The following is a 215,398-nucleotide window of genomic DNA, read 5'->3' as shown; positions in this document are numbered from 1 at the left end:
ATTCCATTGATCTGTGTGTCTATTTTGATGCCAGTACCATACTGTTTTGATTACTTCAGCTTTGTGATATAACTTGAAATCTGGGATTGTGATACATCCAGTTTTGTTTCTCTTTTTTAAGATTGCTTTGGCTGTTCAAAATCTTTTGTAGTTCCATATAAATTTTAAGATTTTCTGTTCTAGTTCTGTGAAAAATGCTGTTGGTATTTTGATAGGGATTGCATTAAACCTGAAAATTACTTAGGTAGCATAGACATTTTAACAGTATTTGTTCTTCTAACCAACGAGCATGGAATGGCTTTCCATTTCTTTGCATCCTCCTGAATTTCTTTCATTAGTGTTTAATTCTCTGATTAAGTTTATTTCTATTTTATTATTTTTTGGTGCAATTGTAAATGGGATTGTTTCTTCATTTCTCTTTCTGCTGCTTCATTATTAGTGTATTGAAATGCAATGGATTTCTGTATATTGATTTTGTATCCTGTGACCTTACTGAAGTCACCGATCAGTTCTAGTAGTTTTTTTGGTGGAATCTTTAGGGTTTTTTATACACTGGATCATGTCATTTGCAAACAGAATTTTGCTTCTTCCTTACCAATTTGGATGCCTTTTCTTTCTTAATGTTGTCTAATCATTGTGGTTAGGACTTCTAGTACTATGTTGAATAAAAGTGGTGAGAGTGTGTTGTTCCTGACCTTAGGGGGAAAAAGCTCCATTTTTCACCACTGAGTATGTTGTTTGCTGTGGGTTCTTCATATATGGCCTGTGTGTTCCCTCTAGACCTACTTTGCAGAAGGTTTGGATGAACGGATGATGTACACTGTCAAATGCTTTTTCTCCATCAACTGAAATGATCATAGGGTTTTCATCCTTTCTCTTGTTGATATAGCACATTGTTTTGCAAATGTTGAACTGCCCTGGCATCCTGGGAATAAATCCCACTCGATTGTGGTGTACAGTTTTTTAAATGTATTGTTGGGTTTGTTTGCTAATATTTGGTGAGGATTTTTACATCTGTGTTCATGAGATATTGGCCTGTTCTTTTTTTGGGTGGGGTCTTCTGGTGTTGGTATCAGGATGACACTGGCCTCACAGAATGAATTTTCTATTTATTCTCTTTTATTTTTGGAATAGTTTAAGAAGAAATGATATTAACTCTTTAAATGTTTGGTAAACTTCTCCCATGAAACCATCTGGCCCTGGACTTTTGTGTGTTCGGAGTTTTTTTTGATTCAATTTCATTGCTGGTAATGGCTCTGTTCAAATTTTCTGCTTTTCTATTTTTGGTAGGTTACATGTTTCTAGGAATTTATCCGGTTCTTTGAAGTTGTCCAAATTGTTTGTATATAGATTTTAATAATATTCTGTTACAATTGTTTGTATTTCTGTGGTGGTATTTTTCCACTTTCATTAGCGATTTTATTATTTGATGAATCTGGCTAGAGGTTTATCAATTTTGTTCATCTTTTCAGAGAACCTGGTTTCAATAATCTGGTTTCAATAATCTGTTCCATTGTTTTTGTTTTTGTTATTTTTAGTTTCTATATGATTTCTTTCTGCCCTAATCTTTATTTCCTTCCTTCTGTTGGTCTTCAGTTTTCTTTTTCTAGCTCCTTTAGATATAAGGTTAGGTTGTTTGAGATTTTTCTTGCTTCTTGAGGTAGGCCTATATTGCCATCAATTTACCATTTACTCTTAGAACCACTTTTGTAGCAGCAGATTGGCAATCTGAATTAAAAGAGGTAGCCCCAGGCATGGGACCTTATGGGAATGCTCCTCTCCCCAAGGACAGCCATATTTGGCCCTCCCTACTAGAGCTAGTGCTCAGGACCATCAGAATGAAGCAGTAATCAGCCATCCTTTAGCAAATATTACATCAGAAGTGAACAATTTTAATCAGTGTGGGGGGAGTCTCCAAGTTGAATAAAAGGAGGAAAAACAAACACAGATGAGAAAAAGGCCATCTCTATCTTGTCCCTTTCTATGCAGCTCTAAAAGCTCATGGCCTTTGAACATTATGCCGGTGGTGACAAGGACAGGCCCTACTGCTGCTGTTAGTGAGGGCTTCGTTGGTGCATCTACAACCTACAGTGGGAGGGTGGGATTATAGGGTATCTCAGATACCACAATCTGGGCCTGGTTTGAGGTGAGGGGAAAAAAGGACCCACTCTGAATTTGAGTGCAAAAAATAAATATAAAATTTATTAAAACACCCACAATATTTTAAAGATACCAGGAGTAATACAGTTCACAAACCCAGTTGTTTGTGTAAATTATAATAAAATACAAATCAAAAAAGGATACATACTTGCAATTTCTAGGCACCCTAAATTAAATTTACTGAAACACTGGGGGAGAAGGGAAGGTAAGGAGGGGTAGCTCAGGAGGCAAACCAATAAAGTGGGAGGAAAAAATATTAACAGAAAGGTAAAAATTATACAAAATAAAATTATCAGCATAAATTTACTGTACTAAGAATATCTACAGTTTAATAATACACATCCTATTGCCTTGAGACATTGCAAAAATCTACCATTCATCCATCAACCCCAGATAAACTTCATTTCAAGTAGCCACAGTTACAAAGTCAAGACGGAATATTCAAGTATGGTTGTTAAGTTCACCTCCATTGGAAGCCAAGTAACCAAACAGGAATTCAAAGAGAGAAGAAATAAAACACATCAAAAAGCTACAGGGATTCTAGGTTAAGTCTAATGCATTAATATGCCACAATTATGACCTGCCCTTATTTGTTTTTATAATTAGAATATGTGAAAAAGAAATGACACCACTCCTGTTTTTCTCCTCCTTTTTCCCCTCAAAAAAACAAACAAAAAGCACTGGAATCAAGAAAATTTGGATGTTCAAAGGAGCCAAATGGTATTTTTTAAATCCCCATGTGAATAGTGATGAGTTATCCCTGAATGACGACGGGTAGTCAAAATGAGAAAAGAGCGCAAATGATACCACTACAAAAAGCATCCCTGATATCAGAATAGAAGCGAATGAGGAAGTAGGCCAAATCACTCAGATTCTTAGGCAAAAAGCAACTTTAGACCTTGCATTTCTGTGCCGCAGCCTCTGCTCAGGGGAGAAGCCTATTGCTCTGCTCTTGTCTGCAGCTCTGCGGGAGGAAGGGCTAGGAATGCCAGGACAGGGTCTCACATGGAAACACTCTGCGCACGTGTGGGTGTGGGGCCGTATAACCTATGCTGGGATATGCACCTCAAAAACAATTTTGGTCCAGGGTATGTCGAAGTTGGCCATGTACTACAACAGATGCAGCTGGCTAATAAAGTAAGTTTTGAGGAAGTGATTTCAAATGACAACAATGCCTGAAAAAGCTCAATGAGATGGGCATACGAGATTCACATTTTGTTCAAAAGCAAAACTTACAAAGAGAATGAAATAAGTCAACCCCACTCCTTCCTTTAGATATTCTGCCATTTCAACTGCTGAAGAATGAAAAATAAGATGACCCCAGATTCTTCAAGGTCAAGTAAGTCATCAGATGGACAACCTGCAGGTATCAGACCTTCAAGGAATCTACTGAAGTTGTCACAATGTCCTGTTTTTGAGGTATTTAAAAAAATTGTGACAGTGGATGACATAAAAGGGAGCTTCCGGTTTTCAAAACATCAACTTTTGTGGACCCGAGAGGAAATTTAGAGTAGCACCAACTAAAAAGCAGCCTCAGTGGCGTCAAGTGAGCAAAGAAATCTCCTTCCTTTAGTTTGAACGTGAGGGGTTACCAGTGACAGGCAGAAGCAACACTGAAAGGTTACCAGTGACAGGCAGAAGCAATGCTGGGGCAGGGGCCGTGAAGAGCAAAGCAACAAGCCCACTGCCCACCACGGCGGGGCCAGTGCCAGGGGAGGAAGGAGGCCTGCTCGGAACGCCTCGGTGTACGAGTGCCTTGGAGGTCCTCAAAGGTGTCTGCTTGGCACCCTGCAGGTGGAAAACGTGTGTCCTTGGCAATGAGAATGCCTGCCATTTCAGAAGAGGCAGGAGTCCCAGACTCCCCTTCCTCAAAAATGGAAGAAAAAAAAAAAGCCCTTCACCTTTCCTTTCTCATTAGGCCTGAGGGGACAGATGTGTAACCAGAGCACCTGCCAAGCCAGGAAGGCCCACTCCCAGTACAGTTAGGGAGCTGGCTGTCTTCGGAACTTGCCTTTCAGGTTTTGGCCACCAAGGGAAGAGTACTAAAACAAAACAGAAAAACTGCTCAGAGCAGGTTTTAGCACGATAAACAGAGGTCTAAGGAGACAGCACCAAAGGGGGGGGGGAAGCCAAGAGAGACTGGAGCCCACCTTGTTTTTGGTTGGTTGTGGTTTCAGAACCTTGATAGCACCTCAGCAGGACAGGATCAGGGACAGTCACATTAAAACACCATAGCACCATTTTATTTAGACTATGTCAATTCATAAAAATGCTTCCTAGTCCATAAAACACACTTCAGTAACAAAAGGAAAGAGATTGGTTGAGGCACGTCAGGGACATCACTTAAATTTTCCACCAGCATTGCCTTGGTTTGAGATCTGGCGGTGGTTAAACGTTACAAAGTCTGGCTGGATTTCTCTCCATGAAATCAGGTTACCATCCTACTGATCATCAACCATCCTCACGCCTCTACTGCTGTTCGGTGCAGAGCACTTAGGCTCTGCTACTTCTGTCCTTGCTTTAGCACTTTAAAAATCCCTTGCTCTGCAAACTCCTGTTTCCAAAAGAGTCTGGTGGAAGGACCAAGAGGGGGCAGGGTATGATCTCTTTCCATGCATACCACGGTCACCTCGGTGAGAGGGAAAGCCGGACCCACGAAGCCGGCGTGTGGGAAACTCAGGCCCTGCCAAGAAACAAACTACAATGACAGCAAAAACAACAAAACCTCAAAAATCCATGAAACAACTTTAGTCAAGATCTCTGATGGTTAGATAATGGTTTCTTGAGCTAGCACCAGTTATTTTGTGAGAACCTGCCGCAAAGTGATCTTTATTTTAAAAATCTCTTAGCACAGAACTTTGCAAGCACTTCCCTTGCATGCAAAAGGCAGGGGGAAACAAAACGAAAGAGGAACCAAATATTCGCACTGCATGTGGATGGCATCTGTGGACAGGGCACACTGGGGAGATGAGGACTCCATCATTTCTCATTGCTATAATATTAAATCTAAAACTTGGTCATGCTGTTAGGTTCTTTAGTTGCAATGGCTTTATTTTTCTTCTCATGATAAAAACGTCTGTTAATCATCTTTAGGACTTAAAAAATGATAGTGCCAGTAAAAAATAAAAATTTGATTTTTCTCTTTAAGAAACCTTCAGCAGCAAGGAGGGGATAAAGAGCTGTGCATAGTTACTTTTTAAATATACGTCTAAAGCATGCTAATTTTAATGACTGAGATTTGAGGTAGGTTATACATGTAGTGTGTAAAAATCAGCATGGGCTCGAGCATAGCAACAGCACCACCTAATTTCTGAAACACCATTCTGAGGGGAATGGGAACATCCAATGGAGACTGCCTCTTGACTCACCTCTCAGCAGCCTATTTGCTAGTCTAGGAATTTATGAACCAAAGGCTGTTGGGGCTGCGGGGACAGACATCACATGCTTTTAGCTTGTATTGGTTTCTCCTTTCATCTAATGGCTTTGCTATCAAAGGGTGACGAGGGGAAGAGTATATTTAACATACATCAGGAAGATTCACACATGCCAAGGATCAGAATCACCTGGGTTACACTCGGGACCTTCCAAACCAACAGCCAACCTGGGGCTTTCCCGGGTCATACAGACGGTCACATTCTCCAAATGTTTCGTAAAATATTGTATTTCTTGCTTAAGATCATTTAAAATGAAGTTTTCAAGGCACCCCCGCATCTACCTAAGCACGGAGTCAAATGAGACCTGCATAAAAGTACGGATGCGATAAGCAAAATAGCATTTAAAGGACCCAACTTTTCCTCAAAACTAGAAAATTAGCATGCTTATTAAAGACTCTGCTTCCTTTAGCTTGTCACACTGAAGGTCAGAGGTTTTCCTATAAATCTGAGTTCTGAATAATTCTAAATCCTGATAAGCTCTTGGGTATTTATTTCAAAAGCAATAATATTTCATTTTTGTCCTGTAAAATAAATGCAACTTTACAGAATATGGTAAAAGTGAAGGATAGACAAAGCACGTTAAATATTCAGCTACTATTTACAATTTCTCCCACAATTACATGTTAAAACATACTTTTTTTTTTTCAAGTTGCTGTTTAAATCTAGGCAAAAGTGCTTAAAAAAATCTTTCACTATTTACAATTAAAACCAGACCACATAAATGCTCAGGACATCTTACAGCGACTCTCCGCCAGTGCTTCTGAACAGTTACAGCGAACAGCCAGCGGGTCGGTTCTCAGCTCTTACACAAGGCACCTGGAAGCTCAGGGACTTGCCTTTAGCATCGTCATCTGATTGTTAAACTCGTTTTACAAAGACCCACATCTGAAAAAAAAAAAAACTGCTCAATAAATATCTGACATTTATCTCAGGGCTTGGTTGTCATTTCACTGTGTGGCCATGATCCCCTCTGTGTGTCCTGATGAAACCTCCCATTCACCACACACATCCACATGGGTAGCTTCATAGGAACTTTGCTAATACCACAGGAAAAACAAACACTCCAGGAAGTCTGACTTGCTGTCAACAAATGTTGCTTCCACCAGTTAGGCCCAGCCTCTCTCAACGAAGTTGCAAAAATTAAGCACCACATTCTCATTTCAAAGAACTGAACAAATGCACCAGAATTTTAGAACGGGCGAGTTCAAGTGGGTGGAGAGGGAAGGAAGGAAAGGAGAAAATGATCAAATAGAGAAATGGCACCAATTAGGGAGGACAATCATAGCTACCTGCTGAAAACGTTTGACTCCTGCATTTTAAAATTGATAAGTGTAAGCCCACCCCCACCAATGGTAGCATGGCGGGGGCCGGCTTGGGCGTGAGGCCTGCACCATTGTCCAACATGGAAATCCAGGAATAGAGAGAGATGCGTTAACTGCCGTTACACTGGTGTGCTGAGCTCCTGCAGGATGTGACCTGCCCAAGAGTCAAGCAAGTCCCAGCACAATACTACAGCACCAGGCTCTGCACAGCACTGTGCACGGAGGGACGGCACAATGCTGGCTTTTCACAGCTTGGGTTCAACTTCTTGTTTTTAGAGATACAGTAGCCCTTTTTCAGGATCAGCATAGACTCTCGGGCATTTTAGGACAGACTGCCACTAAGACAAATTCCTTCAGCCCAGTATTCATTGGCTTGTCAACCCCGGTGGAAACGGCTCCTAAGAGCCTCTCAACTCCAGCTCCATCAGGAGGTGCTGCCTAGGGAACCATGACATCATGTGACTTGATAAATAACGGACAGAGAGGATTCAGTGTGGAGACTAGCAAGCTTGAAGCTGTCTACTACCAACCTAGTTTCTGGGGAAATCTACACCAGCATCTCAGGTGCCTGGCCTGGGGTGCACCTGCCCCCCGCCCCGTCCCCGATGCCAAGCCGGTGACTGGAAAAGGGACTCCAGCTGTTTTTCTACAGATTCTCCCATCCTACTGGAGAGGACAGAAGCTGTCCTGAGGGATCCCTCCCCTGAAGGGAAGGCGCATCTGTCAGGAGGGATGGACCGGGTGGCTACAAATCTGCACTTGGCTCATGAGGGGCAGATGGCTGAGAGAACCTTGTCAGCTCCCAAGAGGGCCAGGCTCACTGGGCCCAGCAAGACTGGGCAGGAAGGAGCGCTTTTGGCCTTTCCTGCCGATCCTTTACCATTACTATTGTCGCTTTTTAAAAAATCCAATAAATACACATTTTAAATGGAATTTAAAACTACTCCTTTGTGAAAGGACACTATAAACTTTCTTTCCATTATTGTGATATACAAGGATAAAGTTTTAAAAACAAGAGGAAATAAAAGCCACCCCCCCCCCAAACAAGGGGGGGAAAAAAAAACCAACGTGGAGATATAAATATTAAGATCACGAAAAAAATCACCCGACAGCCGTAGTTTCTTCTTCAAAGTGCTGGGGAAGTGGGGGAAAGGGAGGGGCGGGTCAGTTCTGAGGTTTGGACCATAAATACATATATATGCATATCTATATATGTATATATAGATAAAAAGACTTCTGCACCCCCAACCCGCCCCCAGGTGTGAGGGCAAAAGCACCACAGAGGCAGCTCGGGCGGGGCCCGACGCTGAGGTACGCTGGCTCCCTGGCACCCTGGCACCTAGATCCAGCGGCTGTAGGGCCCAGTGACCTTCGTGTAGGCGTAGGAGGACACGGTGACTGCTGAGTCTGTGGGCATGGCCAGTGCCTGCCGGGTGGGGACAGTCCCCTTCTTCTCCTTATGCTGAGGCTCAGCAACCATGGCGCCCCCCCATTTGCGCTTCTTCCCGTAGAGCTTGGCCTCCTGCTGGCCCAGGCCCAGCCGGGCGGCCTCCTCCTGCCGCGCCCGGGCCCTCTCCGCCAGCTGCTTCATCTTGGCCTCCCAGAGGGCCAGCCCATGATTGGGCTGGTTGAGGTTCTTATGCTGGTAGAAGACCAGCGAGATGCGGGTGGGGTGGCAGCGGTTGGGTTTCTTGAGGGGCGTGGTGGCATGCAGCTCCCGCCGGGCACACTCGATGAGGATTGAGCCATGAGCAGGGGCCACGGCCACGCCGCCGATGTTTTCGTCCAGGAAGTTGTGTTCGCTGTCAGACCACAGCTCCTCCTCCTCCTCGGCCCCACCGTTCTTCTCCTCCTTCACCGCCCCCTTGTTAGGGGGTTCCTCAGCAGCGCCCTCCTCCAGGCTGAAGGGATCCCACAGCTTCTCCTCCGACTTCAGAGCCCCAAACAGCTTCTCAGTGGAGCCCAGGGGCAGGCCGAAGGACTGCCAGGCTTTGTCCAGCTGGCTCGCCCCCGGGGTTGGAATCCTTCCCTCCTCTCCCTTCAAGGGGCTCCACAACTTGTCTTGGAAGCCAGGACCACCTTTCAGGGCAGAGCTGAAATCCCCGGCCCCAACCCCCCAAGGCTTCTCAGTCAGGCTGGGCCCGGCCAAGGCCGAGGTGCTGTTCCCAAACTTGCAGGGGCTCCACGGTTTGCCTCGGAGCCGTCCTCCAGGCTGGGGGGCTGGCTGCTGCCCCTCCCCAGGGAACAACCCCCACTGGCCATCTGGGAAGTGGGAAGGGGTCAGGCAGCCAGCCCCAAAAGAGCTGAGCTTGTCGGGGATGATCGCAGGGCTCTCCCCAGGATGGAACACACCCCAGCTGCCACCCACACTGTTAGTCCTCTTAGGGGACATGCTTGGGCCTCCTGAGTACTGTCCCCATAGGTGGTTGGGTCCCCCGTTCTGAGAAGCCTCGGGCAAAGGTGTTTTGTTCATCTTACCAGGGTCTCTGGGTATAGATTCGGCCTGGACCAGTGGGTCTACTGGCTCTTGCTTGATGGATCTGTTGTAGCAGTTGGAACTCTGTGCAAAGGGAGAGGGGTCCCTGGATGCTGGGTGGATCTGGGGAGCCTTGGGAAGCAGATACTCCTGGGGGCCTGGATAAGCAGGCTGCTGGTGGTGAGGAGTGGGGTGGTGGGTGTCCGTGGGAACAGCCTGGCCAGGCAGCTCGGCAAACTCAGCACCACCGTAGGCCGGGCTCAGGCTGCTGTGCAGAGCGTGGAGGTCTGGCTTCTTTTCAAAACTGCTGCTGCCGCCACTGTGTCCCCAGGTGCTAGGACCCAGGAACTGCGAGGGGAAGACGGGGTTGCTGGATGGAAAGCCGTAGTAGCCGAATGACGGAAGAGCATACTTGGAGTGGAAGCCGTTGACAGAGGTCAGGCTGGGCTGTGCATAGTAGGAGTGGTAGGAGTACACGCTGTTCATGCTGTACGGGTCGGAAGGCCGGCAGTTGCCCAGCACCGAGTAGCTCTCCACGACTGCGTTGCTGCTGTACTTGAAGGAGCTGAAGTGGTTCTGCGGCTCCACTTTGAGGGAGGGCTTCAGGCCTTGCTGGGAAAGTCCACCCTTCAGAGCCAGGCCTGGGGAACACAGGAATCAACACGGAGAAGGAGCAGAGGGAACCCCGGCCCGCAAAGGCCCTGGGCGAGGGGGCCAGGGGTGCAACCTCCCTGTTCCCTTAGGGGTTTCCCGGCCCCACTGAAGCACCGGGAAAAGCGGGGGCAGAGCCCACACAGCACTCCTCCTCCTCCCTGGCACACCCCCACAAGTCCTCGCTGAAACCCCACCCCCCTCATGCTGGCCTCTGCAGGACAAGGGTCAGGGGAAATGAGAGCTGCCCCCACTGCAGACCACGTGCCTGAGGCCGTGGGATTCTCTGCAGACGCTCAGGCAGGCTGGAGGAGAAGCCCAGCTCCTCTTCTGCTGGCTCCGCAGGTGTCACCCGCCCCCGCCCCCAGGTACTCAGGCGTCCTGAGGCTGCCGTGGATGCTGCGCCGGCTGAAAGTTAAGGTAACGTGTGGTCCACAGGGCGGAGAGAGGCCCCGGACTTTAGTCTGGAGTGCAATCTTGAAGCAGGAAGAGGGGCAGCGAAGGAGCTGTCCAGGGCCACAACCCTCCCCGCCCCGCCCGTGCCACCTCTGGTGGGCACCCTCTCCCTACACACCTGGGTCAGTGGAGATGCCGGCCAGCTCCAGGGCCTCCTGTTTGATCTTCTCGGGAGTACTCAGCTTCTCTTTCTGAACCTTCTTCTTCTCGGCTGCCGCCTTTCTGGCTTCCAGCTGCCGCTGGCGGCAGGACTTGGCAGGCTCGGGCAGGCGCCGGACCTCACGGGGGAAGGCGGTGAGCACCTGGATGGCCCCGCTGCCCACCTTGGCATTCTGGTTCTCCTCACTGCCAAACTCGTCTGTGTTGGACATCTTGTACAGGGGGAGCACGTGCAGCTGCTCGTCCTCGGGAATCTTGCCCACGCAGCGATTGTCTTCCTTGGTCAGGGTGCAGACCTGCCCCGGGCAGAGAGAGGGAGGGTACATGGGGTTGGGGGGACCCGGCGCTCAGAGAAAGAGGCTGAGCATCTGCATGCATGACCCACCCACCCTTCCCCACACAGTCCCAACACCAGCCATCCACGGTTTCTAGAATGTCTAAAAGCACAGCTGTCCTGGTTCATGCAGTAACAGTATCCCCAGCACTTAGAATCTCCTCTACACCTTCAAAGGACATCCATTCACTTTGCCTCCTGGGACCCTCATGTGGCTGAGGAGAAGAGATGACCGGCCCAAGGTCGCATGGCTGGAAAGGGGCCGGGTTAGGCCTAGTGGCCATGCTCTGCCCGCCAGTGGAATATTATTGTCACTGTGCTTTATCACCTTGCTGAGCCTCAGACCTTCTACCATTACACTCCTTGCCCTGAACACTCAGCCTCCTTTTGCTCTTAAAATACTTTTTATTAAAAACTATTATGTGCTGGTTGTAGAAAATTTAGGCCACCAAAAAGGAAATAATAATTATCTCCATAATCCCACCACCCAGAAATAATCACTATAAACAGTTTGATCATATATGCATATATACACATACACACAGTTTTTGTATAATGTGATCCTATTTCATTACCACAGTTTTATAGTAACTTCATTTAAAAAAAATTTTTTTTTTAACATTTATTTATTTTTGAGACAGAGAGAGACAGAGCATGAATGGGGGGAGGGCCAGAGAGAGAGGGAAACACAGAATCTGAAGCAGGCTCCAGGCTCTGAGCTGTCAGCACAGAGCCTGATGCGGGGCTCGAACTCACGGACCGTGAGATCGTGACCTGAGCGAAGTCGGACGCTCAACCGACTGAGCCACCCAGGCGCCCCAGTATAGTAACTTCATTTTTAAAAGATAGTATATTTTCTTATGCATTAAATATTCTCCTTCAGTATGATTTAAGAACTTGCATAATATTATTCTATTGTATCAATGTATTCATTTAACTAATCCCTCATTACTATTAAAACTTGTTTCTAATTTTTTCCTATCATAAACAGTACTTTTAAGCTAAATCTTCCAAAACACGTAATTCCTTAGAATAAATGCTGTGAAGTAAACAGCCATACGTTGTTGCCCTCCAAACTGCCCTCCAAAATGATTATCACATTTTTCACTCATACTGGCTGAAGCTGAGCTTCCATTTTCCTATACTTTTGCTTATAATTTTGCCACTAACTTCTGAAAAACATTTTGCTCATTATCAAAATGTATCTCGTTGGTCTGCATTTCTCTGATTACTAATAGGGCTTAATCTTTTTTTTTTTTTTTTTCTGTCAAGTTTACTCTTTAACTCTTGGGTTGATTATATTTTATTTTCTGTGTTCTTGATGTTCTGGCAGTTGGGGCCTTGACCCTGGAGGGACGTCCTTCCCCGAAGACTAGCTAATTCCTGGAGATAGCAAATGACCCCCCTTCAGGTGCACTCTGATATACAAACTGACCAATCCAGGGCCCACACCCCTAACTCTCTCTTTTTATCAAACTCTCACACACCAAGCAAATATTCCCCCTGCCCTCCATCACCCAGGACCAGGGAGGACAACTGGGGACCACACCTATGGCCCAGAGCTCACAAACTATTCAAACTCTCCACAGTTCTCAGCTTACTTAACTCTGCCTTGCCCACTCGTTCCCACCAAATCTCCAACAACTGCGCTGGGCCACACTCTCACCACTCACTCCTCTGCCTCCTGACCAATCCTGGTGCTTCCCTGTGTGGCCTGGTGGGCACATGCTTCTTGGGCTCTGTGAGTATAAAGTTCGGCCCTCCTGACAATCCTGTGTCTTCCTCTCTTATCATACTTCATTAAAACAAACCTTGGGTATATTTTAATACAACTCTCTTCTTTTTTTGGTGAGTTTTATGCCTCTTGCCCATTTTTATACTAGACTATTCATTTTTTTTTATCATTTATGTAAAGTAATCTTTGTCTATCAAAGTTATGATTCACTTTGTCACTTGTTACAAATGCTGTTTTCCAGTTTGTACAGGCCTTTCAATTTTGATTACGGTGTTTTATTATTGAACAGAAACTGTACATTTTTATGAAGTCAACCATGTTCATGCTTTCGTCTGCAGTTTCCCCTTTGGTGTGATGCTCTACCAAGTGTGTTTCTTCCCAGCGTACGTATGTCTCTTCAGACTTGACGTGCTCTGAGCGGACCCCACAGGCTTTCTGGGTTTGACTGACCACCGGCCCTGCTTCCCATCATTCCCTAAAACCCAATGTGATAAACAACACAGCAAAAGTAAAAAGCAAAGGATGAGATATGATAGAAACTGCGTTTCTCTCCCTAACATAGATACTTTACCAATGTCGACAGACAGCTATCCTTGTTTAAAAAAAAAAAAAAAAAAAAAAGGACATACGGGTAGTCACAAAGATAAAATTTAAATGGGCAAAAAAAAAGAAAAAGACGTTCACCCTCTCTAGTCATAAAAGAAACACAAATTACAGTGAGCTCGTACATTTGCCACTCAGGTGGGCAAAGACTAAAGAAACTGTGAAAACCCTGTGTTGCCAAGTAAGCCAGAGAAGCAGCACTCTAAACTTATAAATGTCCTTACTCTGGGACGTCAAGGGGATTGTTCCACCACCGCACCAAGATGTGGTAAGGATGGACCCCCACTCTGGTTTACAGAGGGGGAGTCTGGAAACACTCACTGTCCATCCACAGGGGAAGTGGTCAAATAAATGATGGCAGAGCCATACATACTGCCTTACAACACGTTGAAGTGAGTCTACATCCAGTGACACAGAGAGCTGTCCATCATGCATTCTTACAAAAAGCGGGTCATGGAACAGCACATACATATACTGTGATCACATCTGTGTAAAACTGACACAGCTGTGCACACACGCACATGCATATATTCAGGTGCCTGAACGGATGGTCATCACAATGCTAACACTAGTTAGGTCTCTAAGATTTCAGGCAATTTTTACTTTATGCTTTCTTATACTGTTTACTTTTTTAGACAATAAATAGTTTAATTGAAAAAAAAAAAACAACACTGTTCATTTTGGAAGAGGTTTACTTTTTTCCACTCCAAATGCTACAAAGCTCTGGGATCAAAATAACCTCACTGTGCTCCTATCTCCTGATGTCTCCTCCTCCTTCCCTGCCCCTCTTCTAATCCTGGAGGTCCCTCCCTTTCTCTGTGTGTCAGCTCGAAACCCTCACAATACAGTGTGGACAGGGGCCTGCCTCATCTTGCTTCTAGCCTTGCACATAAGGGAAGGAGGACAAGGTAGAGAAATAAAATCTCGTGCTGGGCCATCAATCCCTGTGTTACACCCCAGTTATACCCAGACTCTGGGAGCCCCCTTTCAGGTGAATTGCCATTGCGTCTGCCTCTTCCACAGTTCCCCGGGGAGCCCTGCCTGCCCAGGACCTAGTTAAAAAGCAAAGAAGAGAGCTGGCATCATCCCTTTGAGGGGGTCCCCACTCAAGTCCAAACCTCCCCTCTTCTCCATCTGCACTCACTCCCCTAGTGATGGCATCTAGCCTCGCGCCTGAAACTGTGAACTACATGTCCTCCAGACAGCCCGCTCCCCTGCCTGCTCCACGTGTCCACTTGGACATCTGTCAGGCATCTCAAAACAGAACTCTTCATTTTTGCCATCAAACTGGGCTTCTCCTGTGATTCTACATCTCAGCGTGTCGCACCAACACTTGACCAGGTGCTCAAGCAAAAAGCCTTGGGTGGCTCTCTAGTCCTTCCCTGTCATATCCTACATCTGTCCATCAGCAACCCCCGCTTGGCTGGCTGTATCTTCGAGATCACCCAAAGTCTGTCCAACCACCCCCCTCCCTACCCTCGCTCCTGTCCAAGCCCTGTCACCTCTAGCCTAGACACTGTCCCAGCCTAATTGGCTTTCTCCTTTGATTCTCTCCCACTCACCCCATCTCCACATACTTCTTTTCTATCTGCAGGAGCAAGAGAGCACTTTATCAAGGAGACCCTACCACTCCCAGCTTCCCCTCACACTCGGAGCACAAACCACAGCCCTGCCCACCTTCTGGGCTCACTGTGACCTGGTCCCTGTCTGCCCCTGAATCTCTGTGTATGCTGGTCCTTCTGCCTGGAGCACTCCATCCCCAGACATTCGGGTCCCTTACTCTCTTGCTTCATTCATGTCTCAGCTCAGGTACCCCTCCTCAGAGGGACCTCTCTGCCCATGGCATCCCAAATGGCATCTGCTATCACTCTACCCCTTACCCTATTTCATATCTTCCTCACAGCCTTCAACACTACCAGACATTAACTGTATCACATACTTGGGCAGGGCTTGGTCCATTTTATTCTCCAATATCTACAGCAGCATCTGGGGCACAATAAACATTTGCTCGGTGGATGAATCAAGAGTGGTTTGGATTTAAATCCAGTGTTCAGAGACCTGGAACAGTCTTTAGGTAAGGATTCCAGGTGCCCAACAGACTGTGTTCTACAGCATCCACCTAAGACATGGAGACGAGACCAGCCTTGTCCAAGCATTCCGGTCCATGCATTTCTCAGAGAAGTGGGCAGGGGCAGCCAGTATGGCAGGGCACCTCCCAGAGATCTGAGACTCTTGTCTCCAGGTCCCTCCCTACTCTGAGTCCTCCTGTCTGCTTAAACCAGTCCCCCTCCCAGGACCATCCCGCAGGGGGAGCTGTGACAGGTCCAGAGTTCCTTACCACTGTGCAGCCGTTGTAGAGGTTATGCTGGTCCTTGTGGGCATGGGCACAGAAATCCATGCAGGCTGTGACCCCCGAGAAGGGCCGCCCTTCCTTCAGCCCCAGGCGGCAGTCAATCGCTATTTCCTCATTGGTCACCTGTGTGGACAGCCAAGGAGAACTGCTCGTGTGACCTGAGGTCAGTGGCCTAGATTCTGTGCTGAGGAGGCAAAGCTAGGTCTTGGAGGGAAGGAGGTTAAGGACCATGGAGGCCTTGCAGAGGGGCTGCAGGAGGTAGGCTTTCCAGATGAAGCCTCCGTAGAAATTACTTCCTTCTGAGTTAACTCAAGTCCTCCTCACCTCATCTGGGAGATGCACAGGTGACAGGAGAGAGAAACTTGAGCCTCCCCAGGAGAAGCCAGACCAGGAGAGGTGAAAGATTACTATGGGGGGATGCATGAAAGCAAGGGATAGGGGAAAGATGGTCTGGGACGCAGTTAGCTCGTTGTCAACAAAGGATCTCATCAAAGACCTACATCACTGCTCTATCTCTAGCTGAGCTTTTCCCATAAGGAGCACAAATGAGCCCACTCTCCCATTTCCTGACTTCAGGGAACACGGACAGAGATGCAGATGACACGTGGGCAGAGAAAAGCCCAAGACCCAGTACCTGGTTCTGATAGGCCTGGGGGGCTAGCCTCTTGTACAGGGGAGCAACTTCAGTAGCCAGGTCCTGGAAACTCTTCCGGAGCACTTCTTCCTGTGGAGAGAACAGCAGTCACACGTACCCAAAGCAGCCCCACCTGGCAAACTCTACACACTGGAAATTAACCTCCATTCTAGAACCACTGCTGGGTTGCTGGGAAGGTAGGAAGTGCCATCAGGTGTTTTTACAGGTTCCGTCTGGGAGGCATAGGGTACCATGTCTGTTTTAATGTTGGAGACACAGAAGCTCAGGAAAAGCTGTGGCCTGAAGGTCCAGCCATCCTGACTGCTAAGCTACTAACTCAGTGCCGCTCAGAACACATAAAACAGGTTGTTGGTTTTGAATGCTCAACACCCTAGCTCAGAAGGTCGATGAAGTAGGCAGGTAAAAGGATCAAAAGGTGTGGCTTTTTCTTCTGGTGTTGCAGACAGGCAAATGAAGGCAGAGAGGGGCGGGTCAAAGTCTAGGCCAGGAATTCCACAGCCAGCCAGGCCTGTCATGAGCCAGGGACACTCTATTCTCTAGACCTGCACCATTGCATGTGTTAGTCATGAGCTCTGTGCTGCTTCTGAAATGTATATTAAATTTAATTAAAATTAGATAAAATTGGGGCACAGAGAGTCAGCTCTGAGCCTGCGTGGCTCAGTTGGTTAAGTGTCTGACTCTTCATCTGGTTCAGGTTCTATCTCACCCTTTGTGAGATTGAGCCCCATGTGGGGCTCTGTGCTGACAGCATGGAGCCTGCTTGGGATTCTCTCTCTCTCTCTCTCTCTCTCTCTCTCTGCCCTTCCCCCACTCACTCTCTTTCTCTCTCGTAATAAGTAAACATCTAAAGAAAGTTAAATAAAATTAAAAACCCAGTTCCCGTTTTACGAGCCACATTTCAAGTGCTCAGTGGTTATATGTGGCTCCTGGGCTACATGTTTTTTACAGAGAACGTTTCCATCATCACAGAAGGAGTTCCACTGGATAGTGCTGCCCCAGACAAAGCAGCCACACCCCAGCTACATTTGGCCAAGGGTTTCAGGTATCCACAGCCTCTCCCTGGCCCTCTGAGGGTGGCAGGTAGAGCTGGGGGGCGGGGGCTGTTTCTACAAGGCCTTGAGCACAGACAGGCATGAAGAGTTTGCAGAGAAGAAAGAGGAAGAAGAGAGAAAAAGAACCAAGTTCATAGAAGTAGAGATGGAAGAGCAAGACCAATGGCTCAGCGGTCTGTCCAGTAGGGTGGCCAGAGCTGCCAGCTGCCTGTCTCTGGCTGCAGCCCAGAGGCTGCCACCAACACGGTAAGCCCACGGCCAGCACAGCACAGGGCTGAGGCCCGTGAGCTCTGGGAAGACCCAGACCTGACTTCACCATTACTGCCACACAGCCCTGGGCAAGCCATTTGCCTCATCTGTAAGGTGAGTAGCAACAGGGCCTACATCTGGGGTGTCTTGAGGTTAACGGAGATGCACACCTGTGAGGTGCTGGCCAGAATACTCAGCACTAAGTAAGTGCACAGAAATGGCAGCTGATAGAACAGGGGAAGTACGTGTGAGAAATTAAAGCAATGCCTTTTCACTCCTGGTCATTCCTAGTTCCTGTGGCCCTGGGGCTCCTCTCTTCATTGAAACAACTGCATTGAAACAACTTGCTTCCAGGGGAGGGCGGATGCCACCATAGAGAAAAGTCCAGTGTGTCAAATCAGACTATCAAACTAGCTTGTGCAATAGTCTAAAAGCCAGGCTTTGAGGCAAATAAAGTTCTGCACTTGAAAATGCTTCCTTTTACTTCTGAAAAGCACGACTGGATACCCAGAGCATAGAAGTTTATTACACATAGGGTAGAAAAACGTGTGCCCCAGGGGAGTCCCCACGCCCATGGAAAAGGAGGAAACCCTTCTTGTACAAGGAGCTCGGGGAGATGTGGAAGGTAGAACGGGGGATCAAGATGTTGCCTAGATCCCCACAAAGGGACCCAGTACCCTACCTCACAAGAGCTCAGGTAGTGGGGAGGGGGTAGGGTCGGGGACAGATGGCAGGGAACCCAGACAGACCTGTACCTTCTCTGCATTTGGAACTCTGCGTGGAGACCACCTCCTGGGATGGCCTTCACAAACACAGCAACAGAGGGGAAGGGGCAGGGAGGAAGGCAACCTGACCTGACCGGGAGGCTGCAGACAGGAGGCCATTGTGGACCCTAGTCCGGTGCCTAAGAGACAGGCTAGGCTCCCAGCAAGAAGACAGCAAGAGCCTGGAAATGTGGACAACCGCACAGAGACATGTGCCTGGCTGCCAGGTAGAATGAGGGGCACTTCAGGAAGCCCAGCACTGGCCCCAGAAAGTGGCCGAGGCCTAGAGGCCTCTTCCTGCCATACCTCCCATCCCTACAAACACACCTTAGAAAGAATGAAGAAAAGAAATGACTCTTGAAGAAGATCAAATTCTGGTGAGGAATTTGACCATTTACCTCAAAGAGACTGTTTTAAGCTGGGAGAGTCTGAAACGCCCATAATTGGTTAGGTTTAATTTTTCACTCATCACACCCCTCCACACCACACCCCACATACCTTACTTCCCGGCAAGATAAGGTCAGTTAAAAAAATAAAGCCAGTTGCATTATCTGCACATGTGAGTCAGGGTGTGCTAACCCACCCCCCACCACACTACCAGAGACAGGAGGCAGGGTAGGACGAGCCGGAGGGCCCCACTGCTCCGCGGAACTCTGCTTACCTCCTTGGGGTTGTCCCCCACGAGGCGGAACTTGCGAGGCGTCTTGCTCCGAGCGTATTTGCAGCCGTTGAAGTACATGCTCCAGGAACAACCAAAGGAGAAGGAGGCACCGCAGGTGTTGGGGTCTTTGCCTTGACAAGCGCAGGTCCGGCTGCAATACGCGTCGCACGTTAGGCATACAGACACATTTTTTGTTCGGAAATCGTCCTCCTACATCAGGGGGAGGTCCTGCTGAGGCCTGGCACCCATGGTCTCCCAGTGACTGGGACCACATCCCTCCCGCCTTTAACTCCTTCCCCAAATTTCCTCGCATAGGGAGTCAGCTCTGAGCAGCTCTTTCTGCTCCCACCCCTGAGCCTGAAGGTCTAAGAATCTGTCTTTGGGAGGGGAGCCTGGGTGGCTCAGTCGGGTTAAGCATCAGAATTCGGCTCAGGTCATGATCTCACGGTTCGTGAGGTTGAACCCCATGTCGGACCCTGTGCTGACAGCTCAGAGCCTGAAGCCTGCTTGGGATTCTGTGTCTCCTTCGCTCTGCCCCTCCCCAGCTCGCACTCTGTCTCTCTCAAAAATAAACAAACATTAAAAAGATTTTTTGTGGAATCTGTTGCTGGGAGAAACCCCTGGGTGTTTTGAGGCAAGTGGGAAAAATCTAGTCAAAACCCCAGTAAGGTTTATACTTTGCCTTAACACTAATATCATGACGGGTTCCAACACAGACGACACAATCAGGGAAGTGACATGGGCTACAGAGTTTGAACACACCTGCTTCCTTCAGGCTCAGGTGCTGACAGGCCTTTAAATAAATAAGCACTGACATTATAATCCAACAACTAATCAAACCTGGAAATGCTCCAGATGCCCCTCAACTGGGGAGTGGGTAAATGAACTGCGAGGCGTCCAGCAGTGGCAAACTACTCAGCAATCAGAAAGAATGAGCTACACACCTCCACAGCTGAAGCCCAGAAACGCTATGCTCAGGGGAAAAAGAAGCCAGACTCAGGAGGCTACACCCCGTATGGTTCCGTCTCTACAACATTCTTGCAAAGGCAAACTCACAGGGACGAGAAGCAAGAGTGGTGGTTGCCACGGGCAGAAGGAAACTTGCTTACAAAGCAGGCACAGGGGAACTGGAGGGGATGATGGAATGGTTATACATCTTCGCGGCGGCTACATGACTGTAAACATTTGTCAAAACTCTTCAAACTTGGACACCTGAAACCGATACTATGTTGTATGCTACCTAACTGGAATTTAAATACTTAAAAAGAAACCTCTTCAAACTGTATATCTAAGTAAAAATACCTTAATTTAAGAAGTGGGGGTGGGGGACTCGGGAGCTCAGTCGGTGAAGCGTCCGACTTGGGCTCAGGTCATGATCTTGCAGTCCGTGGTTTTGAGCCTGTGTTGGGCTCTGTGATGACAGCTCAGAGCCTGGAGTCTGCTTCAGTCTGTCTCCCTCTTTCTCTGCCCCTCCCCTGCTCACGCGCACTCTCTCAAAAATTAACATTAAAAATTAAAAAAAAAGAAAAACACCTTAATTTAAAAAGTGGCATTTAATTTAAACACCTTAATTTTAAAAGGCCCTAGAGGGGCAGGTTTTATGAATACCACTGATGCCTTAGATTTGTGGGACACTCATGCACTCATAGCTGTTCCACCATTAGAACCTCAGAGTCCCTCTGAGGTTCACCAGCAGAGCCAAGCCAAGCCAAGGGACCCTTCTCTTGCCGGGACCAGAAGAACCCAGGTCAGGATTGTGGGAGAACTTCTTTCACCACAGTCCCAACTGCAGGACAGACAGGGCCCTGGGAGGGACCTGGACACAGCGCCGCCCTCAGGGGGGCCCAGAATCTCCCCCTGCATCTGCCCCCCAAGGCCCTGCCAATGGACACTTGGCCCAGCCACCCCAACCCTTTCACGTCGAGATCCCACCCACGTACTCATCGTTGAGGCCACATCTCCGGCTGGTGGGGTTCCCGTACTTCCGGAGGGTGTCGGTGAGCTCTTGGTAGAGGGTGTCTCCGAGGCTGCGGGGGATGCCCTCCCAGGCCAGGATGAGGATGACGATCACCGCGTTCTGGCAGTGGTGGCCTGCCCGGTGCCGCACCAGGCACAGTAGCTTCTCCTCCAGCGTGTGCCTGCGGATCACCTGCAGGGGGGTGGGGTGGGGAGGGCACTGCTAACTGTGGGAGCCATGCCCCCACACTCCTCTGCATGGGATGCCATACACCCCCCACCTCTGCTGACCAGACCTGGGGACGCAGGTCTTTAGGGCACTGTCCACAGGATACCACAACCTGGTAATGGCAACCATACAGGCTAAGAGACCATTACAATTAAGGAATAATAAATGCAAAAGTTATTTTTTAAGAGCAAAATAAAAAATATTTACTACAAAATGGAAGTTACTGATGAATCACACAGACTTAGGACTAAAAACACACAGATAAATTGGTAAGCCAAAATATATTCAGAGATTTTTATGTATCTTAAAATATTTACAGAGAAAATGCTGCATATCTGTATGATTTTAATTAAAAAATAAGGGCCTTGGTGCTGTGGAAAACAATTTTGGGTAGTTTCTCCAAAAGCTAAATATGTAATTACCATATGACCGAGCAATGCCATTCCTAGGAATATACCCAAGGTGACCGAGAGCAGGGACTGGGTCAGGTACTGTTCATAACAGCCAAACAGCGGGCACAACACAAGTGTCCACCAGTGGATGCATGGATAAACAAAATGTGGCCCCTCCAAACAACGGAATAGTCCTCAATCTTAAAAAGGAAGAAAAATCTGACTCATGCAACAACATGGATGAACCTGGATAGCATCATGTTAAGCGAAAGAAGCCACACACTAAAGGATCCACACTGTGTGATTCCACTTACAGAGGGTACCTAGAATAGTCAAATTCGTAGAGACAGAAAGTAGAACAGTGGCTGCCAGGGTTGGGGCGGAGAGAGTGGGGAATTATTACTTAACGGGTATAGAGTTTCTGTATGGGATGGTGAAGAAGTTTTGAAAACATAGAGTAGTGATGGTTGCAAAACAATGTGAATGTTGGGGTGCCTGGGTGGCTCAGTCAGTGGAGCGTCTGAATCTTGATTTCAGCTCAGGTCATGAACCCAGGGTTGTGGGATCAAGCCCTGTGTCGGGCTCTGCACGGACAGCGTGGAGCCTGCTTAAGATCCTCTCTCTCCCTCCCTCTGCCCCTCCCTCGCTCTCTCAAAAACAAAACAAGAATGTGAATGTAGTGGATACCACTGAACAGTACACTTAAAAATGGTTAAAATGGCCAATTTTATGTTATGTATACTTTAACACAACTTTAAAAAATTCATAATATACCCCAAACCAGTGAACTATATACTTTGAATGGATACACTGTATGGTGTGTGAATTATATCTCAATAAGGCTCTTAAAGAAAACAAAAAGCAAGGGCCTTGGGCTCTGCACTGCTGCCCAGCCAGGTTCTCACCTAACTCTCACACCCAGAACTCTGTCCAAAAAGATACGGCATGGCAAAGGACCCGGGAGCTGGGGGACGAGGTGGCTGATCTCCCATTAAGAGCCCAAACTAATTCTGTGACCTGATAAGATGAGGGCCTGTGAAGAGGGGAGGGATGAGGGCAGACTGGGAAGGGCTTTCAGGGGAAAAGAACTCAAGGCAGGGGTTCCACAAAGAAGTCTGTACAAGGGGCTTTCATAAGTAGCTTCCTGCTCTAGAAGAGGAGCAGGCAGATGGCAGGGTGGAGGCGGAGAGTGACAGGGAGACCACTAACAAACAAAACACAAACAAAAGTGGATAAAGTGCTGAAGTAGGGCAGCGGGGATGAAACAGGAAAAGGAATGCATTCAGACTCATTGAGGAGAAAGGTGACCTTGGGACCATCTGACTCTAGGGGCTGAGGGATAGGGCAAAGTCTTAAACGGACTTCCACTTTTGTGGCACAGGACAGTGGGTGGGGTGGGGGTTGTTTACTGATGAGTTAACTGGGAACACGCTGGGGCTGAGGTACTTGGGAACGTCTGAGTGGCTATTTCTAGTAAGACCCCAATACACTGGGTCTGGAGGTCAGGAGAGGCCTGGGCTGGAGACGCACTTGGTCATGAGTACAGCAGTGCAGGGAGCTGTCCAAAGAGGAAGCCAGGCAGGCAGTATAAATAAGGAAAGTGGGCCAGATGGACAACTGGGGGTGGTGTGGACCATGGCCAAGTGAAAAAGCACACGCCCCTTCAAAATGGGTAAGCCAGGCCTTCTCTCCATCAACCACTGCCTGATGGGAATCCCAGCCTAGTGCAACTACCTCTTCCAATTTTAACAAGAAGAAAACAGAAACCTAGATTTTTACATGAAATCTCTCCTTTTAAAGATGTGAGCACCTAATTCAATTTTTAAAATCACGGTAAAATACACATGACGTAAAATTTACCACTGCAGCCATTGTTAAGTGTATGGCTCAGTCGCAGAAGTACCTTCACGCTGTTCTGCAGCCATCACCAGACCTCTGCCCACCTCTACAATGTTCTATCTTCCCAAACAGAAAACTCTGTACCCACTTACCACTCACTCTCCCTTCTCTCTGGCCCCTAGTCCATGGTAACAACCATTCTGCTTTCTGACTCTCTGAATAGTTTGACTACTGGCAGTGCTTCATACATGTGGAATCATACAGAATTGGTCCCTGGCATAACAGCCTCAAAGTTCATCCAGGTTGTAGCAGAGGTCAGGATTTCCTTCAAAATTTTTAGGGACACGTTAAACAAAACATATCCCTGGCCCATGAGTTCCTGCTCTGAGCCAACCCACAGAAGCATCGGTTATATCCTTATTTTTAAAACTTTTTGGGATCAGTAACACACGAACATGTCATTAAGTCATGCAGTATTAGAGCTCCCTGTGTGATTGCCTGGCCTCCGCAGACTGAGCCGGGCACATCGTGAACACAGGTTCACGATCACACATCACAGGTACTGATAAGACAGCAGTCCCTGTCACCAGGGTTTCTGAGGCACTACTGTCAATCTCTGCTCAGTGCCCAGGGTAGGGCACTGGCTAATTAATCGCCCTCACGTGCAACATGTGTTCAGAGCACACAGGGAAACACCTGACCTACCAAAGCTGAGGTTGAGGCCACGTCTCTTTGGTTTCCCAAGTGGCAAACACAGAAAAGTGATAAGCACAAGCAGACAGCTCTCTGTGGCCACACCCTCACAGGCCGATGGGTACACTCAAAAAAACTATAAGAAAACAATAAAGTGGAGCTCCCTACCCACACTATGAAGGAAGGAAGCCAGCAGGACTGAATGCCCCAAGCGCAAAAATCAAAAGGCCAAGGGAAGGCAGGAAGACACCAGTACCTGAGTGTGGCCATACGGATAGTTCATATCCCGTCACAGAACACAGACAGCCCCCCCCCCCCTCCCCAAGCTGGGCAGGAATCTCCCGTGCACTGAACAAGAATAGCACAGCACCAAAGGAAGCCCACATCTGTCTTCCTACTCCCGGTACTTAGTTCCAACCCTTGGGGTTCCCCAGGAGGTCTGTTCCAATCCTGCCCTCAAGGGGCCTTCAAATATCTGCTTTCTGACCCCTGTTATCTTTACAGACTGGCCCAAGCAGCATCTCCAAGGTTCTTGTATCCAAAGCGCATTTTTGCTGTCTGTGGTGTTTGCTTCTGGCACGTCTCCATTTATTCTGAGCCTTTGGAATGCTACCTGGTCACTCCCTTACTCCCATGCTTGCCGACTTCCATACTCTGTACAAGCCACCTCAAAACTGAAGATTATCAGTGGGCTCCCTGGGCTATCTCACTGCTTTCTTAGATCCTTCTCTCAACACACATTTGCTGGGTACCCATGATGCGCCTCAGCTTTGTCCCCCAAGAGCCTGGCCAGGCAAGTCTAGAATTTGTCAGACACACTGCTTTTAGATGAACCTACTGGTTGGGGATTCAGGCTGTAGACAAAGACATGAACCTGGTTCAGATGAAAACCCAGGCTCTAGATGGGAGACCAGAACAGGCGGTGGGCAGGAAGAACCACAGGAAGCACCGTCCACCACAGGCAGCTGGATGCTGCCGCTCGCCCGTAGCCACAGACTACTGCCTGGGTTCTTGATGCCACACTGACACTAAGGACAATCTGCCCCTCTTGGCACTTATGGGTCACTTCCCAGTGTGTGTGTGTGGATTGGGGGGGGGGGGAAGCAGGGGAAGGGAACACCTGCCCTTCTCTAACTTCCAAGGAGGTAGAACTCTTTAGATGAGCTCTACCACCAAAATAGATAGGGTATTTGGTGGCTGTGTAGGCAAAAACCAAGAGAAGTCCACTGCACTAAGGGAGATAGCTAGAAAAGAAAAACACAACTCCGCACCACCATTTTCTTACCACTGTGATAGTCTATGACCTACCACCATTTGCCCTTCCTATAAAACACCATTTCTTTCCTCTCTCCTTTTATCTTCCCTCGTCAGATACAAGAATTTCCCCACCTCTGGGAACGTGGTCACTATGCATTCCCTTCTATCTGGGCTTTTCTTTCAAAGCTGGCATCACCCACTGGGGTTTGGTGATACCCATAAGCTGTTTCATCTTTTGGACAAAACATCAGGTGCCAGGTGTGCTCCGCTCTGGGCATCTGCGCACAGACCCTGGAGGACCAACGTGTGAAGACCAAGTTCCTCCCCCTCCATCATTCTGCTTCCCTCTTCCTGCCCCCAGGAACTAAGCTCACTGCTTCACCTGGGCACCTCCTTCCTCAGCCCTAGCAGAGACGCACAGGTGCTGCTCCCCAGAGCTCTGGGGCCAGAAATGCATATTCTCTTCTTCGACACCACCTACATAGCCAGTTGTTTTCTTCCCTTGATCCAACTGTTTCTGAAGATGGAAAAGTCCCCAGGCTCCACCTGTGTGAGGATCTTCAGTTTCCCATCCAGGACTGTGGAATTCTCCAATGACTACACGGATTAGCAGAAATAAGGGCAGATGCCATGTCGCCGATGGGTTCTCTGAGGGATAACACTGCACCCTGATCAGCCACAGACGGATACAGTCCCCCTCCCACTGTAATACCTATCTTTCAGGAGGGTGGGGCCACTATATTTCTTCATACCTGTGAAGGCTCTATGTAGCTCCAGATTCTTTTATTATTATATAATTCTGCAATACTGACCGAAAATTGCTAAAAAAAAAAAGGTATGTGATAGTTCAGGTACAGACACCTTTCATATTCATTAAAAACAAAGGTGCAAAGGTATGGCATATATGAGACAATAACAGCCATGTGCACATGGACACAGGCTGACAAAGGTCTTCTTCCTACCTTCCCTCACTTAGTGACCTGTATATTCACAGAGCCTGTTACCTTTGCTCACATGACTCTCCTTGCCAGAAATGCTTCTACTCTCCCATCAGCCCATTTATTTATTTTTTAAAAGAACTTTTTAATGTTTATTTATTTTCGAGAGGGAAGGGGGGGGCAGAGAGAGAGGAGACACAGAATCCCAAACAGGCTCCAGGCTCTGAGCTGTCAGCACAGAGCCCGACACGGGGCTTGAACCCACAAACCATGAGATCATGACCTGAGCCAAAGTCGGACGCTTAACCGACTGAGCCACCCAGGCGCCCCTCATCAGCCCATTTAATGTGGCCCCGTATTTGTGATCCCAAGCACATCACCCTCCTCTGAGAAACAAAGCCTCACATTCCTCCCACCATTCATATCGCTTGACCCTGAACTCTACCGCACTGAGTTCGCCTCTCATAATTGGACCTTGATCACTCAAGTCTCCGTGATCTTATCTCATGTGTCTCTACACCATAAGCAGCTTGAGCACAGGGACAGACCCTTTCATTTTCAAGGTATATCCCCGTGCTGAGCACCCAGCACAGTGCTGAGCTCACACCTGATGACTTGCTGCTGCTCTTGAGCTTCTGCAGTGATGCTAAATATCTCCTCGAGGACTGGAAGAGCAAGGTCAGAAAACTGTGTGGGGGTGAAACGAGGGTCACAGTCACTGACGCTCCCCTCGCTGGGAAACTCAGGCTGCCTTGTAGGGAACAGTGGCTCAGAAGTAAAGTAGATGCAAGATTGTCCCGACCCTGCCTAGAGGCCTAGCTAGTTCTTCTGGACCAGAGATAGGAACGCCACCGGCATATGGAGGGGCAGAGGGGTCAAATGGTGCACAGTGGGGCCCAGCTTTGAGTAAGATGACATCTTTCAGCCTCCCCTCAACCACATCCCTGATCCACGGGGAGAGTATGAACCAAGCATAATGACTAGAGCTTTTCTGAGGCCAGCCCAGAGTGCCAGGGGCTGGTGTTTAGATAAAACGAGGCTAGCTCAGGCTGGGGGAAAATGACCCTAACCAAGCACAGATGCAAGCTCCCACGTTCCCCTGAACAATAAAGATGTCTGTTTCCACACACACACCTCTGGCCTGGCCTGCGGTGAGGGAAGTGAGGCAGCAGCCCCGGCCACAGGGTTGACACTCACCCACTTTGCAATGGGGCAGCCGCGTGAGCTCTTCCCCTCCTTCCCAGTGTAGATGACCTTCTCGATCCGGATGGCTTTCCCCTTCTCTCCATACCTGGTGAGGGAGACAGAAGCCACCATCAGCACAGTGAAGCCCCAGAAGAGAGCAGTTTATGGTAAGAAGGCAAGCCTCAGTGTGCTTCAGCATGGGTTTAGTTACTGTGGGGTCAACAGAGAAGGAGAAGGATTTAAATGTTTGTTCTGTGCTTAGAGCCTCTGGAGACACAGCAGCCACGTACAGGTCCACAGGGCCTCCGGTCCATCTTGCCCAGCTCTGTCTCAGGGTAGAGGGGGTCATCAAACACAGTGTCCCTGATTATTATTCTGAACCTCCAGGGAAGGTACTCAAACCAAAGGCTAAACATGGGTATTTGCATCCAGCCTTGTTAGTGGAGTCACCCTGTTCTTTATACAGTCAATAAACAGAAGAAAATAAATGGGGGAAAATCTTACTGTTTTCTTTCAACAATCCCCAGCTGACATTTCAACACGATGAGGACAGAGAGCTGAGGCCAGGGGAAGTGACCCTACCAAGCACCATCTGGCTCCGAGACTGCCCTGGCAGTAAACACACACTGCACACACTCGTGCCCTGGCCCACACACACTCGGGGATTCCGAGACCGTCTAATTCAGAAGTGATCAAACTATGGCCCCAGAGCTGAACTGACCTGCCCAAGGCCATACAACTATGGTGCCACAGGCATCGGTGGCTTGAATGCTCTCCCAGCCACTTTCTGGCTGCAGCACTGTAGTCAAATGACTGAAGTTCTCAAGGCCTGAGTTTCCTAATCTAACATGAAGATAGAAAGGGCCCATACTTCCCAGGCTTGGAAGGAGAACAAATTACATAATCCATAGGGATGCACTGTTTTAAGTGTTTTGAAGCTCCTGCGTGAGGGTTAGAGAGCCTGCTAAATATTAATTCTTAACAACGTAAGTAGCCATCTTACTGAACCGTCTTATTTTTAATAGCTTTTTAGCTTCAGGCACAAAATCATATCATTGACAAACAGGGTGATTTGTCACCTCCTCCTGTTCACTCTTCATGCCCTTCTTTCACTCTCTTGCCTCACTGTACCAGCCAAGGCTTCTGAAGTGCTAGTGGGCATCTCTGCTTATTTCCTCACTTGACTGTAAAATGTTGCCAACTATTCATCACTGAGAAGGAAGCTAGCTGAATTTGGGAAAGAGACAGAGACTGACTTAGTTTGAAGGCATCTTCAAGCCTTGATTTTTAATCAAGAATGGGTTCTTTTTATCAAAAGCACTTTTAGCAACAAAGGACACAGATGACTGTTGTTGTTTTTTTGCCTTTGATCAATTAATATGAATGTGCTATTTTAACAGAGTATCTAAATCAAACTATCCTTATATTTCTATAACGAATCCACTCTGGTCATGGCCCTTTTTAATATACTACTTTAATAGAGAGATATCTCATCATACACACTACAGTTAACATAGTCTCTACAAACACACATAGACAATTACACATACAGGTATCCCTCACCTTTCAGAAGCTCATGTTATGCCACTTTGCTTTTACGAAAGACCTACATCAGTACCTGTTTTTTTGGTAACCAAAAGAAATCCAAAGAGAATTTTTGCTTTTACGAAAAAAGGCAGAGTGAAAATAGCGTTCAGCGTTCGTTTGGCAACGAGCCATTACAGAGGCAATGCACATCCCAAGTGGTGCCGCGAGAGTGGCGCCACCAAGCTCCTGGCCCAGGAACTGCACTCAGCATTCCAGCCACCAGACTGCAGAACTGTGTCTGTGAGCATCTGTGCTTTATCTTGATTTATCTTAAGGTATCAGAAAAGCCTAAAAGAGATTATTTTGGGGGGTCCAGGAACACTCAGACGTTTTCCCATATACATTAATGGTAACTGCTTCTTCGCTTCATTGCCATTTTCAGTTTAGGAAAGTTTTCAAAGGGATGCTCTACTTTTGGGTAGCGAGGGAGATCTGTATTCCTTTATCTCATCCACTCCACTTCCAGGAATCTCCACACCTCTGAAATAACTGTACAGATACACCAACACTTAGGCACAAGGTGTTCCTTGTGCCAACAACTGAAAAATTAGGAACTGAAATATCTAGTACAGAATTGGCTAAACTATAATAAATATAATAAACTTCCATATGTTGGAAAACCATGTAGCCATTAAAAGGGATTCGACAGAATTCTATGTACTAACATGGAAGAAATTAAGCTGGGGGCTGGAGGGGTAGCGGCTACAAATAGTGGGTACATTATGACTGATCCCATTTGGTTTAAAATCTCTCTCTATATATGCGCATCTATAAATGCTGACAAAAAACCTAAAGAGTAGACATCAAACTTTTTAAAAAAGGTTTCTTCTGGATAATTGCTGGAAGGCTTTATTCTAAACTTTTTTTAAAAAAGACTTTTATAGACAGGTTTTATTTTGGTAATTGGGAAAGAGAATACATTTTTTTAAAGTATTGATGTACGGTTTCTTTGGTTTCTTGAGTGAAACAGAGCACACTGTCAAGGTGAAAAGTGTTTCTGATAATTAGCACATTAAAATTCTAAGGCTATGTTAGTCCCTTATAGAATGTGTTTGGAGACAGGACTGTGGGGGAGTTTATATAGTGTGGCCTGTCTCAAGAGGAAAAGACCAGATAGTGCTGCTTTTGTTTGGTTCCTGGAAAACTTTCAATTTCACAAACATTTATCAGGAAGTGGCCCCCAAGTGCAAAGCCTGGGTGCTTGGTGTGTCCTGGGGTCCCTGTGGGATGAACAGCCCGAGGCGTCCACGCTGCTCTCACCGAAACAGGATATTGTGTTCCCCTCAGGAGGGTGAGCAGAGGACACTGACGCGAGCTCTCTGACCAGTACCTTCCCCCCATCCCACCCATCAGAGGAACACTTTCTGCACTGAACTTCGTATTCAAGAGCAAATAAAACGGCCAAGCACTCTGATCAGCTAGACCTTTTCTTTTTTTCTTTTTTTTCCTTCAAACGAGAAATTTCTCTGTGCTTAATGACAACCAATCAACTCCGGATTTAGCTCTTTTTTCTTAAATGTCTTACTCTCTGGCCTAGCATTAAAATGATATTCTAGAACATCTGAATAATGTTCATTCCTGCATACAGATGAACTCCTAGACCCTAAGCTAAGTCTGAAAAGAATAGGCTGAAACCTTATCTTGAAAGATAACCTGATCATCTTAGCAAGTGGTTCTCAAAGGATGGTGCTGAGATCAGCATCACTTGGGAATTTGGGAGGAATACAGACTCTCAGGTCTCATCCCAGCCCTGCTGGGTCAGGAATTCTGGGGTAGGGCCAAGGATCTGTGCTTTCACAAGCACTCCAGGAGACCCTGAAGCACGCTCAAGTTTGATAACCACTGATCTAAAGTTGTACTTCTTTGGGGTTACCTTTATCACCCAGTAATGAGACTAGTTCCCTAAACTCAGAGGATCTGCTAGCACAGTGGTGATTCTCTGTTTTTAGAATGAACATTTAATGAGCTCCTAGGCTGCAGAGAATCCCCTTCCCAGATAGACAACATGGGGCTCTGTGCAGCACACCATTCTGAGATACGGGTTTGTACAACTGACCACAAGAATGTACATCAATGGGGACCTGGATTCCCATGTGTGGAACCCATAAATAAATTGGGATAATATTTTAGGATTTGCGTTTGACCACCCCTCCTTTTTCCAAATCTTTACCAGAGAAGCTAAAAGCACCAACGTCTCCTTGATTTCAGCTCGTTTCCCCTTCCTGACTTTGGCCCACTTCTGGCGGTAGAGTGGTCCTGTAGAGAGAGGGTGGGGGAGACAGCCTGGACCATTCACAAACTAGACCCCCAGCCTGGTGATGTTCACTGGTTATTCATTCCTCTCCTTGTCCCACAAGAAAACTTAAAAAAAAAAAAAAAGATGTCTATTAAGATAAAAACAGGTGATGAAATCAGAGTAAAAGGGCGGGGGGAGATGAACGTAACGTTGGTACACAGAATGCAAGCAGTACGGTCTTGTGTGTATTTTTGAGAGATGAGCCTAGAAAATTTCATCATATGAGAAATCAGGAAGCTAATGAAGGTTCCTTAGGATTATGTCAAAAGGACTCAGGAGTGAACCTGAATAGGTTCTCATGGGCCAAAGATGAGAAATTACATTCCTCCCAATAGGGGGTACACAAATCTGGCTCTAAGCTTACCCAGCAGCCAACAAAGATGGAAATACAATCTGTTACATAATTTACAAGGTCCTTAAGATAAAAATAAACCAGCTGCTGAGGAAAAACACAAGTATTCCTGGTCTCGACAGGAATTCCTCCCTTGGATCAGTTTCTGAAGATTCTACAGTTGGCTGTTATTTTTAAAGCAATGGGGGGGGGGGGGGAGGACAAATCTCAACTTTATCACTATCTCTTAATCCTTGTTTCAAAACATACTCTTCCATAACTAAAAGTTATTTAGAGAGCTGTCTAGAAATTTTGTAGAACTGTTTCCAAGAAACAAACACAAAAAACTGTCCCAGGTCAACTTGTACATGTGACTCCCCTGCAGCCCTCAACCTGCAAATAAGAGCGTCGCTATTTCTTACCAAAAAGTCACTGGCCAAAATGCTGCCTGCCCCAACCCTGGCACGGCAATGCACACGCACATTGGCACACACATGCAACACACACCTTGTTTTAAATGTTTCGTTCTCACGGCCTCAGAGGTCCGCTTTCAAGCAGGCTTGAATTTACAGATTGAGTCTTTGAATGCTTTTCTGATGGGCTACTTTGAATACAAATGTTGCCAGATGGTACAGGACAATTAAGAGTCTTTGCGGGAGATCACAGTCCTCTATCCATCTTACCATTTATTGACTCAAGGATGCCAATACAGTTTTTCAGTTCAAATTCACGTTCCCTGCTAGACTGATGACAGGATTCACTTGGCTCCCCTGCTCAGACAAAATATGGTACCCAGATCTGAGGAAACTCTAAACCACTCTGCCTTCCACACATCTGTGTGTATATGATGTATACGTATGAGCAAACATGTTTATGTCTACATAGTCTTTGCCTTTGCTATACTAATGCTTGTTATAAGATCTCAATCAGTAGATGTTGTATGAGACAAGATACCCTATGTGTGGTACTTCCCTATAAGCACTAAGTGCTTTTCAGACATCAATTCAGTTTATCTTCATAATTCTTCTACAATGTGTATGTACTTTTACATTATCTCCATTTTGCAGATAAGAAAACTGAGTCACAGAGCAGTAGAGCAACTTACCCAAGGACTCAGCAGGAAGTGGCAGGGCCAGGATTAGACCTTACGTCTAGTTTCAGCGTTCACATGCTCTCAATCACCAAGCTATTTTACCTTTCTGTACATTGGAACTCATAGCATTTAATATCCACTGTGGACCCACCCATAAAATTTAAAGTCTCTAGCTACACGAGCTGCTTAGAAAAACAAAACTGGGCTGTTATGTAAAAACTGTGTGGTCTTGAGTTTGAATTCTAGTGTCAATGTAAACTCATGATGTATTTAATCACAATCAAGAACAAAAATAAAAAATCTACACATACATCTTAGCTCTTTCTACTGAAATGGCCTAGAAATGATGAGCACACCTCGTACCAGAGTTTGTTTTCTGAAAACTTTTTCCCCCAATAAAAAGGACCAGGACTTCGTGGATAGACACAGAATGTGAGCCCAGATCATACAGTCGTACAAGGAATCGAGAAAGCTATGAGAGACTCCTGGGATGGTATCAGAACGACTCAGGACACACTGAATAGGCGCCTACTGGCCAAAGAGGAGACATTATATTCTTCCTAGTGGAGGTACAAAATAGCACCTATAAAGTAGTTTTGAAAAACAAGAAAGAAAGAAAAAATGATGTGATTTCCATGAAGTCTTTAGCTCTGACTGTGAACTTATAGGCCACAGAGAGGGCAGAAGAACATGACAATAGCACAGAAAAGCCAGCAGCAAAATTCAGACCTCAGGAAACACTATGGGACACAGAGTCATTTAACCAGACCTCATCAGTAAGAAAATATTTCAAGAGAGAGAGAAAAGCCGGGGAGGGGAAGATCTAGAGGGCAGACCAACAGACAGAGAGAGAAATCCAGAAGCACTGTGGGTGAGAATCCCATATTCAACCCTCCACAGTCCGGATATCCTGGCTTCCTTTCTGTGTGTGGTCTGGTCAAGGAAATGAAAACGAGAGGTGCTTCAATTCCATGCTCTACTAACAACTTGCCCAGCTCTCCTTGGACATTTGTGCATCACTCACCGCTCCTCCATGAGTTCCCGGATAGAGGCTACCGTGGGGCCAGATCCCAGGTGAGTATAATATGGACCTTCATCTTTCTCCACTATTTGTTCTGCAGAAACACAGAGTAAACATTATTTGGAGGCGTCAACTCATCAACATTAATTTAGCAAGTCAAACCACCAACAGGAAAACTAACGGGCACGTTACAAAGCAGGAAATTTGAGTGGCTTATAAATATGTGAAAATGTGTTCAACTCCATTAGGAATCATTAATACAAATTAAAATCACAGTGAAACACCATAACACACAGTGCATATTGGCAAAAACTGAAGAATCTGGTAAAATCAAGTGTCGTCAAGATTGTGGTGTAACCACTCTGCAATTCAGTTTACTACTCTGTGTGTTTAGACTGGGGTAGGCAAGCCACTCTACTACAAGGCATATACACAAAAGAATAAAAAATAATGACTCCAACAGATACTTGGATGCCAATTTCACAGCAGCATTATTCACAAGAGCCAAAAGGTGAAAACAACACAAAAGTCCATCGATAGACGGACAAAATTCGGGGTATCTACACAATGGAATATTACCCAACCAGAAAAAGGAATGAAGTTCTGATACATGCCACACCATGGATGAGCCTGGAAAGCATTACGGTGAAATAAGCCAGACACAAAAGGACAACTATTGCATAATTCCATTTAGATTAGATATCCAGAATAGGCAAGTTCATAGAGGTAAAAATTAGAGGTCACCAGGGGCTGGGAGGGGTGGAGAAGGAGGACTTATTGCCTCGTGGGTACCGAGTTTCTGTTTAGGGGGATGAAACAGTATTGGAAATGGGTAGTGGTGACGGTTGTACAATATTGTGAGTGTAGTTAATGCCACTAAACCGTACACTTAAAAACAGTGTACAAAAATGGCAAATTTTGTTACGTACATTTTACCACAATTTAAAAAAAGAAAGGAATGAAGGACTGACACATGCTACAATGTAGATAAACCTCAAAAACATTATGCTCAGTGAAAGAAGCATCACATACTGTATGATCCCATGCCTATGAAACCTCCAGAATGGGTGAAGCCACAGAAACAGAAAGCAGACTGACAGCTGCCGGAGGCTGGGAGGAGGGAAAGAACGTGTGAGTAACCGCTAAGTTGAGTACGGGGTTTGGTTTTGGGGTGACGAACGTGTTTTGGAACTAGACAGAGGTGGTGGCTGTCCACTGTAACTATACTAAATGCCACGCAACTGCTTACTTTAAAATAGTTCATTTTATATGACACTCACTACAATTATTTTTAAAAAGAACAAATTATCGCTGCACACAACATGGATGAATTTTAAATGAATTTTTCTCAGTGAAAGAAACGCGACCCAAATGACTATGTAATAGTAGCTGTGGAAAGCAGTTTTGACGGGCTACTACAAGGCTAAAAACAAAAAGAACTTTCCACAAATACTGTACTATAGTTGGTAAGTTTGTTTTATGTCTAAAGAAAATACAACAACTAAATGCAACGTGGTATCCCACATTGGTCCTCGAATAGGAAAAGGACATCAGTGGAAACACTGACAAAATCCAAAGTCTGCAGTTAATAGTATTGTACCAACAGGAATGTCTTATTTTTAAATGCACCGTGATCATGTAAGACATTAGGGGCAGCTGGATAAAGGGTATACAGGAACTCCCTGTACCAATTCTGCAACTCTTCTATAAATGTAAAATTATCTCAAAATTAAAAGCTTTCAAAAAATAAAAAAACTAGGCAGCGCACCCCACTTTACTGATTCTGTCCTAGAAGAAATCTTAGTTACATGCATCAAAACACAGGTACAAAGATTTTCAGAGCAACACTGTTTGCAATAGTCAAAACTGGAAACCTATAATCCAGCAACAGTGAATAAATACAATGTAGCACAGTCGTGCAATGGGTTCTATCTAGCACTGAGAATCCACAACCTTCCACAACATGGTTGAATACCACAACATCACGGCAAGTGAAAGACACATACCAAAGAACAAAAGCAGTAAGATTACATTTAAATAATATACAAAAACAGCCTCAACTAAACTATACTATTTAAAGGCCCACACAGAGGTGGTAAAATTACCACGTTGAAATATGAGCTTGCAGACATTCAACGGTTTTTTATCTACAAACAATGGTGATTTTATATGGTTGTATAAAGAAACACAAGAAAATCATTGTCACAAGTTGAGAGAGTTGTTGCCTCTGGAGGGTGGAAGAGGAATGTGAACAGGGCCGGTACAGGGATCAAGGTTGTGATTACACCGGTATTCACTTTATACATTTTCATTGAGTTGTATATGAATGTTCTGCATACTTTCCACTATCATTCACGATTTTTTTAACGCAGAAAAAAAAAAAAAACCTGTCACACCTATTTTATGCAGAACATTATGCTCAACTTTATGGGGGATTCAAGACGGGATAATAGGTGATGGCTGCCTTTCAAGAGTTTATGATCTACCTGGATAGATAAGATCCACATAGAAGAAGCTACCTAATGGCATTTCAAATTAATGGGGAAAGATGAATTTTTCAGTGCATGATACTGACAAAAAGTCTGATCCACACTTAATACCTTACCCCAAAATACATTCCAAATAGTTGGAGGATTTTTTTATTTTTTTTTAAAAATATTTATTTACATTTGAGAAAGACAGTGCATGAATGGGGGAGGGGCAGAGAGGTTGGAGACAGAATCTGAAGCAGGCGCCAGGCTCCGAGCTGTCAGCCTAGAGCCTGATGGGGGGCCGAACCCACAAGCAGCGAGATCGTGACCAGAGCTGAAGTCGGATGCTCAACTGACTGAGCCACCCAGGCGCCCCTAGTTGGAGGATTTAAATACAAAAAAAATTTAGACGATGCAAGTTCTGAAAGGAAAACAATGGGAGGTTTTTTGGTTTTTTTTTTGTAAGTTTTTATATGAGAGAGAGAGAGAGAGAGAGAGAGAGAGAGAGAGAGAGAGAGAACAAGCGGGGGAGGGGCAGAGAGAAGGAGAGCCAGAATTCCAAGCAGGCTCTGCGCCATCAGCGAAAAGCCCGACGTGGGGCTCAAACTCACGAACCCGTGAGATCATAACCTGAGCCAAGGTCAAGAGTCGGATGCCCAAGTGACTGTGCCACCCAGGCACCCCAATGGGAGAGTCTTTAAAAATAATCATGGAAATGGGAAGTCTTCTCAAAGTATAACAAGAAATTCTAAAGCTCCCCGCCCAAACCCTGATAAATTTAACTTAAAAAAAAATTATAATAGTAAGTAACAAAAGTCAAGCTGAAAGACAAACAACACACTGAGGAGAAATATCTGGAATTCATACCAGATAAAAGGCTAATTTCCTTAATATATCAAGAGAACCTGTAGCTGAATAAGGTCAGTAATTCAAGAAAAAAATTTAAAAAGGATAAAAAGGGAAATGCAAATGGCTCAAACACATGTAAAGCTACAATAAGATACCCGTTTTACCCTTCCCTTCAGATGAGTTACCATCAGTGTCTTGTGCTGATGAGGGTATAGGAAAACAGGCAGTTATGGAGAGTAATTTAGCAAAATATTAAAATAACAACTGCACATGAATCCATTTGACTCAGCAATTCCAAAGAATTTCAAGTCTTCTAAGAATTTGTTTCTGGAAATGTGGATATGTACACAATTATATGTATATTCGTATATATGAATATATTCATATATATGAACACACATATATGAATACTCACTGCATCTTTTGTAATGACAAAATCTGTGCAATGACAAAATGTTCCTCATGATACATTATGTATTCTAAACATATTATGGCATATCCATATAATGAACTACTGAGCACTATCAAAAGAAACCAGGCAGCTCCAGATTTACCGACAAAAAATGACCTCCAAGATATTTTAGGCGGGAAAAAAGAAAGCAAATTTCAATATTTCATGTATAACATACCATAGTTAGTATATACAGTCACACCTACGTTAGTATATACGCACCACATCCAAGTAAAAACAGTGTTTGGGTTACTACCCACACTGAGTGTAAGAGCAAGTCTGTGAAAATGAGTTCAGGTGTGTTCCTGTCTTTAACAACAAAGGGTGTGGAAGGCTTTCCGGCGATTATGAAGCTGGGGAGATCCTGGCCAAACTGAGGACACATCAGATCTCATTGAACCTTTCCCTGAAGCCCCTCAATAAAACGGTTTGATTCCCTCCCTCCCGCCCCCACCAAAAAGGTTTGCAATGGTGTGTGCAGTCCCTGCGGATGAACTGATGGGACACGCCTACCTCTTGTGGCTGCCACTCGTGGAGTCTCTTCATCCCCTTCATGTCCTGGGTCAGGCTCTTGTCTAAATTATCCTACCCAATCCCACCAGTTAATACACCCAAAACAAAAGTCTGAGCACACCACTTCCCACTGATGACTTGGCGTGAGACAAAAGAAAGAACCCAAATTCCAGAGCAGCATCCACAAGGCCCCTCTGGAGCCGCCCGTGCACAGCGCTACAGCCTGCAGCGTTCCTGGCACACACTGTGCCGCCCCTCCGTGTCTTTAACGTGCTTTCTCACTGACAACGGTGTCTTCCTTTATTTCTCTCTTTGGAAGAACTCTCCTCTTAAGGTCTAAATGCCACCTCTTCTGTGAAACTCCAGTGCACTTCTCAGGTCCGCGTTGCCTCTGGATTCCCAGAACACCTTGCATACAACGGAAATATCCAGGCATGTATCACAGCACATTTTTATCGTTAGCATGGCACAGCAGAACGGACATGGATTTTGCAGACAGGCCTGGGCAAATGTGAGGAGTTACCTTCCCGGCCTCTAATACTCATGCCTTCAACTACACAGAGGGCTCCGTGCAGTATTTGGCGCATAATATGAATTCAACAGGCAGCTGCTGTCCAGGCTCTGCCAAACAAATTGTGCGACCGTGGCCAAATTACACAACCCTTATGAGCCTTAAAAGCAGTTAAAATAATGTTCCTACATTACGGAGTTGTTAAAGATTAGATGAGATGTAGTCACCTAGTACTGTTCTCAACCGATCAATGCTTAAATGTTTCATGAATGAATGAATATTTTCAAGTAAAGGATTAAAAATGACTTGCTCCAAATATACACTATTTTGAACCATAAAACAGAGAGCATTACAGAAGGGAACATATGGAGTGTGGGGGTGGGGGGATACCAGGGGAGGGGAGGGAAAGAAAATGTAAGAATGTGGGTGCTGGAGGTAGTGGTCTGAAAGCTCTTTATAGGCACTAGGAGACTACATGGTATATAAAAAGTAGAACCTAAGAATATGCCAGAACTTCTGGGCCCTATTCCAGTTTCTATTATCTGGAAAAAAGTCAAAGTAATGGACTGACTGCAGGATCTTCCACTGGAACTAGAACATAATGTAGCTTTTAGTGACTACCTTCTGCCCCAAATCAGAAAAGCTCAAAACTTACACAGTTAAAGGCAGAGAAAGATTTTCAAGGAGAAGATGAAAACTAAGTCTTGGCAACTCCACCCTAGCAGCTATGAAAAAAGATAAAGATCCAAAACCGAGCCAACCTAGAAACTGGATGGTCGGTCAGGTTTCTCTGGGAAGGCCCTTAGAACACCAAGGGCAGACATAGCTCCAAGTACTAAACAAAAAGCAAAATTATTCTTTCCCTTTTAGAGGTTCATAAGGCAGCCCAAGGAGCCCTTCGGAAGCATTTTCTTTTAATTATATCCTTTTTCCTGTTTTACATATATAAAAAATACGTAAGATATATGTACAGATAGACTTTAAATTATAGAGACAAACAGATCCCTTTCCTGGATTATACGTCTATATCAGGGAGAAGATATTCTATGGGAAAAAACTAAACTTAAAACTAAGTATGCTTAGCTATAAAACTAGTATACATTTACAAACTTAATTATCCTTACATGTTTATATATCCATAAGGCTATATATCTCATTATATATATTTACATAAATATGAGAAAATACATCTCATTATATACACATATAGATAAATAGATAAATCTTGATATATCTTCTGTGTAGCAATGGGCTTATCCTCAGTTAATGGTGGTGGGCAAGTGACAATACTTTGTCAGGTTGGGGGAATGTTCTGCAGAATGCAGTATATACAGTGAATCAGTGACCAATATGTGCTTCTGTTTTTTCATGGCAAAATAAGATTTATTAACCTTTTGGTTGTGTTTAATGCTATAATCTTAAATTTAATACGTGAGTTTACCCTATTTTAGTTATAACCTATGTATGGTCTTCTGTCATTTTGTTTTCTGTGCTTGTATCCTTGGTTTTTTTCTTTCCTATCTTTTGTTATAGGTTTTGTATTTTCTATTACTCCTCACCCCATACCCCTGGTAATTTGGAAAAATCTACAGTATGTCTTTAGTGATGCTAAATGTACTTTGGCAGAGAAAGAAGTTAGCACGCTTACAATTTTTCCCATCTCCTCCTTCATTTCATCTCCTGCTTTTTATTGGTGTCCTTGTGAACATATTTCTTCCTCTCTATTATAAAAGAGATATTTAATATAAAATAATTTAAAGTATAAGTAAGTATAGCACCTTCGTTTTAGGAAAAAATTATCACACTTCTTTAAATTTAGACGTCACATTTGAATACATTTAGTGTTCACTACCCGCCCCTTCATAACACAGAACTTCCCCAATCTGTTACTCATCAGACTCATCTCTAGAAAATGTGAGTTCTTGCATATTCGGAAATGTTTCAATCAAGTTTTTATGTGTGAATGGCAACTTAACTGGGTATAGAATTCCTGGGTCAAACATTTATCTTAATATTCTGAGAACTGCAACGCGCATATCCAACAAAAAATGATAACCAGCATAAATAAAGAGCTCCCAACAATCAATAAGAAAAAGAGAAACACAACAGAGAAACAGGCAAATGACTTGAACAGGTATGAACAGGTATGAAAAGGTGCTTAAACTCATTAGTCATCAGGGAAACGCACATTAAAGCCACAACGAGATACACCTACCACAGTGACAGGAAGACTTAATACTGTTTGCTGATGAGGATGTGGAGCACCAGCGGTAGGAGTGTACACTGTCACAACCACTTTGGAAAACGAATAGTACCAACTAGAGCCGAACATACACAATTTCAGTGTCATTAGGTATATACCCAACAGAAATATGTAAATGTATACGTGTATGTTCTGAGAGACATACAGAAGAATATCTTATATCGGCATGATTCATAATAACCCCCAAATTGGAAACAATCCAAATGATCAGTGGTCAAATGGATAACTGTAGCCTATTCATAAAACTGGGTAGTACGCAGCAATGAGCATGAACAGATCATAGGTACCTCTACACACACATACATAAACCTCATAAGCACGGCACTGAACAAAAAAGTCATAACATAAAGGAATACATGCACACGTATTTATGGTAGATACCTATGAAATTCAAGAACAGGCAAACTGATCAATGTGATTTTAAAAGTTAGAAAAGGAGTTAACCACCTTAGGACAGGGGTTGGCAAAGTTTTTATGTTAAGGGCCAGATAGCAAACATTTAAGGCTCTGCGGGGCACGTAGTCTCTGTGGTAAGAGCTCATCTTTGCTGATGGAGTGAAAAGGCAGCCGTAGATAATACATAAACAAATGAGCGTGGCTATGTTCCATTAAAGCTTACGGACACTGAAATTCGGGCTTCGTATAATTTGTCAGTCATGAAATATTCTTCTTTTGATATATTTTTTAGGCCATTTAAAAACATAAACATCATTTTTAGCTCACAGAGAAGAGCCAGATATGGTCTGCAGACCTAGTGTGCTTTCGAGAGTCGGGTGCAGGTGCCTGGGTGTGGGGCTGCTGAAGGGCTGGAAAAACTCTGTTTCTTGACCTAGATGTGGTTACACAAGTATGTGCCTTTCATAGCACTGAGTTGTACACTTAAGGTTTATGTACCTTCCTACATGTGTTTCAATCAAAAGAATGTTTTTTAAAAGTATTTCTTTTAAGTTAAAAAAAACTGAACATGTGTGACTAACTTAATTTGTCAGTTAATTTATTGGTAGACTATTCTTCATTCTTGAAATTCAGGAAGTTCCTCAGGATCGTTATTTGTTGATTTTTATTCGTTTTCTTTCATTTCAGAAAAGTTTTCTATTCTTTGACTCTTGCCTTTGTTCAGTTTGTTCTAGGCTCTTCACCAGCGACTGCCAGTATTTCTGACAGAATGAATCTGTGTATAGAATCCCTCCCCCTGCCTCTCTTCCGTACCCCTTATCTCCCCACTCTACGATCATTCCTGTTTTCTTTTCCTGTTTTGGAGTGACCTCCAAGTCCCTCTTCCTCACTGATTTGCCCTTCCTGTAACTCTGATTCCGCTTTTTCCAGCCTCTAGTGCAGCTGTGCGGGCTTTATGCAACAGCACACTTCTGGAATTTAATCCATACCTCTTGTGGCTTCTTTGTAACTCTATTCTAGCACCTCACCTTTCACCTCCTGTTTCAGAGAGAACATCTTTTTCAACTTCCTTGACAGTATATATCAGTTCTTCAAGTTTCTGTTTTTTCTAATGTAAGTTTTCATTCTAAATGTTATAATAATCCCTCCCCTTTCCCCATAGAATCTGAATGGGTTGCGTGTTGGTTGCTTATTAATTCATCTTTCCGTGGAAAAAGTTCATCTCCAGGGTTTCTCCCCTTCGGCACTATAGTTTGGACTAGATAGCCCTGTGTTGTAATGCCCTACATATCACTGTAGAATATTCAGCAGCATCCCTGGCCTCTACCCACTAGATGCCAGTAGCACCACACCGACTGTGACAGCAGAAACTGTCCGTGCATTGCCAAATGTCCCCTGGGGAGAAGAGGGGCAAAACAGCCCCTCGTTGAAAGCCACTGGTCTACTCATTTGCCCCAAAAGAGAATGAGGAGAATCTCCTTATTGGACACTGCTCAAATTCTTCCTTACACTTTAAGCTAGAGAGCTGGATGCTGTAGAGGTTTCAATTATTAGTTCAAAAGTTCAACAGCCTGAAGGGGGATGGGAAGAATTGGGGCTGGCTGTTGACTGTCGCAACTGGGAAATTTCATCTCTAGGCACTCGGTTGTTGGGACCAACGCCTCTAAATATACACCTATTTTGTGTGTTGAGGGCTGGGTCATGCTCTGTCTTGATGCTAGGATTTTGGTTCTTTTCCTCATATGGGAGTAAGCTGGTCACTCTGATAAGACATCAAGTTAAAATAAAGCCCCACAGATTGCAGGATTTTTGTTTGGTGGTTCAGCAAATATTTCTCTGTGCACAATGGCCTTTGTTTGGTGCTGCTGGCCCTCGACTACAAAGCTGGCTCCTAGGATATGGCTTCCAGTCTCTCTGGCCAACTGTCCTCACCCCATACCTCATCCCCATCAGAAGCTGGAATAGGCAGGGAAAAGGGGCTGGTTTGCATCCCCCACTTTCCAGAATGTCTTCTAGATGGATGGTTTCCAGCCCATCTCTCCAAGCTTCAGGGTCCCTCTGAGACTCCTCCAGTGTTTCTCCCAACAGTGGGGGTCGTATACATCATATCATCCTTTATTTTAATTCAACTGATCTTTCTTTCTTTCTTTCTTTCTTTCTTTCTTTCTTTCTTTCTCTCTCTCTCTCTCTCTCTCTTTCTTTCTTTCTAGCATTTATTTATTGTTGAGAGACAGAGAGGGACATTAGCATGAGGGGGGAGGAGCAGAGAGAGAGGGAGACACAGAATCTGATGCAGGCTCCAGGCTCTGAGCTGTCAGCACAGAACCCGATGCGGGGCTTTGAACCCATGAACCACGAGATCATGACCTGAGCTGAAGTCGGATGCTTAACTGACTGAGCCACCCAGGAACCCCCTTAAATTCAACTGATCTTAAGCTAGCAGACAGCCCCTGGAATTCAAGGTTTAAGATTGGGGCTATTTCCAAACTTCAGTTGACGAATTTTCTCTTCTGTTTTTGTCGTTCCTTTCACCAGGTTTCAGGAAAGGGTTATTTTGCTACCTTGCTTTAGGTCATTAATTCTCCTTTTAGTCTCCAACACTGTAGTAGGGTCTTCCTCCTCTACAGAGGTAGAGCAGGGAAACAGCTCAACTCTCCTTAAAGAGAAATCTGTTTTAGGTCTCATTTTGAGCAGTTGGAGCAGAAAGAAGTGAATTTTTTCCCTAAAATACATGGTAGGAGCTCAGGAGAGAAAAATCCAATCTTTGAGAAAATGTTGGTTATGTGGCTCCAGGTGCTTTTCTCTGCCCTATGCACTTAATTTTACGCTCATTAAGATAGAAAAATATGCTCTGTTCCACTTGTGTACTAGGCTAGGGAAAAAATGAAATGTATCCTTTCTGCTATCTGCAAGAGATACTAAACACAAGAAACTACTCATGACTGCCTAACAGAAAGAAGGATCCTTAATTTCTAAATGAACCTCCCATCTTCCTGGGTCAAGGCATTTCTTCTCTTTATGCCATTGATAGAGACGATAACTGGTATAATTAATGCATAGGTGTCAAGATCACACAAAAGGTTTATGTACTGGTATTCTTTTTCCAAACAATCCTATATAAATGCCTCAGTTTCCTGTATCAATTTCAGTGTACTTCAAGCTGACCAGATTAAGCTTATAGAACTAATTAGATTCTATTTCCATAACAGTCAATAACCAACTGCTAGCTCATTGCTTCCTGGCAGCCATAAATCCATACAGTGGGCAGGCAGATGGTTGGACCCTACCCTGGATTAGGTGTGCTAGATGAATTTTTGTTTTGTTTTGTTTTGTTTTGTTTTTAAACTAAAATCACAGGTCAGGCTGCCTGCAGGCAGCATGCCAGGCCTGCTGGTTATAGACACAAATACCTTTATAACATGGATACACTCACTGATGACAAAGATTAAAGGGAAGGAGATCGTGCCTAAACCCATCTGACATCTTTGTAGAGTTTAAATATGGAAGTAGAATAAGGTTGACCAGTTAACCAAAAAATATGAAGAGCACTTACCACAGTGCTCAGCACTAGTCTGAATGTTTTAGAAATACAACATTCAGTCCCTGATCCTAAGGAACCTGGGATTTAACTGATAAGACTAGTGCACATATAATAACACATCATGGGGGTGCCTGGGTAGCTCAGTCAGTTGAGTGTCCAACTTCGGCCTAGATCATGATCCTGCATTTTGTGGGTTTGAGCCCCGTGTCAGGCTCTGTGCTGACAGCCCGGAGCCTGCTTCAGATTCTCTGTCTCCCTCTCTCTCTGCCCCTCCCCTGCTTGCACTCTGTCTCCCAAAAGTAAATAAATATTTAAAAAAAAACACACACATCATGGAAGACAAAGAAGAACTCAGCATTAAATCCTGGGTTCTTAGCCCTCCCAACCTCCCAAACTATATGCTGGTCCTTTAAGCTTCCCTTTCCTCAATTTCCTCCCACCTCTCTTTCACACCTCCTTCACAGTCTCCTATTTGAGACCCTCTAAACGCTAGTATCCTCCCTTCGCACGCCTCTTCTCAATCTATACATTTAACCTGGTGAAATGATCATAATTGAAACTTCAACTGCCATCAGTTTGCTCTAGAACCTCCAACTCACAGACCCACATGGATGCACACCTTCAGACCCCATAGACATCTCAAAGGCTGGATGTCCAAACGTGCTTCCTTCCCAGTATTTTGATTCTTGGTGAATGGCACCACCATCTACTCAGCAACTTCAGGAATCACCTGTGGCTGTTTTTTCTTCCTTACTCTTTTTTTGTTTTGTTTTAAACAGGTACTATTTCTTTTTTTAATGTTTGTTTATTTTGAGAGAGAAGGAGAGCATGAGCAGGGGAGGGGCAGAGAGAGAGGGAGAGACAGAATTCCCAAGCAGGCTCCATGTTATCAACCCACGGCCTGATGCGGGGCTCGTACCCACAAACTGTGTGATTACGACCTGAGCTGAAACCAAGAGTTGGACACTCAACTGACTGAGCAACCCAGGAGCCCCTCTTCTTCCTTACTTACAGCCAACCATTAGTTCTTTTTCCTAATCTTACTTTTATCCACTCACTCCTCTCCTCCCTCCTACTCAATGTCATTCTCTGAGTTCAGGCACTGATTATTTCTTGCCTGAACCACACCTGAGCTTGCAAACTGGTTTCTCTACTTTTGGTATCGTCTCTTCTTCCCCTGAACTCCCCCTCTCTGGCCACTCCCAATCTTTCATCCAATGTACCAACTACTTGTATTTCCCCATGTCTTCTCATCTCTACATCTTCATGTGGTTTTTCATGTATTTTTCATCTCCATAATCTTCATGTCCCTTTGCCTGGAACACTCTACCTTCTTCCTATTAATCCATTAAACTTCCACTTATCCTTTAAAACTCAGATCAAACATCACCTCCTCCAGGAACTTCTTTCTGATACTCACCTACCCAAAGTCATATTCTCCACCTTTATGCTGGGATCCATATATTCCGCTGTCTAAAAAAATACTTAAAACACATACAATTCCTCTTTATCTCCAACTGAGTGGGGGGGAGAGGGAGATACTTTCTCATAAAAACTATAGGAAATAGACTTTCCATTACTGCAAACAGAGGTAAGTCTCTGTGTCCCCCATTCAGAACTATGGTCTGTATTGAAGCACCCAGTGGACACTGCTACCAACCACATTTTCTGGACAACACTCCCCCCGCTCACCCAGACTCTCACCATGCTCTAGGAAAAAGGAGAGGTTTTTTCTTGTATTGGCCTTTGGCTACTCCTTTAGGGCAGGATGATCAACTGGATAAAAATACAGCATTTCTGTGAAGGCGACTCCTACCATCTAACTCCTAATCTGCTTCTCCTACAGTTTGATGTCTCTAGCTGTCTGTAGGATGCTCCTCAGAGAAATCAGGACAAGGTTCAAAAGGGGCGCCTGGGTGGCTCAGTCGGTTAAGCGTCTGACTTCGGCTCAGGTCATGATCTCACGGCTCATGAGTTCGAGCCCCACGTCGGGCTCTGTGCTGACAGCTCTGAGCCTGGAGCCTGTTTCAGATTCTGTGTCTCCCTCTCTCTCTCTGACCCTCCCCCGTTCATCCTCTGTCTCTGTCTCAAAAGTAAATAAACGTTAAAAAAAACTTAAAAAAAAAAAGTTAACACAAACCAGTTTCCTTAACCATGAAATGATGAGCAGGTGATCTCCAGTGATGCATTCCCACTAAAAAGTCACCTGAACTCATTCCTTGTCCTAAACTGGCTCTTGTGAATTTCCCCATTTCTAGGGATAGATAAAATACATAGAGCCTAGTTATTGCAGCTCACTAGCTTGTGACAGTGGTATTACAGGATGGTTAAGGGGATCTCAAATGTGTGTCTCAAGATATTAGAAATGTATCAATACTCTCTTCCTCCAATAATTCAATATAGAACTTCAACTTGTGCTAAGATTCCCCAAACCTTTACATACCACACTACCTTCTGGAGGAAGGCATTTCCTTTCACATATTCTAAATTTATTTCTTTGAAGCTTCAAGGGGTGCCTTTAATTCTAGTGTTTCAAGATTTGGAGAATAAGTCCATACGAAGGCCATCCATACCTTCAGAAACTCATAGTCTGTATACAAGGGAAAAACAGTGCTCTTGGTGTTTGGGTTTTTGGTTATCCAGTAAAGCCTATATTGGCCAAAACTGCCGATTTGGCATACATCACCACATTGAATATTAAGTTTCTTTTGCTATGCTATAAAACCTTTCTATGCTTTTATAAAGTTGTTTGTTATTAGTGCATAATGGCATCTCCAAACTTCACCATCACTTCCATGGAAAATTCTTCCTTATACTGACCTGCTCTGCACCTACCTACCACAGTTGAGGGGATGAGTTTCTGGAATATGAGATGGTTCCCATCTGACATCAATCCCAGAGTGAGCAGCCTTTATTCCTAACCCTTGTCCTGAGCCCGAGTTCACAGAGACAAATTCTGCCATACTGGCTGATGGAAGCAACAGTCCAGAAATGGGGTCTCCAGATACTTCTGGAAAACAGGATGGCTTTCCCTGGCATGAACCCCCAGCACCTAGAAACTGTTTCTAAGTGAATCCCTTCTTCTTTGCCCCTCTTCACACCTAATACCACTATTTTACTTAGGACTCATTTCTCAATTAAACAATTTAAGAGTCCACCTGCCTAGGTTCAAATCTCACTTTTACCATGTGCTAGATGTGGACCTGGGTAAATTGCTGAATCTGAGTTTGTTTCCTTCGTCATTAAGATGGAACTACTGACAGTACCCCCTTCATATAGATACTATTGGGATGAAATGACTAACTGTAAAGTACTTGGCACGGTGCCTGGAATAGAGCAAGTGTTTCATAAATATTATTACTATTACCATTACTACTACTACTATTATTATTATTTTTATTCTCAATAGCTTCCTAACCAGTTTTCTGCCACAGGCTATTACCCTTCACCAATCTATCTTCCAAGCTACTTCCAGGATACGCTGTCAAAACATTTCTTGATTATAAAATGCATATTTTATTATAGAAAGTTCAGAAAACATATAAGGGAAAAGTCAGCCACTGTCTGACCACAGAGACAACCACTAGTGATGTATTTCCTTCCATTCTTTTTCTTTTTCCTTTTTTTTCTTCAAATGTTTTTATTTGAGAGAGAGTACGCATGCGTGTGCGCGTGAACACAGTGAGTAGGGGAGGGGCAGAGAGACTGGGAGACACAGAATCCAAAGCAAGCTCAAGGCTCCGAGCTGTCAGTGCAGAGCCCAACGTGGGGCTCAAACCCATGAACCATGAGATCATGACCTGAGCTGAAGTCGGTCGCTTGACTAAGCCACCCAGGTGCCCCCCACCTTTTTTTTTTTTTTTTTATGTAGGTGAGATCATTTATGTACCGTTTAGGTGTGTACATTGTTTCCAACTAAGCATTACCCCATAATTTAACATTTAACACCACGAGGTAGGTTTGGTTCTAATTCTCTGTTTAGGATGAGATGCAGATAAAACACGAACCAGAACAATAAATGACTGGTGGTAGGACTCTCCACTCCCCTTATCTCTTGCCCACTGCCCCGCCTTCGGGGCTGAGAGGCAACAGCTGCTGGCATTGCTACTGCCTGGTGTCTGTGATGCCGACACTCTCCTCCCTGCTCCTCTGCTCTCCAGCTTCAAGCTGAGACTTGTCCTCTCTGATGGAATGTGGAGCCCTGAGGGTTCGGGTCCACCCCGGTGCTACCGGCCTGCCGGCTTGCCTGCCAGCCTGCTCTGTTGCCCCGAACACGGTGCTCACACACCCCTGGGACTTCAGTGGCCACCGTCTCCCCTCTCCCCATCGGTGTTCACTACATGTTTCAATACCCAGCCTGGAACAAGAGTTTCCAAAAGAAAACATGACCCTCCCTAACAACAACCAAGCCCAGGGTTTCGGAGCGCTCTTGGCTCTTACTGTTTAGCCACATCCATTATGACTGCACAGGCACTGGGCCAACAGCTGTTGAATGGGTGACTGAATATCTTATTGTTTCTGTTGTCTCTTCAAGCAGACCACAGAGTCCTTCAGAGAGGAACCATGTCTCCTAATTTTTATCCTTAACGGTAGTTAGTACAGAACTAGTAATCAACAAATGACTGATGAATAAAGTAATAGCCAATACTTTTCTTCCTTTGTAACACGTATATTTTTACTTCTTTCTCTTGCCTTACTGCACTCAACAGGCTCGGTGACAGCTAACACTCTTATAGTGTTTACAATGTGCCAGACACAATTCTAAGTGCTTTATACATTTCAACTAATTTAAACCTTCCAACAGCCCTAGTGAGGGGATACTATTATCTTTTTATTTTGTGCACAAGGAAGTGATGGAGTTAGAATTCAAATTTCTTTATTTAAAAAAAAATTTTTTTTTAATGTGTATTTATTTTTGAGACAGAGACAGAGCATGAACGGGGGAGGGTCAGAGAGAAAGGGGGACACAGAATCTGAAACAGGCTCCAGGCTCTGAGCTGTCAACACAGAGCCCAATGCGGGGCTCGAACTCACGAGCCGTGAGATCATGACCTGAGCCAAAGTCGGACGCTTAACCGACTGAGCCACCCAGGTGCCCCAGAATTCAAATTTAAAAAACTAGTTTGATCAAGGGCACCTGGGTGGCTCACTCGGTTAAGCATCTGACCAGCTCAGGTAATGATCTCATGGTCAGTGAGTTCGAGTCCCACATCGGGTGAGCTCCAGCCCTGCTTCAGATGAGCCCCACTTCTCTCTCTCTCCCTCTCTGCCCCTCGTAGGATTCTCTCTTTCTCTCTCCCTCTCTCTCTCTGCCCTTTGTTCACTTGCACCCTCTCTCAAAAAAACAAACCAAAAAAAACCCGCCAAAAACTAGTTCGATCAAATATCACATCCATATAATTGAATTCAACAAAATATTTCTTTTTAAAATATTTTTTTAATTTATTTTTGAGAGAGAGAGAGGGAGAGAGCGAGCACCCAAAGAAGCTGGGGAGGGGCAAAGAGAGAGATGGGAAACACAGAATCTGAATCAGGCTCAGAGCCTGACGTGGGGCTTGAACGCACTAACCATGAGATCATGACGTGAGCCAAAGTCAGACACTTAACCAACTGAGCCACCTAGACGCCCCAACAATATACACATATAGATATATTACCAATTAATACATATATATTTTTTTTAATGTTTATTTTTGAGAGAGAGAGAGAGAGAACGCACGAGCAAGCATGAGTGGGGAAGGGGCAGAGAGCGAGGGAGACACAGAATCTGAAGCAGGCTCCAGGCTCTGAGCTGTCAGCACAGAGCCCAACGCGGGGCTCGAACTCGGGAACGGCGAGGTCATGACGTAGGCCGAAGACAGACACTTAACCAACTTAGCCACCCAGGTGCCCCTTAATATGTTTAGTAAGGACCAACTATGGCCTAAGCATTATGTAAGGTTATGTCCTACTCTGCAGAGGAAGAAATACCTAACAATGTACTAAGTATCAGGCAGATGGGACAGATACACACCAAGGCAAAGAAAGAAAAGGGCAAAGGGAAGGGCCCAATTCCTATGATCAGAACAAGCCTCTCCAAAATGTTGAGAAATAAGGAGGCCCCCAAAGGCATCTCATTATTAAGATCCAAGAATGAACAGGATTAGCCGTCGACGGGGCCACAATCCCAAAACATGTCTGTGAGCATTTGGCAGGACCCTCCACTTCTGTGCACTCTCAGACAGAAATATGGGGGCCAACTTGCCCTTGTTCCCCAGGTGATTCCTTATCTGGACTACAGGAGTCTGGGGTAGCTGGAGTGGGCAGGACAGCCCAGCTCCTCCTTCCTGACAAGGACACAGCATCCCAACTAGTCACACAATTGACCTAATATTAATTTATTTTAATACTCAGAGAACACAGACTTTTTGTAAGACTTGTTTTGTGTATCATAAAATCACAAGAATTTCAACATGCTCCTCACCAGCATCCATGTGCTTTTTGAGCAACACCTGAAACACATCTTTTACAGAACGCTTCATAAATAGCAGAGTCACAGCCTAGCATAGACCTGGGGCTTCCTGATAACGTCACTGACCTCCCGACACAGAAGCCCCAGGAGCGGTCCTCGTAGCCTTCGCTGTGTTTTCACTGGAAGGCAAGGCTCAGAAATGGACCAATTCCTCAGTGCTCTTACCCATTAGGCTTCAGCCACCACCTGATGCTAACTATGTCCAAACCCACAGCTCAGAGCTCTAGGCTTTCAGCCTACCCAAACTCATCCCTCCTCCAAATATGTTTTTGGGGACCAGCACGACCAAGGTAGAGACCTGGGCTGTCCTAACCCCATACGTCCTCCTCCTGAGAGGCCCTCCACCCACCCGCTCTCTCAGTCAGGCCATTGTTATTTCTTGTTTGGCTCATGACACCTTTCTTACAGGTTCCCCCACCAGGCAGGCTTTCTTCTTCACCACGAGCTAGAAAAGTCTTTCAGAAGCACAAAGTGACAGATCATTACTTGCTTTAAAACCCTCAGGAGGTCACTATTACCTATAAGATCAAGTCAGACTCCTGACCTCAGCTCATTATGCTGTGCAAGACCTGGCCCCTGGCTGCATCTCAGGCCACCTTTTGTTCCTACCCACATGTACTCCTCTCCTTTGCTCCCCCTAGACCAAGAGCAGTCCAAATAAGCCCCACCCCCTCACAGCCACTAGGCTCAGGCCTCAACACACAAGGACCACCACCTCCTCTACGATGCCGTTGCCTCCACCTGGGCAACAAAGCGCCCATGCCCACCTCCACTGACATGCCGCATCACTGTCTGTTTCTTTCAATGTCTTTTCCATTAGCGTGTGAGCTCTTTTCTGTGTCCCCAGCCCTCAAGAGAATGACTCGCACACAGTAAACGTTTGCCAAACAACAGAATGAGCCCACCAGGCTTCACCTTTCCCTGACACCCAGGTGGACTTACCGACACAATCGCAGGTGGGGAACTCAGCCTGGGCTCTCTTTGCAGGTGTGTCCAGCAGACTCTTGGTGGGTGTGTCCAGATACTTAAGAGGTGACTCCAGGAAGCCACTGAGGGTGGGTGTGAGTGGGTTCTCGGCCTTGGTGGGTGTGGCCTCCTGGCCTCCCTCCTCTGAATGGAAGCAGGTGGTTGAGAGTACAGTCACAGCCCCCGAAGACTCGATCTTGATTTGCTTGGGGGAACGGGTAGAAAAAGGACTCTCGGGGGCTGGGAGACATGTTGGCTGGTTCTCGGGGTCCTGAATGGGCACAGATGGGGGGCCGGGAAGCCCAAAGCTATCCCCGAATTCAGCTTCAAACTGCCGGATGAGCTCTTCCAGCTTGTCATCGGCAGGGGGAAGAGGGCCGGCAGAGCCCGGCTGCAGGGTCACCATGGGGCTAGGGGACCTCATTTCCTGAGTAGGGGGCAGCAGGCTGTCCCCGGAGGGACTAGGTGCAAATAGCGCAAGAGAAGGTTCTGGGGGCAAGGGGACAGCAGAGCCCTGTGAAGCTGGGACAGGGGCAGGTGGATGTGCCTGCGCATCCTCAGAGGCTGGGGACCTCAGCCCTTCCAGGACAATTTGCCGCAGAGGTGGGAAGAGAGGCTGTGCTTCCCGTGGCCTGGACTTCTTGATCTGAATGGGCTTCCGGACACTGGGCTTGATCCCAAGGGCGGCTTTCTCGGTTCCCACGAGACCTCCAGCTGGTGCCAGGGGCTTCTTCTTCTTCTCCTTGGGTGGTCTGTCTGGAGGCCGTGGGGCAGGTGAACTTGGTGGGGCCCACCAGCCCGGAGCAGGAGGCTCCGTGGGAGGGGGGAAGGAGCCATCGTGGGCCTGGTCCAGGAAAAGAGTGCGCTTATGGTGAAGGTGCTGCTGCAGGGCGGTCTGGGCCTTCTGGTGGGTGTCGGGCTCTGTGGGTGCGGCAGGAGCCTCCCTCTGGAGCATGGGGGATGGGGACGGGGCTGGGGAGGAAGAGGGCACCTCCACCTTGACCTTGGGCTTGGTGGGCAGGGCCTCAGGCCGCTTGAATACTGACTGGATGTAATCACTGGCGCTGCCCAACAACTGCTCCAGTTCAGCCATGGGGTCAGGGCTTGGGCGGGGCATGGGCCAAGAGCTCCGTGGAGTTGCTGGTGGGGTATCAGTGCCCCAGGCTTCAGGAAACTCTGTCCTAGGAGTTGCTGGAGGGAAGGCAGGGCTATCAGGAGCAAAGGACGCATGCTCTTCAGCGGGGACCACAGGCCACGAGGGGGCCCGGAGGTAGGACTGGGGAGACCGGAAAGGGGCAGGAGGGGACAAGGCCTCAGGGAGGGGGCAAGAAGCCTGGGAGGAGGAGTGGGAAGGCTGAGGGAGGGCAGAGGAGAGCTGTGTGAGGGCCTCAATGGCGATGGCTGTCTGCAGGCTGATGTTCTTTTCCTTGGCGATGCTCAGGGCACTCTGGGACAGGGGCAGGCCCTCTGGGGGAGGTATCTGGGGAACCTCAGAGCTGAGGAGTGGCCTGGTGCTGGGTGCTGGGAGGCCAGCCTCACCAGAAGGTAGAGTCCCTGGGAGCCTGGGCCGCTCTTCCCCTCCCTCCACGACCACAGACTTGATCTTCCCCTCCAGCCACTCGAGGTAGTCAGGGCATTCTGGGCCATCGCAGTTGCAGTTGGGCGGTTTCATGCCATGCCGAGCGAGGGCCAGGGCCGTCTGCAGTGTATCCAGGTCTTCGCTGCCAGCAGAGCAGCCCTCAGGCCCTGACTGGGGTCCCCTGCTGTTGTTCCCAGCCTCGCGACTCATCTCACGGTTGAAGGTTTCATAAAGCCGGGTGCTAAGGGCCCCATAAGAGGACACAGCTTCGGCCACAGCCGAAAAGGCCACCAGATCGTGGGCATCTTCCAGGCGAGCAGTGTGAGCTGGGCCTGGGGCAGCGTCCCAGTCGGGCTTCTGGTCTACTCGCCAAGGACCCCCAGTCCCCAGCAGACTGGGTCCAGCGGGTTCTCTAGCACCATTGACCGGCACCCCTGAGGCGCTTAGCTGCCGTGAGTCCCCATGGTACACTGGCCCTGAGTCCATCTGACCTGGAACAGGTCCATCAACTGGGCTGAGCTCTGAGCCTGTCTGAAGAAAGAAAGAGAGAGAGAAAAAGAGGAAAAAGATGAGCCATAATATTAGAAATGCACTGTCCTGCTTCACACCATTCAGATGCACACCTAAACCCTGCTTTTCTTGCAAACTCTGTCTCTGATACAGCTTGAACCTGAACTCATCTTCATGTCTCCTTTCCCAGCTAGCTGCACCAACAAAAATGAAAGGTAGGTCTTTAAAAGGTCCTAATCCAGAATTCTGAATTCTGTCGCTCACATCCTTTTAGAGCCTAAGATCAATCACACTGACAAGGCTCCCCAGAAACCAAGCATTTATTAAGGAGTTCCCAAAAAGATCGTTAACTCTCAATAACCAAAGTGACACCAGGACTACACTGTTTTTGGTTTTTGTCAAGAGAAAGCTAACCAAGCACACCAACTAGCAATATGCCATAAGTGTGCAGTGTGTGTGTGTACAGGGAGGGAGCGAGCAGCCTTTATGAACAAATGCAGCCCGGACAAGGGGTCAGCCACAGCTTTTCAGTGGGAAGGAACCCACAGTATTTTTTCTCTGCCTGTTACTGTCCTCACTTAAGCCCTGGCTGAGCTCTGAGAGCTGGCGACAAGATGACATTCCCACTCCCAGTCCCAGCCAGGCCCAAGGGAAACACCGATGATTGGACACTGCGTGCGCTTAGCACCTCTTGCCGAGCCGGTCATGCCAGTAACAAGCAAGTTGCTATTTGGATGAAGATCCAGGCCTCTTCCCAAGCCCAAAACCACCCCTATACACCTGGTACCCAGCAAAGCACACAGAAGGGGGAGGGCATAAAAAGGAAGGAGCCAGGTGGCCCAGCCCAGCAACTTAAAAGCTGATACAAAAATGTGAAATTCAGTTTGCAGAATTCATCCCTCCAGAAAGGAAAGTTCTTCCTTACAACAGAATGCCAACAAAAAAAATGTAGGAGGGATAGATGATGCATTTGGGAAGTCCTCAGTGGATGCTACAATTAGCAGGTGAAAGCTTGATGGGGCACAGGATATATACATGGTCTCAAAGTATTTCGTCAAAAATCACTGAGTTATAATAGTAAAGAGAAATCTGGCAGACATCACCTTAACCGAATGATCAAAGTTATCATCACCAATATTGCAACCAACATCATGAGATTCTTGATATGATACACTGAGAAGGTTATAACATCACTCACACAGAACTCCAGCCAAAATGTACAACCTGAATCTAATTATGAGGAAACATAAAATAAATCCAAATTGGAGGGCATTCGAGATAGCACCTGGATTGTTTTCTTCAAAAATTTCAAAGACAAGAAAGACAAACATCTCTGCAAACATCTTCAGCTTACTGAAGACACAGGATGGTGAAATGCATGCTCATGGGTTAGATCTTGGACTGGGGAAAACAGCTTAAACGTACACCATTGGGACATGTGATGCAATTTGAATATGGATGTGGATAAGATCACACTGTGTCAATCTCGGTCTTCTTGACTTGGGATTATTTTACTGATTATGTAAAAGGATGTCTTTGTCCTTAGGACACGGACAACACACACTGAAGTATTCAGGGTAAAGGAACAGAGTATCTCTAACAATCTCAAGTGGTTCAGAAAAGTATTATATGCATATAAAAAATAGACACATATAAAGAAAATGACAAAGCGAAATGTGAACCATTTTGGTATGTGGGAGTCCCAGGTACTTTTCTTGCAACCTTTCTATAAACACTAAAATAAAGTGTATTAAACAGAGAGTTAAAACGATACTAGTCCCTGGACTGTCAGACATGGCCATCCTGGGCTCCAAAGCAGTGGTGGGAAGGTGGGATTTGGGATCAGCCCTACGGGAGGTGAGCAGAGGCCCAGCCTACGGTTCCCACCCCATCCTCGTCATTGCTCCAACTCTGGTCACTAAGGACTCACATGCTTTTCCAACAGACTTTTCTGAGATTTGCACGTGTAATTCTCATTGCCAGGAATGCCCTGCCCAGCCTCTGTGGGGCCACTGTAGCTTATCCTCAAACACCAGCTCAATGTCACCTCCTCCCCGACCTGGTTGGCAGACATACCTGTGGCTCCTTCCCCCAGCCTCCCATAGCACCTTGTAGATGCCTCTATTAGCACTTTTCACATGCCCCTACTATTATTCAAGCAGCTGCCTCTCCCACCAGATGCTAGCTCCTTCAAGACAAAGTCCGAATCTTAACCACTTCTGCACCTCCTGCCCACAGCTGCTGCAGTAACACCCTCGCAGCCCAGGAAAAGGCTTCCCATCCCCCACTGGCCACAGACTAAGCTGCCTTTCCCTGACTATCTCTCCAAACGTGGAACTAGGAAAGAAACCTTTCCCTTAGGAATGTGGTTGATCACCCAGTAGTCCCTTCCCTCCTTCTCAAAACCTGAACTACCACGACAGCAAAGGCTACAAAGTCTGAAGTGGCCAAATTTTACACGCTTCTGTGTAAAAGACAGAAGGAGCACGCGTAACCCAGAAGAAACATGAGGGAGTAGCATGGATTTACAAAAACAGTGTCAGGAAGACTAATGCTGTGTGAGCTGAGGCTTCCCCAAAATGGTCAAGACAACTAAAAGGATTTAAAAAGTTATTTTTGGTTTGTGAATAAGAACAAGGAAGGGCTAGGCTGGCGCTTGTGCCTCTGAATTTCCTGGGAAAGAAAATGCTCTTCAGACCAAAAAGAGAAGGGCAGAGTGGACACAAAAAGGAAGGAAAGTAAAGCCAGGATGGGTGGGGAGATTTTAAGAAACTCTAAACTGCAGTTTCTCGGCCAGGGGATCCCACTGATCCATTCCTCAACACCTGCTGGTGATCCCGGAAGAAATATGCCGCCAGGAGAAGGTGTCTTCAGGCGAGAAAAGGGCAGGGATCATTCCCGACTTTAGTCCACTGAGCGAGGTCTGCCCCAGTAAGATTTCTGAATGGGTGATTGAGGAAACGAACCACAAAGAGCCAGGTTCACCAAAGGCCATCAACATCCAACTAATCTGCTTTTGTGTCCTATGGTCATCGGACCAGGGGATGGGGAGACATCCTGCCTTACAGGTCACAAACTCAAGCAAGCAAGGCAGTTCAAGGGCTGCAGGCCAAATGAGCCACAGATCTGTTTTGTTTGGCCTACACAGTATTTTTATTTGTCTTTCCAACACTAAAAAAATAATAATCAAATTTTACACGAAACCCAGATTATCTCAAAGGTCCACACTTCACCCGGCAGAAGAGCAACAGCTACCACTCCAGGTCACGCCCACACTCGCCATCTGACACTGCTTTCTTGAAACCAAGGCCAGGGGTCAGAGGTTACTTATTAATTGTCTGAATTCATGATCACTTCATTCGTTTGTGTTACTTGCCAAGCCCTTGCAGGCATTTGCTCTTGTAACTTGGGCTACAGATGTTGCAGTTTCCTAAGATCTGCCATGATCCCTTCGTGGGCCAGAGAATTAATTACAGGGCCAGACAGGCTGGCTCACCACTGGCAGGATGACTACACTCAAACTCAAGTGGTGTATCAACTGGAGGGGGAAGGTCTTTAGTGGTCTGCCACAGGCCTCTGTCCTCAGAACTGTCCTGTTCAACATATTTATCAAGAATAATAGAGAAGCACACTTATTAAACAGTCAAATGTTGAAAATAAGACGGATAGAGACAGGTTGACTGACAGGACCCGATGCCAAAAGGTCAACAGGCTGGAGAGAGAAAAAAAAATCTAACAGGGTAAACAGGGTCTTATACTTAGGCCCCAAATCATGTATGTGCAAATCAAAGATGGCAGCACTGCACATAAAAATGTCTTCGGACGGGGCACCTGGGAGTCTCAGTCGGTTAAACGGCTGACTTCGGCTCAGGTCATGATCTCATGGTTTGTGAGTTCGAGCCCCACATCGGGCTCTGCGCTGTCGGCTCAGAGCCTGGAGCCTGCTTCAGATTCTGTATCACCCTCTCTCTCTGTCCCTTCCCCCCTCAGGCTCTCTCCCTGCCTCAAAAAGTAAATAAACATTAATAAATGGTGTTTAAAAAAAATGTCTTCGGAATCAGGAGAGGTGAAAGACTAGCTGATGATACACGCAAAGTGATCATTTGGCAACTTCAATTTTTTTTTAACGTCTATTTTTGAGGGAGAGAGTGAGACAGCACAAGTGGGGGCAGGGGGAGACAGACACACAGACACACACACACACAGAATCCAAAACAGGTTCCAGGCTCTTGAGCTGTCAGCACAGAGCCAAACATGGGGCCTGAACTCATGAACTGCAAGACCATGACCTGAACCAAAGTCAGACACTTAACCGACTGAGCCACCCAGGCACCCCATGATTTGGCGGTTTCAAAAGGTCTTATAACTCGGGATTTTTTCCAACTTCTTTACTACAATCCACAGTAAGAAATGCATCTTACAACATGACCCATTATGCACTTACATATATGACAAGTTGGACAGATATTTCCCCCTACTAGACACACAAATGCCTCCCTCCCTCTCTCTTTCTGGCAGGTTGCAACCTTGTAAATTGATTTTATAGTCCACTAGTGGGTTGCAAGCCATAGCTGGACACATACACAGCCATAACCTGACTGGAGCAGGACCCACAGCACAGGTACTGACAGCCCCACTCTGCCCACCCAGTCCCTTCCTGACCTAGGATTTCCCTTGGGGCTACCCCTGAAGGGGCACAGAGCAGAGCAAGCCAGGCAGTTCAAAACCATAGAGGAACCCTTTGGGTTCTAACGAAGATAAATTCATGAAAGTCTTTAAACATCTGAAGTCTGTCAGTACACTGTTTCGAGTGACTTTAAGCTTTAGAGAAGTGAACTTAGGCTCAACTTAGGCAAGACTTAAAATTTTTTTTTAACATTTATATATTTTTGAGAGAGAGCGAGAGAGCGAGAGAGAGAGAGAGAGAGAACGCAAGCAGGGAAGGGAGCAGAGACACAGAATCTGAAGCAGGCTCTAGGCTCTGAACTGTCAGCACAGAGCCCAACACTGGGATCAAATCCACCAGCTGGGAGATCATGACCTGAGCTGAAGTCTGAGGCTTAAACAACTGAGCCACCCAGGTGCCCCTAGGGAAGACTTTTAAAACTTAGAGATGCTAATGCACTGAATCTTGTCCCCCCTAACAACCAGGAGGCAGCAAGTCCTTATCAATGGAGACTTGAAAAAGGAACAAGACAGTTATCAGGCGATTACTGGCAGAGAGGCAGGACAATGCTGGAGGGTGGATGCTAGTTGAGGCCGTTCCAAAATCTCAGTTCAGAAATACCCCAGCTCTAAACCCTTCCAAGCTCTCTCTCTCAATCCTTGCTCCCCTCTGGGCTCCAGCAAGTGCCACTCCAAGGATGTTCCTCAGTGTCTGCTTTTTGTCTGGACCTCTCAACCAACCTCCAGCTGGCTCCAACCTCTGAGACGTGTTACAAGCCGAGAGAGAGCCAGCTTGTCTCAAACAGAACTGAACTCCTCTCCCCACCTACAACAGCCCCTTTTCCAATTTCCTATTCTTGCCGGCATGCTTACGCTCGCCAATGTTCCTAACCCCAACGTCACCCGTGTTCTTCCAGTGTGCCTGGTCACCAGACCCAAACAATTCTAAGTGAGAACACCTCTCTGTTCTATCTCCTCCCTCCCCATTCCTGCCCCAATTTGAGCCTTGGTGTGTGTGCACACTTCCGAATTGTCAACCTGCCAGTGTCCCCTTTAAGCAACTCTATGTGCCCCCACCCCCCACCTCAGCCACTATCTCTGTTGCTGATGATGTCTCACCTTCCCTCAAGACTCCCAGCACACTCTCAGGCCCAGCCACTATGCTGTGAGGTAGCCCAGACCACATGCAAAGGGTACCTGCAGGTGTCTGAGCTGACATTCTGAGAAGTCCCAGCCAATAGCTGCATCACCTGCCAAATGTGTGAGTAAAGGAATCCTTCAAGGATTTGAGCCCAGGGGTCAAGTTACCTCCAAGTTTTGAGCCTCCCCAGCTGAGGCCCTAAAAACATCAAGGGCCAGAGCCAAGCTTCCCATGCCATATCCTCCCTGACTTCTGAATCCAAGGGCTCCATGAGCATAATAAAATGATTACTTTATGCCACTAAATTTTGGGGTGGCATTAAAAACCAGACTGTATTTCAGGAACATTAAGACGTTTATAAGTGAAAAAAGACAGACTATAAACAAATGCCCCAAAGCACATGAGTGCTGTGAAAATAGTGTGGAACCCAGGGTGGGGGGTCACTTCTATCTGGGCGGGTGAACAGGGGAGTCAGGAAAAGTCTCACTTTGAGGGCACCTGGCTGGCAAAACTACTCTGCAAAGCTATTCCTGTCCCAAATTTACAGATGAAGAAACTGAGGCTCAGGGAGTTTAAGGAACTTGTTCATGATGCATAAGTAACAGGAAATAAAGCCAGAATTTAGAATCAGGTCCACCTGTCTCCATGCTTCCTCCTTGGAGGTGTTCAAGTGGGAAGCCATGGCAGACAGGCTGTGGAGGATTCAGACACCGTTGGGAGAATTAATTGTATGCTCATCACCATCTCTCCCAGCCCTGTGGTCCTTGATCTCGAGGTCATGAGTTTTGAGCCCCAAGTTGGGCATAGAGATTACTTAAAAAAAAAAAAAAAAAAAAAGATCTCAACTCAAAGTAACCTTGGGGATAGGCAGGTATTTTGGAGGAGGGGGAGGAGAAGGAATTCCTGGAGGAGGGAGAAGCATATGCAAAAGCACAGATTCCTGAGAAGGCCTGCAGGCCCAGGGAAAGGTTAAGCTGGGGAGCACTGCTTGAGCACGAAGTGTGGTGAGGACAGGCCTGTGGCTCACTGCAGAACTGATTTACCTTTTAGGAGGGGCAACCAAATGTCCCCGGGGAACTCAGACTGTAGGCTACAAGGCCGGCGGCCTAAAGACCAGTTAGGAGACGACACCAGGGTAAGGGCCTGAACTGAGTAAGGCAGCAGCAGGGAGATGAAGATGAACGACAGTGATGGGAAGAAATGATTAAATGTAGGGGCAAGAAACGGAACTAAGCGCCCCTGATGAAGTCCTTCTTCACCAGTCCTGCCCACCACAGGGTATGAACCAGACCCCACAGTCACCATGCACAGCCACCTTCTGTTGGGGGATCTCTTCCTGGGAGTATGACCAAGTACACTGCAAGCTCCTGCACTAAAGCTTCCATCACAACTTCAGAACCTGGCAGAGTACTCAGTAGATGTTCAGAAAGATCTGCTGCTTCTTCCTCCCAGGAGCTGGCAGCTAGTAGCCTTGAAAAGAGGGTCTGTGAAGCTCTGGGCAGAGCCGGCGGCGGCTCCTCTACTGGGCACCTGGCAACAATGTTCACACTATAGACGCCCGTGAAGCTGCCAGTGCCGTCAGGAATACCTTGTCATAAGTGACTTAGGAACCTGATAACTCATCTTGGAACAGCCTGCCCCAACTCTGCCCTCCATAGAAAGGCCCACCACAAGTGGGCCCCTTCTTATGGCCTCTTTCCAGGTATAAAACCTCGCCTTGGCCTCCACATACCTACCTTATGTGGAGGTAGGGATCCACATACCCTACCTTACCCAGTCCATTCCCTGCCTCACAGTGTGACTAGCAAGGCTCTGACCCATCCCAAGCTCAGCCTTGTCCAAGCTGGGGGTGCCCCTCAATGGGGGGACAACAGGGGCTTGTTACTACAAGACAGACTAAATCCCCTTCTCAGATCCAAGAAGAGTCTTAATCCCTCACCCCACTTCATGAAGACTTGCCAAGTGCATCCAGCATTGCCAGCCCATCCTCATGATTCTAACCCTGAGGGGACCCAGGTCTCCCTCCAGTGGTCTAGGAACCTCTATTGGGATTGGTCCCTGTACCCTGCCTAGTCGGGATTCCCAAGATTCCTCCCACCTCCCCCTTTACAGCCAACTCCTTCTGCTCCCAATTCCCCATAGCTGGTCCCCCAGACATCTGCAGGTATTCAACAACAGCCCACCCTCCCCACCTGAGGGGCTCCAGAGAAGTATGAAACCACATCCCCAAACATCTCATTTTGTCTAGAACACAGGGAGAGCGGCAGAAAAATACTACATTTTTCCAAGTCTTTTCTGACTCTCAGACTATCAATACACTGAAACCAAATCAGCAATCCCCTATCAAAGGAAACAGAAGGAAGGAAGGAAGATAAAGACTACCATCTTGAGAGATCAAAGTCCTCGTTGACCATACCATCTCAGGGCCTCTAGGAAAGGAGGAGTCATAAGAGGCACAGAGTCCAGAGGGTTTTCTGCTGGCCATCAGCACTTACACACCATGTTAGAAGAAACCTGTCTGGGAATGTGTATCCAGCCAGGATGAAAAAGTCTGCAGTCAAAAAGGCCAGTGGCTGGGAGGTAGGGCCGGTCTAGGGTGCATCCTCTACGGTGGAATCTCCAAGAACGAATTCTCGTGGGATTCCAAGACAGTGGTGGCCACTCCCCACCCAGCTGGCCAGTAGACCCCACCCAGCACTTTCCCGCCTCTGCCAGCAGCTCAGCTCCTCTGCCCTCCAGCAGCTGTTCAGGGGGTTGGACTTCCCAGCTCCGCCCTTTCCCCTAGTCCTAGAGGTCGGCAGCCAAGCCCTTCCTCCCCTCCCCCAATGTCTCATTGCACAGGGGCTGTATTTATGGCACGCTCCGTCTAGAGGTGATCAATTATTCATCTCTTAAGAGGATTCTCCCCTCCCGGGATTTACTGATGAAACAAATCTGTGAGTGGGAAAGGAGACTTTCAGGGGAGCCCTTTCAGGGGATGTGCGTGCGTGTGTGTGTGTGTACACTGGCTAGCTCGGTCCCATGTCTGCACTCTCCACACCAAGCTCTCTGCAAACAGCAAATCTCGGGAGTTATGTCTAACTTCTGGAGACTGTCACGTATTGGCAAAGGGTGTTCCTGTATGAGGTGGGGGGAGGCAGTGGCTCTTGTGGTTAGTATGTACATATCAATAAAACACTTTAAAATCTAATTTTTTTTTTCCTACTACAAATTGGATACAGATGCAGCAGATCTCTCAATGGCTGGGATGATGCTTGGGAAAAAGCTGAATTAGACTTGATGACCTCAGACCTAATTCCCTGAGCTCACCATATCTGGCAGAAGCACAGGCTGTCACTGTTCATGCCCTCTGCCCCAACAGTAATCAATGTGGTTTCAGGGAAGAAAGGAAGAGAAACTAGGAAAAGCCTAAGGACTCTGATGGAACACTTTTAGACGGGCTGAGCATCATGCTAATCACTACCCCCTCACTTATTTCCTCCAATCATCATAAACTGCTACAAGATAGAGATGTACCTCCACAGATGAGGACCCTGAACACAGAGAGGCTAAGTAACTTTCGCAAGATCACAAAGCAATCCAGAAGAGCACAGCGATTTTTAACCATTAAGTATTCCTAATCTCGCTTCAGGAAATGTAAACAAAATAAGACAATTAAAGAAACAAAAAAGTTACATGTGCCAAAGATTTCCCCTGAAGCATTAATGGTAAAAAATTACAAATACCTTAAGTGTCCCAACAATAGGGGATTGGTTTTAAAGTGCTTTGTTAGTTCTTCTTCACAAAAAGAAAATGGGGAATAAACATATGAAAAAAAAATACTCGACTCCATTAGTAACCAGAGAAATACAAAATAAGACCGCTGTGAGACTCCATTTTATATTCTCTATATAGCATTTAGTTTCAGCTTAATTCTGCTGGTATACACTAGAGAAAAATCATCAATGTCCAATCATTCCTAGTCTCACCGGCTATTTTTTTTTTTAATATTTTGTCTTTTAAGTAGTGTTTTTTTAGTGTTTATTTTTGAGACAGCGAGCGAGAGAGTGAGCGAGTGGGCGTAGGGCAGAGAGAGAGGGAGACACAGAATCCGAAAGCAGGCTCCAGGCTTTGAGCTGTCAGCACAGAGCCTGACGCAGGGCTCGAACTCATGAACCGCAAGATCATGACCTGAGCCGAAGCGGGACAGATGTTTAACCGACGGAGCCACCCAGGTGCCCTTCACTGGCTATTTCTGAAATAAGTACTGGTACAATGTCCATAGAATATGTTGTTATTTCTTTTATGAATACTTGTCTTAGGCCTTTTCTTCCACATGGCAACCTTTCTTTGGAAAATAAAGTACATAAATATTCATTCTTTCATCCTAATTGTTATTCTGTACATATATTAGCATGCCTCTTTAGTTTACTTAGGGTAGGACAGGATGCTAAGATATCACTTGAAGTACAATCTTGGTTAATTGGAATCTAGCTTACTCTTATTTTAATAACTTTATTTTAATAAAATGAACAAGATCTCAAAATGAAGAAAAAAAAGACTGCTTAATTCATATTTTGCCCTCACCAGTTACTAGCTGTGTGAACTTCCACAAGTTAGTTAACCTGTGTCTCATTCCTTTATCTGTAAATCTGGGGTTAAAAGTTAACCTCTCTGTGCCTTTGTTTCCTCATCTGTATATCAGGGGTTAATAACAGTACCTAACCTCACAAGGTTGTCATGATTAAACAAATTAACACGTGAAGAACACTTACTATAGTACCAGGTACCTAGTAAGTCCCATGAAAGGGTACTTTTGTTTCACACGAAGTGCTGGTGGGGTTTAGCAGGAATTTTTTTTCTCACACACCACTAGTAGAGGGCAAAACAGAAGGACCATTTTGGAAAGGTTTGTGGTGTTTCTTTTAATGTTAAACATACCCATACCCCATCATCTTGCAATTCCACTCCCAGAGAAACTCTGCACACATGCATCAGGGGATGTGTACTCAAGGGCTCATTGCAGCATTACTCATAAAAACCAAATTGTGGAAATACTTTTAACTGCCCACCAACCAGAGGGACAAAAGAATATTATACAGCAGTGCAAACAAATGAACCACAGGAACACAAACAAATCTCAGAAACTACACTGAGTTACAAAAAAAAAAAAAAAAAGTAAGCCTCGGAAGACTATATATAGACTACCAATTCTACAAAGCTCAAACAAAAAAATAAAATTAAATGTATAAGATTTAATAAAATGTATGTAATTAAAACTTGTTTTTAAAGCAAGAGAATGATAAACACAAAATTCAAGGGATTGGTAACCTCGGTAAAGAAGGGGTACAGGGCTAGGGGAAACACCCAGGTGGTTTCAGTGATGTTGGCAATGTTCTAGTTTTTATCTTGGGTAGGTACTTCACATGTGTGCATTATCATGCTTTATCTGTTTAACGTACGTAAAACACTAGGTCAAGTATGTTTCAAATAATATGTAAGAGTGCTCGCTTTGGTAGCACATACTAAAATTGGATACAGAGAAGATGAACATGGTCCCTACCCAAGGATGACACCCAAATAATACGTAAGAACAATTATAATACATACTACTTCATCAGTACACGTATAACTGCTTAAAACGATTAAAAAAAAAAATAAGAACGTTTTGGGGTGCCTGGGTGGCTCAGTCGGTTAAGGGACCGGTTCTCGCTTTCCGCTCAGGTCATGATCTCAGAGTTCCTAAGTTCCAGGGCCAGGATGTCCAAACAGCCTAGTTTGCTCGGGGCTATGCTACAAGTGCAGAGCCTGCTTGGGATTCTCTTTCTCCCTCTCTCTCTGCTCCTGCCCAGCTCACGCTTGCATGCTCTTTCTCTCAAAATAAATAAGCAAACGTTAAAAAAAAAAAAAAAAGAACATTTTTATAAAAACACAGGGAAATGTCTGAAATGAAAAAAGAAACTCAAGAATGTACTTGTACTCATAAATAGATGCTTCCTGAGGGTTTTTATGACGGGGAAGTGTTTATACACTATTTGAAGTGGAAAAACGAAACAAGATTCAAAATATTGCCCAATTTAAGAATTCAGTTCTGTCCACGATGCACGCTTGTGCACACACACAAAACACCAAGGGAAAATACGCAGAAATGTTAACAATGCTCATCGCATGGTAGTATAGAATGGGAATATTTTCTTGTTCATAGTCCCCATAATTCATTTGAAGCATCAGATTTTTATTTACGGGGAAAGTGTTAGAATAGAGTAGGTACAACACACCTGAAACCTCACACACACTACGCTTGAACAAAGACTGGAAGGGAGCTTCAGGGAGAGGAATTTGTGGATGAAGTTTCTTCTTGCTATTTCTGTTGCTACGGAGTTGTTTGTATTACCCATCTCCCCAACACACACGCGCGCGCGCGCGCACACAAACACACACACACACACACACAGGGAGGGAGGGAGGGAGGGGAGGGGAGGGGAGGGAGAAAGTAGGAAAAATCCTACAAGATGAGCGCACTCTGAAGGGGAAAACTGGGTGTGGGTGAGGTGGGGTGAGGAGCCTGAAGTTCCCCGCCCATCAAAAGTTCTCTGTAGCTCGCTGTGCTCCCACCAAGGTCCAAGGTAAAGCCCCACCACGCAGCGCCCGCACGGAAGCCTCCTCCCCCAGCAGCGCCATCCTCAGCCGGAGCGACCCGGCAGCTGGCGGGGTGCGTGCTGGGTGGGGGCGGGGAGCCCAGTCCAGGCGCCGCCCCCTGATCTGTGGCCAACGCGGCCAGCTCTCCCGACGGAAGCCCCTGCCTCGAGCAGCCGGTGGCGGCCCGGCCAGGGGCCAGCGGGGAGGAAATCGAGCCGACCACATCTGAGGCCTGGCGAAAGGCGCAGCAGCTGCCTCCGAAGCCGCCAGCGCACGAGAACCAGGGCAGGACGAAGAGGCGGCTCCTTGGCCAGACAGCAAAACACACACACACATAAACACACACACACGCACGCATACACGCACACGCACGCACGCGCCCCTCCAGCAGCCGCTGGGGCCATCGGCCAAGCCACGCAGTGCACGTCCAGACAAGCCCCCATCAACCCCCAGCGAGGCTGGGCACTCCCACAGCTCCACCCACCCGACTGCCCATACCCGGTTCTCACCACCCACCTCCCACCCCCAAGTCTAAACGTGGAGGAAATGAGAAAGCAAACCCGCCATCGCCACAGTCTGATGAGCACCAACCCTGACCAACAGCCCCATGCACTTTCCCTAAAGGTACCCCAAAGCGTACAAAACCTACTGGCCCTTCAGGTGTACCAAAGGACAAGGCTGATGATGAGAGCAGCTAACACTTTTGAATGCCTCGTGCGAAACCGTGGATTAAGCAAGTACTTTCATGTCCAAATGTAACCTTTTCAAGTCTTCCAACAACCCAACATCCATTTTAGTGGATAAGCAAATAAATAAGGCACAGTTAAGGAACATACTCCAAGGCTCAACGCTGGTGCGAGGAAAGCCCAATCTAACAGCGGAGGGAAGTGTGCATGCCCCTGGCCAAGCTTCTCATCTATTGAGAACGAGCTCCCTTATGTGCAGGAGAGTCTCGCAATCCATGGATTTCAGCCTCCCTCGGACCCCTGTCAAGTGAGTTTGCCCCCAGTCATTCCTTTCTCAAGGACTCAAGAGGCCTTACATTTTTTCATTCAACAACAACAGAAACTTTAAGCCACCACCCAAAAATCTGGAGGAAAAGTAGATTTTGGCAGAGGGGCCTCCAGCCATCAGTCATAAGACTGACTTCCCATGGTTGGCTAGGAAATGGAAAGGGGTGGGGGTGGCACTGCCACTTAGAAAAGCCTGGTGATGGGAAATTAGGGAATGCAGCTAAATTCTATTTATCCTAAATCCCTGGGGGAAAAAAATCCCTCAACATATCTCAGTATAAAGTCTCATTTATACTACTTCTTTTTGGTTTCAATGGTAAAAATAAGCAAATAGGTAGATAGGTAAGTAGGCAGATACATGTATCAAAGGCAATAAAGATCCTGCCATCTCGCTCCTAGGAATTCAGGTTTATAAATTTGCACTTCAAAAAATGTTCTCTACACATTAGTGAAAATTGAAAACTCTGGATGAGGGGAACAGTTTGGTACATAACACAATTCAATGGAATATTATACAGTCATCAAAAACCATAAAGTATGAACACGAAGGAAATGCTAAAATGGACAGTAAAAATAGAGTACCACACTATATGAAGGTTATTACTACAACTATGTAAAACCATGCAGAAAAATGACAAAAGAGGGAAGACAGTCTTTTTAAAAAGCAGAAACAGCTAGAGTGTCCCCACAGAATAATAAAATTTCACCTACTGATGCCATCAGCACATCATAACAATCACAGCTGTCATACATGCATACATATGTATTAATTCACATATCCTTCCAACAAATGTGTGTTGAGTACTTACAACATGAATGCTACTTTTAGGCACTGGGGACGCAGCAGTGAATGAGCAGTCTCTGCCTCATGAACAGAGACTTTTTAGATGTTTGGATTTGTCTTAGATCTCATTCAAAGGGAAGTTCCTTTAGGACAGACCCGTACCACTATCTCTAAAATGTGTATGGCAGCATTAATCTACGGTATGCACTCTGTGGCTTTGAATAGATGATGAAAGCATTGAAAACTGATACTAATTATGAGTTTATCTCTGAATGAAGCTGCCCTTTGTGCGGTTGCTGTTAGAATATCACAGCCACTCTAAAACTCATTACAGAGCCAAGGAAAACTCTGGTGGATGACCCAAAAGAATAAAGAGAGGTTCTAAAAATAGAATGATAAGAAAGGTAAAGAAGAGGTTCAACAGAAGATGCCGAGGGAGGTGGAAGAACAGGAGTTTCTGTCCCTGAAAAGTGGAAAGTAAGTAAAAACTAGGAGCTCCCATTTCCCAGAGACAACTACAGTTTATATCTGGTGCCTTTTTTTCCTATGCAACATGTACTTCGTTTATAAAATTGGGATCACTGGGGGCGCCTCGGTGGCTCAGTCGGTTAAGCGGCCGACTTCGGCTCAGGTCATGATCTCGTGGTCCATGAGTTCGAGCCACGTGTCGGGCTCTGTGCTGACTGCTCAGAGCCTGGAGCCTGTTTCAGATTCTGTGTCTCCCTCTCTCTGACCCTCCCCCGTTCATGGTCTGTCTCTATCTCAAAAATAAATAAATGTTAAAAAAAATTAAAAAATAAAAATTAAAAAAAATAAAATAAAATTAGGATCACTGAATATATTCGGGGTTTTTAAATGTTTTTTAATTTTGGTTTTAAATAAATTCGGGGTTTCTTCCCTTACTGTATCATAGGTATTTTCATAGTGTCAACTCTTCTTCAAGAGTTTCACTGCGGACAGCTGCACTGCCTTCCCTGGCACGTTTGTGGGGTACACACACACACACGGTATACGTATATAGAACACACGCAGGGCATACATATAACCCCTCAAGTGAATGCCGAGGTTCCCTTGTGTTTTTGTTGCATTCCCATGGCACAGACTGACTACGGGGGTAGTTTCTTTCCTTATCCTCCTGCCTCTGTTTGGGGTTGTGATTCCTCTGAGGACAGGAATGGACAGTTGGCACAAGTCAGGGCTCTGGTCAGCTGAACGGGTAGACGCTACCAGCCCCAAAGGCTGTAGGTAACAACCCTGGCAACAAGTAGGATTTAACTCACGTTAGTACAAGCGTTTCATCTCATTTCAGTGACAGTTCACTAGTTATGTCTCTGATCTGCCTTTGGGGAGGAATATTACACAGCCATAAAAAGGAATGATGTCCTGGTACATGGTACAACATAGATGAACCTTGAAAATATCACATTAAGTGAAAGAAGTCAGACACGAAAGGCCACATACTGTATGACTGCATTTACATGAAACGTCCAGATTAGGCAAATCCATAGAGACAAAAAGACTAGTGGTTGCTGGAGAACAAGGATGAGGTAAATGCTATTGAGTAGTTTCTTTCTGAGGTGATGGGAATGTTCTGAAAGAGAAGTGATGGTTGCACAACTCTCAATATACTCAAAACCACTGAATTATACACCTTACATGGTATGTGAATTGAATCGCAATAAAACTGTAATTAAAAAAAAATCTTTTCAAGAAAACCTACATCTCCATTTCTGTAAGAAGCTTCAGGACAAAAGCAGAAACAACGTGCTCAAGAGAGGATGGCTGAGCTGGTGAGCCCACTGCAAAGGTGAAGGGTAAGGGACAGAGGAATGTCAGGAACCTTAATGGAAACTCTTCTTTGTAACTCTTTCACAAGGATCTGACACTTCCTTTATTTCCCCATTGGGTCACAGTGAAAGTGAAAACAAGGGAGGTCTTAACTCGGGGTGAGTGCTGGTGGTCAGGAGGGGGAGACCACCTTCCACTCCACCACCACACTTAGAAAGGAAAAGCTCTTCAGCACAGCAGGGGCATGGTACCTCCTATGAGGCGCAGAAAGCAGGCTGGTGTGGCCACGAGCTGTGTGCTGAGAAAGAAAGAGATGGCCACTGAAGATGCATAGGAAGGGCCCCCAAAACCAAGAATCACTGACATAAACTCCACTGATCAGCTGAGCAGTCTTAGGCAACAGTCATGACATATAGGTTGGTTCAAAAGGTCCTTACTGAAGAAGGAGGAAAACAAGAATGAGAAGAAGAAGAAAAATTGGGAAAGGGTATCTGCAAGAGGTTGAGTAAAATTAAAGCAAATAAGACAGAGAATATATATTAAGCAATCAGCATGCCCTTAAAAAGTGTAATGCAAACCATTTTGTTGAAAAAACGAATCATGTTTTTAATATCCACAATATAAGAGGGTACTGCTACTGCCAGATAACCCTGCAGTCAACTACCTGCTAAGTGTTCCCCCTGTCATGTGAATGACTGCTCTAGAACCTCCCCGTGAGGAGCTGGGGCAGGTGAGCAGGTGACTTACATCCTCAGGCCCAGCTTCAAGACATATCCCGAGCTCCCACTTCAGCTGGAGATGAACAAGTCCTAGCCACCAACCCCAAAACTGCCAGGGGAGGGAGATTAAAAATCACATCCCCAACCCGAGGGTGTCACTCCTCAGAAAGCAGCTGCCGTGCCCCACCCAAGGCCATAATCCTTGCTACACAGCTTGTTCTCAAGGGAAGGGCTGGACCAGTTTTAAAGTCCCTCTGTCTCCCCAGCTATGGCCTTGATCTCTGGCCAACACCGAATCAGCTAGGAAAGGGGTGGGGGTGGGGCGCTGTGGCCTGGCACTACAAAGACAGAGGGGCAAAGCCAAAGGCAGAAGGCGGCAGGTGGCTGATGATAAAGACCTAGCAGCAAGGTATTCACCTGGAGCTGGGGGGCATGTGAGCAGGACAGCACTTCAGCAGAGATACCAGCTGGCCAGCCCCGCTTTTCTAAGATTGTCTTACATAGCCCTGGATAAGTCATTTTATCTCTAGGCCTCAAATTCCTCATCTGCTTTTAAAAAATTCTTTATAAATGTCAGGAAAATCTAAGGATCTGCTCTAGATTGAAGGAGACAAAGAAACCTGAGCACACAGAATATGTGTGACCTGGGTTTGTTTTTTTTTTTCCTACAAAAGGTTGTGACAATGGGGAAAATGTGAACAAAGCCTATAGATTAGTTTATTAATGTTAGTGTTCGTAAAGTCTGTAGATCAGGTCTGTAACAGTAGTGTATCTATGTTAATTTCCTGAGTTTGATCATGGCGCTGCAGTTTTTTATGTGATTTTAGAAAATTCACATTCGGGACACCTGGCTGGATCATTCAGTAGAACATGTGACTGTTGATCTTGAGGTTGTAAATTCAAGCCCCGTGTTGGGTGTGGAGATTACTTAAAAAATAAAATCTAAAAAAAAAAAAAAAGAAGAAGAAGAAGGGGCACCTGGGTGGCTTAGTTGGTTAAGAATCAGATTCTTGATTTCAGCTCAGGTCATTATCTAATGGTTTGTGAGTTCGAGCCCCACACTGGGCTCTGCACTGAGGGCAAGGAGCCTGCTTGGGATTCTTGGGATTCTCGGTCTCCCTCTGTCTCTGCCCCTCCCCCGCCTGCATGTGTGCTCTAGCTCTCAAAAATAAATAAATAAACATTAAAAAAGAAAATCCACACTCAAGTAGTTAGAAGTGAAAGGCATCATGTCTGCTACTTACTTTCAAATGGTTCAAATAAAAATTACGGAGAAAAAGAAAACAAAGCAAATGTAGTAAAATGTTAACATTTGGAAATCTGAGTGAAGAGAATTCTTTGTACATCCTTGCAACTCTTCTGAAACTCTGAAAGTATGCCAAAATTAAAATAGTTTTTAAAAGAATTATGTTACTAGATGATTGCTAAGACTCTTCTAGTTTCTGTAAAAAGGTAACATTCTCCACATTTTACAGACAAGGAACAGGAAACAGGAAGAGGTCAGCTCCTCAGCAGCAGGAGGGCTCTACAACTAGGGTCTCTGACTCAAGTCCTCCCTCCACCCAACCCCCAGATCTTCCTACCAGCAAAGGACAATGAGCCCCAGACACCACCTCAGATACTGGACAAGAACCTCAGAGCATAAGGCAATTAAGAAAGGGGCCACCTGGACAATGTCCGGGAGGCTGTCAAGAGAAGCAGAAAGCTTCGGAAAACAGACCACCCTGCTCTCCTCCCAAGATCCCTGCCCTCCACATGCACAGGGCACAGACAGTTCCTCTCATGCACACCCCACAGGCTAACCACAGGCTTCAGCAACACGAGTGCACAAACTCCACCAGAACACAGCCTGGACAGGCAAGCACGGCAGCCCTCAGCCCCTCTGACGGAAATAACACAACATCTGGAAATCCTGTCAGTCTCCTAAATAAATCTAGGGTCAAGGGGGAAAAAAGAAATAAAAATCACAATTACATTGATTTACTATTTATGCTACCTGTATGGGTCATGGTAAGTATGTACATTAACTATCATTAGTATATAAACTGATATGGGTATAAAAATAGAGTGGTTTCTGTGGAAAAAAGTCACAACTGCAGATGTGAAGATTAATGTCAATGAAAACAACTATTAACAGGGAAAAATTCTATATCCTTCTAAAACTGCTTCTATAAATAACTTTTGGTAAATATGAAGGAAATAAGTTAAGGCTCAATCCAAGAAGTTAGAAAATAAAAACTTTAAAAATGTAGGAAAGGAGCACCTGGCTGGCTCAGTCAGAGGAACATGCTGCTTTTGATCTCAGGGTCGTGAGTTTGAGCCCCATGTGGGATGTAGAGATTACTTAAATAGAACTTTAAAAAAATAAAAATAAATAAAAATGTAGGAAAAAGGAATCAGTAGACAGAAATAGTTGATTAGAAAACAAAATGTAGTAGTATTTATAAATGGAATCTAAGAGATGGCTCTCCAAAAGGCCAATAAAATAAACAAACTTCTGGTAAAGCGATCATTTGAAAAATAAAAATATAAATAAACAGGGCTGAGTTGCCTGGGTGGCTCAGTCGGTTAAGCATCTGACTTTGGCTCAGTTCATGATCTCACGGTCCGTGGGTTCAAGCCCCGCACTGGGCTCTGTGCTGACATCTCAGAGCCTGAAGCCTGCTTGGGATTCTGTGTGTGTGTGTGTGTGTGTCTCTCACTCTGACCCTCTGCTGCTTGTGCTCTCTTTCTCTCTCAAAAATAAATAACATCAAAAAAATTTTTTTTAAATATATATAGGGGTGCCTGGTTGACTCAGTCGGTTAAGCGTTGGACTTTGGCTCAGATTATCATCTCACAAGCCCCACGTCGGGCTCCATGCTGACAGCTCAAAGCCTGGAGCCTGCTTCAGATTCTGTGCCACCTTCTCTCTCTGCCCCTCCCCTAGCTCATGCGCGCGCTCCCTCTCTCTCTCTCTCTCTCTCTCCCCAAAATAAACAAACATTAAAAAACATTTTTTAAAATATATATATAAACAATGTTGGAAATGTGAAAAGGAATATAACTATTATCAGTAAATAAGACATGAAATGCATTACTAAAAGCTTTGAAAATATTAATGAAAGGACAATTTTCTAAGAGGTAGAAATATTGAAAGTATCAATCACCAGACAAGTAGAAATGTATCAGAGAACTACCTCCCCCCAAAAGGGCACCACGCCCAGTAGTTATTACATTATTTTTCTAGCTCATAAAAATGGTGATCTCTTTTATTCTTTCATTTAATTCTCCCAGATCCCTATGAGGTAAGCACTATCTCTCTGTTTCACAGAAAAGGAATCCAAGGGCTCAGAGAGGCTAAAGCATTGTCTCTAAGTCACTGAGCCACACGTGGCTAACCTGGGACTCAGTCCCACAGCCTGACATTTCTGGGGTAAAGCCCAGAAAATTCTGTGTTCCAAAATGCTCAAGCACCTCTGTGATCAGCCAGGGTTAGAAACTTCTGGGCCCTTGCTACTTCGAGTGTGGTCCAACAAATAGCAGCATCAACCCCACCTGAAAGCTTGTTAGAAATGCAGAATCTCCTCTCTCTCTGGCCCCTCTCCCTCCCCCACTCAGAAAGAAAGAGAAAGAAAGAGGAAGGAAGGAAGGAAGGCAGGGAGGGAGGGAGGGAGGGAGGAAGGAAGGGGAAAGGAAGGGGAAAGGAAGGGGAAAGGAAGGGGAAAGGAAGGGGAAAGGAAAGGAAAGGAAAGAAAAAAGAAAGAAATACAGAATCTCAGGCCCCACCCCAGACCTGCTGCATTGGAAAATGCATTGTAAAGAGATTCCCAGGTGATCTGGATGAACATTAAAATGTGAGAAGCACTGGTCTGTCCTATATCCACCTGCCCAATCTCCTTCAATTCCTTTTAAAATCTGCAAAAACAGTGCCTGTTCTGTGTAGCACAACCAAAAATATCAGTCAATAAGTCAACTGACAAACAACCGGAACTAGATTTGGTCGTATAACCATGTACCAAAAAAGTGTGACAAAATAAAACATTAAAAAATTAAAAGAAATGTCTAACATTTATCAAGGTCTGATAAAGACTTAATGCCACTAATATATGAAACTCTTACCCATAACAACACACCAAAAAATGGGCAAAAGAAATAAAAATATATTCACATAGAAGTGCCAATCCAACTAAACACAGCAATAAGAGATTTCAAATGTTATGCCAATTTTTATACCAATTAAAGAATAAAGGTTTTAAAACAAACATGTATTATTTTGTTGATAATCAGGGGGAAAATCAATTAAAATTAAAAAAAAACATATATATGATTGTTCTAGAAACACCAAAATATTAATAGGAATGCTAAGTGGTAAAATTATAGATGTTTCATTTTCTCCATTTGTTTATCTGAACTTCCTAGTTTTTCTGCAATGAATCTGTATTCTTTGTAACAGACAACAACAAAAACGTTTTACCTATTTCCTAGAGCCTGACCTTATTCTGAAATTTAACAGCTTTTACACTTAGTCTCTTGGCTTTTCATGAGCCTTTGAACAATATTTGGCCTTTTCACAAATCAGTCTTACAGGCATGTCCTCTCAATCATCAAGTGCTGGAACCCCAAATAAACAGAGCCTTTTTACATTACTCTGCACCCTGGCAATACTCCAACCCCAGTGGGCACCGGAATCGCCTGTAGGAAGCCGGCTACAGATGCAGACCCCCAGGTCCTACCCTTAGAGATCAACCCTGTGTGTCCACAGAGGGGATATGGACACAGGTGGTACCCCAACTACCTTTTGAGAAGCCCCCCAGCCTGCCAACAACCCTATGGGAGGGTAAGTGCAAAAAAGGGGAAAGTCTCAACTGGTTTAGAAATTGGGTGAACCGAGGGTCTTACAGGTTGTCAGGCAACTGGGTTCTCTTTCCACCCCTCCCCCTGCCATGTGCGCACACAGGCTTGACCAGTCAACAGTCAGTGCTTCTGCTCTTTAAAGAGGGCAACAAGTGGGCAGGGGTAGGAAAAGCCTTCTCCAACAGGTGAGCTGAAGCCCTGAGGAGCCCTGCGTCTCAGCCTCCCTGCCAGAATGCGCTCTGCTCCAGGAGAAGGCATTTGGAACGGCTCCACGGGTTCACGGAGGTCCATCTGTCAGAGTTTCTGCTCGGCACCCTGAGAAGGCGGCTCCTCCAGAGCTGGCAAAGATGCAACCTGGCTGCCACGAGGGACCCTGGGACCTGGCATGGCACTGGCGGGGCCCGTGATGACCTCCTGCAGCCCTGGGGCTGCTCCCCTGCCCTAGGTAGGCAGTAGGAGAGGGAGTAAGGCACGGGTGGGGTGGGGGCTCAGGGAAGTACATCCCCTCCCTCCTGGACCTCTTGGGCATCCCTTGGTTCCACTGTTTCCCAGGGGACTCTGGCAGAAGAGCCAGAGAAAGCGCTGCTCTCAGCTATGCCGCCTGAACATGAGAGAGGAGAATGAGCACAGACCACTGGCTAAATGCGAACCGTTCACTGCTGCTGCAAACACAACCTGGTGACACACTGAACCAGATGCACCACGGCTGTTACTGAGATTGGGAAGCTCACAGCCCACCTCTAACTGGCGTTTCTTTTACATACACAAGGCGAGTTGAGCCCTCCCCCACCTTCTTTTTAGGCAGGGCCAGAGGCAGGAATCTGACAGCAGCAGGGATTCCCACGCCTCCCAGTCTGTAGCCTGATGCCCCAGGGAAGGAGGTTCGCAGGTCCCGGTGGACACAGCCCTTCCTAGGCAGGCAGGCAGCTCCAACTCCATCCTCGTTCTTGGGGCAGCAGAGACCAGGGACCAGCTCCTATGGCACAAGTGCCATGGGGTCAGGACAGAGGGGCTTGCGCTGGCCAGCTCCATCAAGAGCTAGTGCCTCTCTAGGGGCACCTGAGTGGCTCAGTCAGCTAAGTGTCCGAGTCTTGATTTTGGCTCAGGTCATGATCTCACACTTTGTGCGATCGAGCCCCACAGGGGATCTGCACTGACAGCGCAGAGCCTGCTTGAGATTCTGTCGCTCCCTCTCTCTCTGCACCTCCTCCACTCGAGTGTACTCGCATACACACATGTGTGCTCTCTCTCAAAAATAAATAAACATTAAAAAAAACCTAGCGCCACTCATTCCCCAGTTACAAGTAGAAGCTTAAAATGCAAATGTGGGGGCGCCTGGGTGGCTCAGTCGGTTAAGCGGCCGACTTCGGCTCAGGTCATGATCTCACGGTCCGTGAGTTCGAGCCCCGCGTCGGGCTCTGTGCTGACAGCTCAGAGCCTGGAGCCTGTTTAGGATTCTGTGTCTCCCTCTCTCTGACCCTCCCCCGTTCATGCTCTGTCTCTCTCTGTCTCAAAAATAAAAACAAACGTTTAAAAAAAATGCAAATGTGATGGGAAGGGTTAGCACATTGATAGGCTTTACCTAGAAGATACGTGGTGGAAGTCTTAGACTCTGGAGAACAGTAGGGCAAAGAAGAAAGATGCCAGCTTCCTCAAGAAAGGAGACCAGGGACACAGAAGTGGAGCCAATTTCACAAGTGGTCTTTATAAGCTCCACTTTCAGCCTCCATGAATCTCCATCCCCAAAGAGCAGCCGCAGGTAAGTCTGTGTTTTGTGCTACCTTCAGGTGTCTGGGAACCGAGGAGGCAAGTCTCCCTACTAGTTAGTACTAATGAGAGTTAATGACAAGTGGGCTGTTGGTCTCAGGGTAATTATAAGGTGTGGGTTCACAGGACTCCTCCCTAATGTCTGCCTGTGGGAAAACAGCCCAGGACCTTCTTTTTGCCGTGGGGATCAGGCAGGTGCCCCATCTCTGTTATCCAGCTCACAGCCTCCAGGCTTGCAGCCAGGGCTGCTTTAGATTCTGCTCCTCAGACTGGCCCAGGTTGTCACACTTTGAGGAGGTGAAGCTCATTGCCTCTCTCATCAATTTGGTTCTACAGCCTTCATTAAAAGGATTTACTGCATGCTAGGCTTTGTGCCAGGTACTGGGAAACGAAATCGAGTAAGAAGAGCACCTCACCACAGAAACTCATACGAGGCCCTAAAGTACTGTTGCAGAGGTACCAAGTTCGTGCATGGGGAATGGGGTAATGAGGGAATGAGGGGCTGCTGGCGCCCAGGGAGTGGGAGTGTTAGGGACCGTATCACAGAGCAGGGGACAAAAACCAGAACATTTCCACTATGTAATGTGTAACACAGGGGCACCTGGCTGGCTCAGTTGGAGGAGCATGCGACTCTTGATCTCAGGAATGTGAGTTCAAGCCCCATGCTGGGAGTAGAGATTACTTAACTAAATAAAAAAAATTTTAAGAGTGTAATAGAAAAAGTCTCATTCAGTACAGCAATAACAAGACCTACAACATCCTAGAAATGAACCTAATGAGAAGTGTGTAAGAGCCAAAACTTTAAAACTCGGGTTGACACACAAAAAAGACTAGAATAGATGGAAAGATATACTTCCCATTTCCTGGATACAAAGACTCGTTGTAAAGCTCTCCACTCTCCCCCAAATAACCTATAAATTCCATGTAATTCCAACAGAAAAATCACATTTTTCACAGAACTTGACAAGTTGTTTATAAACTTACTTGGAAAAGGAAATACAAAAGAAAAGCCAAAAAAAAGTGGAAAAAATGAGTTTTGGTTTTTTTTAACCCATCTGTTATATAAAAACTGCAGTAATTAAGACAATAAAATACTGACACAGAATCAGCCAAATACTTCAATGGAACTGAAGAGAGGTCCATGAGTGTGTAAGGTAGAATTATAAACCATTTGGGAAACTGTAAATATTCAATGAATAAACTAGAGATAATAGGCTTTCTGAGAAAAATTCAATCCCTATCTTAAATCATATACAAAAATTAATCTTGAACAAGTGACCAAAAAAACATATGTACAAATAGGTAAATTACCACATCATTTATAATTGCAAAAAAATGGAACTGTACATGTCCATCAATAGGAGTCAATTTAATTACAACAAACCTGTAAAATGAAAGATTCCACAGCCTCTTAAAAGGCTAAAAGAGACATACTGCCATGGAAGGACATCCTTCCATGGTAAAGTAGTAAGCTCAGATACTCATTCTAAAGTCTAGAAAGATATGTATGAATTATTAATAGAGATTACAATAGGATGGAGGAGAAATAGCAATCTTCAGTTTCTAATTTATATACTTTTATATTATTTGAGTTCATTAAATGGGCATATATTACTTTTACCTAAAGTCCAAAAGTTTATTTTCCATTTGGGAAAAAAAAGAAGGAGTAATATTACTACTGGTTTCTAGGTCGAACTCCATTCCTTCTCTATTCCCAGGCCTTTACTGTTCTCCATGGAGTCAAGATAAAGGGTAAGAAAATCTATCCCCCAAGGTGTTGCACAGTCTCCCTTGAGTGTAACCCCTGGGCCAAATCATTTCTCTGCTGGCTTCAACAAGTTCAGGCTGAGGTACAGAGGGCTCCCCACCACACCAGACCCAGCTGGACGTGGAGAGGGAGGTATGCCTTCCCAGTTGGGATCACTATTGCCCTACACCCTGAGCTCTTGGGGGGAATACAGAAATGGAGTTTCAGTGGAGCACTGGAGAGTGTCCTCAAGAGATGCCCACGCTGTTTTTCCTAGCACTATGAATCCCTCTTTTACCCTACTGTCCTCTCCATCCTAGTGCAGTTTTCACAGCCTCAGGACATCAACTGGGCCATATCTTCCAGAAGTGCATGAAAGAGGGACAGAGCAAGACTTGAACCTGCAGCCTAGGCCAGCTCAGCTAGGCCAGGAGTTTGGGTCAAAGTTCTATCTTCCTCCCCGAACACTTCACTGTCCTTAGCTTCTAGCTTCATCTTCTCTGATGCTAATGCAAGAGGCTTTTCTAAATACTACTAAAACTTCTATACGGGCCCAGGATATGCTCTGATCCCAGGCAGTAAGTTCAAATTGGCTTTGCTTAGGTTAAAAAAATGTTTTTTCCTACAGGTCTGGCTGCTAAGCTGGTAAACTATTATTACTAGGTGCCCAGTAATGGAGACAAAGCCCCTGAAAGTAATCAAGTGCATTGTCTGGCCCTGCCATTGTTCCATGTACAGTGATGCTCCCTTGTTGGAAGGAAAGGGAGCCAGGCTGCATCAGGACTTGGTCTTCTCACACTGGGTGTGCCATCAGCATCTCCCCAAGAGCACTAGCACACATGAAATATAAAAACCTGCAGAAAAGGCCAGTAGAACTTAGAGGGAAAAGTCATATTTTTAAATGTGTCTATGATTTAAAAAAAAAAAAAGTAGAAAAAATAGAGCATCTTACAGATCCAGCGGAGAGCCTAAAAAAGCACATACCAAATAAACCTAAGGAAAAGAAGACAACAAAGACCAAAGCAGAAAGTCATCCTTTAGAAAACCAGAAAACATAAGTGACAGATCTATGTGCTTTTAAATTACATACAACACTTACAAAGCTAAGAAAGAAAAGAGAAAATATACAATGTTAGAAATTAAGAAAGCAAAAAAAAAAAATCACACTGAGGGAACTGAAAAGCAACAATTGCATACACATTATGCTATTAAATTTGAAAATATTTCACTTTCATGGAAAACACAAAGTGAACGTTTTATACCAACAGCCATGGCAAGGGGTGGGGGTCACAAAGATGCAAAGACCCACCCTTCAAAAAAGGTACCAGGCTCAGATGGTTTCATCAAATCCTTAAGGAATGAAATTACTATTTAAACTGTATTATTTAAATGGTTCTAGAACACAAAGAGAAAGTTTCACAACCCATTATATGAAGTTGCTATTACTCTAATACCACCATCCGACAATGAAAACACGAAAGGTAAATTATAGGTCAATCTCATTCACAAAAACAAATGCAAAACTCCCACACTGATAAATCAAATCAAACAGCATGCTAAAATAAATACCCCATTACCAAGTATGGATTATTCAAGGAATGTAAAAATTGTGCAATATTAAGAAATGCGTTAACACAATTCATCCTATTAACAGGCAAAGGAGAAATATTTCACCTTCAAACCATGTTCAATATATTTGACGAAATGAAACATCCACTACTAATAGGGGAAAACTTCTTAAAATGGAATGAGAGAGGAGTTGACACAAAGACCTCAAACAATCAGCAATACCACGCTTTATGGGTAACACACTACAGACATTCACATTGGAGTGAAAAGGGAAAAAAAAATCACTAAGGATCACAATGGCCTCTGCTCACTAAATATTTGCCAAATGAATTTAACATGGAAGGACAGTCTTAGGAAAGAGGCAGTAGTCTACTGACAACGGGATCAGCTCTGAAGTCAGACATCTCTGGCCTCAATTTCAGCTCTACCCCCTCGGGAAACCTCAGTCCTCGGTCACACTACTGGCCTGAATCTCAGTTTTCTTATCTGAAAGTTGGAGCTACTACCACCTGCCTCGGAGTTGTCCACAAAACTGTGAAAACTGCCCCATGCACCACACACATGATAAGCACTCAACAGACAGCATTACAGCTAGTTATTAACATAAAGTGAGCAATAATGCAGTAGGACTCCATTTTCATAAACAACACAAAACAAGTAGTTCACTCTTGAACAACTTGAGGTTAGGGGCACTGACCCCCATGCAGCTGAAAATCTGCATATGGCTTCTGACTCCCCAAAAAGTGAACTACTAATAGCCTACTGTGGACAGGAAGCCTTACTGATAACATAAACACTTGATTACCACGTAGTTTATATGTTATATATATGACAAACCATGCACTTATAATAAAGCTGGAGAAAACATTATTACGAAAATCATAAGGAGGGGCCCCGGGTGGCTCAGTCGGTTAAGCATCCGAATTCAGCTCAGGTCATGATCTCATGGTTCATGAGTCTGAGCCTCACATTGGGCTCTGTGCTGACAGCACAGAGGATCCTCTGTCCCCCTCTCGCTGCCCCTCCCCCCACTCATGTGCTCCCTCTCAAAAATAAACATTAAAAAAAAGAAAATCATAAGGAAAACACATTTACAGTACCATGCTGTATTTACTGGGGAAAAAAACATATAAGTCCACATATAAGTGGACCCACACAGTTCAAACCCATCTTGTTCAAGGGTCAAGTATGTGCACAAAGTCTGGAGGAACACTAGTTAACAGTGGTTAACTGGGTTGTGAAATTATGGGCAAATTCCCCTCCTGTCTATTTTCTTTTTTTTTTTTAATTTTTGATGTTTACTTATTTATTTTGAAAGAGACCACACGTGCGCACACATGCCCATGAGTTGGGGAGAAGCAGAGAAAGAGAGGGAGAGAAATTCCAAGCAGGCTCCACGTTCAGTGCAGAGCCTGAGGCAGGGCTTGATCCCATGTCCCATGAGATTATGACCTGGGCCAAAATCAAGGACTGCTTAACCAATTGAACCACCCAGGTGCCCCATGCCTATTTCTATTTTCTAATTTCTCCAAAGAACATGTATTATCTGTAAAACAAAAAAGAGAGAACAAAAAGCCAAACAACGATAACAGATTTTTGGATTTAGCCAAGATTAAGGACTGGCAAGCCTAAAGGCTAAGGTGGAAAAGGAACTAAAGGTGATAGGGGAGTAACACAGGGGAGGGGCTGGCAGGCTTCCTCTGCCCTGGGTCCTATCATCAGGAAACCCGCTTGGTTTCAGGAGCACCCACACAGGCATGGAACGATGCTCCTGGCAGAGGACGAGCTGAAGCCCTCCAGGCCCAAGGCCAGCACACCGTGCTGTACCATGCATATCCTGACCTGACTTTGCGCAACGACACAGAAATTCTGGGTGGTGGGAATGGAGTGAAAGTACTCATTTCTTAAGCCAGATGCTGGTTTTACAGGTGTGTTTACCTTGTGAAAATTCACCAAACTGCATACAGCGTGTACCCTTTCATGTGTATGCTATACTTCAATAAATTTTTTTTTTCATTAAAAACTGAGAGGAGAATACTCTGTTTCTATCATCTGCCACAGAGTCTCCCTCTTAAATTCTGGTTTTAATAAATATGAACTCATGGATCAGTTTCATGGAACAGAACATTTAATCCAGTATTTTGTCTGACATGTCTCGTCTTAATCTTTCCAGACTCCATTGATTACTACTAAAATTAGCAATGAACAAGAAAAAAATTCTGGGGCAGTATGGGAGACACAAGAAAAGCCAAACAGGATGAGGGCAGTGGCTTTCACCCTGGACACACATTTGAATCACCTGAGGAGTCCTGAAAGATGGTGGTGCCTGGGCTCTACTCCACACTAATCACATCAGACTCTCAGGGGCTGGGGTCCAGGCATCGATACTTCCTTTTTTTAAAGTTCCCCTGATGATTCTAATACTCAGTGGTGCTGAGAAACACTAAACTAGTTGAAGCAGAGGGACTGGACACTCTCTCAGCAAGTTTAAGCGTGGTCCCTGTTTGTCCTGGTGGAGGCTATGAGGGGAGTGGGAGCAAGTGTTTAGGGGCTGAAGTGCCCTGGCACCCTCCCAGGTCCTCCTCCACATCCCAGTTCCCCCAGACCTCAGACAAACACCAGTGGGGAACAATGCCCCCATGTGAAGGAGGCAGCTGCTGAAGAGTGGGGGAGGAGCTTCCCAAGGGTTGGACGGTTGGACACAGAACCCTGGGTTCTGGCCCCCAGCCGAGTGTTCAGAGGGCCCTGGACCACTTGCCAGTACAGCCCCAAGACATGTACCACTGCAACCACACAACCCCAGAGCTAAGCCCTAACTACTACCCAGGGTCCAAATGACACCACTGGGAACCCACAGCTGGAAAACAGGAAACCGAGGAAAAATAACAATTAGAAGATAGGCCACAGGGCAGAGGTCAGCATATAGCTCAACCATCACATAGGACCTGGCTCTGGGACAAGTGGCAGGGCCAATGAGGAGGGGATGCCCCAGGGCCAACCTGCCCAGAGTTTCCAACACTAACCTCTGGGGCCCCCATATCACCCTCATGTTGCAAGCACCCTACCTAAATGTGTGAGAGGAACACACGTCTGACCCTAGCAGACAGCTATCTTGGCCCAGCAGACCCACAGCATTTTATAAGTTCCTAGATAAAACCAGGATGTAAGGAGTCCCTGGCCCATACCACACTAAGCAGCCCCCTCAAAGGACCTCTCTTCTCAGTCTAGAACTTAGGGATGAGCTCAAACCACAAAGAGCGAGACCAGGGGTGGGCTGAAGCCATGAACAGTGTTCTAGGATGGAGAACACAGCAGGGGAATAGAAAGGGATGTGTTGCACCAAGAAGAACAGAATGGGCATCTCCAGGGCACAGCCTCCCCCACTCCACTGAAAATCCATCTCTGTGTGCCCACGAGACCTCAGGGTATAGGGCAACAAAGATTCCACTTGGGAAGGGAGTCTCTCCTCTCTGGATCCAGCAGAGCCTGGCGGTCAGAGGGAGCTCCCTGTACCCAGCCTGAACTTGTTCAAGTCAGCAGAGAAATGATTTGGCCCAGGAGACCTGGGCCTTGTCCCACATCCAAGGACGAAGGTAGAGCAGAGAGTCTGTCTGGGGATGCAGAGAAGACTCTCAGCCCAGCACCATTCCAGGGTCTCTGCCTCTGGCAGAGTTACTAACCCCCCCCCCCCCCCACAACCGCCCTAGTTCTTCCACCTTATGCAGAGAAGCCAGCAGGAATCAGGGATGGAAACTTCCTAAGGTATAGGACAGTGGACGGGCAGAAACAGCTCCTTCTGTCTAGCAGGGCTGGGAACCAAGGCCCACAGGCTAAAAGAGCAGAGAAGAACGTTGGGAAGGAGACATGGGTGCATGCTGAAGAAGATGCAAAGCAGGAAAACTCAGTCAACAGGGCAGAGAGTTTAGGAGCTCACCGTCAGGGACAAGTTGCAAACCCTTTCAATGTCTTTGTTCCCCTGGCAAAGCCCATGAGGTTAGGATTACATGTGAAAAATGCTTGGAGGCGGGGTTGAAAAATCCAATTACTTAAGCACCAAGGGCATAAGAGTTCCAGGCCACAGAGGTAACCAGGATTTGCTCAGACCCTAATCTTACTGTCCTTAGGATGTTTGCCTCTTAAGGAATATTTCTGTGGCAAGACAGTGTTCCCTATACCTTAGCCCCTGCCCCCGCTTTCCTCTAGGATGAGGCAGCCAGGGTAGTAGGAAATCAATTAAAATTTTTTTTTTGTCTAGCCTTCAGCATCCTAAATGGAGAGGCCAAACATCCTCAGCAGAGAAGTAAAACAAACTTTGCAGAGCATGCAGGGGGGAGATGGGATAAACTAGGAGGGAGAGACCCAAACTCATGCAATAAAAAATGCTGGGATGTCTGTCCTTACAGGAAATCAGGGCAGAATTTGTGATCAGCCCTCAGATGAAAAGGGCTCCACTTCTGGATGACTGGGAGCCACCACATGGAAAAAGCTCAAAAGGCAAGGTGCCTTGCCTGAAGCGATGGACCTTTAGTGTCTCGCAGGGCACGAGTCAGCTCTGGCATCTACAGGAAACCTGGCCTCCCCTTAACCATTCTCTTCCTTCAAGGCATGGAGTACAGGCACACATGCACGCGCACACTCTTGCCCCTTCAGGGGGCTCCACAGGTTCTGACACTTCTCCATCAGAATCTGAGACGTGCAGAGAAGAAAGGGCAAACAGGAAGCATCCTTATCTACAGAAGCTGGAGAGGCAAGTAAATCTTTCGAGGTACTCAGGAAGAATCTCTGGGATAGCAAGATCTTTATTCTTCCAAGAATCCTCCAGATGAACAGTACTGAAAAGAGGGGAAGTCACGTCCAGAAAGGAGTGGGGGGAGAGGGTCAAAACAGAGACCCTCTGCTCTCTCAGAAGCAAAGTTGAGAAGTAATGCAGTTCAGGGTATGGCCCATAAACTGTTTATTACTAGTCCACAACTCCTAAAGCCATCATAGCGATATGAACCTGCCGCAACATGCAAGAGCATGTCCACTGGACACACCCCATCCAGTGGCTCACAGACCAATCCGAATGGTGAACTCCCAAGGTGAGCCATGCCTGGCACAAGCTGCAAACTCCTTGTACAAAGTAGGACCATGTTTCCATTTGCAACATTTTGGGTGTTAAGAAAAAAAGAAAACTGGCACTTTGTGCCACACTGAGTTTGAGAAAAACTAACTTTGGGTAACCCCTTCATTTCACAAAGAAAATGGAAGTCCAAGGACACTAAGTACCCCCAAGCTAAATGACAGCACCCAGACACCGGAGCAGCGTTGGGAACAGAAAGGAGAAGAAACCAGACAACTGCACTTCTCAGCTTCCTCTTCGCAGCCAGTGGTCTCCATGGGAACCCCAATGCAGGAAGGGCTGCAGGACCCACATACTCCCACGAGTAGGGGGCAATTCAGGGTTCAAGGCAGAATGTGCAGACACAGTATTTCGATTCTGCTTTACCTGAATCTCAAACCCAACACATCCATACCCAACACTTTCCTTTCAAAACTAAGCTTTCTTCCCAGCTGTTCAATTCCTGACCCCACTACCCTAATAATCTGTAAGCACCAGATCCCGGAAACACTAACTTACTGAAAACAAGGCTGGTGTGTGGATTCTTCCGGCACAGTCCCTTGAGGTCCACCGAACCAGTATGAAAGCAAACATACAGAGCTAGGAGCTAGGCACAGCTCGGGGTGAAGGGGTTGGTCAGCCACGTGCAAGTTCACAGCCCCATACACAAAGATCAAAAGCCTTTACTACATAAAAAACAAAACTCGCCAATGCTGGTTTTCCCCCTCAGAGTTATGAGTGTTGGTGATTTAGTCAATGTCTCTTGTTTCCAATGATATGGTGAAGATCAAATAATGATTTCTCTCTTTTTTTTTTTTTTTCAGGATCTAGTATTGCACCTAGAACATGGTAAATGCTCATAAACACTGAAAGACAAAGGGAAGAAAAAAGGGAGATAGAGTGAGTGGGGTCACAGTCCTTCCTGGATAGCATGATAATCAATAGATTCTCACCCTCTGAGCCATTCCTGTCCCCTATTTGCCCAAAGGCTTCTTAAACTAACCCCCAAGGAAGTCACCTCCTTCTCAGAAGCTGCACACATGCTGGGAACAAGGGGGAGTCCTCAGCTGACTGCCAGATGCAAGAGTGTGAGAGGAAATGAGGCCAAAAGCCCAAGAGGTCAGGGTGGGAAAAAGAGAACTGGGAGACCCGGAAGCTCAGCCAAACCAAAGCCCCTCCCCATGCTCCCCGCCCCCCACCTCCAGCCAGCCAAACCCCTTGCTAGGGAGGGGACTGGGAGGGGCAGGAGGGGACTTGGCAGGACCACAAAGACCATTTCTAGCAGCTGGAGGGAACCCAGAGCCCAGGCCCCTCCTCAGCAAGCCCAGCAAGAGGGCCACCAGAGCCCTCACTGTGATCCCTGTGCCCTGGCAGGCAGGAAGGCTCTCCCTCCGGCTCACTCACACATCTATCCTGCAATGTCCTCTCCCTTCCCAGGACATTCAAAAGTGGTTGGGGTCACTAAGGAGGTGGGGCTCTGAGACTCTAACTGCAGTCCTTATCACGTGGGGCGGGGGAAGCCCTCACTCTCTCCATTCTCAAACTCCACTCTGAAGTCCTCTGTGCTCCATTCGCTTCCTGCACTCGCCTACTTCTGTATCTCCCCAAGTTCACTGCTGCTTGTAAACTTACCTGGGGGGGGAGGTGGGGGGGGGAGTTTCCACTAGACGCTCACAAGTGGCTGGAGAATAGGAAGAGCAGGCAAGAAAGATCTAGTACGAATCACCCACGGTGTGTGGATCACAAATCCTCAACAAAGGGGGATTTCTGCAGTGGTCCAAAGGAGAGACAGAAGGCAGAGATCCCGGGCATAGTCCCAAAATAGTTTCCAGACATCCTCAGCCAGTTGAGGATTCCCATGGGGCAGAGCGTGGGAGCAGCGTGGGAGCCCGAAAGCAGGGTGGCCTGGAGCTCTCGGCACTGGGCACTCACTCCTGTCCAGGCTGCCAAGAAGGAGGTGGTGGCAACAGTGTGTGCTGTGGCATGTTCCTCAGGATATCATGGGCACACACATAACATGCTAGCCAGTTAAATGACAAACTGCGTTTATCAAACTCAACTCTATGCCTGTGCGAGGCATCACTTACGCACACCCTACATCATGGATATTCCTGAAACTCTGGCGGGACTGAACACACAGCAGACGAGCACATTCCCACCTCCTGCTGCATACCATTCACCCATGAAGTTTACCTATCTCGCACCCATACTATGGGAGCACAGACTCTGACATGTGACACCCCCTCGTCCCATGTCCCAGAGTCTTGGCCTGAACTCAGAATGAGCTCACACACCAGACACATCTTCCTACACCATGACCTGCTGAGGGAAGAGGATCTGATAAGACTGCCTCATCTGGGTATGTGGGCCTCACCCAACTCGCCACCTAAGAAAACTCCATGTGGGGAAAAGGCAGCACCAGGAAAGGGGCTGGCAGGGGGGTGGTCAGATCTGAGTGCTTTCTGGCAATGCCCAAGCCGAGCCAAGAGGAGGCTAGGATTCTCAGACAGACGACTCAACAATAAAAACAAGCACAGACACAATCTCAGAACTTTAAAAACCAAGCCAGCTCAGGCCCTGCTCTGAGAAGAGGGAAGGAGGAAGACGTGTTTGAAAGGCTTCCTCTACTTTTGCAAGTAGCCTCTGCCGCATGCCCACAACACCAAAGGTTGAGGTATTAGGCTGGGAGCTTCCAGCAGCACTGCAGGGCCAGCAGAATGCAGGCAGGGAGAAACGGAGAACACACTTGGAAAGAGCTGAAGAGAAGCCATCGCTAGGCAGGAGGGGGTGCTTTGGGGAGTAAACAAACCTGCCAGCAGTCCTTCCTCCCAGCAGAGAGGGAAGCTCTGGCTGACAAGGCCGGAGACACAGAGGAAGGAGGGAGCTGCCCCCTGCCCTGAGCCCATCTGTCCTCATCCCCTTGTCCTGTTTTCCCCAGGGTGGGGGGAAGAACAGGTGCACTCCATGATCTCTGTGCCCACAGCCCTCAATAGGACACACGGTGATTACAGCTCCCCCAGTCAGCAGTGGGAGGCCAGGGAAGGAAGCGGAGGTGGAACCGGGGGTTCTGCTCCGGAGAAGAGAGCGAGTGAGCTCACAGCTCTCTCCTCCCCACCCACAGCACCGCCAGTATCAACCACCCTCTGCTTGCCTCAGGGGCCGCCCACTACTCCCAGCCTCACCAAGACGTGCCCAGCTCCCCAGGGGAGCTAATGCCACCTGGCTCTTCTTCTTCCCCCAGAACAGGTTTCAGAAGCAAAATTTATGCCCTCCCCTAAGCACTTCCTTGCCTCAAGTTCCTTGGGAGGAGTCCAGGGAACCACCCTGGCTCCTGATCCACCCGGCAGCCTCACCCAGGAGCCCCCATCCCACGTGGGGAAGCAGAGCCCCTCCCTGCCAGCGTCCCCACCCAGGCAGTGAGGCGGCAGGGTGCCACTTCCAGCACCTCCACAGAGCTTCCCACAGCTTTCCCAGGAAGTGGGAGGAGGATTTCCAGGGACCAAAGTCTAAAAGCATCCAGGGACTACAGCAGCTCGTCTACCTGCTACCCAAGCAACCTGATTCCCCCAGCTCCCCATAGGCTCCATGGGCCAAAGGGGAAAGAAGAGCTGAGCCAGGGGCAGGGACAGGCTCCCTCCCTCCCAGGAGAAGTCCCCTCTGTACTGCCCTTGCCCAGCACTCCTTCCCCAGCCTCTCTGCTTGGACTTGAGAGGCAGCCACATGAAACTGCCTCCTGCTCAGTTTTCTCCACCCTGGGCCAGCAGAGGATACTGCTGAGTAATCCCAAACACTCAGCGGGTCCCTGGCCCTGAAAAGAGGGGCAAAGCCCAGGGAAACCTACTGATCCTGGTCCTTGCCAATCTGAGAGGAACATCTGTATTCCCTAGTAATGGCTGATACCCCCACCAGATTCTGCCCTGCCCCAAATACCCGAGTCCTGGCCCTCAGGCGATCACATGGAGAAGCTCAATGCCCCCTTCTCTGCTTCCCACGCACCTGGTAACATTCCCTTCCCAGTCCCCCAGACACCAATCTGCACAGAGTAACAGCCGCCCGCCGGATTCCCAGTCATGATATTGCATCAGCCCCCACCCTACCCAAAATATCCTCACCCCCACCACCTCCTCTCATCTCCAGCCATCTCCATGGTGACAGCAGCATGACTAATGACACCCTATCAGCTTCAGACACAGAAGCACAATCCCCCCTCCCCCTGAACCCCCCCCCCCCCCGGGATTTCTGCAGGTTGGATGCTAACCAACCCAGCAGCGCCAGGGACATTCTCGAGAGATTTCCAGAGGCCAGGGTGGGGAGTGGGTTGCATGTCTTAAAAAAAAAAAAAAAAAAACAGTTCAACAAACCCAATCCCAACTGCACCCAAACCATCCAGCTGAGAAAGCAAAAAGAATCCAAACAAAACCCACACAGGCCTGAGAATTCATTGGTCGCCCACACCCCCGCCACCCCTCCCCCTCAGCTGCTGCTACACACACAGTGGGAGATTAAGGGATCACCAGAGGAGACCCTTTATTTTTATCCAATCCAGTCAAACACTTCACCCCCACCACACACACACACACACACACACACACACACACACGCACGCGTGCGCGCGCACGCACACACACAAGGTACCTTGACAGCAGCCCCTTGTCCCCACGGCCCGGCTCCTTCACCAGCCTTTATTTCCACCTGCAAAAGAAGCCAGAGAGACTGATGAGCCCGGCTGACACCAGCAAAGAAGCAAAGTCCTTCTGCTGCACACCCCCAGCACCACTGCAGGGGAAGGAGGAGAATGGGAGGGAGGGGGCCTCGGAAAGAAAGGATAGCAGGGACCATCTTCCTGCCTCCAGCTGCCGCCCAGACTCTCGGTGGATCTGCTCATTCGCCTTCCTGTGTTTTTGTTTTCATTTCTCCTCTTTCCACCCTCCAGAGATCCAGGAGGGCACTGCCCCTCCTCCTGCGTCCTGTCTGGCCTCGTCCCTCCCCGCCCTGCCCGCTCTACCTCGGCCGGCCTCCTCTGGTGCATCGGCCGGCGGGCCTCCCATTATCCCCGCCGGAGCACACGGAGGGAGGCACTGCAGAGGAGGCGGCGGCCAGCTGCCGGCTTGGCTCCCCTCCCCGCCGCCGGCGAGGCTTGTGTGGAGGGGGCGGCGCGCTCGCCAGCCAATCCCCGTGGCCCGCCGGGCGGGGGCAGGGCCGCCGGGGGCTGGACCTGCCCAGCCGGGAGGCGGGGGCGCCGCCAAGGGTGCCGCGGAGCTGCGCTGGCTGCCGCCCAGGCCTGCCGCCGCCGCTCCCAGGCCTGCCGGGGATCCCGGGGCACCCCACTTCCTCCCGAGTAGGGGACCCTGAAGGTAATACCCAGGGCGTCTCCTGCATCTCCGGGGTCAGAGATAACAGACTGCGCCTGAGGTCGAGCTGGGGCGGACTGGTGGGATTCCCCCTCCAGCCACTCTCTAAGCCCAGGAACACTAGCACACTGCCTCATCCCGGCGGCAGCCAGGCCGGTGCCAGGTGCTAGGAGAAGAGAGCCGGAGGAGTGACAGCCTCTGCAATCTTCCAAGAAGAAGAAGAAAGCCTTGGCACTATGAACCTTTACCCCATTTTTGCAGATGAGGAAACAAGGCAAGGCAAGTAAAGGAACTTACCCAAGGTGACAATAGCTAGAACACAGCAGGGTTGGGACTCCAAGCCAGGTTCATCTGGCTCTAAAGACCAGACTCTTAACCCTTAAAAACAGTCCTGCTCCTCCCTCCCTCTAGCGCCCACCTCAGAAAATAGACTTCTTGAAGCCCACCCACACTGCCTGTGGCTCAGACTCATGGAGTCAGCCTTGCCCTCCCCATACACCCCAACACCCACAGCTCACCCGAGATCACTCATCCCTCATGCCTGAACATACCCCACCCCATCCAGACAGCCTCCTCCACCACTACCACCAGTAAGATGTTTCCTCCTCTCTCAGAAAGGTCATGGATGAAGGTGGCCCTCCAGGCCCCAGAGCCTCCCCAGATCTCAGGACTTTCTATCCCCAGAAAAGGCTGAGGAGGGGAGGTGACCCAGACCCAAAAAACTCTGGCCTCCAGTTCCTGGACTCTGAGCCTTTGAAGCCTACAACAACCTGGAGACTAAAAGGGCAGCAGGAGAACAGAATGGGGAGAGCAAAGTCTTACAAACCACTCCTGGATTTAATTTCCCGGGTATCCCTGAGCACACCCTGCTTCACCCTATCTCCTCCCTGTAGCTGAACACCCCAAAGTTTCCACCTCCTGGGAAGGGGACTGCCACAGACTCTGGTGCTCACACATCTGGTTCGGTTCCCAGCTCCATCACGACCTAGCTGCAGCACCTTGGTGGTGTTACTTTACCTGTCTTAGCCTCACTTTGCTCTTCTGTAAAATGGAACTACAAAGAGTAGCTAACTCATGCGCAGCCAGGAGGATTCTATGAAGAAATGCAGCTGCTACTTCTTGAGAATCTTACAGATGAAGAAGCTGAGGTCACAGAGGAGAAGTGACTGGTAGGACTAGTTAGGATCTGTGAAAGCCCCTGTTTCAGTGATGTGTTCTGCTATCCGCTCCACCATAGATGCCCAACTGCTGCGCCCTCCACGGGGCCCCAAGAAGATACTCAGAATGGGATGAGCTGCCTTGGGAGAGACAGCAAAGCTGGCCTCTGGTGAGGAGACTCCAAGAGGCACTGCACTGGGGCCTCACCCCTGGGGATAAAGGGCAGCCCTCATGGGCTCCTCCCCAGGGCAGGTAACAAGGTAAAGGCAAGGAGCAGTGTCCTGAGCCATGGCTCAAGATGGAAAACGGCTTCTGCACCCCCTAGCTCTTACCTTGGCCAAGCCAAGTGAAGTTCTTCCTTTATTCTGGTCCCCAGAACCCCTGGCCCGCCCACCCACACCACACACAGTCTGCTGCTGGATAAGAGTGACTAACACTGCTTGGACAGTAACAATTAATACTGTTGCTGCTGCAGCTGCCACAGTTTATCAAGCCCCTGCTACGTCCCAGGCCCTGTGCCAATTACGCTGTAGGAGTATCTCATTGGACTTATTCCACACACAACCTCGTCTTTAACGGAGAAGCAGACTTAGAGATGTTAAGTTACTTGCCCATCAACACACAGCTGGTGGGCAGTGAGCTAGAATTCCAATCTATGCTTTTCTCATTCCAGTTCTTTAATCCCTCTCTCTGCCAATCCTGGGGATACGCAAAAAGGGATAGGGTCATTTGAACCTAACCACTTCCCTTCAAACTATGGGTCTGAGAATAGTAATGTTTTTCATGCCTCAGAGACTTCTTGAAGCTGCTCCTTGACTCAGTTCCCCTCCCCTTCTCCACAACCCCCCCCCCCCAGGCCTGGTGCAAGGCTTCATCCAACTGTCACCTCCCTCTGAGGCTTTCCCAGTTCATCTAGCTTCTGTGAGTATGCCCCATTCCTCCAAGGGCCTCATAGCGCAGTGCACAGCCTTTCCTCCAGCACCAGTCACAACCAAGTGCAGTTATTTATTTACACGGCGGTCTTCCCCACGTGGGCGGGGGCCCTGTCTTCCCCACTTTACTAGGCTCTGCACAGAGCTGGAATGTGCTGAGCTGACTTTCTAGGCAAGGAGGGAGGAGAGACAGGGGGTTGGGCACTGAAATGGAGATGCCACTCTCCCAGTTGACCTTCCCTTTGAGGTCCCCAAGGATCAGAGGGACACCTGCTCTCATGGGAGGGCAGGACCTGCTAGAACTAAACTACAGCTGAGTCTCAGCCAGCGCATATCTTCCTCACCAGCCTGCAAGAGCCATTTGGGCTGCTTGACCCCCACTCCCACCCCACTGCTAACTCAGTCCTACCCCACCCACAGGTCCTGGCCCACCCCCCAGCAGCCTGCAGATACTCTAGAATAGCCCAGGGTCCCAGAGGCAGTCCACCTGCTCCCATCCCATCTCTGTCCCACACTGGAATGCCAGGGCTCTAAGGAGTCACAAAGGTGCATGCTCCCAGCAGAGACACGCGCCATACCCCCACAATACAATCAACTATCTCCCATCTCTATTGGCCTTTCTACATTTTGGTCTTCTCAGGGACTAACCCAGAGGTACTTGGGACCCCTGGGGACTGAGGGTTCCTCCCCACTTTCTATCATGACCCCAGTCCCACTATACTCCCAGCAAGAGGAATGGGGCTACAGCCCTCCCCACTGGGGAGAGGCAGATGGATTCACTCACTCTCAGAACACACAAATTACCCAATACTGAGAACCTCAGGAACACGGATACCCACAGGCCGGAAACCACACTGATATACAAAGACTAGGGAATGGGGACACATCCAGACATAGATTCAGGAGCCTGTACAGGAACGTCAAACAAACATCAACCTCGTTGTAGGGCCCCATACTTGGAACATGATGTATCATCTCTTACTTAATCCTCAAAACAAACCAGGGAAACAGGAGTTATTCATGCCCATTCTAAAGATAAGAAAAATCAGTTTACAGGATGGCCAAGCACCTTGCCTAAGGTCACACAGTGAGAGAATGACTGAGCAGGGCTCTTGCCACCCCTTAACTTGCAGTGATACAGTTGGGGCTGCTCTGTGTAGTTCTATGATTTTCATATCAACTTACCTCTTCTAGAGTTGGCAGGAGGTAGACAGACTTCTCTGGCATAGCTGTGTCCTGAATGAGGTCATTCCCCACAAAGCTTTCCTTTAAAGCTCAGTTCAAGACCCACTTCCTCCAGGAAGCCTTCTAGGGTTACCCCAGTCCTCTGCCAGCTGACAGCACTTCTAATGTTTCTCATTTGACACTTGCTACCGATATTTGTTCCTCTGGGTGTCCTGCCTCCTCAACCAGAATGGTTGGAGTCGTGACTTCCCCAAGCCCCTGAGGGGTTTTGCGCACACTGAAGGCACCTGGAGTCAACTGTGGGGGAGTCACACCCTCGTTTCCTTCCCTCTCCATCACACAAAGGATCCTGCCAAAGAAACCCAATACCCCCTCCACCTTCAGAGCCTATGTTTGAAGTCCCCGGTGTCCACGCATCAATTTCCACCCAAGTAATTGCAGCCCATCACACACATCATCCCCTATATTTGAAACTCTTTGCGGTTGTCATGGGAACTGCCTTTGCCTTCATTCACTGATCAGGCCTCACAATTAGCTTTGGCAGCGGAAGTCTGTGTCAACAGCAATCACAAGGAAGAGGAGGAGGAGATGGAGTGTGCAGTGAGCGGAGGAGAAGGAGAGGAGGAGAAAAGGTGCTTCTGGAGATGCAGCGGAAACAAACTGAACCCATGCACCCAGCAATGTCCGAGGGAATACTATCAGAACCAGCCAACAACCCCACCACAAGTTTCCATACTAACAAACAGAATGCACCTGCCCCCTCCCCCACCCCAGCTAACAGGTAGCAGCTGTAGCTCTGCCCACACCCTGCCCGCCCTCCTAGATGCTTGTGAGAAAGTCTTGCAGTCTACGAGCCGCATCTGGGTTTCCCCACCCCAAATACAACAGCCTTGGGCCACCAAATGTTCCAGGATCCAGGCAAACAACACGGACCTTAAGAGGTGGTTGAGAGGTGGGACAGGAATGCTGAGTGGCTTAGAAACCTGTGGACAGCGCCCATGGAGACTTCCAAGAGGAATTAACACAAAGCGCGTCTTACCTTTCACCCGGAGGACCTGGGAACACCGTCAGGTGGCCCGTTGCTGTCTGTCCGCAGCCTTCCACACCCTGCCACCAGCCATGAGCATTCAAGAAGCATCTCTACACACCTCAAGCTCAGGGACAATGCTCCCTTCCTCCTGGAAGCCCCTTGTCCTTCACATATCGCTACACTGAAACTCAGAATCTGTCCCTTCCCCTCCCCACTGAGCCCAAAGGTAAGTAAGGCTCATCTCTGCCTTGGAGGCGTCCCTCTCTTATAGCCCTGACACACCGTACTGTAATTATTTGTTTCCATGCTTGTCTCCCTCCCCAGACTGTGAGCTCATTAAGGACGGAGTAAGCGCTGCCTCCTCTTTACCCGCAGCTGAGGCTCCAAGCGCGCGCGTGCCTTGCGCACAGCCAGTCCCAGGCAATTCTCTGAATCAGGCTGGGAAGGCAACTCGCAGGTCTACAAGTCAAAGCAGAGGACGTCCTGCCCATCCCCCCACCACTGAAAACTGTGGCCGATGCCAGAGAGAGGAATTGCCCTCCCCCTCGCACTGGGGACGCTGTGAGGCCCGGGACCAAGGAAACATTCTGGGAAGGTGCCTCTCCTCCTTGTCCTAGCACTTAGCTCTTCCCAACACCCCACTCCTTACTGGGGCATGAATCCTTACCCTTGAAGAGCAGAGCAATCAATAAAAAGAGAAAAGTCAAGAGCAAGCCGCTCAGGGTCCTTCCCGCACGAATGGCTCAGAAGTGCAACAGAATCTAGTCCAGCGCCTCAGTATTCGTTTTTGACCAGGCACCTCCACACCCTTCCTGAGGCTTCCTCTGGCAGTAATGAGGAGGGGTGGGGGCCTATGGGGCACAGTGCAGTCTGGCACATACCCCCAAATGACTCTGCCCACTAGAATTTCCCTTCCATGTAGAAAATCCAGAATTGCTGCCCGACCAGCAGTGATAGGTACACTACTCTGTCCACGGACTCCCTGACAGGTGTGGGGAGGTAGAGCATACTGCACTTGGCTCTTGTACAGGTCAGAGCCAGCAGTGCAGGAAGATCTTGTGCAAGCAGGCAACCCCCAGACCTGGGGTCACCAGAAGGCCAGCCAGTCACCCTACAATGAGCTGCCTGCCCGCTTTCTTTTCTCCCTCCCTCAAAGACCAATAAAAACTTAGGTTATCAGATTTCTTATGCAAATGACAGGAGACAAGGCCACAGAGGGGTGTGTCCACTCCAGGTGTGCCAGCAGCCTCCGCCCTGCACGGCCACACTCAGGTAGAGGCCCACGCAGCAGCCCTGAACGCCTCTCCCTGGAACAGCCAGCTGAGCTGCAGCACAGCTCAAGGAAGATGAAGGGGTGCCTTTCCTTTCTAACACCTCTCTTCCTGAGCATCTGCCCTCAACCCACAAGGGAGCTGCAAAGAAGTGATGGGAAGGAGGGCGTGGAAGTAGTGACAACTCCTGAGACCCCTGATGTGGCCTTCCAACTCGCCTGGTCCCCACACTGCCTTCTCCAGAATGAGAGGCTCAACGCTGAGAGGAGACAACAGGCTCAGGGCTAGATGTAAACATGGACAAGGTCCACCAAGGCCGCTGGTCAAGACTGTGGGCGTTAGAGACCACTTCTCCCTAGGGAGCTTCAGAGACAGCCTTTGATGGGGGAGCCCCACCACATTTCTATTGTTATTCTTTCCCCATGGCAGCTAAATAAAACATGGCCCATGCCCTCAAGGAGAAGCAATGAGCTTCAGCGTGTGTTAGAACCCAGGAAAAGCACTATTCATTTCCACACCCTTCACCACCTACCTTAGGGTGGGGACAGGGATCCCAATCCAAAATATCCTTCTGAGAGCAGACAACAGAAACCACGATTTCCCCAACCCAGATACAGATTTCAGTGAGGGCTCAGAGATCACAGGGAAACTCCATGTTCAATAGAACTTCTCATAATAATGGAAATATATCTTGTGCTGTCCCATACCCAAGACACTAGCCACTGAAAAGTAGCTAGTGCAACTGAGTTACTGAATTTAATGTTATTTCATTTTAATTAAAATTTAAACAGCCACACATGGCTAATGAATACTATACTGGACAGCTCAGGTAGGGCATATTTCTTAAATTTGGGGAGGCCATGAATACTACTGAGAATCTGCACAAAATCACTGACCCTCTCCCCTGAAGAAACACACCCCTCTACAGTCACATACCAATTGGCAGAAAGTTTCAGAAAGTTCACACTCTATTCCAACCTAGGTCTGCGATTAGGTCTGCGATTATCTAGATCTTGACCAAAAACTTTTACGGCCTAAGAGAGGTGTTTCTTCTGCAATGTAGTTGTCTGAGGAATACAAAAACAGACCTGATGTTATACTCTACGGTCTTAGCAAGAGACACCAAACATAGAAGTCCCACCTGATACAGAAAGTCCTCATAAAACCCCTGCCAGTCAATACCCAGCCTCTACCCAGACATGTACAGGTACAGGTACAGGAAATGCACTCCTCTCTCAGGCCTGGCTCTCCACTTCTGGAATAGCTGTAAATGTCACATGATTCTTTTGTCTTTTATCTCTTTTTTTTTGTTTGTTTCAAGTAAGTTCTATGCCCAAAGTAGGGCTTGAACTCATGACCCCGTGATCAAGAGTCATATGTTCCAACGACTGAGCCAGCAAGGCGCCCCTAGACGATTCTTTTTTTTCTAACATAGGTTCAATCTCCCTGCGTATAACTTCCACGCACTTCCAAAAGTTCTGCACACCCCTCTACACATAGAGATTGACTCCCTCTTTCACATAAGACTTACCTTAGCATTCCTCATTTCCAAGCGGCAGAGCCATTTCCTTCAGTCATCCTGCATGTGGCCACTCTGACAGATCGAGATAGGCTGTCAACATCTCTTTTAGAGTTTCAGCTCTTCTTACTTGCTAGGAAACCAGGGTTTCTTGCTCGTGCATTTTCTCTTTTTAAACAAGCACAATACCCTAGATTTACCCTGATTACATTCTGTCAAGTTTGGTTGGAGCCCATTGCTCTAGACTGCCCCAATCTCCTTAACCCCTCGTTCTACCATTCAACTTAATACCTGCACTGCCACCATCAGCACGCCACCCCACCCACCTATCTATCTGACACACCTACTGCTCTCTACCTACATCTTCTGAAGACGGTACACATGCTTTCTCCTCCATAAGTCTCCAGACCCTCCCATAAGACCCAAGGTTCTATAAACACACGTCTCCTCTTCACAACCACCACCAACTACTACTCTCTCATGGACTCCAAGATTCTGAGTCAGGCTGCTTAGCAGCAGACATCTTCTGAGAGCTCTTTCCTGACTATTCTAAACACACACACACACACACACACACACACACACACACACACACACACACAAACTTAAAGGGTTTTGTTGATAACTCACTAGACTACAAAATAATGGGCACCAGAAGAACAAGAATAAACCTGAAGTAAATCTCAAGAGGATCTTGTCTCCCTGGCCTGCAGGTAAAGAAATGGATTAGTCATCTTCCTTATTCTTGTTGGCAACTGGAGTTCTCTACCTGTTCATCAAGATTGACTTCTGCCCCCTTCTCCAACTCCATCCCCTTCTCCCAGTCACAGAGGCGCTGCAGATCAGCTCCTCAAACTCTCATGGACATACAAATCACGTGGGAATCTGGTAAAAGTACAGATTCTGATTCAGGAGGTCCTAGATAGGGCCCAAGACTCTGCATTTCTAACAAGCTCCCAGGCAATGTCCATGCTGCTGGTCCACTGATCAGCAAAGGAGGATGTATGGTCGTTCACATACTCTAAGACTCAGGCAAGCACTCTGCAGAAGAGCCCAGGTCAGTGCCCATAACCTCAGTCTCTCAACTGCATCAGAGAATTTCCACTCTAACTAAACACCAGATACACCCGGGGTGCCCCAGCCCAACTGGGTTCACCACAGACCAGTTAAATCAGAATCCCTGGGAGTGGGACCCAGGGGATCACAATGTGGAATCCCTGATCCACGTGGTTGATAAAAAGATTGAACGGGCAGTTACCCCAGTGCCCTCTCTTCAGGATGACTTTAAATCAAAAACCGACCCTCTGATCTGTCCAAGAAGCTGCAGGAGATACCATCATTTATTTGCAGAAATCCAGATTTATTAATTTGGCTGAACTGCTTTATAGAAAGCCAAAGGGACACCCCCACCTCCCAAGGCTCATCACTTGCCTTTCTAGTCTCCCAAACCATCTTTCTAACAATCTGCTCTAGAGCTGTCCAAAATTAACGTCAAGCTTATGCGTTTATCGTTTCCAAAATCTCTTTGAAGAATTGGACTTTTTGCCTGTCTCTGATCTTTTAGTCCTCTTTCAACCATCATAATTGCATAAAAATTGGCATTCTGTGAAGTCAGAATAACGTCGTGGCATTCCAGATAGGCCTAGGAAGTGTTGAGGGAAGAATGTTATGTGAAGGTATTCGGCAGGGAGTGAATGGCTCAGACTCAGGTTAAGGCAGCTGGCTGGCCCTCCTTTCCTAACCACACACGCTGCGGTCTTTCCCCAGCTCATTCCTCCCAACACGACAGGGGCCCAGTGGCTGTTCTCTGTCACCAGCTATGTACCCGAAGTTGTAAGCCTACACTTCCTTCTCATTCTCGCCGGGAATATATAAAAGACGTTTATTGTCTTGAGTATTTTCCACCAGCCTCAGCACATTCTGGCCACTGTACTTCCTGACACTCCTCTTAAGGGGTCAGGCCACTCCTCAATCTGCCTTCCGTGACACACACCCCCTTTCCGCATAAGGAGCATGGTCTTCCACCATCTGCGCTCACACAACAGCAGCCCATGTAGCCACACAGATGGCTCAGTTCTCCCAGAGTCCCATCACCTTCCTCCTTGGGGCACCATTCAGGACTGTTCTGTCAGCATTTCCTTTTTAAAGAGCAATCCCATCCTTCCAGCTAACTTCCCTTTTAGTCTGTGGGCCTGGGGTTAAAAACTCTTTGCATTTGAAAGATGATTTCTGAAGTCTGTGGTAAATGCCGCTCCTTGCCCAGTCTTCACTCTGGCTTCACAAAGGGGGAAGATGGGGTTCCTTTCTCTAAAGAATTTCATCACTTCTATCTTACCAACTACTTCTCCCTTTTGCTGGTGGGAACTGGTGCCAGCCTGAAAGCATCCCTCCCCACAGCCTCTGTCTTCAGGAACATTGGACTACCGACAGGAAAGGCAAGAATCGGTAGATACTCTCGTATTGTTGAGAGATCCCCAATTTTGAGGTATCTTGTCTCAAAACGGCAATAGAGAGCTGTTTCAGCCACTAAATCCACTTGGCTGAGAGCTAGATGGTGTTTTCACACTATATATATTCCCATCTCTCTTCATTTTTCACCCACAATGTTCTCAATCATGCTTCCAACCTTCCACACATGTTTTTCCAAACAGGGTTTGTTTGCTTTTTCCATAGTTATTCCCCCACCCTTCCTATCAGGTGCTCACCCACGAGCAATTTCTCAGTCGGGCCCAAGAAGGCCCAAGACCACAGCAGCTCCTTGCTCCTGGGTGTTTAACCTCCTTCCTCAGCAGAGACGCTGGCAAATTCTTCCCTCCTTCTGCCTGGCTCCATGGTTCTTTTATAAGCAAGCTAGTAGATGTCTTGAGATAAACACCTAATTTGTATTATATCTTTACAATTACGACTTAGAGATGAATGCACAATCATTTATGCGTGAAGGTACCACACTGTTTCCGTTTCTTCACCCATCTCCACCCCCGCAGAGTTGAGGCTAATTCCCAGCCATCTTCCCTAGATGTTCTAGGAATGTGTTGTCACTGCCTTTTGACTACCTACTATGTGCCAGACACTATGCATATTTTAATCTCCATTAATCCTCACAACAACCCTGCAGAGAAAAGTTACCCCATCTGACAAATGAGAAACCAACGCTCAAGACAGTAAGCAGCACAGGGCTTACTTTGGGGTCTGAGGCCTACTTTGTCTCCATACCCACCACGTCCTATCTTCTAATTAGACATCTTCTTTGTGCTACAAGCCACGACTCAGGTGAAAAGAATGTGAAGTCTAACAGTCTCGGACATCAGCCTAGGATCTAAATTCTTCCTGCCACTAGAAAGGAAAATCACGGTACAGGAATAAACCACTTGAAGGTGTTTACCTCACTTTTGGTCCCAGAGAAGCAGTCACCTGGTTCTGGTGGGAGGGCCCTTCCCTGGGAACTGTTTCTAGTCTTAAAATGCTGAACTTCTTTTCTGAGTGAAGGGGCTCCACAGCACCTCCCCCTTCACACACACACACTGCAAAAAAGAGTGAGGAGCAGAGAAACCCAAGATAACGTTCCCCCTTACAGAATGACACAAAGCAGTTGTCAGACAGCTCAAAGAAGCAGGGGGAGGTGGAGACAGGCTGGAAGGAAAAGGTGCGTAGAAGAGGAAATGCCAGGGAGCAGGGATGCAAGGAGATGGACTGGTTCCCAGGAGACTCCTGGATGCTGTGTCTTGTCCCACCTGAAGAATCAGGGCCAAATTCTAAAGTCCTATACCTGAGCCGGGAAAAAAAAAAAACACTCTGATGCCAGTAACATGTCTCCCCCTTTCCCAACCTCCCCAATCCTGGGACTCTCCTGTGACATGGTGACATGGCTGCTCCGATCTAATGGTTAAGGTCCCAGCAGTCCCCCCGGGGCTGGTTCTCTTGGACTCACTCAGGCAGAGCCTCTCGGGGCGTTTCTTGGCTCCGTGACTACGCCAGAGATACATTCATTAAATGCAGCGTAGCCTGGACAGTGGTTCCCCTGCTTTCGGCTTTCACGGACCAATAAAAAAAGTTGTGGATGTAGACACTAGTTACCATTTTATATTTTACCAAGTAAAGATTAAAAAAAAAAATAGATTTACTTTCTACCAACACCTTTGAATTGTAAAAGATACTGCATTTTGAGCATCAATTAGAAAGGCCCTATCCTTAAAACAAGTCAAAAATAGTTTTAAGAAAAAAGGTCACTTCATTGTCCCCTTTCCACGGTTTCTCTAGAAACCAAAGAACTTTGTTGCGGGCCAGCGCTGGTCTATACACCAGTGTGTAGTCCTTCTGTCTTGGGACACCACGGGCCACCAGCCACAGACCCTGGTGGCTGAGATGGGAAGCCATCACCGATGAGCTGAACATGGATACAGATCTCTCAGCAGGGCTGTGTCTAAGCCTCAGCCAACCCAGATCCCTGTATCTTAACCATGATCACCAAGCAGCCCAGGTCAGCAGCGTATGCAGGAGGATGACAGGACACTGGCCTCACTCCCTGCCCCTTTCACTCAGATGTGTGCATCAGTGCCATAAGAAAAGCTTAAACACAGTTCACCATGTCCTCTACTTCCAGGAACACCCAGTTCAGAAAGCTCAGCCCCCCTACTCCTCAGGTTTGATCACAGGAGGAGTGGAGTGAAACAAAGAGGGTGGCAAGATGGGATGGATGCCTCAAGGAAGCAAGCAGAGGAACCAAGCTTTAAAAGTAGACCGAACAACTCTTCCTTACTCCAAAACACTAGATCTCATGCCCAGGAGTGAAGTCTACCCCTGCTCTTCCCCTGCTCCCTTTCAGAAGTGACCCACAGGGCCCTGGGCCAGCAGGATGCCAACTCCCCACAACACCAGCAACATACAGGGACCGGACACTGCTTCCCAGCTGGGGGGTGGGGTGGGTGAGGGGGAGCTGCACATGTGATCCAGATGTCTGCTTTCATGAGAGACCAGGGAAACAGAGCACAGAGTCTGTGGTCCTGGGCCGCTATATGCAGCTTCCACAGGAGTGGACAAGAGAAAGTGAAAAGGGGCAGAAGACATCCCAGCAACACCCACTTCCCTGCCCCCAACACTTGGAGCTCTCTTCCCAACCACGGGACCACAGCCCCACCAAGCTCACGGCACAGCTGGGCGCTCAGCGGACAGGGAAATCCCGAGCGCCAGCCGCCAGCCCATCGAAGCCACAGGTGCCCTAGCCCTCAGAAGCGCGGCGGCTCCCAGCCCAGCTGGAAAGGGCTTCAAAGGCCATCAAGCACAACCCCTCCATTTCCCAGGGGAGAAGACAACCCCGGAGAGGGGGCCTGAGTTGTCTGAGCCCTTGGACAAATCAGTGGCGGAGCACAGGAGCCCCACAGACAGCGCAGGCCTCCGGCTCTGTCCAGCGCCAGTTCCGCTGCCTGGAGCGACCTCAAGCCGCTACACCGCTCTCCCGAGCTGCTCAACTTCGCTCGGCCCTACTTCTGCCAACTCTGCGCTATGGAGGCTGCCACCAACCTCGTGCTGGCAGCCAGCCACCAGAACAGAAGGGAACGATGGCCAGTGCAGGGTCACTACCTCTCCGCTTCCCCCTTTCATTTCATCCCCACTCCTCCTTTCCTCCCTCCATCCCCCTATTCCAAATGAAGGCAGTACTCTTCCCTGAGCTGGACAGTGTCTCAAAAGCACATCATTCATTCATTCAATTAGTATCTGAGTGCTGACTACACATCAAGGAACTGAGCCAGGTCCTGAGAACACAGAGATAAAGAAAAGTCTTGGACCCCAAGAAGTCCTCAGTCCAGTAGGGAAACCCAAATCATGGGTTGTCATTAAATCTCCAGTTCCAATAGGCTCTCCTGCTTTCTGAGAAAAACGGTGGTACTCGAGAAAAGGTTTAGGAAAAACAAAACATCCCATTCATCAGGGCAGCACAAAAGCACCCTGTCACTCCAAATCTTTCTTTCCAAATCCACCCCTTACCTGACACCATCACTCCCATGCCACCCAAGCATTGGTGTGACCTTGAAATACATCTGAGGCTTCAAGTAGGACACACACACACACACACACACACACACCCTCTAGAAATAAGGCTGGGTATGTCCTCCATCAAATGCAAACATCAGAGAGGAGCGTGCTAGCTGGACACCCCCGCTCCGTGGTTACTCTTACAAACTGTCAGCAAGACAGCTCCCACACATGGCCCCAGTGAAAGTTAGACCAAAAGGATCAGCATGGTAGACTGGGCTTAACCGTCTTCAGCAAGACCCTGTGAGGACAGCACCCTCACGGCAAGGGCAGGGTAGCCAAACAAGGGCCAGCTTACCTCCTTGAGAAGCCCCACTTTTTTCTTCAGCACCTCACACTTGCGCAGTTTGCAGATCTGGTGCGTGCGGCGGTTGGTGCAGCTGGTGCAAGCCCCGCAGTTTTCCAGCCGCCGGCACGGCTCACAAGTACCACACCGTTTTCGTTTCTTTCGCCCATCTCCGCCCCCTCGGAGTTGGGGTTCACTCCCGGCCATGGGGAGCCCAGGTCCCTGGAAACCCCCTACCATCACCTGGCCCTGAGGGAAGTCATAAAGACCTGGCAGGTCCGGTTGGACTGCCAGGGGCACCTGAAACTGGCTCATGACGCTGCCAGAGGTAGGGGCATAGGTGCCAGAGTAAAGCCACGGTCCAGCTTCTTGCCTGCCTGCAAAGGCCACCACCAGGTCCTTCTTTCCTAAAACAGTCAAGAGTGTACGCGGGTGAAAGGTGAAGGCAAGTAACTCCAGACTCCAGGATGGGCGCCTCTTCTCAACCCCTCTTCACCTCCTCTGCAGCAGTCTGATAGGGCTCAGCTGGGGGCCACTCTCCCAACTGCTGGGGCCCAGGATCTGGGGCAGGACACCAGCAGCGGTCCCCAGAGAAGGGATCATCTTGACTGGGTGGGTTCTTCACCCTCACCCACCCTGCACCCAGGCATGAGGTGAGCAGGTGAGTGTGTGGTGGGGGCTGGGCAGGGTGAGGAGTTTCTCCTCCTGGTAATTGTCCTCTGGGGTCAGGATGATGGAGAAGGCAGCGCTGCCTAAAAGAGAGACAGAAAGAGGAAGCGCATCACTTGAGGCTCAGGGACAACTTTCACATGTTACCTCTTCCTGCTTCTGGAAGGAGAGAAAATGGGGGAAGAGAAAGGGCTTGCTCAAATGAAGTCCTGCCCAGAACCTCTGGCAGGGCGCACCAGCACCCGCTCCCTGCCTGGGGGAGGAGGCCTAGCGCCTGATGGGGTGCTGAGGGAACCTGCTCAACGAATTTAAAGGGGTGGTCAAGGTGAGATGTCTAATAAAGTTGTCCTCTGCCCCACCCCCACGGGCTTGGGAGAGTTTCACCAAAATTCCCACACACACCCCTCACTGGAGGTCGCTAGGGCCTCCCCAAGGGAGCAGAGCTTTCAAAATAAAGTTTGCTGAGAGCTTCACTCGGCGGGGCTGCCCGAGCGCCCCCGGCACGGAAGCGGCCTGGACAGGGGCGCGCCCGGGGTAGCCCGCGCCGGCCGCCCCGCCGCGCCCCCCGCCCGCCGGCCAGACTGGGGAGGGCGGCCCGCTCCGACGAGGGGGCGCGGGGAGGGGGGCGCGCTCCAGCTCGGGCCGGGCCGCGCGCGCGCCGCCGCTCGGGCTCCTTTGTTCTGGGGCCTCGGCCGCTCGGCTCTGGCGGCTCCGCAGCCCCCGCCCCGCCCCGCCGCCCCCGCCCGGCTCCGCTACACTGTGACCCGTAGCACCCCCGCCCCGTCCCCCGCAACAAAGTAGCGGCCCCCCCGGCCGGCCCCCGGGCCGTCCCCTCCCCCATTCCCCCACACCCCCCCCTCCGGGCAGGGCCCCCCACGCCTCCCCTCCCCCACCCCGGAGCCGGAAAGGCACCGACTGCACCGACCTGCCCGCCGCCTCCGGGGCGGAGCGCACAAAGGGGCAAAGTTTCCCGGCCCGCGCTGCCGCCGCCACCACCGTCGCGGCCGCCGCCGCCGCCTGGGGCGCCCGCCTCACGGAGCGCCTGGCCGGGCCGAGCTAGGCGCGCGGAGCCCCCCGCCCGGGCCGAGGAGGGGACGGCGCAGGAGGAAGGAAGAGGCAGCGGCGGCCGCGGCGGCAGCAGCAGCAATGAAGGCGTCCGCGGGACTCCCCGCCCCCCGCGCGCCGCGGCACGTGCTCGCCCGGGGACTCCCCCGCCCGGGAGGGCGCGCACGTGCGGCCCCGCCGAGCCCCGCCGGCCCCGCCGCCCCCTCCACCGGGCCGGGGGCTGCGCGAGGGGGGAGTTCCGCGAAGGGGGAGGGGACGGAGCGAGCAGCCTGCAAGCGGGTGGCGGCCGGGCCCGGCTCGGCCGCCGCGCCTTTGCACCTGCAGTACCTCCCCACCCCCGCGTCGGCCCTCCCAGGACCCTGCCGCCCCCTTCAGGCTAGTGGCCCCCGCCCTCCCGCGCTTCTGCAGCCCAGGCGGGCCGCGCGGGGTGGGGCACGCGGACCTCCTAGCCTAGGCCCTCGGCCGAGCCGGCCCCGGTGTCCCCACTTCCTGCCGCTCCCTGCGGGCCCGAGAGGTCTGGGACGGCCCCGGAGCCCCCGGGGGCCCTGAGCTCCGGGCCTGACTGACCCCCCTCTCCCTGCTGCCGCTCGCTCATTCCGAGGCAGGACAATGGGGGACGTCGCGCGTTTGCGTACCGAGTCAGCCTGGCCGGCAAGGAAAGGGTACCCGGGGGCAGAGGCTGCGGGCCGGCTACGGGACACCCTCGCAGGGGTCACGGCCGAGCGCCGTACTCAGGTGGACCCCAGGGCCCTGCCATCGCGAGCCTCCCCCGCGCCGCGCTCGGCTCTTTCGCGTCGAAAACAAAGACTAATCCGATACCCCCGCCCTGCCTCCCACAGGAGGGGGAACGGGCGCGTCGCGGAGGGTAACGGAGGAGGACAGCGTTCAGGAGGGGCTCGGAGAGCCTATGAAGGGGGCCGTGGTGCAACCAAGCCCCATTACCCGGTGCAGACACTTTGATAAGTCACCCCGGGCTATTTTCCAGGCAGGGGACAAGGGACAAGGCACAAGAATATTTCCAAGTTGCCAAACTGCCCGTTCACTCTGCTGCTTTTTTTTTTTTTTCCCCTCACCTGTTGTGCAGGCCAAGTTGAAATTCCAGGTTAGATTAATTCAGCTCCACCCATCTGGCCTGACTGCCAGGCTGGTGCCCGCAGCTGCCTTCCACCTACCTGGGTTGCTGGAGAGAAGGGTGGGTCTCTAACATACACACACACACACACACACACACACACACACTCGCGCGCGCGGGCAAGTTCTGGCAGAAACAGCCATGGGACGGACTGGCCTGACCAGTTTGGGCGGTGCTCACAGAGCCAGGTACCTGGCAGGCATCCCTGCCCGGCTGAAGCTAACAACTCAGCCAGAACTGGAAAAAGAGCATTCGGCCGGCTATTTAGAAGAAACAAAAAAAGTAACTGATCTCAAGTAGCGCTGTCCAGAAAGCCCTAGGCGGTAGGAGAAGCCGGGGTTCTGCCTGGAACTTCCCTCCTCCTCCCAGGCCTTATTTTGACAGTCTGCTCCAGTGGCCAGGTTGTCAGTTGTGGGTGGGTGGGGAATATGGCTGCAATACCTACTTCCTACTCCCGTGTTACAGAGGACTAAAGAGTTTCTGTTCAGGGAAGTAAGTCTAGAACTGAGAAGAGATACTTAGTGTAATTTTCAATCAAACACGAGAACAGGTTGTGGACTTGCAATTGTCACTGTAATGAATGTTTAATGTTTTAAGTAATTTTATTTTAATAAAATTATATATATTAAAGAAAATGTAGAAAATACAGAGAATTAGAAGACAGACATCACCAAAATACAACCACAGTTAACCATTCTCTATAATTCTTTCTAGCCTTTTCTATTTGTAGATCGGTTTCCTTTTTTAAATTTTATAACAGTTGTATGCACACTGATTACACAATTTTCTGCCCTCTTTTCACTAACGTTATAACATGAGCATTTCCCCATTTGTTATACAATCTCCAGACAGACCGTGTGACAATTGGGTTGAAGAAGGTGGCTTAGGGACAGAGAATTCTGGGTTCCAGACCTGGCTGTGCCATTTGCTAGCAGAGTGACCTTGGACAAGGTACTCACCATTTTTGAGACAATCCAAGTAAATAAAGTACTTGGCCTAGGGCTTTCTGGACAGCACTACTTGTGATCAGTTAGTTTTTTTGTTTCTTCGTAGGGAATAATAAATGACAACTGTTATTGTTTCATCCATAGAACAACCTTGTGAACTAGGTATTATCATTAAACTCATTTTACAGATAAAGAAACAGAGATTAAGTAACTTGCCCAAGGTCACTTCAGCTAGTAAATGGTAGATTCCGGGGGTGTCTGGGTGGCTCAGTTGGTTGGGCATCCAACTCTTGATTTTGTCTCACGGCTCCCCAGATCGAGCCCCGAGTTGGGACCTGCGCTGACAGCACGGAGCCTGCTTGGGATTCTCTCTCCCCTCTCTCTCTGCCCCTCCCTCTCTCCCTCTCTCTCTTTCTCTTAAAATAAATAAATAAACTTAAAAAAAATGGCAGACTCAGAATTTGAGCCTGGCATCTTTCTGTATTCTGAGCAATTTACTGTGCCAAATAACTCTTCACCAGCTACCTGAGAGGGTTGTTTCACAAAGTCCTCTGGCTTAGTTAACTGGATGAATGCTGGCGCCATTCACCAATACAGAGTATGGGAGGAAAGATACCTGGAGCCATCCATGTGGAGCTGAGGGGGTGAGGCCTGGGCTGGAAACACACACACACGTAAACCCCATTGCCGAGTAGAGTGTAAGTGAGGCCTCAGGTGTGGAGGAGCTCATCGGTAGTGGACAGGGAAAGTGGGAGGAAAAGGCAGCCAGGACAGAGCCCCAGGGAACACCAGCTCATGAGGAAGAGCAGTTGACAGGGGATCAGCAAAAGAGACTGAGAAGGAGCAGCCAGAGAGGTGGGAGGGAAACGAGGCCCAGCCCAACACCTGCCAGTCATTTTCCGGACTGCTTCTCCCTCTGGAACCCTGCACTTGGACAGTCTGTTTGCTCATTCCCTGTGCCTGGGGAAACCCCTTCCCACTCCCCCCACCCCCACCCCCGGGGTTCCAGCTACTCCTTCTACCTGCCAAATTCCCACCCATCCTGCAGGTCTGGGCATAAATGCCATTTCTTCCATGAAACTTTTCCCAGCTCCTCAGATTCCAGAGCTCCACCTACTCCCCACAGAAGTTTGATGCCCCCTCCCTTACAACAGTTATCTTATCAGCATTGTAATTGTTTGCACATTTCCCTCCCTGTTACTATGAGCTCCTGGAGGGCTGGGACCTTGTCTTTTCACCTTCGTAACCCTAGACTTAGCATTCAATCAATATGTGCTGAATGAAGAAATGAGGTCAGTAGAACCTGATCAATGACATCCCAGTGACACCGAAGACCCACAGGCTTTCAGGGTTTTTGTTTTGTTTGTTTTTTTCCAGCCTGCCGTGTCGGGTCTGCAGCCCCCTGTGCTGCCCGGGTTGTTCCTTCCTCACACAGCACGCAGGGCGGGAGAGCAGCTGGGACGGTGGCGGAGGTGCCCAGCGGGCCTCTCTCTCTCTGGCAGAAGCATTGAGCTAGAGGCAGTGGTTGGCTAACTGTGGTCCCCAAATGCAGTATCACCAACACCTGGGAACTTGTTAGAAATGCAAGCTCTGGGGCCCCACCCCAAACCTACTCTAGCAGAAACTCTGGAGGTGGGGCCGGCGCTCTGTTGTAACAAGCCCTTGGGGTGATGCACGCTCAAGTTTGGGAAGCACTGGACTAGTAGAAGCGGTTGAGAAGCAAGTTCAGCGCCCAGGCGGCGGCCAGGATCAGGCCCGAGGCGCTTAGAGGAGGTAGAGCGAGAGAGGCTTCTTTTTATTAAGCAGCGTGGCGGGCCCCACCCCCAGCGACCGAAGACTGAGCCTTTTTAGGCCACTGCTCCGGTGAGGTCAGGACCTGGCTGCTGCAGCTGCCCCAAGGGTTAGAAAGGGAAATCCCGTCGCGAAGGAAACAAGCCCAGTGGACGGCCAGCACTGCGAGGTTGGCAGGGGGCGTTTCCCTTTGGGGATGGAGGTGGGGCTGGGAAATAAGGACTTCCAGCTCCACTGAGGAACTGCGGTCGATTCAGCACGAGCGGGCGGGCAACGAGCACAGGAAGTTGAGTTGAAAGTGCCCGCGTAGTTCTTCTGGAAGTCACTTGGTGGAATCAACGCTGCTTGTTGGTCGTTTGCCGAACCTGTAAATGATCGCATGTGACTAACCTCCTCTGAGATGTTTGATCCTGCTCCTTCTCTTTAGCTAATAAGCAATTTGCCCTACTTGAAGAAGCAGCTTCGTACTGCGGAACCTTTTGCAGAACTGTAAATACACAGCCACGTCCATCCACGCCTGGGCTCGGTTTTGAAGATTAAAGGAAGTTTATTTGCTTTGGGATGTGTTTCTTCTTTGGTCATGTATTGGTTAAAAATATTATCAGCTAATGTTTGCATAGAGCTTTCCCTTTTCAAAGCACTTTCACGTACATTATGGTTCTGTCTGCAGAGTGGCTAACACACCAAATGCAAATGTTACTTTCCTTTTCTTTCTGTGACACAGCTTTTATTATTATTATCACCATTTTACAGATAAGGGAACTGGGACTCAGAGAGGTAATTTGTCCAAGGTCATTCACTACTAAGTGGCAGACCTGGGCCCACGATCGAGGGCCTCTGAAATTAGCCTACCGGTGCCAGGGCTGATATGGGGCAGACGCTGGCATTTTGCTCTTGGGGAAAGGGAGATGCATTACTGGATTGCTTTGGACATGCATGGGTCAGTGTGACGTGTGTAGGATATCTAGACTAGGTTTTTGAGTAGCTCAGCAAATGCTTTCACGTTTTATTTCTGTGACTTCATTTTGAATTTAGGTGGAATCAAATAGACTAACTCACAAGGAGAATGCATGGATCCTCATCATGATGGGAAAGAGATGAAATAACCTGGAAATCTTCCAACTTAAGGGGGCTGGGCAGAAGGGTGGGAACTTTGGCTCTGAGACTCAGGTTGTTGAATACCCAACAGGGATAAAGACCTCAGTGCTCCCCGACCCAGACCTTGATTTGATGGGATGTATCAGTCAGGGTCAGTTTGGCTTTGATGTAATAACAAATAATCCCCAGGTCACAGTGGTTTGACATAAAAGTTTATTCCTCGATCATGAAATGTGTCCACTGTGGGTCAAGAGGAGCTCTGTTTCCCACAGCCACCCAGGGACGCAGGCAGCTGGAACTGGACATGCTGCCTCCTCGACCCTGAAGGCAGGAAGCGAGGACGGGGCAAATCAAGCACTAATTCTCCAAGTGTTCATCCGGAAGTAATACAAGTTACTTCTGCTCTCATTTCACGGGCCAAAGCAAGTCATGAGGGGTTGGGGAAGTGCAGTAGGTACAATGCTGCCATGTGCCTGGAAGCAGAAGCAAAAGTATTTGGTTAGCAGCACTCATAACTAACACACAGGGAATAGTGTGTGCATGTGACGGGGATGTGGGGTCTCTAAGGTAGGTGTAAATGCGATCAGTTCTGCCCATTTCATGAGGGCAGGCATGGAGGCTTCTGCCTCCTGGGGACATATACTTGAAATTCCCATTCGATTGGTTGTCATTCCTCCCACTAGAGAACTAGATTCAGAAATTTAGACCAGGGTGGAAGAAATCTGACCCGAGGGAAGCCTGGTGGAAGGGATGAGTGGCAGTGGGGCAAACTCAGTAGACATTAATTTGTAAATTGAGACAGAATCCAGCAGAGGAAAGGACTTGGGGTATATGTGTCACCAGGGGCCTGACAGCTAAAGGAAAGTTCTGAAACAGCACAGCCTCAGCAGAAGCATTTCCTGCCTTCTTGCCATTTCACTCCCACTCATCCTTCCTGGCTAAACTCAGGTGACACCCCAGGAAGCCTTTGATGGTCTCTCGAGACTGAACCTGCCAATCACATCATTAGTAGCTTTAGTACATTTGTCCCATCTACTGTGCTGTGGACAGGGATCACATCTTGCTCAGTGCTGGCTGCGGTATGGGGGATGTATCAGAGTCTCAGCATGGAGGCAGAGAAACCAGCTGGAAGGCTGTTGCAGAAACCCAGGTGAGAAAAAAAATCATGGTGGTCTCCATTAGGGTTGTGGGCTGGGGATGCAGAGATGTATTGGAGACAGATTTAGTGACTCACGTCAACAGGATGGGGATCAATTATATGAGGGCACACAGGGGAGGTTTCTGGAAGAGCAACAGGGTGGATGGTAGCACCAAGGGGCCCACCAGAGGAAGAGCAGGTGGCTGAATGAAGTCAGCAAGGACATGTCCATTTGAGGCACATGTGGGACATGCCCAGAGACCCAAGAAGCAGCATATATGGGGACTTGAGGTTCAGGGGTGGGGGAAATTGGCTGGACCAAGATCTTATTATCTACCTCCTGGTTAAACTTAAACATCAAATCCTCCAACAAGGTCAGCCTTTTTAAAAGGACTTACTAAAAAACAAAAACAAACAAAACCATGTACAGTTGGGGAGATGAGACCACAGAAAATATGTGCAGTATAAAAATCATGAAATTCCTGAGCTACAAATCTTAAGAATCCAGCCAGAGTGATGCAAAGGCTTCCTAAAAAGAGCTGAGCATCCCTAAAAGGCTTCTTCATCATCACCCTGTTTGTCCCATTATCTTGTTTCCATATGTTGTTCCCATTCCATCTCTGCTGGACAGGAGCCTGCTCGCTGTCCTATCTGAGACCTGAACTGGAGATCACCCCTTTCATTCTCGAGGCTGCCCCTTCCCCATATCCTTTGTGGGCGAGGGTCAAGCCCCATTTGCGGGAACTGTGCAGTGCAAGGGGACCAATCCTCAGAGCCCCCATCATTCCACTTGGCCATTGTGCACCCCCCCCCCCACACACACACACAACACCTTCCCTTTCCCCAAACACTGAGATGCTCCCTCCGGGTGCCTGGGCTCCATTTCCACTCCTCTAGGTTCTGGTTTGTGACTGTGGGCAAGGTGATTTCCCTCACCCAGCCTCCTTCTCATCTGTAAAAATGGGACTTACGCTAGCTCCTTTGCAGGTTCCTTTGCAGAGCATCAAATGAGCCACACTGTGGCAATGTCCTATCTCGGACCTTGTATGTAGCAGACGCTCAGATGGTCTCCTCCTTCTAAGCCATCCCATCCCCTGATTCCTCTGCCCCCTTCACAGGGAAAGGGTCTTACAATATTTTAACTATAAATAGCCATGGCAACCAAAGTTAAAATTTATACAATAATCAGTAAGGATATTATGTATTACCTAAGAGAATGGAGGCAATGATGTGTAGGTGCCCAGGCACCCGGCTTGGCACGGAGCAGGAGACCTTCCTCAGCCTCCCCAGCTGGAGACGACAGCTCTCCAAACACCTCCTTCCCTACATATTCAAGCAGCCCTAGGGCCTGCCACCTCCACTCTAAACTGTTCAGAACTTGTCCCCTCTGTCAGGCTTCCCGCGGCTCCCCGGCTCTCACTCCCGCTTACCTCCTTGCCCTCTCCCTGCGGTTGCCTTTCTCACAGACGTGGATCACATTGCCTTGGATTCCGACCTCCTGGGCCTGGAGGTTTCGCCAAAGCCCTGGAATTGGAAAGACCAGGCGCCTGGGCCATCCTGCAGCCAATCAGGAAAAGCTTCAGACGCTTGCCACTCAAAGTGTGATCCGTGGACCTACAGCAGTGGTGCGATGAGTTTGTCAAGAGGGCAGACTCTCAGTAGGCCCCAGAGCTGCTCATTCAGTGTCTGCATTCTAACAAGACTTCCAGGTGATTCCTAGGCACCCTCAATATTGAGAAGCTCTGCGTTAGAAGCCTTTGGAGATAAATGGGCCAGAGGTAAAAAGGACGCAGCCGTGCCCCATGGAGCGGGAGAGGCGATCTTGGGAACACCTGCACTAACGGACTGAGTCACTCGAGGTCACTCTGGCACTGTTCCTGGGGAAGTATTCTGGATTGCCAACACTGTACTATTTATCTGCTAAGCCAGGGAGGGGGTATGAGCTGATGCCTCCCTCTTCTTGCCATTCTTTAGGGTTGTCCTAATGGAGGCATGACTAGGCCATGACCCACATCCACCTGTCATTTGGCCACTTCAAACCACAATAAAACATGAATTTGAGCATCCAACTTTTGGAAAGCAATCTAATTATTTATAGTGAAGCAAGAGTCCGTAAGACAGAAAATAGGTGTCAAGGCAGAAAGAGGCCACAGGGAACAGATTGGCCACTCAAACAAAAACGTGTAGTGGGCTAAGGACACCTGAATGAGGCAATGATGGGCACTTACCTGGGCCTGCCTGGATCCACCAGCCCAAGAAGAACCTCACAGCTGCTAGAAAAAGGAGGAAGAGGAACCATGACGTGCAGCAAGCCTGGGAGCAGCCCACAAGGCCTGGGTGAAGAGCTTAGGTTTCTAAGTACATGCTGATTGGTATAGAAAAGTCAATGCAGTGGGTTTCTTAGAAAGTATCCCTGGGGCCCAGGGAAGAGGCTGCCCCTTGGCCATGAGAGCCTCTTTGGAGGGAGGCAGGTAAACACCTTTATGTGATCTACCAGTTGTGCGACGTCTGTGTACCGCTTCCTGTGGGCACGCCTGGGACGCAGACCCCAACATCACCACTGAAAGGAAACCTCAGGATCAGGGATGTCAGATTTAGCAAACAAAAATACAGGGCATCCAAGTTAAATTTGAAGGTCAGAGAAGCAACATAAAATTTTTTAGTATAAGTACCTACCAGATACTACATTCCAGAGCAACCCTGCTCAGGTTTAGAGTCTGTCTGTCCCCAAGGCGTGAGACTAGGAGAGGCTTGGGTTGAAAGAAAGTCTCCACCTAGGGCCCAGGGGTACCCTCCTAAAACCTACCCTATTTCTGAAATCAGAGAGAAAGCGGACTTTGTTAATTTGTGGGTGGGGCAGTCTTTTGCGAGAGGCTATGCATACTGTTTGCTTTTAAATATTTTGACCTACTGAGGCACCTGGGTGGCTCAGTAGGTTAAACTTCCAACTACAGGTCATGATCTCGCAGTTTGCGGGTTCGACCCCCACGTCCGGCTCTGTGCCAACAGCTCAGAGCCTGGAGCCTGCTTCAGATTCTGTGTCTCCCTTTCTCTCTACCCCTCCCCTGCTTGTGCTCTGTCTCTGGCTCTCTCTCTCTCAAATAAATAAACATTAAAAAAATTTAAATGTTTTGCCCTACAAAGATGGGAACAACCAACATGTTTTTTACATTATCATGTATCCAGTGGGGTAGTTCAAAGAATGTAAACCAGAAAGTATTATAGTTTTGATAATTTCAAGTCAGGTTCCTGTAGGAGATGGACTGGTTTTCTTAGTCCAGACCAATAAAATCGTGCTTAACCAGAAAAACTGCTCCTATGTAAGCAGGCTTTTATTCATTGAGACTTGTAGAAGAAACTGTTGGTAACTATTTACCTGATCAAACAGTCTAAAGGTATTTCTGAGCATAAAATCAATAAGCTCTTGTGTATGTCAACAACCCAAATTAAATGATAAATTTAGGGAAAACATTTACAAAACAAATGAATGGAAAAGTGTTATATACTTAGTATGCTTCATATGTAAGAAAAAAGATAAACACCCAAAAGGCAGGGGAAGGCAAAGGACACGAACATTCACAAAAGAAGAAATACAAATGACCAATAAAGATATAAAAAGTCCAGCCTCATTAATAATCATAGCAAACTGACGGATCACAGAATGAAAATACTTAATTTTGCAAAGACTGTAACAATTCTCTTTCCCAATTCTCTTTACACCGAGGGGACCAGCAATTCATGTACCCTTTTGGGAAGCAATTCAGCAATGTTTATCAACAAATTTCATAAGGTTTATACCCTCCAGCTCATTAATTTCACTTCTAAGAAAGTGGTGCACAGAAATGTAGGTACAAGGATCTTCATAGAAGACTTACTTATAACAACAGAAAACTACAAACAATCTAAGTGTCCTATATTAAAGATTGATTGATTTATAGGAGGTGAGCCCATTAAATTATTATGCAGCCATTATAATGATTTTACTAATTTTATTTTATTTTCTTAAGTGTTTATTTAGTCCAATGTTAATCACTATTAATGTTGGGGACAGTATATTTAAAAATCTTGTCTGCTTTCACATTAAAATAGTATTTTTGAAAACTATTTGGCAACATTGGAAACTATTTACCATATGAAATCAAAAGAAAATATTAGTATATATTACCAAAATTTGTAAGTAGATATGTACAAAGATTAGAGGAGAATACATCAAAATATTAACAATGGATCTCTTGGCGATTTTTTTCTTCGTCCTACCTTTCTTCTAAAATTTCTACAAATAAGTATTATTCCTATACTTGAGAAATAGAACATTATTATTGAAAAAAAGACAACTGGAAAGCAGGTCCTTGAGAAAGAAGGAAGCAGATCCGGATTACTAACAGAATGATTTCAGTTTTGCCCATTGCAGCCACTTGGAGAACTCCAAGAATACTGGTGCCCAGGCCCCACACCCAGAGATTCTCCTTGAATGGGCCTGGGTGGGGACTCCAAGCCTCATGTCCTTGGCAACATCTAGCCACACCCGGGTGAGGTCTAATGTTTGGCCAGGCTGGGACCCACTGCTTGCACAAGCCATCACACGTTTCTGCAGGAGTTTAGGCCTCTGTGTCTGATGGAGGAGGAACTGCAAGACCTGGTCTCAAGCCCCATCAGTGGCCCGCTGTAGCTGTATGCTTTTGGCAAGCCATTTGACCCAACCTTAGTTTGTCTGTCCGTACAATGGGAATTTTTAATGCCTACCACAAGAGTCGGGGTATGGCCTCGAGGGAGAGGGTAAATGAGAAAGGTCTGTATAAAATAGAAAACATATAGAATGAGCTCTTTGTGAGAACCTGGAAACTCAAATGATAACACTTATCTTTGATCAATGAAATACCCTCGGCAACAGGGGAACCCGTGTAAATAAGCGGGTTTGTTTCTAAGCTCTGTCAGTCTTGTAACTTGCCTTGATTTGGAGATTCCGCAGGCAGGTGCTGTCAGATGTGGACGCCCGGGACAGTCCTAGCCTAAGGGCTCATGGCCAGTAGACAGCAACCAATAGATCTGAGTTGGTTCAGACCGTTTGGTCATCTTGCTTTGAGAGATGGCTGGCTTCCAGAAGCCAAAACCTTGTTCTCATGAAAATGTGCCTTTGCATTTTAAATAAATGTCGCTTCCCAATACATGTTTCTTATTTAACCGTCTCCTTGGGAGGTTGCGTGGCCATTGCTTAAAATGTCTTGGGAATTCCTCTTTTGAGATTGCCTTTGTCTAAGCTAAATTTTTTTTCTGGGTAATTTCAATCAGTGAATTCATTCTCTATCCTTTGGAGAGGAGCTTAATTTTAGAAAGCAGTCAAAAATATCTTTCAGAACCAAACCTGATGATTAAGATGGCATTCAAACCTAGAGAAGACATTTCTTTAAGTGAAGAGGTCACTCTTAAAGTACACGTGTGCCTATTTGCTACCCAGTGTATTCCCAGCACCCTGCCCAGTGCCTGGGACCCAGATGTTCAACATATTGCTGTTGAATGGTAAACAGAGCCTGGCTCTCTACGGGGACCCATAAACTGGCTCCAAAGGTAAGTGTGAAGGCTTTGGATCAAAGCAACCTATATGGGATTTATAACATTCTAGCTTGTATGCTGATTGGAAATTAGTCCCTTTCTTTGGTAAGTATGCTATGTATATACCTTATGCATTTGACTAGAGAGAAAGTGTTGCAGTTTCTTCCCCTTACTGGGGCTAATACTGGATTTCCTTTCCTAAAGCAACACTAATCAGCGACACTGGGCAAAGTCAAGCATTTTTGGAATTATTTTTCATGCCAGCCCAATCCACAAAACAACCAAGCATGGTATTTGTTAGTTACCAAGGACAATGCCTGAAACAAAATTCACATTGTCACACGAGGATTTCAAGACACTGACATTAATCCAGACTTGCACATTAGCGAAGGTCCACACCTCCGGCCTTAATGAATTTGAGGAGTGTGGAGTTAGGCAACTCATAGCCCAGAAAGAGAGCATCGTCTGAGAGTTTGAACTCCTGGGCTGTCCCAGCTCCGCAGCTAACTAGCTGAGCAGCCTGGGGAGAACATTTCACACTTCCCCCACTTGGTCTTTATGTCCTTATCTTTGCAGTGATCTTGCACTCTTAAAGTCACCTTATCTATGCAGTTATCTCCACTCTTAAAAGTCGCCAAAGCTAAACTGAGAACCCTGAAGGCTGACAAGGGGTAAGAGGACAGGTGGAGAGTAGCAGCCACCCCCGTGGTAGGTGATGGACAAGAAAGCAAGGTCCTGCTCAGCTAATGGGGAGACTTTTACAGTAGCCGAGCCAATCTCAGCTAAGCCAGAGTCCCTGCTCTGAAGGAGAAAGAAAGCCAAAGCCAAAGCTCAACTGCTTCTGGCAATGGAACCGTTTCCAGGAAGGGAACACACAGGTCATCTGAGGTCAAGTTCAGGGCACACAGCCAGCCGCCAGGCGGGAAGGAAGCTGCAGTGAATGCCTGCTTGCCTGCTCTCCAAGTCTTTCACCTTCTGAACACAAGTGCTGTACCAGCCCCTTTGCAGGTCTCCCAGGGGACCGCAGAGGCTCCTTCCAGACCCAGGCCTTCTGGCTCCGGCCTCACAGACACAGCCTACGCAGAGGTGCTGAGAGGAAGCAGGTAGGAGACAGCGTGAGCAGTGGAGCCTCGCTGGCCTGTCTTGTCATTGTCCTGCAGAGAAGAGGGGCCCAAGTGCTCCGTTTAAAGCATTTGAGCATTCCTCATCCACTGTTGCCCTCCCCGCCCCCAGGACACACAGGACACGCTCTCAGCTCTCTGCCTTGGTCCATGGTGTTAACTCCACTGTCTTCCAGCTTCTGCTCTACAAATCCTGCTTTCGTGTAGTGCCTAGCTCATAGGCCATGTGACCCATGCAGTTCCCTTTGCTGGAAGTGGCACCTGTTGTAGACTGTCTTGCGTCACACTTGAAAGGAAGCATCGTCTCTCCCCGTTTGGGACCACGCTGTCTGTACCCACTCTGCACCATCACATTATGCCTATCCCTTCCTTTGCCCATACTGCTTACCTGCCTGCCATCATGTTCCTCACCTCACCACCCAGGGCTCGGCTCAGCTAGACTCTCTGAAGGACTTTCCACCCACAAAGACCTAGCAGCCCCACTTACTGAGTGGCCGCTCTGTGCCCAGACGTTTGTCTACAGTATTTCTTATCCTGAAACACCCCTGCAAAGCAGGCGCAAAGATAGTTTCACTTTCAGACTTCAGGAAAACAGAGGCTCAGAGAGGTGCAGGAACTTGTCCAAGATGCACGGCTGGTTAGTGGCCGAGCCAGGACTGGAGCCCAGGTATAATGCCTACACCTAAACCCCCCATCTCTTCCGTGCTACTTTTTCATTCATAAGACAAATATTTTGAACTTGAGGCTATACGAACCTTGAAGATCACCTTTCTTGTTTTCAGAGCAAGGAACCCAAGGAGTAGACAGGCCGGACGACTTGCCCACCCCATTTCCTCATTCCTTGCATGTGCTGGCACTGGGGACCCAGGAACCATCTATCCGCTGCAGGGGGCCACCAGTGCCAGGTAACATTCTCCGGGGCTTCCAATTGCAAGCCTCCTGACACACACCTGCCTTGCAAGCAGGGCCCCGAAGGAGGCAAGAGAGAATGTTCCAGCAAGCTTAGAGCCACGGGATTATTAGTTCAGCTGTATACAATGATAAAACCCCAAACAGCAGTGACTTAGGTTTATACCTTTCTCATGTAGAAGTCTGAGGAGGGCAGTATGGGGCTAATGCTGCTGATTAACCCACCCAGGGCCTGAGGCCTCTTTTGTCTTCCACAGGTCCCTCCTAATGAGGCCCTGCATGGTCCCCAGTGTCCCCAGGATCACCTGGCACAGGGGAGTCTGAGAGCAAGCTCAGAGGGCTCACTGCCTGTCTTCTACTTGTACCCTTCACACCAGAGAGGCAGCTCTGAGTCTGGCTGGGGCAAGCATGCTGCAGGCAGCATTAAGGGGTAAGAGTGTGGGGGACATTTCATTGCTTAGTCCAAGGGGCCCTTCTCAAGCTCAGCCTACTTCTTGTCTTCTCCCCTTCTTCCTTCTTTCCATCTGTCTAATGTTTATCGAGCTGTGCAGTCCTGTGTGCCAGGCACTGGAGGTACAAAGAGGGATAGGCGCATTCTGTGCTTGAACAAAGAGATGAGGAAATAGACCATTTTAATGCTATGTGGCAAGGGCAACCATAAGATACATGCAAAGTTAATGAGCTTTGTGCTCAACAGGAGCACAAAGGCCGGACCCCTGACCTTCCCCCTCCCAGCCAGGTAGGAGGTCAGCAAGGGCTTCCTGAAGAAGGTGCTTACTGATGAGACAGACCTGAGAAATATTAGGGGGCAGTAGCTAGCCCCAGATGATTGCCTGGATGTTGGGGATGAGTGAGAGGGAGGAGTCAGACGCTCCCAGTTTTCTAGCTGCAGTGGCCGGAGGAGTGATGGTGCCACCGTGGGTACAGAGCACACAGACCTTCTCCCATGACAGTGCTCTCTTGCCTTGGGGAACACCCCCGCTTCAGGTGGCTGTCACCTCCCCGGTACGACCCTTTTCCATTGCTAAGGACATGTACATGGGCCCTTTTTATTGTAAAGGTTTTAGGTCAAGTGCCCTCGGGAGATGAAGTCCCCTCGACCCTGGTCTAGTGAGTCAGATGCAGGAGCACAGTCTGTACCAGGCAGCCTCCAGGCCAAACCAAGCTGATTTCCCAAGTGTCACCTGAGCCTGCTGTGCCTCATGGAAGCTTTGGCTCTAAAAAACCACCTGTAGTGAACATCTGCCACTTTGTGGAGAACCAGTGAATGAATCCCCTTCCTGTGTTTGGGGACTTTCCCACTGTGGTTGGAGGTAGAGATGGCCTCACACAGTGAAGATGAAAAGTCAGATACTATCTGACTCCCTTGCAGCTACCTGGCATGTCAAGGACACGTGGCCGAGACTACAACTAACATATACCTCCCAGAGTCTCAGGGCTGTGAGGATCTTTGTGTGGCAGAGGCGGTTACAGGGGGATCACTTTCTCCTAACAGCCATGGTGCACACTCTGGGACCTTGCAAATGACAGGCCTGAAGCTTGAGCCTCAGTAGGTTCACACTAGCTTACTTCTGTTTGCAGTTAAGGACCGTGACAATTCCTTGGCAGGTGATCAGTCCAGCAGGGTACATGGCTAGGGCAAACGCAGGGGAGAGGGGAGCACAGACTTTGTCTGGAGGACAGTGAGTAAAACCATTCAGCCAAACAGAGGATTCTTTCACAGGGTGAAAGAAGGGGAAGATAAGGTTGGAGAACCCCCAAAACCCAGTCAAGTAGCCTGGTCATCACCTTGTAAGAGGCACCAACATTTTCTAAATGAACTTTTATTTTGGAACAATTATTTATTATTTATTTATTTTTAAAAGTTTATTTACTTTTGAGAGAGAGAGGGAGAGTGCGAGCAGGGGAAGGGCAGAGAGAGAGGGAGACGGAGAATCCAAGCAGGCTCCACAAGGATCCAGTGCAGAGCCTCCACTGGATCCAAGAGGATCCAGTGCAGAGCCTGATGCAGGGCTTGAACCCACGAACCATGAGATCATGACCTCCAAAGTGACCAAAGTCGGACGCTTAACCGACTGAGCCACAGGCGCCCCTTGGAATAATTATTAAGTAAGCTAAACGCCCAATGTGGCGCTTGAACTCATAACCCAGAGATCAAGAGTCATGCTGTACTGACTGAGCCAGTCATGTGCCCCAACTTTAGAGTAATTATATATATATATATATATATATATATATATATATATATATATATTTTTTTTTTAAAGTAAGCTTCACGCCCAGTGTGGGGCTGGAACTCACCACCCCAAGATCGAGAGCCACAGGCTTTACTGATTGAGCCAGTCAGGGGCCCAGGAATAATTTTAGATTTACAGGAAAGTTGCAAAGATAGTACAGAAAGTTTCCTATCGCCCCTGATGCTAACATCTTGCATTGTATGCTACATTTGTCAAGACTAAGAAGCTGATACTGGTATATTATTATTTACTAAACTCCAGGCTTGATTTGGATTCCACGGCTTTTTCCGCTAATGTCCTTCTTCTATCCCAGGATCCAATCCAGGATACACTTTGCATTTAGATGCCAATCTTTTTACAGGAGAATATTAAATATGATTAAAGCTGTTTCAGGAGAATCGTCTGATGGAACATCCAGGTTGGAACAGGATGTAGGGTAGAAAGGCATTTGTAAAGGCATTCCAGAACCTTCACCAAATTTCCAAATGCATCTCAGTGCCTGGTGCCTGAAGAGGCTCACCACCTTGAAGGTGCAGTTGCCAGGAAGAGGAGATCTGGGCCACTGGAAGCACGTCTGCCTGCTCAGGACCCACTGGGCCAAAGGCATATTTAGGATGCACCCGGGGGCCTCCACCCAGCAGTGTTAGCAAGCTAGCAGTTCTTCCTGCCTGGGCAACAAAAGTGGACTGGTACATCTGAAAAGGCAGCCAAGGAAATGCATGCAAGTCTCGTCTTGTCTCCCTTAACCAGCAGTCTGTTGTGAAAACAGAACAGACTCCGGAGTCAGGAAGGACCTGGGTTTGAGTCCTGGCTTCACCACTTACAGCGGGACTCTGGGTGAGTTCCTGAACTTCCCTGAGCTTCAGTTTCCTTACTGGTAAAAACTGGGATCTTAAGCCTCCCTCATAAGATTAATGAGAGGATGATACAACATTTAAGAAGGGTTCACTAGGGCATCTGGCACACAGTAGGCATTCAGCAATCATCAGCTCCCTTGACAACTTGAGCATGGGATCTGGGCTCAGAATTTTTTTTGCATATCCTTGTAGTGCTTAGCACACAGAAGGCACTTCATAATTTGGTGACCATACTATGGAGCTCACAAATCCAATGGCCCCAGAAAGGGCACAACATGTCTCCACTTACATCATTCACTTATTTAGTGAGTCTGTATCAGGCAAGTCTGTATCACCAAATAGCAGTAAATAGAGAAATGCCAGGCACTGTGCTAAGTGACCAAGACATGGTCTGTGTCAAAAATGGCAAAGCCCATTGGTCTCCAGACAACTTTCATTCAGGTCTGGCACACGGTTGGACATAGATGAATCAGCAGTGTGTCCAAGAGCACAAATACCGGTTCCTTCTGGGTGGTGCAAGGGAAGAGCCTCACAGAGACAGGAGTAGACTTGGGACTGGCAGAATCAGTATCCCTTTCAGTAAAAAAGAGCAGAAGATGAGAGAGAAGCATTGCGTTATGTGGGAAACACAAGATGTCGTCTGGACCCACAGGTAGTCCTGTGGGGTTTACGGTATGAGTGGTGGGAGGTAAAGTTACAAAAACATGGCAGCTCTAATACTTCCACACAGGAAGGGCTGGGGGGCGGCTGTCTGGTGGCAGGGGCTGGCAGAAGACCTGACTTGAAGCTATGCTTTTACACAGCAGCTACAGCTTTTCTGTACGGTAGTCTCCCCCTTATCTGAGAGGGACACGTTCCAAGATGCCCAGGGGAAGCCTGAAACCACAGATAGTACTAAACCCTAAACATACTCTATTTATTCCTACACATACATACCTGTGATAAAGCTCGATTTATAAAGTAGCACAGTAAGACATCGACAATAATAATTAACAAATTAGAACAATTATAACAACATACTGTAACAGGAGTTTTGTGAATGCCCCTTCTCTCTCAAAATATCTTATTGTGCCGTACTCTACGCTTCTTCTTGTGATGCTGTGAGATGATAGAATGCCCACGTGATGAGACGAAGTGAGGTGAATGACAGGCATTATGACACAGCAATAGGCTACTACGGACTTTCCCTCAAGATGTCAGAAGGAGGGTCATCTGCTTCCAGAACAATGGCTGACTGCTGGTAACCGAGCTGCGGGAAGTGAAACTGCAGATAAGGGCCGGGAATAAGGTGAGGTGGCCTGGGGAACAGATGGTCGCTGGTAGTAGCAATGGGCGGGCAGGGTAAGGAGTGAGCATCGTAGCCACTCCTGACATGGCCATGCGAGGAAGGGAGCCATGTGACCGCTAGGAAAAAGGAGGCGGGGTGAATGCATTTGGGGGAGTCAACTGCAATGCCCACTACACCTTCAACTAGAGAGCAGACAATGAGGTGCAGGAAGACTTGAGAGATTTCAGAGATTGAGAGATTTCAGAATTTGGTGAGAAAGGGGTTGGAAGAGAGCTGGAGGGCAAGGATGACTCCAAGGCTTCTAATGTGGTCAACCTCGTGAAGAAACAGGCTTTGTTGTCCCGGGGGAGGGGGAAGGGGCAGGGTGGGGTGAGAACTCTGTTTTGCACACACTGAGCAGAAGGGAGATCCAGGTAATGACACCCAGAAGTCCACACGGATCTAGCTTCAAACGTCACCCTCCAGTCTGGGGTTTGCTTCAAAACAATCTGAGTGGTGGGTTGGCTACAGGTGACACAAAACTGGCCCTGAATAAATAACTGAAGTGGGTGAGAAAGTAAAAATTAGCTCAGACTAAGAAAACAAAAGGCGTGCTACCATCCCAAGGGCACGCTGCTGCTAGTGTCACAACCACCCCCTTCTTTGCGTGGCTACTGCTTTCTGAGTCACTGAGCTCACCTTGTTCTCTGAAATGATGGACCGTCAGAAAGTTTGCCGTTTGAAATTTTATCAGTAAAAATGAAACACCCTCCTGTTGCTGGGAGGATCTAAGTCACTTTGACACAGAGAAACGGTCTTGATTTGTAATTCAGGTTTGGAGCTTCAGATAAGGGGCTTCTGAACACAACATTCACTTTGTACTTTTGAAGGAAATGAACCTGGGCCTGCAGTGCAGTTCAGACCAGGCGTTGACTCCCGTATACGGAGATCTGCTTTTCTCTGAGCCTATCAAAGCACTGCTTCATTTACATTTTTACTTAAACTCTATCCTTCCCCCAGATCCTTTAATTCTCTCTTTTCCCGTTTGGTAAGACACCCATAGTTACTCTGGTGAGGTCCCTTTCATCACAATGAATTAAAAAATCTGGTTTTGTCAAACTACAGGCTTGTTTCTGGTGATCTGAGGCTGACTGGGTCTGCGTAATGGGGATACAGTTCTTTGCACTATTCCCTCTGCTATTGCAAATGATTCACATTTTTCCACATTTCCAAGTTCTTAAGAAGTACTCACCCCATGATAACAGTAGGAGCTATGATGGTGTTTGAGATCTCCGCAAGGGTGAGTTAACAGCCCTCCAAAGACATCCACACCCTAATCTCCGGCACCTGTAAATATGTTACCTTAATAGCAAAAGGGACCTGGCAGACGTAGTTAAGGCTAAAACTCTTGAGATGGGGAGAGTACTCTGCCTTAAAGCAGAGAACCTTTCCTGACTGTGGTCAGAGAGAGATGTGACCACGGGAGAAGGGTCAGAGACGTAGTTGCTGGCCTTGAAGATGGAAGAAGGGGACACAAGCCAAGGAATGTGGGAAGCCTCTAGAAGACAGAAAAGGTAAGGAAACAGATTGTCCTCCAGAGAATCCACGTCAGAGTTCTGACCTACAGAACTAGAAGATAAACTTGTGCTACTTTAAGCCAAATTTGTGGTAACTTGATATGGCAGCAAAAAAAAAAAGGAATACAAGATCACTCAGCACAGTGGGTAAAGACAGAAATGAACCAAGGGTGCCTTGGGGACGCCAACACTTGAGAGGAGAGGAGGAAATGAGGAGTCAGCTAAGGACACAGAAAGGGAGGGACCAAATAGCGGAACACAGAAGAGACCAAGGAGAAAGCTCCAAGGAGAAAGTGGTCCAGATTTAAACTGCCCACTCCTTAAAAGTGAAGGCTGAAGGGTAAGCAGTCTTTCAGTTTTAAAGCACATGTTCTTCCCTTGCTTCAACGTCCTGTGATTCTAGCATTTTCATAAAATAAACAGCCTTTCCCCTGAAACCACCACCTTCTCCTTTCACGCTAAAAGCCGGAGAGTTTGAGAACTTTCACAATCTCAATTCACATTACAAACCCATCAAGGTAATATTCTGGCTCGGGAAGAGCAGGTTTTACCACATCACAAGTGAGAATGAACTCTATTTTTATGTGCTAATCTAAGTTATTTGACGTTGGAGCACAGCCTACAAGGGAGTGGGACAGTCACCGGCCTGGTGTGACTGTGCTGTGCTGGGTCTCCGTGTTTAAACACTCCTCCCAGACCTGTCCCTCCTCGAATGCTAAGGTCCTCATTAAAACAGTCTCTCTAGACCATCGCACTACCAATTTGGAAAATGGCAAATTATTTTACCCAGGTAGACTGTCCACGGTGCTATCTTACAGAATATTCACATTCTTTTTTTTAAGTTTATTTATTTATTTTGAAAGGGGGGAGGGGCAGACAGGGAGGGAGAGAGACAATCCCAAGCAGGCTCCGTGCTGTCAGCACACAGAGCCCAATGCAGGGCTTGATCCCATGAACCGTGTTAATATGACCAGAGCCAGAATCGAGTGGGGACACTTAACTGAGTCACCCAGGCACCCCCGGAACATTCACATTCTGAAGGGCAAAGTTTATGCAGGGAAAGAAATGCTGAATTTCTAGATTTTCAGGCTTTTTCTAAGTGAAGAAGGTGAAGGATAGGAGTGTATTCCTAAATTCTAAACCCACTAGCCTTATGTGGTTTTGAGAAGCTGGGCCTAATGCCTCATTCTCACACAAAGACATTGGCACGTGACTTTTTCTCTGCCTGAATACCCTGCCCCATTAATTCTTCAAAATTCGGAACAGTTGCCACTTTCTTAGGGGGGGCTGTCCCAGCTTATGTTGGCTCCTTCTGTCATGGGCCCCCACGGAACACCCGTATGTTTCCTTTTGAACCGCTCACCACATAAGCAATTACTTGTCTGCTCTTTCACCCTCACCATCCGATGGCGAATTCTGCAAGGTTATGACAGCCTGCCTCCGCTGTGCTGTTATCTCCTTGGTCTCTAGCATACAGGAGATACTCACAAGTATTTGATGACTGATTAAACGAATGAAGGGTGGGGTCCCAGTGCTCTTATTCTGGCTTTACATTAGTGGTTCCTGAAAATGTAAATGGGAATTAAACATTCGGGCCCCTCAAAGCTAAAGAACCAAAAGCACTGAGTTTCTAAAACGTACCTACCATTCAATGTTCATCCCTGGTCTTGTCCAAAGCCTGAAGCGGCAAACAAACACAAGAACAAGTGGGTCGACAACACTAACAAGAGAATTCAGTGGGAAAAGAGAATCATCTTTTCAACAAATGGTGGGACAATTGGATATGCGCATACAAAAGAACGAAGTCAATCCTTACACCACACACACAAATTAACTCAAAATGAACCACAGACCTAATGGAAGAGCCAAAACTATACAACTCCTGGAAGAAACCTTAGGAGCAAATGTTTGTCACCTTGGGTTGTTCAAAACTTTCTTAGACGTGACACCAAAAGCCCAAGTGGCAAACCAGACTTGGTCGAAATTCAAAACTTTTGTGCTTCAAAGCACACTATCAAAATACACCCGAGGGAATGGTAGAAAATATTTATAAATCATGTCTCTGGTAAAAACTTGTACCCAGAATATCCAAAGTCTCTTACAACTCAATAATAAAAAGCCAAATAACTGAAGAAAGCACAAAGGATTTGGGTATTTTTCCAAGGAAGAAATACAAATAACAAATAGTAACATGAAAAGACGCTCAACATCATTAGCCATCAGGGAATGTAAATCAAAACCAGGATAGGATACTAGGACGGCTATAATCGAAATGACAGCAAATTTTGGCAAGGACCGGGAAAGACTGGGGCCCTCATTTATCACTGCAGAGAATGTAAAATGGTGCAGCCACTTTGGAAGAGTTTAACAGTTCCTCCAGAGTTACCATTTGACCTGGTAATTCCACTCCTAGATGTATATCCAAGAAAATTTAAAATCTAAAAATCTGTATATGAATTTTCATAGCATTATTCGTAACAGCCCCAAAATGGAATCCACATGTCTATCAATAGATGAATGGATAAACAAAATGTAGTATATCCATACAATGAAATATTTCGTCACAAAAAAGAACGATGTACTGATGCATGTTACAACATGGCTGACCGTGGAGAACCTTGAAAGAAACCAGTCACAAGAGGCTACATATTATGTGATTCCACTTACATGAAATCTCCAGAAGAGTCAAATCTAGAGACAGAAAGTGACTTCCTAGAGCTGCACTGGGGTGGAAGAAGTAAGGGTGATGGGGAACAGGGAGTGACTGCTAGTTGGTTGGCAATTTTTCTCGGGGTGCTGAAGACATTCTGGAATTGACTATGATGATGGTTGCTCAACCCTATCGACCATACTAAAAACCACTGAATTGTGCACTTTAATTAGGTGAATTGTACGGTACGTGAATTGTATCTCAATAAAAGTGTTAAAAATTTAAGTATGATAAAGAAATGCTGTGCTTCCATTTCACGACAGCACACATTTGTCAGAAGCCAATCTCATGCTTGTTTCCCCAAGCATAAAGAGAAACACAGGTTTCTGTCTCCTGGGACGCTGACTTCTGAGCTTATTCGTTTTCCTGTGTGCCTGCACGACTGTTAAGGGCTCAGTGCAGGGATTCATGGAGCTGCAGGCTTCTTGCAATGGAGCATTTCGATTCTACGGAGCCATGCATTTTTCTCTTGACAATAAATTGTCCTTGGAGCTTGAAGTGCAGCACAAAAAATTCTTTTTCCAGCACAGTCACTCCATTAAGATCACCTGAAACTCACTGGGTATATTTAGGGCAGGCCAGAGTGCCAGGATGACTGAATCCTAAATGCAAGATGCTGGGACTTTTGGGCTCATGATTTGTTTTCTCCCTCCCTCCATCTTCCTTTGGCCCAGGTTCTTCAGCTCTAGCACAAAGGTCAGAGCACCCCACACCCCCAAGCAAAAGTGCTGGATGGGAAGAGACAGGAGCATCCTGGAGTTCGGGTTCCATTCCCTAGTGCTGGGGGCCTGCACTGAGTGTCCACACTCTCCCGAACCTCTGTACTTCCCTCCTTCGTGCCCAGGGCAGGGCTTGGATGGGAGTTCTGGGAACAATCCCAGCCCAGGCGCATCAGAGGGAACAAGTGAGCACACAGGGAAGTCTAGGTGGTGAAGGATTCAAGAGAAAAGCTATGGCTGTTCTCAGGTGAAAATGGCTCATCTAGAGGGAGATTCAGAGCGGGCTCCAAGAAATATGCACAGGGATAAACCAACAACTGGATTAACAGAATAAGCAAAACTTCCACTTTATTTTAGAAGCCTTTGAGACATAAAAGACAGTAACTGCAAAGTCGAAGGCTAACCCAAACCATGCACCTGAGTGTCAGAGCACTCTAGGGGCAAAAGGCGATGGAAAGGTGCATGACTTGGGATTTTTCCAGCTTTAGAAACTCAGAGAACCAGAACATCCCGGGACTGGTTACAGATTATTTACAAAGGTGTTTACCTGTGCGAAAGAGAAAAACCAAAAGTTATATTTCCCATTTTTAGCACTCTACAACAGTCCACCCACACTGCATATGTAGCCGAGCCCACGAGGTTTTGTGAGGAAGGGAAAATAGGCATGGGGGAGAAATGGGACCTGCTCAGGGTCATACAGTATCAAGTGGCAGAGCTGGGAATAGAATCCATAAATTGTATTTCCCCAGTTCTAAAATACCTTTGAGGAGGAAGTTAGCTGGGAAGTCAATTATTTAACAATTATTAGCCCAAAATACTTTAGAGAATAGGGATTATATTTGTGACATGTACAAGGTCCCATGGGCTTTGGAGTGTGAAATGCAATTTGAAGCACAAAGCATAAGACCATCATTCTGAAGTCTGAAGCAAAGACAAAAGCGCAATAGAGGAAAATCACAAGATGCAGGAGTTAAGATCCTCCCCACCTTTTTCAAGAGTTCTTCTTGTTTGGTTTCTTCTTCAGAAAAATCATCATTGACATCCAATACCAGCACTGGAATGTTCAGCAGAGCCTCAAAGTGGAGCCTTGTAAGAAGCATGAACGTTTTAGGGGACAGAAAAAAGAAAGCTGAGCCAACCTTCACATACTCACCAAGTCTTAGTAATCCATAGAAGAGATCTAAAGTCACATGGCTTCTCAATGAAATGGCATGTAAATAGCAATTTGAAAACGAGTTTAATAAAGTTGGCCAGAAAGAGGAAGGCTGAAATTTCTCTTTAGTCTTGAAATGGATACGGAAGGTCAGAGCCCTACACATTTCCAGTGGACAGCATGCCGAGCCCAAAGGAAGGAAAAGCCAAAACTAGGACTGTCAACTTAGTAAGAAGGACAATTTCTCCAGAAATTTTCAGACCTTCACCCTGAGCTAACTATATCACTATCCTCAATCACAATGTTCAATCTAGGGTAATGTTAAAAAACAAAAAAGGTGAGAAACAGAATCTAATAAAAAGTCTCTTAGCATATAGATTACATCTAACATTTAAGTTTCTGAGTTGGATAATGCTTGGCATTTCCAACCACTCGGTACATTCTCAACCTTCTTATGGGGCTGCGTGCTGAACTCATGTTTGGGCAACTGGCTTGTAGGGAGGCAGGTGTCTGTGTGGTGCTGCCCTCTTCTCTGCTTACCTGGTTGTCTTGTGAACAAGCCAGGCTTCGTGTTGACTGTGAAGCTGCTCGAGATATGCCAGCTCAATTCCTTTCTCCTCTTCCCTGGCCCTGTGGTGTAGTCTCTTCCAGCAAACCTAAAAGACAATCCCCAGGCCCTGCTGAGCTCATGTGTTATCCTGGCTGTGACGATGCAGTCCTCAGGGGCTCTCTGACTCAACTCATGATGTCTATCCTGAGAACAGTAAGCCATGACTTTGCTTCTACTGTCTGGTTTTCTTATTCAATCACAGGGTTAATGGCAAACTTCATCAACCCTTTTTTTTCTTCTTCCCAATCCCATCCAGGAAGTCCCTAAATTCTCTTTAATCTCTCTCACCTCTGTCCTAGTCAGGTCCTTATCACCTCTCACTCAGATGGTGGCAAGAGCCTTCTGGCCACTTCACCATGGAGGCGGTGAAGTGCATGGGAACGGCACAGGCCTTAAAGTCAGAAAACCCACAATTCGATTCCTGTCTTCGCCTTGTACTAGTGGTGCAAGCTCTGTGGGCTTCCCTCTCCTCCCCTCCACTCACCCCATGGGGAGTTGGTGAGGACTCACCAAGGTAATGCATGTCAAGTTCCTGGCCAAAGCTGCTCTCTCCTCCCAGTGAGACCCCTCCACCCACCCTTCCTGAGTGCTGCAGGAGAGTGGCGGTGTGCTCCTTGCTGCGAACACTTCCTGGGCTCGGTACTACCTACAGCCACAGAGCCCCAGGTTCAAGGAAGCATGAGGAGCATATTTACAAAATGGAAAATCTGAAACACGACTTTCATATCCTTTCACTCACTGAGTCTGCAGCAGAATGCAAACTCTGCCCAGGTCGAAGATAAAACAAAGAAGTAAAAAAAAAGTGAGGCTTAAGACTAACTCTCCTTCCCTCCCCCTTTCCAGAGAGTGCATGATTCCACTCTGCCTTCACCTGGTAGAAAAGTCTGAAGCACACTGGCTCGGAGAATGTCTTCTTCTCCTTTACCTGTCGCACAAGGCCATCCCAGATGCTGGCCGTCCCCCCTACCTCTCCACCTTCATCCTTAGCACCTCCCTGGACTCAGTGCCAGTAGCCAGATCGGACCCGCAGGACAGGCCGAGCTCTTTACCACCTTGAGACTTTTGCTCCAAATCTTTGTTTTGCCTGATTGCTTTCCTTCCTCTTTCCACATGGCAAACATTTCATCATTCAATGTCACCTGTCCTGGGAAGAACAGGTGGAGTAGCCCACTGATCTAGAGCTACCCTCTTTCAAACACTTAAAAAACTTTATCCCAAATGTAAACTTTAGCTGCAAATGAAGCACACAGTACTCCCAAAGACGCACAGAGTCCTTGCTGTTTCCCTCTCACTCAGCCCTTCCTCTAAGGGGACGAAATCATGTAAACAAATTTCATTTATGAGCTTATGTCCAACTTTTCAAACTGACTAAGAGACAGATCTGACACGTTAATGCTTCTAGCACCCATTCCTTCTCGCCAATCTTTTCCCCTAATCAACTATCATCCCAAACTTAGATGAAGTCCTTGTCCTTGGGATTTTATAATTTACTTAGACAATAGGTAAACCAACATGCAAAACAATGAATCAAGTGCTAAACTGTGAGCTTTGGATCTTTCTTCAGTGTAGCAGTTCAGATCAGGGAGGGAGCAGCTGTGCCCCAGAGTCAGAGAGGTGTTCCCTGGAGGAGGCAGGGCCCCCCCCCCTTTACTTCTAGTACCAGCTCCCGAGCACCACTCGGAGAGCCGGCGCTGTGCCAGGCCCTGGGGAAACACAGGCCGCCGGTGGCATTTCAGCTGTCTCAGGAGACAGAGGGAGGCGTGTACAGGGAGGTCTGAGAGCACAGCGGCTGGGAGCCAGAGTCTGTCTTGTTCAGGGCCGAGCGCCGGGCTGGCACAGCCAGTGGTCAGTGAAAACTCTGTTGCCTGCCGCCGTTCGCTGAGTCCATTTCTGCCCTCGTCTCCCTGGCTCTGTTAACCTTTTTCTCCTGCTTTCATCTTCTCCATTTCTACTTTCTTTCACCATGAACCTGCTTTCTTCTTCCTCTTTCTGCCTATACACCCCACCCTTACTGCTGATGGCTTCAAGACATTTCCCCTTGTTCTCCTCCCTTCCCCATCACACAGCTTTACACCCCCAACTTCTAGCTGCCCAGTTCTCGATACCACAGCAACCAATGTTAATTTTGTATACTTTCAGAAATATTTTATGCATATACACATTCTTACCACCACTTTTTAAAAAAACACCATACTTGTAAAAGGTGTCCCACTACATCCCCTGTGCTGGCTTTTCTTCACTTAACGATTAGTATTTTCCAATCTTTTTTATGGCTTTAGAGTTTTCCAATGTATGGATAGAGCACAATACATTCAACTGATCCCTACTGATGACCACTTGGGTTGTTTCCAATAATCTGTTATTTACAAACACTGCTGTCTTGCACATGAGCCATTGTGCCCATTTGGGAGCATATTTATGGTATAAATTCCAAGGAGCGTGATTAACAGGTAAACTCCTACTTCGAACATTTGGCAAAATTCTTATTTTACTGGTACGGCTACATCAATTTTTTTTTAAGTAGGCTTCACACCCAGCACGGAGCCCAATGTAGGACTTGAACCCATGACAGTAGGATCAAGAACTGAGCTGAGACCAAGAATCAGACGCTTAACTGACTGAGCCGCCAAGATGCCCCTCAACAAATTCTTTTCTTCAAAAGTCATATGCAAACAGTTCTTTAGACCTGTGTCTCTTGGTATCAGTCCTCACAAAAGGACACACCTGAATGTAAGAAGGGCGGTGTAGCTGCACACAGCAAGCGGGGACCTTCTTGCTGATCTGCCCCCTTGACCAACCACCGCAGGAAGAGAGGCTGCTTGGACACTGAACTGTGACCGCTAGTGGGTCTGGCCACTCTACTTCCCAAGCCCAAGCCTGGGTGCCACAGGCACCAGGCATTTCCGGCATACTAGCTCCATGCTGCCGACAGTCCCCGGCAGGGCTGCACTCTCTTCCTGATTCCATGGGGCTGGGTGGGACACTGAGGAACAGACATTTCTCTTTTGACTGTTTTTTAGGTTGGCTTGCTTGTGTTTTAGAATTTAAGGAAGAGCAGGTAGAAAGGAGCAAAATGCCCTACTGAGGTCCATCTCACATGCTCTAAACTCAGTATTTCTTTCCCAGGGCTTTGTACTACAGTATTGGGCACTCGCATGGCTTTTCACATGCAGACGTGTTCACGTCTCTTCCCTCGGATATGGTCACCTCTGAATCTCACAGGAGGGGGTCAGGGGTGACTTTGGGGAAGGATATCAGCATTCCTGGGTCTCTGGCTCTAAAACCATCAAAAGACCATCAAAATTCACAACCAGTCTTAAAGCTTTTCTGCTTTTTCTACCATTAAGTTGCAAGAAACCTTCAAAGCCCCTCATTTTTTTTCAACAACCCCCCTCATTCCACCCCTGCTGAAGGAGCTCAGTTAGTCTCTCCACGAAGGTGTGTCAGTCATACCACCACCACCGCCGCCACCGCCGCCACCACCGCGGCCACCATCATCACCACCACCACCGTCACCATCACTTCTCAGTCATTCCAAAGGGCACAAGCAAGTGAGGAAGACTCTTGCTGGCCTTTTCTCCAGCTCCTGCAAGCCTGTGTGATGGGCTCTCCTACCTATCTTCTGACTGCTCAGTCTGCTCTCAGGCCTGCCCCTGTCCACAAGGCTCAGTCCCATCTCTAAAAAGCATGGCCTCTAAAAAAAATAAAATCAAAAAAATAAAAAGCATGGCCTCTAATCAGAAAGGAGCTTTCCTCCTAAGATTATGCAGTATATCTGGTATTTGACTACACATTACATATGTCTCAAAAGCCGAGAACAACACACCTCTCAAAAAATACCTCCAGCCTTGACTCAGAATCCCACTCCAGAAGAGCCCTTGGAGACCACTAGTCTCAGCCACTGGATTTAAAAGACAAGGACCCCTCCAGGGGAAAGGTGTCCAGGGTCACTGCCAGTCAAAGACTCTCCTTCCTGATGCTCCTTCTATGATATCACCCTATTGCATACTAGGCTGGCTCCAGGGTCCAAGTCAGAGAGTCATAAAATGTAACTTCTGTAGTCCATCCTCAAGGTTCAAAAGGCAGCTATAGGGGCGCCTGGGTGGCTCAGTCGGTTGGGCGACCGACTTCGGCTCAGGTCATGATCTCGCAGTTTGTGAGTTCGAGCCCCGCGTTGGGCTCTGTGCTGACAGCTCAGAGCCTGAAGCCTGCTTCAGATTCTGTGTCTCCCCGCCCTTCTCTAACCCTCCCCTGCTCACACTCTGTGTCTATCTCTCAATAATAAATAAACATTTAAAAAAATTTAAAAACAAAACAAAACAACAACAACAACAAAAAGGCAGCTATAAATTACAGTAGTATCAGGGTGAGGTGAGAAAACTCTCCACTGCATCCCAGCATCCTATTCAGGAAACCATCAAGACCGCCCCAGACTCTGATGGATGACCCAGTTGGAGAGAAGGGAAAGTTGAGGCAACGGAGTACAGGTAACCTGGTCAGAGGAGCCAATCTGCAAACCCTGAGTGATAAAGACAATTCCCAATTTTCTCTGTGTTGTTACTACATTGAGAGAGTCCCTTTCAGTCATTTGCTTTAGCCCTCTACTGCAGAAGCCTGTGGGAAATGGGGTACTCAATGCCAGAATGGGAGGGTGTTTACCCTCTACCCACCATGTTCCAGATAATACCCACAATCTAATTTCTCCAACCAGAAAATCAGGGGTTGGAGAATGTCACCTCTCAGGTTTCATATGGCTGGGAAGCTTAAGGCTTGAAGTTCTGCATTACCTGGGGAGTAGCCTGGAGGTAGATGAAGCCATGTAATTTGACCCGGCTGGCAAACTCCTGCAGGAGAAAAGAATGCCAGTCCTGATAGATATGCCATTCGATGTCACTGAGGGAACCATTTTCAAAAAGATTCTTTGCAAAGATATACCTGGTTGGAAATGTAAGTGGGATTGGGGGAGGGGAGAAGAATGGGCAAGAGAATAAAAGGCAAAAGGGAGAGAAGGAGAAAAATCAATAACCAACTTGTTCCACATCTGTTCAAACCACTTAACCTTTCTAGCTCCTCATCAATCTTTAAGAAATCTGAATTCTTAACCTAGATCTCCTTCCTTGTCCAACGGCAAGATGGGAAATAGCATCTAGACTTTAGAAGCCAAAATCACAGCTCTCCAACAGGACTGATCCGCTGGAAGAAAAGGGGCACTGGAAAAGAATATCATTGGTTGCTAGCAATTTTCCCTGCTGGAAGCCAGTCAGAACATACAGCATATGGTGCATGAAAACTGAAACTTTTGAGATTTCTCTATTATTATTGTAGCAAGCCTTCAAACAAAAAACCAACCTAGGGCTTGTGAGGGCTTCTGGGTCTCCAAGGCTGCTGAGCCATCCTCTCATACAGCTAACAAGCGGAGAAGGAAACGTACTGAAGTGGGGTCACCCATGCAGCAGGAAATGCATTTCTCACTTACTACAGTACTACCAAGAGAGCAGACCTTCCCCCAAGCACACATGAGCTCTTCTTTACTCGTTTCCTCTGTTGCTGAGCTTCTAATCCAGGTACAAGAAAGCTAAATCTAAAAATCAAGCTAGCTTGAGCCTTGCTTACTTCCACAACAAAAGGAGCATCTGGTAAATAGGAGATCAGAGCTAACAAGAAACCCACTGCTTCAGAAGGGTCAATTCTGCTTTCAAACGTCAGGCATCTTGATACAAAACACAATTTACATCCTAAACAGTGAACACCAGTTTCTAAGGCAACGCTTAGCAACTGGCCACTTCTGGGAAAATGAAATTCAGAATCCTTGCGTACGAATGGCCCAGGGAAGTATACACCACAAGGCCGCAAGTGTTGCGATTAAAAGAATGGGCTGCAGTGTCACATTCCTGAGTGTGAGCCTGGCCCCCAAATTCATAAGCTGCGTTACCATGGGCAAGCCATCAAACTCCCTGAGCCCATTTCTTCCTCTATACAAAGAGGTTAACAGTAGAACCCAACTCGGAATTGTTGTGTTGACTGTTTGTAGGACAAGGTGCTTGCTGGAGTGACTGGAGCATAGTATTCAAGACATCGTAGTTGTTACTATACCTACTTCTTTGCTAGGCTGTAAAGAAATTAATCTGGGAGCTCCAGAAGTCAACTCTCCCAGTCTGGAATGGTTTAGCTATGGTCTAGCCGAAGGCAACAACAAGATGACTTCTGTAACTCAATTTCTGAAAAATATTTTCAGCTTCGTCACAATTTAGAAACTAAAATCTTATAAAGAGAAAAAACGTATCTGTTATAAGCCTTACGAGGGACCCTCATCTTTCTTGAGGATGAGCACTTCTTTCTCCCAGCTGGTGTTGATGGGGAGAGAGGGAGAAGGTTGGGCTAAGGGAGGGAACTACTGCATGTAGGTGCCGCAAAGAACAAGCGTAAGGACCCAGGCATCAGGGCCCCTGTTCTAAAAACACATGCTTTTGTTTCTTTTAACTCAAACCAAAAAGATTTAGGTTTCTTCCTCCCAGTCGTCCCCTCTCCCAAACAATTTGTGTTCCTCCTTTGAGACACACATCACACACGTGTGCACGTGTGCAGTCTCAGAGTCCCGTTAGAGTAGGATTACCCTGAAGGAAGGGACTGGGTCTCCTTTGCTGACTGCTGAGTCCCAGGATCCAGCCTGGTGTCTGAACATACAGGGATTTAATAAATCTGTGCTTGAGCAAATGAATGAATGAATGTTTTCAAAATGTTTATTTGAGAGAGAGAAAGAGCATGCACGTGAGCAGGGGAAGGGCAGAGAGAGAGAGGGAGAGCGAGAAAAATCCCAAGCAGGCTCTGCGTTGCCAGCATAGAGCCCTGATGTGGTGGGACTTGAACCCATGAACTGTGAGATCAAGACCTGAGCCGAAACCAAGAGTGGGATGCCCAACCTACTGAGCCACCCAGGTGCCTCAAGTGAACGAGTTCTTTAAATAGGGGAAAGGGTCTGGGGGTGCCTGGATGGCTCAGTCGGTTGAGTGTCCGTTTGACTCTTGATTTAAGCTCAGGTCATAATCCCAGGGTTGTGGGATCAAGCCCCGTGTCAGGCTTCACACTGATCGTGGAGCCTGCTTAAGATTCTCCCTCTCTCTCCCTCTACTCCTATCCCCTGCTAGCACACGCTCTCTAAAATAGAAAATTAAAAAAGGGGAAAAGCCCTAAGTTACCATTAGGATTAAATGAATTATCTTTTCTATCTCAAAAATGCCCCCCTCTGAAGAAAACATCTAGAATGTATAGCTGTCTATAGCAAAATCAGTTCTCATCTCTTCCTTTACAAGTAAATGTTAAGATCTTATACCTTCTAAACCAAGTATTCTTTTTTCTGAGGGGGTCTCTCATATGCCTACTTCACTAAAGCCCATGGTGAATATGTTTCCAAGCAACCAGGGTTGTTGTATGTAAGTCATCTTCCCAGTCCAAGAGGCATGGCTTAGGAAAGGGGAGAGAAAAATATGCAGTAGTATACCCAACAAATGAAAAGAACCAAAATCTACAGCCCAACTACCTATAATTCACATATTTAGCTTTTATAAAGGGTAGGCTCTCTCTCTCTTTTTAATTTTAATATTTTTGAGAGAGAGAAAGCACAAACGGGGGAGGGCAGAGAGAGAGGGAGACACAGAACCAAAGCAAGCTCCAGGCTCTGAGCCGTCAGTATAGAGCCCAACGTGGGGCTCGAACCCATGAACCGTGAGATCTTGACCTGAGTCAAAGTTGGACACTCAACTGATTGAACCACCCAGGTGCCCCTTAGTAGGCTCTCTCTTGGGGTAGAGAAGGAATATGTAGCCCGTATCTTGCATTGTTTTGCATATCTTGCATGACATATCTTGCAGTGTTTCGAGATATTAAAAATTACATGACATTTACAAGTGTACCCGTAGTTTTTTCCTACATGAGGCTTTATGGAACACCAAGAAGTAGAATTAGTTTGTCTAATCTGGAAGTAAATGGGTAACTATTTCTTACATCTTCAGAAGTAAATGGGCAATGAAAATGTAGCATTTTTCAGGGCTCCTGGGTGGCTCAGTCACTTATGTGTCCGACTCTTGATTTCAGCTCAGGTCATGATCTCACCATTGTGAGACTGAGCCCCGCGTCGGGCTCCGCACTGGGCATGGAGCCTGCTTGGGCTTCTCTTTCTCTCTCTCTCTCTTCCCCCCCCCCCACCCCCAACTGCTTGTGTTCTCTCTCTCAAAATAAATAAATAAACTTAAAAAATTTAAAAAGAAAAAAGCAGCATTTTTCCAAGTATACTTTTCAAAACCACAGCGGAGCAGGGTCTGAGCAAGAGAAAACATGCGGTGCTGAGCACGGGGCCTGTGCCCAGTGGAGGGCTCGGGGTCTTACCTGTCACTGTACACGGACCTCTCAAAGATCTGTACCGCCTTCTTGGACTGTAATTGTTTCTCAGGAAAGGGCTCCAGCTGTACTTTTAGGCGGCTCATAAAAGAACATGTCTGGAATGTGTAGGACCATCGTGCTGGTTCCTGGTACATCATATCCAGCAAGTTTCCAAGATTTTGAGCAGTGTAGGCCTAAAGGGAAATTACAAAAGAGGAGAATTTCCTAGAAGGTACATTTACTTCATGGTGTTTGCTCCCCACACCCATGGTTTAATATCAGTGAGGGAAACAATTACAGAAGTTTCCTTCTAAAAAAATGTAATCATATCCCCCAGTTTATTCAAAGCCACATAATCAAGGAAGAGATTTTCCTACCTGATTAGGAGAGAATTTGAGAGGGAGAGGACATGCCACCTTCAGCATACCAGAGAAGGGCAGAAGAAGAACCACATGCAGAATGAGCATATTCACTGACTCGTTTGTGGAGTCTGTCTGACGAAGAGTTCTCCAACAACTACTTGGAATCAAATCTTTCCATTGTAACACCATGTTGCCTCTCTTCTGAGCTTCCATCCCTGGCTATTTCTTTCTACAACTCCAACCCAGACAAGGAAGCAGCGGATTATTCAAAAATCCAACTAACCAACCAAAGAGAATTCTCTCTCTCTTTCCCTCTCAATGAAGGGATTAAAACAGCCAAGCAAAACCTTCCTCCTCCATTCTAGAGACTTTATGAAACATATTTAAAGACCCACCTACTCGGCACGTGCAGGTGGGAACATGGGTCAGATACTCGAGAGCCCTGATTCTTTCCTGGGCTCTGCCACTGACTCAGCACAAAGCCCTTTGGCTCTGCATTCATTCAACCGCCATTACCTGAGGGCCTGCATGGATGAGGCGCTACATGGGCTCGATGCTGTAAGGGGTTCGGAAAACAAAACTAAGATTTATTTTCAGTGTTCACTATGTTGTTATCTCATTTAATCTTCAAAACAGCTTCATGAAGACAGAACTATTGTTATGCTCATTTTCCTGAAAGGCAAGTCCACTCAGAAAGGTTAATTAAGTAACTTACTTGTCCAAGGTCTCAAGGTGAGTAAGTGCAGAACAGGGACTCAAACCTGGCTTCCTCTAACTTCATTCTAATGTTTCTCTATATAAAGATAAGCTTGGAGGTCAATGATACATGGAATTTCCACAGATGGAAATGGGGATTAAGAGAGCATTTCGGGGGGTGCCTGGGTGGCTTAGTCGGTTAAGCGTCTGACTTCAGCTCAGGTCATGATCTCGTGGTTTGTGTGTTCAAGCCCCGCATCAGGCTCTGTGCTGACAGCTCAGCGTCTGGAGCCTGCTTCGGATTCTGTGTTTCCCTCTCTCTCTGCCCCTCCCATGCTCATGCTCTGTCTCTCTCTGTCTCTCAATAATAAATAAACATTAAAAAAAATTAAAAAGCATTTGGATGGAGAGAAAGATATAGGAGGTGTAAAAGGTTAGACAACCATAAGTGGTCCAGTTTGGCTAAGGATCAACCCTAGATTACACAGAAGGCTCCCAGCTCTCTGAAAGGCTTCACTGGGAGCAATGCAGGTAAAGCAGAATGGATCACAACATGTTTTCCCTCCTTTCAATCCTCCAATCCGCAAACACACAACAGCCTCACAAACGGCTCCTGGTTACGAGCTGGAAGTAGAAGCAGGGGGATGAATTAGAATCCACTTGAGTCTCTGATGGTGTCACTAGAAACTGTAGGGAGCCCTTGGGGTGTGGCACAGTTACCAGACTGCACAGAAGACCACTGAGTGGAGCGAGCTGCTGTGAGTACAGATGTACTAGGCGGACCAGGTGGGAGCTATTCCACCGGCAGGCTTTGGGCTACCAAAGGGAGGCCATTCCAAAACAAAAAACTGTACAGGGTCTACACGATTTCTGAAAGAACCCACCTCAGCTACAGAACAAATGCAGACATCCTTCAAACATAGAAACAAAGAGAGGGAAATAACTGGATACAGAAATATTCAGCAATTCAAAAGGAGAAAGCCAATGTGTGTGCTCAGGACAAGCAGCCCCTTAGGAGACAGAGCTGTTGCCAGAAAAATCTCAATGAGAGTTAAGGGACTGCCACATTGATAAGAACAGGCTGTCATTAAAAAAAAAAAAAAAAAAAAAGGAACAATATGAAAAGAACATTCTTAGAGGAGAAAAACGAAATTGCCATAACAAAGCACTCAATGAAGATGGTAACTAGCACACTGTATGCTGCAGTAAACCTAATTAGTGAATCGGCTCAAGAAATTGTCCTTAAACTAAGAGAAAAAAAAAAACCAACCAGAAAAGGATGACAGAAATGAAGACACGCGGGGTAGAAGGAAGAGATCCAGTGTGCACTGTCGTATCGTGGCAGGGCTTTTTTTGGCCTCTCCTTGTCTTTCCTCTGGAAAGATAGATCAGGATGTAATGTCACCTGTGTTCCACCTTACAGTAATTAATATGATTTTGTATCAAACAACTTTCCAAACAAGAGCTAAAATGATCCACAACTCCATAGTACCTGTAGCTGAGACAAAGCTATCTAGGGAGATGATTTTCCTTCTTGTCTCATAAGAAGGAGGGGAGGGGAAAAGCCACCCCCAACAAAGAGATGAACAGAGGAAGACCCCTACTCATAAGGTGTGCGTCTCCCTCTTATCAGATTTCATCATCACTGAGAATCGCTATCTAATAGAAATATGTAGGATCTCTAGGTATTTGAGGACAGTTTAAAACCATGGAACAACTAGGAGTTATAGTAAGAAGGAACTGATCGGATAGAAAAGCTAAAACTAAAAAATTAAAGAAAAGCTCTGGGACGTGAGACTTTCCACCAGAGAAATTCACTGAGTACCATAAGAGATTTCATATATATTTACATATATAGCTTTCATAAGCATAAACACACACACACACACACACACACACACACACACACACACACAAACCCATAGCTGGACCTATCCTGCCAAAATGTTGACGATTCATAAAACTAAAACAAAAACCTAACAAGGGGAATCACACAAATTACTTATTTAAAAAAAAAAGGTGGGGGGGGGGATCAGGGACACCTGGGTGGTTCAGTCAGTTAAGCATCCAGCTCTGGCTCAGGTCATGATCTTGTGGTTGGTAAGTTCGAGCCCCGCATCAGGCTCTGTGCTCACAGCTCAGACAGAGCCTGGAGCCTGCTTTGGGTCTGTGTCTCCCCCTTTCTTTACCCCTCCCCTGTTCGCAGTCTATGTCTCTCTCTCTCTCTCAAAAATAAACATTAAAAAAATTTTTTTAAAAAAGGATCAAAACCATATAAAATACTTCTCTACAACAGAAACTACCTTTTATATTCCAGAGCAAAAAAACAGACATTTTTTAGACAAGCAATCACTCAGAAATTATACCACCCACATACCCCTTCTGAAAAAAATTCTCTAAAATATATTCCAACCAACTGAACAATTACAAAATGGGAAGATGTGGTAATGAGAAAACAGTGGTCAGTGATCAACCGGTAGAACAGAGTGAAATGTAACTAAGGAACTATTATTTAAATGGCTATAAAACTGAGTGCCAAATTTCTATTGTTAAAAGAGACATTTCACAATGGAAAAGCATTCAGGATCTACAAAATTTCAGATAATTTTAATATACTGGAGAAGAAGATAATAAAAAAAAAAGTTTTGTTTTGGTTTGTTTTTCCCTTTCACAGAGACTCCACTAACATTAAAAGATAGGTTTAAACATGTACATTTTTATGTTTATATATTGGGGGGGGGAGGGACAGAGAGAGAGGGAGACAGAGGATCCAAAGCAGGTTCTGCACTGACAGCAGAGAGCCAGATACAGGGCTCGAACTCATGAGCCATCAGATCTTGACTGGAGCTGAAGTCAGACGCTTAACCGACAAAGCCACCAGGCTCAGCAGCACATGTACATTTTTAATTTAAACGTTTCCACTGTTAGGATAAAAACGGTATGTTTCTCATGTGAATAAAGGGGAGAAAAATGAAAGAGAATATTAAATATAGCAAAAAGGAAAAAAAAAAGATGAAAGCATAAAATAAGGTGATAGAAGAGAGAAAATACCCAGGAAGGCAAACCCTAACACTGGGTAAAAACTAAAAATCCTATTTGAAAGAAAAATACCTAAAACAACACAAACTCTGAATAGTAATTGAGAAAGAAACAGTTGTCCAGTAACTCTACCCCCCAAACAGCACTGGATCCATATTATTTAAAAAATGATTTCTATCGTACCTTCAAAGAATAGATAATTCCTATGCTAAAACAGTATAAAACTTCTCAATTCATTCATAACCCTGATGGTAAAACCTGTTAAAAAATAGCAATACCGGGGCACCTGGGTGGCTCAGTTGGCTAAGCGGCCGACTTAGGCTCGGGTCATGGTCTCGCAGTCCGTGAATTCAAGCCCCGCGTCGGGCTCTGTGCGGACAGCTTGGAGCCTGGAGCCTGTTTCAGATTCTGTGTCTCCCTCTCTCTGACCCTCCCCATTCATGCTCTGTCTCTCTCTGTCTCAAAAATAAATAAACGTTAAAAAAATTTAAAAAAAAATAGCAATACCAATTAAATATATAAATATACATGCAAAATTTCAAACAACCTAGTAGCAAATTAATGGGACAGTATACCATGATCAAAAGGGTTCATTCTAGAATGTACAAACGGCACCACTATCAAATCTATTGACTACTACTAAGAGATTAAAAGAAGAAAAACCCCATGATTATCTCACTAGGTACTAAAAGGGCTTTTGATGAAAATTCAACATCTGATCCTGAGGAAAATGTTACTATCCTAGTAATTAGAAGGGCACTTGCTGCACATGATCTACTGAAACAATTAACAATCACAGAACTGAACACTGATGCGTCAGATGTAGTTTCATTAAAGACAAACAAGATAAGGCTAACTGTCAGTGCTGTTACAGTTAGTATTGTTCTGGAACTTCTACCCAATAAAAGAAAACAGAAGTATGGATATCGGAGAACTCTTAACTCTTACAAATGATCAGTTTTTAGAGAAAACTATTATTTTCTTAAACCTCAAGCAGATAAAGCAAAAAAAAAAAAAAAAACAATAATGTTACAAAAATTAAGTCACATGAGACAAATACAGTTAACTGCTTTCCTTCAAAACAGTAATAACTTTGAAAAAGATGATGGGAAAACAGATCCCAGTCACAATAATAAGAAAATATATAACCACTCAGGAATAAACTAAACAAGAATACTATTATGAACAGTAAATAACGACTTGGGGAAAATTAGCCTCCTATAACTTTTAAAGTCACACAGAGAGCAAAATAAAACCATAAAAGCAAGAGATAGAAACATAGGCACAGATTTTTATAATCTCAGATTGAGGCCTTTTTAAACTTTAACATCAAAGGCAGTAATTACAAGAAGATTTTATTACATAAAAACTTAAAAGCATTATATGGCAAAACACATCATATATAAAGATAGAAGAAAAATGACAAACTGGGGAAAGTATCAGCAATATAGGACAGAGCTGAGATACTTAACATACAGTGAGTTCTTATGAAGCCATTACAAAAACGTGAAGATCTCAATAGGAAAAAGAAAAGCAAGAGGTCTGAATAGACAATTCACTAAAGAATAGTAACAAATGACTGATAACATAAAAAAGATGTTGAATTCATTGGTAATCAAAGAAATGTAAAACAAAGTAACACACCATTTTCTTGTCCCTCATATTAGAAAGGATGAAAAACAGTAACACCCAGTGTCGCCAAAAGTATGGGGAGAGTAGTACAACTTTTCTGTAGGAAAATTCTATAAAGTATATATAACAAGTGTCAACAAGATGTGTAATTTCTGGACATCAAAATTCCAATTGTAGATTATCCTAAGAAAACACAAAAGTGCACAAAATTTAGCTATTAAAAAGAAAAAAAGATGTAGCTACAAGGATATTCATCATTGTAACACTGCTTATAACAGGAAGAAATTAATACATGTAATATTATGTATTAAATTATTTTAATTATGATATTATGCAGTAAACTGCGATCGTTAAAATGACTATGAAAGGAAGACCTTGTATATCAAAACCATGCAGGTAACAATTACAATTTTTGCTTAAAAAAAAGGAAATGTATATATGTTTTAATACATTTAACATAAGTGTATTAACATATTAACATAGGTGTATATAAATATATACATTTTCTCCTCTTTAGAAAGAAATCTAAAAGAACAAAAATGTTAACTATTTCCCTCTGGATAATGGGAATACGTGAGTATTAATTTTCTACTGCTGCACAACAAACTGTGCCAAAGTCTGGTGGCTTAAACAAAAAGAATGTTCATTATCTCGGTTTCTACGGGCAAGGAATTGGGGCACAGCTTAGCTGCCTGGTTCTGCCTTGGAGTTTCTCGAAAAGTTTCCGTCAGGATGTTGGTGGAGGCCAGTCATCTGAAGACTTCACTGGGGCTGAAGGATCAATCCACTTCTAAGAAGACTCACTCACACTCTGTTGGCAGGAGGACTTAATCATCCCTTGCTTCATGGGCCTCTTCACAGACAAGGCTGCTTCATGACATGGCAGCCAGCATCCCCAGAGCCAAAAGTGATCAAGACAGAACAAAGTAGAAAATACAATGTCTTTTATGGTCTACCTTAGAAAGTCCCACTGTATTCCTGCTATATTCTATTCATCAGAAGCAAGTCCCTAAGTCCAGCCCACACTCAAGGAGAAAATTTGGGTCTACCTCTCAAAGGAAAGCTCATCCACCGATTTGTGGACGTATTTTTTAAATCCCTGTAACAGGTGACCTGCGGCATACTCAGAAAAAGATAGGTAATTTATTTTCTAAATGGAAAGCTAATTTCATAAATACTCTCCCCCCCCCACACACAGGAAGAGGCAATTTAAAAAACATATATCCACAATAAGCATGAAGTGCCTGCCTAAAGAGGTAATACAATTCTGAGTTCGAATAACAGAAAAATGGCACCTGAAACAAGTTCTATGATATATTTTACCATTTAGAGTACTACTTTTAGTAAATTCTAACCAGAAAACTAACAAAGTGGAGCTTATCGCCTAGACAAAGTTACTTCGGAATGAGGAAGAGTCTGGAGGAAAATGGTGTTTGGCTTGAAAGACTCACGGAAGAGAAAGAGCAAACAAATCATTACCTTCAACTATATGAAGCGTTGTCATGTGGGAAAGTCAAAACACTTAAGAGGCAGAACTTGAATCAATGAGTCAGAGTCACAGGGATGCAAAGTGGCTCATACAAGAACTTTCTAACAATTAGAGTTGTTAAAACCCAGAACAAGCTGCTCGGCGAATGTTCCCGGTGACTGTGGGAGGAGTGTGTGGAGACTGAGGCAAGGTGGTGCCATTCCCTCGGCTACCTCTGAGGTTCACGTCTAACTTGGTCCTTCCCTACTCACACTGATGTGGCTGGTGTTGAAACCAAACCTACGGCGTCTCCCAAAGCAGCAGACGTGACACTGGGCCCTAGGCCACGAGGCATAAGTGAAATGCACCGCACTTGGCATAGTAAGTGGCAGAGTGTGCCTTATAAACGTCAGCTATTACTTCTGCATCGACTCAGAGTGTGACAAGATGTTCGCTAAGTCCCTTCCAATTTCTCAGACTTCAGAAATAAGTTAAGATCACTATAATTAACTATTAATAATCCTGATGGCCAGCTTCAGTAATACACTTAAGGGTAGGAATGACAAAGCCAGGATGGCTGGACATGCTTTGGGAAACCACAAAGAACAGAGGCAGTCACTTATGTAGACATGTAAAAACCACAAAAATCAAAACTAAACATATTCAAACAAGTCATATCCTCTCTGGCACATGCGGTCTGCTTTCTGGAATGAAAGTATTTTAAAACAGAGACTCAAACTGGGCTATTTCACCAACTCAGAGCAAATTAGATTATTACAATGAGTTTATTCACCCATGCCTGCCAACTACCCACCACAACTCAAAACTTACTTTTTGGGTGCCAGCAGCCTGGACATTCTGCCATGTTGCTACAGGTTCTGTAGCTATGTGCCACTCTGGGTAAGTTTCCGTGAGTAACTTCACAAAGGTGGACTTTCCCACAGCTGCAACGCAAACAGCACGTATTGGGACACTTCCCAAATGAGGGCTGAAGGAGAAGCTGCTACTAAACTCTGCCACAAAGACCCAACTTAAGGCAACAAGCACCAGGTTTCCCAATTTCAAAACTCAGTGCCATACGACTGTCCGACGGCCGATGGATAGGTCAGGCCCTGCTAACCAGAGTCGCCATAAGGAATAGAGGCATTAGGGAAGATAAATACCCTTCAGATATGACTTGCAGTTTTAATGCTTCAACCTCCCAGAGGCAAACTATTTAATAACCTTGAAAAATGTAAGACTACCAGAAGTAGATGAAATCAGCTACTTAAGTTGTAATGCGTGAATCATATTCTGTGACTGTAAAAACTGCAAGTTTTTCAAGAAAGAAAATTAAGATTATGACCCTCATTCGCTCAACAAACCTAATCAGTATTTTCCGGAGTGCTTACTATGGGCTCAGGACTATCTGGCACTGGGGTACAGTGATGAACAAAACATAGGATGGATTCTGCCCTCACAGAGCTTGCACGGCAGACACTAAACAAACACGGAAGTAACCAATCACAAATGGTGTTGAGTGGTAGGAAAGAAAAATGCAGGACGGCTCTAATACAGCACAGGAGACCAGGGAAGCTTCCTCTGAAGAAAATGTTCTCTGAGGGAAGAGCTGAAAGGTGAGGAGTTAGTCAGGCCGAGGATGGGGGAAGGGTATTTCAGGCAAAGGGAGCCGCATAAGCAAGGGCTGGGGGGTGTGGGGGGACCTGGTGTACGACAAGACAGAAGAGAAGCCTGTGGCCTAGAAGAGACATGGTCAAGCAAAGGCTCAAGATGTTTGGAGGAGCAGGTAGGCAGGCTGGACCAGATCAGGCAAGACCTCGTAGCATGGTAAGAAGTTCAAATCTATTCTAAGAGCAATGGGAAATCTGTGGCAACGTATTTTAAGCAGAGAAATGAAAAGATTCCATCTCGTTCTTTATTTTTCTTTTTTTTTTTCAGAGAGAGAGGGAGGGAGAGGGAGAATGAGCGGGGGAGGGGCAGAGAGAGAGAGAGAGAGACAGAATCTGAAGCAGGCTCCAGGCTCTCAGTTGACAGCACAGAGCCCAACGTGGAGCTCAAACTCACAGACCGTGAGATCGTGACTTGGGCCGACGTTGGACGCGCAACCGACTGAGCCACCCAGGTGCCCCAGATTCCATCTCGTTTTTAAAAGATCACTCTGCCAGCTGTGTAAGAACAGACCGCTAACGGGGCGGCGTCTGGGTGTCTCAGTCGGTGAAGCGTCCGACTTTGACTCAGGTCATGATCTCGCAGTCCATGAGTTCGAGCCCCGCGTCGGGCTCTGGGCTGATGGCTCGGAGCCTGGAGCCTGCTTCTGATTCTGTGTCTCCCTCTCTCTCTGCCCCTCCCCTGTTCATGCTTTGTCTCTCTCTGTCTCAAATATAAATAAACGTTAAAAAAAATTAAAAAAAAAAAAAAAAAGAACAGACCGCTAACAGAAGTAGCCACACCAATTAGAATATAATAGTAGCCTGAACCAAGGTCTGGCAGAGGACGTGGAAAGTTGTGGTTGCTTTTGAGAAATATTCTGGAGATGAAACCAACCTAGTACAACAAATTATCTTTTTCCATTTACACCAATGTCTGGCCTATACCTTCCTGAGCTCCAGACTCGCTAAGGGCCCTCCAGACACCTCCGCTTGGATGTCCCACAAATACCTCAAAATCAGTCTGCTCCCTATATGAAGTCATCATCATCCCCACCAAAATGACTTTCTTCCCATATCCTGGACCCGGGTATGGCAGCAGCATCTACTCACTGTCAGGGCTTGTCCCTCCTCTGCCAAACCTCAAGTAGCCACCAAGTCCTTTTGCACTTGCCTTCTAAAATTTCCCCATCCCTCCTTTTCTCTCCATTCCCACCTCCAAGCTCAAGATCAGGCTCTCATCTCTTGCCTCTCTGACTCTGGCATTGCCCTCTTCAATCTATCATCCATACTGCAGCCACACTGAACACAAACTAACACTGCTTAAAACCCTCTACCAGCTCCCTATTGCTTTTGTGACAAAATCCAACCCTTTAGCATGGTCTACGAGACATAACACCTGCATATACCTCTCTGGCCTCAGCTTCCTTCAGGCACCCTGAGTTCCTGCTGACCAAACTCCAATCATGCCATGTTCTTCCCTGCAAATGTGATTTTGCAAACGTGCTCCCATTTCCTGGAGCATCTTCTCCCCTCACCTGGTCAACCCGCTACTCAATTTTCAAGATTCTGCTCAGATGTACTTCCTGCACGAAGCTTTTCCAGACCCTGACTCCTCTGAGCTAGATCAGCTAATCATCCTTTACCCTTGGTCTGGCCTTCTGGGTAAGAATCTGTCACTGCAATTGTAATTCTGTTTCTGCAGGTAGAAGATGGGGCTCCTCTAGGGCACACAGAGTGGAACTGGAACCACAAACCAGCATAATGATCTGAGTGAAACATTTAATGGAACCAAGAAAAGGAAGGGAGGTGCCCTTCAAGTCAATTCTATCAGCCACCCAGGGTTACTGATCAGGCGTGAAGGGATTGTCTCAGAAGAGCCCACACATCCAATATGTGCCATCGATTACACACCACTCCAACTCCTGTCTGAACAACACAGGGTAAGAACAAACATCACGAACCTGTGCGTTCTGTACAGTCACGCTCATCTCTCAGTTCCACCTCCACCCAGCCCATGCGTGCCTTTGCACATCCGCCCAGCCTCTGCTCTTCCCACACTTCAGTGAATAAATGCCTTCCCCTGCTCTTCCAGGCCTGTGTCTAAATCCTTTCCCCTACCAAGGCCAAGGTCCCACCTCTTCCATGGGTTCAGAATGTCTCTAGTTCACATGGAATTTCTACCGTATGGGGCAACTGAATCAAATAAGAAATATTTATTAACTGCTTAAAGCATGTTTAGGGGCGCCTGGGTGGCTCAGTCGGTTGAGCGTCCGACTTTGGCTCAGGTCATGATCTCACAGCTCGGGAGTTTGGGCTCCGCGTCAGGCTCTGTGCTGACAGTTCAGAGCCTGGAGCCTGCTTCAGACTCTGTGTCTCCCTCTCTCTCTGCCCCTCCCATGCTCATGCTCTCTCTCTGTCAAAAGTAAATAAACATTAAAAAAAATTAAAAAAAAAAAAAAAGTAAGTTTAGCATTCAATTGTTTTGATTGCTTCATAGGTCTTACTTTTGGTTTCCTAACAGGACCTGACTCTCTGGGGTTGGGACCCAGGAATCCACATTTATAAGTATGCCCCAAAGTGATCCTGATGCACACTTATATTTGAGGTTGCTGTCCATTACAATCTGTTCAAAATCAACAGAGGTAGTTTTTTTGTTTTGTTTTGTTTTTTAATATAGGTTCTAAAACCACATACCAGACTACTGAATAAAAGCCTACAGGCTTATCATGAAGTACCTAGGAGACTGACAGGAATTACAAATTGGTTGAGTTTATATATTATCAGATGTCTGCCTGCCCTAAAAAGTCTCTAGCTTAAAATATTTGGCATAGATGGTCAATATTTAGATTGCAGGTTGTTGATTAAATCTAGAACATGGTTCCTGCCTATCAGTGAAAAGCTATTTTAATTAACAGGAAAAGATTAAGGTAATTGAGATGGCTGGGATTAAGTGACTGTTAGAATTAAATGCTTTAAACGTTAAAAACAATCTAAAAAACTATTGCAGATGGACAGGAAGGGCCCTCAGGGTTAGAAAATGTCAACTTCACCTCTGAGATCAGACACTATTAGTTCATCTAAGGGCAGTCAGGACTCTGAGAAATCGACTCAGGCCATTTAAGCACACAAAACCCAGAATGGCAACAAATTTGATGTAATGGGAAATCTACAGTTCCAATTACTGGAATAATTACACCAGGGCAACAGCTCTACCCTGCACCCCAGTGCCCATTCGAAAGCTTCTGGAAAGTCAGTTGAGTAGTCAGAAGCTGGCTTCAGCAAAGAATGACAGTAAATGGTGGTGGCAGGTCCTAAGAGCTGTGCCATCCATGTTGCTCTAGGGCTCAGAGAGCCGGGGTCATTTGCCATAGGGCAGTAGTTCTTAAAACCGTGTTCTAATGGAACTCAGCTGTGCCAGGCATAGGCCACAAATATGGAATAATTTTAAAAGATAATTCAGTTATATATTTATTTTAAAAGCACACACAACATAACTTTTTTTTAGTGATATAATACCTAATCATAACAGGTTTTTCTTCTTCCTGCTGGGGTTTTGGTTGTTGTGTTAGCTTTTTTTTTTTTTTTTAAGACAAATGTTTTAATGTGTTCCAGGGGCTTCATAAGAGTGGTGACATCTGCTTCTTTCCTGCTACATTGGCCTTCTCCTAGCAAGCAGAACACTCATGTCCACCAAAAGCCATTCCTCTTTATGCAACACTGGGCAAACAAGAAAAAGTCCTCCCTTTGTCCAGTCTCTGTGCAGAGCACCAGCTTCTTATGATATCATTATCACGATAGTTGGATCCCAGGTTCCCTGTTATCTTTCAATATACTCTTTAATATCATGAAATTTGGGAGGTATCAGATTGCAGAATCAAACCTTCCCTTCAGGCCTTGGCTATTACTGAACTTTACTATATGCGCCATGACTTGAAAAAGGGGGGAAGGTACTTTCTTTAGAGTATATTAGTTCAACATGTTGATTTTTATTAGCACCAAGACTGTCATTCCACAAGCTGCACCAAAGAGTTCCCTTGCTAATGTCCATCTTTTCCTTTTTCTCTTCCACAAATTTTTCTATAAACTATGATGCCTGCTATTGCTACATTCTGCTAAAACCGAGCAGTCAGAGTGTAATGTCCAAAATAATGTATTATTTTAAATTTAATACAGCTGTATTTCATGTGAGCCTCTTAAACATACCATCACCTCCAAGCATTTTCCTCTCCTGAACAAAATGAAAAACATGGCAAAAATCCAATTCTGAAACCTTTTACCAAAAAGCAAACAAAGGCAATATATATAAAACTGCCTATCTTAAACACAAAAGTCTTCCAAAGAAAACTGAAAGCCTTTACTTCAGGAACTGCATGTGATGCCACATTCATCTCTCACTCACTCGCTCACCAGATGTTTATGAGATGTTTATGGAATCGCTACTAACTAGTAGGTACTATAAAATGAATTAGGCTGAGATCCTGTCCTCAAAAAGTTCATAATCCACCCATGAAACAAAGTACCTAGGTTCAGAAAGGCTCTGAGCCTAAAAGCACACTGGGCGAATGTAACAAAAATCACTCAGCAGGCTTAAAAGAAACATAATACATTTTTGCCCTCATTCCTTTTAATGTTTTTCCTAGGGAAAACTATGTTTACCAAAAAAAAGTTGCTCCCAGCTCCCAGCAAACAATCCCAACAATCCAAACCGCTCTGTTCAGCATGAGACCCTCACTGGTCTGGAACACCTTCCTCCCCCACTTTGCCCACCACAGGATTCATCCTTTCACTCCCTCCTTCTCCGTGAAACCCTCCTGAACTCTCTCCAGCTCCACGTCACCTGGAGGCAGAGCTAATTACTGCCTTCTCTGATGTACCAAGGTATTACATTATAATTATTTGTTGACCCATCACTCTCTCCACTTGCTTTTTGAAGACACAGACTGGCCTTGTTCCCTTTGCATCCTGAGTACCTAGCCAGGTCCTAGGAATGGAGATGGATGGAACGAGGCGAATCACAGAAACAAAGGCTCCAATATACAACGTTTAGAATAAATAGTCTCTTTTCCGCTAGGATTCTTTGCCCAGTTGTTTACACGCAATAAAAGCAAAAGATGAGCATTAGTGATGTTAGAATGCAGGAAACATGCTATTAGGGAAGCTCTCTCCGCTGCTTTATATACAAGCCTCTAGACTGTAAAATTGATAAAGTTTCTTCTGCTTTGGTTGGGTCTTTGAAAACCAAAGTGAGAATGGTCTGAGATCACTCACTGCCAGTATTTCATATGGTAGTCCTTTGTTCAACTGAGGTTTGTAATTACAAAATAACTGGCTTTGGGAGGCAATAATATACCGTAGCCATGAATACACTTAGAAGATAGGCTAAGTATTTCTTAGATTTTCAGGCATTGTTCAGGCACCAAGTTTCTGACGTTCCATCACACATGGCAGATGGCTTCACAGCTCATACCAGACACATGAGCAGGGTGTCTGCACTTACAGGATCAGATCAACAAGACTTGGAGCAGCAGGACTACTAGAAAAGCCCCTCTAAACATATCTAACTTCAGTCAGGACAAGGGTTTCCCTTCCTCTATTCAGGTTTCCTGGATGGGTACTCATTTACTTGCGGATGCCACCTGTGATTAGAGAACAAGCTCAGTCCTGACTAGGATTGTAAAGCAGTTTGACATATTCCTTCCGTGGGCACCAGTGACGACCTTTCACGTGGATGTCAAAGCACAGGAGCCAAACATGTGGTCAACACTGAAAGAATACAATGGGTCAGGCAGCGGTTAAGTGCTGGTGATGCCAAGATGAGCAAAACACTAAGCAGCCAACCCAGGGAAGGTCTCAGCAGAAGTCAAGTGCTGCAGCTTGTGGGTACAAAATGTTATGGGAGCACACAGAGGAGGCAGTGACTAATTCCGCCTGAGGACAGTCACCAGGCTGTGTGGGGTGATGGAAGAGTTGTGGGAGGTAAAACCAGAAACAGCCAGATTAGGGTCCCCCAGTCCACTGGTCATTAGTCACACTTTCCTTGGGCAAGTGCATCCACTTTCAAGGCTTCAACAGCTACCCCCACCATCAACAACTTCCATACCTGAAAGCTCAGTCCCATCCCTCTGGATTTCAGGCACATGTCCTAATCTACCCCAGAAATCTATCTCTGTATGCCTCAGAGGGACCTGATAACTAAACATATCACTCTTACCTCCCCAGACTTCCTCTTCCTTTATTCCCATCTTCAGTTTCCAGTCAGTGTCCAAACTAAAAGCCTCACTGTCATCTTCTATACTAGAAGTGGCCACCTAGTCCTGTCAATCTCACTTCTAAGAATCTCTCTCAAATGACTCCATTCCTCTCCGTCCTTCCATTCCCTCTGTCCAGGCCGGCATCTTCCCACACTCCCACTACTACAACAACAGCCACAAAACCAGTCTAGCTACAAATTCTGTTCCTGCTCATTCACTCAGAGCAATGATACAAGACACTATGGGTACTGCAGCAAACAAGACATATAAAGAAAGTGCCTGTTTTATGGACCTTCCTATTTGTTCATTCTGGCCAATTTCTGTTTTAAAATTAATCTGGTTGTGACACATACCGGCCTCAAATCTTCAGCACCCTCCCCCGCATGGTCCCTCTACTAGCATGGTCCACAAGGTTGTTCAACATCTGGCAAGTCTACCCTTCCACCCTCTTGTTCTGCCACACAGGTACATCCCTGTTATTAAAACTGCATGTTTCTTCAGGCTTTGCCTTGGCAAGTGTTACCTCCTGTACCTGGAACATTCCTTTCTCATCTCCCCCTTGGGAATTCCTACCCCAGAGATTCTGAGTTTCCATGCCCAAGCAAGCATGGCACTCATCACATGGTACAGGAATGATGTTTAGAAGTCTGCTCCTCCCACCTGGCTATGAGCTTCTTAAAGGACAGGAATTGTATCACATGTGAGTCTACCCTCATAGCACATATTCGGTAAGTCATGGTTCAAGAGAAACCAAGGCAGAAGCATATCCATCTACAAAGGTTAAGACGCAAAGGTCAGGAAAATTGGTCAGGAAAATCAAACTTCACCTAATGGCCTGTCCAAGTACTTCTTTTGTGAAGTGCTTTGGTACCTCTGTGGGCTCTGAGAACAGAGCTTCCCTTAGAGGCATGTTTCCCAAAGGCAGAACATCTTGAACACCATCAGGACCCTCCCTTCTCAATCTTTTTGATGTTTCTGATTTGGCTGCAGAAACACACACAGATGTAGTGACTGATCTCACTTTAAACCCATGACCACTAAGTCCAAGTGGGTCCTTAATGCTGCCTAGCAACTCTCTACATTTCTCTTGCTCACTCACTAGACTAATTCATGTCTTTCCTCTCTCCTCACACCCACTCTGCTTAGCTGACCCTTCTTCCCGTTTCACTGAGGAAACAACCAAAAGACCTTCCCCAAGTTCCCACCACACCTACTTGAGTCAGTACTCATTTATGTTGCCACACACACCGTTCCTAGGGATAAACTCTGCTCCTAGCTTAGGCCAACCTCTCTCCACTTCGGCAAGAGATTCCACTCCTTGCTTACTAAAATCACTCCGGTAATTATATCCTGTCTCCTGCTTCATGAATTTTTTTGCCCCTCTACTAGACCATTTCCACCAGCTTAAAAATATGATCCAATACCTCTTACAAAAAGAAAAAACTGGAAACAACCCCCTCAAACCTTCTTCCCATTTCAGCTACCACCCCATGTCTCCCCTTTCTAGGAAAACTTGTAGTTGTCTGAATCCATTGTCACCTCCCATTCTCCTTGAACCTATGCCAATCAGACTTTCACCCCTACTGCCCCTAAAAACCGTTCTTCTCAAGTTCACCAAAAAGCTCCATTACCTAAACAGCATTACACAGTTGAACATTCCCACTCCCCAACCACCTTCTTCACTTTGCTTCCAAGATATCATTCTCTTCTGGTTTTTCTCCTACCTCAGTGGTCATTCCTTCTCAGTTTCTTTTGCCTGATTCCTTCTTCCATCTAACTGCCCCATGGCTTAGTCCTTTCCATCAACACAACAAGGTCTCCTGGCTTCAAATACCATCTACATTTATACCTCCAGTCCAGGGAGACTCTGAACTCCAGACGTATATATCAAACTGCCTCTTCAACACCTCCACTCAGATATCTACCAAGCATACAAAAACCTAACACGACTAAAGGTAAAATCTTGAAACCATCCTCTGTGCTCAGTCTGTTCTTCTCATTCTTCTCCCATTTATGAAAATTTGGAACTCCCATTTTTCGAGTTGCTCAGGCCAAAATGATTGGAGTGATCACGGACCTCTCTTTACCTCATACTCCATCCACATCTGCTACTAAATCCAGTTTGCCCTGCCTTAAAATGTGACTGGAATCCAACTGCTTCTTACCACCTCCACGGTCACCACCCTGCTCGAACTCACTGCAACTCACCATTGCAATAACCACCTGACCCCTACTTTCAACATATCAGCTAAAGTCACCTTCTTATAATTTAAGTCAAATCATGTCACATGACAGCGCAAATCTTTTCCAGTGGCAAGTAGAAATCCAACACGGACTACAAGGCCTATGCAATCCAGCCACCCCTTACCTTTGGACCTCATCTCCTCCCATTCTCCCCCTTGCTTACTCCACTCCAGCCACAACAGCTTTCTTCTTGTTCCCTGAACACACTATCCACCTTAGGGCCTTTGCACTTGGTCTTCCCTCTGCCTGGAAGAGTCTCCCAGTTATCCACATGGTTTCATCGCTTTCTTCTGGTTGTTGCTTCAATGTCACCTTCTCAGTGAGGCCTGTCTTGACGAACCTATTAAAACTGCAACCTCCCTCAATCTCTCACCCCTGAATTTTCTCCCATCACATTCATTACTATCTAATATATTGTTTACTTAATTCATACTGTTTATTATTTACCTCTACTAGAGTTCCGTGAGAGCAGAGATTTTTATTTGTTCTGTTCAGTGCTATATCCTCAGGGTTAAGAACAGGGTTAGCATATGGAAGTTGCTCAAAGGGTTATTTGTCAAATGAATAAAATGAGAAATTCTCAGTTGGCTTCTAGGCTGTCTTCAATTTTCAACACTTATTCAGCACCTCAGCAGGTAAAAGCATCAAGTCAGAACTTACTAACGTTAAACTGAAGCAGGGGCGCCTGAGTGGCTCAGTCGGTTAAGCGCCCGACTCCGGCTCAGGCCATGATCTCACAGTTTGTGCATTCGAGCCCCGCGTCAGGCTCTGTGCTGACAGCTCAGAGCCTGGAGCCTGCGTCGGATTCTATGTCTCCCTCTCTCTCTGTCCCTCCCCTGCTCATGCTCTCTCTCAATAATAAACAAACATTAAAAAAAAAAAAAACCGAAGTGTTATGCTTTCATTTGGTTTTTTTGGTTCCTTTTTATCTAACATACCGGGTCTCTACTCTTGTAACAGTTACTTTTAAAACATGTTTTAAGTTTAAAAAGTGAGTTTCTTCTAAGAAAAATGTTAAATTATATGGGACTAGAAGAGAGACATGGCAAAATTACTGTAAGTGGTATCTGAATGACTGAACTTTAAGAACTCTCAGGGTAGGGCTACCAGATAAAATACAGGGCGCCAGTAAATTTTAATTGTAGATAGATAATAATTTTTTCTAATGCATGTCCCAAATATTGCATAGGACACACACACACACTAAAATCTGAAATCCTATTTTAAATGGCACTTCACCCCCCCCCCCCCAAATCCGACATCCCTATTTTAGGAGAACAAAAGAAATTACACCCTGCTCCTTGTCGCATTCATTGCGATCAGAACAAGCTGGTGGAACTCCTGGCTATCTACGGACTTCGTGACTGTGGGAGAGTACTGAGGCCTGACATCCTAAAAATCAAAGAGGCCTCTTTGGGAAGGGAAAGGCCCCGTCACATCAGATCGCGGGGGCAGGGTGGTCTTGGCCCAGCTCCCTTTCCCAGCCTTTCGGCCACCAGCTCGGGGGAGGCAAAGGTTTGGCAGCCACTTTCCGGCCCTTACCAATATTTCCTTCGATGGAGAGCTTTCGAGGCCCGCGCTTCGCGTGCATGCCCCTGGAGGGGGACACGCCACCGATTCGGCTCTGAGCCATGGAACTGGAAGGTGTTCGCAACAGCCTTCGAAGGAGCTGACCCGTGGTCATCCCACCCACGACTCGCGCAATCATCACTTCCGCGGATAGCACTTCCGCCCCCGGCCCCGCTGTGCAAGCGCTCCGGCGCGCCTATGACGTCAGGAGATCGCCGGGCAAGAAGTGGGTGGAGTTCAGCTGGCCGCGCGGGGAGGGGCCGAAGGGACCCCTGTGTTCTCGCGAAATTTGTAGCAAAGCAACGCTAGGTGGAAAAGACTTCTAGTGCGGGGGTGCGGGAGCGTTAGTAACTGCAGTTGTCTGGGAGGCTCGCTGTCTCGCTGTTTGTCGGAAGAGCAACATTGTGAAAGAGACATACGCTCAACAAGCTCCTCACCTTTGTATTTTTGTGTAACTTTCAAATAAGTCATAACTAAAGACAAAGTAATTGTAATTTTAAATGAGGCTTTTCCAGGTGTTTGCTTTTTATTCTAACTTGGGTAGAAATTGGACTATTTTAAGCAGGAAAATGACGCAATCTGATGATCTACACAAGTTAACTTTTTCCCATTCATGGTGACGCGCAGCACAATGCTGGCACATGACTAAATAAATCAACAAATTAGTTCATTACATCCCACCTCGTATTTTGTCTCTTGAATGAAATAAACGTTCACTCTGTCGATTTGCACAGCAGCCAAAAATCCCATTAGGATAAAGTGGGTGGAAGCTCAGGATGTGAGTGGAACTCGTTTAAACCGTAGATTGGGCTCTGTGGGTGTGAACCACGGCGAGGGTGAGCTGCAGGCCAGCGTGGGGCGGTGGGGAATCTGAGTGGGATTTGTAAAAGGATGAGCAGAGCCAGAGTAGAGAGAGACTTGGCTGGTGTATAAACCTGGAGTCTTGCCGTCGGTGGAGACCTGTGCTCTGTGGAGGGTCAGGGACAGTTCTGAGCTGCTGCCACCCGGTGAGGCCTTGACTGGCTTTGTCCTGCCACCACCACCCCGTTGTCATAACGACCTCAGAACTAACGAGTTATGAAATGTTGTCAGAGGGTATTTCCACTTTCCATCGTTGAAACCACAAGAGTCAAACCAGGAGTCCAACAGTTAAAACGGCCTTCAGGCAACACCTTAGAGGGAGGAGGTTTTAGGAAATGGGGATCAGATTGCGAGGGGTTGGGGAAGGGTTCGTGGCTGGGACACCTGTCTTGCATAGCAAGCATGGGACCTTTTCTTATACTGATGTTTATATGAGATGATTGAAGTGATGTTCATTTACTAAGCACATTATTTTTAAATATAGATTATAAATTTATTTAGGATAACCTGGATGGAGCACTGATAGATACGGGAACAGCTAAAGTCAGTCCCATCCTCTGCTCCTACTCTCACAGGCACCTCCGTGTCAAATTATTGCTTACATTTCTTTAGCTATGTAAACTCAGACTTGGAAAATATTCATCCAAACAAGTTTGAGAGGCTCTCTGAGCCCCCAAGGTTTCCCTGCCCTCACTGCCATCTGGGATATCGGGAAAGTTAAATGACGATGTTGTTGGCCACTTTAGGTGCAGACAGACAACTAACCTGTTCCTAAAAGTTATAATTTTTTTAGACTTTATAGTAAAGTGTAATAAGTAGTAAAGAAAAGCGCATGCATCGTAAGTGTACAGTTTAATGAATTTCTCACAAACTGAAAATGTTCCTTGGATTCAGATAAAGAAATAGAGCATTGCTAGTATCTCCTGAATCCATTTGCCCTGCCAGTTACTACCCACCCCAGGCTATAATCCATAGCCTGACTTCTAAGAGCAGACAATAGTTTTGCCTGTTTTTTAGATCAGTGGAATCATATAGTATTTCTTTTATTAAACCTAATATCTATGAGATTTATCCATGCTATATATGTAGCTGTAGTTCATTCTCATTTTCTCCATTCTACTATCGATGGACATTTATGAGTTTCTAGATTTGGGCTATTATGAATAGGGTTGCTATGAATATTCTTGAATATGTCTTTTGGTGAAGTTAAGCATGCAGTCTTCTTGGGTAATACCTGTGAGTGGAATTGCTATGTGATAGGTTATTTGTATGTTCAGCATTAGTAAATATTCCCAAATAGTAGATAGTTTTTATAGTGTTTGTCCCAATCGACTCGCACCATCATGGGTGAGCGCTGTGGTCATCCTATATTCTTTTTTTTTTTTTTTTTTGGTCATCCTATATTCTTAACAACAGTTGGTATTGTCAGCTTTTTCATTTTGTCCAATATGCTGTATATAGTTTTCACCTGCATTCTCCTTATGATTTACGAAGTGAAACACTCTTTCCTATGTTTATTGGCTATATCGGTAACTTCTGTTTTGGAGGACCTAGTCAAGTCCCGTGCCCACTTTTCTATTGGCTCTCTGTCTTTTACTTACTGTTCTTTGTTCATTCTGGATATAAACTCCTTTATGAATATTTTCTCTCATTCTGTTCCTTGCTTTTAAAAAGCTTTCAAATTTCCTTGGTGTTCACTATAAGTAAAAAACTAAAATGGCCTAAATTGCCTGTCAGTTGTCCCAATATCAGTGATGACCCCTCTATTCCTTTTTATTTTGTAGTGTTCGTTATTATGTTATATCATGGATTCATATCTTTCTTGGTCCTAATTCCAAATTCCCAAGAGAGAGAATCTAATTGGCCCAGCTGTGCCCCAAATGAAGTTCTCATGGAATGAACATGAGTATTTTGCCCCACCCCATGCATAAAGAAGGAAGGCAATTAAAGGGATCATCATGAGCAAGGAAGACACCCAAAAAGGTAGTGATCGGTCCCTCCTAGAAGGAGCAAACAGGGTGTTTTCATCCCCCCTCAGGTGATGGCCAGAACACAAAAAGCAGCAGTGTCTTGGTGAACAGAATTACATCCTACTTGTCTACAGGAATGAGGCCGCTTTACGCTCCTAGAGTTTGTCAGATATCTGCTGGGATGTATGAACAAGGGTTGATTACACTACACGGACTCTTGTCATTCAGCATCCATTTCTTCACCCAATTTTTGCCAAGCATCTACTATGTTATCAGGCACTCTTTCTAGTCCTTAGAGTACAGCTCTGAAGGATTTACTGTTTTCAAATGTTTGTAACTGCTATTGTGACAAATAGATACAGACCCATATTACAAAAATGCTACAACATAGCCACAAAAAATAAGAAGGTAAACATATGCCAATGTGACCCTGACTTTCTTTTGCTGCTTGGATGTCTGGTCAGTTATAGTCTCATCTACATCGAAGATTTTCTAATGTGCTAGATGATGCTAAGTCAGTTTGGTTAAGCCAGGAAGTATGCTTCTAGAATCCTCTCCTGACAGGGCTTTGAGTTAGAGTCGGCCAAAAGAGGCCCGGGTATAAGATTCAGAAGGCAGAGCCTTAGCCATCATCTGGGGAGATGTCTTTCAGATACTGTGACAGACAGATGAGTTCACAGAGAGATCCCAGCTTGTCCTCAAAGCCCTAGTGTCTCCTTCCTGATCATCCTACAGTTGTTTCCAGAACTTCACTTCCTCAGCTATTCCCACCTTCAGGTAAAGTCTCATTCCTATAATAAACCCCTTCTTCCTATAATGTGCATGGTGGCTCTGCTCCCTTGAATGCACTCTGACTGATATACCTAATCATAAAGGGAGGCATTTAGGGAGCGGTTAGGAGGCATTTAGGGAGCGGTTAGATAGCCAGGGGTGAGGGTTAAGAAAGATAATCCACAAGCAGCACTTACCTCCCGGCACACAGTTACCACCCAGTACACATTACGTGGTAAGTGATGGCTGCCTTCAGCTTGGCCTTCTGTGCCTGGGACATTATTGCTATATTTATCTTTAGTTGATTTCCTGATGTATTTCATCTCTCCTCAAGCCATGTTACCCACCCATGTCCCCCTCACTATCAGCCCATAGTTTGACTTCCACTGAAGACTTCTAGGACAGCACTTCTTGAAGTGGGGCAAGACTGGGTGGGGAACAACCAGTCAGCTTCCCTGTCTTTCCCCACATAGAGACTCTGATGCACCCCTCTGCAGCAGGGATGGTCAGTGCTCCACATTTCCTCGGACCCTGTGTGTGTGTGTGTGTGTGTGTGTGTGTGTGTGTGTATGGCTGCCCTCTGGCCTCCTCCCCTTGCTCTCTCTCCCAACAGCCAGTGCCGGCAGCTTTTCTTTGCAATACTGCCCTCATACTACTGAAGCCCTTTCCCAGCACAGGTGGAAAGCCTGGGACTTTACCTCCCCTCCTCCCCCCCCCCCCCAGAGTGCATCTTCACTCATCACTGATAGGCTAGTGTGAAAGCCCACTTGTGTCAGGCTTTCACACCCAGCTGCCTGGGAATCAGGGTGAGGCCACCCTCTGGGGGACTTTGAGAGCTCCCCTGCTGCTCTTCCTCTCCATTTTTGTTCTGCTTCTCTGATTCTGCTCACTGGTTTCCCCTGTGAGCGCTTCCTTAATAAATTGCTTGCCTGTGTAGCCTTACTTCAGGGTCTGCTTCTGGGAAACCTGTCCTAAAACATGAGTCCACTAAGAATTTTTGCAAAACATTCTTCTCCACCCCAGAGGACAAGTGTGGGGATGGTGGAGGAAGAGTGCCTGACAATGAGGTCTGTGCACCTCCACTGGGGTCCACTGTCTCCAAGTAAGTGTGTCTGGGAAGGCTCCCAGCCAAGTGGGATCTGCTCAGGGGCAGCAAGGATGGGACTTGGGTAGGCAGAGAGAGTGAAGGGTGCGCCAGGCAAAAGTGGGGATCTAGTTCTGCTATTAACTAGCTAGGCGGGTGAGTTAATTTGTAAACTAGCTGTAAAATGGGAATGATACTAGTACCGGCTAATAGTGTTATGGTGAAGATCAAATGAGGAAATCATTATAAAGCTCTTAACCTAGGGCCTCGTGTATTGTAAGCACACAACCAATGTTAGCTATCATTATCATCTCTTACTTTCTCGTAGTACTCTGTGGGTGCTTCCATTTCACCTCAAATCATTGTCTTGCATATGTCTTCTCCCACTTTATGCAGTGAGACTTTGATGGGCAGGAATCATCTTTGCTGGATACATAAATTCCATGTGGGCTTACCCAGTAATAGCAGATGCTGAAAATTCAGTCAATACTTGTGAAATTAAACAGAATCGACTGAGGGCAGAGAGTGGGGAGCAAGTAACAAAAGAGAAAGAGAATGAGAGAGAGAGAGAAGGAGGAGGAGGAGGAGCAGAAGGAAGAGAAGGAGAAGAAAAAGGGGGGAGGGGAAGAGCAAGAAGGGGGAAGGGGAAAAGAAGAAGAGGAAGGAGGAAAGGAGAAAAAGAAAGAAAAACATATTTTTCCTAAGAATGTTGCTCCTTTCTTAGTTAGCTTCGGGGCAAGATACAGCCTAATGCTCAATAACAAAGGACTTCATAGAGACCTTAAGCCACTATGACCTTCCTCCACACAAGTTCAAACACTGTGTTTGAACCATTCATATGTCACACCCTATAATCCTTGTGTTTCTCTTTGTGTTCATGTTCTCTGTGTCTTGCCCTTGAGTAAAAGGATGTACATCTCTGAAAGCCTTTGTTTCTTAACACGCCCCCCCCCAAGAGTCATCTAGCCCTCATTCTTACTCATGTTGAAGGAAAAGGAAACAAGGTAGTAGAGTGAGAGTACTAGCTTTAGAGTTAGACACACTTGGATTTTAATCTTGGTTCTGTGGTCTTCAGCAAGTCCTTGACTTCTCTGAGCCTCAATTTCCTCATCCATAATATGGGGATATGTGTATCTCACAGGATCATTGTGTGGATTAAAAATAAGGTGTGAAAAGTCCTTAGCACCATGTAAAAGCCCAGGGGGGAGGAGAGAAAAAGCCCCACGCAGAGAAGTAAGTAAGGCTTGCAGGTTTTAATATTTCATGATTAGTAACAGAGCAGTCTTAAGGGGATCCCCAGAGAATCTGTTCTGACTTTAGAAGCACTTCCTGTGGACAATGGAGGGCCCTGCCTCATCATACTCAGGCTTGCTGATCCACATCTGCTGAAAGGTGGAGAGAGAAGCCAGGATGGAACCTCCAATCCAGACTGAGTACTTCCGCTCTGGGGGAGCAATAATCTGCAAAGAATAAATGTGGTGAATCACCGTCAGTCCCCAAGGGAAGAGCGAGGTGGTCTGGGAATCCTCTCATTACAGAGCGGCTGCCCCAGGTAAGGACAGCTGCACGGTCAGAAACAAACAGGGTAAACCTTGTGGTAGATTAGACTGTTGCTCAGATCTTTGTCCCTCCCTCTCCCCACTCCGCCCCCATGGGAAGGATGTGTTGCTTCACTCTGTGGCTTTGGTCTGGGCCTTGTATTTGCTAAGACCAATGGGACTTAGGCAGACGTGATACAAACGGGAGCTTGAAATGCGCTTCAGGCATGCAGCCGGACAGTCTCTCTTGTGCCTCTGCCACCTTCAGGGGAAGGGCTTCCCTTGAGAAGCTGCTGGCCCTTCACCTGGGCCCCACAATGAGATATGGACCTGACCTGAGCTGGCTAGACCTGCAGGGCTGCCTAGCCGGGCCTGACTTAGATTGGCCGACTCCCAGCTGACCTGCAGATACACAAGCAACAAACACTTAGTGTTACGTCCCTGGGACTTTGCAGTTGCTTGTGCCTCAGCCATAGATGACCCGTGCAAACACCTGCAGGGAAAGTGCTGCTCTGTTCCTGCCTGGAGTTCGGATGCAAGGGCGGCTCAGCCAGTCTGAGTCTTCCAATCCCGAGCCAGCTGGTCCACTCACACCCTGTCTTGAGTTTCATCTGTCAACAGCCACTTATATCTGACAAGTTCTCAAGTTCATACACACACGGTTCATCCTTGCCCCTGCAAGTCCTGAGCTTAGCCTTTAGAAATTGGTTGTCCTGTCAAACAATTTTGAACTCCACCTAAAAGCAGATCCAGAAAGGCTGCTATTAAAGGGTCTAAGAATTCAGTGCTAGAAGAAACCAGACACTGGATTTTCTTTTTTTTTTTTTTTTTTTGTCTACTTAGGCTCTCTCTACATATTTCCTAAATTGCAGAGATCATGGAATTGGAGAGGAAGAAGAGTCTTTAGAAGTTATCCTATTATTCAGTCAGACAAAAGTCACTTGGTCACTCTTTGGACTGACACCTCAAGGACAGCATGGCCACTTTATTGCTGCGCCACTCTGGTTGTGAGAAAACACTGGGCTGTCCTGGGCTGGTGTCCTTGGTCTCACATCTCTTCTTCCACATCCTTGCAGCCTGTCTCATCTCCCCAATTCGTCTGTACAAATCCTGCTGTCCAGTTTGGCTGGGGGTGTTTGTCCCTGCATACACACACCATGGGGAACCTTTGTGCTCTGTATTTTTCCTGCTTCAAGTGCCCTTTCCCCTCCTCTTGTCTTATTTAAGTCACCCTCTCAGTGATCATGTCTACGAATCACTCAGGGCAGTGGCTCACAAATTGGGATATGCATCAAAACGCTGGTGTTCGTTTATCAATGTAGGTGATGGGACACCCCAAATCTGTTGAGCCAGAATCTGGGGGCGAGGCGAGGTGTGGGATCCTGACACATGGTCCTGGTAAAAAGCCCCTGCCCCAGCCCTGGCACAATGCCCCGGTATGGCAGGCCTTAGTAAGTAACGGTGGCTCCAGTGGCTCCCGGTGACCTACTCTGCTTCCCTGTGCTGAGCACCATATGCTAGAAAGGGGGAAGGCCTAGGGCAGCCCTCCTTTGTGAAAAAGGTTCTTAGAACACATTTCCTCAGATCAGGCCTACTCCCAGAGACCACCTTGACTGTGAGACTTTGTAACTTTTAATCTATTCATTATCTGTATTCAATTCCCAACTCTTTTTCTAAACCTGCTAGCAGCAAATCTCCTAGAAGCCCTAAAAGCTCTGTATGGTTGTTGGGGACCAGAGGCTGGGGAGAAGCAGAAGACAGGTGGGCCCCTGTTCTGATGAGGCCTGTGAGGTGAGCCGCCCTGGTGAGCAGCCACATGGGGAGGACCGGAACCAAGAGGAGACAACAGATCAAAGGCTGCCCAGGAATCAAGTGATGTGTCTGTGAGTGAGCCAGCAGCCCGACCCACGCCACACTTTCTCTCCGAAACTTTGACCCTCCTCTGGGGCAGCACAGCCCTTTTAAAGTCTAAAGATGCTGTAGTATTGCTTCCTTCTTTTCTTTCCCTCTATTTCCCTCCTCCTGATTGCATCCTCAACCCCCGCAATATTCTCATCCCAAGCTCTTTCACCCCCTTCTCATATGACATCACGTGATTACATTTGAGATCCCATGCTAAACATGTCTCCAGCTCACCAGTGCCCAAGGAGCATAATCCCCTGAGATGAAATCTGCCCTAGACCAGGACGATGCTGAGCCCAGGAGACCACCAAGCTATGGGCCTGGCAGACAGACTTGGAGCATCTCCCAAGTAGGCAGGTCTTTGGGACCTTTGTATTTTCCCAAAGGGTGGAGGGAACTGGGACAGGACCCACCTTGATCTTCATGGTGCTGGGGGCCAGGGCTGTGATCTCCTTCTGCATCCTGTCAGCAATGCCAGGGTACATGGTAGTGCCCCCGGAGAGGACATTGTTGGCATATAAGTCCTTGCGGATATCGATGTCACACTTCATGATGGAATTGTAGGTGGTTTCATGAATCCCGGCAGACTCCATGCCTAGTACAGGTCATAGTATCTTGTCAACATCCATCACGTCATAAATACCCACACTTTCAGCTCCTCAAGTGACCCTTCTGTTGTTGCAGCGACCTTAGTACACACCCTTAATCACCTCCCAGGATTAGACCTCTAACTGTCCAGTGGTTCTTCCTGTTCTGACTGACCTGTCACATTTTTCACCCAAGATACATTTCTTTTTCTTTTTTTTTAAGTTTATTTATCTTGAGAGAGAAAGAATGCTAGAGGAGGAGGGGCAGAGAGAGAGAATCTGAAGCACAGGCTTCTGTGCTTCTGACAGCACAGAGCCTGATGTGGAGCTTGAACTCACACAGTGTGAGAACATGACCTGAGCTGAAATCAAGAGTCAGATGCCTAACCAACCGAGCCACCCAGGAGCCCCACACGAGATATATTTCTAAGGGAACATTCCACTGTGTCATCTTTTTTCAAGCCTTATTGAGCTAGAATTCATATATCATAGTTTTCACCCCTTTAGAGTTCAGTGGCTTTTAGTATACTCACAGATTGTGCAACCTCTAATTTCCAAAACCTAATTTCAGAACATTTTTAACACCCCAAAAAGAAACGCTGTCCCCATTAGCAGACACTGCCATCTTCCCCGTCACCCCTTGCCCAGCCCTAGATAACCACGAATTTATTTTCTGTCTCTGTAGATTTGCCTGCTTTGGGCATTTCACATAAATGGAATGATATAATACGTAGCCTTTTGTGTCTGGCGCCTTTCACTTAACGTTATGTTAATGTTAACATTTCATATAATGTTTTCAAGGTTCATCCATGTTAGAGCCTGCGTCAGTTCTTTATTCTCTTTTATTGCTAAACAGTATTCCACTGCATGGATATACCCATCATATCATCTTTGACAGCCCCCTAATCTACAGGTTACATCTAGCTACCTTAGCCTGGCACCAAGACTTTCCACAGTGAAAGGCCTGCATGCCCAACCAGCTCGTGCCCACCTACCTAGTCTCCCCCACCTCTAGTAGTTTCCCCATTGACAGAATTTCACACTGAGGTTAGAGGAATCTTCCTAAAATACAAACCTGACCCTACTACACTGCCAGCTAAAAACTTGCAGGGATCTTCATTGCTAGTATGATTAAACACCATGCTCTTCGTGGGGTCTGGCAACTCCTTCCAGTTTCCTCTGTGTGCAAACACACACACACACACACACACACACACACACACACACACACACACAACACCCCTACTTCTCCCATCATGTCCCAAATAGAACATGACCTTTCACACCTCCATGCCTTAATAGGTAGCCTTCCATCCTCCTTGTAGGCCATTCCCATCCTGCACTCCTTCTGTCCCCAGATACCATCAAATGATACTCATTGTTCAAGATTCTGTTCAAATGTTCACCTTCTCTAAGAAGCCTTCACTGATTTCCTAGGCTTCTATCACTTTGTGCAGTTGGTATGTAACACTACACCATCTATCAGCATTTGCTCACAGGCCCATCTCTTCTTATACACTCCTCGAAAAAAGTAGTTGTCCTTGTATTAAATATTCTCTTATTTAATCCTTGTTGTAACCCTATCTGGTAGGTACTATCATTATTTATACTTTATAGATGAGGAAACTGAGGTTTGAAGAAGGTAACGCATCCAAGGTGACAGGGTCTGAAGGGGCAGAATCAGGACCTGAGACCAGGTCTGCCCCCAGACCCATTCTGTTTACCACTGTGGGTTTTGGTCCCAGTGACCTAAATGTTGGGCCATCCAAGAAGTGTTTTGTGTATTAACCTTATTCTTAGTTTTATGTTATATTCCCTATTCTGCTTTTCCTTTATTTTGATTTTCCTATACTTTTATTTAAAATCAGATTTTATCGGGGCACCTGGGTGGCTCAGTCAGTTGAGCGTCCGACTTTGGCTCAGTTCATGATCTCCCGATTCATGAGTTTGAACCCTGCATCAAGCTCTGTGCCGACAGCTCAGGGCCTGGAGCCTGCTTCAGATTCTGTGTCTCCCTCTCTCTCTGCCCCTCCTCCACTTGCACTCTGTCTGTCTCTCTCTCTCAAAAAGAAATACACATTAAAAAAATTAGATTTTATCTAGTTGTATTGTTGATGTGTTTTTGGTTCTTCTTGGAAAAATGTGGGCTATGTATAAACCATAAACAAAGTGTGCACGGCTCCTGGTGTTTCTCCCTCCGTCCCCCCACCCCTCTACCTCACCCCCCCATCCCTGCTCTCGATTAGCAGGGACAGTGGGCAACACCTCACCTATGAAAGAAGGCTGGAAGAGGGTCTCAGGGCAGCGGAAGCGCTCATTGCCAATGGTAATGACCTGCCCATCTGGCAGCTCATAGCTCTTCTCCAGGGAGGAAGAGGAGGCTGCTGTGGCCATCTCGTTCTCAAAGTCCAGGGCAACATAGCACAACTTCTCCTTGATGTCTCGCACAATTTCTCGCTCAGCTAGTAAGAGGAGAAATGACAGAAAGCAGATACTCTGTTCTGTTAGTTTGTCCTATTTTGATCTCCGTGAAAACCTCCTCCTCTACTCTGAATTCATTCTTAGGATAAATGTTGATTTTTCATTCCTCTTCCTAAAGTGCAAGTTCAAAATCTTGATTCCCAGGCAAAACTTCACATGGGCTTTTCTCCTTGCCATCTTTACTCTGCCCTGACAAAGCTACAGGCCTTCCCGAGAGCCTTACAGGACACATTTCCAGCTAAATGTAGGAGAATCTGCTGTGATCTTACAGAATCTAGGAAGGGCCCTGCTTAAGATCTCCTCTTGTCCAGGGTGGCCACTGAGGCATGACAACTTCCCCTTAGAAATTCAGACCTTATTTATTCCATGTGTCCTCAGACAAACCACAAATGCCCCTAAGACACAAAATGCATCATCAGATTTTTGCTACCATTTAGCATTGTAAAAACCATCTCTGATCCTGGTGTGGATGTGGACAGAGGTAGCAGGTCCCTGGGGAAGCAGGGAATGCTCTGAAAGGGCACTTAGGAGGGTTTGTCGCCCTCCCAAGGGCATCTTGGTTGGGAACCTTCCTCCATAAATAAGGCCGCCTTGACTACCTGATCTTGTCCAGAGGCCCAGCCCCAGCCTAGGGGCCTCCTCATCTATCCCAGGAGAGTTTGAGGGCAGGGGGCCACAGACTTCTCATCAAAGAACACCTGGTCCTAGATCAGATTTCATTCTGAGCTCAAGTGAGAATCAGGGAAGGGGCTGGATACCTGTGGTCACAAAGGAATAGCCTCTTTCTGTGAGAATCTTCATGAGGTAGTCAGTGAGGTCACGGCCAGCCAGGTCAAGACGCATGATGGCATGGGGCAGTGCGTAGCCCTCATAGATGGGGACATTGTGGGTGACGCCATCCCCCGAATCCAGCACGATGCCTATGGACAGAGGGATAGGACCCATGAAAACTTCTTGTCTTTCATCTTTCTGGGACCAGTTGCCAAATGATCCTCAATTACCATACTTTTCTTTAGCAGCTAAGAAAATTCACCCACCATAAGGATCAATAATAATATTTTTTGTGTACATCAATTCATTCTCCAAAATGAGAAGGTAGCTTTCGGGAAGGCAAGTAAAACATCTTCCCTTCTTGTATTCCTTAAAACACTTTCATAGTAATGCATACTTGTCAATGTGCATCTCAACTGCACATTCTTTAAGGAGACTGGATAATTTGCACATCCTTCTGGCATTAAACTAACACATATGCACACGCATGGAGAATGTGAGATCTGGAAGGGACCACAAAAACCATCCAATTAAAAAAAAAATAACATTCTTGACTGATGAAACTTATTAAACCATGGAGGGAAATGAGCTTTTCAACACGATAATAAATCTCAATCCATATCATAATCTATGGAGAAACACTAGTATTATTATTGTATCATTATTACTTAATACAGTCGAGGATGTTCTAGCCAATGCAATATGACAGAAAATAGAAATAAGAGGTATTATCAAAAAGAAACAGAATTGTCATTATTTACAGATGATGAGGCTGTATACCTAGAAGACCCAAGAGAATCAACTGAGACATGGCTAGAGCTAATAAGATGGCTCAGTAAGGGCCCGATACAAAATAAACATCCAGAGACCGGTAGTTTACACTTGTACAAGGATGCTGATCACAGCATATTTTATAATAAAAAATAAAAACTGGAGACAACCTAAAAGTCCAGCAGTAGAGAAATGGTAAAACAAATAAGTGAATTATAGAACCATCATACATTCCCCATCACTGTCCTTGTCATCAGCAGTGAAACAATCTTTTCATTTTGCCTCTCCCCCACTAGACCATTAGCTCTGGGATGGCAGGGCTGTCTCATTTGTCACTGTATGCCCATGGCCTGGTGCAGCCTTTGGCACCTGGTAGGGAGTAATGGGAAATGTCCGAAGAATGAATGAATGAATCAATCAATCAATCAATCATTGAATCAATGAATACTTGAATGAATGAATGTTGAACAATGTTCATGGAAGTTATCGAGTCCCCATTACAAATTGCTCTATCTTGAAGTTCCTTCTGTTTCCCTGAGCACCCTTCTATACCAAGGGCACATACATGTCCACCATCACAGGCGCATGAGCAGAAACATTCCAATACTGCTAGAAAGTGTATGTAAGCTCAGGGACTAACTGCTGTGAGGGAAACAGCCCTCGCTGGATGTACTTGTCATGCTTCGTTCATATAAATTCTTGCCAGCTCTACTGGGTAGACCTGAATGCATTCCACATGGGCTTCCCTTCTGTTATCCCTAAGCAGGGTTTTCCCTGGACTTTGACTGTCCCTTTGATTCTTCTGAGCAGGAACTTCTGCAGGAGCCCAGCTTTCTCTACAGCACCTGCCCCCACCCCACATCAAGTCAGGAAGGGATCAGATTACAGGCTGCTCACCTGTTGTGCGGCCAGAAGCATAGAGAGAGAGCACAGCTTGAATGGCGACATACATGGCAGGGACATTGAAGGTCTCAAACATGATCTGAAAGGACAACGAAGAATGAAGGATGATCTGGCAGAAATCACAGCACCTCTTGGCTCACGGGATGGTTTGTAACCTTATTTAGGGCAAGGGCTGTGCCTATTTACGCCACCCCACCTCCCATAGGGCCTGACATAGACTACACACATAGCATGTCCTCAAAAATTTTTGCTGCACTGATGTGTGAAAGGGAGAAGGGATCCATGCTGCTTTCTTGTGTCATGCTTAAGACTTCTTGGCCTCTTACCTGGGTCATCTTCTCCCTGTTGGCCTTGGGATTTAGGGGGGCCTCTGTGAGCAGGGTGGGGTGTTCCTCAGGTGCTACCCGCAGCTCATTGTAGAAGGAGTGGTGCCAGATCTGGTTGAGACAAAAGTCAAATGAGCTGAGGAGTCTCCTATAAAATTCCACTGGCATGTACATGCTGGGGGAGCATGACACAATGTCCATAGCATGGGATGGGTCTGAAGAGAAGACTGTCAGTCCTGGGAATTTCTGCTTAACCTTTGGAGTTTACATTCCTTTTCAACAGGGCCCTAGACAGGACTCAGATCTGGGGCCAATATACTTAGCGTCTTGATTATTTCCATAGGAAATTCCCTCCTCTTTACTCTTCTTCTGTTCCCCTGACTTTCTTCCCTGGGGGGCCAGACCCATTGCATCTCTCAGTATTCCTTGCTTCCTGGCTTCTGGCTATGCTTGGCAGATGGAAGACATCAGCAAGAGGCTGGAGAGTGGGAAGAGGGAGAGAGGTCAGGGTGTTTCTCCAAGCAATGGTGTGGCTCACTGTGAGCCCAGCTCCTATTGGGTGGCTCCTCTTCCAGCTCTAGTGACACTGCCCCTAACCCACCTTTCAGGCTTAGGGTGTAAGAGCTTTCCTCTGTTCCTAGTACTTGGGTGCCTCAACAACTCTTCCTGGTTCCCTCCCCCTGCCCACACCTCTCTATGGGAACCTGACAGATATGCTTGAACTGCCACTGTCTATTACTGGCCAGGCTGGTGCTTTAGAGCAGGGTTTCCCAACCTCAGCACTTTGACATTTCAGGTTGGATAATTCCACGATGTGAGAGGCTGACCTATGCATCACAGGATGTTCAGCATTCCTGGCCTCCACCCACTAGATGCCAGTAGCACCTCTCCAGCTATGACAAGCAAAAATGTTTCCAATCATTGCCAAACGTCTCCCAGGAGGCAAAATTGCTCCTGTGGAGAATCACTGCTTTAGAGGAAGCTATTTCTTCTCACCGTGTCCAATGATCCAAGACAACCAAATAGGACTCTACATCTCAGAGGGATTCAGCAGAGTGGCAGGGACACAGGGCTCTGATTTCCTCAGAGGCGGGGCATAGGGTCATTTGCTTCCATTGCACCCATATATTTGTGGACTCCCGGCTTTGTGCTAGGATGGTGCTAACTGTAGTGAGGACAGATATGAAATCAGACATGGTCCCTTGATCTTGGTTTCAAGGCCCAGAGAGGAGTAAAACACCCAAGAAGGCAAAATAGAAAGATATATCCACATTTTGAGTAAAAGAGGAGGCAGTTCATTATCTGGGGGATTTGGGTTGGCCCTGCAGGCAAAGGAAGGTCTCCAGAGGCTGAGAAGGGCATCTGAGGCAGAAGACATGGCAGAAGCCAAGGCCCTGTCTATGTAAGTTTCACAACAGAGATATGAATGGCAATGAGTCTTAATTGAGTGATGTCAGTATTTCTTCAAATGTGGGCCCCAGACGCTTTATCACAGAACGAGCTGGGGTGACTGCTGTCGGTGCAGGTTCCCAGGCTGGACCCCGGGTCCAGGAATCCGAATCATGGCTGTTGAGGCCAAATACCTGCACTTCATTTTCACTTAACTTTTTAGAGCTTTTACAAAGTACTTTAAAACTTAGAGATGTTGATAATTTTAAAATTATAGAACTATTTCTAAGAGGAGTAAAAGTCTCCCACATTTCCATCATCTAATAATAGTTAACACTTTGGCTTTTTCTTCTTACTAATCTTTCACCTTTGAGCATTTTCAAATTTATTACTATCACGACTTATTTATTTCATATACTTGTATTTATTTATTGTTACACTATTTTTATGTTTTTACATTCAATCTTGTTTCCTGCCACTGTTTGGTGAGTGTAACATAAATAATTTCTTTTTTCATAGTAAACATTTCTTTTTAATTAATTGAACATTTATTTTTAATGCTTATACAACATTTCATCATATGCTATCATATATTTAATTGTATTACTATTCATGGTATCTTTGATTTTTGTTTATAAATAATCCTATCATAGCTATCTTGTACATATTGTATTTTCCTTTTTCTATTCAGGGCATTTCCAAAGAAAAGAATTTTAAAAGTGGAATTACTAGGCTATTAGCATGGTGATTGGAAGACCTTTTTAAAAAATGTATTTATGAAAGAGATGGGGGAAGGGCAGAGAGAGAGAGAGAGAGAGAGGGAGAAAGAGAGAGAGAGAGAGAGAGAGAGAGAGAGAGAGAGAGAGAGAAAATCCTAGCAGACTCTGCAACACAGAGCCCAACACGAGACTTGAACTCAAGAACCATAAGATCATGGCCTGAGCCGAAATCAAGAGTCAGATGCTTAACCAACTGAGCCACTCTGGCACCCCAGAAGACCTTTTCATTTCTTTTTACCAACAAAGAGGCTAAATTACTCTTTCCTCCAGAATGAGAAAGCCCATTTTCCCCCTACCTGCATCCAGGGTTCTCACTCTTAATATAGGAAATAATTTGGTAGGGAAATATAATACCTCATTGTTTTACTTTGACAATTTACATTTGTTTCAAATGAGTTTAAGTGTTTTCAGATTTGCAACTTTTTATAATTTCTGTTTGGTGGATTATCTGTTCATGTCCTTTATTTATTTGCCCAGTGGAGACTTTGTATTTTTAGTCATCAATTTACATTGGCTGTTTATATTAATCTTCATTGCTCTTGTGAATTTTTTTGCAACTTATTGTTTGCCTTTTACATTTGGTTATGTTTTTCACATACTAGAAGTCATGATTTTTTGAAAATCACATTTGTCATTTTTTCCCTCTATGACTTCTTTCACCAGAAATTTGATAAATGCTCATGCTTATTATGCTGTATTTCTTTACCATTTGAATTTTTATATTTAACTTTTATATTCAGTTTATATGTGTTTGGTGAAATGGTGTATGGTAGGGGCCATAAAGACTTCCCATCCCCCAAATAACTCATCAGTTGTTCTGGAATAATTTGTTGACCAACCCTGTTCTCCCTTTGGTGTTCAAAGTTTCATTTATCATGTATTTCCTCTTTACCTTTGTGCTAGTACCAAACTATTTTAATTTGTATACTACATTATATTTTAATATGTGAATATGGCAAGCTTCTCATAGTTTTCCTTACTCATTGTGTTCTCATAAATTTTGCCTTATTTATTTCTCCAAACGTACGTTATTTATGATTACCCTGCAGAATTAAAAAATTGTGATTTTTTTTTTTTTTTTTTTTTTTTTTTTTTACTCAAACTCATGGCAGCAGAAAGTAGGATGGTAGTTACCAAGAGCTCGGGGTGGGGAGACAGGGAGATGTTGGTCAAGGGGTACAAAGCCTTAATGCAGGATGAATAAATTCTGGAGATTTAATGTATAGCATGGTGACTATAGGTAACAATACTGTCCTGTGTATATGAAATTTGCTAAGAGTGTAAATCCTAAGTGTTCTCAGTACAAGGAAAAAAAGTCACTATGTGAGGTGATAGGTACATTGATTAGATGGAATGTGGTGGCTCTTACATATATAAATGTGTATCAAGCCATCAGCTTGTACACCTTAAATATATACAATTTTAGGGGCGCCGGGGTGGCTCAGTTGGCTAAGCGTCCAACTTCGGCTCAGGTCACAATCTCACGGTCCGTGAGTTTGAGCCCCACGTCGGGCTCTGTGCCGACAGCTCAGAGCCTGGAGCCTGTTTCAGATTCTGTGTCTCCCTCTCTCTGACCCTCCCCCGTCATGCTCTGTCTCTCTCTGTCTCAAAAATAAATCAACGTTAAAAAAAAATTTAAAAAATATATATATACAATTTTAAAAATTGTGAGTTTTTTATTAGAAAGGCAATGAGCCTATAAATGAATTTGGGAAGATTTGACAGCTTTCCCCTATTCTATTTTTCTTTGAGGTGTATAATATATGTTTAGGAATTTCTTTAACGAGGTCACACATTATTACTACTAAAATAATTACTGCTAAAATATTTTTATACCAAAATATTTTGTCTATTATGTTTTTGAATTAGATTCTGTTAGATACTATGAGTAATAGATGCCATTTACTGAGTACAGTGTTCCATGCCTTGAGATCATACTGAGTACCTAATTCAGTCTCCAAAGCAACCGTAATGAAGTAAGTATTTTTATCTACACAAATGGAGAAACTGAGGCTCAGAAGGAAGAACCCACTGCCAGACCTCCCTGCCACGGACTCCAGGGTCTGTGCTGTTAGCCACTGCACAGCGTAAAAGCTTCACACCCCAAATAACTGAATCTGGGATTTAGACAAGAGTGGAGTGTATTACAGATTTCACAGCAACATCCTCCTTTCTGGTCGCAGCCTGTTCGATAAGCATTCTATGGCACTTCAAAAGGCACTCCTTGCAAAAACAAGGATTCTCAGACAAATGTCAGCAGAACATATCAAAAGAATATTAGGAAGGCTCTATTAGCATTTCCCACACGTGATTTTGTTGATCACAAACTACCTTTTAAAAATCCCCCCCTTACCCCTGCATTTTCTTGCACGCGCGCGCGCGCGCGCACACACACACACACACACATTTCTAGAAACCCCTAGAGAGTCCTACTTAGAACTTTCATTAGAGAATCATCATAACGACATGGCATTAATGCAGCTCCCTGAGGTCATGACAGGAAAAAATGAAAGGGAGAGAAGCCATTTGCCCCCATAGAGGCAGCAGCAGCATTGAGCACCTGCTAGAGCGAAAGCTGTTTGAAAGGATGAAGCTGGGCATTAGGTAGGACACATCCTCAGACCCCAGACAGGGAGTTAGGAAGCTACTGTCAGTTAATGAGGAGCTACCGAAGCTTCTCGAGAAGATGAGGGACACGATCTGGTCTGTTTTTAGGAAGACTAGCTTTGCAGCAGTGCAGGGAATTCACTGGATGGCGAGGCTGGAGACAAAGAAATCAGGAAGCCATTGCAGCCGTCCAACGAGAGCCATTGGCAGCCCCACAGGGAGTGATCAGGGGGATGGACGAAGAAGGAAGGAAGGATATGAGACACATCTTGAGGCACTTGACGGGACAGAGGCCTGTGGGAGACGAGGGTCATGACGGTGTATTATTATACCAAAAGGGGGGAGTCCACCAATACCTTCTCCATGTCATCCCAGTTGGTGATGATGCCGTGTTCAATGGGGTACTTGAGGGTTAGGATCCCTCGCTTGCTCTGAGCCTCGTCCCCGACGTAGCTGTCTTTCTGGCCCATTCCCACCATTACACCCTGTAATGCAAAAGACAAGGAAGAAGCAGATTGGCTGAGGGCTCCACTTAGGGGGATCTAGGCACTGGAGGGGCTGTGAAGAAGGATACAGATGGGAAAGATATCTTTCTTCCTGGAGACAGGACAGAATGAGACATGGGCGAGGCAGGTACTGATGAATGTGGAGGTGGCGTGGAGAGAAGGGGGAGGGTTTCTGTGGGCTTGTCTCTCTTCTCTCTCCTAAGACAACGTCATTTTCCGAGAGAGAGCAGGGCCTTCCATGCGCTTCTTCCCTCACTTTACACACACAGGGCTCACACTTGCTCTCCTCAGATACCCTCTGCTTACATTCTGACGTCCCCACATCTTGGCTCCTGCTCTTCTCTGCATATGAGGAGATCCTCCGTATCCTCAGTTTTCCCTTTTCTGCAAAGCCTCTCTTCCCTGGTCCCTCCACTCATATTTAATCTCTCCCTCCTTTGTGCTCCTCCTGGTGAAATATTTTGCCTCTGTTGTAGCCTGTGATTTCAAGTTAGTTCACAGAGTGTACATTTCTTAAAGGCAAAGTTCTTATTTACTTGCAGGTATTTTTTACAAGTTTCTTCCAAAGACTTGAACCAAACATAATACCATCCCTGCATGCCTGGGCTATGTTGGGTTTAGTGCTGGATATTTCTATTTGAAGGGTCTTGCTCTGTTAGTTAACTGGAAGCGAGTCCCCCCCCCCCAACACATGCACTCACAAAGCTCACACACACACATACACACACACGCACGCTCACACACACGTCAGGTAGTCTCCACCATGCAGCGTTTACTCCTAGAGGCTCAAAGCCTTGGGTCCAGATGAGCACATACCTGGTGGCGAGGGCGGCCCACGATGGAGGGGAAGACAGCCCGGGGGGCATCATCTCCAGCAAAGCCAGCCTTGCACAGGCCAGAACCATTGTCACACACGAGCGCAGTGGTCTCCTCTTCACACATGGTGAGTGTGGCCAAGTGAACCGGGGGCTGGAGCACCTTCGGGGCAGGGGGAGAAGAGAACTAGTCAGCGCCTTGTCAAAATCATGCTGGAGACAGGCTTCTTGGTTCTGAAGCTTGACTCCACCTCCAACCAGGGCCCAGTTCCACGAAGAGCAGACATGGGCCTGAACTCCCACTCCCTGGCAGCTGGACTTCTTCCCTGGAGCCTGCTGTCCCGGGTTGGATTGTGTCCCCACTGCCCCAAGTCATATGTTGAAGTCTTCACCCCCAGCATGTCAGAGCAGGACCATATTTGGCAATAGTGTCTTTAGACAGGTAATTAAGGTAGAATGAAGTCAATAATCTAATCTGACTGGTGTTCAATGGGACTAATCTAATAGGATGGATATCTTTATAGGATGTGGACATTAGAAGCGGCTTGGGGAGGAAGGGCAGACTGAGAGGAGAGAGGATTCTGGACAGGAAGGCCAGTCCCTGGCTCTTCGGGTGGAGAAAGCAGCAGTCCGTCCGCTGATGCTCATCACTGCATTGGGATGGCTGCAAAGTGGTGAGGGAGTTCATTTTTCCCACATCTGTTGCAGGTTTTCTTTCTTTCAGGGAGGCTAAAAGACAACAGCTGACGACTCGTTGGCGCTCGGTGACAAAGAAGAAACAACAGAAGCTCAGGGGAGGGTGTGCAGACTGCCCCCTGGCCTGGGGGTCCCCCAGGGGGACAGGTGGAAGACAGAAAGGCCCTGGGCTCAGGGAGGCTGACTCTCAGCAGTCCAGGAAAAACAGGTGGCTGCTGAGGAGGAAGGCCCCTGGAAACTTCATTCAGAACACAGGCCGGGAAGGAGATAAATGCTATGGAAATCTGTGACCCTGGCTCTTCTGTGGCCTCACATCAAAGGTGGACAAAGCAAGGAGGAGACAGAGACACAGGCTTGTGAATATGAGGTCAGAAAGGCAAAGTCGAGGCTGAGCAGAAGGTTAGTAACACACTTTAAGGCTAAAAGGAAGCTCTTCCCTGTTACATTCAAAGCAGAGTGGACACCAGGGAAGAAGCTGCTGTGACTTCCTGAATCCAGCTCTGCCTCTGTCCCTGTTCCCCCTGGGGTTCCCCATGGCCATGGATCAAGTCCCAGCCCTCTAACTCAGGCCACAGAGCTCCCCAGGGTCTGGCCGGGCCTGTGTCTCCAGGCTCACCTTCCCTCTTGCCCCCTCTTGGCCTTCTCACTCTGCCTATATGGACTTTCTTTCCATTCTCTGAACTGTGTCATCTTCTCTCCCTGCTGGATCTTGAGACGCAGGGTCTGGAGCACCCTCCCCTCACCTGTTTGCTACTCTAACTCCTATCACCTGCCAGGCCTCTGCATGGACACTGCATTTTCATGAGGCCTCTCTGGCCCACCAGTCTGTCAGTAGCCCCTCTTCTTGGCCCCACAGCACCTAGAACTTGCATGAGCAATGATCAACTCTGCATATCCCAGCTCGTTTGTAGCTCTGCAAAGGCAGGAGCTGGGTCTGTCCTGTTCCCCCCACGATTCTTCAGTGTGCCCAACACAATATCTGGCACAGAGTGTGCTTTTAAATGTTTGTCATCAAAATGAAGGAGTGAATTAATCAATGGGAGTCAAGGAGAAGGATTTTCAGAGTACCAAAGATAGACTAAACACTGGTAAGAGGAACTCAAGGTGTGAGATGAGATGGAGATTGAAGGACAGCACCCTCCCCTAGCTGCTTAAAACAATATTGTTTCTGGTCTGAGCAGTTTCTGGATTGCAGAGAAGATCCTAACTTCCTACCATGTTAGAAGAGTGGGAAATGAAGGGATGTCAGAAAACTGAAGATGGGCAAAGTTTGTTCTAATGTTCAAAAAGGGAAAGAAAGCAGATTTCTCAAACATCAGTTAATCTTGATATGCAAGGTAGGCAGGTTTCCAGAAGGCACTGTTAAAGAAGAAAGCATTATTAAAGAAGCAGTGATTTCTTATAATTACTAAGGGTTTACCAAGAACAAATGTTGACAGAGTGACAGCCTCCCCTTTTTCTCCGGGACTGCTGTGGGCTGGGAATGCAGAAGAAGGTGGGAGACCTTGGACCTTAACTTGATCATGGCATCTGACGAGGTCTCCTGTGATATCCCTATTGATAAAGCCATGTGGGCTGAACAATAAATGAGTTAGGCATATATACAGCTGCCTGAATTACTGTCACTGAAAGGTGTTAATTAATGAGTCAACATCAACCTGGAGGCAGCAATATTCCTCCAGGCTCCACTCTCAGTCCTCCGTCACACATTTTTATAAATGCGTTGGATGAAAATATGGGGTATGTGCCGATCAAACTTCCAGAGCTGGAAGAGAGTATAATATTAAATGTGTTGGATGGAAGAATCAAAACCCAAGATGATCTCAAAAAACAGAGAAAATGAGCCAAGTCAAATAATATTAAACCTAACAGGGTAAATACGAGGTTTTGCACGTGGGTCGAAATAAGCAAACTGTGATAGCTCTTGTTTAGCATCTGTAAGTGGGACATGGGGTCTTGTGAAGAGGGAGCAGTACTCTGGGGCCAGGCTAAAAGCTAACACCACCTCTAGCTGGAACACCAGGTCCGATGCTTGCCCCCCCGCCCCCTCCCCGCATCTGGCAAAGGTGTGGGGAGGTGGGTTTGCATTCACAGCGGAGGTGTGCCAAATTGCACTGCATTTCAGAAGGGGAATTCGAAAATCCTTGTCCCCGGTCTTAAAAATGTACATAACTTTTGACTCCACAAAGGCACTTCCAGGATTTTATCCTTGGGAAACACTCATGGGTGAATGCAAAGATTTGGCTACGGGCTAGTTTATCACAGCTTAAAATAACCAAAATTAGAAGCCACGTAATATCAAAGGAAGTTGTCAAATAATAAATTGGCTTGTAAACTAACTGCCTGAAACCTTTGTATAATGGGGACAGCAGAATAGTTAATGCAACAGAAAAGGGGTGAGCTGCATTGCTAGGTGAAACATACCAGTATTGGCCATGCTTCCATTTTTGGTAAAAATGTATTTTTAATTTTAAAAAATATGGGGCTCTTCACATAGATTATCTATTTAATCCTCATAAAAGCCCCAAGGGAAAATGTTTTTATTTCTATTTTACAGATTTGGAAACCAAGTCTCAGAGAAGGGAAGGAACTTGGCCCAAGGTCTCAGTCAAGAAGAGGCAGGGCTGGCATCAACTCAGAACAGGTTCCAAAGCCGGAAGCTTACACCTTCCTTAGTGAAACTGTCCTAACTTCTCCATGTTTGGTGTTTTTGCTTCTGTCTCTCCATCTCTCTAGAGCCGTTGGCAGCAAAAGGCCGAAACAAAAGGATCTGTGTTCACTTCTCTTTCTGAGCCTCTGCACCCCTCCTATGCCAGGACTAAGTCTGGGTTTATGTTTACAGCCCTCAAAACTAACTCAGTGCTTAGCAAACAGTAGGTGCTCAATAAACAGTGGGTGACCCCCCCACCACCACCCGAGTGGCCCCTTTCCAGACCTGATCTGCCCTGCCCCTGGGATCCCTGGGTCCCCACAGTCCAGTCTCCTGACAGCTTGCTCACACGGGCCTGATTTGAATCACAGGGAGACAGTTTTCTCTTCACAAGCTGGTCGGCTATCAGTTGTGCTGCCCTGTTCTAGCAGGTGGTCCACCAGGAAGGGAAAACCACCTCAAAAGCTAGAAGGTGGCCGAGAGGGAAAGCTGCATCTCTGTGACTATCTCCCTCTGGGGTCCCCTCAGCATCCCTCTCTGGTGTGATTTGTAGTTCAAGCCTGTCTGGCTTTTCAATGGACCCTTTTGTCTCCCGCTGAGTTCCCCACACACAGAAGGAGAGGATTGGACTTTGTTTCCCAAGCTGAGCAGCAGCTGAGACAAGCCACAAAGCAACTTAAAGCTGTCAAGTCAACAATGCCATTGTGCAGCACTTTAGCTGGATTTAAATCTGCTTTTTTGAAGTCAGAACCAAATGAGAAGTGACAGAGGTAAAGACAGGGGTAGGGCTGCTGGCCTGGAGTGGGGCCTCCACGGGGTCCCACACTGCCTGGGAAGAAAGGTTTCACCATGAAGCCAGGCTCTCCTGGAATGTCTTTGCCAAGAGAAATTCTAGACCTTTCTCAGCTGCTTGCTGGTAATCTGTGGCTAGGTTGAGTGTGTCAGCTGAACCAAAGCCAAAGTCACTGTGGTTTCCTGGGGTCACAACCATTCTGTGCTCACAGAAAGCCAACAGAATTATTCTGGCTCTTTCGGCACATCTGGTCTTCACTGAGGATTTCAGAGTTAGAAACCCAGCTTCACCCCGCCCCTCAGGGTGGTCAAAACCCAAAGACATAATGGGTGCCAAAAAATGTGTTCATTCACTCATCTCCCTGGCCACCCTCAGGCAAACATGAGGGCAGAGACGTTAGCCCCCCAACCTGTCACTCTGAAGGAGACAAGATTTGGCTTCAGAGTTCTTTCCAGCTTCCCTTTCTTTCCCCTTCTCCTCCCTCAGGGTACCCCCTTCCCATGGCCCCTTCCCCCGAATCCCCCTCTGGCCTTCAGTTTCCTGGAAAGGGTAGCATCTGTCTCCTGGGATTGTGAAGCAAATGAAATAATGGAAATGTGGGGCACCTGGATGGCTCAGTCGGTTGAGCATCTGACTTTGGCTCAGGTCATGAGCTCATGGTTCATGAGTTTGAGCCCCATGTCCGGCTCTGTGCCAACAGCTCGGAACCTGGACCCTGCTTCAGATTCTGTGTCTCCCTCTCTCTCTGCCCCTCCCCCGCTCATGCTCTGTCTCTCTCTCTCTCTCTCTCAAAAAAAAATAACCATTAAAAAAAAAAGAAATAGTGGAAACGAAAGTGCTTTATAATTGTAAATCAGGATCTGCAAACTAATGCCTGTTTTCGTGGGCCCCACCAGCTAAGAATGATTTTGACATTTTTCAGTGGTTGCAAAAAACACCAAAGAATAATATTCTATGACTTGAGAAAATTATATGAAATTTGAATTTCAGAGCCTATCAATAAAGTTTTATTGGAACACAGCCACACCTGTTCATTTACATACCGTCTATGGCTGCTATCCCTATGATGGCAGCCTTGAATAGTCGCCACAGAAACCTTTAGACTTGCAAAGCATAAAATATTTACTATCTGGCCTTCCTCAGAAAAAGTTTGCCAAACCCTGTTGCAAAGGGCTGCAAAAATCATAGTTCTTATGACCTCTCTTACTCTTCTCTATCAGAACTTGCTCCCATAATGAAGTCTGTCATATTGGAAGGAGTTGAACCATCCACTTCACAAATCAATGATTACTAAAGGGAAGACTGAACTTACACCACTTTCCAAAGGCATTTTCATTTCAGTACAAAATATAAGTCCTAAAAGGAAGGCCTCTCAGATGGTGGGACCTCAAACAATAGTTGGAGAAATATTCTGCAGTGAGGGCTTCAAACGACATTAAGCAGCTGCCTATAATAATCTGCAGGCACACATATCCATACAATTAGCCTGGCAGAGAGAAATAATTTAACAAAAAACGCTCCTGCGGTGGAAAATTCTAGCAGCAGCACCTCTAATCAACTTTGTTACCTTGACTTCATTGGTATACTTAACTAAATTAAAAATGACTTCTGGTGAGTAATATTTCTGATCATCAGGAATCTAACGTTTGGGCCTGTTCTTTTACCTGCGCCTCTCTCTTGCTCTGCCGGATCCACTCAGTCCAGACCCTTCTCCCGGGCTCTATTAGACTGCCTGCAGGGCATCTATACCCCAGACCCCTAGCACCTCGACTCCACCTCCGGGGCTGCGGCCTTCATCACCATCCTCTACTTGGAACTGCCCGAGAGAGAAGAGCACCGCCCACTCTGGAGGCCACGCCCAACACCCGACTCCTCCCACTGCCCTCCCAACCAATCCTGGGGTCTTGTATTTCTGATTCCGCGCCACCGCGGTGCTCCAGCTCAGGGCCTCTGCACACTCCGGTAGCGCTCTCGCCCTGTTCCAGTCCACTCTCTTCACCGCTGACAGAGCAGTCCCTTCAAAGGGCAGATCTCTTGCCGTCACGCTTCTGTGGTCCCCCATTGCCTAACCCTTTAGTGTATGAAGCCTTAGTAATCCAGCGCTGCCCGCCCCTCTGTTTAAACTGTCCCTGCTTCCTGTCTTGAAATCTAATTCAGTGGAGTTGAGCCACTTCAACAGTCCAAAGACCATGCTTCCCTGATTTGGGGACTAGTCCTACATCAGTACCCAGCTCAGGTACCCTTCCTCCAGGAAGCCTTCCCAGATAACTCCAGGACTGGGTGACGGCCCCTCCTGGCCTTTATCTGTTTGTTTGCTCATCTCTCCTAGTGATTGCAGAAGCCTCTACACTCTCCCTAAGGAGCAGGAGCCTGACACATAATAAGTACTCAATAAATGTTGGTGCAATAAACAAAGGGAAGGAGAAAACTCTAGCCTCAAAATCATGATGTCATACTGCCCATTTGGTATCCCAGACCTGGCATGTAGTATCTCATTGCTCATTGCATTTTCTCCAAGTACCTATCCATCTCCACCAGAGGAAGCTCAGTTTCTTTTCCACTCAAAGGCTAACCTCCAAGTCTAAACTTGTTCGAATAGTAAAAAGCAAGCCCTCAGTGCCTCCCTGTGCAAAGTGTGATTCCAGAACTGCAGCCTCAGCATCACTTGGGAGCTTATTAGGAATGAAGATTATCAGACCCCACCCCAGCCTACCGAATCAGAATCTGGGGTGGGGTGGAAGACAATCTGTGTTTTAACAAGCCCTGCAGGTGATACTTAAAGCACTCAGGGCCAGGCCCTAACAGTGTTGAGCTGAGCACCCTATAAATGTATTATCTCATTTAATCCCCACAACAACACTGCCAGGTAGGTATTATTACTAGCACTCCCATTTTACATGTGAGAACATTGGGGTCACCAAGTAACTCTGGCAGCTGGGCAGTCTGCCTCCAAGAGCTCCACCACTGCACCAAGCTGCCTCAGCCACAAACAGATGTTCACAACTCTGGTCACAAAAGTGGAAACAGCCCCTTGGTCTCATTTCCCTCTTAATTATTTGTGCGTGCATGTGTTGCAGGGGATCGGAGGGGAGGATGAAGGCATTGGTAGGTGGTTTCACAGCTGGGTGTGAGCCTTTTGGGCAGGTCACTTAACTTCTCTAGGCCTCAGTGTCTTCAGAATGAATTAGATGACTGTCATGTTCCCGCCAGCCCTAAACCTGCATGATGCCACAGGACACTTGCCCGTGCCCCAACCCTGAGTTTCCACATCCCCCAATGACCCTGGAGCCTTCAAGGACTGAGAAAATTCTCAATTCATCTCAGCCAAGCATGAATCAGAGGAGAGTGAGACCCACAAGGGGACTGAAGAAAACACACTTCCATTCCCAACACAGACATCTCATGGATCCTGGGACCATTGTTGGCTTTGATTCAAATACCCCGAGAAGAAGCTGTTTTCCTGCAAAACATCCACTTCCCTAAAACAGCCTCTCAGACATTCTGAATCATGACAAAGGACATGAGGTTATAGATCTGCAGTGGCCCAGGTGAGCAGGGTGAGTAGAGACCACAGGTGTTCTATCCCACCCACCATCCAGTCGCAGGGCTGTCCAGCATGCCCCATGCCCAGAGATGCCTTTTCCTGGAAGGCAGCAGCATGCCCGGAGGCCCCACTGCCCACCGAGCGCCTTGACATGTGAGCTGGGCCAGCGTCACGGAAGCCAGGCCAATCTGGAGGCACCTTCCGCACCCAGGGGGCCAGGCAGCCTCAGAAAGGAAGGGATGGCAGAAGCTGTGTGTGCAGTACTCACCGAGTATATGAGAGGTCCTTCTCCCAGTGACGGAGGGCTGGTGTGTCTTTGGCATAAATACCAGAGCAATATAAAACCCCAGAGGCGGATCTTCTTTAAACAGAGTCCCTAAAAAGGCCAGCTGACGGTGTGTTAACAATATTACCATATAAGGTGTTTTTTTCAATAAATCGGCCTAGGGGGGTGGGGAAGGGGGCTGGGTAGAGTGAATTATCATTTGAGAAATGTATGCAAAAGGACTCCAGTGGCAACAGCCCTGGTGCTGGCGGATTTGTTCCTTTTATGCTGCACTTGCATCAACAAAACTCACACCAGGCCTTATAAGCTGCCCAGAGTGAGGCCAGATACAACTCTGCTCCTGGAGAGAGAACCATACCAAGAATGGCAGTGGGCCTCCTCCCTCCACACCTCCCTCCTTAGGCCCTGCTGCCTGCAGCCCCCCCACCCCACCCTGGGTCGGCCTGGGACACCCATGCCGTGTCCCAAAGTGGGTGCAGTCGTGCCTTGTCTGGTGAAAGCCCAGGACAGTTAAAAGCTGAAGGGAAATGCCATCCAGAAAGATATCCCGTGTGCCCTCCTTATCCCCTGCCCATCACACGAGCTACTGAATCCTGGGCTGAGTCAACCTGGGTGTCCCCGGATACCTTCAGCCACCTCTGGAACTTCACTGTCCCCTATCGTTTCCCTTACCTTGCTGGATTTCCTCTGTTGGTCCCTAAATTTGGGGAATTACAGACCAAGGGAGCTGTCTTAACACACCTGATAAGACTCACAGGCTTGTAGAAGTTTCCACAGTCCTGCGGTTCTTGCTCTTCTTTTCATAACTCATGTACTCTCCCTGGATAGCTGTTTCATTGCCTACATTACCAGCCATCAGCTCTGTCCCAAGTACCCTCTGCTCCCATATTCCCACAGTCCTCACACCTGATGTCTAATCCAGACTGAAATGACCAAGTGCCTATTGGACATCTCCACCCAGATGACCCTCCAAACCTGAACCCCTATCCCCTCCCTTCATGCTACTCTGCCTCCTGGGTTCCCTACCTCACAATCTTCCCCTTTGGTCCTTCAGGCAAGAAACCCCAAGTCAGTCTAGACACCCCACCTCATGCTCTGCAGCCAACTGGGCTCCCTTCCCAGTGGCCCTCCCCTCGGAGATGTCCCTCAGCTCTGCTGCCTCCCTCCCACCCTTGCTGGCCCCCCTCTGCTTCAGGCTCTGGTCTTGACACAGCTTCCTGATTCTGCCCCATCTTCAAACCCAGTGATTCCCAAGTGCCCCAGCCTGACTGGAGGGCAGTGCCAGCATGATTGGGTAATCCGTTACAAATGCACATTCTCATGCTTCACCCAAATGGATGGAATCAGAAACTCTGGGGTGCCCAGGATACCTACCCTTCATCAGAAGAAGCGTGCATCAAATACCTGCTTAAGGCGTCCCTGGGAACATTCCCCCACCCCCACCTGGTGACTCAGCCCAAGACTAAGGAGCTTGTGGGGGGTGGGCAGCAGGTGAGCAGGGCACACAGGATTTCTCTTCCAGGTATGAATGGCATTTTCCTTCAGCTTTTAGCTATACAGACGGGCACAACTGCACCTACTCTGGGGACATCGTATGGGAGTTCTACATGGTTTTGGGTGACCTGGTGCAATGGCCTGATGCAGGTCTGTTTTCCTCATTAACTGAGGATTAACAGAAGTGTAGATACGGAGGGCAAAAAAAAAAAAAAAAAAAAAAAAAAAAAACAAACCCAGAGGATAGGTTAGGGAAGGCTTGACTTGAGGGCTTGTGATTGTCCCCTGTGGAGAAGGGACACTGTAGCCATCATGAGGTATACTTACCTTTTGACAATTAAACTGAGTGCTTAGTGTGAAGTCTAAACTCCAGGCCCCGTGGGAAGTTTTCCCGAGCCTTTCAGGTTCCTGGAAAAGCCCTCACTAGAGGATGGGGCATGCAAGGCAGCGGATAAAGTGGGAGCTGTCCAGCAGGGACAGAGTGCTGTCAGTCCTCACTGGCCGAGGCAGCTGAGAGCTAATACCCAGGTTGTGAGCTCCTCTTCCGAGTTTCCCTCCTTGGGTGGGGACAGGGCAGTAGTCTCTCTCACCCTGATCAGGAATCTAAAGGGGGCATCGTTTCCCTTTGCAGTGTCAGGGTTGGCTCTGTTTCCTTCTAAGCATTTAGCACTGAGGCCAGACATTCACACCTTGTTGGCACAGTCAGCTGATAAACAATAAAGAGTCTATGATCCAAAGGGGTTTGTTGTGATTCAGGGTCCAAAGAGCCCAGAGATCACAAAGGAATGCTATATGAATAAATTGAAGCTCTTAGAAAGTTCTTAGGGAGGTGCAGTCTGCCTTGACTTTGATTGAGAGAAGGAGGGGTATGGGAGGCAGGAGGCTAGACCAGGTACTGGAGGTACTCAATTTTTTGTAGTATGAGGAAACCCACCCTGAAGATTTGTTTTTTACCCCTCGTTTCAAAAATCAATGCAAAAAACCTCAAGAGTACAAAAATGTGTATTTTAGAAAGTAAACATCTCCTGCAATCTCAGACCTGAATCAGAGATGACCATAGTTAACAGTATGATGTGTATTCCTGCTAATTTTTTTTAGATTTTTCTATATTTTTATATTACTTCATAAAAATAGAATTATAACATGTTTTTACAACTATTCTTTAAGAAAATTTTTAAATTTTTGTTTTTATTTTTTATTTTTTTGAGGGTGGGGGCAGAGAGAGAGGAGGACAGAAGATCAGAAGCGGGCTCTGCTCTGAAGCAGTGATCCTGATGTGGGGCTTGAACTCACAAACTGGGAGACCATGACCCCAGCCAAGGTCGGAGGTTCAACCGACTGAGCCACCCAGGTGCCCCTTTACAATTGTTCTGAAACTTGCCATGTTCTCTTAATATTCTTGGATGTCTTTCCAAATCAGTTCAGGTAATTTTTTAAATGTTAGCATAGTTTTCTGCAGTAGGGATATATTATAAATTATTTAAACATATCCTATTGATGGACTCTTGGGTCATTTCCAATTTCTTACTTACATAAACATCGCCGAAATTAATAAAACTTTATGTGCTTTCGTGTGTGTGTATCTATATGATGATTTTCTTAAAGCAGAATTATTTGATTAGACAAGAACATTTGAAATATTGGTGGAAACTGCCAAACTTTTTCTGAAAAGGTTGGACAAGTTTACACTCCTGCCAAGAGTGTCTGAGACCACTTTCTTCTTCACACACCAGACACTGAGTATCAATGATGTTTTTCAATTATTTTTTTGGTCCATTATATTTGTTTATTACATTTGGAAACATGCTAATCTTCCTATGACTCTTCAGCTTAGAATTGTTTTCCCGCCTGCTTATAAAAGTAATACAATGTTTTTTTCTTTTTTAAAGAAAAATTGGAAATAGATGTTTGCATCTTGTTTGCGTTAGTGGATAGTTGTCCAGCTGAGCCTCTCTGGATCTCCTTGTGCCCTAAAGAACCATCTTTCAAATTTTTCCCAATCCAAAAGGAGAAACTTAGCACCTTCTTGTTTTATTTTTTATTTTTTTAAGTAGGTTCTATGCCCAATGTGGGGTTTTGAACTCCCAACCCTGAGATCAAGAGTGGCATGCTCTACCGACTGAGCCAGCCAGGTGCCCTGGCACCTTCTTGTTCTAAAATTAAAATGTAAAAATTTTTAATAACTAATGACAATGAACTCATGTGGCATTTATTAACTTTTTTCTTTTTTGGTCTTTCTGAGAATGGCTGGTTCATGTCTGTCTATTTTTCCATTGGATGGTTCACTTTAATCTTCTTGAGTTATAAGAGTTCTTGGTACATTTCATCAGTGATTACGATTAGCCTTTAGCCTATCCCATCGGTTGCAAATATGTATCTTCCTTCCAGTTTAACATTTGCCTTTTGATTTTGTCTGGCAGCATGCACCTTATTGGTGTTTCTTTAATCAGAGATCTTTTCTTTTTGTTGTCTGTATTTCATAACATTCTCAGGAAAGCTGGGTGCTTCTTTTGTTTTTTTTTTTTAATTCATTATTTTATTTTTAGTTGTGGTAAACTATACATAACATAAAGTGTACCATCTTAACCATTTTTAAGTGTACAGTTTAGTAATGTTAAGTATATTCACTTTACTGTGCAAATGATGTCCACGACGTTTTCATCTTGCAAAAATAAAGCTCTGTACCCATGAAACAACAACTTTCTCTAGTCTCTGGCAACCACCCTTCTATTTTCTGTTCATGTGACTTTGACGACCCTGGGTATCTGATGTAAGTGGTATCATACAGTATTTGTCGTTTTGTGACTGGCTCATTTTACTTCGCATAATGTCCTCAAGGTTCATCCATGTTGGAGCATGGGTCAGAATTTCCTTCCTTTTTAAGGCCGAGTAATATTCCATTGCATGTACATATCACATTTATTCATTCATTCATCCATTGAAGGACACTTGGTTTATCTTTACCTCTTGTCTACTGTGAGTAATGCTGCTATGAACATGAATGTACAAATACCTCCTCAAGACACTGCTTTCAATTCTTTGGGGCATATATCCAGAAGTGGCATTGCTGGATCACATGGTAATTCTATTTTGTTTGTTTTAGGAACAACCACAGTGTGTACCACAGCAGCTACACCACTTTACATTCCCACCAACAGTGTACAAGTGTTCCAATTTCTCCACATTTTTTGATAGCAGCCATCCTAATGGGTGTGAGGTGATATCTCTTGTGTCTTCCAAATAATAATAATAATAATAATAATAACAAATATTTATTTATTTTGGGGAGTAGTTTTAGGCTTACAGAAAAATTGAGCAGAAAGTACATTGATTTACCATATATGCCCTACCCCTCCACACACATAGCCTCCCCCACTGTCAACATCCCCAACCAGATTGATACATTTGTTACAATCGATGACCATACACTGACATGTTATTATTGCCCAAAGACCATAGTTTATATTAGAGTTCACTTTTGATGCTGTGCCTTTCATAGGTTTTGACAAATGTCTGATGACATGTATCCATCATTACAGTGTCATACAGAATAGTTTTGCTGTCCTAAAAATCCTCTGTGTTACAGCCATTCATCCCTATTCACCCACTCCAACTCCTGGCAGTCACTGATTGTTTCATTGTCTCCATAGTTTTGATTTTCCAGAATGTCATATAGTTGGCATCACACACTATGTAGCCTTTTGATTTTTTATTTTATTTTTGTGAATGTTTTTTAGATTGGCTTTTTTCACTTAATCATATGCATTCAAGGTTGCTTCATGTCTTTTTATGGTTTGATAGCTCATTTATCTTTAGTAAGGAATAACAGCCCCACTGTCTGGATGGACACACAAGTTTATTTATCCAATCACCCACTGGAAGACATCTTAGATGCTTCCAAGTTTAAAGCTGTTCCAAACATCCTTGAGCAGGTATTTGTATAGACATAAATTTTCAACCCATTTGTATACCAAGTGGTGTGACTGCAGGATGATACAGTGAGGGTGTGTTTAGTTTTGTAAGAAACTTCCAAACAACCTTCCACAATGGCTGTACCCATTTTGCATTCCCAGCAGCAATGTTGGTCCATATCACTGTGGCTTTGATATGTAACTGAGCACTTCTTTCTAATGTCAAAAAGTTTCTTCCACTTGGGAGTTGTTGATCTTTTCATTTCTTGTGGGGAAGGAAATAGCAAATATAATTTATTCAGACACTCTTTTGCCATTTTCTTTTTGTCAAACTAGAAATTCATTTCTTTTCTTCTGATTAAAAAGGAATACTCACTCAAAACATTTCAGGGGAAAAAAAGTATGAAGTGGAAAATGAAAATCCCCACCATGCAGAAAGCCACTATGAATTAAACTCTTTGCATACATTTTCAATACAAATACACATTTAGAAAAATGCTATTGTACTGTACATGCTGCTTTATAACTACATAATTTATTTCAGTTTTTATTATTTTTCATTTGCCACTAGAATATTAGATCCAGGAAGGCAGTAATTGCTTTTACTTTTTTTCTCTCACTGCTGTATCCCTTGTGACTAGAGGAAGGCCTGACATATGTGGGCACTCAATAAATATCTGTTACATGAAGAAATAAGCAAATCCCACTTTTATTACCTAACACGATGTCTTGGAATTTCTTTTTTCTGTGTCCATAGGTATATATATTTTCAGCAACATCTATTTTACTGGCTGTATATATTTCAATGTATTTCTTGAACCAGTCCTTTTCTGACTGGCTATCTAACTAGTTTCCAATCTGTCATTATTATAAACAATACTGCAATAAGTATGTTTTTACTTATGCTTGTGTATCTGTGGGGTTATCTCCTTGGATCATTCCAAAGGGAGAAATTTCTTGGTCAAGTAGAATGCACATTTTAATTATAAATCATTTTGCTGCTCAACATCACTCATCATCATGGAAATACAAATCAAAACCACAATGAGATATCACCTCACTCCTGTCAGAATGTCTAACATTAACAACTCAGGCAACAACAGATGTTGGCAAGGATCCAGAGAGAGAGCATCTCTTTTGCATTGTTGGTGGCAACGCAAGCTGGTGCAGCCACTCTGGAAAACAGTATGCGGGTTCCTCAAAAAACTAAAAATAGAACTACCCTACGACCCAGCAATTGCACTACTAGGTATTTATCCAAGGGATACAGGTATGTTGTTTCGAAGGGACACACGCACCTCAATATTTATAGCAGCACTATCAACAATAGCCAAAGTATGGAAAGAGCCCATATGTCCATCGATGGATGAATGGATAAAGAAGATGTGGTACATATATACAATGGAGTATTAGTCGGCAATCAAAAAGAATGAAATCTTGCCATTTGCAACCACGTGGATGGAACTAGAGAGTATTATGCTAAGCAAAATTAGTCGGAGAAAGACAAATATCATATGACTTCACTCATATGAGGACTTTAAGATACAAAACAGATGAACATAAGGGAAGGGAAACAAAAATAATATAAAAACAGGGAGGGGGACAAAACACAAGAGACTCATAAATATTTAGAACAAACAGAGGGTTGCTGGAAGGTTGTGGGAAGGGAGATGGGCTAAATGGGCGAGGGGCACTAAGGAATCTACTCCTGAAATCATTGTTGCACTATATACTAACTTGAATGTAAATTAAAAAAATAAATAAAATAAAAAATAAATCATTTTGCTAAGCCAGACCTCCAGAAAGTAATTGCAATTTATTCTCCCACTCAAGTACAAGAATGCTCATTTCCTTTATTTTTTTATTTTTTTAATGTTTATTCACTTTTGAGAGAGAGACAGAGTGTGAGCAGTGGAAGGGCAGAGGGAGAGGGGGACACAGAATCCGAAGCAGGCTCCAGGCTCTGAGCTGTCAGCACAGAGCCCGACGCAGGGCTTGAACTCACAGACTGTGAGATCATGACCTGAGCCAAAGTCAGACGCTTAACCAACTGAGCCACCCAGGTGCCCCAAGAGTGATCATTTCCTTACAACCTAGCTAAAGAGCATCAAACCTTTTAATCTTTGCAATCTAATAGGTAAAAAATAATGCTATCTTGGGTTTAAATTCACATTTATTTGGTTATCAATGAGCTACACATCTTTTCTTGTTTACTGTCAATATGTATTAGGTTTTGTGCATTTTTAATTGTTATTAGGGTGTTTAATCTTTTCTTATTGATTTACAATAACTACATATTAGAGATATTAATTAACCTTTTGTATATTGTGAATGTTGCAAATATTTATTCTTAGTTTATCATTTTTTCAAAAATTATTTTCTTGGTATTTTCCAACCAGAAGTTTTACTTAAATTTTTTTTAATTGAACAATAACACACATACAGACAAGTGAATTTTAAGTGTGCAGTGAGTCTTTACACCCACGTAACCATACCCAAATCAGATTTTCATGTAACTTCTCACAGTCAATAATCCTCCCAAGATAAACACTATTCTGATAAAGTTTTAACTTCCGACATAAAAATATCTGCCTTACCCTTCATGGTATGTACCTTTGGGCCATGTTTAAAGAAATCATTCCTCAACTCATAATTATGTAAATATTCACCTACATTTTATTCTGACGCTTTTGTTATTTCGTATCTTGTACTGAAACTTCTACTGAATCCTGCTGAAATCTATTCTAATATAAACTGAGATAGGTTCAGACTTTCCTGTCTTCTCTGTTCCCCCAAGAGCTACTACCCAACACTATTTGTTAACTAGTCAATATCACTTACAAACCAGTCAACATCATCTCCGTGATTTGAAATGTTCTCTTTCTGCACTCTGCTTTCTTCCTTTATCTGCCTACTTATTTCTGCGTTAGCACCTCACCACTTTATTTGTTTGTTTGTTCTTTTTCGAGAAAGAGAGAGAGCGTGCAAGTGTGGGAGAGAGGCAGAGGGAGAGAATCTCGAGCAGGGCCCACACTCCTGATGCGGGGCTCAATCCATGACTATAGGATTATGACCTGAGTTAAAATCAAGAGCCAGATGCACAACCAACTGAGCCACCCAGGCATCCCTGTATCTCACCATTTCAAATACAGCTCTAGGGGTTTTTTTGTTTTTGTTTTTTTAATTTAAACCAGTGGGGGTTTTTTTTTGTTTTTTTTTAATATGAAATTTATTGTCAAATTGGTTTCCATACAACACCCAGTGCTCCTCCCAACAGGTGCCCTCCTCAATGCCCATCACCCACCCACCCCTCCCTCCCACCCCCCATCAACCCTCAGTTTATTCTCAGTTTTTAAGAGTCTCTTATGGTTTGGCTCTCTCCCTCTTTAACTTTTTTTTTCCTTCCCCTCCCCATGGTCTTCTGTTAAGTTTCTCAGGATCCACATAAGACTGAAAACATATGGTATCTGTCTTTCTCTGTATGACTTATTTCATTCAGCTCTAGGTTTTAATATATGCAGAAATAAATATTGCATTGTTACTCTCTTTCAAATATTTCTTGGTTATTACTGTTTATTTGTTCTTCCAGAAAAACTTTAAAACCATTTTGTGAAATTCTTTCACCAAATCCCCCCTAAAAAATTTGAGATCCTAACTGGAATTACACAGAATTTTATACTAATTTATATACTGTTTATATCTTTATACTGTTGGACTTTCCACTTATGTCTTTCCACCTATTCAAAACTTTCTTTATCTTCCTCAATAACATCAGCAAGATTTCATCATATAGGTCCTGCACAGTTCTGTTTTTCTTAACTAGGTTTTTGTATTTTTATTTGCTACTATCTGTATATGTATTTTTTAAATGTTTATTTTATTTTTGAGAGGAAGAGAGAACATGCAGGGGAGGGGCAAAGACGGGGGACACAGGATCCCAAGCGGGCCCCACGCTGACAGCAGCGAGCCCTACAAGGGGCTTGAACCCACAAACTGAGAGACCACAACCTAAGGTGAAGTCGAATGCTTGACTGACTCAGTCACCCAGGCACCCCTATTTGCTACTACATTAACATTTTTGTCATATTTCCTTTTTAATGCTTATTTATTTTTGAGAGAGAGAGAGAGAGAGAGAGACAGAGTGTGAGCGGGGGAGGGGCAGAGAGAGAGGGAGACACAGAATCCCAAGCAGGCTCCAGGCTCTGAGCTGTCAGCACAGAGCCCTATCGGGCCTCAAACTCACACACCTTGAGATCATGACCTGAGCCAAAGTCAGACGCTTAACTGACTAAGCCATCCTGGTGCCCCATACATTTTTGTTATATTTTCTAACTCATTACTGACGTATAGGAAATATAAACATTTTATTATGTACACATACATATTATACACACATTATCTAGTCATCTTAAACTCATTAGTTTGAAGTTTTTCTTTCCTAGGTAGATAATCTATCCTCTGAAAATATTTCAACCAATATCTCTACCTTTGATTTATTTTCTTATTTGTATTACACTATTTAGAACTTTCAGAACAATGTTTAATGTTTTGCCCTTACAAATGGCATTCTTGTCTTTAATGAAAATGTGTCTACTTCAGTGTTCTTAACCCATCCCCTCCAACCTTCACAGGTTTTGGTTCATTATGTCTGAGGGGGGGATCCAGGTGACTGTGCTTTGTTAGCTACACAGGTAATATTGAAGCATCTTCTTTCCCAATACAACACTGAGGACCCTACTCTAGTATTATTCAATATAATTTGCATTATTTTTCATCTTAAGGACATATTGCTCCATTCTAGGTTTAAGAGCTATTCATTGGGAGTTGGATTTCATAAAATGCCCTTTTCAGCATCTCAATGATCCTCCCACTAAAATAAACTATGAAAACATACCTGTTTGTAGTCACCCAGAACTACCAAAGCAGGTAGGACATAAAAGGCCAGTCTTCTAGAGAGAGGAATCTCATTTGGGCAAATCTGATATTCTGCGCCATCTTCCTCTGGAGACATCCTTCCATGTTAGAGCAGCACAGGGAAGAGACCAAGAAGTGGCTCAGTTGGTTGAGTGTTTGACTCTTGATTTTGGCTCAGGTCATGATCCCAGGATTGTGGGATCAAGCCCTGCATCAGGTTCTGTGCTGAGCATGGAGCCTGCTTAAGATTCTCTCTCTTTCTCTCTGACCATTTCCTTGGCTCGCAAGCGTGCTCTATCTCTCTTTCTCTCTCTCTCTCAAATTAAAAAGAAGAAGAAGAAGAAGAAGAAGAAGAAGAAGAAGAAGAAGAAGAAGAAGTAGTAGTAGTAGTAGTAGTAGTTGTTGATCAAAAAGCAATGTGCCTAGCTGGCTCAGTTGGAAGAACATGCGACTCTCGATCTCAGGGTTGTGAGTTCAAGCCCCATGTTGGGTGAAGAGATTACTTAAAAATAAAATCTTAAAAAAAAAAAAAAGAAGTTGAGCAAGAAGCAGTAACTAAGAGACTAAGAAACTTATCAATGTTTTTGGCAGACTTATGGGGCTAGGGAGTTCAGAGCCACCGTAGGGAGGGGCCTGTCAAACACTCTGGGCTTTCTTTCCACTGGGACCTGATGGTCACCTTTATGTATCATCTTGGCTAGGCCACAGTACCCAGATATGTGGCCAAACATTGATGTAGGTGTTTCTCTGGAGGATTATTATTATTATTATTATTATTATTATTATTATTATTATTTTAGGTTTATTTATTTATTTTGAGAGAGGGAGAGAAAGAGAAGCCCAAGCAGGCTCTGCATGGCCAGCAGAGCTTAAACTCACAAATCATGAGATCATGACCTGAGATGAGATCAAGAGTTGGACACTTAACTGACTGAGCCACCCAGGTGACCTTCTCTGGAAGTATTTTAAAGATGAAACTAACAGTGGGGTGCCTGGGTGGCTCGGTCAGTTAAGCGAGTTAAGTCTGTTAAATGAGTCTGACTTCAGCTCGGGTCCTGATCTCGTGGTGTGTGAGTTCAAGCACTGCATCAGGCTCTGTGCTGACAGCTCAGAGCCTGGAACCTGCTTCAGAGTCTGTGTCTCCCTCTCTCCCTGCCCCTCCTCCACTCGCACTCTGTCTCTCTCTCTCTCTCAAAAATAAAATGAATATTAAAAAAAAATTTTAGTATGCATCTTGTAAAAAAAAAAAAGAAAAGATGATACTAACATTTAAATCAGTAGTCTTTGAGTTATGCAGATTATCTACCACAAAAGGGATGGGTCTCATCCAGGCAGCAATGACCTTAACAGAGAAGACATCTTCCTGGAAGAAAAGAGAAAAAAGAAAACAAATTGTAAGTGGTGAGCTTATACCCAAATACATCAGTAATTACACTAAACTTGAGTAAATATTCCTACTTAAAGATAGTTTGGATATTTGATGATATCAAACTGGTAATTCACTACTTACAAGAGATGCATCTTAAATACAAAGATTCCGTAAAGTTGAAAGTAAGAAGTACTAGTCAAAAGAAAGTTATACCAATATGAGACAAAGTATGTTTTAAGGCAAGGTGTAGTCCTGAAGGAAAGAGACAACAGTCTACCAGAGAATGTAACAATTCCACATTTGTATGCACCTAGTAGCACTTGTATGTACACACACACACACACACACACACACACACACACAGGGACAGAGAGAGAGCAAAAATTAACAAAAAGGAGAAATGGATACATTTGCAATCATACTGGAAGTAACACAACTTCTCAGTAACTGATAGAACAAGGAGATAAAAAAAAGCAAGACAGATATACAGTATTTGAATAACAGGATTAAATCTTATCTAGTACAGACTGCCGAGTGAACATTTTTGTTTCCCTGAAATTGTTGCTATGGCCCCAAATGCAAACAATAGGCTCTAGGAGATGGCCAGAAATGGAACCCAACACCTCCCCCAGGGCTGACTGAGAGGCAGCTCAGCCAACTTACTTTCTGGTGTCCTTACCCCCAGGTGTCTATGTGGGAAAGGCAGAGAAAGAAGTAGACTGAGTCTTCCCAGATGAGTCCCAGCCTTGGGGAAGAGCAGTGACATAATGGATTCTTTGATTATTCTGTGGAGAAGGAGGGCTGTATCCCCGCAAGTAAGGGGGGATTCCAAGAGGACAGTTTGGAGGGTACAGGTGCCCATAACAGTTTGCATTTTCCATTTGGGTGTCTACTGGGGCAGTGGCTGTACTGATCTGCCTTGAGCCCACCTGAAGATGCTAGTGGGATGGCAATAATAGGGCAGACAGTGGGGAAGTGTGGAACAGACTGGACACCCTCAGTTTTGGGGTGTCCTCATAGGACCAATGGGCACAGGGAAGGTGGTTGGACTGGAGTGTTCTTGCCAATGCCCCACCCAAGAGAAAGAATGTGGGTGTATCCCTGGAGAAGGTGGGGATAAGGGAGGATAAGAGCATTTCAACTAAGCCAGACTTCCCATATCAAGGAAGTGTGAACTTGGGTGGAATGGTGCGGTTTGCACGGGACCCACGGGAAACTCCACATGTGATCGTTACGAGAAAGCCAGCATTTGACAGTCAGTGCTAAATGGAGAAGTAACAGCCAAAGGAGAGAATGTTGAAATCTACCATACATCTAAGTAAAAAGACACATGTCCTTCCTTTTCCCTCTCGGATGACCCTGACCCTGGAGGAATTAGAAATAGACTATACCCCTTTAGACTTTCTAAGTGTCTCAACCTTGGGCTGGCCTGGGAAGTCCCCCAGGATCCCCGTTATTTCCTTTATTTATTATCAGGCAGTGCCTTCCTCTGATTCCTACAGTCATCCTGTCCTTCCCATCAACCCTTGGAGCATGGTGCCCCAAGTCCCTACCTTCATCCTCAGATAGGAAGAGCTGGAGGAGAGTTATAGTGGGGCAGGGATGGGGGGATGGATGGGACTAGAGGGATTGATAGCCTTCCTGCTAGATGGTTCTTTTAAAAGTCAAGATCTCCCTGACACTCGGACCTGCCCACCCAGAAGGGTGGCTTTTAAATGAAAGCAGGAACTGTTCCCTTTCATTTTGTGATCAGGGGCTATGGTTTCCCTGGGGTATTAGGATCCTCTGCCCATCTCTCTAGGCAAGAGAAAGATGTTTCCCCTGTCCCCAAAGTGTGATTCACAGCAAACTTTTGGCTTAGGCCTCATCGTTATTACTATGATTATTATCGATACTGCCCCTTATTGAGTTGTGTCTGTGTGCCCCAAATTGTCCTAAGCCTCTGTGTGTATGCATTCTCTCATTTGCTCCTGGTATTATTCACATTTCATAAAGTTGAGGACTTTGAAGCTGGAGAGGATAAGACACTTATTGAAATGACACAGCCAGTAAGTGAGGAAGCCAGGAATCCATCCCAGGTCAGTCTGGCTCTGGAGCCCGCTCGTAACCTCAGCATTACACCCTCCCCTAGTGCTGAGGGGAAAAATATACTTGCAACCTGGGATTAGCTGAGAACTACTAGAAGTGTCTGAAGATGAGGTTCTCTCATCACAACACTGTGCAGATAATTTAGAATCAGTCTTAATTTCAAAATGTTATAGCAAATGCAGGTCCTGCTTATCCTACATTTGGTTTAAGAATTCTTGGCTAGCTGAAATAACCTTTAACACATCAAATGAAGAAGCTGTGAGAACCCAAAATAGAAAAAGGCCACTCAGGATCTCATAAAAGTTAAAGTTTAGAATACATTTTTTCACCGTCTTAAAAATACTTTACTTCAATAACACCTTGTGGTGAGAATGGACTCTGGCAACAACAGCAGACTCGGGAAGGTTTTGAGCTGTTATTCTGGAAACTGAGTTTGTGTGGGACCAAACACCTGGGAAGTTCACTTCCTCTGGCTTTCACGAAACAAAGTCAACTGTCCCAATTTTTATAAATATGAGGCCGATCTCTGACTAGAGCCCAATTCACTGCCCAGACAATTTAAAAACTCGATCTAAATAAAGCACCCATGAGCAACTTTTTGCTTCTGGAGTTGTTAATACTTCCTTTGGACAATGGGCTCCCATCCCCAGTTTTATTGATTGTGTTTATTATTTATTTTTTTTACTCTTTGGACTTAGCTGTGTTGAGCTAAACCCAGAATCCAGTTTATCTTTCTTGAGTGAGAACAACCTGGGCATCCTCTAACTCAAATTAAAAGTTGATTCGTGGGGTGCCTGCGTGGCTCAGTCAGTTAAGTGTCTGACTTCAGTTCAGTTCAGTTCTGATCTCCCTGTTCGTGGATTTAAGCCCCACCTCGGGCTCTGTGCTGGCAGCTCAGAGCCTGGAGCCTGCTTCAGATTCTTTGTCTCCCTCTCTCTCTCTGCCCCTCCCCCACTCACATTCTGTTTCTGCCTCTCAAAAATGAATAAATGTTAAAAATTTTTTAAAACGTTGATTTGTTTATTAATTCTATAAAACTCTGTAACAAGTGGTGAAAATCCAGGATTCTCAGATGAGCATTGGATATAAGGAACAGATAGGCTTTAAAAAGCAATTCCAGCACAGGTCACTGCTATAATTTTTGCCCTACAGTGGCAAGAATAATATCAAATTATCTGCAACTTTTATTGACCTTTCCTCAGTCTGGGCCATGGACAAATTGATTCAGCACTGCTATTCTACTTCATGGGCCAGAGCGGTGGGGGGAGGACAGTTTTCCTGAGGGCTGATCCAGGATGAATTCTGACACCAGTACTTTTCCACTCATTAAAAAAAAAAAAAATTGATACTATCTTTGGATGGGCCGGTTGCATAGCCCCTTGCTATTAAAAAAAAAAAAAAAAAAAAGGAAGGAAGATATTCTTTTTTACTCTGATGACAGGGCTTTATTTTCCTAGACAAAGAATGGTTTGTATATACAACAGACCCTGCTAGCCAATTATGGCAAGAAAGAAAGGCTACAAGATCAAAACCTCGAAGATTGGTTTTGGGTAGGTATTCCCCATGTAGGTATTCCCATGTTTTTCCCAAGTTCATAAATAAGGAGACAACCACATAGTCCAAATTTTGACTCCCCATATTGGCTTGTACAGACACCCTTTGTGGTTACTGCCAGTTCCTTTTCTGCTGTGAAAGGGGAATCGATGTAGTAAGTGACCCACAGGCTGTCTTACTAAAACTTTGGTGAGCTGTGTTAAAACAAAACAAAAACAGTTTGAAAGTTGAGAGCCTCAGATCTTACTCGGCCACCAATAAAGATTGGCAGCTGCACCCCCAAGCACTTGCCAAAGATTACAATTCCAAGTTCACTGTCATTAAATATTAAAATGTCACTGAAAAGGAACTTGGAGTTGTTTAAAATTCATGCAGTCCACCATCTAGGTTAAGCTAGGTTAGCAGACAGCTAGTTGTTTGGGCTGAACTCTATACTGCCCCAATGCCTGCACCCACCTGAGTTCCAGCAGAATTACTTTCTACTATATATTGTGCCTTACTACATATTGTACCTTACTATGTTATATATATAATATGCACATATTTTACTATATCTTGTGCCATCTTTTACATGGCAAAACAGAACACTCTATTGTGTTGCTTGGGTTCATTGAACAAATTTTTATATTATTTGTGACATCACACATCATGCGGCTCATCTATACTGGGAATGTAAGTGATCACAGATTACATTTTTTGCTCTATTACCGGGTCCATGTCGTTGCATCCTTGTATTCTATATTCACTTGCCCCCATGTTCAATCGATTTATTTTCTCTTTCTAATATTTTACATATCCTGGAAAACCTTTCTATTGGTATCTAGAGTCTGGGGACTTGGCACTTAGTAGGCATACGGTAAATATTTATTGAAACAGTTAAAGGTGGAGTACAAATAAATTATAAAGAGTATGAGTTAAATTATAAAAGTAGAGGATAAATAAAGTGAAAACATTCATCTCTTCCTTGCTTGGGTCCCCTCAACACCCATACATGAAGTTGCTGCCCATCCTGTGTATGCTCATCAGTTAGGAAGATATTGCTCTCATGCTATTTCATGGGAGTATGGCTCCTTTGTCTTACCCCATTATTCACTCCTTAAAGACAGAGAGCACAGCATTTACTTCTGTGTACTTTGAACAGTGCTCTGCACAAAGTAGGCGCTCACTAAATGCAAGTTAAATGAATGAAAGATTCATGGCCTGGATGTGTGACACGCCTTTTTGGGAGTGAAGGGGTCACTACCTCATAATTTTGGTGCTATTATCTAAAGCTTGTAGCACTTGGTGTTTCCAGTTCTGTCTTAGTTTGCTCACCTTAGGTCATACTGCCCACAGTGGTGAAGGTAGGCCCTAGCTTTTTCTCCTAGGCACCTGCTGCAGACATCTGTTGTCTTTGCTCGCCCAGCATCCACTCCTCCTTCTACTCTTGATGTCATCGTGATTTTTCTTTGGAGGATGAATTCTCCCCTACTCTCAGTGCGTGTGGTTCACATGGTGTATAGGCACATGACTCAGGACTGGCCAATCAGAATATTCTAACCCCCTGGCCCTGGTGATTTGTCCTAGGATGAAGTCATGACCAAACCCATGACCCAACAACTCAATTCCAGGACTTTTTTTGGGGAACTTTTGGACACAGAAGTTTTCTTTTTCTTGCTGGACTCACCAAAACAATAGTATATAAACCTATATAGTATATAAACTTATAGCCATCAAAGCTACCATATTAGAAAAACTTACTTAAATGAACAAACACTGAGTATATAAGCCATCAAAGCTACCACATTGGGAAAACTTACTTAAACGAACAAACACTGAGTATATCCTTCAAAATGAGTCTCGGGGCATTTGGTGGAACCTGGCTCATTTGGTGGAGCATGTGATTCTTGGTCTCTGGGTTGTGAATTCAAGTTCCATGTTGGGTGTACAGATTTTAAAATAAAACAAAATCTTTAAAACAGGGGCACCTGGGTGGCTCAGTCAGTTAAGCGACTGACTCTAATTTCGGCTCAGGTCATGATCTCACTCTTCCTGAGATCAAGTCCCACGTCAGGCTGTGTTGACAGTGCAGAGCCTGCTTGGGATTCTCTCTCTCTCCCTCTCTCTCTGCCTCTCCCCTGCTTGTGCTCTGCCTGCCTCTCTCTCAAATAAATAAACATTTAAAAAAAGATAGAATCTGGGGTGCCTAGGTAGCTCAGCGGGTTAAGTGTCTAACTTTGGCTCAGGTCATGATCTCATGGCTCAAGAGTTTGAGCCCTGCATTGGGCACTGTGCTGACAGCTCAGAGCCTGGAGCCTGCTTCGGATTCTGTGTCTCCGTCTTTCTCTCTGCCCCTTCCCTGCATGCACTCTGTCTCTGTCTCTCTCTCAAAAGTAAATAAACCTTAAAAAATTTAAAAAAATAAAAAGACAAAATCTTTAAAACGAAACAAAAAAATGAATCTTGATGACAGTGGACACTAGATCCAGCTGTGTCTGAACACCAGTTTGAATTGAGCTTTCTGCCAGTGGAATGAAAATAGTTCAGACTAACACAGGATTCCATTCTCATTATATGGTTTCTTCCCAGGCCACACTTAAGTTCCAAAGGCCATAATCAGAGGCCTTGTGCTTACACAACAACACTAAGACTGGGAACTAAAATATTTGTATAAACTTATCCTGAGTCTACCATGGTTCAATGAAGAATAATATAAGGGGTGCCTGGGTGGCTCAGTTGGTCAAGTGGCTGACTCTAAACCTCAGCTCAAGTTGGGATCTCAGGGTTGTGAGTTCAAGCCCTGTGTCGGGCACTGTGCTGTGCATGAAGCCTACTTAAAAAAAATTTTTTTTAACTCCAAAGCCATGGGAAAAGTATAGAACATTAGGCTGAGTGAGACAAGTTCTAGACACAGATGTTTAAGCATGGCAAGCAGAGCCGTTAAGAGCTGTTCACGGTGGCAAAGGCACCAGTGCTGTTTTGAAGGCAAGGTGAGGTAAAGAGAGGAGACTGCCAGGAATCGGGAAATAACCACAGGGAATGGCTGAGGAATATCTAAGAATAGTCTTACTTCCTTTAGTCTAGGTGATGTTTCCACTTCTTTCACCCACTAATAACCCATTACTGTTTCTCCAACACAAGTAACAACCTACGTTCTCACTCAGGCCCAGGAAAAAGACAAAATAACCCTTTGGCCATTGCAGGAGTTCTTTTTTGGAGAAGAGTGAGATGGGGAAAGTAACCCTTCCCTAGGAACTAATCACAGAGACCTGCTGAGCCCGGATGGATACAGAGGACTTCTACAGGCCAAAAGCCCAGTTCTCTCTTCTTTAGGTCAGTTCTTTCTCAGCTCTCCAGCCTCCAGGTTTTGTCCAAAGAGCTCTGCTAGCTCTTGCAGGCAAGGTTTATGTTGAATGGGTTCCAGTAGTGAGGTCATCCTAATGGAAGGTTTCCATATATGACATGCCTCTGCTGCTGCGCCCAAGAGCATTCCCAAGGCCCTTTCACTGATGCTGTCCAAGAATAAGATCTTGGCCAAATTCCCACATTGAAGGGGCAGTGGAGCTTTGGTTTCTGAAAATAGCAGGCATTGTCCTCTTTGTTCAATTATAAAAGCAATATTGTTCTCCACAGAATATTTGGAAAATTCAAGAAAAGGATAGAAAGGGAAAAAAAGAATAATCACGCTATAATTCCCTCATCTGCAGATAAATAATATTAATATTTTGGTGTGCTTCTTTCTCATCGTTTTATGAATACGTGTATCTATGTATGTTTTAGGAAGGCAGTATTGCATTGTAGTTAAGAGTATGGGTTTGAAAGTCTGATACCACTCATTTAAGGTTCTGTGGTATTTGGCAACTTCTCTCTTTAAATCTTAACTCCTTCAACATTAAAGTTTGCTAATTTTTAAATGAGTCTACCACCAGGACGATATTGCTTTAACTTACAGGTTTATAGTAAGTTATCTAGTAATAAAATTTCCCCCAACATTCTTCTTTCAATTTTTAAAAATGGTTATTTCACTTATTCCAGATTAGTTTTAGAATAGTATTTCCAAGTCTTAAAAAATGAGGTTGTTATAGACTTGCATTTTAAATTTACGGATCAATGAAAAAAGAATGAACATCTTTGAAGCACCAAGTCTTCCCCTCATGGAATATGGCCTATCTGCCTTCCCGTTTATTTTCTTCATGTCCTTCTGCAAAGCTTAGTAGTCTTCTTCCTGTATGTCTTGCACACTTCCTGTTAATTTTGTGCCAAGGTATTTTATAGTTTTGGTTGCTAGGATGAATGAGATTTCTTTCTCTCAGTCACAACTGGTGGCTTCTTGTGCTTGGAAAGCTATGTTAGATGTTTTCAGGGGACGACTGCTGCTCTCTATTAGGTCTAACCATTTTTCAGGATTGATTCTCTCTAGATTTCTAGGTAGATACTTAGTTTGCAGCTAAAACTTGTGTCTCCTTTCCAATAGTAAATTTTTTATCCTGCTTCATTACATCGGCTCATTATCCTTTCAGGATACTGTGAGAGAATAGGGGTTAGAATGGGTCTGTCATATCCCTGACAACATTATTTCTTTATTAAGAATGAGGTATCCTGAGCGTGTTGTATCACTGTTATACACAATATTGTACACCTGCAACTAATGTAAGACTGTATGTTAACTACGCTGGAATTAAAATTTAAAAAAAAAGAATGATGCTGGGTGTTCTTTCAGATTTATGTTAATAAAGCTTCTTTTTTTTCCTAATTTATTAAGGGAGTTTCAAAAATAAAGAACAAGCGTTGATTTTCATCTTCAAATACTTTATTACCCATGAGAGACTCTTAAGTCTGGTTTTTTTTGCTTTGACCTACTTCTGTGAAATGTGATATTAATGGATTTCTTTTATGGGGCCATCGTTATCTTCTCAACAAACTCACCAAATGCATCAGGGCTCTGGAGCTGGATAGATCTGGGCTGCCCTACTAGCTGAGTGAGGTATTGGGTTCTAAGTTCTTTTTTTTTTTCTTTGAGAGAACAAGTGAGAGAGCACGCATAAGCAGAGGAGAGGCAGAGGGAAAGGGAGAGGGAGGGAGGGAGGGAGGAAGGAAGGGAGGCAGGGAGACAGAGAGAGAGAGAGAGAGAAAGAGAGAGAATATCTTAAGCAGGCTCTACACCCAGCACAGAGCATGACATGGGGCTCAATCTCACAACTGTGAGATCATGACCTGAGCCAAAATCAAGAGTTGGACACTTAACCGACTGAGCCACCCAGGTGTCCCTAATGTGTTCTAAGTTCTTTTTTTTTTTTAAGTTTTTTCTTAATATTTATTTATTTTTGAGAGAGACAGAACATGAGTGGAGGCGGAGCAGAGAGAGAGGGGGAGACACAGAATCCAAAGCAGGCTCCAGGCTCTGAGCCATCAGCACAGAGCCTGATGTGGAACTCGAACTCACAAACCGTGAGATTATGACCTGAGCTGAAGTCAGATGCTTAACCAGCTGAACCACCCAGTGGTTAGAACCCTAATGTGTTCTAAGGTCTAATGCATCACGGGATGGACAATAAATGCTGGTAGTTATTGTTCCTTTACTATAAGGATACATTCATTAGTGCTTTATTTAGGATTCATGCATCTATATTACTGAGTGCAGTGTGAAGTGTGTATATATGTGTGTGTACATGATTAGGTTGTGTTCATAAAAATGAGTTATGTTGGTTTTCTTATTTTCCCATGCTCTACAACAGTTAAAAAACAGCAAGAGATATTTATACACCAAAGTCCACAGCAGCACTATTCACAATAGTCAAGAAGTGGAGGCAACCCAAGTGTCAATCAATGGATGAGTGGATAAACAAAATGATATATACACATGATGAAATATTATTCAGCCTCAAAAGGAAACTGACAGATGCTACAACACGGATGAATTTCGAGGACACTATGGTAAGTAAAACAAATCAGTCATGAAAAGACAAATACTGTATGCTTCCATTTATATGAAGTATCCAAAGAAGTCAAATTCATTAAGATGGAAAATAGAAGGGTGGTCACCAGGGAGTGAGGGAGAGGGAGGAAAGGAGAGATAAAAGTTCTGGAGATCTGTTTCACAAGAATATGAATATACTTAACAGTCCTCAACTGTACACTTAAAAATGGTCAAGATGGCAATTTTTATGTTATGTGATTTTTTACCACAATAATCGTTACTTTAAATAAATGGGCAGAATTCTCCAATCAAAAGACAGAGTGACTGAATGGATTTAAAAAACCCCAAGATTCCTCTATATGCTGCCTACAAGAGATTCACTTCAGATGCAAGGACATACACAGATTGAAAATGAAGGGGTGAAAAGAGATGTACCATGTAAATGGAAACCAAAAGAAAGTTGGGGTAGCTATACTTACATCAGACAAAATGACTTTAAAACAAAGACTGTAATAAGAGATAAAGGGCACTACATAATGATAAAAGGGGCCAATCCAACAAGAGAATTTAACATATGTAAATATTTATGCATGCAACCTGGGAGCATCTAGATATATAAAGCAAATATTTTAAAAGACCTACAAGAAGAAATAGACAGCAATACAATAATAGCAGAGGATTTTAATACACACTCATATAATAGATCATCCAGATAGAAAACTGATAAGGAAACATCAGCTTTAAACAAAACTTAGGCCAGATTAACTTAACAGATATATACAGAACATTCCATCCCAAAGCAATGGAATACACATTCTTCTCAAGTGCATATGGAATACTCTCCAGGATAGATCATATATTAGGCCACAAAACATATCTTCACAAATTTAAAAAGGCTGAAATCATACCAAGCATCTTGTCCAATCACAATGGTAAGAAACTAGAAATCAATTACAAGAAGACAACTAGAAAATTCACAAATATGTGGAGATAAACAACATGCTACCAAACAACCAATGGGTTGGTGAAGAAATCAAAAGCAAAAGCAAAAGCAAAATATACCTTGAGACAAATGACAATAGAAATACAACATACCAAAACTTATGGGATGCAGCAAAAGCAGTTCTAAGAGGAAAGTTAGCAGCAAAATATGCCTACTTCAAGAAACAAGAAAAATCTCAAACAACCTAACTTTACACTTCAAGGAACTAGAAAAAGAAGAACAAATGAAGTCCAAAGTTAGTAGGAAAAAGAAAATAAAGATCAGAGCAGAAATAAATAGAGACTAAAAAGACACAGAAAAAAAATCAATGAAACCAACAGCTGGTTCTTTGAAAAGGTAAACAAAATTGATAAGTCTTGAGCTATATTCACCAAGAGGAAAGAGAAAAGGTTCAAATAAATAAAATCAGAAACGAAAGAGGAGACGTTACAACTGATATAACAGAAATACAAATGATCATGAGACTACTATAATTACATATCAACAAATAGGGCAAAGTAAAAGAAATGGATAAATTCTAAGAAACATACAATCTTCCAAGACCAAATCAAAGAGAAAATCTGAATAGACTAATTACTAGTAAGGAGAGTGAATCAGTAATTTTAAAACTCCCTATAAACACAATTCCAGGACCATACATCTGCACAGGTAAGTTCTACCAAACATTCAAAGAATTAATACCTATTCTTTTCAAATTCTTCCAAAATAACAGAAGAGGAGGGAACATTTCCAAACTCATTTTACAAAGTTCAACATTACCTGATACCAAAACCAGACAAGGACACATCAAGAAAAGAAAATTAAAGGCCAATTTTCTGATGAACATAGATACAAAAATCCTAAACAAAATATTAGCAAAGTGAATTCAACAATACATTAAAAGAATCACACGCCATGATCAAGTACGGTTTATTCCAGGGATGTGGAGAAAAGGGAACCTTGTGCACTGTTGGTGGGAATATAAATCAGTGCAGCCATTTCTGAGTATTCATCTGAAGAAAATGAAAACACTAGCTCAAAAAGATATACGCACCCACCATGTTCACTGCAGCATTATTTACGATAGCCATCATATGGAAACAATCTAAATGTTCACTAATGGATGAACAGATTAAACAATATATACATATATATATATATATATATATATATCCTTTACATATACATATATATCTGTAATGGAATATTATTCAGCCACAAAACAGAATTTTTAAATTGTAATATACACATAATCATTTACACATTGTGAAATACACACACACACACACACACACACACACACACATGCACATACACAATGGAATATTATTCAGCTATTTAAAAGAATGAAATCTTGCCATTTAACAACACGGATGGAACTTGAGGGTATTACGCAAAATGAAATAAATCAGAAAGAGACAAATACCATATGATCTCACTTATATGTAGAATCTTAGAAAACAAAACAAGCTCATAGGTACAGAGAATAGATTGGTGGCTGTCAGAGGAGGAGGAGGAGGGGGGGTGAACGAAATGGGTGAAGGGAGTCAAAAGATACAGACTTTCAGCTATAAAATAAATAAGTCATGGGGATATAATGTACAATGTGGCAACTATAATTAATAATACTGTCATCACAAGAAAAAATTCTAACAATCTATAGTGATGGATGCTAACTAGACTTATTGTGGGGATCATTTTGCAATATATATACAAATGCCAAATAAGTATGTTGTACACCTGAAACTAATATAATGTTGTATGTCAATTATACCTCAATTTAAATAATTAATTAATTAATTAAAATAAATCAGAATGGTGATATGATAAAGAAAATGGCATGAGAATTACCTGTTCCTTGAAAGTTTGAAAGAACTCATTCATAGAAGCATATGGAGATAATACTTGTACACTTTTCTCCATTTCTTCATTGATTATTGATCTTTCAGGTCTTCCACTTAGCTTAAGATAATTAAGACAATTTTGGTTTCATTCACACTTATAATTTTTTCTTACCAGAAAATCACCTATTTCACTAAGTAGCAAATTCATTAACCTAGTTACACATAGTACTTTCTTATACATTTGTTGTATACCCTTGTTCATTTCTAATTTTGTGTTTTTCCTTTTTGACTATTTCATTGTTTTTTCAAAAAATGACATTATGAATGTATCTACCAATTCTCCTATTTTAAAATTCAATAATTTCTGCTATGGTATGTGTTTCTTTTCTCTTGGCTTTCCTGGTCTATATTTTGTTCTTTTTTTCTCATTTGAATCAAATGCTTGATTCATTTTTTTATTCTTTCTTATTAAATAGTGAAAGCACTTAAAGTTCTAAATTTCCAACTCTGTACACTTTGTAGAAATTCCAGATGTTCTCACCTATGATACTGCATTATCATTCATCTCTAAATAACTAAATGGCTATATATGAAGATTTTATTCTCACGTGCTTTCCTTCTTTTACCTTCTAAGAGGTAATCTTCTATGATTAACTTGTGAATTTTTAAATCGTACAATCTTTAAAATCAGTATTCAAAACATATGCACATTTACTGCTCTGTTCCCCCCAACACCTCCAAAGATGTCCCACTTTAGTAGCCGGGTGACTTTGGACAAGTCTGTGCACGTATTCCTATCTTTCTGAGTGTCAGCCACTATTCTGGGAGCTGAGAATACAAGGGTGGACAAGACAAAGTTGCTGTTCTCAAGGAGTATACTTTAGATACATAAGCTAGAAATAAGATGATTTTAGCTAATGACAGTGCTACTCAGAGAGTTAAAGGAAGGTGTGGTGGAGTGATGGGGTGGAGGCGCTTTAGATGGGGTTGTCAGGGGAGACCACTGCCAACTGCCACATCCCATGAACTCATCTTGGTCGTTAGCCCAGAAAACCCCTCCTGAGCCATTTGGCGCCATGCAACTCCACTTGTTTTAAACTGTTGCCTTCCTTGGCTTCTGTGATAAGATAGTGGTGCCGCTATCTCCTGGTCTCCTCCTGCCTCTCTGACCTCCCCCCTTTCAGCCTTCCTGGCATCTTCTCTTGACTACCCAGAGAATGGAGCCTGTTGGGCAGGATAACCATCTGTCCTGGCAGTTGGAAGAGAGCTCAACTGCCGGCTCCCTCTGCTGAGAGCTCTTGCTCATATTCAAACCTTCGGCACAAGGTGACACTGGGGTGGCAGCACAGGCCCCAAAAGCAACATCTGAGGCAAGGCATTAAGATGGCCTCCCGCAAAGTAGAGACAGATCTTCTCAATGAGGGCACAGGTCCAGCTGGCTTCCTAACACACAATTCAACACCAAAGACTCTATTTCAAGGAAGGGCTGAGCAAAAGAAAGTAAGGAAGTGCTACGCTGAGTGAAAGGCACTCAACACAGTGCTGGAAAACAAGCATGATCCCTGCCCTTACAGAATTTACGTGAGTTCAGACACGACCTACATAGGAAGACAGTGAGAAAACACTGCGAAACAGCAAAAAAATCCGCAATCAAGTTACGGGAAACAGCCTATAAATGCCACTGGAGTTCAAAGAAGGAACCCTCGGAGTGAATTTACCAGTGAGAGAAGGAGCTAGAGGAGGCAGAACTTGAACAAAGACCTACAGGAAGTAGGTTTGATCGCCTAAGAAGGACACAAGAGCCCATGGCTGTGCAGTGCAACCGGCCTGGATTCTGGATCCAACAGGCACAGTGAATGATACTGGACACAGCCTATAAGCCTACGGCCCTGCTTCTAACCCCAAGTAGGCTAAAGTCAACCCAAAAACTCAACCCTGGATTAAGGAACGCAGACTTCATGAAGAGGGTCAAAGTTCTCTTCCTCTTCTTTCACCTCAAAAAGTAGCTGGAACAACCAAGTGGGAGGTTAAGCTATTTGGAGCCTAGGTCCAGCCAGTGATAAAGAATGTGGATCTGGCTCAAGAGTCTTCTAGCTGTAAGTTGTGTGGTATAAAAGTCTAGTAGGTAGAAGCAACATTTCTGGAGACACCAAAAACAGGTACCTTCAATCTTTATAGCATTTTACAGCTCTCGGGCTTGCACATGGATTTCATTTTGTCTTCATTTGGGGTAGGCATATCAGGCTGACCCCATTTTATAGATTTTTTAAAAAGTCTGGGAAGTTAAGTGACTTGTGGGTGAATAAAGAGCTGGACCTAAAAGTGAGGTCTTAAATGTTCAGAGTGGCACTTCCTCTCCAGAGAATAATGTTTCAGTGGTCCTGATCCAAACAGGCCTTCTCAGTGCCCAGGCAAAGCTCCTCACAAAAAGAAATGAGCTTTGACTCAGAAGTTCCACTCCTGGTCACAAGTGTGAAAGATCCTTAGACAAACTGGTCTCCAAACCCAGGTGGGGTTAAAACGCTGAGATACCGGGGGGAGGAGTCAGGAGACACAATACCAACTGACAAATGTTTTTTAGGAAACAACTGGTTTGGTCCTAAAACTGTTCTCAAAATCTATTTGAAATAGCCCAAAGTTGCAGGATTCACTGGGATTTCACGCCATTAAAACTTCATTCTCAGGGGTCGCCATTTCTCCCAACCCCCACCCCAAAATTTTTTCCTTCCACCTGGACAGCTAAAACCCTGAAGTAGCAATCAACAGTCAAAGGGGGTAGGCATCGTGATTTTAAAATTGGGGGTGCCAAAATGAAATTTGAGACCCTAGCCTCTCAAGCAACAAATATCCACCACACTAGCCCCACTAGGGAATGCTTCTCCCCATGTTGCCTTTTAAGGTGACTGCTACCCGACAAAGCAAGTGATTTCTTTCTTAAAGGCTTAAGTGATTTCTTCTTCCTCTTTGGTGATGTTTAACAGAGTACATGAAAATGATCATCTGAAGAAACACAGCCCTGCCCCGAATCCCAGGAGGACAGCTTCCCCAGAGTCTGTCTGCACCCGGCCCATGGCACTTGGGAGGGTCTATGCCTCTGAAGCCAACTGGGAAGCAACCAGACACTGCCCTCCCTCCCTACTCAGCCCAGACCAGTATGCATGGTGCTCCTTCCTATGGCTTGGGAGAGTAGAAAGGCTTTCAGGAGCTCAGGAATCAGTCTCTCCACTGAGCAGTTGCTACTTTTTCAATATAAGCTGTTTTCCTCAGGTTTCATGGTCTGGTTCCCTTTTATTCACAATATGGAATCCTTTCCCCTTTTCCCTGCAACTCTGGCTCCTTTTCTCTTTCATGCACCTGCCCTGTCCCCCTGCTTCCTTGGGTGCTGGATTGATACAACATCTCTCCCCCAGAGCTAAGGGGAAGAGACACTGAAACCACCCTGTGCAGAGTGGCTACACTGCAGCAGGTGCAAAGGGGGCATTTGCTGACTGGTTTTCTACTCCTGGGCAGCCTCTGAGATTTCTTGTACACAGGTGCAGAGGCAAAAAAAAAAAAAAAGAAAAGAAAAGTGGCCATTTGGTAAAAAGTAAATGATCAATGCAGTTGTGACACATGACATATTCAGTTCACTTTGGTTCAACAAACTTTTGTAGAATGTCCTTGAAGTGTAGACATGGATAAGAGAGCTCCCAATTCTTAGGTATAGTGGCCCCTGAACTATGACTCCTGCAGTGCTTTTCAACCCTGGCTGCACCCTAGCAGCTTTAGAGACCAAAAGAAAAACAAAACAAAAAACACTGTCTGGGACCCCGCCCCAGAGATTTGGAATTCATTGGTGTGGGGTTGAGCACAAGCATCAGTAGTTTTTTAATGTGTATTTGAATGTGTAGCCAGGGACAAGAGCGTTATGTGGCCATATGCAGAAAGTTCTGAGTAAAGGCTAAATTTAGGTCTTAGGCAATGCGAAGACACTGCAGGTTTTGGAGCAAGAGAGGAAACATGAGGATGGCTGTAATATGGGAAGCTTCTCCTGACTGTACTGGGCAGAACAGACTGGAGTCAAGAAATACCAAAAAGAGAGAGAGAGAGAGAGAGAAGAGAGACCTGGTAAAAACCTACTACTGCACTAGTCCAAGTAAGGGGCAATAAAGCCCTGAGCATGGAAAGAAAAGGATGAATTTCCGAGAAAGTACCAAACTGGGGCAATGACAGGACTGTTAAGGCAAGGTGGAACAGCCCAGGCTGCCTCTGGGGCCGCTGGAGGGAAAGGAAGGCAGTGATAGGACAGGCACTCTTCCTCCTTCCCAGACTCACTTGGCCCCATGTTCCCACTTACACTGGAACTACAGAAAAAAGAATTTCTGATACCTGGAAGTTAAGAACCCAAGAGAAGAAGAATATAGAGACTTGGTTCTTCCAGGGGAAAAGTTCAAGGACACTAACCTAAGTGATAAAGAACTTAATATATTCAGGACACAAAACTTCAAAATGAAGCCAAACTTCATCCATTTGCAGAATTTTTCCTATA

At 45.7% G+C, this 215,398-nt stretch overlaps 3 protein-coding genes, 2 long non-coding RNA genes and 1 pseudogene across 18 annotated transcripts; 2 read left to right on the top strand and 4 right to left on the bottom strand.

Annotated features, from left to right (window-relative positions):
- Positions 1-2,180: 2,180 nt before the first annotated feature.
- On the bottom strand, positions 2,181-107,907 carry TET3 (tet methylcytosine dioxygenase 3). Of its 6 annotated transcripts, none has more exons than XM_053200779.1 (12): positions 107,760-107,907; positions 104,965-105,704; positions 90,826-90,882; positions 52,330-54,463; positions 33,885-33,975; positions 27,566-27,659; positions 21,005-21,213; positions 19,065-19,215; positions 16,318-16,407; positions 15,669-15,806; positions 10,618-10,954; positions 2,181-10,033 (listed from the first exon to the last, which is right to left on the bottom strand). In XM_053200779.1, exons 2-12 carry the CDS (start codon positions 105,265-105,267, stop codon positions 8,256-8,258), a joined length of 5,382 nt encoding a protein of 1,793 aa, XP_053056754.1. In that variant the 5' UTR covers positions 105,268-105,704; positions 107,760-107,907; the 3' UTR covers positions 2,181-8,255. The 6 variants fall into 6 exon arrangements, with proteins under 6 accessions (XP_053056754.1, XP_053056755.1, XP_026927976.1 ...); XM_053200780.1 differs by lacking the exon at positions 107,760-107,907 and adding an exon at positions 107,322-107,659; XM_027072175.2 differs by lacking the exon at positions 107,760-107,907 and adding an exon at positions 106,547-106,789.
- On the top strand, positions 65,733-65,831 carry LOC113603332 (uncharacterized; annotated as a pseudogene).
- A 3,946-nt stretch (positions 107,908-111,853) lies between the features above and the next one.
- Positions 111,854-124,540, bottom strand: LOC128311232 (uncharacterized). Of its 3 annotated transcripts, none has more exons than XR_008289409.1 (3): positions 124,403-124,540; positions 114,223-115,062; positions 111,854-112,127 (listed from the first exon to the last, which is right to left on the bottom strand). It is a non-coding gene; the product is annotated as an uncharacterized LOC128311232 (long non-coding RNA). The 3 variants fall into 3 exon arrangements; XR_008289410.1 differs by having other exon boundaries at positions 114,223-115,065; positions 124,403-124,528; XR_008289408.1 differs by lacking the exon at positions 124,403-124,540 and having other exon boundaries at positions 114,223-124,386.
- Positions 124,541-130,061: 5,521 nt separating this feature from the next.
- On the bottom strand, positions 130,062-159,194 carry DGUOK (deoxyguanosine kinase). 6 transcript variants are annotated; one of them, XM_015064040.3, is made up of 7 exons: positions 158,762-159,065; positions 147,907-148,019; positions 139,885-140,072; positions 136,290-136,437; positions 131,433-131,548; positions 130,726-130,825; positions 130,062-130,286 (listed from the first exon to the last, which is right to left on the bottom strand). In XM_015064040.3, the coding sequence occupies exons 1-7, from the start codon at positions 158,925-158,927 to the stop codon at positions 130,260-130,262; spliced, it is 858 nt and encodes a 285-aa protein (XP_014919526.1). In that variant the 5' UTR covers positions 158,928-159,065; the 3' UTR covers positions 130,062-130,259. The 6 variants fall into 6 exon arrangements, with proteins under 6 accessions (XP_014919526.1, XP_053056751.1, XP_026927980.1 ...); XM_053200776.1 differs by lacking the exon at positions 147,907-148,019 and adding an exon at positions 145,620-145,717 and having other exon boundaries at positions 158,762-159,057; XM_027072179.2 differs by lacking the exon at positions 147,907-148,019 and having other exon boundaries at positions 158,762-158,895.
- On the top strand, positions 131,505-135,193 carry LOC113603168 (uncharacterized). Of its 2 annotated transcripts, none has more exons than XR_008289411.1 (3): positions 131,505-131,655; positions 131,806-132,016; positions 134,629-135,193. It is a non-coding gene; the product is annotated as an uncharacterized LOC113603168 (long non-coding RNA). The 2 variants fall into 2 exon arrangements; XR_003424708.2 differs by having other exon boundaries at positions 131,518-131,655; positions 131,802-132,016.
- Positions 159,195-164,712: 5,518 nt separating the features above from the next.
- On the bottom strand, positions 164,713-186,926 carry ACTG2 (actin gamma 2, smooth muscle). Its single transcript, XM_015064041.3, has 9 exons — positions 186,801-186,926; positions 178,851-179,012; positions 177,885-178,013; positions 172,754-172,864; positions 172,422-172,506; positions 170,741-170,902; positions 169,772-169,963; positions 167,328-167,509; positions 164,713-164,934 (listed from the first exon to the last, which is right to left on the bottom strand). Exons 2-9 carry the CDS (start codon positions 178,974-178,976, stop codon positions 164,791-164,793), a joined length of 1,131 nt encoding a protein of 376 aa, XP_014919527.1. The 5' UTR covers positions 178,977-179,012; positions 186,801-186,926; the 3' UTR covers positions 164,713-164,790.
- Positions 186,927-215,398: the final 28,472 nt, after the last annotated feature.

Source organism: Acinonyx jubatus, chromosome A3 (genome assembly GCF_027475565.1).
Source record: "Acinonyx jubatus isolate Ajub_Pintada_27869175 chromosome A3, VMU_Ajub_asm_v1.0, whole genome shotgun sequence".
In the NCBI taxonomy this organism is placed as follows: domain Eukaryota; kingdom Metazoa; phylum Chordata; class Mammalia; order Carnivora; family Felidae; genus Acinonyx; species Acinonyx jubatus.
Note: the sequence above shows the minus strand (reverse complement) of the source record. Positions and strands in the feature narration are given on the sequence as shown.

Excerpts from the sequence above, each read along its gene's own strand:
- DGUOK (XM_015064040.3), bottom strand. The coding sequence starts at position 158,927 with ATGATTGCGCGAGTCGTGGGTGGGATGACCACGGGTCAGCTCCTTCGA. Across the intron at positions 148,020-158,761 it reads CTCCATCGAAGGAAATATTG|CTGTGGGAAAGTCCACCTTT; the intron begins GTAAGGGCCGGA and ends TTTGCGTTGCAG. Across the intron at positions 131,549-136,289 it reads ACCTCCAGGCTACTCCCCAG|GTTTGCTGGAAGAGACTACA; the intron begins GTAATGCAGAAC and ends ATTGTCTTTTAG.
- TET3 (XM_053200779.1), bottom strand. The coding sequence starts at position 105,267 with ATGAGCCAGTTTCAGGTGCCCCTGGCAGTCCAACCGGACCTGCCAGGT. Across the intron at positions 33,976-52,329 it reads CCCCACCTGCGATTGTGTCG|AACAAATAGTGGAGAAAGAT; the intron begins GTAAGTCCACCT and ends GTGTTTCTGCAG. Across the intron at positions 19,216-21,004 it reads AGATGTGGCCTCAACGATGA|CCGGACCTGCGCTTGTCAAG; the intron begins GTACGTGGGTGG and ends CGCGTATTGCAG.
- ACTG2 (XM_015064041.3), bottom strand. The coding sequence starts at position 178,976 with ATGTGTGAAGAGGAGACCACTGCGCTCGTGTGTGACAATGGTTCTGGC. Across the intron at positions 172,507-172,753 it reads ACAGGGAGAAGATGACCCAG|ATCATGTTTGAGACCTTCAA; the intron begins GTAAGAGGCCAA and ends TTGTCCTTTCAG. Across the intron at positions 164,935-167,327 it reads CCAGCACCATGAAGATCAAG|ATTATTGCTCCCCCAGAGCG; the intron begins GTGGGTCCTGTC and ends TATTCTTTGCAG.